This window comes from Vanessa tameamea, chromosome Z (genome assembly GCF_037043105.1).
Source record: "Vanessa tameamea isolate UH-Manoa-2023 chromosome Z, ilVanTame1 primary haplotype, whole genome shotgun sequence".
Taxonomy (NCBI): Eukaryota; Metazoa; Arthropoda; class Insecta; order Lepidoptera; family Nymphalidae; genus Vanessa; species Vanessa tameamea.
Window position 1 is genome coordinate 16047951 of NC_087341.1, and position 288358 is coordinate 16336308.

At 33.9% G+C, this 288358-nt stretch overlaps 5 protein-coding genes across 18 annotated transcripts in view; 3 read left to right on the forward strand and 2 right to left on the reverse strand.

The window, feature by feature from the left end:
- The window catches only part of LOC113404141 (phytanoyl-CoA dioxygenase domain-containing protein 1), a 22722-nt gene extending 7292 nt beyond the window's left edge, over window positions 1-15430 (reverse strand). The window contains exon 1 of the mRNA XM_026644921.2: window positions 15293-15430. Coding sequence (XP_026500706.2) covers window positions 15293-15316 — 24 coding nt within the window. The 5' untranslated portion in view covers window positions 15317-15430. The remainder of the gene's footprint in view (window positions 1-15292) is intronic.
- A 17213-nt stretch (window positions 15431-32643) lies between these two features.
- Window positions 32644-117656, forward strand: LOC113404117 (otoferlin-like). The gene is made up of 26 exons (XM_026644891.2): window positions 32644-32894; window positions 46328-46386; window positions 58679-58867; window positions 81392-81837; window positions 82168-82428; window positions 86213-86405; window positions 87507-87569; window positions 95914-95998; window positions 105273-105429; window positions 109640-109826; window positions 109958-110144; window positions 110600-110723; window positions 110835-111109; window positions 111701-111894; window positions 111997-112194; window positions 112349-112465; window positions 112898-113050; window positions 113123-113323; window positions 113412-114776; window positions 114852-114986; window positions 115200-115642; window positions 116033-116322; window positions 116436-116634; window positions 116717-116955; window positions 117035-117314; window positions 117389-117656. Exons 1-26 carry the CDS (start codon window positions 32816-32818, stop codon window positions 117567-117569), a joined length of 6300 nt encoding a protein of 2099 aa, XP_026500676.2. The 5' UTR covers window positions 32644-32815; the 3' UTR covers window positions 117570-117656.
- A 2300-nt stretch (window positions 117657-119956) lies between these two features.
- Window positions 119957-159104, reverse strand: LOC113404116 (protein AF-10-like). Of its 7 annotated transcripts, none has more exons than XM_064220342.1 (26): window positions 158905-159104; window positions 154252-154399; window positions 154009-154088; window positions 153747-153911; window positions 153580-153655; window positions 152957-153078; window positions 149880-150026; window positions 149348-149441; window positions 148696-148752; window positions 146312-146440; window positions 145873-146020; window positions 145220-145397; window positions 144760-144861; window positions 144196-144290; window positions 143669-143744; window positions 141500-141619; window positions 138118-138180; window positions 135783-135892; window positions 132009-132151; window positions 131485-131589; window positions 131191-131227; window positions 128645-128825; window positions 127805-127922; window positions 126319-126450; window positions 125683-125795; window positions 119957-125336 (listed from the first exon to the last, which is right to left on the reverse strand). In XM_064220342.1, exons 2-26 carry the CDS (start codon window positions 154370-154372, stop codon window positions 125301-125303), a joined length of 2748 nt encoding a protein of 915 aa, XP_064076412.1. In that variant the 5' UTR covers window positions 154373-154399; window positions 158905-159104; the 3' UTR covers window positions 119957-125300. The 7 variants fall into 7 exon arrangements, with proteins under 7 accessions (XP_064076412.1, XP_064076411.1, XP_026500675.2 ...); XM_064220341.1 differs by having other exon boundaries at window positions 126319-126453; XM_026644890.2 differs by having other exon boundaries at window positions 126319-126453; window positions 158802-159104.
- A 42229-nt stretch (window positions 159105-201333) lies between these two features.
- LOC113404085 (proton-coupled amino acid transporter-like protein pathetic) lies at window positions 201334-242097 on the forward strand. 2 transcript variants are annotated; one of them, XM_026644840.2, is made up of 6 exons: window positions 201334-201747; window positions 233902-233987; window positions 235371-235511; window positions 236426-236698; window positions 239096-239653; window positions 240042-242097. In XM_026644840.2, exons 1-6 carry the CDS (start codon window positions 201688-201690, stop codon window positions 240454-240456), a joined length of 1533 nt encoding a protein of 510 aa, XP_026500625.1. In that variant the 5' UTR covers window positions 201334-201687; the 3' UTR covers window positions 240457-242097. The 2 variants fall into 2 exon arrangements, with proteins under 2 accessions (XP_026500625.1, XP_026500626.1); XM_026644841.2 differs by lacking the exons at window positions 201334-201747; window positions 233902-233987 and adding an exon at window positions 234020-234555.
- Window positions 242098-250898: 8801 nt separating this feature from the next.
- The window catches only part of LOC113404103 (GRB10-interacting GYF protein 2), a 45194-nt gene continuing 7734 nt past the window's right edge, over window positions 250899-288358 (forward strand). For 4 of the 7 annotated variants that reach the window (XM_064220469.1, XM_064220472.1, XM_064220474.1 and 1 more), the window contains exons 1-16: window positions 250899-251010; window positions 254069-254470; window positions 255021-255153; window positions 256314-256462; window positions 263778-263936; window positions 264269-264403; window positions 264484-264590; window positions 264975-265083; window positions 265308-265417; window positions 265496-265635; window positions 265923-266329; window positions 266412-266901; window positions 267331-267522; window positions 268616-268762; window positions 270022-270111; window positions 274086-274202. In XM_064220469.1, coding sequence (XP_064076539.1) covers window positions 254124-254470; window positions 255021-255153; window positions 256314-256462; window positions 263778-263936; window positions 264269-264403; window positions 264484-264590; window positions 264975-265083; window positions 265308-265417; window positions 265496-265635; window positions 265923-266329; window positions 266412-266901; window positions 267331-267522; window positions 268616-268762; window positions 270022-270111; window positions 274086-274202 — 2832 coding nt within the window. In that variant the 5' untranslated portion in view covers window positions 250899-251010; window positions 254069-254123. Of the gene's footprint in view, window positions 251011-251099; window positions 251570-254068; window positions 254471-255020; window positions 255154-256313; window positions 256463-263777; window positions 263937-264268; window positions 264404-264483; window positions 264591-264974; window positions 265084-265307; window positions 265418-265495; window positions 265636-265922; window positions 266330-266411; window positions 266902-267330; window positions 267523-268615; window positions 268763-270021; window positions 270112-274085; window positions 274203-288358 lie in introns of those variants that run through there. The other 3 variants (XM_064220471.1, XM_064220470.1, XM_064220475.1) reach the window with 3 other exon arrangements.

Here is a 288358-nt window from a genome sequence, read left to right on the forward strand (position 1 = left end):
ACATCTCAGTGGTTCGTGTGGAACTTGGAATTTCACGAGATATGAAGCAGCCGGGATTAATCCAAACAATTTCTCGGAAAATTCCCCGTGAAAAATACGGTAGAAAATGCAGAGTGATCCAATATCTCTACGTAAAGCCAAAGGATCAAGCAGTTCGGAATGGGCTTGATCGTCGATAATTCGAGCCGCTCTGCGTTGGGTACGGTCAAACGTTATGGTAGTGCGAGTCCCGTTTTATTTTTTATTCGATCACGCGGAATAATAAAAAGGGATCAACACGTAAAAAGAGAGCACCCCAGAGCAAGCTTTTAAAAACCTCTATCAATTGAGGAAAATCGTAGGCTTCCTGATATAAGGTCGACGGGAAACCTAATTGGGCACACGGCAGCTATAAACAATTTATTCCGAGAAACAATATTATAAAATCTATATAGTTTATTAAAATTTGATGTTTACAACCGTAAATAAACCTGTGTCACAAAAAAGGTTTATCTTAAAGTTAATTCGTTTCCAAAGTGAAGCAAATCTCTTAATGGAGAGTCAAATTACTTCTCTTTTAAAATATATAAAAGTAAAATTGAAATACTGGTGTTTATGGAAGCGCGCGTCGGTGGTGTTCTATTTAAACATTTGGCAGATTTTCTGGCACAGTTTCTTTGTATCAGATCCTCAAGATGATTTTCCTTAACCGATCAAATTTTGACAGGTTAAGAACGTGATAATGAAGTGCTTGTCCGGATCCAACTATGAGTTCTAATTACTGGGCCAGCTGGATCATAAAAACAATTAATTTATTTTAAAGTAATAACTACTTTCTTGGTAATATGTATATAATCATAAATTCATTTCATAAGTGCAATATGAACATCTCTTCTAAACATTTTAACTACAAATTCCTTACGTGTATTTTATATAATATTTCGTACAAGCAGACAACTTAAAAATAAAGACTCAAAGTCCATAAAGGTCGCTCGATATTCTTGCTATTTCTAAATTCATATCGCGAACATACTTGTAAAGTGTATATTGCTATGAAGGTGAATAGCACCGGTGGCTAAAACTATTCTAACATTAAACAATAGCTAATGCAGCTTGTGTTAAAATACCTACAAAAATATTGATTTAAATTCAAACGCGATGGTATTGCTATAGACTTCTTCAAAAAACTATGCAAAGATCGAATAAATCCGATGATTGACACATATTAAGAAATACACGTTCATCACAATATTCGTTTGCGGCGGCCCCCGCGTGCGTAAGGGATTTGGGGGTATATTTTAAATGATATCGTATGGTAAGTGATGTAATATTTATTCTTTTAAGAATATATCTTTAATTTAATATTTTAAAAAGATCGACTGAGTAGTTAATACGCAAAAGCGTAAAAAGCAGACAAATTCACAAACTCATTTATATTTACGATGATGCAGTTAGTATATATATATATCATTGAATTTATATTAAAAATGTATTCATTTATGTAGTTTTAATCTGCAGGACAAGTTTCATAACGATTTTTTTTGTTTTTAAGGCATTTTTGTGGAATTTTTTTTAAAAAGAAATGAAATAATATCTTTTTCCGTCACGCATTTTTAAATTTGGACCGATAATTATTGTTTTAATATTGACAAATAACCAATGTTTATTCGTTTTTATAAATCAGAAGAAAAAAATAAACGTTTTTAAATAAATTTTTGAAGTTTTACTTATTTTGAAAAAATCTAAAAAACGTTATAACTCAAAAATGGTTCACTTTTGCATCATGCATATAGGGGTTAAAATTATCGCAAATAATCACCCCTATCACCTCCTAACGGCAATACGTCGAATTACCAATAACCCTGTATATATAAAAAAAAATATAAAATATACTAAAATGTCGTTTCAAAACTCATCAAAACTTTATGAAAATCAAATTGTGCAAGATCTTGTCAAAAAAAAAAAATTGTTATCCGTCATCTTGTAGCGACGATAATTTTTAATGAGTTACAATATTTATTATATTGGAGCTTGTTATCTTCTGTCAAAATACCCGAAAAAATGTTTGAGCTCATTGCGTTCAAACATCCTATCTGTCGTTTTTTGTAAGGAGGCAGCATTTGCAAGTCGTAAGTATTGGAATCACACTACATAAATAGACCGTTTACATTGTGTTCATATTTCAAATTTTCATTATTTCGCTATTCGTACAAAAGGCAAAGAAACCGATTGTCAGATATGCTTCAAACATTTGAAACTCCTACCACATGAAACTGAAAATTAAAACGTATACAAATCAAATCCGACCTTAAATCTTTCCTCTGCTGGTGACCGACGAAGGAATAGAATAATTAACGAACTGAATCCGCTACTTTGCACCTTTACTTTGGACCTTAGTGCTGGAAAATAATACGGAGAACTACTTTTAATATGAGATGCAGAACATCCATTATATTAACGAATCATATGTGAAGTTTCAACATTTCCATCGAGTAAGAGAATATTATATAATTTGAAACTCTTGCTGGAAGCATTGTTAATTGTCACTTTTAAAAACATATTGTTTCTAAATTCGAAATTGGAAAGCATTCATAATTTCAATATTTTTCATAAACTTTAGAAAAAAGAAGTTTTTACAGCCATCTCATTTTGTGTCCGCCCCCACGTGTTTGTTATTTAAGCTTAAACATTCGATATTTTTAGAAGCTTACTCCAATATTGAGCGATGCGGTGGTCACTCCGAGTAGGGGCGTTTAAAAAAAATGATGACTATAATATTCTGAAATTAAATCTTCATCAATTGATTTACATCTTATATTCTGTCGTCAAACAGTGACTAAGTATTTTTGTGTTTCGGTTTCAAGGGTGAGTGAACTACAGGCACAAGGGAGATATTAATTTAGTTTCCAAGGGTGGTGGCATATATGGCAACGTGAAGTCTTCCTGACCTATTTCAGAATGTGCACAAGCGTGTGCGCAAACTCAGGTGCACTCTCTATTCAATCACTCTCATAATCCGATTGGACGGCAAATCGGACACGATCTCAAAGAGTTCAGGCGGAGGACCATCGACTTTAAGTGCTTTCCGAGGGACTACACTTTCGATTCATACTTCCAACTTTCAGACTCCGGGAGGTAACTGAGAATCTTTCGAAAGAAAACCCAAAAACTCTACGGCCTTTCGGCAACGCACCTGCAACCCCCTGGTGTTGCAGATGTCCATGGGCGGTGGTAATCACTTTCCATCAGGTGAGCCTCCTGCGCGTTTGCCCCCTATAACATAAAAAAAAAAAATCCACTAGACCAACGAGGCAGTTGGCACTTTGACAATGTAATGAATGGTTATAATGTGGTGACCACATAGAATCACGTCTAGGTCAACATCCGCCTACAAATATTATAAAAATATTTTAATAGTTAGTAATAGTTATTACTAATAATAATATGACAAAGCAATTTCGTCAATAGTAACATAATGCATTAAGCTATGTTAGAGTCCAGTGTCCACATCGAAATTTCTCGAAATATGTATATATCCGCTTAAGAATGGACTGGACTGAAAAGCATCCAGGACGGCCCATGAATCTAGAATTCCACGAAGATAAACCCCTTCAAGGACACATTCCGATTCAATGAACATTTCGTCTGGAATCTACGACTTCTAATGGTGAGTCATATTTAAATTGAATAAGTGCACTAGATTTAAAATATGATATATATTAGACTTAACTGAAATTGTGTTGCTGTCTGGTATAAAAAAATAAATATGAAAGATGCCCAAAAGACACGGATAACATGTCTGTGGAGACGTAAATATAACAAATACATATGTATATAATTAATTGGAATTCGATCATGATCATTATTAGTAAAATTCAAAACTTTTTTGATATTTGTAAACTATAAAAATAAAACGATTTCGAAAATGAAACATCCGGATCGAACGATCGATTCCAGACCGGTTTAGATAAGAAATATGTTACTTTTTTTTAATATAAAATCTGTATGATTTTTACACATAATATGAACTAACTAACAACTGATAGTTCGGATATCGAATTATTTTATTTGATAAACATTTTCCTTTTTTTATACACACGACTTAGGAACAGTCTTTTATGCTCCCGAACTTATCTTCGATAAGCGTATTAAGCCCAGATATACGAGTAATTTAATAATTAATAAAGAACATATAAGTACCTACTTACATAAAATTAACATATTACGAGCTCGATGAACTACGTTGAGAGTGATAACAAAGTTACTAGAACCATTAGCCTTATGAATGTACGACGTCAAAGACTGCAACATCCGAGTAAAGAATTAACTATAAATAAATTAGCCATATCCATTAGTGCCGAAGCTAAAGAGCCGAAACAATATCAAAGAATGATTCGAAAATAGTAACATGAAATTGTATTAATTTAATCTAACCTTCCACTAAAAGCGTGGCTTGCGGAAGCTCTATTAATATAATGTTTAAATAGTAGAGACATTTACTATTTAATGAAATAAACTAAGTCAAGTGTCGTCTTGTTATAGAGGCGAACGTCTATATTATGTTTGCCAAGTCAGTTTTGACGTTCATTTACGTACATACCTTAAGTTTTATAAATAAATCCTCATTAATAAAGGCTTTAAACAATTGTATATAAAGTAAGAAATGAAATATAAAATTAATTTCTCCTGGAGACATTTACAAGCACCTGTAATAGTTATAAAATAAAAAGATTTAAACGTAAACTATCGTAGACTGATTATATATGTTTATTTTAAATTGATATAACTTTATTAACACGTGCAATTTTGCTCTTTATATATTATATAATGTTAATCGTACATAGAACACAATGCTTATTTACGAATATATATAGAACTCTAATTAGCTAACCAACCTGTTTCTCTAGGCGTAAAAGGATTTACATAATACTATACATACATATATTACGAATGAACATACGTGGTTTAATATATGTTCAATATAAATTACATCAATTCAAATAAACATGAATTGACTGTGATGTGGGAAAAACTAACGTATCAAAGTATTAATTAAAGTATTCTATTATCAATAAGCGGCTTTACAAATGCACGAATAAATTTTCATGAAATGATATCTGTCCGTTCATTATAATAATGAATTTTATGAGAAATATTACGAAATATTACATTAACGTTTTGGTGGATAATGATTGCAAAGTTAACCAATTGCGTAGTTCATCATTCATCTACGATTAAATCATGATGTATATTTACGTTTATGTCATTCTGTTATAGAAATATATATATCAAGCATAATCTGTGTTTCTAAGTTGCGTGAGAAAAAGATAAACAAACTATAATAAGCACAAATAAGCATAGACTAACAATAATTGAAATTCCCATAAATAAATTTATAGTATGTACCGACCAAGCACTAAATAGTTGCTCAATAAAATAATTTACAAACTTACGAGTATATTTCATAAAAAAAAAACTTTCATGCAATCAAAAGTACCTAGTTTAAAATTAGTCGTATGTTATTTATTTGGCCAAAACGTCATGAGTGTGTCAAAATTTGATTTAGAATTTGTTATTTATAGTTATCCGAAGTTAAGTAATAGTTTTCGTTTTTAAAGTCACCTAAAAAAATGATTTATTTTGTAACGCCTAACTGAACTAAACTATTAAGCCAATATACATAAAACTTGTACCAGAAGTAGCAGCTCATTTCGGAAAAGGTTTTAATATATCATATTACGATATAAGTCGTTATGCTTTGCAATCTACCGACGTTTCAATTAATGACAAGGGTAAATTTCGTGTTCTTTTATGGCCAAGACAGAGAGAGACAGTGAGAGATGCAAGTTCATAATAGTATATGTTTTATTTCAATTGGCCAATTAAATTTATTTAGTCCAAGGCACCCATAAATTTGTTTCATTCAAAAAATAATTGTGTCCATCTCCAAATTTAATTTATATATTAGTAATGCAAAGCTTCGATTTTCAAATAAATGTATCATCGATCTAAGTTTGTAGGTTTGTGTGTATACTTTAAAGAGCATTAAATTAATTCCCCGATTAAGCAAACGAATTATTGAAATGCATAATTTTAATAGAATGTTTCGCAACTATAAACGCACACCTGACGAAGCGAGCGCACTGCATAGTTCTCATATTTAGCCCTCAACAATTGTATGTTACGTATTGATTTGTCCTCACCGCTATCGAGCAAAATAGCCTGCGTAGGGTGGCCAGGGGGTATATCTACTAACATATAACGGTATCGATACGTTCCCGATTCTAGTCCGATTCCACTTCGACCGAACCGCAGCAGGGTCATTGTATCAGTACAGTAGGAAAACAGCTGAATGATAACTTTTCGATTCGATTGCGATATAGTGACAATTTGTTAGTAGAGTTGACGCCCTGGTGACCTTTAGCAGAACGTGTATGGTATGGTACGGCTTTATACAGAAGTGGCCGGCCAAATATTTACGAGTATAACCTGTTGAGATTTGGTTATGCTTCTTGTCAATATATTATTTACAGTGTAACGCAGTCGCACGCAGCTCTTGCAGAGCGACGTAATCATTAATATCTGAAATAATATATCCAGCTAAAATATTGTATGTTCGGCTTATTGGCATTCGCACTATGAAGTTTATTATTTCAGGAATTGTCGCTTACGTCATATAATCATTGAATGGGTGCAATATTTTTTATTAATCATTGAGCTAGTACAGTACGAATTCGGGTCGGGCGCTGCGGAATGCAAAATCATCAAACAATGCTACTACCTCAACATTTTAAGCATTGACCAATATTGGTGCCAAATAACGATCGTTTCCAAATAATTGGCTAATTTAAATTAAATTAAATTCAGGGCATGCTACCCTGACGAGTAATAATTTTTATCGCTTTGTCTCCAGTGGAAAATTGTCAATTTAGGTTATCCATTAGTGTTTTCCATTATCGTTAATAAAGCTTTTAAAAGCATTCATATTGCTGTCAAGGATTAAATTTTATACATGGAAAAATTGCTCTTGGATCCGATGAAGTCTCATGAACAGTTTTTTCACTAAGTAACTACTTTCATTATCTATATGGCGAAATGCCACTGATGCATACGAGATCAAAGAAACTGTAGGTCCGGTTTACTTGAATAGTTTTTTTATTGTTATATTTATATCTCATATGACACGTTGGCCGTCTCTGATGTATCTTTAATTTGGATATTTATTTTAGCGTGGCCGCATGCACTTTAACATGCAAGTTTTATAACCATAATTAAAATTTTATGACTTGTATTTTAGACGCTACTACGCTACTCACTATAAACTACCGTGTAATTTAAATTTTTGGATTAATAACGAACAAATATTTAATACAATTATAACACCTGTAATTTCAGTAGTTTAAAGTGATAAAATAAAATCACGTTTCATAATAATTCTCCAACAAATCTAGACGCGCGGTAGCGTGTCAGCCAAGTTCAAGTAACAGAACTGGCGATCAGCACCGTGTATAATATTACACGAACCATTTGAAGCCACTTTTGACCTCCTCATAATTCAAAAACTATTTGACATAAACGTGTCAAATTTGGCTCATATATTGAGATTATACAATATATTATCCTAAGTTATAAGAAGAAATTATATTTTATGTAGTTATAAATAAATTTCAGGAAGGACCATTGAACTTGGCACCCATTTAGATCTCACTTCTTTCGTCGTCGAAGTCAACAACCAAGGTATATATCATAATATTGGACTTGGCTCTCATTTTTACATTTATGTTTTTGATGGGATACATTTTTCAATAGCTTGCAATCATCCAATTCTTCCTCGTGACAGATAAAGAAGTATGTATATGTATTTCTTCCAGTCTTAAATAGTGTGCCAAATAAAATAGTATTAATTAAAGTTTAAAAAATTATTAAACAACTAATTATAAAAATAATTTTATAAGTACATAATAATGTAAAATAAATAGCTTCGATTGTAATCATTATATATAATAATGTGATATAATTAATTATGACATCCTATGACGTAACACCGCATTGGAGGCTAGGGCTAATCGCTAACACACCTAAACTGGTCACAAACGTTGGTTCAACGTGGAAATGCTGCAAGCATTCTTTCCGCTATTCCGCACGGTCATGATTTGTACAGTAACCATTTTTACGTTAATAATTCTTATCTAAATGAATAAATAAATTCAATCACTACAAATTAAGTCAGATACAAATTTATATAATATGAAGTGGTTTCCTTGAATATCACTGATTGCTAGTTAGGAAGCCAATTCAGTCTGAGATTGCATTTAATTTGTCGTTTGAAGAATACATACATTTATAAAGTACGGAATGAATACATTTCAACTCTGAATAGTATTTTCATTATGAGAAACATAATCCCCCTGACTTGCAGTGATTTGATCTTGAATAGTACAGAAATTCTATATAATGCAGCCGAGTACCTATTATGGAACATCTACGAATAAATCATAATTATTTCCTTTGAATGCTATTCCAATATTTCATCTCATTAATTTTCCTTGGCTTCCACGTGTCTTTCACTTTAAATTCTATACGGCTTTTTACATTCATATAAATTTATAATTTAATTATTGAATTTCTCTTGAAGTATTTTACTAACTTTTATTAAAAAATAAAAATCTCGATGAAAATAAGTGAAAAATAGTTTTTTTTTAAAACATTTGCCAGACTCTTGCCGGTTCTTATGTTTAAATTCTACATTAGAAACCAGCCGGTCTTATATTAAACCCAATCCCGTGAAATGTTTAAAAATGTGTGTAAGCACTTGATATGATATATTTTTTCACTGTTTTCGTTAACTATGTTCAAGTACTTTTCGTTCTCCTATTTTCGAGTACTTTCTGGTCGAAACATAAAAAAATCATACAGTATCTAGAATTATATGGGACTTACTAACACTACAGTTTTATAATAATATAAGTAGGTCACACGAAGAAGATTTTATATAACGATATAAAATTATTAAAAAAAAAAAATTTGTAGTTGCAAATACCTCTTTAAGAATACTGGCTGTACAGGGACATGTTGAACACTATAATATGTGATAAGCGAGTATCTAAACATGTAGGTAATTGTCAACCAATTTAATACGGTTAAAAATATTGCTGTGGATATTTTAAAATGTTTTGAGAAAAATAAAAATATCGCAACGCAAACAAAAACCTAACGAACGCGGAACGGTGAACACAGCGATCGGTCCGCCTGCATGTGTCAATACTGCAAGTCTCTCGTTTTGTTTCGCCAACGTTAATTGAAACATATTGTCTAAACTACTGAATCGAATAGCAGTGCACACGTTTATTTTTTATTCACATTTATTTTTAAATGTTACAGAAATGATTACCTACTTATGTCCATACTGAAACCATGAACTCGAATATTGTGAAAGTTACGTATCAACCAGATTAGTAATTTTTTTTTGTATTATTTTGGGGAGGCCGACCTTTAATGGGCTTTAAATGGTCAGGTTTGTTGAGTTATTAAGTTTGACGACCCAATATGGCCGACCATTTAAATCAATCGTATAATTACTCGGGAAGCTTGTCCTTGACACTGATCAATTTTGGTAGTTACTATATAAAGCTATATATAATGAACAGAGCTAGAAGCGGTTTATATTTGTATGGAAGGATAATGAATAACATGCATTCCATAATTTCATCAGAGCAGTCGTTTCATCAAAGCGCGACGCAGGGAATTGCATTGAAGTAACTCTCAACTAAGATTAATTTTCAAGCGAAGAGGAGATCAGAAGCCGCATGATTGTATCGTCATTTCAATATAACATCTTATGCAATTCGAGCGAATAAGGTATCGGATCCTTGAAATGTCTTTACAAATGAGTGGAAATGGTTCCACTTTAATAGAAATTTTCAAGGAAATGTCGCGTCTCATATTGAGTTTACAATTACGAAGTTTTCCTTTGAAGGTATTATATATATATGTAATATGTATTGCATCTAGCAATCTCCTAGCAATCTCTAACATCCATTGTATTTGCTGAAGCGCCTTCGTAGTCATGTATGTGATTACGAAGGCGTTGTAGCAAGATGTAATTTGCATCTCAGGTAGTTAATTTGTTTCGTTCTATTGATAACACGATCCTTAGAATAAGGTCAGGTTCCTTAACAGACAAATTGTACTGTGGAAATATATTTTTATTGTGTCATGATTTTCGTGGTCCGTACCTTACTGACCGTATTACTCTATATAAATCGTATTAAAATAGTATTTATATGGAGTTATATATCATAAATACTATTTTTAAAAATGAATTTCGTATTTTTTCAGTCGCGTCTTGTGTCATATGTTTAAAAAATTCAGTCACATGATTATTTCACGCTTTAAATAGTAGATATTGTTCGAGCCGAGATCGCGCAGTGGTTAGAACGCGTGCATCTTAACCGATGATTTCGGGTTCAAAACCAGGCAAACACCACTGCATTTTCATGTGCTTAATTTGTGTTTATAATTCATCTCGTGCTCAGCGGTGAAGGAAAGCATCGTGAGGAAACCTGTGTATTGCACCAACCCGCTTTGGAGCAGCGTCGTGGAATCTGCTCGTAAACCTTCTCCTCAAAGGGAGAGGAGGCCTTAGCCCAGCAGTGGGAAATTTACAGGCTGTTAATGTAAAAATCTAATTATAGTAATTGTTCAAAAATTTCGAGAAAATGTCCATTAAGTCAATGCTTTGATGCAATTAACTCCAGGTAAGAGCACCGGCAATAAAATATAAAATAATATTTATTTAAAAAACTTCATGAACCAAAATAATCGTTTAGTTCGAACAAAGGCGGACTTAATGCCTGGAGGCACTCTCTGCCGGTTAACCTTTATTCAAAACACAAATAAACGAATGCGCTACTACAATTAAAAAACAATACACAAATAAATCATACAAACGATATAAAAAACATCTAGTGGGAGCTAGTCAGAGGGGAAAAAATTAATTATTAAATAAGAAACCCTATAAATGAACTTTAAATTTCTATAAAGAATCTACAAAAGCGGAAAATAAAAGAACTAAAATATAATTAATTTTCTTGCAGATGACGTCAAAAAGTGAGCTTAAAAGAAAACCTTCCTGATAACCACAAGGAGCTTGTAAAGTCTAACAGAGTTAACAGATAATGAACTACTACACAAATAAAGTTATTTATATATAATTATATAAGCAAATTGTTATATATATTGCACGTTTAGAATTCGCAAATTACGGATCAAATAATACGATTAGAATAGAGCTCAAAAAGGCACGGACACGGGTCATATAAATGTGTAGATTGGCGTATCGTGTTGATATAATCACAATCAGTTTAAAAGAAAAGAAATAAATGTTAAAAAAGATACGTAAACTTGCCTCTGAAAATAATTTTTCGCAGGTCAATTATAAAAATACAACCGAATATTAGGTATAAATCGAAAAACATGATTTTATTCCGAAATCTTTTAACTTATAAGTGTATATTCTCGTACTATGGTTATAGTCCACCATTAATTTAAAAAACAATTTCTAATCTATAGTAAACTAGTGTTAACTCAAAAAAAGATACTTTCATCAGATCTTTAAGCATTTTGCTACAAAATGACATTTGACACTATATATTGCTCAAATCATTTTGCTCAGACAATTTTAATGATGGTTCAAAATGTTAGATGACGTGTCCAGAACTTTAGCGTCGTACATTGACTAATAATGTTAGTTACTTCATGACAGACACGTGCTTTAGACACTAGACTAAAAAATTTGCTATAGATCAATTTGATTCATTAAAAGCAAGTAACATAATATTCTCTAGATATTCGCGTTCACGTTGTTTGCTTAAAACCGCGCGTTAATTGAAAACAATTTGAATAGTCTTAACTGACTTTCAACTAACATTAAGCAATAAAATTTTCAACAAAACCTTACCGTATTTGTAATAATTTTGACTTAGTTATGAATTAGTTGTTGAAATGTTAATCAACTACATTTGAATCGTAAGTTCTCGCCTATATATTACCGCTCGCTAAACAACCGGCGGGTTTTTAATTAAAAGTCGATTGGGCGGCAGTTTTCGCCGAACATAGTTTAAATCGTTGCAATGTGCAGACATATGTATATTTCTTCATTCAATTTAACAACGCAGAAAACTATCGAGTGATCAATTCAGTCATCAAGTTAGAGTGATCACGTTAGACAGGGCTCATAACATAAGCAGCCTGTAATTTTCCCCCTGCTGGGCTAAGGCCTCCTCTCTATCGTATGATAACTTGGTTCAAAATTGTGTAACATCTTTGGACTACGTCGTGTCATATCAACATAAAAACTTTTTTATGGCCTAATTAGTCATTACGAGATTTAAATTAGATATGAAATCTTCTACTGAATTGTCAAAGTCTGTCATTGTCATATATTTTCTTGCAATATCTTGCAATCTTAGAATAGAAACGCTTGTAATATTATTCGGCCGTTATTTTAAGTGACGGTTAATGTTATGACGTGACGTGTGATGAGTGGTTCCATCGGCACCGGGAAGTGGTGGTGATTCCTTGGCCTGCAAAAGCGGCGGATATACCCTATCGAAAATCTATGGGGTTTGATGGTGCAACGGTGGATAAATAATAACGATAGAACCAAAGCAGCTGTCGTAGAACATTGCCCAAGTGTCTGGAAGGGCTTCAGAGGAATCGAAATATACTCTCGCCTTGTTGGATCAATGCGACAGCGACTACAAGCTGTGGTCGATACGAATGGCGGATACACTCGTTTTTAATAAAATATATAAGATTTGTTTAAATGAATAAATTTTACCATAATTACTATTTATTTTTGCTATTTTATTTACTACTTCCGTCCTGTGGTATCACCCGCATTCCCGAGAGATTTTATGTTTTTCTGGGATAAAAAGTATCCTATATGTTATTCCAGTACATATTCTATCTGTGTGCCAAATTTTATCCAAATCCGTTCAGTAATTTTTACGTGAAAGAGTAACAAACATCCATCCTAGAAAAATCAGCCAGATCCATACACACAAACTTTCGCTTTCGCGTTTATAATATTAGTAAGAAGTAGGATTACAACTATGCACTCTCTTTTATGAGAGACAAGACAATGTTCTAATCTCCGATGTTACACGAGCATTCACGAAGGGAAACCTCATAGGGTTTCGTGAAAAGTTATTTGTAATTATCATCCCGATTGACGGCGACCGACGCTCAACTGAAATAATTAGAGGCTTACTAATGCGAGTATATATTATTTTACTCTATCTTATTATTATTATAGCTTTTAAACGCTATTTTACTCTTTGCTAGATGCGACTTATTATGACATTGCGACGCAATAAGTCATACTCAATCGGTAAAGCAGGTTATCGCTCATACTGAGCACACGAAAATAGATCTTAAGGTGACGAACCTTTTCTTACCCCGACTGTACACAGTTAAGACAAGGCGAAATAACTACTAATAATTGAGTTGTGACGCACTGCGAAATAAACTAATTAAATATGTCATTTGTATTAAAATAATATATATAGTTTATATTTGCATGAACACGAATCGACTCGAACTTGTATGAATATAAAAAAGGCCGATCTATTAATGTCGCAGTCACCATTGTCCTCGACTACATAATTGAGGCAATACTACAGTTATTTATTTATAACAAAGACAAACTTAGAGCTTTTTTATAAGAAGTAACTCGAAAAGTCGACGTAGAAATATATCGTCGGAAACTAGAATTCGAGATTAATACATTAATTATAATATTTAAACTACCTAATCTATCATGTCGCCATAAGTCGTTTTACAAAATTTTACAATCGGATCGAACGTACTGTGTCAAATTTATTTCAAATATAACAGTTTATTGGTCCGTTATCGGAAATCTGGGCGAGTTTAAATATCGCAGAATTCTGTTTAGACACTTTAAACAATAACATTATTTTTTACACGTTGGAAATGAATGCGTTAAACGTCATCAGACATTTGAACATGAAAACATTAATTTGTTTTGATAATAATATCGAAAAGAACATAGGAGAGGACTATGTTTTATTCGATAGATGGAATAAAATTAGAAACTCATTAAATTCTAATTAATAGGTAAGGTAATAGCCGAGATGGCCCAGTGGTTAGAACGCGTACATCTTAACCGATGATTTCGGGTTCAAACCAAGGCAGACGCTACTGAATTTTCATGTGCTTAATTTTTGTTTATAATTCATCTCGTGCTTGGCGGTGAAGGAAAACATCGCGAGGAAACCTGCATGTGTCTAATTTCAACGAAATTCTGCCTCATGTGTATTCCACCAACCCGCATTGGAGCAGCGTGGTGGAATACGCTCCAAACCTTCTCCTCAAACGGAGAGGAGGCCTTAGCCCAGCAGTGGGAAATTTACAGGCTGTTAATGTAATGTATGTAATAGGCAAGTTGTGACTTATTTTGATGAAAATGAATTTTTATTATAAGCAATCATTGTTCGATCGTGAACTTTAAACACATCTGTTTTATTGTTCAAAAAAGACTCGGCGTATTTCGGGTCACTCACCTCCATACTTAAAATATATTTTGTTAGTCGCGTAACAACTTAAAAAGAAGACTATAGTTTTTTCCTCTCTGGACAGGATTAAATTGTATGTTGTTTCTGAGGTCCACATTATATAAATTTTGCGATAAAAACATGTGGTATACTTATATACTATGTAACTGCGCATTTGTCTCTTGTGGCAATGGGTACTTGAAACCAAAAAGAGTTCGTAAAAAGTAAAAGGAATTTATTTCGTTTATATTTTTTGATAATAAATTAAAACGCAGATTGAATAGCGGACTCGAGCTTGAATTAAAATATAAACGATATAAGATATAAACAATTAAAAAATCATAGTTAGATCATTTGTTTAGGTACTTAATAATTTACCTATCGAGTTCACTTCAGCGATAAAGTTGATAACATTTTGTGACATGTACTATCTCAATAGTTATTTTTATTAACAAAAATAATTCCATTTGGTACTAGATGATTAAATCAAACACAAAAATAAAGGGTATATTTATACACGCACTTATTCATAAATATTAAATATTTAAGTGTTAGTAGATCAAAGATTAAATGGTACAGATGTTAAAACATATGAATACAAAAAAGTATAAATTATTTTCAATACACGGCTATGCGCAGACGCATCCCAAATAGATAAACCAGCAAGGCTAAGTTCAAGGAACGCTTGCCAAAACATTCGCTAAGCGCTAATAAAGACTATGAACTAAAATATTCACCTGGTTCCGTAGAGTGTGACGCATTTCTATATATGTTTCTGAAAAATCCAAGCAACCGTCGCAAACAGAAAGCGGCACACAACTGATCGGAGTCAAAATATTCTGGACCGTATAGCCGCTTCACATTTTTAAAATACGATGTATAAATAAAGTGTTACTCATACATCGCTGGCTAAATACCGGGATGATGAGTGAACGAACGTCGTCAGTTTTCCGTGGACGTGACGTAGCGTGATTATTCTCGTAGGAGATCGAAGCGTTGGTTGCGTCTGCGCTTATTACTCAATGACGCAGCAAGGGGCGGGGGCGCGTTTGACACCATCTGTACGCGAATGAATCAAGCACAAACAAAGCAAATGAGACTTTATGTCAATAGTCACAAAGCTTAAAATATTGAAATTAGTGTATTAACAAATATGGAACTGAGTAATCGTTGAAATGTTTATACTGTATTAATTTTACGGAGATATTGGTGAGTAGCACGCCTTTATATTATCTTTGTTTGGAGTGTTCGATAATATGTTAGAAGTTGTTAAACTTCCACTGTTAAAAATATAATTAAATTAAATTTAAGTTACCTACTCCACTAGCTATGTTTGTCCTGCCTTTGTTTATATACCTACTAGTTGTTGCCCGCAGCTTTGGGCATTGGTCGTCAGCATAAAATGTCCTTTTTTCAAGCTTGCTTCTTATCAAATTCGATGCAGTAGTTTAACCGTAAAAGAGCAACTGACAGACAGAGTTTCTTTCACTTTATAATATTAGTATAGAAGTATAGATTGTTATGGGGTTTGATTGAATAGAATAGACGTCGAATTGTCATAATCTCATAGCAATTTATAACACTGTGGGTACTATAATAAACTCCATTAAATTTGACAACTTTCCTGGAGACCAAACGGCCTTAAGTCTATTAACCTCAAACAGATACCAACATTGATTTCTATATAACATGTATATTTGCAATGCTAATGTGTAATTATCCACATAGAATTATATTCAACTGTATATCCTGATTATTACTGCTGAGTCTACCGGCATAGACCCTACTCTAATAGCCTTCTGGCATACTGTCAAATATCTAATCAAAGGCAATAAAATTTAGACACAGACGATTTTACTCTCAATTACTAATTATTATTATTCCTAGCAATGTGATACTTTGTTTAGATCAAATCTTGAAAGATAAATAAGAACCCTTCTTAATGTATCTAGAAGATTTACATGTTAACTCAGTTTCAATGAAATTACAACTTTATGATAGTATACATATATTGATTCATGATGAAAAAACAGTTTTTTTTATTTGTTAACAATTCTCAATCATGTATACATGCAAGCTGTGGGGCTGGTCTGTGAAGACAAATTATAAACTCATCGCAAAAAAAAATTGGCAATTTTCAGAAACTGATATGCAATATTGACTATTATAATAATAATATTTGAAGAATACACGAAACAAAATAGAGTATCTCGGTTGATTTTAAATACATATTTCAAAAGTAGGTTCGTATAGAATGTTCGTAACAAAAGATCTATATATATATATAGGGAACAAGGTGGTATTTAAATCGAAACCTTTGACATAAATCCCTCTAAGGCTTTCACAGAATTCTAACTTTAGTTCAACGTACATGGAATACCTTACTCGCTACCTTGAGTATACAATCATATAAATATTTATCAACGAACATCACTTAGGTTGTTCTTATAAACCGGCAATGGTAGCTTGATGACTTCTTTATAACGGCAGAACTTCCACAGATTATATATAAATAAATGTATGTCTGTTAACGTGATGAACTTCGGAACGAATTGACTAATTTAAAAATCATGACAAATAATATAAAATTACCTCGGTTTCAGTATATCCTTATAATTACAGAGAGATAAGTTAATTACACGATCTTATTACTTGCAAACAAATGCTCGAAAAAAATATTAGTCATTCTAAAAACATAATAATCACCTTAAACAAGATTTAGAATCACCAGCTCACACAAATATTCTACGAAATATATCGAATGTGTCAGAGCGTATTTATTTCAATTTACTTTATTTATATTTCCTTGGGACTCGAGAACTGGCAGCTAGGACGTGTTCATGAAGAGATGGACATAGGATAAGCCATGCATTAGTAATTATATTATCAACTTGTATATTTGTAAAAATGGACATCTTCGGTCGTGATCTGATATTCTATGATCGAAGTACTGTATGTATGCATATATCGTAAGTATAAAACAAACATTTATGGACATATTCAGAATTACAATTTTTACTTATTACCAATATTAAATCACCTGACATACACCTGACATTAAATCAACATCATACAGTGCTGGACGTCGGTCTCTACCAAAGTGCGCCAAAACTCCCAGTTCTCTGCCTTCCGCATCCAGTCGGGTGCCACTACCTTGAGGTCAGTCCACCACCCTAGCTTGAGGGCGTTTGTCGATCTACAGTCTCCTCTCTTTCAAATAATTACTTAATTTTTTTTCTAGGATGTAATCTACTAAGTATATACGTGTTTTGTTTTCGATATTATTCCAAGACGTGCTGATTTGTTCAATAACAATTTTTAATCTTGATTTATAATTACTATAAGTGAATGGTCAAATTATTTTTGGCAATCTTGTGACAAAAATAATTTCTAGATTACTTGTTATCTCGCAAGACGTATACAAACATTCAATAAATCATACATGTTTAAACATAAGTTAATGATTTTGGCAGCCTACCTTAATTGCAAACTAGTTGACGATTAATTAAATGTATACTGAGCAATTTAATATTGGGCAAGTACAAAATGAGATATGCATTAAATATGAAGTATTGGTCATTGGGTGAGTTCTAAAAATAAATGTGATTTGATTTTATTTTATCGCCTGATAGATTCTTAAGAGCAATGCTACAAGTTACGTGTTTCATTGTTATTACAATTATAAAGTAACAGGCACAGCTTTTATAACACATTTATCAACTCTGGTTTATTTTATTAATGTATGACATTAAGTCTTAGCAATCAGATTAGCGCCACTATATTGTGTGTAGTTCAATAACTTTTAATGTTATTACAATGAATGCCTGTGAATGTCTCATAAGTGGGTTAAAGTGACCTCTCTCTTTGTAGAGAAGGTTCTTTTTTTTTAAGTTACACTACAGCCACGGGCTCTCAGTTGCCCGTGCTTTTTTCACTTTTTAGTTTTAGTTCTTCGCTGGAGTTGGAACTCGTCGTCCTTCATGAAAAACGTGGCCTGCTCTGACTGATTTTTTTAGTATTATATTTTTTATTCTAAATATTATATTCTAAATATATATTTCTAGATGAAGGTTTCCTCACGTTTTTTCCCACACCGCCAAGCACGAGATGAATAATAAACGCAAATTAAGCACATGGTAATTCCGAGGTGCTTGCCTGGGTATGAATTTGCAATCATCAGTTAAAAATATCTGGTAACCTCGGTAAGTTAGCGAAAACAAGAAACAATACTCCAAAAATCTATATAATCTAAAAACAAAAAAAATAAAATCGAATGAAGGTAGTTAAGATATGAATATTTCAAAAAAAAGGAAATCTTGAACGGTTACACTTTGAATTGGATTGTTTCAAATACGAGTTATTTATAACTTTAAGTCTGTAAAACCGGAATTTTTAACTAGTATAACATAAAAATAAATTTCAATTTACTGCACTTTGAATGTACTTTTCGAATCGAATATAATAATTGAGAAAAATGATAAAGTGAGTCGATTAGCAAAACCGAGTTTCCGTTCGCTCTTTGCAATTGTTTCAACTTTCCGAACCGTTGGTTTGAAAAACATTTTTACAATCGCGGTACTTTTTAAAGTCTACTTGATACAATATTACTGGCACAGTAACGACTTCAACAGGAATCACTGCAATTTAATATTATGGTATTCTCTACTTTCTAAAGATAGCAATGATTGCTTCCTTTGTTATCTAATTGCCTCCTTCATTATCATAATTACAACATTGTTCTATTTTATGAACTTTAATTAATGGTATAAATTAAGAAATAATATATAATTGTTATAAATGTCAAAATCAAAACATTCTACAGATTAAAAATACAATTTTAATAAAAAGGTATATAATACATAAAAAATAGGGCGACTAATACGACAGACACTTTTATGTAGTAGTTATCGCCCTATATACTTTCAAAAGACATATTTTGTCATTTGTTATAGAGTATCTTTATTAAGTTTTTAAAATTTTCATTTTTGATCAGTTTATATATAGATAACCCTTGGTTTCGTCTATGTTATTCGTCTATATATGTTATGTTAAACTCCCTCACGCTCAGAGGGAGTTAAACACGTAACGTATATGCAAAATTTCAGTTAAGCAAGACAAACAAATAAACAAACTCACCGCAATAACCATAAAGTTCATATATATAAGGAAACGAAACAGTACAGTGGATAGACACGTGAATCTCGCCCGTGGTCGCAGCTCCAAAACCGCGCTCATACATCTAAGGGTTCCATATGCTTAGTTTCTGTTTATAATTAACCTCGTGCTTCACGATTTGAGTGACGTTGTTAACTCGACATCGTGTTACGACACTTAGTTTGACACGTGTGTTTGTATAATGTATACTAAGTAGTAGCATGCTCAAGTCATAAGAGAACTTATGACTTGAGCATGCTAACGTTACAAGTAGAAATGAATTGCGAAATAATTGCTTACAATTATAAACCCACTGGCTATCCGTTCCGGCTTCACACGGGAAGTATAAGCGTTTAAAAAAAAACGTTTTTTATCGTAACACATAAGAATTTAACTATTTTGGTTTACGCGGCGCACGAGATTAATTCGCCCAGACGGCACGGTTTTGTCTGATATGTTCCACAATCATCGGTATGTTTCACCTAATTTGCAGAAAACTATGACGAATTATACACTGAAATCTTCCTCAGAAATCACTCTATCTATTGGCATAGTCAATATGAAAATCCATTCAGTAGTTCTTGAGTTTATCGCATGCAAACAGATTCGGTGGGAGGAGTTTACTTTATAAAAAGTGTAGGAAGTTTTAATATACACGGCATCTCGTTATCGTGTAGGTACGTTTAATTTATAGAAACTGTATCTAATTTCGGACTATAACTATGTTTATTGTACCGTGTTTCATGAAATTGCACGAAATGATAACCTTAAATGTATTCTATTTACCTTAACTACCTTAACTTTTATTGCATTTTAGGGTTTGGAGTAAAAAATGAATGGATACATTTGTAATTGGTCATTCTTGTAAAAATGTGTATTCAGATTATACCGCATTGAGAAAATTCCAACCACTCTAACAACTGACTCACTCAACCATAGTATTTCTATTTTTTTATGACATAGTTAGGCGGACGAGCAAATGGGCCACCTGAAGTGGTCACCACCGCCCATAGACAATGACGCTGTAAGATATATAAACCATTCCTTACATCGCCAACGCACCACCAAACTTGGGAACTGAGATGTTATGTCCCTTGTGCCTGAAGTAACAGTGGCTAATTCACCCTTCAAACTGGAACACAACAATACGGGGTCAAACAGCCCTCTGTTTGGCGGTAGAATAGCACAGAACTCTACCATCAAGTAAGTACATATTTTCCGGAACAAACCAGACGCTGAATAAGCAGTTATTAGTTAAACACTGGTATTTTATAATGGTGCACTTCGCAATGCACTTCAAATTCCAGTGATCAAGATAGTGAAACCTTATCAAGGTTAATATTGATTTTGAGCAATTTGAGCCATTTGATCAATAATGTCGAACAAACGGTCTTCCATAACTAAAACTCTTATCTGAGATTATGTCGTTAATTTGTATTTGTCGATGATAATTAGTTTGTTTCTAAAATTTATTTTAAATTAAATACATTAATCATACAATCACTATCTTACAACGTTTTGTATTAATTCATAGACAGAGAGCAACAGGCACATCAGCCTACATGCGCCATAATATATTTCCTTCCACTTTTTTATTGTTTAATCTCTCCTCGCAACGCGATCCTCATTCCGCCGCATAATACGGCCATACTTTTAGAAATAATAATTAGGGGCCTCTACTCCTCTGTTGTCCAGAGCCACTCTTTCGTGGCCTCAGGGTATCCAGACCTCAAAATCCGGTTCTGAAACTAATGACTAAAACTTCGCCGTAGTCGGTCAGTGAGTCTTACAAACTACCTATCAAAACTTGCCTGCAGCCAATGGACATCAATAATATAATCAATGATTATAATTTTTGCTAAATAAATATTTCTCAACGTAAAATGTACTCAAATTTTCAAACGATGTTTGATGTCTAACAGGTTTTAAATTGATTACAAAATTAATATTTAATTAAACAGCATAATTCGAGATATCATTAGAATAATTTAACTAACATTAAATGCGAAGATATTTTCGCGTAGCTTCAATATCAAAACGACATATGAATTATTTTGTTTTTTAAAAATCGTTTATTCGATCCTGACATCTTACTCGTAGACTATCGACGATTAGTTGAGGGGAAGCAAAAACATTTTTGTAGTCTATCCTAGTATATATATAATTATTGAAAGAAGATATTATAAATTACAGTACAGGCTTGAGAAACCAGCTTAAACTTAGACCGTGTAATTAAATGATTTGTAATTCCATTTGACAAGCAAAAACAAATTAAAGCTACTTAACATCTTAAATTATGGGCGGAGGTGATCACTTATCACCTTGTCCATAATTCTCGTCTTCCATCCTAGTACTATTATATAAAACAAAATGATTCACATTTATATTCATTATTATTATTTTTTAATAAGCAGTCGGACGCTAATCTGGCCATAAACGAAATCCTATAATTACTATTTAGGCAAAATCATGTTTACGTGTCTTTAATATAAAAATATATCAGGCGTTTTAACTTAAATATAAAAATATTTCAATAGTGATTAATTTACAATGGGAATCTGTTAGGCATTCATAATTTAAAAACAGTGCAAGTTAAATAAAAGCTTGTAAATAAGATTATTTATAATAATTGTGTGTTTGTAATCAAGCAACCATTCTTCATTAATGCTATGATAGAAATGAAACTGTAACGAACCTTCATTACTTAATTAGAATGAACTTTCAACGAACGGTTTTAATTAAACCGGTCGTTGGAGTGTATAATGGAATGCGTATTTGGAAATGTAAATTATGTTTTCGAAAAATACACGAGTGCTATTTCTTCAGTTCACGTGAGAGGATATCGAAAACGAAAAGGATGGATGTATAGATAGATGTTCCTAACATAACACAAACATCGACGGTGTTAACACGGGTTGTAGAAAAATAAACACAACCAGGTAGAGAAGGATTTGCTTTATTAACCAATAATATATTAAACACTCTACGAGTATACGTTAAATACGGTGAGTTTGTTTGATATACTTCTAGGTCTTAACTACTCAACCATAATCATCATAACTCAGATAAGCGTTGTCAGGGGTACAAGAGATGATCACTGGTATGCTGGATGAACATTTCTATTGGGCATGGAAAGTCAAACTGTGAGCCAACAAGGCCAAGGTTTGAATGAAAAACATAATATTACAATGAATATTTTCTGAAAATTTTCCATATTTATTCTCCGAATTTGATCCTCGTAAGCGAAAATATAGAATGGTGTAGTAAAACAGACTGTATTATTTTTCAAAATCAAAGGTTTCGATTCCTTGTAGGTATATTATTTTATCAAAATCACGCTAGAGACTTCTTGGAATATATTTTGCTATTTCCAACCTCAATCACGTCACCCAGTAGAAAAATTCAGCCTATATATGTATAGCCTCTACTAGAGATAAGGTATACTATAATTATACGCAACCCTCTACAAATGATAATTAGAAGTTATTATAAGTTAGAAGTTTTAATGCAGTTCAATGTACATATGTATCTAAAATTTAATATTTTCACTTAATTTTATATGCATATAATAAATACATACAATTCAATTCATTATTATTAATTAATATTGAATCATTAGATTTACTTATCATCAATTTGATACACGCTTGTTAAGCCGATCCAAAACCAAATCTATGCGGTTTTGGCCAATTACAACTGACGTTATTATAATTCGTAATTCACTCAGCCGCAGATTTAAGCATCATTAATTCTGTCATTTATTCTTCAGTACAAGGCCCTTAAATTGTTTTGACACATACCAATGTAAAACTTTGTAAGTGCCTTTTTTGCGATGAGTCCAACAAACTTTTCTAATGCGAAAAGTTTCGGCGTAGCTGCGTTTTCGAATTCTCGGTTCCTGGAATTGTCGATATGACGTCACTATGGCTCTCCGTATATACAACTTTGATTTCATGGTAGAGTACTGGGGCGTAATTATTTGTCAATTTTTTTTACTAAAAAATAATGTAACTATTTTTATAGTTCATTTCATTTGTGGAAAAAAGCAAGTGGTTTATTGTTAGCATTAATATTGTGGTATCTGATGTAGTCGCTGCATAAGGTCCAGTTACATAAATCGTACAACCATTGTTGCATACGAAAAGAGAGGCTTTGAAAGAAAGTATTTGTGTAAACTACAACTGATATGTCTATTTATAATCTTGGAGCTCAAGAAATCCCTTGGATGTTTTTAATAGAATGGATACACGTGCAGTTATTTCAAGATATGTTTACAACAATAGTATATATATTCACAATAATATAGATCTTTTCGGAAAAAACGGTTATAATTGTTGTATAGTTCCGACTTCGTTAATACATCCTTCCTGGGACACGGTATTCGTTTCTATAATAAGATATCACTGTTACTTTTAACTTGGGCTATAAAAAAACTTAAAGCTCATGTCTTAAAAACTTTGGCAAATAAAGCATATTACTCAATAAAATATTATATTAAAAATATAAAAATGTCGACTTAGTATTTAATGATTTCTAGGCAGGTTATATAAAAAAAAATTGTTCTCTACTGATATATTCTGTAATTAAAATGGTGGTGAATTCTACTTTCCGAACGGGTGGCGGCGGTAGCGTTCCATTTGATTCGAGACTGTAAAGTGACGTTTCGAAGGTTGTTTTGCGAGCCTACTTGAATAAAGAATATTTTGATTTAGATTTTTGATTTATTGAACGCGCCGCTAGAATACAAATTTTCTGTATATACATGTACACGTCCGTCACATGTCAGTTTCGAGTTTGCAGCGTTCTAAAAAATGCGATTTGTAAAAGTAGTAACGTAAACTTTAACAGCAATATCTTGCCATCACTAATTGACGTTGAAAAGTTCGACGAAATATTTTTAAAAGAGACACTCTACATTCGTTAGGTTTGCCAGTTCGGAGTTTAACAAGATTATAGCCACACCCACGTTCGGATAATTGTGAGTCCAGTCCAGTGTCGAAACTCATTGCCATCGATGGAATCTAATTCTAAATTGAGTAACGGTGATGGTTTTAACAATGCTGTTCGAAAATATTACATTATATCAATATGTATCTGGTTTCCAACTTGAGCCGTCATGTGTTCATTACAAATACGAGCCCTGGGCGGTATATAAAAGTTATTATTCAATAAATAGCCGAATTTTATGCTCTTAGGAGCTGTGGTGGGTAAGGTAAAATTCAAGCAAATCGCCTGCATTGATACTTCTCCCACTCTGTTGTCTGCTTCCTCGACTACTGCATTTTCAGAAGTTCTATGTGGTCTTTCTTTTTCTTTGCCAAAAACATGATATCTGAATGTAACATAGTCAAAGGTTGGCTGGTAAATAGAAGAGTAGTTTATTTATGATATTATTTAAATGCGTAATTTACCACTTAAATCAGCAAGAGTGTTTTTAGTGGTGACCGATTTCGATAAGTGATTAATTGTAGTTAACTAAAGGGACCTTATTTAATGTTGCACATTCCGAACAACCGATTTTTATTTTGCTATGTAGGTATAAAATTATATAGTTAAAACATGTAAAAATAGAACCAAACTCTAAAAACTATTAGGGTAGCGCAATTTTATATGTAGTATTTATTATGCTAACCATTGAAAAATATGCCAATATTATGTTAAAGTAATGGTCTAAGTGAAAAACTCATCTCCTAAAAAGAATGTATCGTCATATGTTCTTTAACGAATGGTCTGGATTATCTAACATTTTGTGTTATTAAATGTCATCTTTGTAGCAAAATAGAACGACTGCAAACCACAGATATCTCATGTTTTCTTCCATATTAATCGTGTTAATCCAAGTCCAATAAACGCGCGCAGTTTAAAATAATAGCGCAAATCTGAAGTTCAAAGTGAGTGCCAGAGGTAATAGGAAAAAATACAATAAAAACAATATATTATCTATTCAAGTAGACTCATAAAAACATGTGAATCGTTATTTTACAGTGTTGGATAAAATGCAAAGCTACCACCGGATCCAAAAGTAGATTCTACTGAGAAGAACTGGCAAGAAAGTACTTACTCTTTTCCATCATTGAATGACAGAGTATGCCAGTATAATACATTGAAATTTGTATTATATATATAACGAGGAGTTTGGCGTCAACTCATTATAAAACATGGTTACCTTCGAAATTAATGACTAGTCGTTCACGTTAGTAATGTATTTTCAATATTACATCACAATTACTTTAAAATATAACAAGATTAACAAGATGAAGTACGATTCAGTTGGTAACGCAGCGAGTTCGCCCGATCAACTGTGCCAGCTCATCTCGGTCGGCGCATCCACCTCAAGTATAACACTTTCCGGATGTCACGTGTTCTTTACGTCATACTGACACGGTGACTCGCTCAAACTTCCAGCTTGATGTTGTCACCCGAGTCCAAATTAAATTCCAATTAATTAAAAATTCCAATTAAACTTCTTGATGCTTCGATAAATAATATATCCTAAATAGAAATAATATAATATATATAGAAATCAACAAATATTAAGTCCACCCTTTTTTCTTGAATATAATCTTGTATTAAAAGATATGCTTTATTTATCAATATTTTTGAAATGAGCTTTAACTTTTTTATAGGCCAAATAAAAAATAACAGTGTAATCTCATTCTAGAAACGAAGGAAGAATAAGCACAGCTTAAAGCACAGTTTACATTGACAAGTGAAGACGAACTGTAGGACTTCTAAGGGTACTGTTGCAGAAATTACACAGCCCATGCGGCGGTGTCATCTATCACCCTCACACTGGCACCTTCAGGCCACCTGGGACTCCGTAAACAATAAATACCGTAAGGTAAAATACATTATCATTATGTCGAAAATGTCTTGAACCACAAGACATACAGCTTTCCTTCTCATAATAAAATTAAGTACTAAAATAACCTTTTTTGACTTGTTTCAGTAGTGTTGTGTTGGTAGACCAATTTGATCCTTCTCCTTAATTACAAAAACGGTAAATGGAAAAATAAAACACTTTTTTATTGAAAATTTACACTTACACTTTGTGGTAAATGTGGAGGTGTTTTGTAGCATTCGAAATGTGTAGTATTTGAAAATTAAAATGAATTATTAGTGTTGTCATAGGAGTTAATGTATCAATGATATCCTGGACCAGTAATAAATAGTAATGTGTACCCTGTTTTGAACAAACATACCAACATGTGTTTTTGTATTTAAGCTACGGTTTACTTGGACTACTTCGTTCGTCTTGTCTAGATGCTCGGCCCGAAAAAAAAAGCAGCGGAAAGCACTATAGCCGTTGCTCCTGGGCCTGGTCTCATTCCGGCCGTGTCGGATTTGCGTTCCATCGGATTAGCAGATTGAGGGAGAGGAGATAGCAGTACTCGTGCACTATACTTTGTGCTGCGTAGTTGGCTGGTCTCCCTTAAGATTGGACGCCATTGCCGAAATCGGTCAAGACGACATAATATTTAAAACTAATAAATAACTACTGAGTTTCCTGCCGGTTATTTTCGGTAGAATCTGCATTCCGAACCGGTGGTTCACTTAATATAGTTTGTTAAATGACGATTCAAAAGTGCTTGTAAAAGCCTACTCTTGAATAAAGTATATTTTGATTTTCATGATTTTAATTTGAATCCAGTGGCAACTCATTGATATCAATTAAAGAATCCCGGGTTTATGATTCATCTTGATTCATCGGTAGTGAAGGAACACATCATGGAAAAACGTGCACGTGTCTGCCACAAGTACACTACGAATCCGCATCGGACCAGCGTGGTGAGGCCAACCTTCAAACTTTTTCCTTAAAAGGCGTTAGCCTACTAGTGGTATTTTATTTTTGTGATTTATTTACTACAAAATATTGTCATTTTAAAAAAAAACTGCTTTTTAGTGATGTTATCTAATTAAAACGAATATAATATAAAAATATATGCGAAATAAAGTCGGACTGTCTATGTGTTTCCTCATCACCATTAAAGATGAACCTAATGTAATATAATAAAAACACTCAAATTTGTTATATATATATATATATTACGATCGTCATCGACAAGTTTTCAGTGTGTCATGAAATAGTGAAACTAATGAAAAAAATTTAAGAAAATATCTCGTATTTATAACAAAAACAAGTAATGAGTAGTCTTAAATAAACTTTACTTACTGAAATAAATCTATACAGACTTTTGTTATTGAAATTGTATAATTAATCCAACGTAACTCATAATGCACTGACTTTGCTCTGGATTAAATATAACTTTTTTAGTAACTCGTTATTGAACGAGGTGGGGAGAGGGGAAGAAGACGCTGGTTAATTTAATAATATTTGCCAATTCTAAAAACAAATACATTTTAACGCAATCAAATTAATTTATTTATAATTAATTGTAAATCAATTGGTAGGACTCGGCCCCAGGCATCGACATATATATATAACTCTAACCTAAGCATATACAATAATGTCCTAGAAAACATTCGAAAATGTTCAGTAGCGAAATTACAAAAATCCTTTTTTGACGTTTGACTGTCATAGTTGGTAGCACACCTTGGGTATGAAACAATCGTTTCCAGGTGGTTTCAAATATAAATAAAAGCACGCCCTACATTCAAGTGAAGCAACAGAAGCGAATACAAAATCAAAAGCGAATGCAAAGTCCGATATCTGCCTTTTGTTTTATAATCTAAGGGAAATTGTTGCAATCAATAAACCAGTATTATGTAACTATTTTAGAAAATACTTACGTTTTATCACTTAGTCTTCCATTAATGAAACAGCCCAATGTAAAGACCTTGTATTTGATTGAGATAATACTAACCTGTCTACCGAGTTTGGTCCTTCTCGGTGGAATCTACATTATGAACTGACATTCAACACAAGCTTTGCATTAAATACAATTCTGTAAAATGACAATTCTTAGTCTTACTCGAATAAAGTATACTTTGATGTTGTTTCTCCGAAAGTAATTGGCTGCTGTAAGTCGGTGATGAATTCCATCAAATTAATTTCTATTCAGTCCATTCACCAGTATGTGATGTGATTACTTGGTTGTAGGTCTCTGTGCAAGCCCATCCGGGTAGGTACTATCCAGTCATCATATAGTCTACCGCCAAACAGCAAAATGGTATCTCTGTTTAGGTTTGAAGGCGAATGAGAAAGGGACATAACATCTTATTTCTCAAGATTGGTGCCGCGTTGGTAGTATGAGGAATGGTTAATATTTGTTGCAGCACCAATTTTTATGGGCATTGGTGACTAATAACCTAAGTGACCTTTTTGTCAGACGTCTATATATAAATAAAAAAAAAAATACTTGCAAACATGATATGAAAGCGCTGTTACCGTATTATATTATGAATAAAATCTCCGTTTAAATATGTAGCATGTAATAGAATATATATATAAGGTGTTACACATATCTTACAAGCGCGTTTATATCCTGTTAAGCTGAACTGAGTTTTCATTTGGTTAATGTATGTTAATGGCTCAAAATGTGCTCGAAGGCGAAGCCGCACATCGCGTGAAAACTTATATGCCGGATGAAATTATTATGAAAACTCCAAGATATTCTAACGAATAACACAAACGTAAGGCAAGAATGTTCTAATATATACACTTTTCTTGTTATAAAATTGACATAGAATTCATTGGAAAACTAATGTTTATGAGGCTGCTACACGTACGATGAAGTTAACTTCTAATAATAATTTAAAAACTCGACAGTCTATTTGGGTTACAAGCAACACTACTTTTTTATTTTTGGCAAAAATACAGGAGAACAATAAAACGGAGGAGCTTGCCAGTTATAACAACACATTAACAGCCTGTAAATGTCCCTCTGCTAGGCTAAGGCCTCCTCTCCCTTTGAGGAGAAGGTTTGGAGCATATTCCACCACGCTGCTCCAATGCGGATTGGTGGAAGCTCCAATGCGGGTTGGTGGAGTTATAACAAAAACAAAATAAATCGACCATTTAGATCCGAGTGTGAAACAGTCTCCTAGAATATATTTTCTACACCAGAACCTAATTTTATTCATAACAGACAGAATATGAATATTTTAAAGCATAGCATGTCAAATCTTACATGCATTTTATGAATGGGATTTAAATATTCTTATAAGTTAAATCTAACCGAGTTAAATCACTCAACCTTCAAAGAGGAACACAGACGACACACGCTTATAATTTATCCATGGAAATACCGTAGGCTAATACATTTAAATAGGCCTAATTTTAGCACAGAATTTTTCTGGATGAATAGCGTGTGCTAGATACTAAAAAACACATTGTATGAATTAATAATATAGTCATCATTTGTCTGCAACGTATGTCTATAAAAAAGACCAAAAACATGACTTAATATAATAAAAAAACATGCAGTTATAAAAATAAAGAGATTATATCTAAAAAAAAAAATCCTTTTCCGCAAAATTTGTGTTCTGGAGCGATGACGACATCAAATTAATTTGATGTAACCCAGTGATATATAATAATATAATGTCATATATAATATATCAAGTCAATAAAGTATAAGAGTCTTTCCGTCGGAACTCTTCCTCGATAGGCCTACGGGACGGAAACCGGCGCCGCGCAACAAGTGTTACCCCGATAACATTATAGCCTCGAACTGCTCGTAAGAAGATATGGGCGACACAAAAACTAAATACTTTGAAAAATGATCTTTAAAACTGTCAATCTTGTCATAAAATAAATATGTCATAAAATAAATGGCTTATCATTACGCATTATAATCGTTTCCGATTTTGATAAAACTCGTAGCGTTTTAGAGTCTTTAATTGTATTTAAAAATTTAGTATATAATTTATATTGGTATTTCAATAGGAGCCATAATATAACAATAAAGAATACAAAAGAGGACTTAATAGTTCCTAAATACAAAATAATATCATTAGCGACGTGAATATATTATAATATACTAGTAGTATATTAAAATATTATGAATAATGACAGTTTCAATACAAATTTTCATTTATAACAGATTTAATCGGCTAATGTGCCTGAAATTGTTTAATATTTTTTATGCACACATTATTATTTTCGTTTTGTTATTTATCCAACGACACAATTAAATGTCTCACAAATAATCCGTGTAACATAAAAAATTAACATACTTTTAATATTTGTATAAAATAATTTTATTAATAAATACTTACTTAAATTACACGCAACACTGATTTATATCAAGACATTACGTCTTAAACCTATGGGGTTTATATATAATAAAGTTTTAATGAATGCTAGATACGCAGACGAGCAAATTATTTATCTTAGGCCATTGTCTTAAAAGTTATCGTTGTGACCGTCGAGATAGTCTATATCGAACAAGAGGATTATAACTAAAGTCCGGACATTAAATCCGGACAAGCATCACAAAGTTTTCGTGAGGAAGCTTAAATTGTTCCTATGAAATTATGATAATATTCATTGTTCTGTTCTGTCTAATAATTCGAATACAATTTTTGTACGTGTTCGTGTTTGAAATGTTGTAAAGAATAACTATTGGGATTCACTTAATTTTTTTCATTAAACTATACATTTCGAACTGGCGGTAATTTTACATTTAATCTTGTTAAATTGCGATTACTTCAATAAAGAAAATTTTAATTTTGACAATCGACAACGCACTCGGCGTTCAAATAAATTATACTAAAATCATCGTAAATTTCGAGATGATCGCTTCAGAACAGTTACGTGATTATACGATTGAATGACCTGCATATCCTCTCAATCTATTACCTACCGCATAATTTTCAAATTACTGAAACCCTTTCCGGCGTTAATTAATTAATTAAGTATCAATTATTCTGTAAATCGCTACGATATATCCCTACGATATAGTCGTATGTATCAAAACCAAATCACTATTATTAGTCATTCTTTACTAGAATTAACAATTTTATTGCATTTTACTTACTGTATCTGATGTCAGGATTTGATTCGATTCAATATAAAATATTTATGTATCTTATTCGTCTTATACATTGATAAATTCGTTTTAAATAACGTTAATCACATTTTCCAGGTATTCATTAAATTTTAAGATAGGTAGATAACTGGATTTTGTCAATATTTGATCGCTACGAAATTTCGTAGAAGCGTAGAACTTATTGAAATTATTCAGAAATTCCTTCTTAATTTATTAAATCCACAATGAAAACAAGAATAATATTTGAAGTAAAAATGACGGCTTATGAACTTTTCAAACAAACCTGAATGTATCAACTGATTTTAAATTACTTTAATAATAAAAAGCATTAATGGCGGCGAATGTTCGATTATTGCGATAAATGAAACACTTAAAATTTACTACCCCACTTTTACTATAGTTGTAAACTAGTTACACATAAAAAGTAATTAAAAGCTAATCATTGTTCTTAATTACGTGATATTTCTGACAAAGGATGTCTGCTATTATTTATTTATAAGTCATCCGTGACACTTAGCTCGTATCATCTCGATGCCGTCGGCCGGCGAAATTAATTTCGGTCACGGTAAACTGTAACGGGTCTCGGGACAAACCAAAATTTACTTATACCTAACCAAAATAAACTGTCAAAGCTTATATTTATTATGATTAACGTATAAAAAATATATAACATTCTTTAATTCAAAACTTCCAAAAAATTTATAATGTATAATATAATTCATCAATCTAGCTACCAAATCAATATAATATACCTAAAAGATAACACGATAAAATTATATAACGATAATTGAGAATATATTATAGAATATATAACTGGTTATAATATGCACTAAATATATATTAATGGAATGTATATGAACTAAGCGCAACAAGCGCAGCGCAACTCCGGATAAAACGCCCTATATACGTATATTTGCTATAGGCGAAGGGTATATAAGGCCCGGCGGGGTCGAGTCCTAGCCAAAGAGGGAGTAGCAGCCAGCTCGTCCGGATCCACCCTCATTCCAATGCCGGAGCTCCTAGTGAGCGCACGGCCTCCAGTATCTAGGGAAACTTCGGGAGCGATGTCGCATTCCGCTATAGGAACGGTTAAATTCAAAGTTTTCGCGATGAAGTGTTAATTATTTTGTCTCTTTCCCGTAAACCGCTAAAATGTCGCTATCCGTAAATTTAAATCGCTTTAAAATATTAAAATGTAAACACGAGAAATACGCCAGGCTGGAGTTTAGAGGTAAGATACCCGTTGAATGTTTTCATTATAAAAAAAAAAAAACAATTTCTTATTATATTCTTTACTTTTTTTTTATTTCAAACTCTTTTTTAAGTTTCCCGAAACCTCTTTACCGTTCGTTTTTGAAGTATGTCTTGTTTAATTTTTTTGGCGTTATGCTTATTTATTTTCTTGATAATATCGGCGGTACTTTGAATTGAATAATGTTTTACCGGAACGAAAATCGTTCCATAAGATTTCCTTACATATTATGTAAAACGGAGCCCGTATCAAATAAATAAGGCAAAATACATTTGAAATTATGGTCAATTTTTTCGGCATCGTGTCGACAACGAAAAAAACAGCGGCAATTTGAACATCGGCACGCCCCGGTTTTGTTACAAAGACGTTTATTGCAAAACTAGATGCTGGCGAATACGCGAAAGTCATACTTAATACGTATTCTTGTTGCGAATTGAGATTTAAAACAGCTATGCTTTAAAAATAAATTTAAAGACGTTTGTAAAATATTTTTACTCGAGCATAATAACTGTAGTCGATAATAACTGAAGTAAAAATGTAAGGTTTACAGCAGCAGACTTTACAGCAACCTGTATCGTATATCATAACTTTTTTTTTATTAAAGTCATTATTAATTTTGAATTTTGCCATTGCGATATGGTAAATATGAAATAAATTCAAAAATATGACAAAGCTGCGAAAATAAGCGCCCAGCTGCGCCCAGATTCATAATGATATATTTGCTTTTCGTAGCGCTACGAAATCGTAGGCTCACATCAAAATTGCCCTTGCCGAAACAAAGAAATAGAACAAACGAAAGAAACAGAAATATGAAAAGCGTATTTTTAAAACACATACATGTAAAATTCATTGATTTTGCCAAATTCGAACCCGCATTCGTTAGAAATTCGTCTGTATATAATGAGCCACTTGAACTCCCGAGAATCACGTTCAAGAACCTCAAGCAGACACTATTAAAAAACAACTTACAAATAAATGATTAATTCATAAACAAAATCGACGCACTTTTCCCTATAAAATTTTGTCGTTCATTATCTTCAATTAGCTACAAAACCCAGTTAGATTAGATGTAATGTTATCTAATTTAATAATATCATTAGTTTCAAAATAATTACCGAAACGCTTGCTTAATTAATACCATAAGACAGCGGAACCCTAAAAAAATACAAATTATATCATTTACCAAAGTAAAATATGAAAAGATTAGTTTCCAATAACAATAATTTATTTCGAGCTTATATAAAAACAAACGACCAAAGTACCGCTCATATTATTAAATAGGAAATAGGGTCAACAGTCTACAGCTGCTCAACGATGTCTCAATGTGGAAACTTTTTTGAATCTGCATCTGGTAGGTAATTACATCAAGGTCATCAAGTACATCATGTATTTTACTTAAGATAAAAATAGCCTGTTAACGTCCACTGAGCCAAGTCCTGTTTTTGAGGAGCTTACTCCATCACGCTGCGAAATTATAGGTTGGTGGATACACGCAGATTCTCGGATGTCCTCAAGATGTCTTCCTTCACTGCTGAGCATGAAATGAAATATAAATACAAATTAAGCACATCAATTTGAAGCTTGTCCCAGGTTCAAACTCTGAATCATCGTTTAAGATTCACGTCTCGTAACTATTGGGCCATCACGGCTTTACTATTTAGGCTATATTTAATTAGAGTTGGTTTAGACTGCGGTCTAGAATATAGAGGGTTACGTAAAATCAAATTACTAGCAATATAAGCGAGATTTAATAATTCATATTTTTTTCAATTTATATGAAATTTACAAAATTTTAAATATTTTTTCTAAACATTGACCATTCTGCGCTGTAGCACAGAAAGCACTGATGTAAAAAGCTATGAATTGCGAAACAAAAGGACCGAGGTGGTGTGTATTTTTTGGTCGTCGCTGGAACTTCGCACTAAGATGCGCTTGCGCATTTTTTTTTTTAATGGTGTATAATTTTTAAGATGTCATTTTGGATTTACCTTTCAATTGACCGTGAATCTAGAAAGAAATATCAACGCCAAGGAATCTGGTATTATTACAATTGATGACTTTTCATCGGTTAGCGCGATTTAATTGATACTTAAATTTTGTCTTTTTGAACTTGAATTGGACTAAGTTTAGCCAGACCCAGTCGGAGACTTTGTTAAAGAAAGACTCGATTTTAGACAGAACTTGTTCGGTTTCCGTCTATGTGTTCCCGAGATGTATCAGCATGGTCGGTCTATAAGGTTTCTACGGTGCTGATCTCTGCATAAAAATCATTAATATGCAAAAGAAGCAGAGTGATAGTAGCTGGCCTTGTGGAACACTGTTGACAACGACCTTAATGCTCCGATTTGCCAAAAATCTTGTGATCCAGTTTGAGCTTTGTTCCACGCGTTATCGAAGACCTTTGCTTAGTCCAAGCGGGCTACTAATGCATCTCCCTCGGACTCAACTGCTTCCGTCCATCTGTCATGTGTCAGGTAAACTAGAAGATCACCGGCTAAGCGACAGAAACTGGACTGGTGGCCGCTAATCAGCTAGTGCTCCTCTAGTTACCGCAGGAGCTGGTAGATAATAATGAACTCCACTATCTAAGCTTGGAGAACAAGAAGGTGATGGCTATAGCCCTAATTGGACGAGTCTGAGCGGTTGGTTGCTTAAGGGATCTGGTGCACCAAAACAGTCTTCCAATTGCCGGAAAAGACGCGTTAAACCGGTGCCAACTTTGGAGCACATATCTGTAGCACGATGGGAGGAATGCCATCGGAACCACTTGACTTATTAATAAAGAAGGAAAGAAGTGCTTTACGAACTGCACTTTGCTGGATTTAACGCTAAGAAAGAATAAAATCGGCTTCGCCGTCTCAAGGTGAACGTTAACGGAGTTCAAGTTGGAGTTCAGATCCCTAATTGTAGTTGCAGAAGTCCATAGCGAGGATTAAACGGATTGGCTTATAATGCCTGCTCCGGTTGCTCCGAATAGTAACGAGCGAATACCACCTTCCATCCAGAATTCGGAGAGCAACCTGGGCATTCGTTTTTATTTCACTGCTAGTATTTTGTAGTATTTTGTAATATTAACTGCGAGGTATTTTACAAACAACTTTGGATAGAGGAATAGAAGAAAGTCTCAAGCTTGGTAAATGTTTCATAATTCGAAGAACAGTTCGGAATTAAATCCGCTAGGTAGCTGCATAACATCATGACAAATTTGCATGATTTTGATGAATATTTGAGAAATAAGGCTCCTATTATAAGTACGCCTGAAGATTTCGAAATTATCCGGTTAATTAGTGACTTTTCATATTTTGTCCATTGGTAACCGTGATTGTTCAAAACGCCTGATTCTTTCGATTCATCGTCTTCCAAGGCCACTTTAAGGAAATCCCGTTCACGGAAGGATGGGTTCAGTTAATTAGACAATATTCAATTTTAAGTAATTGCTGATCTGAGGCCTAGTGTCTATTTGAGCAGAAAAATTCGGAGTTTATTCCATCACACTCTTACAATCCGCATTGATACAAATGTCGTAGATTTTCATCCGTCTCATGCTGATTTTCTTAATATGTATTTTTTTCATCGTTGAGTTTGATATGAAGTATAAATACAAATTAGACTAATGAATATTCAGGCGTGCTTTGTATCTAAACCCGCGATCTTCGGATAGGTACACATGCTAAACATACTGGATTATCTCGTCTCTTATAATAAACTCGAATTTTATAATAACAAAATTTAACGGACATTTGATACAAGATGAGCTTACGGCTCGTTTTTCCGCGGGTCAAAGGTAAAATTATCAAAGAGAGAACATACAATTCAATCGAAACCAAAACTTTTCTCTGTTCAAAAAAATAGTTATAAGTAAAAACTTTAACATGGAATTTATTTTATTAATAAAATAAAGGAATCATAACAATCCGTCTCCAACGAGATCCAAGTTAAAATTGATCATCAAATGATCCCCAAATAATTTAAGTTTCGTTACCAAAATTTCAGCACGGTAAATTATTATTGGCTATAGAATAAGGATTACATTGCATATCTTCATTATTTGGTAGAATTAGTAACATCAGCGGAAACCTGTTATTAACTTGTAATATTATCTAAGAACTATTTTAGCTGTATTGCTACAATTTTCAAATCACATATTTAAATTAAAGTATAATCCATAAACTCCTGCCTCAAGTGGATTCTTCTAAGAAAATCTACTTAAAGAGATAACTATAATATATACTCAAATGACGGAAGTCCGTTATAATTTTTAATTCAATGAAAACACAGGTTTTACACGACTTTTTAAAAGATAATAACGCACGTGTTTTTGAAATAACACAAATGCACAAACACTCACACAGCTCCACATTCTTATGGTACCCATAAGAATTTTCCAAAACATTTGGCGTTAGATTGAGTGCATCTTAGAATATTATCTCAGAAAAAAATGAAGAACTTTTTTTAGCTCTAACCTATTTAAATATATGAAAAATGAAAAATAAATGAAGAAATATTATTCCGTTAGAGTTCATTTCCCGGGTCCCGAGGTCGCAGTTAAAAAGAATTGGGGACGCAATCCTACTTTGGATTAGTGCTATTAGTATAAATCTTTAAATTTAAGTAAAATCTTTTTAAGTTTTTTAAGTTCGGTCATATTAAAACAGAGCTGAGAAAAGCCTTCTGCCATTAAAATTAATGACTGAAGCGCTAAGGTGTGATTACTAGTTTTATAATTCAATATTATATAAAATTTATTTTGTTTCATTTATGCTGATTGGTGGTGAGATCTTTATTATGGCACTGAGGGAATAACTTGCGATAAATCTTTGCGTAACTCATCTTTAGTTAGTTGGGTTAGACTTTACATATATATAGATCGAATTCATTATATTTTCCACTTAGGTTTTCTGTATGTAATGTTATATTTTTTAAATTCACTTATATATTATATATAAAAAATATATACTTTGATTTTGAATGTTCAGCAAAAATTGATGAAATATAAAAATATTTAGGTATATAAAAAAAATAATACATGTTACTAGTATCTCATTTTCTTGGAGTCTCTTTACATATAGCCGCACACATAACATATCTTTGCTATATTTGTAATTAGTACAGATTCTTCTTTGATATTACGACGTTTCAAATAATTTAAGTTTAACGGGCTTACTAATTAGTATCTCTAGCTATGAATGCGCGCAAAAGTACTGATGAGTTTTAAGCTAGTGACGAGTTCTGTTTTTAGTATGTATATGCATGTTGCATACCATACGTTTGCAGTATAAAAAAAAATTGTACTATTATTAGAAACGGAAGGAGTAAGGAATATAGTAATTAACTATATCAATATAGTCACACTTGAATTCTATTCTATAATTTTGATAAATTTCAAATCGATAGTTTATTAAAAACTTTATACAAAACATCTTAAAAGAGAACTCAGGAGGAAGGCTTGTGAAGAATCCCTTGAAGATATTTCTTATATTTTTCCATTTCCGCCCAAAGAGCAAAGAATAATAATATAATCTAATAACAATAAATTAACTAGCAGTCACTGACGGTCAAATACATATTATCATTATACGTAAAATAACCGCTTTTTACTAAATGCATATGTACGTATACACGGTACATATACCAAATTTGTTTTTAATTTTTTTTCTGTAACTTTGTTCCGGCTAATCTCTGGAACGGCTCGACCGATTTTGACGGGACTTTCACTGGCAGATAGCTGATGTAATAAGGAGTGACTTAGGCTACAACACTAACTTTTGTGTTAAATTCAAATGCGCACGAAGTCGCGGGCACAGCTAGTGACAATAATATAATATCGATACAAGAAACTAACACAGACTAACTCCTGATAGTCGACTACAGATATTAAGTCTTTTGTGAGTGTAAGAGTAACTTTGTCAACTGGATCTCAAGAAGCGTGTAAATTGAAAAAAAAGCTAAATAAAAAAACAAAAAATGTCAAGGATCTTTTCTTTGCATGAAGTTTTGTGAGTTAATGGTTTAAAGCACATCTTGGGAATAAAACGATATTTTCTTTCTTTTGTCAGTGGGACATTTAAGGATAACTATTATTTGAAATCGTTAACTTGTTCTACTTGGGAGGGGCCAATAAAGGAAAAAGTAATCCTTGTAAATTCACTTCGTTTTCCATTTGTCCATCCGTCTGTCTGTCCATCAATACTTTTACTCTGAAACGTGTAGAAGTATAAAGTTGAAATGAATCCCAAATACTGAGGTCTCCGTTACCTTGGAACAGCAAAAAAATCCAACCTAAGTGTATGCCTTAGGCAACAATATATTATCCTAAGTTATAAGAAGAAATTATATTTTATGTAGTTATAAATAAATTTCATGAAGGACCATTGAACTTGGCACCCATTTAGATCTCACTTCTTTTGTCGTTGAAGTCAACAATCAAGGTATATATCATAATATTGGACTTGGCTCTCATTTTTACATTTATTCTTTTGATGGGATATATCTGTCACCTGTCTGTCTATCTGTCAGAACAGACCTGATATTTCTGTCACTACATTTAAGGGCAATTATTATTACTTGAATTGAGCCGAGATGGCCCAGTGGTTAGAACGCGTGCATCTTAACCGATGATTTCGGGTTCAAACCCAGGCATGCACAACTGAATTGTGCTTAATTTGTGTTTATTCATCTCGTGCTCGGCGGTGAAGGAAAGCATCGTGAAGAAACCTGCATGTGTCTAAATTCAACGAAATTCACATGTGTGTTCCACCAACCCGTATTGGAGCAGCGTGGTGAATATGCTCCAAACCTTCTCCTCAAAGGGAGAGGCGGCCTTAGCCCAGCAGTGGGAAATTTACAGGCTGCTAATTTATTATTACTTGGATTTATTTTATTCACTTTCTTATAGCATAGCATTAACTATAAGTTCATTAATTTAAATATAAGTTCATTCATTTTACATAATGCTTAAGTAATCTAAGAAGTAAATAGTTGGGTTATAGCAAGATATTCAAGATCTTATTGTTCAACAGTACCAACTCACAACAACTTCAAGGTTAATTTCTATAGCCAACACAAACATATATGCTTATATCTATATACTTATATATATACTGCGATACTCTGTATCGCAGTATATATATAAGTATTGTTACTGCGATACTCTGTATCGCAGTAACAATAATCTTAGCTAATATAATATTATACATACATAAGTGAGTTTTATTGTTACGCCTTCACGCCTTAACTACTCAACTAATGATCATAAAATTTTGATTAAGAAACATTTTTAAAACTTTTAGCAGTAGTCCAAATCCGCGCAAACATCACTGAAATTTAAAGTGCTTAATTTATAATAAATCTCGTGCTGGGCGAGCAAGGAATTTATTTCTAATAATGAAGAAAAACTCTAAAGTATTTTAATACGATATTCATCATTTGAAGCGTAAACGTTTTTTTTATATATATAAAATTTCAAATATTTAAATAAATATTGTGTTATTCCACATGAAAAAGGGGCCGGATTTTTCCATTAATCTAGCCAATTATAACATACTCCCAACTCAATTAGCGCTTCTTGTGTACGTCGAAGGACCTGTGGCAATACAAAAAAAAAAACATATTTCTTTAATCACCATAAACCAACATAGCGGCTAGTAAAAACTTATTACAAAAATAGGTCAAGCGACAATACGATAAGTGGGCCTTGGAATATAAAATACGTAATATTAGCCTTTTTGTTTTGTAACTTTTGAAGATTTATAATAGCTTCCGGGAGCAATGAGACAAGATGAATTATTTATTAACCTTTCTTAATACCAAAGGTTTACTAAGAGCTATTGAATTACACTTTACTCTTAGGCGGAATATTTTATATAACATAGTATAAAACAAAGTCACTTCCCGCTGTCTGTCTTCCCTGTGTATGTTTAGATGTTTAAAACAACGCAACCGATTTCGATGCTGTTTTTTTTAGTAAATAGATTGATTCAAGAGGAAGGTTTATATGTATAATACAAGAATAATATAGTGGAGAAATACTAATAATTTTACAAGTTTCTAATGTGATGTCGTAAATAATCACATTTTTTTGCGCTTACATTACAAACGCTGTTTGAAACTACCGTTACTGTTACTTAGTGTTCTGCTTGGTTACGTAATACGAGATAGATCAAAATAATGTACTACAGTATTGTAAACCTGAAAAAGGTCTTCAAAAAATTCCAAGATGATATTTTTCTATCTCTTCGGGATAATCCATAATAAGCAATTTTTATCCTTTACTTTTTACAAGAAATAATGGCGTATTTACGAAGCGATTTTAAAGAATACTGTATTTATCCTTATCAAATTAAGTATATAAAAAAAAAATTGTGCATTTTATATATATATATATATATATATATATATATAAGCCCTTTACAGCATGCGATTTAAATGAATATATTCGAAGATATTACAGATTTAAAATGCATTATCTAATAACAATACATACCGCTAAGTCCCTGCTGTAAACCTTGTATATAAAGACAATCTGTGGTATGTATAGTATCAGCATTGCACCCGTGCGAAGCCGGGGCGGGTCGCTAGTTACATTATATATTCAAGACAACAATCGTATATTTTTACTTGATACGTGGATGAAAGATCAAAGTTGAAATTATATTTGCATTTATAATTCATGGTCCTTGGCATCGTAAAAACATTTCACAAAATAATTTATATATCAAAATGTTGCTTTTGTAAGTTATCCGAAGTAAGCATTTAAACTTTATGATTATTTAATTAATTTTCCCTTTAATGGCGTTATAAAACAGTTCTGTGATTTGGAAAGCATTTGTTTCATTAAAAATACCCTTACTTAAGTTACGAACTTATCTAATTATTTCCGGTGGTTTTTTCGTTGGGCAGCTCTGAAAGTAACTCTTCCTGTCTGATATTATATATCTTGATGTGAATAATAGAATTAGCTTAGGTGGACGATGTTATAACAGGGCTCATTAAGCTAAAGGTGACAATTTACTCAAATGAATTACACAAAATTGAATTTGATTTTCAGACATTCCTCTTTTTCCTATCGTAGACCATTCGATTATAAACTTTATTACGGTCAAATATAACTCATTTTTGCAAACCAATTATGTGGCTATTAAATCAATATATATTTTTTAACTTGATTAATCAAACTTCTTAATTATGACATTAGGAACAATTCGTATTTGTTTGGCAGTACTAACATTTTCGGCAAGTAACATAGTTACAAGAATAACATTCCAAGTATAACCAATTCCATTCGAAGATGTGTAAAGATAAATAAATATTAGATTAACATAATAAGAACTTTCTGTATTACATAGTATAGCTCGGCTATTATTATATAATTCCAAATTGTTACCATTTATATCAAAAAACAAAATTATACATAATGCTATTCACAAACATATACACTTATAGACACGAGGAGGAAAGATAAACTAATAACACCTAGTTTCCATAACATAACATAAACATAATCAGCCTGTAAATTTCCCACTGCTGGGCTAAGGCCTCCTCTCCCGTTGAGGAGAAGGTATGGAGCATATTCCACCACGCTGCTCCAATGCGGGTTGGTGGAATACACATGTGGCAGAATTTTGTTGAAATTAGACACATGCAGGTTTCCTCACGATGTTTTCCTTCACCGCCGAGCACGAGATGAATTATAAACAAATTAAGCACATGTAAATTCAGTGGTGCCTGCCTGGGTTTGAACCCGAAATCATCGGTTAAGATGCACGCGTTCTAACCACTGGGCCATCTCGGCTCCACGTTTCCTGCTTTGCAAAATTTATGCATCCTTCATCAGGCTCAGTATTCGTTTCTATAATAAGATTCCATAGTTATTTTTAAATTATTAAAAAATTTAAATTTCATGTCAAAAAAACATTGTTAATAAGGCATAATACTCAATACGAGATTAAATTAATTACAAAAAGCATTGACTTAATATTTATTGAATTCTAGGCTGAATTCTAGTGAAGTAAATTGTGGGAAAAAGTAACTACTGAATATCCTGCCAGTTCTTATCGATAGACTCTACTTTCCGAAGCAGTGTATTTAAACATTTAATTCAATACTGTAACATGACTCTTCGAAAGGGCTTTTATGAGCCTACTTGAATAAATAATATTTTAATTTTGATTTTTTTATTTTTTGACGAGTAGGTAGGGCTTATATATATTTGATCATTCTTTACAACAATATAAGGTTCATGATATATGACTGGTATCTTTAAACTCTTAAAACACACAAAAAAAGAAATAAGCAATTACATTCCACTTTGTTTATTTGACGGCAGCTAATTAAACAGTAAATAAATATTTAAACGAGATCTCAAAGTGCGGTTTCAGCAAAAATAAGTAATTATATACAAAGTTTACTTTTAATTAAAAATGTTTAATCATTGTTTTAAGAAAATGACTAATGAAAAGAGAAGGGAAAAATGCATGAATTCACATTTCGTTTCATTAAAAATCCTTAAAGAAGCCTTTCTTTCTCTCCACGAAAGAAACGCTTGTTTATTATATTTTGAATTATCCATAAGTACGATTCTAACATAAAATTCATATATAATATTCAGTATAGTTACTTCGCTCGCGACGCAGACGCTCACTAAGAAGGATTTTTGGGGATTTCAATTTGAGGGGGAAAATGGAATGAGTAGCATTGTATGAATTTTATGGATTAAATTCACGTAATTTATATCAAACATCGCAAAAAATCTTCAGGAATCGGATAAAACTATATTCAGCAAGACGAATAAAGCATCTCGATGGAAAATATACCCGATGTCTTTATTGCGAGAGCGAATTAGGCCTTCAGCTATTTTTGAGAAATAGATTTTACAAGTTGTTACCACTAGTGGTACTCATGTTAAGTAGGTCTTTGTGCAAGTCCGCCTGGGTAGGTACCACACACTCATCAGATATTCTACCACCAATTCACATAACATCGTAGATCCCAAGTTTTGTGGCGCTTTGGCTATGTAAGATATGGTTAATATTTCTTACAGCGTCAGTGTCTATGCGCGGTGGTGACCACTTAAACTCAGGTGGCCGTCGCTCTGCCACTTACCTATATTATATAAAAAGATTTTATATTTGTACATCTTTACTCCTGTATATCTTATTCCCTAGAACCTTGTTTAAATATAACATATTATTTTCACGTAGCTTCTGAAATACGTTCGTAAAATACTTCCTGTATTTGAAGACGGTTAAGAAAGGTTCAGCAACACCTAATATAAATGAGTATCATATAATATTTATAGAATACTTTACGATGAAGGATATATAAAGTATAATATAAATAATATAAAGTCAATCACGCTGAAGCGTTCGTGATCCCCTTACAAAGAAACACTATCTTCCGACAAGCATGCGATCCTTTACGAGCATGTTAACATATTACGGTCGTTAGTCAGTCTTGATACATGATACATGTTACTTCAAAGCCTGTCTGCTAAATTATTTAAAGCGACGTAGTAATGAATAAAAAGCAAACTAAAACTGACTAATTTATAGATATTAAAATTTCCTTATTGTATTGTGAAAATATAAAGTCATCATTAAATTTTAAGTGCGATTTGAATCACACGTGGATTATTTTCACAATAATAGCTTCAACCGTGTAGTGGATCACCAGCATTGGAATAAAATAATGGAAGGACCCTTTTTATCTTTTCTAAAAGTAAAAAGTTACGAAAGTTTATATTGTTTAAAAAGTTAGGAAAATTTGTTATTTAAGATGTTTTATTTTAATTAATGTCTTATTAAACGATTTTTCTGTTAAATAGATTATTCATACTCTAGAAGCTTTTAAAGATTGAAGAAAATTATCTATACTCATTTCATCTATCATTATAAGTGCGATCTGTTTGTCTGACTTTAACGTTAAACCAAGAAGTCGATTTTGATAATCATTTGTTATGAAGCCAGCATGAACCACAAGGATATAGGCTATTTTGAAAACAATATTGAAATAAAATAAGTTAACCAAAACCAAATAAAGATGCTAATATAAATTAAAAATCAATCACTATCTACAAATTAATATGTATTTAAACATAAACAACCGTATTAGTAGTATAAAAACAGCTTAGTAACTGGGAAAGGATTGAACTCTCATTCTTTTATGACAACATCAATTTTATGGTTAAACTTTTGCTAATAATTAAACGAGTTGGGGCGCGCCAAGCTAAACATAATCTACATAATACATACATATATACTGAACGCATCGGTATGACCAACTAAAGCGGAATCGTCCGTGGATTGTTATGGGATAAATGATTTGAATTCCATTGATCTTCCTCCTGCTGGATATATGATAACTTGGCGCTGCAGTTTAATTTCGTAACGCCATGTTTTGTTATTGAATTTCTTCTGAGACTCAAACAAAGAAGTGAAACAATAAGAACGCTAACGACGATATGATACAGGTCGCTGTCTCGGAGAGCTCGGATTAATATTTAATTTACTTTTCTCGTGTTGCGACGAACCCTGCGATGTACTCGTACATATTACCTTCAATTTATCAAGGGTTGTTAAAGTAAACCAGACCGTGACTGGATTTCTTGTAAATAACGTATTTCTTGGCTATAGTATAATCTGAAACCGAACCCAAAATGTTAAAAGTTTATGGAGTCTTATTATTATCATAACATTCTAAGTTATGATAATAATGACTATGTAACACCTGAAAACTACCTTACATTTTTTATTACATTAGCAGCCTGTAAATTTCCCACTGTTGGGCTAAGGCCTCCTCTACCTTTGAGGAGAAGGTTTATAGCATATTGGAATACACATGTGGCAGAATTTCATTGAAATTAGACACATGCAGGTTTCTTCATGATGTTTTCCTTCACTGTCGAACACGATATGAATTATAAACACAAATTAAGTATATGAAAATTCAGTGGTGCCTGCCTGGGTTTGAACCCGAAATCATCGGTTAAGATGCACGCGTTCTAACCACTGGGCCATTTCGGCTCCCACTGGGCCATCTCGGCTAAAACTACCTTGCTTCAAATAAATTCCCATCAGATGCAATTATAGACCTCAAATTGTTAGCTTTTTAATAAACATAATCATAGGATAACTCAGAACACCTTTTGATATGAAGTCTTTAAAAAATGAAAGTGAGTTTACAGAACTGTGTCGAAAAGTTATATACCCTATAATGTGTTGTAATAGAAATTGAACTGTACCATGGGGCAGTAGAGAGAGCTAGCAGAGGAATCGTTCGCGGGAGTGCAAGCGATAGGAATCAAGTGCAGTCTATACGGATACTGACAATTAAATCCGTCAAAGCTTATTATTATTAGTGCCATCCTATTATACATTTTTAGCGTAATTAGTAAAACATGTATATTTCTTTTCAAGGTCACATCAAATACTCCGTGGTGCTTCTCGATGACCAGGAACTTGTCAACGTCAACCAAGTAAGTGAATAGAAAATATTATAATAGTATTAATATTTATGTCCGGTATTTATAAATTTCATAAAATCTACTACAACCATTGAATACGACAGCTTAGTGTGGAAGTTGGTAATATTACGTGTTCTACCCAAAAAACGATTAGGTTGCATTGGTTTAAGTACTAGGTTTAGGCAAATGCTAAAATTTTATTATTTTCCTCTGTATGTATGCCTTAATCTTCTTTATCTCAGATTCATTACAGAGAGTTCTTTTGGTTATCCTGTGATCTCATGTTCACTTTATGATCTCCATTCGAGGACTTTTCTTCCTCAACCGTCATAAAACCTTTTGTCATTTAAACCTCAGCTAGTATTTAATATTTGGTAATTTACCATCACTTTCAAGGTTCTGGTAACAAAATTAATGTCACCTTGTCATAATCTTATTTTCTTAATGGATAAATGGATACTAGCTAGCTGTTGACACAGGCATTATTTAGTCGCACATTTTCATAATTGATTTCGACAAGCCCGAATAAAATTCCAAATACCGGCCTGGGTTCTATCTGGGCTACTGACGATCCCAAGTTACTGTTCTGGAATATATTATATGTCTTCATATATATAAGGTCAGCCCTATTAGAATAAGCTACACGAGTGAGCCCTTAACGTCGCACGATACTTTCGAAGTAGCTAGTTGCCGGTTACGAAGAAGAGCCATTTCAAAGTTTCATTTTATCTCAGAATTGTTACAATAGAACGTGGTTCTTATTTTAAAACTTTTTGCTAAAGTTAAATGCAATATTACTCCGGAATTCTCTTTTGATCTCGATGAGTTCCTGTTTTGAGTTTGTTCTTACCGTTCAAAAAAAAATACACTCGAAACTCGACGTATAACTTTATCGTGCAATTAATTTTTTATGTTATAGTGGTTGGCGGCCTAGGGAAAGGGTCCACTTTATAGTAAGTGTTCACCGCTGCCCCTAGACATGAATACTGTAAGAAATATCAATCATTCTTCATATCCCTAATTTGCCACCAACCTTGGAAACTACGATGTTAAATGTTGCAACTTTTACTATGAAAAATATGCTGAATAATCTCATCGCTTGAATCGGGTCCAACAGCCATTGTTTCATAGTGAAGGCTTTCACCCAGCACTCTGCCGTATAATTTGATTAATTCTCCTGCTACTATCTACTAGGTTACTGTAAATTTATTTTTCTTTTACGGCTATTGAACCGATAATTTGGTTGGTCTACTTTACGTTCAAAGTGCCCTGTGTTCGCTAGAAAGGATTTTATCCAAATATATTCTATTCATTTATATGAAAATTTCCTGTTTTTCCGGTTTTAATTCAAGCTAACTATTTTGATTAGCATTTATTTGACATCTAATGAAATTATCCTTAATTTGATAATGACTATCGTTTAGAATTAATTATCTACTATACATCCCGAATTCATATGGGTAACATTTAATTCATACAAAGTTATCAGCAAAACTAGCCTCGAGAGGAAGGCACTCGTTTAGATACTTTCTCTACTGTATTTGGTACTTATTCGGCTTAGCTTACCTCAGGGGTGAAGAGACTGATCTGCCTAATCTGAGATTGATCGGTCTAATCGGGATAAAATGAATACACAGATGGTTTTCCACTACTCTACGGCCAATTAAACTCAAAGTTAATAAAACAGCTTACAGATACACAACATTTGCAGAGAAAATTCTCCACAGTTGAAGCTTTGTTGTCAAAGTGTAATAATTGTTTTCAAACTTCTACTGACTAGCTATCTTAATATCCGCTGTGTCTATCGAAAAATTCATTTCTTTAATAAATCTTGTTATACGTATTGTTTTCTGTGTTTTACACGAAAACAAGGTAATATTATACTGTTCAATTAGAAAACGGAGAAGTTTTCAGCTATCCCTTGGGGTAGGAGCTCGTTTTAATCACGAGAAGGTTACGCTCATTTTTAACCGTGTTATGATTATTGTTGCGTATTATTCGATACGTAGGCATTTTGTGACTAAACTATGTAAAAATATTGACTATGAAATGGTTATATCCTTATTTAAACATCATCATATCATCTAAATTGTATTAAAATTACGTGACATTGTAAAACCGATTCAATATTTTAGGAAAGTAGCTCTAGTTGATAAAATACATTTTGTTTTCAACAGGCGTCAGGAATGAGCATTTAAATAGGAAGTTTGTTAGCAACTCTTAGCTTTTCGGCCTTATATTTAGAAGTACTTTGAAATATAAATATAAAGTTGCCAACTTCTTCTTGCTTTCTTGCCAACATTCTTGCTTTTATAACTCATTATTCGTTCATTTGTAAGATATGCTGTTGAAATGGCTAAATATCATTAAGTTATGCTCAAAATATTCGACTCAAAATAGTCAAGTTCTATAAGATCTTTATTAGACTGATGACTGATTTGAGGATTTGTACGTAATACGTTAGGTACAATGAACTTATGATTTTGAGTTATTTGAGTTCTCAAAAGTCTGAACCTAAAGCACTTTTCTCAAATTAGGCAAAAGGAAAAGCATCATACGTGCTGTGTAATCATTTGACATTTTTGTTGTTTCTTAAATTATCTGTCAGATCAGTTTCAAAGCAAATTTATGCTTACGCAAAATGTTCTTTACTGCTATTGTATTAGAGATTTTTATCGATTAAATGCAATTGTGAGTATTCTGCTTATAGATGCCACCGTAAAATTGTAAATACCGTTAGATTATAATCTATCTAGCGATATTGTGAACAATTTAACACATTAATTTTCGGTAGATTATAATCTACCGAAGCTAATTAAAGTTAAATTATAAAAACTCTAACCTAACCTAACCGATATATTATAAACTATCGAAATTTTTGACGTTTTATTTTGAGTTCAATCACCGTTCACAATATTTTGGCAGTTTACAGACTCGCGAGATAGATTACATTCTATAAGTAGTATAAACCAAACCCTTGTAGCAAAAACAATTATTCGTAACGAACATCAACGAAATAAATGGTTGTCTGGATGTCTCTATGCAACCTCATATGGTACGTGACAAAATTTTACAATTCCCGGAATTTAGTTCATATCGAGTATCGAATAAATGATTGATAAATAGAACTCTATCTGGGCCACGTACGTAATGTTCCAGCGTCTAACGCCATACATTTTTTATAAATATAGTTACTATATATTTTAAAAAATTCTTTATTAAATTTTTTATTCTTAAATAAATATTATGTTATATGATAAAATTAAGTATTAATTGTTATTTGTTACTACTAGTAGTGTTGCCATATAAAGTAAATTTTCGATCCACGGAATTTATTTGTAGTTATTGGTTATTGGATCTACGGTCCACTCATCGGATATTCCACCGCCAGACGACGATACTTGGCATTGTTAGGCACCTTGTGTAGTTACACTGGCACACTTCAAACCTACTGGAATAAAGGGGAATGTGTCACCAACAATGTCGGTATTGGGTGCTAAGATTGATGTTACTTCTTTAAGTTTCTTGTTGTTGGTGACGCATTGGTGATGTAAGAGTAATTCATATTTAATACAGAACCAATGTCTATGAGTGATGCTGATCATGTACCATCAGGTGGCTTATATCACATCTCGACTAATAAAATTGGAGTGTCTGTTTGTAAAATTAAAATAACCGCTTTTTACTAAATGCATATGTATGTATGTATAGACGGTACATGTACCAAAATAACATTTTTTCTCAATGTTTGTCTTTCTGTCTGTTTGTTTGTTCCGGCTAATCTCTAGAACGGCTGGACCGATTTTCACTGGCAGATAGCTGATGTAATACGGAGTAAATTAGGCTTCAACTATAACTTTTTTCAATTTATTCGAACGCGCACGAAATCGCGTGCGCAACTTGTATAACATAGAGAAACCCAAATATAGCACGACTTAGTACGACACGATTTCGATTTGCTGGAATCGAAGATTGGATTTAAATTAGGATTGGATTCCATCGTAGAATTCAAACAGTGAAAATATCAATCAATCAGTGATGAATCAATCTATTTTAAAATTATTCTGTGCATTCAATTTATTCCTAAAAAAATGCATATTAGCTACGAAAAAAATTTGTTGGAAATATTTTTTTTTCGATATTCGAAAGTAAATAGTAATATTATTACATTGTTATGTTTGGGTATATCAAATATTTTATTTCAGTAAGTTATCAATTTCGTTTTGGAATTTGATATTATATAACAATAATAATTTGCCGTTGTTCGTGAGTAATCAGTGTTAAAATGAACATAGCCTCATGCAAGAGTGGATTAATTTAATTACGAAACGAACAACCTATTTTTAATTAGAATAATCCTACTATAAAGTTTTAATTGTAATCATTGTGTGTTTATATATATCTGTAATTCTTAATTGATTGATAGTATCTCTATTTGGATTTTCGTACACATGGATATAATATATATATTCCGTAGCCATTAAAACCTAAGGCTTTGCACTCGTTTTCATTCATTCATCTAACATAAAAAAATACCAGTAGCAATGCGGCACGATCATAGTGAGCGCGATTCTTGTGACTTGTGACATTATAAGTCTCCTGGCACAAGATACAGCTTATTTCTTTGTATGGAAGGTCTCATAATATAGATATATTTCTTATTCAACATACATTAATTGAAAAAATTAAATATTCTCCATATTAAAGATTCTCTGAATCTTTAATATGGCTGTAATCTCTGTCGACTTGAGCTCGAGATCAGGTTCGTTTATAATAATAAGATCCAATGTCAGCAAGCTGAATGACTTCAGAACGTGATACATATTTACTTCATAAAAATTTCAAAACCTATAGAAAGATAATTCTTGTGAAATTAATATTACTTAAATTAATTCGGATAACTGAAACGTTACTCAACTGTGTGGACAATTCCTGCGATGGGCTGAACGACAATGATGAAAAATTATGTGCCATTCAAGGCAGAATTCGCCTTTGGATTATATGGTTAACAGGAATATTAGTAATTTCTTAAAAAACCAGGAATTGAATTTTTTCTATTCACAACTTTGTCAATCTCTTTGGGCGTTTTTAAGCCAAAAGTTGCTGCTACTGACTGTTCTCATTACTTGCGTAATGTAAATATAAATGTATGAGGGTAAGTAAACGTCTGTTTAAAACCTTAAGAGCGTAGTTTGTAAGCGTGGGAATTAATTTTAGAACACACACATAGGTACTTTTCAATAATACAGTTGCATTGTGCAGTGTATCGTACGCATCCCCGGAGATAATCAGTTGCTTGTTTTCGGTGCAACGAATAAATTAAATTTTCATTGCGCGTTCATAACGTAGGATTTATAAAAATACATTTAATTACGAGTAATGTATTAGCTATAAGGTTGTCACTCGCAAACGCAATTATAAATTATTTGTTAGCATAGGGTGCGGTCAGAGTGCATTAAGATGCCAAATATTCATTATGATTTTTATTGTTTCAACTGCTTTCGTCTAACTAAATAATAATAATTATTTTCTTGATATTTTAAGGTTGGTAGATATACCGAATTAAATTAAAGTAAAGACACATTAAATAATCACTTCTTAAATTTTATAAATATAAATAACGAAGTTAAATATAATTTTTTTCAATACTCTATTTTTAAGTAAAATATTCGAAAAAAATATTTTAAATCAACTTCTCGTCCATTTCGGTACAAATACTATTTTTCATAGTGAGCAATTCGGTTTTACAAGAGGTCGCTCGACAACTGATGCGAGAATAGCACTTCTTAAACATATTTACGATGCTTGACAAAAATCACAAAATGCTATTGGAGTATTCTGTGATTTGTCTAAAGCATTTGATTGTGTAGAACACGAGACGCTTCTTTATAAGCTCAAATACTACGGTATTAAAGGTAAAGCTCTTGATCTCATTGCTTCATATTTAAGTCAAAGAGTCCAGCAAGTTTTCATTAATGGCATAAAGTTTTCTGGATCTACGTTATAAATGAGTGTTCCACAAGGATCAATTTTGGGTCCCTTTCTATTTCTACTATATATAAATGATCTTCCTTTCTATGTTAAAGGTATTTGTGTTATAATGTTGTTTGCTGACGATACTTCACTGATTTTTAAGGTAGACAGGAAAAAACTGACTATGACGATGTGAACGGTGCATTATCACAGATACACGATTGGTTTACAGTAAATAATTTAGTTTTGAATACTCAAAAAACGAAATGTGTAGTTTTTACCCTACCAAAGTTTAGAAAGCAAAATTATAATATATCTTTAAATGGTGGCCGTCTTGATGTAGCCAATATTACGGTTTTTTTTTTGGGAATAGCATTGGATTCCAAACTTCAGTGGAGTCCTCATTTATCGTCCCTGACAGGAAGACTCAGCTCCGCAGCATAAAAATTAACAATTGTGTCCCACGACACTCGCGCCCCACCCTTATGCTAACTTGTCTATGTGTGCGTAGACGTTTTGCGAAATTATAAGAGTCGGCTCGAAATAAAAATTGACGTGCTCTCACCTTGGGCTCTGGGGAGGGACTGAAAATTTATTGACAGCGATGTCGAATAATAAGTCAAAACCGTCAAATGATTTTCTCCATACTAAAATGTATGGACGACGAATGCCAAAAAGTAAGCAATATTTAAATAAAAATTACTATAATATTGTGAGATATAATAGAAATTGAACACGGTGAACTTATTATTTACACTTTCGTGTTCCCATTTAACCAAAAATACATGTATAAACTAGCCGCTAAATAGCTTAAAAAATTCTAATAGAAAAGGTCGATTTCAGTGTTTGGAGTGATGTTGACGATTAATTTACCAGGTTATTGATACAAATTTTATAAATATCATGCGGTGAAACTTAAGATATATCTATTGAGATACTGAATGTATTTTTTTATCCATAACCAATGCTCCAGTTTTAAGATATTTTAAAAATAGTAAACGCTATTTTGGCGTTCCGCAAGGACTGTCCTCTTAATGTAAATTTTACCCACTCCTGAGTATTTATTTTATGGAAATCAACATTTTTGGTATTTTCAATTAATTTTAAGCGTCGTGACTTGATTGCGATTGTGAAATAAACCGAACAATGCATTCTAAAACCGAGAAGAATTTGGCAAACAATCAAGCTTGTCGCTCCAACAGAAACAATGAATAACCAAAATTGTTTTCTGGCTACATTTTTGAAAATATATTTAAGTTGAAATATATATTTAAAAACAAATTAATTTGAATGTTTTTTTCTGGGAGTGGCTTGTTTTTGTTGATTTTGAGCATAATAATGATTTAATGGTTATTATAGAATAGAGTAAAATATGTAAAAACAAAACTCACTCACTCACTCAAAATAAAACACTGTAACTCGTATTTCAAAATATCTAAAGAAAGTTTAGGGCGATATCTAAAGACAAGAAAATTTAGGTCAATTTAAGTGCTAATGAAAAAGCAACAGCAACAGCTGGTGTGATCCGACTGTATGCGAAAGATGGTGAACCGGGAGCATCGGAGAAGCTAATTAGACATTGTATAACGAATGACTGGCTATGACGATTATTTATTGGTGTTGTTGGTAGATGTTAATTTTATTCAAAATCACGGTTAAAAAAAAACCAACAAAAAAGAGAAAAATCATTCAGTTCGTTAAAATTTCATAACTTCAATTAAAAAAAATCCCGTAGTGAGTTTAATTTGGCTGTCAAAAACGGAGCTGTAAAGTTTTTCAGGAAAAATAAACCTGTTAGGGCGGTCGCTCACCGAGAGAATTTGCCTTTAATGTATCCTTTAATAACAGATCATATTCGATCTTTATACAAGTAATGTGCAATGATTGAATTAGTCTGACATTTTAAAAATAATTGAATCAACTGCAGTAGTCTGTAATCTGTCTGAATCTCACTCGTGAAAAGTTGACAATCGACTTACGGTGATACGCCATTTTGATACATGTATCCTAAAAATTTTATAATTATTAAACATGTATAATATAATATATTATTGCGATAGTCAAAGTCGCATATCGTAGTGGGACATGTAACCCGTACAGACGATTTCTGAAAACCGAATATTATATTATAACATTCAGAATGTAACGGACTGTATTATACTATTTACATATATACTTGAGAATGAATTATTGTTATTTTAATACATTTTTTTTTATATATGAAACATAACATCGGTCGCAGCGCCACCTACCGGGTTCAATATAAGCCGTCCGTAGACCCAATTAAGCACATATTAAAATTTAATCAAATTTGGTCGAGTCATTTTGGAGAGTTTACATACATACATACATATATATATAGAAACATAAAACCAAACATACAAATAAATTCATAAGATTGCATAATAAATGTATACATATACATGGAATAATAAAGGATATTAAAAGGAATGAAATTATATTAAACATACTTTTTTTTCATACGTTTTTGGTAAAATCGTTCGTGTGTTCAAGGATATGTTCATGTATTGGCGAAGAAAATGACGTGCCACTTTTTGAGGAAAAATCTCGGCGCCAGCTTTTTTCCATACAAAATTCTATAGATTTTAGGTTGACCCGCGCCGAATGTCATACTCGTTGCGGCGCATATATAGGGGCATGATGCTTGACAGCTCGGTTCAAATTGGATGCGAGGAGCGATGCGCTCGCCGCACCGACCACGTGCAATAATGCATATCAAATTACATAATTAGAAGTGATACTAGGCGGTGCAGCTGTGCGGGTTATACTGCGAGGCTGCTAGCTATGGTTGATTATTCTGAAATATGGGAGTGGCGCAAATTCGTGTGTCAGTGTAGTGCCTACTCATATATCAGTGGTGGATGCATGGCAAAATATAATTATAATGAGAATGTGCTTCGTGCACTTTACCTATAAATAATACAAATGATTATTACAAATGACGGTATGGCAGGCCGTCATATGAATGAGTGTTCTCGATGAGACATCATATTTATGATATAAAAGCGATATAAAAAAGGTCGAGTTTACCTCGTATAAAGTATAATAATTAAATTAATATGATATAGAAACGGTTTGATGGTAGCCGTCTTGCGATAATATCTAATTACAAATAAGTATGTACTGGGCGATACATATTGATAGTAGAGGGTTACCTGGATGACTATTAATTATGAAATTTAAATCAAGTATATTAACAAATAGCAATAAGGCTATAAATAATGATTGAACTTCCTTCAATAATAATTAATTTGTTTAAAATAACTAAATATATTGCTTGTCAACTTTGTCTTCCATGTTGCAGATTCTTGTGAACCGTAAGCGAAGCAAGTTGTAGCGATATTATATTGTAAAACTGTGACGATCGACGGATGTAAGTTCGTAAAGCGGTCGTTATAAAACTCTTCAAATATTATCAGTAAACAGATTCAAGTTTGGTATAACTGTTTGGTACGATCACGACGACAACGGTCTAATGATGTTGATGTTTTAAGATTTTTATTGTTAAACAACAAAACCTTTATAATATATTTGTACTATGCACATGCAAAATGATCGCGCACGAGTACTGTACTGAATTTACTCTGGTGGATTCTTGATGATTCGACGCGTGGTCCGAGGCTGTGTGGCTCGACCGAGAGTCGCTGCATTAGTGTCCCTCGTGGCGATGTCGTCTTGAATTTGCTTAGGTGATGCAGTTGCGAGGTTTGAGGTTACTGTATAACGTCTTTGGCGATACGGTAGTGTACCTCCTTCTGTTACCAATGAGACTGCCTACGTGAGATAGTTTCGGGGTTTGAGGTTACTGTATAACGTCTTCGGCGATATGGTAATGACCCTCACTCTGTCTTACCGGGTTACTAGAGTAGTGTATGTGCTATGTAGTACTGAGCTATGGCTGATTGACGTTACGATGTCGTTATTGATGTCTCTCATCAATCAGTAGTACCACAATCACGACCGGAGGCTGCAATAATGCTGAAGTGATACGTTCATGCAGTGAAGGACCCAAATAATGGATTTCATCCAGGCTGGCATCACTATATATGGCGCACTAATCGCTTTATACGTGAAGTGTCGTTTGTAGCAAAATTTTCGTCCTTTTAGGGACGCCTCCTTAGCTCAGTGTTAAGGATATTATACGAGACACTGTAGTAGGGCCTAGTTTAGTAATAACGCTGTATATCTCTTTAAAGTTGATTATCACGTGCAAATAACGATCTGAGTTCTAAGCTGGTTTAGGTAAACGACTATCTGATTTATGCCTGTTGTAGGCTAGAGTTAAGTATATCCACTGTATAGTTATAGATTTAAGTAAAACGTGATACGCGAAGCGTATGTAAGGTTTATAAGCTAGTTAAGAAAACGTTCGATTTACTTATAAGTCTTAGTTATAAGAAGAATATGATTATACGTTTATAATATATATTCATACTTTATAACCTACTACGGTAGAAAATATAACAAATTATGTTAAATCCACTCAAATGATTCCTACGCGGTAATCTATGACTTTCATTGAATATTATTCCACTATGTTTGGAATTATTACGTTTTATTTTACGAAAAAACTACACTCTGCGACAGTGGATATAGCAACGAAAAACGTTTTGCTTGCATTAGGCCGCCTGATTGTCGTGCACTTGAACTGGTATGAGAAACAGTGATTTAATGCAATGATAATCCAGGGTTTAACCCATTAACTACAGATTTCCTCAGCTATGACTGATTGACTATTTATGGGACTTTGATCCTTATTTTTATTATTATTGTTGTAGCATTGGCTACTATTTTACTTGGCTACTATTATACACCGCAGTTATGACTGTGAAAACCACCGGACCACGGTCTAGTTTATTGACTTATTTATAAGTCTAATCGTCGATTTGAATAACGTAGTTATTACTGTGCTTTCCGCTGGACTACGGTCTAGTTTATTTATAAGACTATTACTCTTTTATACACCTCAGCTACGGCTGTGATACCTGCTGGACTTTAGTTCTAGTTCATATATTATTTAACAAAGTGTTGGCACACTATAAAATTGCACTTCCCATGTTCGAGGAAGGTTCGCCGATCTATGGTTGGAATCTACAGTTGGTGGCGGGCGTGGGGCCAATTCAACCTCCTCCCCCTTTTATATTTTTCAAAACAGTTAAATATATAAAGATGGGTAGGAGCGACATCCTTTAGCTACTCGTAAGAGGTGTTAAAGGAAATGGGACCGGTACCTCATATATTCGATTATTATTATTCAAATTAATTAAACAAAATATTTATATTGAAAACGCATTTAGAAGATAAACCTGGTTTTATTTGACTCCTCTATAGTCGATTGAACTTATAATCTCTGACGCTCTAAAAGAACACGGTTATTATACAAAGTCAACGTTATATGGATCCTAATAACTAACTAGACGAAATCACGAGCCAAACCGATATTTAAATATAAGAAATATAAACGTAAAATTATATTTTAATTAAGATAGGCAGGGAATAGTCACGATAAGAGAATGCTTGTCAGTCAATGATCAGTAACGAACGAACGCTCTCAATGACGGACCTCCCTTCCAGGCAAACTTGTCAAACTCTGCGATAAACCAATAACGGTTCGTTCTGTGATTTTAGAATATAATTTATTTTGGGTTTATTTATTTACTTTGAAAATAAATATTTGGAAACTAAAAACTAATGAACTTTTGATATAAATTTTATAGTTCCTAAAAATTAAGTTTAGTTTAGTCATCTAATAATTGTAAATTGTTATATATTTTGCACTCGAGCAACTGCAAGCTATATTTTCCTATTTAAGTCTCAGATGACTCTAATAGCCACTAAAATTAAGAACAAAAAGTGTCCAGTAGTCCACCCAAAAATATTAAGAAACGAATGCCTAGTAATTGAATCATTGTAAATAAACATATTTAATCATTGCGGTTAACTCTATCTTGTTATTGGATAAAGTTTTCGACAGATGACTTTAATTCTAACGTATCAGCTATGGACTTCTGTATAAGATTTGTCGTTTATGCCAACAGAAAACATTATTATTACCGTATCCTTTGTAACTTATACCCTGGGCCAATACCCAAGTTGCAGTCAACTTGAGAAGACTCTCGCCTCTGATGTAGCTCTTTGCAGATTAGCTTGGTCGTATGACATTGAATTCTTCCATTTCTCCCATTGCTGGTAGTAAACGCGTCTTAAAACAGACCATGATAGTACAGACTATAAAGCAGTTTAAAAATATGATTTTCAGTTTTCTGATATTTAACATTTTCCATTCCATTAACACTTTATTTCTTTTCAGAAATTCGAATGGCCTATTTCCACTCCCGTTACGGCGGGGGAAGTCCTTACCGTTACCCTGTTGATGCGGATACGGTTTGGTAGTTCTCGGAAGGTCGGTGTATATCGCCTCGGCTTGGATATCGTAGCTGCAGATGGCCAGATCTCCGTGATTGATACACTGCTCGATGACCGGAACCAAGCTGTACCAGTAAGTATTTTTAATAATATCAATAATAATATATTATTTTAGACAGATGTGATTACAGGCATATACTATTTTTAACCGACTTCAAAAAAGGGGGAGATTCCCAATTCAGTTACATATTTTTCATGTTTGTTACCTCAGAACTCTGTCATTTATGAACCGATACATTTTTTTTGTAAGGGTATTATTCGCGTTCACATTACATAACATTAACAGCCAGTAAATTTCCCACTGCTGGGCTAATGCCTCCTCTCCCTTCGAGGAGCAAGTTTGGAGCATATGCACCATGCTACTCCAATGCGATGGATACACATGTGGCAGAATTTTGTTGAAATTAGACACATGCAGGTTCCTCACGATGTTTTCATTCACCGCCGAGCACGAGATGAATTATAAACACAAATTTATTTCCAGAGCTATTTAAAATCTGTATTTTTAAATATATGTATATATTACAATATTACATGATATATTACGTGGGTACAAATCTCGTTTACACACATGTGGACTTACTCATTTGCTTGTTTCATTTGCATAATCAATACCAGCCTCCATATCTCCATTAAAAAACATCACAAACATACATAGCAATGATATTAAAAAAATGTCCACTCAGTGTTTAATTAGAGAATGAAAGTTTGTAATTAATTGGGTATAGCAGTTCGCAGCTGCAATTAAAAACTTTAAATATTTAGAATGTCGTATTGCATCTGTCTGTGTCTCAGTCACTCAAATCGATGTTGACCCCAAACATCAATGTCTTTATTTTAGTGTTTCGGTATAAACGGTTAACGAGCTTGAATATCTTTGAATATCTGGCACACGTAATACAATGATATATTATATTTCAATATTGTCATGTTGAACTTAGACAATATTCCATACTGGTTATCGGTTGAATTGACAATTTGTCAGAAGCCTCAGAAGCCCTAAAAACTTATCTCTTATACTATGTGTGTGAAATGAGAATTTAATACATACGTTACAGCAATAACGAGAGCAATTTTCTTTTGCCAAAAAAATTACTTAGAATACGGGATTTAATATGTGATATTAAATCTCATATATGATTTTATCGCTTTAACTTTTATGGTACCGTAATCCAATGCAATAATAAAACATAACATAACATTGTACGGTAAATGTGGAGTCGGTTTCTTCGTCCGACTTTTAGAGACTTTTTAACCGAATCTAAAGGCTGAAACAAGTTGAACTTAGTCCTCAGTTAAGTATTCACGGCTGTATAGCGTAATTATTCTGACGATATAATTAAATAACGCCCTTGAAATTGTTTTCAAGAGCATCATGTGAATCATCAAATAAAAGGGCTCATTATGATAAAAACAAATATATTGAAAGGTCGTCATCGTTTACACTGGAGGTCAATTGACAATGAAACGCAATCGTGTAATTGGTAAGGTTCGATAGATTAATAACAGTCGTGTCGATAAAGAGCAGATCGCGTGCATTATGTTATGAGACATAGTGACTAAAAGTCATGAAAGATCGTCAGAAAAGGTCCAAATATGTCGTTGGAACATATATAACGTAATAATTATAAGCATTAAAATTTAACTTGGTGGTAGCGCTTTGTGATTGCTCGTCTGGGTAGGTTCCGTCCACTCATCATATTTTCTACCATAAAACAACAACGTTTTAAGGACCAGTGAAACAATGAAACAAAAATCACAAGGCAAATATCTTAGGGATATATATTTGTTTCCAAGGTTGGTGGCGCATTGGCGATGTATGGAATGGTTAATATTTCTTATAGCGCTATTGTCTATGGGGTGTTGACCACTTACCATCTGGCGGCCCATATGCTTGTCCGCCAACCTAAACCACAAAAAACTATAAATCCCAGAACCAACATTTCTTCAATACAGATACAACATAAAGATATTTTACAGGTATTAGGAATTCGAGGATTAGGAGTTGTAGGCCCGTCTGGTCTCATATAACAATAATTTTACCAAACAGTAATACTCTGTACAGCTGTGTATCAATTGAAGGGGAAGTAAGTCATTGTTATTACAGACATTGGAGAATCATTTATTAGAAACCTCGACCGAATGTATTGGTGCAAAATCACATCAACAGCAAAGGTATTCCCAAGGTGAGGTCAGGTCAGTGAACTGTGGGTCTGCCTGACCTAAACCCACATAAGGGATTGCCGTAAATATTTGTCAAATCCTTTTTCTTGTAGTATCAGACCCCGAACGAATGAGATAAGCAAATTATGACTAAAATTACGCACTATTTGTAAGATTGTTTACCGAAGACGATTAAATAGAAATAGTAATTTCCCAAGAGTACATTATCTTGGCTCAATGTTAAATGCTCGTCACTAAAAATCCTAGTAAGACAATCTTATTATTTAATGTAAATCTAATCGATTTTATAAGAATTCTTGGAGAGAGGTCACAATCACTTTATCATTTTTTATTTATTAATAGGTTTTGAAAGCATATATTCACTTGAAATTAGTTTCAGATAATATTTGATGATGATGTTTATGATGTCGTTCTGCTCAATTTCAGTAACAGCAGAAACTCTCAAGCGAGAATTTCTGCAGCAACCACAGCGCACACAGTTTGAAAACTGTATTGTGTAGTGATGGGTAGTATCTTAAATAACGTACGTAGGAAAACATAAGACATCACATACGGAACATTGGTTTGAGAATCTAAAATAGATACGTGAAATTATATAATACGAATATTATAATAATTCATATTTATGTCTATCTGGCTGTACTAATAAAAGAGTGTTTTTTTTAATTGTTTTATTGGAAAAAATATTAAACGAAATACATAAAACTTATAGCGGACACATTTCGGATTAAATTTTATTATATGATTTTATTATAAAGGCAGCTGTACATCGCAGTACATCGCAGTTTCATCGGTTTTAAAATAAATTAGGTTATTGACGTGACTTTAATAAAATTAATTTTATTCTATAAAACTGGAACATATTGAAATATTCATAATATCCATTAAACACATTCACGGAAATATAGCGAGAATCGTGATGGCTTGTTTTATAAAGTCTTTATAGTAACCGTTATTAGTTATATGTTTATAACTGTTCTGATTATTATTTTGCCAATAATAACAATGCAATCGTAAGAACTGATTCAATATAGAATCAAAAATATATATTCGAAGTGTCCCTAGCGCAATGGTTTACGGGCCGCCTAGCGATGTAAAAGATCGCAGGATCGATCCTGACCCGTGGGACTATTGTCGTTCCCACTCCTGCATAAACGATAAGCTTAAAAGGAGTGGTAATTAGGCATATTAGTAATAGCTTAATTAATTTGGGGAATTGCTACTATTTTTTATCATTAACATATGTTTATGTTGTATGGTATATGTTGTTGGATGAGCTAGTGGATCACCTGATGTTGACGCTATAAGAAATGTTAACCATTGTGGCAACAACCTTAAAAATGAAGGTGCAATGACCATTGAGCCTGTAGTTACACTGGCTCATTTACAGTTCCAAAACACAACAAGAGTGCTCATCTATCCAGACGGGTTAGCTGTACCACCAAGCCAACTTATTATATATAATTATTTATTTACGTGGGCTTAGTTCCGATGAACATATTATTATAATAAATGATGCACGCACACAGAACAAAATTTTAGAAATTAACACATACTCGCTAATTGAATCTTCAATATACACTCATACATACACGTCCGTAGAGAGGCACACATGTAAAGCTCCTGTTATAGCTTTCGCAACATGGCGGCTGATTTCAACTACTTTACAGGTGCAGCGTTGCCTTGTTTTTTTATTTGCGTATGCCTTCGTTTTACGAATTACTAATTAAACTAATCGAAATCAGCTGAAGTATGAAATACCAAGGATGTACATATTCAACTAGGTCCTAGATAAATAAAAGTGTACGCGGCCCCTTAATACAGTGTGATAAACTTAAACAAGAAGAAGTTTAAAGTAAGTTTAGTTTGAGTAGAAACCTCAAAAAGAGTTACATTTATTTTATATAAATAAAAGTAACAGTAAGGCTGACGGTTAGCGGACGAGCAAATGGGCCACCTGATGGTAAGTGGTCACCACCGCCCATAGACAATGGCGTTGTAAGAAATATTGACCATTCCTTACGTCACCAATGCGCCACCAACCTTGGGAACCAAGATGTTACGTCCCTTGTGCCTGTAGTTACCCTTTAAACCGGAACACAACAATACTGAGTACTGCTGTTTGGCGGTAGAATATATGTTGAGTGGGTGGTACCTACCCAGTCAAGTCAAAACAAACCAGAAAAATAATGTATCTTTTACTTTTAAAAAATTTTGATTCACTCCAACAACATCATCGATACAAATAAGTTGACTTTCGTAACGTTTCTCGAACAAAAATGCCGTTGCCGTTTCGAAAAAATAAAAATATGCCTCGTGTTCAGATTTTCTAGTTCTCTCCAAAAATATAAACCATTTCAGTGTGGATGAAATGCTGTCAAGTTACAGTTTAAACTTCGTCAGTAAAATACAACCGTTATATTGAATAAAAAACCCAATGCCTTCATAGGGGAAAAATATAAAAAATAAAACCAAGAATTAAATAAAATAAAGTAAATTAAAATAGGATACGATTGTGTTTTATTTTTAAATATTTTCTATAAAACAATTTGATGTAATTTCTTTCATATCTTCTTGTCTATTGCTGATATAAGCTGAGTTTATTTTTATGCACATCTACGGCGCACTGCCTTTTTTAAGACAGCGGCGGCCATCATTAAGAGAGTATAGGGAGTTGCGGAGGACATGTTATTGTGCACTGACTCAAGTACACTGTCTTAATTTGAGGGGACTGAACGACCGGAGAGTCTTCAGGCGCAGGACTAACGATTTCACGTGCTCTCCGGGGTTTGACAGTGAAAACACTGGTAACTTTTGCAATAACTTATTAATGGCCCAATCGGCCCTAACTTATTAACATATCTCAGGTTTACTTGGTGGTAGGGCTTTGTGCAAGCCCGTCTGGGTAGGTACCACCCACTCATCAGATATTCTACCGCTAAATAACAGTACACTGTATTGTTGTGTTCCGGTTAGAAGGGTGAGTGAGCCAGTGTAATCACAGGCACAAGGGACATAACATCTTAGTTCCCAAGATTGGTGGCGCATAGGTGATGTAAGGAATGGTTAATATTTCTTACAGCGCCTTTGTCTATGGGCGGTGGTGACCACTTACCATCAGGTGGCCCACAAGTTCGTCCGCCAACCAATGCCAAAAAAAAAAAAAAAAGGTAAAGGAGAGATACATTTATACTAACTAAAATATACTACTACTATACTACAGTATTATAAACAGCGATGTTTACTTTCATGTTGTGTACTCGTCTTCTTGAAAACCAACTTATCGTGAAATTAGGTCGATTTAAGCACTAACTAGAATAATTTATGAATATGACCTAGTTAACTAGACTGTACGTATGTAAAAGAGTATACAAAATTCAAATATATTTATTCAGCATAGGTTTATTACACTTTTTTATTGATTGTCAAAATTCTACCACATTGTATGGTTAGAAAAGAAGCACCTCAGACCTGAGAAGAACCGGCGAAATTCTCAGCGGGATATTTGCTTTTTTTTGTCAGATATCTGGATTATAATGTTAAATTACTTTATGGAATGGTTTGAATGCGATCGTTTCATCCCAAGGTATGCTGTCGTCTATTAAGTCGTTAATGTTATATAATATATAATATGATATATAACAACCTTCAGCACCAAACGTTCATTAATGGTTTTCGAACCATATAATAGAATAGTTTTGAACGTTTTCTGGGAACCAGAAGTAAAAGCGAATTGCCCCACAAAAGAATTACAATCCTGTGTAGACGGGTAACAGCAGTCACGTGTTTATGTTATTTCCTTGTATCAATTTCTATAAAGTTTATTTATATTTTGACGAACATACATAACAATATCTAATATACATTGAGAGGCTACACACAATATTTCTATTTCCCTGCATTTACTCCTTAGTAATAATTGACGTTTGACGTCTAACACTAAAATTATTTAATTATATACTCTTACTCTTGACGTAATAATATATCGTAGTCGAAATATTTAATGGGTTGCGACCCAACAGGCCTCGTTTGACGTTTAGCGTATTTTATATTTAGGTATTCGTATGCCAAATGTTATACGAGGATTTATAGCTCCATTTTATACATTTCACTAGGAAATATACTGAGCTTCGCAGAGTTACTATGGTATTATGTATGACACGTGTATATTATAGGCGTTATGGCTCAGTGGCTACATGTGCTCGTTAAGCAAAGTATATGGATACAAAACTGGTTTTAGGTTTTTTCTCAGCAGAAGGATACTTTATCACTTTTATTCACAGGTGGCAATTAGTCCGTATAATGAACAATTTAATATATATTGTTCTTATAGATTGTAGGGCTTTGTAGGTACCATCCTGGTAGGTACCATCTATAACACATATTCCACAGCCAAACAGCAATACTTATATATAAGGCAGCGTAACTACAGGCACAAGACATAACACCTTAATTTCAAAGGTTGGCAGGCGCATTCACCATGTAAGGAATGGTTAATATTTCTTACAGCACCAAGGTCACTGGACGGCGTTGACCACTTACCATCAGTTGGCCTATTTGTACGTCCAACTTCAACTACATAAAAAAAAATTAGGACCAATTGTAATTGTAGTAAAATACATTACAATTATATATATTATGTCATTTTATTATATCGTATATACATTACAATTGGAGAAGTATTGAATATGAAAAAACAAATTACAAATAATAATATTCATTTTTATGTTTCCCAACGGAAAATCTCCGCTAATTAATCTAATCTTGTACGTAGCAATTCCAATTATCTGTAACCATTATAATTAGCCCCATGACCGTTAACTAAGAGTAATTGCCGACGAAGATTTTTAAATCACTACGAGAAGAGATGTTTTGTTATAAGAACCGTTCGTCTAATCGTAAGCCAGGATCTGTAAATTGAAACTGTATATTTATCGAATTTCCGATGTTTGTAAAGCCTCTTAAATTTGTAAAAAATCCGATATCATTCTCGTTGCAATGATTGAATACTAATGGAATTATTCCAGATATGTATTTCAACTTAATGGATTGAACGATACATTATTAATTTTATTTTGTATATAATAGAAATTCAGGCTACTGTAATGCCTTTTTCATTAAAATAAGATGTTTTTAGAATCTTAAATAACTAGCCGTTTCCAAACACGTAATACTCGGTCGACTTTGAAGGAAACCATCCTAAGGAAACCGACATGCGTCGGACGAATTTCATCCTCGCGTGTATCAACAATTTATGAGCTGTTATGTTTGGCAACGTTAAGGCTGAGAATTATTTCAATTTTATTCAGAAAAGCAATCCATCACATACTTAAGTGTCATTCCATATCCCGAATTTAATCCATCAACCAGGCAGACAATTCTGACTGAGCGGGTTGACTGTAAGACATTCTATCTGCTTTGCCGGTTTTTTTTAAACGAAAATTTCGAACGAGTTTCATTTTCAACACACATTTAATGAATAAGGACTTCAGTGCTTCTCTGAATTCTATACTTCTTTAATGTTATTACGAATAACCGGATACGACCGGTTTTATTTACTAAGATTTTAAACTGAAGATGCACAAACACTTATTGTATTTTTCAGTGTTATCACAAAGACACAAAAGAGTCCCCTAACAATTGTCAATTTCTCGTATATTAGCCTCTCGGGCTCTTGTACTCTTGGTACGAGCATGAATTATAATAAAGTGAAATGGAACGACTATAATAATACAGCTGGAATAAAAATATTTTAAATATTAACACCATTGAATTATTTTAGTACAAAATCATCATCTCTAACGTGCGTTCAGCCTTATCTTGGATATAAGAAGTCCCAAAAAAGATTTGTTATAGCCCTTCTGGAGCGTAACATCAATGGTCCAAGATTTAACCATTATCGGAGAGGCGATGAATTTTTTGCACCTGAATTAAGAATGGCCCTTCTTAATTCAGGTGCATACCGTCACTAGTTTCCCCTAAGACCTTGGCTTTGTCAGGATGCAAGCACTATTTCTCCCCCTATCTCTCGTAACGTCTGTTTTTTGTTTCTTTGTCTTGGCGTGCAATAAAGTGATTTTTTATTAACATCAGAATGCCTGTGTGAGTACGAATAATAGCGTGACACAATATGAAACTATTCCGTAATTCTCATTCAAATACCCTAGGGGACGCTGAACTAGACTTGGTTCTAAATGTATTTAAGTTGTAAACGCCATTTAGTATAGCAACAATCTGAGTAGCTTTACTTTGTAAGTTAACCGTAAATCATGTAAACATATTGTAACATTTATTGTTTGTTAGTGTGTGTTTGTGTGAGTGGCTTCGTCAGTGTCATGTATATGCTGTTGTATTTAAACAGTTGATAAGAAATTCATTGATATTAACAGCACGTATTATATTTGAAAAATACTTTACTTTCCTATTTTCTTTATGGATCTGAAAGTAGTGGTACCCACAATTTATAGGTCATGAAGTTAAGTTGTTAAGTTCTAATTCAAACTGTACTAGGAAGTACGTTTGAATACAAAATTATGAGTGACTAGCTGTTCCCGTCGACTGCAGCCGCGTCTAATATATGTTTCCAAAACCCGAAAGGGAAATAAATCCCGTTATTTATGCCTTTGTTATCTATCCATATATTCAGGTCTTAGGCTATTTTATGTCGAACATTAGTCCCGGTTCATTGGTTTCTTCGGTATGAGGTAACATAGAGTTGCTTTCACACCTTTAATATCATTCTTTTGATTATTAGTCTGTAAAATAACTAGGGCGATGATATCCACGATCTTTCCCATTACTCGACAACTAATATTAAATAAATGGTTTAACTAATGTTTTATTATGGAAACTAAGTTGAAACGTTGTGTTAAGTCTAGATTAAGTGATATCCGTTCTCTTATACCGCCTCACAAAAGCAAACAAAACATTGCGTGGAGTAAAGTCGTTTATCTAATATGTTTATGAGTACTCTAGTATGTATTAATTACTGTATCCATGATGTGTATTTATGTGTGTATCACACACACTAGTACGTGATAATTTATACAGCTGGTTAGGTTGGGAAGCCAGGAAACAAGTTCAATATAATTTTATTTTTAAATGAGGATATTTAATTTTATATAAACAGTCTTGAGCATCGAAACAAATTGTTATGGATTGAAAATCGTCTATCTCAAGACATACATTTAAAATGTTATTGTTTCTATGTGATTTTATAGGATTAACTTTCGGTTGTGGAATAATCAGCACACTTGGAAGAATTCCTAGTGGACATTGGTCCTATACCTTTTTTGGAAGATATATTACAGCTCCGATAAAAATTATATCGTTATGCATTTAGGTTGATTAAAATTCGGTTTTGACGTACAAGATTGTGGGATACAGTGTATTTATTTTAAATTGGAATTTCGACTACATAATTGGCCATTTGACTACAGCAATTATATTAGCTACGTTAATATCTGATAGGATATATCTTATTGCATTTCAATCAAGAGATCTCCGGCATGCCACCTCTCCGCTCTCCTCTACTCTGCGTGGGCGTGGCACGTATAGTTTGTACGCCATTACCATATAATAAACTAAACTACGAAACTCCATATTTTTATTTATATATTTTACTCCGTATTTAATTATTTTATTTTATTATAAATTATTTCAATAAGCATCAAAGTCGAGGATTCAAATCAGCTGGGTTTACCGTGGCTATTTTTTATGAGTATTTTTAATATTCAGCATCAAGTTTATTCAGCAAAGAAAATCCCGAAGCGAACATCATCCCATTGCGTATAGGGCTTAACAAATACTTTACTAAGTAAACAAAAACTGTAATTCGTTACAATTGAACATATATTTGAAAACACGTAACGATAAATTTTTCATACAATAAAAATACCATTAAACGTTATTTTTAAATTAACTAATGCAGGGTTTTCCTCCTACGTGCGTGCGTGCTTTCGTTAACGCTAAAGTTAATTTCGTTGCTAGAATTAGTTTCATAGTCGTATAAATATATTAATGGAAGGATATGATATAATATATATATTTATTCTTAGTATCAAAAACAAAAATGACAAATGTAAATAATAACAAAGATCCATAAAATATTGACACGATGGTCATTATATTTATATTTATAGGCAAAGAACATCGTATATTAAATATTACGAAATTAAAATGATATATGATTTTTTTTATATCATACGAAAAAAAATATGTTGCGATAAAATATATATATATATTTTTTTTAAATAAATATAATTAATTAACATTATGGTCACACAGTAACATTTACATATTGTAGAAAATATCAAAAATAATTTTATTTTACCGAAAGAATTACACGGGAAGCGGTTAAGACGTAATTAAACAGTTGAAGTTTGTGCGTTAATGTTTTAATAGCGCAAATAACATGTACGGTATCAGTAAATATATATTAAATAGAATGAAAATAATTTGAATAACAGCCCCCAAATATTCCCAATATCTAAAATGGCTTCGGAGAGTAATATTTCAACTCACAGGACTCTAATAATTCATTAATAAAATACCTGCATCCGTCGTTTTTCGATTGAAGTACTTGACTTACTTTTAAAAGTAATGCACATATTTTTTTACTTGAATATTAAATCAGGTAAAATTCTTAGCGAGGAAAGTATATTTTTGTTCAGATACTAATATCAGCCAGTATAATTAATATAAGTCATTGCATATGTATGTCTGTCTGAACGCAATAAACATAAAAACGATAGAACAGATTTTCATATGGTTTTCATTTAGGGAAGGAGTGATTCGTGAGGAAAGTTTAAGTGATTAATTTATTGGTATAACAAAACGATAGATTTATGAATCAACGGGCAGGTTTAACGCTTCTGTATTGTATTGAATAAATATTTCAACTTTGACTTTGATTCATTAGAGTTTGTGTAAATTGACTAAAATATATCGACGATTGTTGAAGGAATTGGAAAAAAATATCCCGAATGGGAGTAAGAGTATTACGATATGAAAGTTTTATTTGGACCCTTATTCTGCCCGAACGAAGATCGGGCGGGTAATTTAATATATTTATAAGCTTAGTTTGTCTCTCGTTTTGAATAGTAATCGTTTCGTTTAAAAATAGCCTTTTTATGTTCCCTTTGAAAATAAGCTGTGATATTTTTAAACACAAGCGCAATTAATTCCACATTTAAAAAAAGAAGACAACATCAAGCAAGCTATACTGCTTTACTGTATATCACTACATATTAACAGGAATATAATAATTAAATAATTTGATAAGTATTCGGGACTTCTTTGGATATTTGAAGACATTAAGTAAATAAAGGAGACGACTAATAGACTTGCACTTGTTGCGTCAAGCGTCTCACCATCTGGACTTGGCGAAGTGCCAAGTCTTGGAAGTTAATCAAATTAACGCTCTGTTTTATTAAGCTATCTTGGCTTCATAATACATTTATGTGGTGGAATGGCAAAGTGTCACAAGTAATATTATTAATTTGAGTTGTTGTTTGAAAATACAGCAGTAGTTGCTTTATTTTAGATTGCAATTACGACATTTTGCTTTGGGGTATCGCTACAGATATTAAAACAGTTGTCATACTACAAAAAAGAGCTGTCCGGTCAATTTATAATTGGAGTTCGAGACTACGAAGAAACCGTGACAATAATAATTATAGACACGGGGTAAAATAAACTACTAACACCTATTTCCGACTTCGCAAAGTTAAAACATCCATCTTGGGGCACGGGATTCGTTTCTATGATAAAATTCCACAGTTATATTTTAACTATATTATAATATCACTATGGAATCATCAGACAGCATGTTTATCGAAACAACATAAAAAATGAACTGTTGTTAATGAGAGTTCGTGTGGGTAACTTTAAAGTGATGAAATCATCTCAGCGTAAAGGTCTAGATCATTGAACAGAAAATATTTAGCAATAAACTTTAATATATGAATATAAAAATATACGATATTTTTCTTCCGACTGATTTCCATGATAGAGGCTAACGTAACTTGCCAACTGAGCTAGAGATGTTATACGAGTATAGCTCGTGAGTCATCTTCATCTTCAGTTTCAGGAACAGAACTGATGGCTTAGCGTGCTTTGTGGAATTGTAAGCACTTTCAACTTCCAAACTACGGATAATATCCTGAATTTGAAATCAGAATCTTATGATCGTTACATAGTAAAGCGGTAACGACCACGTGCCCTTTTGTAAAAGTTTTGGAGTTTATGCGACTTCTTTGTTCCATTGCGGAAATTCTTAAAAATGATTTAAGCGTTGCTTCGCAACGAGAGCTCCTTAAAGAGATTATTATACTTTCCTATATCATATTTTGCAAAACAGTTAAAAATATTAATCCAGTTTCGTTTCATATTTATTCCCCTTATTACATTAATAGTAATATTATCCTTAAAAAAAAACCTTCGAACATATTGTTTTAAACATATCTCAATATTTGCGTGTCCGGCCACATCAAAAAAACACCTTCGTTCCTTCGTGACTGCACGAAGTTTGTTACTATATTAAGCTATATATAATTATAATTTAATCTATTCTAGAAGCTGTACCGATCCATTAAAGTTCATATTTGCGTGAATATGACTCATTCTATGTGTAGTTTTGTTCGTAGGAGTTCAACTAGCAATAATACCCTTAGTGGGCATACTATTTTGACATCAATTATTCCAGTTTTCATGATGAATTATGAATTTCAAATTAGCACCTTATTGTTGAAAAGTATCGCTACTGCGACCTGAACGGATGATGGCTATTCATTCATTTTCATTCGATCGCACAATACATGATGTACGTTTGAATTTGTTATTGATACGTTCCATTGAATTAGTTCATTTGTGTTAATTGTGTGGCCTAGATATGTGCAGTAAGTATAATTATTTTTGATAATATTTATTTTAAGAGCATATTACTTCTTTAAATTGATTTAATAATGTCGTAAATACCTGTAGCAGTGTATCACACTGCATCTGTCTGTGTATTTTGGATTACTTTGTTTTTATGAATATGCTGATGGTGTTTTAAATAAATAATATCTTGAAACATTGTCATTGGATTGATATCGTGAAAACTACAACATTAATTCAAAGGACGGTGTGATGTATATCCTCTCGGTGAGGGCAGCCATTCTCAACAGACAAACTAAATAGGATGGATTATACCGAACTGTGTGTGCGAACATTGGTCCACATTTATTTTCAGAGTCCGATGGGACGACCATACTCTGGTGACTACTGAGAAATTTTATATTAGAATACGAATAGATAAAATAGAATAAAATTCAATTTAAATATCGAACACTATGAAACTTTTTGAATATATTATGGCTTATTTCTTTTTTTATAAAAATAATATATTTTATTTATAAAATTTATCTTAAAACTCTATAAGAATCTGATAAAAACACATCATTAGACCAAACGTAAGAAGTCCATGGGATTACGTAGTTTCTTGTTGATACTGAAAGGGAAATCGTGAGTTGTTATTATGCTATTACACTAACATTACACCCAGCCACCAAGGCTTAGTAAGTTTGACGTTTATTTCATTAATACTAATTTTAAATTAACGTAATTTTTTTACGTCATTTCTTTTTCTTCTTGTATTAGGTATTTTACTAAAAAAATATAACATTGCCAATATTACCCATGGAAACGTATAAGTAATTTATGGTATACGTCATTGATTACAATTTTAATAATTATTAAAATAACATTTAAAGCAGTCTCCCAAAATTAAAATAACATTGCAACTGTTTCACAGCCTCAATAGGTTAGTAGTTAACAAGATCAAACCCTGATTTTTGCCAATCACCTGGTTGGAATTAGTTGACCATTGTAACTGAAACCAATAGGAAGAACATCTTTAGTTTAAACAAAAAATAGATCATAAATGCCATCTGAGAGATGACAATCTTTGGAGCTCATTCCAACAGGACGCACGTGCAACCGTTTCTTTCACTAACCCAAATGAGATGCATTATGAACTTGATAAAGTACGTGAAAACACAGAGCCTACCTTCATTATAATTGTGATTTTGGTTATCTATTCACTAAACATTATATAATTCTGATTTTGAAATAAATTTGGTAAGATAAAAATATATTTTGCATCTGTATTACAATAACCATTAAGATTAAACCTTGCAGGGTTATTCTTAAAAGTAGATCAAAAGTTTCAATTCCCACAAACCTATTTAAAGTCTGTGTTAATAACATTTTATATCAGATACAAATAGAATCCCGATGGAGCCTTGAGCCCGGACGTCTTCATAATAATATTTATCAGATACTAAAGTCACTCATAATGAAGTTACCGTGAGTCCCTGGAGAAAACCTGGCGTATCAGTTCTAATATTTGAAGCGTAAAATTGAATTTTAAAGTTTAAATATTCCATTTCTTTGGTCGTCCTTCGAGTGGTTAAAAAGTTTTAAATGAGACATCGATAGGAGAAGCATTATCGGGATCATGTTAAATATTTAAGGTATTATCCGACAAAGCGAAGTGCGAATGCCATAATATAAGAAGGAATTTATGTACAACGACCACATTTCTGACAAAGGGATTGTAGCTCAAAGAATCTTCATAAAGGATAACGTTATAAATTATACATATTTATGGCAACTCATAGCATATGGATGATACGACCTTTCGCGTTACCACTAATATATTATAAATATAATTCAAACGGAGATTTGATGTTTTCGCAAAGCTGTTATGATAGCAACGTTTCTTTGTGTAACGTTTAAGTGAAACATTTTGACACGGAATAGTTTCACGTCTTCCACAAAGTTGTGCTCATTTGATGTATTTTCTCACATGGCAATATTCTTTCTTTTAATTAGTCGGTTCAAATCTCCTCATGAGGAAACAATGTTTGTGTCAGCAAGAAGAAATTACTAAGCTAAAATATTTTGTTAGGGATAGTTGGATCTCTTTTAAAATTGTGAAACTCTTAGAATCGTTGATAAAATCTTACCTGGATTGATCATATTATGGATCTTATGGATCTGGTCTTTGGGATAATAAAGAATCTAGCAGACTTTTTTGCTGCATAAATCGCTTCCGCGACCCCGACGTTGTCAACAGATATTCTGATTACACACGTTAGCGAGAAATTGTAAAAGTAAATCTAGAGATACTCTGTTGAATATTTATTGGCCATAAGCCAAGACACTTGTTGCAGTAAAAGGGTTTACTTATAACTTATCAGGCTTATGCTAAAATGTACTTAAATATGATTATATCGTACATATCTATCCAAAAAGTACTTTGTAATCTGGATGTAATATTTTTAAAAAGATTGTTCATTGTAACCAACTGCCTTTGAGCACATCTATTGATTTCTCCAACGTAATTTATTCAAAGATAAATATAAAAGAGTGCTCCAATTTAAATTAACTGTATATACTATATAGACAAAGTTGATGACTGCAATGGTGCGTCTCATATGCAAACAGTAGTGCGCTCCTCTGTATGAACTATGGGTTACTGCTGTGATTTCCGCTACAGTTCACACAGCACAATCAGGTTCAGGCATTTACCCAGTCACCAAAAAAACGCCAATGAGTTTGTCTTGGTTGTAAACCGCTCCAGTTTTATCCTCGACCGGTTGAGAAATTAATTTGATTACATATCCAATTAATTAATAATTTACGTTTCTTAAGAATTAATTAATCCCAGCACAGTTTACAATTAACAGACTGAAATTAATGTTATTAATTATTTATGTCATAAAGCTGTTCTATGTTTGATAGTTTGTGGGTAAATTATTATTTAATTGATTCAATCAAACAAGTTCCTTGTCGTTATCTGACATAGATCCTGACTAATGTCAGAGAAACAAAGGGCCTGAGCTGCAGCGGAAAATGCTGAAGCGAACAAACGATCCGAAAATTCGGTTTTGATTCAAATTTATATATTCATGCCGTTCCATTTGAAAGCTGGGAGTGAAAGTGCAAACACTTCCAAAATAAAGCAGAACTGAGTTCATTTTGGACAAAACAATCGAAATTAAGATTCAAAGATAAAATTCTACAAAAATTGTTGCCAACATTAATTGCGGTTATGATACGCACTGTCAGTATTTTAAATTTCGTTTTGTTTATTTGCTTAAATTAATGTGTATATTAATTATGTTAAAAAAGATCACATAATTCGATGATTTGCCAAGTCTCGATGACTTGTCGTGAGATTTATTTACTTAATATTAGGTCCTTACATATGAAATTGGCGTTTTATATGGGAGGATCATAGTCTTTTTTTTTTTTTTTGTAAACTGTATTTAATTAATCAAAGTCTGCACTAGACACTGGACTTCCGCATCGGAGCTGATTTTTTTTCCTTGTTAAAAGTTGTCCATATTCCGGAAAAAATGATAATCTGTTAGAGCAAGAACGGGAACTACGGTGGTCGTAGACATTCCATTGTGCAGTGTGTGGTCTTGCGTTATCGTGAAGCAGCAGTGGCCTAGAGTGATTGACCAATCTCGGTTGCTTAGCAGTTAGTTCTTCCTTCATGGTTGGCAGTTGCTGACAATAGATATCTGCCATAATCGTTTGGCAAAATTTTAGTAAGCTGTAGTGAACGAAACCGGTGCTAGTCCACCAAACACTCACAAGTAACTTTTTCTAAGTCAATTTTCGGTTAGGACAGGATTTGGGTGGGTAAAAAATAAGTAGGTAAAAACAAATTAATGACTGTTTTCGAAACTGAAATGTACCAGCTAAACGAATTTATGAATTTAAATTTGGAATTCTTAACCAAAGAGCCAAAAACCAATTCTTACTTCAGATCAAAGTGGTCAGTACGACAAAACGCTAATTTCATACGTACGGATAAAATTATTCACATCAAATTATTTAATTTACTTGTTTATACAAGTAATTCTCGCGATATCATATAAATTGTGAAATTACGTTATATGTATGTTATCAGTAAACGTTTTAGTGTAAATGTGTTTATTAGTGAAATCAAATAAAAGCTTCTTTTTAAAAACTTTTTTATTTAATTTTTTTTTTTTTGTATTTGTAATCGCGTTCATGTTCTCAGTAAGTCCTTTTATTTGATACCCATATTATAGACAAGGACTTAAAACTTACCCCGCTATATCGGTTTACAGTAACTTCACTATATTTATTGACTTATTCTCAGGAAGCCCTTTCATTTGATACCCATATTGTAGGAATGAATTTAAAAAATATCCGCCATCTTGGGTGTTCCGTCGTGCAGGGTTTGGAATCACGTCTCACGTCTGCTTGCTGTTAACAACCAATGCATTGTCATCATCACATACTTACATTGCAAGTTAAATAAAAGCTTGTAAAATGTATATAACTATTATATTGAAAGTCACAAATGACAGTCGGAAAAGTATATATGATATACGATACGATTTTCATACGATGTATGAAAATTTAAAAAAAAACGTGTCTTTAAATTGGAGACCGCGCATGTACCAAAAAACCGACGACGTTTTGACCAAAGTTTAATTAACAACTAGAAATAAGTTTATGAGAACACGAAAACTTTGCGAAATCTCCGAGGAGAAATATAAGGAGAATAATATGTTTTCTGCCTTTAATTATATTTAAAAAACATTTTCTTGATATAAAAGTTAATAATGTGATAAAAAAAGTAATTTATGTCCTTAATATTATTAAAATTAAAAATATCGTTGCTTTGCAAAGAATTTGCTAGACACGAAGAAAATGTTTTAGCTTATAATTACTACTACTACGGTACGACTACGATTCTCTATGACGGGTTTTATCTTAAAATTGAACATATAATTTATTCAACAGAAATAATATCAATCCCCAGGCAATCTATACTAATATGTTTTATTAAAACTTTAAAATGAAATTTGAAATGTCCAATATTATTTCACAATTATTGTGTTTCAATTTCGTACACATGCGAGAAACAAAAGATGAATATCAATTGGAATCTAAATTGGTAAAACATGAAACACGAATCTACATAATAATTTTTGCCATTCGACGGGGAGCTCTCGCCGTCCCCCGCGATTATTATTTATAACGAAGATATTTTTAATTTACATATTTATACTTATTTAAGCCCTCATTGTAATAATTTGTGTTCTAGTTCAACAGCATAGTTCGATATTCGATCGCATATATAGTTAGGTCCATAAATAGTCACTGTGATAAATCAAAAGCAATATTTTATAATATTTTTTATCCAAAAATTGACAAGTGTTGGTAAAATACACCGTCCCTTGTACTCACTGCGCCGCCGCGCAACGATAGTATCGAATCAAATATTTATTGATATATTGTTACTGTTAGAGCAGAAAGTCGTATATAAGTTCCAAAATAAAACATAGCTCAATAATTGAGTTGAGTAGTTAAGTGGATAGAATATATTGTGAAGCTGAACTGAAAATGACGGGTTCAAACCCCGACAAGGACAACATTACTGAGCATTAGTGTGAGGGAAAATTCTATGATAGCCCTTCTTTGGGTAGATGCCATTCACTTATAGCGCCAAACAGCAATAATTAGTATTGTTGTGTTCCGGGTGGAAGGGTTAATGAGCCAATGTAATGCAACAATACAGGCGGCGCAAGGGACAAAACCTCTTATTTCCTATGGTTGGAAGCGCGTTGGCGATGCACGGAATGGTTAATATTTCTTACGGCGCCAATATATTTGGACGGTGGTGATTTACTATCGGGTGGTAAAATTGAACGTCTAACTTTATTATAAAAAAAAGCATAATGGACGAGTAGATTAGGATCTACAGAAAATTTGTCTTTTTTTGTGTATTTGCGTTCAAACTCCAAACAAAAATAATCTCTGTTTTGTAATATTATTATTAAGATATGTACTAAATCTTATATGAGACACATTTTTTTTATAAATCCAGTCTTGGCTTATCCATTAGGCAATTCTTGATTATAGTAGAAAAACATCGTAGTTATAAATATAATTACTGTAAAAAATATTTTTTAGGAAGTCGGAAAAATAAAAGGGGCACCGAGACGTATCCCCGGCTTTCTTAATTTAGCTCTATATTATTAATTTTAATGTAGCGGTTACACAAATAAAATGTATAATGTTCAAGTTACAACCAGTTTTCAAGGCAAACAGCATTTTAAACGAGATGTTCTCCCAGGAGTCCCGAATTATTCAGATGCTCTAGATTCACTCGCCAATTAAATAATTAATTACCATTAGCATTACGTAGGAGCAAATATTGTTCTCGAAAGCTAACGTCCCAGGTTATATAAATCTTAAACAATATCGCTGGTTCAATTCCGGACAAGGGCTGAATTTAATACTTGCTAATTTTATGTTTAAAATTGACCTTCAGCTCAGCGATAAGATAAATCGTTAGGACGTTAATGTTGTTAAAAAGATGTTACTTACATGTGTATACCCGACAATGACAGTTTATGTATCTTCAACATTGACTGATTTTATTATTTTCGCTGCTTATTATTAGGCCTAGGAATATCGCAAATCCTAGTATCAGTCGTATGATAGACAAACATATTTAGTTACTTTATTGATAAAAATTTTGGCGTTGGTCCTGCTCCAGAACTCTGGTCGTTTATGATTTATTCATCGGATTATGAGAGTGCTGGAACGAAGAGTGCACTGGAAATGCACTTATGCTGTGCAAACTATTATATGTACCTCTCTTGAGTATGGCAATCGTGAATTAAAATCAAACTAGAGGACATTTTTTAACAAAAAATGGATGCCTTTATATATTAGTTGGACATTTATTTATCCATTATAATTTCCAACTGTCACAGTCCAGGACATTAAATGGATTTTGTAACCAACCGTAGTTATAAATAAGCTTTGACGTATTTAGCAATATAACTCCATTTGCAGTAGTTAAAAAACAGATAATACGATCAGTGCTGAATGTGGACGACAGCGAACATTCTGCGAAATGAAACGTACAGTACTGACAGGTGAAGTGACTTACAGTAATTCTGACGTGTTCACGTAATTAAGATTGGCGTAGAGCATAGGTGAGCACTAAGAACGTGTTCACCAAGTGAGTTTAAATAAAGAATATACGAGTTCGTTATTTGAATAAGGAACAGTAAAAATAACAGTTTCGCTTCTGTTTAAAATTATTAAAATAGTTGTGGGTTTTTGTAGATAAGATATCTCTTAGAAGAAGAGAACAGTAAATAGATTTTTTTATGGAAGTCATGTTCAACATAATTATCAAGAAATATAAATTTGATCCAAAAATCGAGTCTTTGTTTACAGATTAGGTTTGGTTTAATGGTGATTTCATTCAGTTACTTTTTAAAACCTGGTTAGTCCACAATCTTTTTCCATTTCCATTTGAAAGTACATATTTCGGCTCTCGTGAATTTTCCATACTGTATTTTAACGTTACAAGCTTTGACTAGTCAGTTACCCAATTCCTGATAAGCCGAATTTACAAAACAGACAAAAAAAAATGTTATTCAAAACTAGTATATGAGTGTTATCCTGTTAGTTAAAAACTATCGAAATTTATGAGTATTCTTTACATATAGATGAAGACAAGACAGTTCAGTAGTTTCAACTCTATTTCCGAGTTTTTTTTTGTTTAGCTTTAGTGCCTTCTGGACAGTAACATTAGAAAAAATGTTCTAGGCATACAAATTCATGCATATTATTCTCAAATGTTAACGGTTAAATTTCGAAAACTAGTATTATATAACCACTGGTATTACATAACATGAATTGCGGTAACTGAAATAGACTATAGAGTAGAAATTTCATAAATCTATTGTCCGCCGGGAGCGGCACGTAAAACAAATGTTCACTCATTATTCCCGCTTCGGATTCAACCGTAAATATTTTGCCTAAACTATAGACCGTCTATAGACAGCTCATACTACCTGACTCATTTAATAAGAAAAAAACCTACGAAATTGTCTTCGAAATATGACTAAGGTACCAACTCGTGTATCAATTTGATTAAAATCCAATTTAAACAAACTTGCCGTAAGTCTGTCTAAATTCGAACCACAAAAACATATTATACATTTCAAGAAAGGTACTACGCCGTCTATGACCTCAACATTTTATTACTAAACTATGAACTATTTAAACATACAAATTAAACTAAAATAATTTAGTCGTCAAGTGGATAACTATTAAGGTTAGTGAATTCGACCCTTCAATCTTAAGTCAGGCCAATTTTATGGAATTTTCAGTAGCAGTCTGGATATAGAAAGATATCATTGAAGCTCGTATGCTTCAGAATATAAAGCCACTGATCTTAGGTCTGATATATCTCCGATTAAGAGAGTGAAGTAGAGACAGTAGAGCATCTGTGTTTACACACACATTATGTATATTAAAGTATGAGAATATATATTTGTACCTACATTGTTTTATAATTTATTCATTATTCTTTGTTTAATACTAGACAAGTTCGTGAGCTTAGCTTAGTATGCGTACATTTAAAAAACGTTATGGACAAACACCGAGGTTATGTAGTCCATTGACCTTTCGTTTCAGGAGTTAATGTGTGGAAAGACTTATACGAAAGTAACGGCTGCCATTAAGCTAACACTTAGAACTTACATCTTAACGTCTTCTCATACCCTATAATATTAAGCACTAACAAAGAGTACTAAGAATTGAGTACTTAGAAACTGCGAGGGGAAAATTATTTGACACAAGCTCTTCACTCTTTTAAAGGACCTTATTGATCTACTTTTACTGATGATACGCATCCAGGGTTCGAATACCAGGTCAGGCTACTTTAAATCGTTGAGTGTTCTATCAAGAAATTTCAGTGTTTGGAAGTAAGTGTACATCTTAGGTTTTGAGGGATTTTATAACTTGTTGTAATAACAATGCCTCAAATACAGAACAACTAAATGTCAGTGCGTGGTGAAGTAATGCCTGATGAGTGGTAATTGACAAACAGGTAGTAGATATCGATTGTGAATCTTAATGGCTCTTTTTTATTCAATAAACTCGAAAAAGGAAGTAAACTTAGCGATTTGTCAATTGTTCCGTGTACTCGATATTACTCGGTTATTTAGAAGCGATGACAACTGTTATCAATTAGATTATGTTTGAGAGTTTTTTTTTAAAAACACAAGTAATCCTTTACTTGTCTTTTTAAAGAAAAACTCTCAAACAGAAAAACTCACACACACACAACACAGAAAAACTCTCAAACTCGCAGTCCACATGGACTGCGAGTTGATATCCATACCTGTATTCGATTAAAATTGATTTTACATTGGCTGTGTATGAATTTTAGATATTTATTAGAGATTATTCAGACAACAATTGTCTGTTCGAGCAATAACATTTAATTACATTATATTATTATAAAAAGAAACTGTTATTACATTTTTTTAACTATATTCATTGTTTATAGGCATTTGTCGAAATGGACGTGTACTACACACCACCGGTACCGGCGGAAATTACCCATGAAGATGAAACCAGCCCACGGATCCTCGACTTGCCACCTCGGCAGAATGCCCGAGCTCAGCTGCCTCAGACACCACCACAAAGGACACGGCCTTCACAGCCGCCACACCTTATACCGTCTGTGCATATCAGTCGACGCTCGTCCGGACAGGGTTCTTCGAAGGGCTCCTCACAGAGTTATATACCACCTGCTGTCCCGGGAACCTCCTCACAGAGCTCTGCGCCACAATCCGACGGCGATGATGATAATGCTCTCGAAAACTTGCAGAGGAACATAGAATCTTTGGAGACCTCCATCAAAATGAAAAACACAATTATTGACATAGATGCTGGAGATGAGAGAGAGTCGCGCACGCGTAGACTGAAAAGTGCTGGGAAACGTATTTTACGGTAAATATTTAATATGGTCCCCTTTTATTTTACTAAATACAACCGTAAGTATAAAGAATAATAAATATTTAGTAAAAAAAGAGAGGATATTGGGAGCAGGTACCGATAATTGTGACTACAGTAGAACCATTCATCGTGTTATCGTAATATATTTAATTATCAGATATTAAGCAATAAGTGTTAAGTCTAGTTTTCTGTGCTAAACTAAATGATATGCACTATTTATTGCAATATTCAAAATTGCATTCTGGTCATTATAACACGATTATGAAACTGTACATTATATTATAAGTTTTGAAACAAATTTGATCAAAAACGATTTTTTGACAGACGCGGCCTGTCCATGGGTGTCAATAAGAATGAAACAGTTCCACCGGAATCGCCAAAGCGATCTACTTTAAAGACGATGAGGAATCTCATGCGACTGGGTCGCCGCCACCGCAGCGCTGGTGATGAGGAGCAGGGCCTTTTGGAAATGCCTGGAACATCCACTGATATGGATCGACCGACGAGCCAGAACTCAATGTCTTCTGATGATAATATATTCGTAGACACTCGCCTACCTGCCTCTATACCAAGAGCAAAGAGCAGGTAATTTATCACATACCCAAAATAACAGCAATCAGTATCCCATAATTATATCATTAAAATAGTTAGAGAAATAAGTAGAGAAATACTCACTTACTTCTACACCATAGACAAGGAAGTAGTAAGTAACATCCAATAAATAACTCAGTTCTACTGGCCTTTGGCCTTTCCCACAAAGAAATGTCGCAATAGGCTTTGATTAAACGAGTTAAAAATAAAAAAGATTTAAATAATCTTAATAAGAACGTTGCAGTTTTTTTTTTTATTTATTGCAATTTTATTGTATGAGAAGTGTAACTATTGAGCCTCTAGTAGGACCTTCTTGATAACATCCCGACCTAGAGAAGCTATATATTTAATCTTATGTCTGTTCAGGCCTTTTGGGTAACATATAATATCACGAAAACCTATGCTCAAAGTCCGGTTTGAGCAGTAGTATTTAGCAGACTGTACATTGGAAGTATTTACCCTCGCGTGATTCGGAAAGAACTAGAGACTCTAGTCCAGCGCCTGGACTCTTTTCGATCATGTTGGATTTATCGTCCCGCTGAGTTATGAGAATAAGTTAATAGTGCTCTTGTATTTAAGCATATACTTTTCCACTATAATATGGCCACCATCGAAACTGTTGGGGACGACATCATAATCTTACAGAAGTATATATTGTTATGAGAACAAGGGAGTAGTCAGTCTTATAACAGCTGAATGAGACAATATTATACTAGGAATAGATAGGGTTGAGGTATTAGTATTAATTTGCCAAATTCAGCGAAGTTCGCCTTGTTAACTCGAAGATAACAATAGCGTTAGTTGTCATTATTCAGCTGAAAGAATTGTATCTTGTCTATAATCCGTCGGACACTATTTCTAGTCAAATGTTTCAAAGTTAAAAAACAATTAGAAATATTTTAAGTAATAAATAGTTAGATCTTGTTATAAATATATTACTGGCATCAATTTTGGCCTCTCACAAGAAACTCAGTAGTTACTCCTAAATATTATTACATAAACATAATCAGCCTGTAAATTTCCAACTGCTGGGCTAAGGTCTCCTCTCCCGTTGAGGAGAAGGTATGGAGCATATTCCACCACGCTGCTCCAATGCGGGTTGGTGGAATACACATGTGGCAGAATTTCATTGAAATTAGACACATGTAGGTTTCCTCACGATGTTTTCCTTCACCGCCGAGCACGAGATGAATTATAAACACAAATTAAGCACATGAAAATTCAGTGGTGCCTGCCTGGGTTTGAACCCGAAATCATCGGTTAAGATGCACGCGTTCTAACCACTGGGCCATCTCGGCAATATTGTATATTGATAATAATATATTAATTGGGAATAATAATTAGATGAACTTCATAGGACATGTAAATCTATTCTGTAGTAATTACAGTGAGAAATACCTACAGTCTTGTGTATATATTACATACATAGATAATTAATTAAATATAGAACATAATATTGCAGACAAGAGCATCTGTGAAACATAATTATGAATAAGCTATGACCACACTGGTTGGATAAAACGGGCATGTGTGACGTCAGTTTTACAGATTATCTACATATATCTCTAAATCAACAACATTGCGAGTCTGAGGCTACGTTTTTTGAATTCTTATCAGATTTTACTTTAAATAACCCTTTTGATAAATATATTGTTATAGGAGATTTCAACATTGGAGATATTGTTTGGTCATATAAGTCTGATAATACATTTGCTATCCAAAACCCGCCCGAAAATAATTTAATTATGCAACTATTTGCTTTTATATGCTTCTCTGGCTGGGGTCAGTATAATGGAATTTTTAATGGCAACAATAGACTGTTGGATCTCGTTCTGTCTAATTGTAGTTGTACGGTCGAAAGAACTACACCCTTTTCTTTGCCTGAAGACACTCATCATCCATCTTTTTCTGTGTTGACGGATATTATGTTGATCGAGTCAAATTTATGTTATGCGCCCCATATTGTTCGTCGATTTCAGGTTGCTGACTATAATACACTTAACAATGAATTGAATAACATTGATTGGTTGAAAGAATTTGAAACATGCGACATAATTAACGCAGTAGATAATTTTTATTTAATAGTCAATAGTGTAGTGGATCGATTTGTACCAGCTAAAACAGTATACGATACCAAAAAATATCCTGTATGGTTTAATAAGAGTTTGATTAAATTGATTAAAAAGAAATGATTAGTACATAAACGATGGAAAATTTATGGTCGTAGTAGCGAATATGACAAATTTTCTGACCTTCGACACAGAACTAAATGGATGTAAATAGAGTCTTATAATGTATTTATTGCTAGGGCGGAAGATAATATTCATCATAGTTCCCGGAATTTTTGGTCATTTGCAAAATCAAAGAGAGGTAGCAACAACATACCTGACACTATATTCCTTGGTAACACTATTGGTTCCGATGGCTCGTCTATCTTAAATCTATTGAGTCACTTCTTTCAATCTGTTTTCGAAGTAGATGATGGGAAAATAGCCGAGGATGATACTTTAAACAAGCACGATAGTCAGCCCCTAATTGGTACTTTTAACATATCACGCCGTACTGTTGAAAGATATCTCTCAAAACTCGATTCATCTAAGGGCAGTGGCCCAGATGGTTTACATCCTACATTTTTAAAACAATGCATTAAGTCTTTATCACTTCCTTTATATTTACTTTTTAACAAATCCATTCAATCAGGCATATTACCACCTGTTTGGAAAAGATCCCTTATTGTTCCTATTTATAAAAATGGTGATAAACATAACGTTAAAAATTATTGGAATATCAAAATTGTCAATCATACCAAAATTATTTGAGAAGATTAGTTACGATGTTTTGTTTCCTTTAATAAAACCTCTGCTTATTACCCAACAACATGGATTCGTATCTAAAAGATTAGTCGAGTCCAATCTTGTCGAGTTTCTTGATGTTGTTCTTTTAGCTATGGAGAGAGGACATCAAGTTGACGCTGTGTATACTGACTATTCAAAAGCATTTGATAAAATTCCACATTCGTTACTAATTAAAAAACTTGAATATATCGGTATACACGGCGATTTGCTTAGATGGTTAACATCATATCTTCGTGACAGAACTCAAGCAGTTGCTGTGAAAGGACATATCTCTAGTTTCGTCCCCATAACATCTGGGGTACCCCAGGGCTCTCACCTCGGTCCCCTTTTATTTAACATTTTTATTAATGACATAATGAAAAAAATTCAATATCCTAATACACTTTTATATGCAGATGATACAAAATTATTTAAAATCATAAAAAACTGTGATGACTGCTCTAATTTACAAAATGATTATTTACATTTTAGAGCAATATTGTTTGTCTAACGGTCTAAATCTTAACTTTCATAAGTGCTGTATAATAACATTTTGTAGAAAATAAAATCCGTTTAAATCTGTTTAAGTTCTTACGAGTCTTAAAAAATACTATTTATCATGAATATTATTTGGAGCTTATTGTTTTGTTTCTTTTGTTTTTTTTTGTTAATCTTGGAATAATTCATGTTTGATAACCTTATTTCATATACTTTGATAATATTTTACTTTTATTACTTGTCTTTTAGTTCACTCCATGTTTTAATCTTTTTTGGCATATGTTATAATTATTTTGGTATTAATTGTATGATTTATACTATGCTGTATGTTTTCCTAAAATAAATAAAATAAATATCTCACACATGCGTATAATTTTGTGTAAATAAAACAGATATAAAGTTCTTACGTTAAACACAGATCCAGTTTAAAGCCAAGTTTTTTACAGGCGTCATGCTATGATAGAAGACACGTCTGAACCAGTAGCCCTGAAGGCTGCTGATTTTCAAGTCTGCGTCACGATCATTGAAGCAAGGCAGTTGGCTGGCCTGAACATGGATCCAGTAGTTAGTATCCAGATTGGCGAAGTCCGCAAATACACAAGCGTCAAAGAGAGCACAAACTGCCCTTATTACAACGAAGTAAGTATATACGAGTATAAATGCCCTTTAATTGCCAACTTGACCCCACTAAGCATTTGTTTTTAATATAAGAGGGAAGGTTAAGACAAACACAACTTAATATAGGATAGGTAGTCACGTTACAATGATTAAGGAGGGATTAATGCACATTGTGTTGCTACTGTTACGAAGACAAAGAGGGATTTCGAGCCACTAGTCTAATGGTTGATGTATTAAACCATATAATCTATTGGATCATCAAGTCAGAATATATTATTATTAATTTATAAATACATTATAAAACTTAATTTTATCATTTATTAAGAAATGTTCTTTGCCTTCTAGGCCGATCTAGATCAGGTCCCGGCTAGAAATAATTCAAAGTGAGCTCAGATACTTATCGTGGTAGCTTTTGCCGTGGCTTTAATTAAGGCTTTTAATACAGATTTTTTATAAAACTCGGTTTATTTTATAAAACTCCAAGAATCAATTCATTGAGAAATTTACGACTGCTCGCCTGACGAATCTACCTTGGGATTGGGTTCGCTTGTGGGCACAATATTTCCTAAAAAGCCAAGTGCTGATGGTATTAATGGTCACACTTAATACAAAATTTCACTTACTCAGCTCAAGTTATTTACCTCTAAATTTTGACATTATTCTAACTAAAATTAATCGTTTAATAAATTTTTATCTTTCTTTACTAATTGTGTCATCGAAATTCGCCTTTTCTTCCGAAGGTACCTTTTGAATTAATTAAATCTGATATCCGTTCTTCGTGATAAAGTAATATGACCTAAAAAATTTCGTGACATACATTATCTTGTACATCTTTGATTATTTATATACATCATAGACTGGCAAAGCTGAGAACGCGTTGAAAACAATAGTGGCCAACGATTAGCCACTAAATACACGCACACTAGTAAAGTAGTATGATGTTTGGCGAGTGTCAAGCATAGTTATCACACATACCAAAGTATTAAAGTTGCTCCGTTTGTTTTAGTGCTTTTATGGTGTGACACTTGATCTAGATACCTATATAAATAATGTAAAATGTATATGTGCACTCGAATATTTTATTTTGAAATATAATTATTAACAATGTTTTTTTGTTAACAGTACTTCGTATTCGACTTTCACATGGCACCGGTAATGCTGTTCGACAAGATCATAATTCTATCGGTAAGTTTTAGACAATAAATTATATAACAACACAAAATTTCGTATACATATTGTGCAATGCGAAAATGCTCAGCTTTGCTAAGCGTGTAATGTCAGCAACACTTTCATGATTTACGTCTAAATTATAAAACGCAAGCGATATTTATTTATTGTGTCTGACTAGCTTCAGTTATTCGTGATAAAAATGCTTTGCAATATTTCTTTAATAATAGTTGTATGATAAAAGTAAAATAATGAAAAAACAATGAATTTTGTTATAACGATAAATTCAAATTCAAAATGAAATAAATAAAACAACATGAAATATATTGCAGTAAAAACTGTTGTAGCATTTTGTTCAATCGCCTTTAGCTCGTTCATCGTGTTTATTTAGATCAATTAGAATAACTTGGAATATGATATTATTTATTTATCTATAATAAATTTATCAGTAAAGTTTAATTGTATAAAAATTATACAAAAGTCATAAATACTTAATTAAGTGGTACTTTACGTTGGTAAGAAAACGCGTAAGAAAACAGTAACGTTGTAACTAGAGCCGGCCAGGTAGGCAGTTGCCAGGGGCGCAAACAGGAGGGGGGGGGGCAATTTGCAGACCCAAAGCCTGTAAGCCGTTGGGAAAGAGGCATTCATAATAAGAACATTATGCTAACACCAATATACAAGCACTTAATAAGGTTAATGTTACGGAACAAACTCGTGACGAATTGTTTCTATTCCTGTATCCAAAATTAAAATCTTTTTTTATACTTAAAATAAAACTTTCTAAAGTAATGTGTCATTTCTCTTTATATGAATATTAATGCAGGGGGGAGGACAAATTTCAAATCTTGCCAAAAGTGAAGCATTATCTAGCTAAGGTAAGATGGGCCATCTTGGACTGCATCAGATAATGACCGTGGTCAAACGTAGCCCTAAAAAAATATACTTCTTGAAAGCTTTGTTCAAATTAGAGCAGAATAATATCTTATTAGTAGTTTTGAAGGAGTGTTTAAATCTCTCAGATATTGATGCAATCGAACTTTTGCAAAGTAACATTACAGGCAATTGATTTTATAATGGCTTCCTCTATCAACATAACTGGAGTGAGTTTCTGTTATACTACTGCTAAAGATTACTAATGACTCTCAAATGCGAATCGCTTCTGTATTCGTTAATATCACTGAACAGTAGATTCGTTTCATTTTTTATTTTTACAATTATAATACGAAAGTGACTTAAAGATAGTCACGCAGTCTTTTCGGTCTGAAGATTAAGATTTTTCTCTTATACTAGTTACTCCGATCATTCTTCAGAGGTCCCTTATCGTTTACTTGTAAATTTAATTCATTTATATTATATAGTGCGAATCTTCACAATTAAGAGAACAGAAAATTTTATGTTATTTCCCAGTTCTAAATTTACGACATTATGCACTAACCAGTATGACTATGTTGTGGTATGGCACGATGAAGTTGTCCATTGGAGGTAACGTTTAATTTGTTTCTCGTTTTGAAATATTATTCTACTAATACAGTTACAAATCAAGAATAATGTTGCAATGGACAAAGCCACCGCAAATGGAACGAACATAACATTCCTTCCAAAGTTTTGAATGTTAAAATTTACAGTATATGACTATGTAAGGCTACGAACGAACAGCGCATTTAGCATTGCATTCCATTATATTAATTTTTAAAAATAACGATTCTGTAGTTGATCATAATCGTGGTATTCTAAGCTTAACGGCGGAATCTGAATATTTCACAAAGGCTGACAGAGTCACAATGACTTATTCACCTAACAATCTAAACTCGTAACAAGGCCCTCGCTGCCCTCGTGTTGTATGCATAAATTATTACCCAAAATCCAGCAGTCCCACGGCCACTGAACTGATTTATAGAGATTGCTTTTTATTCCGCATATTACATTTTGATACAAATTTATTTGTTATTTAATAAAAATACAATCTATAACTTTTTAAGTAACAACTTAGATATGCCACCGCTGGGCTAAAAGGTCTTGGAACGTATTATTTATGTGTTATGACTTACCTGGTTTGTATATCTTTGTAATAAAATAATATATATTTATTTTTATGTAGTACGTAGGCCGAACGGCAAATGGGCCATGATGATGTTAAGTGGTCACCACCGCTCTTAGACATTGGTGTTGTTACAAATATTAACCATCCCTTACTTCGCCAATGCGCCACCAACCTTGGGAACTAAGATGTTATGTCCCTTGTGCCTGTAGTTACACTGGCTCACTCAGCCTTCTAACCGGAACATAACAATACTACGTATTGCTGCTGGGCGGCAGAATATCTGATGAGTGGGTGGTACCTACCCAGACGGACTTACACAAAGCCCTACCACCCAATGAGGTAAGCCAGAGGTCGGCCATTGTGTGAGCACGTACTAAATAAAAAATGTTCTAGAGTTCTCATGAGCCATCTCGATTTATCCAAACGAATATAGTAAATATTGTTAGAATATGTAATTTAGATGAAAAAAATAATATGCCAGCTAGAGACTGCGTAAGTCACTTGAGGTCGTGTAAAAATTATTAACTTATTGGTAGTTATGTCAATTAATTTTATCGAATTAAAAAAACAAAAGACGAATTTCATTTATTTAACTAAGACTCATGAACTGATGACTCCATGAACGTTCCACTGGAATGGCGAACGGTAATTCAATTAAATTAATATAAAAAATAAGACTATACATATGGATTGAGATTTATATGGAAATAATTCTGTAATATAACTGTTTAGTAAATTTAATAGTTTTGTTTTATGTTTGTTAAGCCTACGCGGTCTGACTGTATTTCATTATAATATTCATCCGACATGTGAAGGTTATGTTGTTTACCTCGCTACCTGAATAGGGTAAAACTGCGGTGTCGTAGATCCTCAACGTTCTCAGTATAAATCCTCGGTTTTGTAATTTAGTATTTCAGGTACGCGCAGAGTTTCTAAGCCTTATATTCTTATTAATATTCTTACATTGAATTAAGCAGATCGACATGAATACGCAAAAAAAAAGTACGATGAAATATAAAATAAATGATTGTATTTATTATGAATAACTATAGTCTGGGCATTTTGGTGCTTTGCCCAAAAAGTGGATGAATGTGGTAGAATCCTATACATGCAGGTTTACTTAAGGTGTTTTAAATAACAAATTTAGATGATGATAATTCACCGGTGCTTATTTCTGCCTCCGGTTTTGAGCCCACTCAGTTCACCCCCACTCAGTATTATATACAGTGTAAAAATACAATCACCGACTAAATTTGTTCGATCGGAAGGAATCCGGGTATAATAGGGTCTCAACTTGTTGCTGAAGGGTTAATTACCCTTGATCATATCGCGATCAAAGTCTGTCAGCGTCGTAATAAATTCCACGACAGGAAAATTTTCTTAGAATTAATTAATGATACAACTTTATTGTTCCTCGTTTGTTGATGCCCATATATTTGGGTGGCCTAACTCATTCTTATATTAAACCCTCCTCTCCTCTCAAGGATAAAATTACGAACTTAACTCTCTACTGTTTTCATATATCAAGATAATAACTCGTAAAACGAATAAAAAACGTGAAACCTATGAAATAACTAACCTCGTAGAAAATATTCTGTAATGAACATTATCTATAACAATGAAGCGTGGTGTCGGATCTCAATAACTATTTCCTAAATTATATTTAGATGATCAAAACTAGTTGAAGACTAGTTCGGTGACCATCTACGTCTTCTATGATCAAGAGTATAGCATCAATCATCATTATAAATTATTAAAGATTTTGTCAAACGTTATATTTAAACGTATTCTCATTTTTCTGGCATCATATTACCAGTTTCTTAAAATTCCACTAAGGATATAAAAATAAACGCTGCTGTGTAGCAGTCGTTAGCGTGAGATTAATCAGTAGACAAGCAGAAGACGTGAGGTGTTTGCCGTCGTCCAATTAGACAAAGCAATCAGCGAACTGTTTCCTGTGTATAAAATGTTACATTCTCGCAAAGGTTCTTTTTTGATAAAATTTAGTTTCAATATATTATGTTTTCATCTTTTGTACTAAAGTAAGATATGTAATAAAATATAATAATTTACGCGTCAGCAATTTCCGTCCCTCCCATATAATTTTTGGAGCATTTATTTAATTTACTTAGTTACATTACCGTCATATACCCAAGGCCCCCATCCTGAGAGGGCCCCGAAGAACCAACAATTTCTTTCACACTTTTGTTCTCACGTTGACTGCTATTAATATTTTCGAAAGTGATATATTTGTAAGAAATATCTAACATATTTATCCAAAAAGGCTATAAAATAGCTATAATATTGTACAACCAATCAGATTCCTACGAATATACTTAAGGCCTGGCCAAAAGCAAATTATTTGTACATGGAAGTAAATATCTACCAGAAGGGCCCCAAATTCATGGGTGCCCAAGGGCCCCAGCACAGCTTGAGACGGCTCTGCTTAGTTATGATTCTTGACTAATTATAATAATGGTTAGAGTATTTTCTATGGGCAATATTATTTTGTATATCAATATTAATGCTCGTCTCTGTTCGTATTCTATGCTTCCGGGGATATTCTGTCTAATTAAGTTTTAACATTACACAAGAAAAGGCTTCTGACATATCAATAGATGAAACACCACATCGGATGGTTCTTTGTCTTCATTGTATTCGTGCATTGTTCGATGTATAATAGTTGGCATAACGTAGAAGCGTATAATTAATCAATTTTTTGGATGGCTTTGCACTTCTGTTCTGTTTCGCCGCATCATCCGAATCGACAAGTCATCCTTTTAATTTTACGAACATTAAAAGGGTAATCGCAGTAAAACATGACGAATAATAAAGACTAAAAGTATTCACTGCTATGCAGTAGCATCATCTCCAGTTGAAGAGCAGGTTTGGAGCTACTACGCTTAAGCTTCTTCTCTTTGGTAGATTTAGAAAAAGCTGAATTCATCACACTTATGCATGTCTGTGCCGAAGAAGAAGAAGAATAGTTGACTAGCTTCCTTGAGAATATCATTGGCATCACACAATGTAAATTATGATCGTTTACCAACATTCAAATAAAAAATGTTCAGCTTATTTGGGACTCGGTTTGGAATTTTTATACATCATAAAAAGAGCGTGGAATATCAATAAAAAAAACATTTAAATAAATAAGGTAACGGATATATAGAATAGAATTATAATGTAAACAGTCAGTCTCATTGACTCCGTTAATATATACTTCACATCGAACTAACATTCGTAACGTTCAGCTCGTAGCCTTATTGCGCTTGAACGCTGGTCCACAATCTACTGAAGCGTCTCCAACTACCGTCGCGCTTTTAATTAAATTATACCGTTTGTAAACATACTAGCTCGTATAGATCCTATGAAAACATATGACACAACGAACTTGAGATGTATTACTCGTAGTAATTAATCAAAGTAACGGCCTCTACACATACCGCTAAGACCTTCATAATCCGGATTGCAGGGAAAGCACAAAAATCTGGACGCCGCTCGTTCAATAAATAAAAATATATTTTATTCTAATAGGTTTAAAAAGTGCTTGTACAGCACTTTTGAATCGTAATTTTACAAAACTATATTAAGTGAAGCTACCGCCGGTTCAGAATGTGGATTCTACATAGAAGAACCGGCAAGAAACTCAGTAGTTACGGTCTTCCAACATTTAAAATCAATCAACATTATCCTGCATGAAAGTCATCAAGTGCATAGTAATAGTAGTACTAGGCAAGGTATGGGGTAGAAAATCTTCCGACATAACTTTCCTTCACCTTTGAACATAAAATTATAAAACAGTGGTCCTTACCTCACCGGGCTTCCAATGAGGTTCATATAGGCGTCAATTAAAAAAGGAATTTTGTTGTAGCTCTTTTTCTTTTACACAAAATATAACGTACTTCACTACCTTTTACGAAATTCATATGTTTATAAGAGTATTTGAAAAGGAGTAGAGACTATTGATCCTAAGTAACCGATACATGTAGGTTTTATACTCATTTTGGGTCTTGTTGGCTACAAGTATAATTTTTTGAAAGTTCCTCTAGTTTATAATTTGTCTTTTTAATCTATAATATTTATTATGAAATGATTAATAGTTTCAATTAAACGGAAATCATGATTTTTAAGATAATTTTTCTTCATGATTTCAAGTTTTATTAAATTAAAAATGGAAGCACTAAAATACTTTTACTTACTATGGTCCAAAAGATTATGTCAGTTGAGGATTGAAGGCTCCCTTTAGTTTTCAAGGGTAGTAAGGTACTATGCGGTATACTGTATAGTAATTTTCTTATAAAAAGAAAACGCCGAGGCACGAAGGTAATATATAAATATAGTTTTTCTATCAAAGCAGTGTAAATACTGGCCTGGATTTAGTTAGTTGCTAAAGTAATACACCCGAGTTTATCCTACATTTAATATCACTCCGATCTCGTCGGGTTTCCTTCTAGCTACTGTTACTGTAGGTTAATATGGTTAGGGTTACTTCGAATTTCAATTTGAATGTACATAAAAATACATGGAAGAATTAAATGTAAAATAATAATATGCAAAGTATCTTAAATTAACCGACTAATATGTATTTTATATTAGTATGGTATAGAAGAAATGAAGGACCAATATAAACTGAGCTGTTCGACTAAAATGCCAATACATGGTCTCATGGTATACAGGTGGGAAATTATCAAAAGAAAATTCTCTTGTCTAGAAATATTTCGGATATGTGTAAAAGAAATTCCCCAGCTCGTACATTTTACAAAATACTTTTACAAAGTATTCCTTAGCCTGTAGTAACCTCACCAGTTAAGCTTATTTTAAAATATGAAATACGATTTAAGTATCAGTGTTGATAGAATACGATAATGTGGTCACTGGTTGTTAATTCTTGTAATGTCTTAAATAAATATGTAGTTTAATTTATTTGTATGTTCTTAAAATTTTAAACATGAAACGAACTTCACTTTGTAAAGCTTGAACAACGACGTAACAAATCAATATATCATCAAAACATTCCTATATTATCAAAACTTCGGTTTGTGAGCGTAATATTTCATGGAAGTTTGGACAAAACCACCAGCCAACCATATTGAATTCCATGGTCTTTGTACAGCAACGCTTTTACGTGTAGAGATACGAACAATTGTCTTTGAAGGAATAACTGGAGCCTTTGTGCTTGCGCCGTTTTTATTATGAACCATTTGTGATATGCAGGCTATACAACATCTCTGAATGAATTCGTTTAGAAAATTTATCTAACTGTCTTTCTTTTCTCAGATCTTTTATCGATGTAGTTATATTAACACAGTGTTTGAAACACATATTAACACACTTACATTTATTTTAATATAAAACAATGTAATAACTCTGTCTCAACATTGTAATAAATAATCTTTGATAACTAAATTTGTTAACGTAAACAACAAGGGATTAACAGAACGAGGGGCGATCGGATGTTTTAAAGTCATAAAGTTCAAATTCAATATATGCGTTGACAGCCTGATGGACTAATTCAGCGTATAATTCAAATTTCAATGCTTGTTTATACTGAATATTCACGAGCTATGACGAGACGTGACGGTAATACCAGTTAATTTACTAAAGGGATGTCGTGGGGCAGCTAATATCGAGGGTTTTACATTAGTTTAGTTAGATTTTTTAAGCAAAATTTTTTTTTTTATATATATATTAACTAATTGCAATTTGTAAAATCGTTATAAATTTTTAAGACAAAGAGAAAATTTACTATATAAAAATATATGGGGTATATAATAACGTCTGCTATATATATTTTATCAATAATTACTCTCTATGTTTAAACTATTGAACGAGCTAAAGTTGCGACCGTATAACTATACTGAAGCATATAAAATGATCTAATGGTACTGCAATTACAAAATTTCGAAATAATATTTTCCGGTAAGACGAAATTTTAAACACAAAATTTAAATCAGCTCAAAATAAAATAAAATAAAAAACATTGAAATACAAATATAAATACTTTTAAACAAACGCTCATATTCATAGGTACCTATTCATATATAAGAAATATAAGAAAATTGGTGAGATACAAATAACATTAACATAATCTATATGTACGTATTATTGTTCGTTAAAACCTGACTCTACGAGTCCTCTACGGATGTTCTGACGTCAGCTTGCTGGTAAAAATATTAAATGTCATATTGGTAATAAAAATTAAAAATAAAACACTATAAATACAACAATAAATAAAGTTAACGTAAGATAAGCTTACATCTAAAAACGACAGGATTATAGTGACACGCAGCATGTCACGTGCGCATGTGTTTGTTGCAGGTGCTGCACTCACGTCGCATCCTGCGTTCCGACAAGCTGCTCGGAATTTTCAAATTGGATGTCGCGACAGTATGGAATCAGCCAGGTTTGTAATTTATCATATTATTAATCTTAAATATTGAATTAAAAAAAAAATTTAATAAACTTTTATTTACGTGTACACTGCATTCGTATAAGTTAATCTTATCACCAGCACCAAAATTGTAAAATATCCACAGAATAAACAGTTCTGAGGATCTGATTTTAAATTATTTGCAAGATTTCACTTTCAAATTAATGATTTTGTGAGAAAATGTGATGATACTCACAGCATTGGTACATGAAAACAAACAACTTCTCACTCCTGTTACTCGACTGCATAGCCCATGCCCCACAAAGGAGTTACTGACTTGTAACTCTTTCTTTCTCTCAATGTATACGGTCCGTCAGAGCCATAGCCAAGATGGCCCAGTGGTTAGAGCGCGTGCATCTTAACCGATGATTTCGGGTTAAAACCAGGCAGGCACCACTGAATTTTCATGTGCTTAATTTGTGTTTATAATTCATCTCGTGGCTCGGCTGTGAAGGAAAACATCGTGAGGAAACCTGCATGTGTCTAATTTCAACGAAATTCTGCCACATGTGTATTCCACCAACCCGCATTGGAGCAGCGTGGTGGAATAAGCTGCAAACCTTCTGCTCAAAAGAGAGAGAGGTTTTGGACCAGAAGTAGGATATTTACAGGCTGTTACGTTTACAATATGTTACGTTTTTATAGTTCCTGTATTTAAAAAAAAAAGAATTTGAATTTTATATTTTTGCGACAATTTGTATTTACTTTGCTGAAATGTTTCGTGTTTTATATTAATTCTGATAAAACACGACTGAGTTCAGATACGTGTTCTGTTCGTTTTTGTATTGGCCTTAATTGAACTGTCCCCAGGTCGAGGTAAATTTCGGGTCCAAATAATAAAAAGTTAATTGGGTTTTTCTTTCTAGAAACTCTAAGTTAAAGCCGGCAGTAAGCATTATATTCGCATGTCTTGGGCAGTATGTATCTCCAGGTTATTGACTATACGATGAGAAAGGCACTCATTTAAAAAAATCGTTTTATATTAAATCACAATAGTACCTGCCTTTGAAAGTCAAAATTTACAGATTCTGTTTCCTTAAGAAGGTTATAATTTTTCATCAAAACTTCATTCCAAAAACACCGAACCGATCCTAAATTTATACCATCGGTTCGGAGTCCTTGAAAAGGAAAATATCATGCGGAATATCTTTCTACTGAGCTGGGTAATCTTCTCATAAAGAGTTAATTTTATAAGGCAGGAGTAGGTTACGAGAAAAAATTGTGTGAGGGTTGTTATGTACAAGAACGAACTAACTGATGTTATGAGAGAGAGCTGTCTTTCAACTCGAATCGTATAAATGGAACAGGATAGGCTGTATCAACTCCAAGACAGGGCGAGAAAATGTTGGAAAGTTGTGGATCTCAAAATCAACATAGGCATCTCAAATCTAATGGAAACTCAAAAATTCAAACACGATTTTTAAATAATTAGCATTAGCAGCCTGTAATTTTCCCACTGCTGGGCTAAAGGTCTTCTCTCCCTTTGAGGAGAAGGTTTTTTTGGAGCATATTCCACCACGCTGCTCCAATGCAGGTTGGCGGAATACACATGTGGCAGAATTTCGTTGAAATTAGACACATGCAGGTTTCCTCACGATGTTTTCCTTCACCGCCGAGTACGAGATGAATTATAAACACAAATTAAGCACATGAAAGTTCAGTTGTGCCTGCCTGGGTTTGAACCCGAAATCATCGGTTAAGATGCACGCGTTCTAACCACTGGGCCATCTTGGCTCTTAGAGCCGAGATTTTATTTAATTACGACAGCTTTTATTTAAGAGCCGATTTTTAAATAAAAGCTGTCGTAATTAAATAAAAAAAAAAACATTGACCACGACAACTGAAAATAATATTCATACATTTATATTATCTTATTTCTTGCAACCCGGAGAATGTTGCAAGAAATATAAATTTATTTTGGCGGAAAGAATGCCGTTTCAAATTTCCCGCTTAATATACAAAATTCACTTTATTTTTCTTCCCATAATATAGACATTATTTCCGTTGAACATTGTACTATTGCTACGAATATTTGGAGCCCCTCAAGACCAATTACCGTGTAACCAGCCACCACCCAGCGGCAGGCCCCGTTGGCGAATTTCTTTATAATTCGTAACAAAACTTAGTATATCAGAATATAATGTAACAAAAAACGAAAGTGCGCGCAAATGTTGTGCTCAATCGATTGGATAAAAGTGGTTTCGATTCAGTTGCAAGATTAAATCCACACAAAGTAACTAAACCGTTGAATTAAAGAAATGTACAATCACCTGAATACTTAATAAACTTTTCGAGCTAGAAATAGACCATCGGAAATGAATGCAACATCCTGCAGTCGGTGTCGGAGATGCTGGTAATATCCTCTTACGTGCAAAGTAAGATAGTTCTCCCTTGATCACACACACTTTAGTTGGAACGTTTGTCGAGCAATCGTATTTATCTGGATCAACAGTATTCATTGCTACTGAGTCATATTCTGTATGCTCATGATATTTGAAATTAAAAAAATAACCCGACATAGTCCTTTGTAAAATATTTTTTATAGAGGAAAGTAAAAATTGCCCGAAAAGTCCGTAGTGGTACTGAATTAATTTATCAAAAGGAGTCGCTTCTCTTTTTACCGGTCACGTTTTTTAATTAGCCAAGTCCGTAGTTTATTCTTACAAATAATAAAAACTATTGATAATTGAGAACCTTAAAGTAGAGCTCTTCGAAGATCTGTTTAATTTGTAACAAGTTTGCTTCAACTAAATCAGACTTCACAGAGTTCAATTTAGCTTTTTTTACTTAGCTTACTTTTGCTAAGTTTCAACTTGACGTCGATCTATTTTTTCTACTGGATTTTAGATACTGGCTCGATATGAAGGATGACCTGATTATTCTAATTTAATATTTACGTTCCTCGTATGTTTTGGAATTATGCTGTCTCGCTCACTCACCAAACGGCGATGTAAAGAACCTATGGTGGAATAAATGATGGGCCAATTGTAAATTCTCTTTAAACAAGTCATTTATTTTAAAGTCTATGAGTAGTCGTCACCACTAAGAAGATAGTCATCTGATCGTTTTATCATTTAGGATAAAAAAATATTAAGCTTGACATGAAACAAGACATGATGATATGAACTTGGTGACAAGGCTTTGTGCCGTACCCACCGTCTGTGTAAGTACCAACCCATTCATCCGATATCCTTTCGCCAAATGACAATTTTTAGTTTTATTGAGTTCCGTTTGAATTGTGAATTAGTCAGTGTCACTAAAGGCACTATGGTCACAACTCATAGTTCCCAAGGTTGATGGTGCATTGGCGATGTAAGGAATGGTTAATATATCTTATGGCGTTAATGTCTATGGGCGGTGATGAACCTATCCGCCGACCTCTTTTACAAAATAAAATATTGCTATTATTAATATGTATTTTTTAAAAGTATGTGGTATCGTAAACTTTTATACATTACACTTAGAATATTCTACGAAAAAAGACTCATAAAAAATCGCTCTTTCTTTTTATATTTCTCCCTCCTATAATTTAATTTCCCGCCATGTTTACGCTCAGATGGCAGACAATTACCCGCTGAAGTCGGTTACCAGATCCCGTATTACATTCAAACGTGTTGCAAACATTCCAAACCAAATAATATTATCATTATTACCTTGTATCGTCGTTACTTAATTTGACAATAATAAAAATTAACGATGGCATCCCTGTGTGACATTAATTCGTTACGATGAACGTTGATATTCAAAACGCTAATTTTTGGTCTCATAACGAACACATTATTCCAAATATCGTCCAATGATATCGATTCGATTCAATGTCAAGTTTATTTTGCTTCTCTATTCTCTCACAGCAGAGATGACAAGTGGAAGTTTAAAACTACCTCTGACTACGGGTTGAAACGCGTGGCACAGAGTTAAGATTGTGTTGTCACGTGTCTAATTTGTGTATAACTAGTTTCGTCCTCGGCGGTAAAGGAAAAGCGGAAGGGTATCCTGAGGCAAACCGCTTTGTGATTTCCACTGGGTAATTTTTTTAAACAATCCTACGTTATTCTCTTAACAATCTAATAACTTAGTTTGTTAATTGTCGATATTCTAAATTCGAAGTTTGATACATTAAAGTATGCGGTCAAATTATACGGCGGTATTTAAAATAATTTGGAAGATACGCGTTCAATTATAAAAAATAACAATACTTTTTTTTATAAATTATCATGAACATATTTTTAATATATTATATAATAATTTTATAATATTTCCATCCTTGAAATGAAAACGATACCGGCTGCATGTCTCTGCGCCATCATCATTTCTTTCGACTACCATATTTTAATAATATTTGGATCTGATATATTTATTTAGACATTGTACCTTTATTCACTCCGGTGTGCCCACTGATAGAATCAAACTGCATTGACGGTTTAAAATTTTACTTAAAATACGATGTAAGCCATGATTAACAAACAAGTTTTCTTTCCGATATATTAAATTCATTACATTTTTTCCTATATATATTTCAATGAATACAGATAAAAGTTGTGGCTAACGTTGCTTTTTAAATTAAATTCAGACCTTCAGACGGACGTTTACATTTTTATATACCTTCTGAATCAATTTCAATATTTCGAGTGCGTTGTAATCCGATACATACATATTCATACAATCGGTTAAAAGCCATGGAGAATTAGTTTTGCATTCGAAATGGAACTAGAATATGCAAATATGAGCTGACCGCGCGAGTTATTTCGACCGGACATTGAATACAAATGAAATTATGAATGAACCAATAAAATATTTACAATTAAAAACACAAAAAATTAAAAACAAGTATTCATAGAAATACTACCTACTATATTAAAATAAACTCGATTACTTTAAATCCGTACAATCTTCGGCAACAGGGCCCAAATGTCTTTAATTTCAGATTTAGTAATTTTCACTAGTCTTACTCACTAAGTTAGTCGAGTCAAAAGTCACACAGCCAAAATACTCCTTGAAAAAAGATTGCATGTTCAAGCCCAGACAAGAACTATATAATTTGTGTTAAGGATTGATCTCGTACTCGGCGGTGGAGAAATATATCGTGAGATAACTCGCAAGTGTTGGATTTAATTATGTCACATTTATCCATCAAGACGCATTGGAATTGCGTGGTGGTTTAGGCCTAGCTCTTCTCCTCAAAATGATCGAGTCTTTGCCAGTACAGAACCATTTACAGACTAATCATTACCTTGATTTCTTGCTAGCTATTAGTGATAGCTCGTTAATCCCGGTTTTGATCAATTATTACCAATATGTCTATTTACCTATTTGCCTTTTTATAAGTAAAAACACAGTGTAATATCATCATTTATTATTTTTAGAAATAATGTGTGACCAAACAATACAAACAAACGTTGATTTGATTGACATATTTATTTGTTACTACATTTCTGAACACATTCGTCCGTAAAAGTCTTTGTTATACGCCCGACACACTATGCCACTTCTGATGCACACTTTGCTCTTGAACATAACTTACCTTTGTAGACTTCAAAGACTCGATCTTAAAGCACAAAGAACAAGGAAAGGCCTTGAACCACAATCACAAAAACTCGCATTTTGAAAATAAAGCGAAGAAAAAATGTTACACCGATTTATTATATTACTTTTACAGCGCTGTAATTATAAGCCATTACAATAAAAACAATTGTCGAGGAATATTATGCGCATAAAAGCATCGTAAATTGCCAACCTCACACAACTCGTGTGACCCAATACTTAAAATATTTTAATACTTTTGTAAGTCTGGTCCTGTTGAAAATGCGTATAACTATAAAAAAATAATGTTAAGATGATATAATGATAAGCACCACTTTGTCGATCTGAAGCTGCCATTTGTTCGTAGTTTTGGTATTCATGTTAAAGTTTTGAGAGCATTCGACAAAAAAGGTTCCGGAGTAATCACAAAGTTACGTTGTTATAAAAAGTTTTATCTGCAGTAATATACAAAACTTATGTTCAAAGTCGCCGATACCGCGATGTTTGAATCATTTGGTTTGTCATTTATGAGTTTCATGAATTACATCCAGCAATAATCTGTATTACAGTGACCTTGTTTGACTGCTTAGTGAGCCAGTAGAAAAGTCGTTTATACAGTATATCTTACAAGCCCAGTGTCTACAGGTGAGAGTGACCTCTTATAATGGGAAAATAATTTTATATTATAAAATAATAAAAAATAGAAATACAGGAAAAAATAAGCGCCGCCTGAAGGCTATTTGCATATTAAAAGAGACTCGCACGTTAACGGCGTCAGTTTAATTCTTTCTTTAGTTAATCATAATGTCCTCCTGGCCAATGCAGGTTTTTGTTTGTCTCATTTGAGACTAGTAAACTGACGCACAAATCTAGTGGCTAACACATGTGTATTGGGCACCCTCTGTGTTCTGGTTTGAAAAGTAAGTAAGTAACTGCAGGCTCAAGGGCCGTAATATCTTAGTTCATAAGGATGGTATAACATAACGCCAATGTAATGTCGGGCGTTGGTGACCACTTATAAGGTATCAGGCTGAGAACAAAACAAATAAATAAATAATCAAATGCAATGGCAAATGAGGATAGATTTTTTTGACAGGTAACCAAGCGTGTTTTTTGAGTTCACCGTTTAAATATAAACATTATAAAAAGTGATATTAAGCTATTTTTAAACTTATTACAAACAACTGGGTAACATATTTCTACGCAGATAAATAAGCCGACAAATATTACGGGACATTTCGGTGTTTGTTACGGCTGGGACGCTAGTGTTTATTTTCTGACCCAGTGTTGCCACAAAGAGCTCACCGGTCGGTAGAAGCTTACGGAGCTAGTATTAATGTCACAGTTTACTTATTCACTGCTTTGTTATAATATGATATATCTCTGCTTCTTTTACTTTGAATATAATATATTCCGGTTTGAAGGTTGAGTGAGCCAGTGTAACAAGCACAAAGGACATAACATCTCAGCGCCCCAGGTTGGTGGCGCATTTGCGACATACCTATGGGTAGTGATGACCACTTACCATGAGGGGGTTCAATTGCCCATCCGCCTGAATATTGTTGTTTAATTTTTTCATTAAAATAATATTATTAATAATTTATATATATTCATTTATGTATTATATATTTTATTTTGTGTATAGGTAAATTAAAATGATGCCTTGATGACAGGTGACCAGCATTCGCATTGATATTCATTAAATTATATTAGCAACAGATATCTATTAATCAAGATTCTCAGTATTATTATTTTATCAATATAAATTGTAATTTTTTTTTCGTATAAATAAACATTTTTTTATGATTATATCCTACGCAGATTCACCTGTTATATTAAAACCATCACAACATTGATATTTAAAAAACCCGTTTCTTGTATACCAATGAATCACAATTGTAATTCCATGTCCGTATAAAATTCCCGTCTATCATATAAAATTCTAAGCTTTACTTAGCTTTACTTTTGAGGAAAGTATAAATGAATTATTTCTTATGATCACTTTTAAAATGTTCATGTTACAAGAATAAATGTTAGGGTATCGCTGATACGGAATGTCAATTTTATCGTGAAAGAAAAAGTCAGAAACTCTGCAACAGTAACAAGACCAGTTGAAATATCTATACACTCTGTGTGAAGATCAATATAAATTTGACATAAATATATTAATCTAGTTAGCAAATTGATAGAATCCTAAAAATATCACTATAATTTATTTTCGAGACCTATTACTCAAAACATTATTCGTTTATGGAAAACATTACTTCTTCATTTATTTTTATTTTTTGCAAGTAAAAATACTGCATAATCGACATTATATGCTGAACTAAATTCAAATATTTGCTAGTACAGGTAGCCAAGTACAGCTCTCGTGCTAATTTATGTAATCAACTGGATCGTGTGTACTTAATCTTTGCAAATGCATTGCTGTCAATATAACGCTCAGCGAACTTGTTGAATATTCTGCTATTTCGTTTTGTAAATAAGCGAATATTGTAGCCATGTTTTTGCAATGCGAATGTTTCTTCAAAATGTAAACGGATTGAGTAAATCTTGGCGTGTATGTGTTCGGCTATATAATATATATCTACAAGCTTTGAGAGTCACATTCAGACATTTACTTAAGGCGCTCCGATAGGTATAGGTAACGTTCAGCAGTGCGATTCTGTAAGAATTTATTTCATACATGACTTTGATACATATATCCTATCAATATATTATTATAGTCCATAGTCGGTAGTATTTCATCATATTCTGACATTTCTCACTCGCGTTCTGCGGAGAGTTTCGGGTTTCCTTCTACGCAAAATATACTATGTTTTGTGTCTAAATCTCGTAATGGCTATCAAAGCTAAGTATAAGTAATCCATCGGTATATTTTAACGATTAATTCGATTTTTACTTTTGATGGCGCATACGTATATGAGAATACGAGAGAAGAAATGGAAAGATATTCTTTAAAGTCTTTGAGTAAAAATAACAGTAAAAGATCTTTGTTTCAAAAAATCATCATAAGTTTCGACGTTTTTTAATTAAACTTTTTTATATCATAATTTTTTATTCAGTATTTATATCATAATTTTCGCCTTTGTATGACATAAGATAATGAATAATTTAATTATTTCACTGAGACGTCAAGTTCACTCAAGTATTTATGCTTATAAGTTAATTACTCAATCTAGGAATAATTTAATGAAACTCTTGTAGCAGTATCTCTTTTCAATAATTATATATAAAAATACATTATATAATTGAGATTAGACCTTTTTAGCCTTTAGTAATCCTGGCTTATGTAATATAACCCGCTTTTACTTAAACACACAATAAACATTATACTAAATCAGTTTGCTCAAAGAGATTATTCAGCACACACGAAAATCAAAACAATATAAAACATTATGAACAACGTAAATTATATCATAATCCTTGTGAATATGTCGGGAAATGAAAGTATGAATATTTCAGAGTACTTACGAGTATAGTACATTATCTTATCTATGAAACGTTAAATATGGATACCAATAATTAATAAAAAATCATCCAGAGTTAATCTCAATACGTAATTAGTCACACTTCTTTTACAAATGGAAAAATATCCTACTATCTCGTAGATTAGTTAGTACTTCTAACCTCCAAGATAGAAAGGGACAATTGTAATTCTAGCGCTTTAGTCTAAGTTTAAAGCGTGATGTTTATCTGTATAACTGATATCGGGACTTGTCCGCAGACCGTCAATTCTACCACAAGTGGGCATTGCTTACTGACCCCGATGACATGGCTGCCGGTGCGAAGGGCTATCTCAAGTGTGACATCACCGTTATCGGAAAAGGAGATCCTATCAAGATTCCTCCCAAGAGTGACAAAGACGATGACGACATAGAAGCGTGAGTACTTCTTTTCTTACATAAAAATATTTTAGAAAATCGAAAACCCTGACAGATTTGGTTTATTGACGCAGAAATTATTTAAGTAGGTATTTGATAAAAGTCATAATCAGGTTCAGAATCGATGACAATCCACTAATAAGAACTAGACTAAAAAACGAACAAGATACGAAATATTCAATAATTAATTGTTAGTTTTTTTATGTATAACTTTGTTGTGAAGTGGAAGGCTACAAACTATACAACTCTGACCAAACTGTAATAGATTTACTGGCATGACAGACATAGGAATTTATGACTGTTTAAATTACTCGAAATGCCGTTAAAGGTTTTGGGTTTGATTAAATACAAGAACACTATAAACATTAAGGGCTAACTTTATTTAAATTACTGCATAGCCTATTCAAATCACAGGAGAAGAAAAGAAAAATAAACCTTTGGTCTAGAATAGGTTATAATTATGGATCCATGATAAAATAGTTATGAAGGTCAGCGAGGTTGTGGTCAGAACTTTTGAAATAAAATCAAAGTGGACGCAAGAGTTGAAGTTGAATAGTATTTGTAGCGCATAGTAATATCGCAGATCTATTAGCTAATTTCATTAAATAATCACAAATATAAGCAACATTTAAGAGCCGAGATGGCCCAGTGGTTAGAACGCGTGCATCTTAATCGATGATTATGGGTTCAAACCCAGGCAAGCACCACTGAATTTTCATGTGCTTTATTTGTGTTTATAATTATTTCATCTTTTGGTCGGCGGCGGCGAAATTCTGCCACATGTGTATCCACCAACCCGCATTGGAGCAGCGTGGTGGAATATGCTCCAAACCTCGAAGGGAGAGGAGGTCTTAGCCTAGCAGTAGGAAATTTACAGAATTTTAATGTTATCAATCTTGGAATATATTATTGCAATGTGCTATTTATGAAGGTGGATCTGGTTGTGTTGAGTTTTGTAACATTTAAAAATGAAACGTTTAACACTGAAACCGTGCCTCACGTTTCACTTCTGTCATAGTATTTGTGTTTGTGTTATTTTTCTTCTCACTTAATCTAAATTTACTGGAAAGACAGTGTTCTGGGCTTCGTTTTAAAAAAATGTAAACATCATTAAATTAAATGTTGAGTTTTAGAGCGCAACTGTACTTACTTATATATTCCACAACGAATGTCAAGGGTCTCATAGAAACCTCGTATGTTTAAAGAATAACATGCTATATTTATTTATGAAATAAGTGTATATTTTAGTTTTTAGTTCATGATTAAAGCTCAGTTTCAACAAGATTTGCTATAGAGTGAATATTCTGTTTTTTATTTTTTCGGTTTATTTCCAGCTTTGGAGAGTTAGAATTTTTATACGAATCAACAGTTTCCAATTTGTATCTCGTTTTTTTTCAGTTTAATATTAGCTTTGGTAATTTTTAGTCTCTAGAAATAATAGTAAGATACCAGCGATGAATACGTTTAATTTGTTTTCGAATTTCGAAGTTTTTATTGTTGTTATTCACAAACGTGAACTGCTACCTGCTTCTACGCTATACTAGCAGTATTTTTTTATTGTATTGAAATTTGAAATATTTTTTACACACAATATATTACTGTTTGAAGCGTTTGTTTTTTATCTCGCTGGAATAGCTCCCCCAAATGAAGGGGTGGTGCTATGGGGACCTCGTGAGTTCCTAAAAATATAAATATATATATATATATATATATTTGAAATACAACCGCTGCCAAAATATTTTTTATATAAAACCACGATTTATAAGCATCAGTCTCTTTTCGATTAGTTTTTATGTCACGCTATTATCTCCTGCTAACGCTTTCGACGTGACGCGGCTTTGTTGAGGGTTCCCGCTTTATCACTTTTGGATTCTTTACTACCGAAAACTTAATTGAACAAGATTAGGGCCTATCTCACATAATAGAAATATTTTTGGCCTATTTTTAAGTTATTATAATGGTTTCGAGCGGCTCCGTATTTTCTAGTTGAGTTTTTCAAATCAAATCAAAATATACTTTATTCAAGTAGGCTTTTACAAGCACTTTTGAATCGTCATTTAACAAACTATTTAAAGTAAAGCTACCACCGGTTCGGAATGTAGATTCTACCGAGAAGAACCGGCAAGAAACTCAGTAGTTACTCTTTTTTTATTGACGTTGATGTAAATATTTAAAATAGATAAACTTTCTCCCTAATATTCGAATAGACCGTTGATCAGCAGTGGAACAAAAATGCTAGAGAAATTCCCGATCGAAAACTTCTCAAAAACCAAGCCATTTTTTAAATAGTACAGTTTTTCGGTCACCCCTTATTCTCGGTCTCGGGAAGAAAGAGCATAGTTCCTCAACAACGACTATCAATTAAACAATATATTCATTTAAAATCTTCAGGTCATACTTCTGTTGTACACGCAGAGATATAGGTAGTAAAATCACTTTGATATGGTTTTGTTTCAGGCTCTTCAGTTCAGACTTTTAAATGCCGAATTCCACGTTTTTAATTTCATTTCAATACTAACTATCATAAAATATTAACGTTCTCCACACTTCTAACGTCAACTGACGAGTATACTTTTGCCCCTTATTCACAAGATTGATGAATTTTTAAAAATGCATAATCATTTTCATAATTTTAATCCACGACTATCGACATATTAGGAAATACATATTATCATAATTTCATCTCCTGCTTATATGGCGAATTGCACGTACGTAACAGCTGATACGAGAGCATTCGTTGATATGCCTAAACATTAATTTAAAAATGTCATCATCAGAAATAAATGGTCTTTGATACAACTATCACCACCTTAGGTAATGAATACTTTATATATAGACAATTGTTAATTTATAAAGATGAACGAACGACGATTACCATATTTTTTATTAGAAAAATTAATAACTTCCAGAAAACTTTCATTCGTTCTCCTAAATACATTCCTTTCCAAAAATCATTCCATGGCACTTATCTTCTTCAAAGTCTAGAAAACAGGCAAAGTAAAGCTTTTCGAGCCTACCAAGCCACCGCAGTGTAACGTAGCCTGTCCCAGCATTGGCCTCCCCTCCGTTTAAGGAGAAGGTTATTCCACAATACTGACCCAATGCGGGTTTGCCGAATATTCAGTAAGTTTATTTAAAACATCTATTTGTAAATAAAGTAAGGTAATAAAAATTATCGATGTCCTTAGTTTATATCGCAACGGGGCTTACATCTTAAATGTCACGACATCCATACATATTTTAGCAACGGGGCTTATATCTTAAATGTCACGACATACATATTTTATTTCTTGTTTATGAATCTCGTAATGCCTACTAAACGAACGATAGACTAATTACAACCGTGTTCAAATTGAAAGTGACCTTATTTTCAATAATTTAAGTCGGACCGTTTTTAATCTTGAAATAATATACAGCGACGCTTAATGTTGAATCGATTATGGCATAACGAATTGGGTTTCTGAAACGCAGGTCTCGATGGACCGCGTCACTAACGAATTACTTATTTGAATGACGTTAATAAATGTAAACAATCATTTTACATTTCATTACAATTGTACCGTGAAGAAAGTTCATTTTGGAATATTCTCTTTGCGAATTATAAAAGAAATCTCTCACAAATGCCATAAATAAAGTTCACTTGGTATGTTTTCATTCTCGAACATAGCACAGCTGCTCGCTCCGGGGCTCAGAAACCTTGGGGGTCCAGTTGAAAACAATTTATTTTATTTTAAGCACGAATCGAATGTACTCTTTGATGTTTTATTTACTTTGTAGAAATAATATTGCAATACAAATTCAACTTAAGCATTGTGCTACGTATTTATGTATTAAGTACTGTACATTTGTTTAAAGACAAATTTGTTAAAGCGCTGCTGTTGATTATCTTAATGATTTCAACTGTGCGGTTCAAACGAACTAGAACGGTGCCAAGGTTAACGGTGGAAATTCGGGTTATGTGGAGTTTTTGAATGGCTGTCTTCTGCGCGGATAGTATTATCATAACGCGTCCACAACTCCACCAGTGCGATGGTCCGTTTTCTCACGGGCTGCACTAAAATTGGATACAAATATTAATTCAATATTATGCTTGAATTAATTGTGAAAACGAATGCCTTTTAATAAAATATTCTATGTATATTCTAATTAGAGATATAGTAATTTTAGACGAATTTCATTATTGATTAAATATATAACGAAATTATTCTAGAAACCTGTTGCTCCCGGATGGTGTGCCCCTCGAGCGTCAGCGTGCTCGCTTCATAATAAAGGTTTACAAGGCCGATGGCCTCCCAGAGATGAACTATTCCCTCATGGCAAATGTTAAAAAAGCATTTACTGGAGAAAGGCAAGATCTCGTAGATCCTTATGTACACGTCTCCTTCGCCGGTATGATTGTAAGTATGATGTATAGATTATACATTAAATTATTTCTTTTCATTTTCGTATGACCAGTTTTTAAAGATAACAAAATTACAACTGCAAAATATTCCGATATTTCGATTTTTAAATTTGGACCTCGAATTAGGGTTACACATCGGTGAAGAAAAATTCATACAACCCACTATGGAATGAGCAAATAGTATTTACGGAGATGTTTCCGCCGCTGTGCCAGCGCATCAGGATACAACTTAGAGACAACCACCCAGTACATCCGAGTGTCATCGGCACCCATTTTATCGACCTGAGAACTATTTCCTACGATGGAGATGGAGGTAAGTATATAGCTAATATATTTTTAGGTGATCATCGAAAAATGCCCAATTATTTTAGTATTCTTTCTTAAAGGATAATCGTACCCAAAAATTTGCTTAACAAATCGTTAAACTAATTACGATTTATAACACAATTCAGTTTAATTATATTTAAGATACGATTATCATTCGGCTGCCCTTCATCTAAGCTGATTTTTTTTCGTAATATTAATGCCTTTCAAGGCAATGCATCGTGATGGTGATCAGTTTCTTCCAAAAGCTTATTATGTAAATTGTTGTTATGTGTGTCCTTTTCTTCCTTACTACACGTCAATAGGTGTTTGTTGAGTTTACTCATATATCCTGGAGACAATTAATTATAGTAATGTCTAAGACAGGTGAATCCCATCTTGGATAATACGACATGTTATCAATGACATTGTTATATTTATTTTATAATACATTGTTCTTGCTAGGTTTTTTACCAACATTCGGACCATCTTACATTTATATGTATGGATCCACTCGTGATTACACCCTATTAGATCAGCATTCCGATCTAAATTTGGGAATGGGAGAAGGCGTCGCATATCGAGCTCGGTAAGCATCGGCACATATTCCTGTTTATTCCAATATCATATTATATGAATCAAACCAGAATGTAAAGTGAACGACGACGACAGCCAATCGTTATAAATTTACATTTTACAGGGTTCTCGTCTCAATTCGTACTGAGATCATCGACAGTTTCGAATTTCCATCGTCGAATGTCGTAATTGAACCCATTATACCTATACATGAGGCTTCGTACGAAAAAAACGAGCAATTTTTCCTATTTGGATGTATATACGATGTTCACATGATCGACAAGAGTCTTGTTGACAAGCCGATTCAGTTTGAGCTGAGCATCGGTAACGCTGGAAACACTATTGATGGCCGTAATCAATCCTTAAGGAGAGCTCAAGATTTAGATAACGTCGATCTTGGTATGACTATCATATTTAAATTATTTCACCATAATGTTAACATTTTAGACACAAATCTAACATTAAAGCTCAGACACCATAGGATCAAGTCCTAACTCTACTACTTTTTTATGATATAATTATGTAGGCGGACAAGCGAATGGGTTACCTGATTGTTATTGGTCACCACCGTCCATAGACAATGCCACCGTAAGAATGATTAACCACTCCTTACATCGCCAATGCGCCATCAACCTTGGGAACTAAGAAGTTATATCCCTTGTACCTGTAGTTTCACTGATTCACTCACCCTTCAAACCGGGACATAACGACACTGGGTATTGCTGATTGGTGGTAGAATATCTGATGAGTGGGTGGTACCTACCCGGAGGATCTACCACAAAAGCCTACCACCAAGTAGACTAATACTGCTAAGGTCTTAATAGACACAAAGTATTAAAAAAATAAACACTTTTTTTCTGGAAAAGGTAGCTCATACCTATACGTCTTGGTCGCATCTTTTAAGCAATTCAAATAAACTTCAAATTGGCGGATAGTCAAATCTATGCGATTAGTACAGTATGTAATAGTACAGCATTGGAAAACTTCCAGATGAACTAAGTTCAGACACGGGTTACTGGCAGAGTACGACAGTACCCGTCAAAGCTGTTGCTTGTGGTGACAAGCACTACTATTATCTGCCATATTGGGACACCAAACAGTGCATGCAAGTCCGCAGTATTTGGCCGGATCATCGCCGGCGCATGTACAACTCTAACCTAATTGCGAACATCATTGACCTCTTTGTAAGTATTAATTTAACAATAATTATACCAACATAAAAATGCAGCTACTATGTTTTTTTAATGTTAAGATGATATTTCCGTTTTTTTAATGAAAATGTACAGGATGAGGGGCTCGAGAACGCTTATACAGCATTACATAGCGATGAAGGGCCCGACAATACTTGCTTGGCCGGTCTGAAGTCAGCCTTAGAGGCTGTGAGCGTGGCTTGTGCCAACTACGTAAAGCATATGAATGACTCACCACCGATTGGAAACACCAAGCTTGACCGTGAAAGACATAAATTATGCATATCAGAAATTGTAAGTACCAATACCTCAACATGACTGTATAAAGTATAAAATATATTATGAACCCCGAGATCTGAGCTTTTATAAGCTAACCATTGTACAAACGTCACATCACAGTCAGATATGTATGATGATATAAGTATACTAACAGAGCATCATATTGCAGGATCAAATTGGCGTTTCGACGAGAAGTCTAAAGGCGCTAATAACGAAAAATTCCTTAAAAGAACGCCTGCGTACTGCGTACTCATATCTGAACAGGCTGAAGCAGATATGTGAAGATGTGAGTAAAAATAAAATATTATTAACATTAAGTCCTTAACTAGATATAAATAAGAATTAAACATAAGAAACAAGTTACTGTATAAATCGTGACCGCGTGGAATGATGGCAAGAATGCTGGCAGCATTTCCATGTTGAATCGCAATTCCGATAAGGATCGTTAAAAAGAAATGAACCAGTCCTCCTGTCATCAGTGGACGCGATAAGGCGAGGTCTTATATTTTTAATGAAGCCTTTTGCACTGCTCGACCAAGGTCCTAGTGTTTCAACAGCAAATAGGACAAACGCATAATTTGTAATAAGATATGAATATTTGGGTCGTTTGTTTTTTAATTTATTGATTATAAGAGTGGATATTGTATGTAAAGTATTATTTTGTAGTAAGTAAGTTATATTTTTTCTTTTAGTTAAGTTTTATATATCATATTTTTAGGCGCAACAAGCCATGCCAGATATTTTTCTTTGGATGATAAGCCAAGGAAAGCGTCTCGCTTACCAAAGGTTCAGTGCCAGAGATCTTATATTTTCGGAAAGTCGAGATGAGACTGGACGAATGTGCGGGAAGATACAGTCAATGTTCATGAAGGTAATTTTTTTTATCACTGTGTGACTATTTTCGGAGATAAATTATATATTATATACATATATTTTTAAATAGTGGCCTGGAAAACGGGCATCTCTACCAAGTGGGTGGGCGGTACCGGCCAAGGTCAATGTATACTTGTGGCTTGGTGTCGTTCAAGACAAGAAACATTACATCGATGGCCTTCCCCAAGGCTTTGAATATAATAATGAATTAAAAAATGCTGACAAATTAAGATCTAATGCTCCTACTTCGATATATTATCTTGAAAAACATGTAAGTATACAATAATTCTGTAGTCATTAATTAAAGGATGTCGTTATTTATTCTAGAAAGAAAACCCACACACTGTATTTTATTGCAGGTTTTTCAAATGCGGGCCTATATTTACCAAGCTAGATCGCTAATAGGTTCAGATTCTTCAGGATTATCAGACCCTTTCGCAAGAGTAGTCATCGAAGAATGCAGCGCTACTACGAAAGTTATTGATGAAACATTGAGCCCGACTTGGGATGAACTTCTCGTTTTTCAAGACATTACATTATACAGTACCATAGACCAGATCAAAACAGAACCCCCTACCATCGTTGTCGAGATATTTGATCAAGATCAAGTTGGTAAATCCGAATATATTGGACGTACGATTGCTAGACCACATGTAAAAGCTTTTAATGAGATATATGAGAAACCACAATTTCCACCTTCCTTGGAGTGGTATGAGATCACGCGAGGTGATGATGGAGCCGGGGAACTACTCGCTACGTTTGAACTTCTTGAAATACCACCAAAAGATTCAACGTCAAGTTTGCCAGAGCTTCCTCCTCCTAAGGAGTGTCCGGAAAATCAACCCCTTGAAATACGATATCCTGTTCCAAAAGGAATACGTCCAACTTTATCAAAATATCGTATTGAAGTTTTGTTTTGGGGCTTGCGTGACGTAAAGCGCATTCATCTTCTAACAGTAGATAGACCCAGAGTGGACATTGAATGTGCTGGACACATTATCTATTCTACCGTAATACAAAATGCAAAACGGAACCCAAATTTTTCATCACCCGTGAAGTACATTGACGTCGAGCTTCCGGATCAAGACCTATATCGACCACCCCTGACTATTCGAGTTGTAGATTGCCGCAGTTTTGGAAGAGTAACACTCGTCGGAACGCATACTATCAACTCAATACACAAATACATCTACACCCCGATGAGCAAACGCGAGAGAGATATTGAGGAACGCAAAAAGTCTATGATTCAATTACATAATATTGATTTACAGGCTAATTGTATTATTCAAGATGATGTGTATACAGTTGATAATGACAGGGAAAGCTGTCCTTTACTCTTCCACGATGGTCGTGTGACGATGCCCTATGGCTCTAGAAGGCCAGGGGTGGCTAAAAAAGTAATGAAGTTTGATGGTGGTAAAAACCGAAAACCTAGTACGGTTTCAGTACTAGACGATGACGACGACAACAAAGATTGGTGGACAAAGTATTTTGCATCTGTTGAGTTCTTGATTGAGGAAGAAAAAGAGAACAAGAGGGAACGTCAGGGAAACATTCAAACACCTCAACTTACATATGTTGACGAAACACGTTCCCCCCGAGATGAAGTTCAGTCTCCTCGTTCCGAACGAGGAACCAATCATCGGTCATCAGCTCCTACGAGAGCCAAAATAATACCTGTTTTGACCAAGAAGAATGAAATTCCACGTTCAGCATTGACAAGAGTAAGCTGTGATTTTAATTATTTACTTAAATAATAATCAATAAAAGCAAATAGATAGCAGTTTATTTTTTTATAGATAATACCACACGAACTTGAGGCTGTGCCTGAATACGAAGGATTCAAAGAATGGCTACAGTCCTTTGAACTATATCGAGGCAAGAAAACTGGTGATGATTCAGAAGATGATACTCGCATAGTCGGAGTCTTTAAGGTAAAATTCAAAGTTAAAAAAAACAATCTTTATTATCTAGAAACTTTATCTCGCACATCACACCTTCAACTTTTTTTCATTTCTATTAATTTTGATAATTATTCAATGAGTCTCTTGATGTTATCCCCACTTTGTGTGCTTTTCTGTCTCTTTTTATTCACTTCTGTTATGGCAAGTTTTCTAATATACTTATAAGAATATTTCTTGTTCTAGGGCGCAGTTAAAGTTTATAAATGGCCTCTTCCGAGAGCAATAGACGATTGCACGATAATGGGATTTGACCCCAACCATGGATTTTTCCAAGGCGTGCCGAATAACGAGCCCATACATGTTTTAGTACGAGTATACATTGTTAAGGCTACTGACCTTCACCCGATGGACTTGAACGGGAAGGCTGATCCATACATTGTGCTACAACTGGGCTCAAAGAAAATTAGTGATAAGGAAAATTATGTGTCGAAGCAACTAAATCCAGTCTTTGGCAAATGTTTTGAAATCGAGGCCACGATTCCTCAAGATTCTATGCTGACTGTACAAGTATATGATTGGGATTTACTCGGTTCCGATGATTTAATCGGTGAAACCAAAATCGATCTTGAAAATCGCTTTTACAGCCGCCACAGGGCAACTTGTGGCTTGCCCAAAAAATATGAGGAGTACGTAATTTTTATAGAATATTAATTTAATAGATATAATTTACATTATAAACAAAATATTTTACAATCATCATTTTTTATGTTTAAGCCACAATATTAACATCATCATAACATCCACAATTTATCCCATATGCACTATGCCTGAACAAAAACAAAAAACATTTTAAAACTTAGATACTTCAAAATTCCATTCTTATAATATAATATGTTATAACATTTCGAGCCGATTGAAAACTATACAGACGAGACGCTAGAACAAAACAATATATACATACATTGGAGTTAACTTGTTCCGCGTTTTTGCAGTAACGCTAGTTGTCGATTTGAGCACAATTATGACAATTCATTTTCTTTTTTCAATTAGTTCTAATATATTGTTATTGTATTAAGGCAAGGATATAATCGATGGCGCGACGCAATGAAACCTACTCAGATATTGGCCAAACTTTGCAAAGACGGCAAAATCGACCCACCGATATACGAATACGGTCGTATTAAAGTTGGCCGTACAATATTTAACATGCCATTAAATGATACTGAGCTGTTTTCTGACCCGGATACAATGGAAGAGCAGATGGCACTGGTAGTGCTACATCGTTGGGACGAAGTACCTCGTATAGGAACTAAACTAGTAACTGAACACGTGGAAACTCGGCCTCTTTACAATCCAAGTAAACCAGGTAATCGACAAACATAGTAATAACCAAGAATTAAAAATTGTTGCTTATTAATATTTATTTAACGATACTTCAGCTGTTTTATCGATGTTAAATAACAGTAATTATAATTTAAGGGATCGAACAAGGTCGTCTTCAGATGTGGGTAGACATGTTCCCGATGGACATGCCACTGCCAGGACCACCACTGGACATTTCGCCTCGCAAGCCCAAGTCCTATGAGATGAGAGTAATCATTTGGAATACTGATGACGTTGTGCTTGAAGACGACGCTTTCTTCACAGGAGAGAAAATGTCTGACATTTACGTAAAGGGGTAAGGAATACAAAGCAGAATCTATTATTTCAGTAATACTTTAATGTAAATAACGACTTTTCACTATCAAATGTTTTTTCAGGTGGCTCAAAGGACCTGACGATTGCCAGAGTACAGACATACACTATCGCTCTTTGACTGGTGAAGGCAATTTCAATTGGCGTTTTATATATCCATTCGACTATCTCGAAGCCGAAGAACGTATAGTCATATCACGAAAGGAAACTGTCTTTTCATGGGATGAAACAGAATGCAAGATACCAGCACGACTTGAATTGCAAGTTTGGGATGCTGATCATTTCACAACTGATGACTTTTTGGGTACATAAAGCATATGATTTATTTTTCAGTAGTTTTCATTTACTAGAATAATAAATTAATGTGAATATTTTGTTCATAGGTGCTATAACCCTGGATCTAAATCGATTCCCACGCGGAGCTAAATCTTCTAAGCTGTGCACACTGCATATGCTGAGCAACGACGGATCAGTCCCAATGGTGAACATTTTTAAGCAAAAACGTGTTAAGGGGTGGTGGCCATTCTATATTAAAGGTGACACTGAAGAAATGGAACTCACCGGAAAAGTTGAAGCAGAGATACATCTGTTGACGCGAGAGGAAGCTGATAAAATACCAGCTGGGTTAGGACGTAGCGAACCCGATCCTTTGGATAGACCAAAGTAAGTAATTTAATATTAACTAATAACAATCAATTTAAACAGAGATCCGATTAATCTTCTCGTTTATGTTTCAGTCGCCCGGATTCCTCGTTCATGTGGCTCTTCAACCCGCTGAAGTCTCTTCGTTACATCATGTGGCACAACTACAAATGGGACATTGTTGCCTATGGCTGCTTTATTCTCGTGGCCATCTTGATACTTTCCTTTATATATGCATTCCCTGGATATATTGTCAAGAAATTCGTCGGAGCTTAGGACATGAGAATGAAAGTAAAGGAAACCGTTTACAAGATTACTTTAAAATGTATAAGAAATTATTGATATTTTAAAATTTTAATAGTTCTTATCTATAATAATTTAACTACTCATTTAAAGACATTTGATCAAAAATATTTAATTCTATTCAATGTATTATTTAATCAATGTTTAGCTAAGTTCTTGTTGTAGGTAAAGTTAAATGTTCTATTTTAACCAAATATCTAATGGAATATTTATTTAAACAAACATTTTATCACATGTTAACCAAAACTATAGTTTACGTTATAAATGTAATAATTATATGATATATTATAAAATATTAAAAGTATATGTATATTTTATTTATCACAAACTTACAAAGTTGACATGCTATAGGAAAAACAAATTCATTACAAATTAGACAACAAAAATACATGAACAAGAAGCAGTTTGTTCAAAAACAAAGCCTCTATATTAAATACGATATCTGACTGTTCGCTTGGCTTGGGTTGGGTCTGGGAGTCATCCACATCGACACCTGCGACGCCTGCGACGACTGCACCGCCTGCGTATGCGACGCCTGCAACGCCGCCGACAGCAGCTCTTCCGTCGCCGCCTTCCGCACATCTCTCGTGCCATCCAATTAAGAAATCGTGATCCCTTTCTCTCGAGAAAACCCATCGCCGTGCCGCTTTCTAAAATAGACGTAACAGTTTGATTCACTTCGTTGAGAGACTCATTTCCTTGCTCTGCGCTAAGATGCTGTACGACGTCCGAGATCGTTGCTCCGTCTTTACTCTGTTGAAGATATTTTAATATAAGCCTCCCATAATTTATTTTTGACTCTGGAACTTGAGTCATGTTTTTAATGTATATTTTTAAATTTCACCATTAATTTTAAATATTATCGATAGATACAAGACAGCAGAAATTTAATGTCAAATCGTCTCGGACAGCATATTTGAATTTAAAATGGAATGTATTATTTTTCTGTGACATTTTGATCCGCTAAAGTTTGCTAAGGGTAGTAACAGATGTTCTAGTTTATCTTAAGCAGTTGTGAGAGATTGAACAATTTTTTCAATGGATATTTCCCTAATAAAAGCAAAAATAAAAGTTTTAGAGGCCTAATAAATTTATTTCAATAAATATTGTAAATTCAAGTAGGTACATATACGATGAAAAAAATAACATATTTTTATTTACATGTTCAATTTCCTTTTGAATGTCTTGAAACCCGACAATGATTATCAAATACTTGAAAAACCTAATTTGGTGACATCTGGGTAGACATCGAGACTAGCAGGGCAGCTTTTAATAAAATAAACTTAACAAAAATAATATCATTTAATTGTATTTCTCATGCACACTAAGAAATTATATAAGCGCGAGTCACACTAATGCACTTCAATAATAACATAACGAGCAGAGAGCGCTTACGCTTGTGAATAGATATACATGTTTTACGTTAGCTAATTTTTGGGCATGGAGACCGAATTTGACAGAACTTATTCATAAAGTATTAAAAAGCTATCCTGTAGAATTAAATAATATGGTATTAATTACCTATGCAGTATTTAATCAAAATGAAATTCTCCAAGATGGTTCGAGTAGTTCTTCAAGATGGCACGCAAACATAGTCGCCTCTCATTGCTCAAATTACATCCTAAAGTAATCATGGAGAGAGACAAATATATGTTTTGATATAAGGAAGAAAGAGTATCTGTGTATTCTTTGTAGTGTTGCAAGTATTATAAATGAAACAACCAGAACCGATAGTAGGTCTCGCACTATTCACGACCGAAGAACAAGTCTTAGAAATAGCAAGATATATAAATTTAATAACTCAGGACGCCCCTGCACGTTACATTAACGGTGCTTTAATGAAATAGAGTTTATTTTATATTAGGCAGCAAAAAAGGGATTTTGCTATATTTGCTTTTATTCATCTCACGCACACTAAGACATCTTGTATTAATTTATTTTCAGACACACATAGAGATTCATACTTAATAAAATTAACACTATCTTCTCCTTCTAGTGATCTATATGTCTGTAGTCATTTAATTTGATTTATATGACATAACATTAGTATGCATTTGGTTCTAAGGTATTTGCAGAGTACTCGGTATTTCGAATTTTTAAGTTAAAAGTTTTATATTAAAGTGAATGAAGAACTTCCGTTCTCTACTTTTTAATTTTTTTTTCTAATTAAAACATAAAATAGACCTTACGTCAAAAATTTCAGGCGATTTGTTAATACATTTGTACAGAAATACTACTTTTACGCATTTTAATATTATTTGCTGGTTTCGATGTAAACTTGGGCGTTATTCAAAAAGCAATTTTTCACGATACTAAATAAATTAGTAGTTTTAGTAGTAGTTTAGTAAAAAAAAAAACACTTTAAGACACTTATTAACTTTATTGAAAGTAAAATGGAACTACATAGTTTGGTAATTGACTGCTCGAAGATACATAAATGCATTCAATTCAATAGTATATAATTACAATTTAATCGTTGTTGAAATATTAGACAATTATTATTAAAAAACATCGAATCGAGTGAAAATTAATCCCTCGTATACATAAAATACACTTTAGTTTATTGAAACACATAAGAGATATACATTTACTGGACATCGGCTGATTATATTGTAGTTTGAATTGTGCAGCGGCGTGTGTGACAGGGTCGGATTTTACACTTACTCTATACAAATTAAAATATTAAACGTATAAAGTATTAGGATAGTACATTTAACAAATCAAAGATTACATTTTATGAAAAATTTACGATAGGAACAATTGTTGAAATCCGACCCCGAGAAGTTACAAGTTTAAACAGCTCGAATTTTATCAGTAGAACTTAGTCTGTCGCAAATCGAATATGACGATACCTTGCACTTATTATTATTAAACGACTCACATTGACAATCGTGTTCACATCACTTGTAAAGGCCATGAAAGATTAAAAGTAAAACAAATTACATAATAATAAACATAATCAGCCTGTAAATTTCCCACTGCTGGGCTAAGGCCTCCTCTCCCGTTGAGAAGGTATGGAGCATATTCCACCACGCTGCTCCAATGCGGGTTGGTGGAATACACGTGGCAGAATTTCGTTGAAATTAGACACATGCAGGTTTCCTCACGATGTTTTCCTTCACCGCCGAGCACGAGATGAATTAAAAACAAATTAAGCACATGTAAATTCAGTGGTGCCTGCCTGGGTTTGAACCCGAAATCATCGGTTAAGATGCACGCGTTCTAACCACTGGGCCATCTCGGCTCTTGAAACAAATTAAATTGTGTATAATAGTCGCTCATAGAGCTCATGTCGAAGACGAAGGAATATTTGAAATTTTTTATAGTTGATTCGCTTTGTAAATGATGCGTTATATATACGCGTCAGTCATTATGAGTGCATTCAATAATCAGTGAGACATTCACTTACAAAACGAAATAATAAACAAGTCGTGAAATGTCATAATCATATGTTCGTGAACTTCACTTAACGCATAAAAAGAATACGAAGTACTGAATATGTATCAAATGTGTTCGTCCAGCTCTATTATTTTGGGGACAGGAGTTATCCTGATACAAGTCGAAGATAACACGATAACGAAGCAGATACGATTAACAAAAATTAATAGTTTAACAAATATGCGTTCATAATAATTATTATTATAAGAATATTTGAATGTCACTATCAAAAGATTATTATATTCGTCTTGTAAGTGAACGCAGGTATCGAATATCTGAATTTATTCCAGTTGTCGTTCGTTAGATGAGTCTAACTTTCCTGCAGACTACATTGATTATCATAACAGTGATAAAAATAAGTTAACATCGATAATTAAAAGTCACGGAACATCTTAAACTACGAGTCACAGAGAGGGTTACAAATGATGTCACAGAACACGTAAAATGGAAGCCGCTTGCAAATGACACGAAACCAGATCAATGATATAACGATTTCTTCATCAAATTTTATATCGTTAAGTACGATGTCGATTCATTGAAGAGGCGGTGTTTCCATTTGAACAAGTACCACTTCCATTATGATTTGTTCTGTGATAAATGAGTAATTGTAATTAATGAAATACACTGAGCGCGCCGTACATAACTGATATTTAATTATATTTTTCGATGACACGTTGTTTCATATAAAACCAAGTCGTAGTGCTTTTAAGGTGCATACGTTGCACTCGAGTAAAATACAACTCAAAGAATACTTCAGTGATGTTGCTTTAAGAATAGTTAACAGTTATGTAATGCGCGTCAGTTTTTAATAATCGACTGAGATCATGAATACTGTAATCTTATAACTAACAATTAATTTATTTACGTACCGATCTAAACACAGACCATTCAGGACTACGACCTAGTGAATAGTTGAAGCGGCAACCGTTAAACATACTATCATATCTGTTAAGTTTATTTCTTTAAATAACTATATCTTTGAGCAGACGGCCCTGTCGTAGGAGAGGATCCTACTATTACGAATCTAAATATTTATTTAGAAAAGATTTCAAAGACTATTTCCGGATTTATCTTATTATAATAGTAATTAGAAGCGTATTTCGTGTTTTTAATTGGTCCGGCCTAGAATGTCCAAGTATAGCGACATTTTATTTCTCATAGTGATTATTTATATAATCTGTTTCACGATCCGCCTCGAAACATTAACGGTTACCGCTTTGCTTATAGATAACCCATAAATTATCTAGAAATATAACACGTCCATAAGCCGCGATGCGTCGGAATACAATAAAAGAGATGAGTTGAAAGTATACATACCGATTTGGTAAGTTCAACAACGTCGAAACACGTAACATTTAAAAACAATATATAACACAACTATAAAAAAAAAAAAAACACTTAGCCGTTACGTTGAAAAAGTTCACATCTACCATCATATCGATGAAATAAAATCGATTCCTTTAAAAACAAACATTGAGGGGGATAATAAAACGATTTCAAATAACAAGATCTAATTATAGATTAGATTATTTTAAAAGGAGACATCAATTAATTTCGGAAGGAAACGACGAAGGGGACATGTTATAGATTCGCTAATCGTATTACAAGACTAAAACATCGATCAATGAGATGAAAAAACATTTAAAAATGAACACGTAACATCGATACTGCTTGGAACATAGACAACACTTAGACATCAATGACAACGTTCATATAACACGGGTGGGTTTGTATTTATGCGTATTTGTATACGTATGTGGTGATCGGACGCCATTTTGTCACCGTTGTATTTAAAATGTAATCCCGTATTGAGATCACAGATAAACCGTCAATGATCAAATACATCAATAATATATGTTCGCACCGTGATTGTCTAGGCGTGGAATCCTGGAGAAAGTTACAAAGAACTCCAAGATGCGCTTGGAGATTACGAAACTAAGATAAAAGACATTAGTGTCACAATTTTCGAACGATATTTACCGAGTTGTTTCCCCTTAAGGGTGCGGTAAGAAGGATCAAAGACCTCTGGGGTTTTATGAGTTTAAGCTATCGTCGAACGAAGACCATGCACGTAAAGATATTCATTTAAATTATCTCAAGGACGAGTATAAAATACGCACAAATGTAAACAAGCTCCGATAATGGTTTACAATAACATCGAGAAGGTACCAAGGTTACAACTGCGACCGCCTTGACTAACGCCTTTGCGATTTCAATTGTAATCTGTGCCTACATAAGGAATCCTGGTGACATCGAAACATTCAGATTTAAAAGGACACATATTAACAAATGAACATCACTAACAGTTGGTTTTCAACCTTAAGTTAAACCAATTCCGATTCACACCGGATGTTGCCGTTTCGTACCGATCCAGTCGATCTCGCCTATTACCGTATCGTTTCACATTATTTGCCCGTCGAAACTAACGATCCAGTGACACTATGTAACTGATCACAACGAATCCCAAAAAAAGACAAGTAACCTTCGAGGTTAAATGATATTTTGAGAAAAATACGATCCGAACCGATGTTGTAATCGATTCGACAATGCCCCTCTGTCTACGCGGATAACGGATATCTGCTCTCTAGTTCCACGACGTAAGTTGGCTCGTTCCAGTGCCGTTTCCAGCAGCATTTCTGCTTGTAGTCAGGGTTCCAGCGGAACGCCACGACTAGTAAAATCCGAGATATAATTGTTCAGTCAGGTGTCGAGTGTTTGCTTCGTGATACATACAAATGTCTCTAGTCATAATTTGTGTTTCTGTAAAGTCCGTGCTGATCAAATCGTTTCGTATTTCGTGTCTTATATTCTAATAATATATTTATGTAAACGCTATCATTACAATAACTTTTAGATATAAGATTTCTTTGGATATTACTATTTGAAAATGTTTACCGGGTAAATTAAAAGAATTACAATTAACTACTACCGAAAAAATAACCTTCGCTGATCTAAAAAATAAATGAACGTTTTTAATCAAATCAACTTTCTAAATTGTAATTCACCCCTAAACTGTAGTCTACAACTTCGACCCGAGGGTCTATTTACTAACACCTAAGTGCTTATTTACTATATAACTACAATATATAAACTAGACTTTGTGAACATATCACGTCGATGGATGGAGGCCGATATATAATTCGATCGAGTTTCTTTTTGTTTAATATTCATTAATTTCAATTCAAAAATATTTTTCAATTACTTTAAAGTTAATTACACAATTACATGTATAAAAAATTTTATTTAAATAAATCGATTCATGATTTCCGAACAGTTAGGCTGTCACCTAAAATATCATACAGTTTAACAGCTGCAAGCAGCTTAGTTAGTAACACAGTACACATTTCGTTGTGCCGAAACTTGCTTAAACGATTTAACGTCCAATCACGTGCCGTTACAGAGCAATCTCACGCTCATATCTAATTTGAAAATCTAAATCATTTACACATAGCACGCTAGGTATTATTTAATCAAATATACTGGACATATGAGCCTCCATCTTAATCTAGTCTCGTTATGAATTACCTAGACAAACAGGAAGACCTGGTACCTGCGCACGTTGACGGTTGACCTTGAATTGATCACCGTCGTTTATAATTTATACCTGCCCCATAGACTCAGCGGTAATTCTAAATCCTACGTGAGACAATATTTACAATCAGTTAAAACTATATATTTACAGGATGGGTATGATATTAAGATAATCTATGACATTCCAATGGTCGTTATCAAACAACGACTTTCATCGATTCGTTGAGAAACCACTCGTGATCGACGCTGTGCGTATCGATATATTCTCGATGTCGACGCGTTCGCTTCTCACTTCATCTGATCGAGATAACGGATGACGGTGATTACCTAAGTCTAAGCTGAAGTCGACGGGGCAGTTGTGAGCTGTATATGTGCGGACGAGTCATTACAGATATAAAATAGATATAAAAACAATATACGCAAGTAGTACAACTTAATATAAACTGATTATGGGTTTCGTCTTATAAATAACAAGTAATTGATCATCAGGATCCGACACAATCCACTGTCCAGTCGGTTCCACGACGGAAATATTGTAAATAAAGGAGTACTGATGTCGGCCGGAGGTCGCGAGTGGCAGGTCCCACGTCTTCAGTGATGATCGAGCGTGTTTACTGTTTAATGATCGTAGTTGAGTATGGCGTCGATGGAGAAATCACGTCGACGGCGTTGTTCGAGCATGATGAACGTTTGTACGGTTTCCTCCGCCTCGGCGCGCCCGCCGTCCCTCTCATTTCAGCTGGGCTTCTGCTGCACCTCGCGCATCATCAGCTGGAAACACGAGAACACGATGATTATGTCGTCCTGGCTAACAACAATAACGACGAGAACACGACTAAATTTGCTAATTTACGGTAAAACTGAAACGGGTCTGCAATGTTTTGCCTTTTTTTTCAAAGTGAATGCTAATCTTATATGATATTTAAGCTACCGATAACCGGTACGGTTTAAAAAAACAATAAATAGTTCGAAGCAATCAGCCAGGAACCGTAAATGTGAACAATCCAATCTATCTGACTGAAAACTTAACTGAAATACTATTTTTTTGGTGACATGCATTTGATTATATACGCACTCGTGTGTGTATTAATCATGATCACGGCTATAAATAAATTACCTGATGGGGTCGGTCAGACGTGATGGTCTCGTTGGGACGCACGGTGCCAGGTGGGGCGCGTGGGGCGCCGTTTTCACGCTGACAACGCGAACTCTCACCGGGACCTGCCACCACTGAAACGTAGCGGCCACTTAGCACGACATCGTAACGTTGGTAAGTGGCAGCCATTGAAAAGTACGTATAAACGTTCCTAATATCTGTATGTCGATTATAAATCAAACTTTACTGAGGAAAATTTGAAATCCAAAGAATTACATCAATTAAGAACCTTTTATACTTTTCAATGTGCTCAGTTTTTTAAAGTACATCTATTTTCTATATCTAATATTTCTGGTTAACCCTTTACCAAATTCGAAACATTTACATAAAAACCAGCTGATTCTTCGTAAGCTTCTAATTATAATAAAATCATTTAGTATACTACCCTGAAGACTATTCTACTATATACAAATATATATGTTTAATTGAACATATAAAAGCGTGGAGATAGTGTACGGTGTCAGTAGGGTATAGTACTACGCACATTAAAATAAAAAAAATATACAAGCTTACAGTTAAAAACAAACATTCGAAACGCATGTTTACATTACCCTTAGTCGCTGCTCAAATACGTGCTCCACGGAGCGAATGACTCACCGGCGGTTAGCGGTATCGCAAGTCGGGCATTTACCGCAAGCAAGTGGTCCCGTCGCTGGAGCAAGTTGCCGACGTGCTCCTCGAGACGCACGTTTTCCGTGCGCAATTGGTGCAGGCACGAGAGTAGGGACGCTACTGTTCCAAAATGAAATACATAAAAAGTTTGACACCCACTTTTATATCATATACTCTTATATACATGTCAATTTATTTATCTACTGAGATACCGAGATACCGAAAAGTAACGATAACCACTTTATAACACGGTTTATCCTGTCCTGTTTAATACCGAGTAAAACAGAGAAAGTTAGGTGTTGTTGGGAACCATATCCAAAGAATACGGTGGATTCAAATCCGCTTCACGTATCGGATGTATTTGTGCGCCTCATTTAGCTGAGATCACAGAAATCTCTTATGAAAGTATCATACGAGATCCTTGTGACCTTAGCTAACTGATACACTCCGGTCAGCTAACGCCAGATCTTCGTCTTTTACGATACTCGTCTTCTGTCGATGTTCCGCTCGGTTTGCACTCCTGGCGTTCGATGAGGACTCTGATCTCGTTTTACATTACATTCTTCAGACTCGGATTCGAATATTTTTTTTTTCCAAAACGATGCATTTCATTTTTTTACCAACGATTAGTAAAGGATAAGAAAAAGATACATAGTCATTTGTAAAAAGTAAAGTAAAAGTTGCTAAGACAATTCCTCCTCTCATTTTGAGGAGAAGGTTTGGACCTTATTCCATCAGACTACTCCAATCCGGTTTGGTGTTAACGCATATGACAGATTTCCGGCACATGCAAGTTTTCTCGCGATATTTTCCTTGACCGCCGAACACGAAATAAATTACAAATACAAATTAAGCACGCCAATATTCAGAGATACTCGACGGGGTTTGAAATTGCAATCCTCGGTTAAGATTTATGCATTCTAACCAACAGGTGATCTCAGTTTGTTCATTTGTACCACATCTTATGACTAGAAATATCTAATTATCGTGACTTTTAAATCAACCCTCGTAAATTTAAAGGCAAATTTTATTCAAACTTATAACAGGAAATTTATAGAAAGCACGTGACGTCATATTCTTTATACTCAAAATTCTCTATTAATTTCATACTTGTACTGTGTCATGTAATGTATTAAGTCAAGTATCTCGGGGTTAATGTTAACATTATCTAGAAATAAATACGATTTACTAAGAGAGAGCGTGTTAATAATACTTATTAATGGCGTATCTAACACATATGATTAATTCATTCAATTGAATCGATTGCCACTTGACTATTGGCTAACAATTCCAAAATAGACGACAAAACCGATGAGCTCACTTCGCCAGTTCTTCTCAGGTTATAGTATTTTTTATCGGAACCGTTCGAAGATTTTTTAATTTGACTGTAATTTAGTTATGATATATTTATCTTCCCCCGTGATATGCTATATTTAAGTGTTATTATATACGTTAAGTTCGTAGCACTTACTATCAAAGTGCTGCGCCTGTTCCATAAGGAATTGCGAGCCTTGCTCCCATTGCCGCTCCAGCAACTGGTCGAGGCTCTGTGCACTGGACGTCCCGCGTATTCCACTTGTACTTGTGCTCTGTATACAAAATTTTGTGCGACATACGAACAACAAAGTATAACAAAGCACATGAAATGTGTTCCCTGTTGTTAAAGGCGAATCACTTCGAATGTTACATAAATCAGTTGTTAATTTTAAGTGATAAATTGATCGAGTAACTATTTCCATAAATAAATAGTGCTTGTTCGGAATGGGAACCCGAATTTTGCTATAAAGCTACATCTCTATTCCCTCCATTAACTTCGAATTTTACATCTTCTAATTTCATTTATAAAATTTTCCGAAAGCGAAAAGACGAAATGTAATTAATATCTTATGTGCCTTATATATCTTGACGAATATGTTTGATCAGCGTGATAAAAAACCGTCTACACTTGTAATAACGATTTAAAATTTACTTTAAAAAAAAAAACAAACAAATAAGTAGAAATGATACAAGACACGTGAATATCTATATAGATATCTTCTTAGTGGTAGGGCTTAACATGTACTACCGCCAAACAGCAATACTTGGTTTGAAGATGGGACATAACATCATAGTTATTATATAAAACACTAAATATTATGTATTAAATATTAGACATAATGGAATCAATTGTTATTAAAAATCCAAAAACTAAGAAAGAAAGAAATGATTGAGATATGGTAGAGTAGAGGCTTACCTTCGTAAAAAATATATTTAAAGGCATTTTTAATAATAAATATTAACATCTACTGCGTGGGGCACATGCGTAACTCACTGGTGTAGCCTTGTTGATGAGCGGCGGCGGTACGAGCACGTCAGGTCCGCCGGACGCGTTGGAACCCACTGCATGTGCGGCTAGCTCTGCGCTTAGTTGTTCCTGCAGGCGCTGTGCAGCGCCACTCTCCGGGTTCAGCTCGTTGCCCAGCATGTGGGGAGCTGTGCAGCTGGCGCCGACTCTGCGAAACGAGTAACAATAATCACATTGATGATGACTGAATCGTTGCTCTAGTATCTTGATATGTGGCTGCAGATTCCGAGGTCCAGGATTCAAAACCCAGGTTAGGCCATTATTTTTGGGTCTTTCTATCGGAAAAGTCTCAGTAACAGCCCGGAATCTGGAAGTTGGAAGCGTGTACACTGCCGGGCTTCGGAAAGCTCGTTAAGCCGTTGGTCCTGCGACTGAACTCTTTCCGGCCGTTTCGGATTTGCTGTCACGCCTGTGTTTGCGCACACACTTGTGCACTACAATTCCAAAGTCCTGCGCAGCTGGCCGGGCTCCTTTGAGATCGGGCGCCGCGATCGAAATCGGTCAGGACATTCGTTATTATTGTTTTATTGTCTAATTAAATTAAAAATTTCATTAATATAAAATGTATGTTCATTAATATAAGTTTGTCTGCCAAATATGTTTGAGAGTTTTGCCCAAACGAGCTTGATCTGTACGTAAATTAAAGTCCTCGTGTGAACGGTATTTCGATTTTAGCTGTTCCATATTTCTTATTGTTTTTATAATTAAAATGGTGAAAAAGAGTAACTACACAGATCCTTGCCGGTTCTTCTCGATGGAATCTATATTCCTAACCAGTGATTTACATTTAATTCAATAATGTTGCATGTTGATTAAATAAACAATATTATGATACATTGTTAAAAATTAAATTCTCATTAAACTCGGCTCTCACAATCCACCGAGATTTCAAACTCGCTTGACTTACTATACTGAATGATAACTTTAAACAATACGATACAATTTGGTGATAGGGTTTCTTGGTGGTAGGGCTTTGTGCAAGCCCGTCTAGGTAGGTACCACCCGCTCATCAGATATTCTACCGCCAAACAGCAGTACTCAGTATTGTTGTGTTCCGGTTTGAAGGGTAACTACATGCACAAGGGACATAACATCTTAGTTCCCAAGGTTGGTGGCGCATTGGTGACGTAAGGAATGGTTAATATTTCTTATAGCGCCATTGCCCTTGTCTATCGGCGGTGGTGACCACTTACCATCGGGTGGTACATTGGCTCGTCCGCCTACCGATATAACAAGCAATCGCCTTGACTTTTATAACACCAAAAAAAAAAATATAACATGAATCTGTACAACACGTTGGCTCAGCAATGGGTCAGTGCTCATGTCCTAGCCTCTAATGCACAGAAGTTATTTTTAATTGATTAATTTTTATTTATTGAATATTTTTCGCCATATGATCCTTCATGTTTCTTATGACGCCATTTTAACAAAGTGGTGCAGAAATGTTCCAGTCCAATGAAATTTAAAAAACAAAAGTCATTAAGATTAAATATTGAAAGCTACGAAGGTCTTTAAAATATGTAAAATAAGCATAATATTACGCAATAACGTGATTGTGAAAAAAATTATTCAATAAATATTATACCGCTAAACATCAATTGTCAATTGTCAGTGAGTGAGTGACTGTGTGAGATACTGACTCACGGTCTGTGTAAATGCTACACTGTCACTCACCGTTCGATCAGAAAACACAGTAAAATAAAGTCGTTGATCCCCTGGCGGTGAATTCCCAGTGTAAGGCTAGCTTCTCCTACGTGATGCATTCGCTCGCCTGTATTTTCATTTACATTGTATTTGATTAAGATAAGGCCATACCTTAGGTAGGTTAGTAGGCATTCTACGTTACCTCACGTTACCTACTCGAATCCCGTTTTAATGCATTTCTGAAAGGATCAAATCTCTAATAAGATCAAAAGATTATTTCGTGTACTTTTATTGGTTAGTTGTAAGTTCTATTCCGTCTTGTTCTGTTGTTTCAGGTCAACATATAGTTGTGGAAACGATCATCAAAGCCAGATTCGTAAATTTGAATAATATCACTGATATATCATTGGCATTAACCGACTATCGAGTGTTGAGTATTTAGTAAGTTAGTAGACTTTGCATTTTATCCTTACTCACTGACTTAGTATTTTTATCTCAGTACAAAGGCGATACAGGACCGTCGGGCGCAGCCTTCTAAAAAGAAACTAAGCTGGTTGCACGTTGGCAGGGTCGTGTGGGTAGGTATCAGCGCTCATTCTACCGTCAAATATCAATGTTCTGTATTTTTGTGTTCACGTTTGTAGGGGGGATGAGCCAGTGTAATTACAGACAAGGAAAATAACACAGAACAAAACAGTGATTATTTTTAAAAAAATCGCAAATGCCATAATAAATATTTTTCAATTCACAGTTATGAAGGCAAGGAATTGGATACATGTTGGAGATCAACAAACAAAACGCTGCGCTTGCTGTATTCATTCGTCGATTTACGAAAAAACGCTTTATATAAATATTAAAAGATCACTCACTTGTTTTCAAGCTTGGGTTTCAGCGGACGCTCCGAACCTAGAAAATAAACATAATATCACAATATGCAAGACAGCACGCTATATATATATACTGTCGAACGGTTCCTGTTATTGGCGGTTATTTCATAATATATATAGTCGATGGGCTTCCAAAGACGACATGTCCGAAACATTCGCAGTGTTATCACATTGTAATCAATTTGGAAGTGAGTCTATTCAGCTGCTTGACCAACTGAAGTAGCCAAGTATGAACATAGGAACCGGTCGAGGAGTACGAATAGGAATTTTACGTACTGGGCGAGCTGGGCGGCGAGTCTTTGATTAATTCTTGATATATCGGAGGCGGCGTCGGTTGCGGAGGACGTCGTACACTTGCGAGATTTTGAGCTGTGGCTGTTTCTATAAAAACAAGTGACAGGAGCAAATAAACTTACAACTACGAACAACATCTATAACCCTTTACGAGGACCTCGTAAAACTAAAAACATTGACCACATTTAACGGGACATCACAAAAAGAAAAGAAAAACGTAAAGACGTGTCTTTGACTTCGAATTCGTTAAGGTGGTAATATTAAAACTCCGTATGCTGCACATACAGCATACGGGTTCAACCACCACGGTACACTATATCCACGCTATTGCGTCATATCCATATACAACAATACACAAATACTAACATACAACACATATAATTCCGCGCAGTGAGATCTAGATCGGCATAAAAACAGTAATTCGGGTAATACATCAAAACATCGAATTCCAAAACATCTATACCCAAACAAAGGTGTCCCAGCACCGACTGTTTATGTATACTCACGCATAGTTGGCACCGAGTTGGCCATGGAGACCACGGAGGTGGCCATAGCCGCGCGCTTCTTGTTCCTGATGCCCGCTGGCGGCATTTGTCCCAAGTTAACGCCAACGCTGGCATCTTTACTCGACCCGGCCATGCCGCTTACGCTGTAGACAATTAGGGTAAACATTTATGTATAATTCAAACCTGACTCGTAATAGATCTCGCTTAGCCAAATCTAAGAAGATTAATAAAATGCACAGACAGCTTCGTCCTTTTCATGACATTCTCTTCAACTGGCCGAAATCGTCTCGTCAACGAGACGAACTTAACCAAAAGACCCAATGACGAAACAAAAGACAATTTACTTACGGGGAATTACAGCCACGTGAGCAACGTGCCGGGTAAGTAAAAAAAAGCAACTTCATCCGAAGAAATTCGGTAGCACCCCCGCCACTTAGAATTATGTGATGTCCGAGATTTAAAAAATAGAAGTTACAAAACGAGTTATATTTGATCGGTCGGCCATTTTGAATGTATAGCAAAGTTGATTATACTTAAAATTAAATATTGTTACCAACAACCTGGGGGTAAACCTAATTTATTCCACTGTGTAAGATATTAAAAATATCGTTGACATATCAAAAAGCTTAGAGCATCATAGTTAATTAATAACAATTTGTAAGACTATAAGCGTTCCGCCCGACTGTTTGTGCATAGTTAAACACCCGTGTATAATTTATTTTAGGTAGTCGTAGTATTCGGTGTGGTCATGTGTCATCTTACAAATAATTCGCAAATAATATATATATATATTTTAATCACTTTATTTACGTATATGAAACACAATCTCATTGTCAGCACATCGCGCTGAAAATTACTGGTAAAATTATCTTTTTACTTAAACGGCAATTCTCGGCATCGCATTTGGTGCAACATTAAAAAGAAGTTAGCTGTATTATTATTTTTTAACAATCACATCGAATGTTTTATTTCGCAAATTTTTTGTTTATTTTTTTTTTCTTAATTAGTATTAGGATGGGATGGTATGAGGCATGATTACTATTTCTTGCTGCGCCAATGACCTTGTGGTGGTGGACACTTACCATCAGGTGGTACATTTGCCCGTCCTCTATTATAAAAAAGATACGATCACTATCCTTCTATATTCATATACTCCTGTATCAATATAATAAGTAAATGCTCGCTTACTTTATAAATTTGAAAGTAACTCTGTCTGTTACCTCTTCACGCTCAAGACGCTGAACCGATTTAGATGAAATTTGATATGGATATAGTTCTGTCCCGGTGAAGGACTTAGGCTATTATATAACTGTCCCCTCAAGCCGGCAAAGTGGGGGTTGACGCTTGTGTGCTGCAGATAAAGTTAAAATAAATTTAGCGTGCGTAAAGCCGCAGGTTCCGCTAGTCTGGTATAAAGTAAATCATTGATACTCTATCACATGCACTTACGCTTGTAATCGAATACGACCCAATCAAATTAACTTACTGCTTAATAAGCAACGATTGTAATCTGACACAGGTGACCAACAATCGTCGTTTTTTTATTTGAAACGTCAACTAATCATAAGCGAAATATAAATTATACGTGGAACATTTAAAATGTATATGGTCGCAATTTTTATGATTTAAAACAATGTGTTATTACTTAAAATGCAACAACATTTCTACAGTAAGACAATGTTCTTTCCTTAATTCCTCATAGCTGGCAACACTAATTAGGTAAGTGTACCACAAAACTTTATTGTTCGAAATTACCGACATATTATTAAATGTAATATATTCATGATACCGTCAAAAGTGAGTTTAATTTAAAGGTACAAGGAAATAAAAATAATTAAATTTTAAAACGAACGAAGGGTCTTCCTGCTTGGCCTTATGGCCGAGCCGGGTACGGGCATCGAGGCTTGCCTCCTAACCCGGGCATGTTCTCTGCGGTAGCACGCAGCTACCGCGTCATGCAATTCTGACCCGATGGGTCAGGGTCCTATGGACCCAGTGGTATGTCCAAATTTTAAATCAGTTCGTTCGTAAAGTTACCGTAATCGCCCACACGCTGGCGCTGTTCGAAGTGTTCCGACGGATCTGAGATTTCAATACATCCTATGCCTGTAATTACACCATACACAACCTAACCTTACTAACTAAGTATCGATTGATGTACGTACCGTATTCAATACTACATATTCGAATGTATTTTAAAATTACGAACATTAGTAGTCATTTTTATTTGCTGGACATACAACATTACCTGTCAATCCATTAATCTATTGTTAGTCGTACAAGATTGAGACTGTTGCGTTTTCATTGACTTATTTTCTACGTAAAGTACAATTTAAATAAGTGGTATTATATTTTACATAAAATTTCCTTTGAATTGTTGTTACATGACACAACTATCTCTAGCAAACAACGAAGTGTAATTACGGGTAAAAGAAACAGGTCCCACGGTGCGTAGCGCGGGGCTAATGTATTGGTTACGTAATTATTGTGACCCTGTCTCAGAACAATAACTACGGGTGTCGAAGGAGGAATATTTAACTTTGCAATCATTTTTAACTATGATACTCTTCGACATGACACGGACACATCTGTGTCTTTAACACAAACCAATAAAGATACGAAATGTACCTGAAAATATAATAATAAATATACTTTTCGCTTTAGTGACGTATTAAATTTGATAAAAATAAAAGCATACAATCGCATTGTAACATTTTCAGCAATTTAAAATATAGTTGACAATAGAAGAACGCCGTTCGACGTTTTTAGTCGAACAAATAAGCTACTACTGATATTGATAAAATTATATTAAAATCCCTAATAATCTGAATGACACGGTGTCCGCTTATGTAAATGAAATAAATGCTAATATCATGTTGCCGCTATTTATTAACGTCGCTGTTGCATTTCGCAAAAAAAAAAACACGCAATAATATGACTCATATTCTATCAAGAATATATAATTACATTATTACGAACATATTCAAAAGCCCAATTCGCTTATGTCTATCTTAAGATTTCACAGGCAAAGTTTCATAATTATTGTTGTGATAAAACATGATAAACAAATTATACGGACCCAAAGAGAATCAACAAATTAACTTGAATTGTTGTTCAAAGAAAAATGTAATTTAATGCACTCATTATAACGGCAATTGAGTTTTCTTAGAAGACGATTATGTTATCAATTAGTAATCATAACTTACTGTATATTATAGTCTGCATAAGTAACATAGTCGCATCGCAATCAGCGATCAGAGAACGTCGATTTTAAGGACGTCATCTCAATATTTCGTCACCAAATAATTTACATACAGAGGCAATATTCACTTCAAAATTTTGCGCAAAGCATCGCAGCCAAAGACTTTCACATTAAAAGTACTGTCGCCAACAGCAGCGTTAACATTATTTCACACATGAATCGCCAGCGCGTTGAGTAAATTATAGGTATACCGACATCGAGCAAATTAGTTTCATCGTTAACAACCCTTCATTACCGTCGCTCTATGTGTCAAGGTCATAGAAAATTGTTTTCTTTTTCTGAGTGATGCGTCATTAGGAATAATTAGCTTTCTAGTAGAATTAATAATAAGTAATATACAATAGTCAGAGGATTTGTATCAAGCATTGAGTTAGGGTAAAGTTGGGGGGGGGTAGTCGTATGGCATGGAATGGACACATCCGACGAAACTGCACATATGTACATAGTTTCTTTTATCAATTGTAATAAAAAAAAATTAAGTAACATATTAAGTTTTAAATAAGTATACTAACCCAGGTTTGCTCGGGTCCTGCATCTCGTACGATACGTTCAAGCCTCCCCAGGCTCCGCGACCGGAGACTCCGTGCGGGGAATGTCCAGACACGGTGGGTTCCATGGCAGCCTGGTAAGTTTACAAACACCGTGAGTTACTTAATTGTAACCATTACTTAAGATGACTATAGTTTATGCTAGGCAGGTAAGGTCTCAAGGAAACTTAATCATTAACGGTATTTTAGTGTGCAGATGTTAGTGTGTTGGATAAAGTGTCGATTAGATCAAACGGCATACACTTGTATAAGGATAATATTTTCATTTGTAATGTATTTACACCAACAATATTCGAATAAGCCTCTAATTATAGCAATATTTAATGTAGTAGGCACCTTACATAAGTAAATTAAACGAGAACACGTGTGATTTAATTATTAATTTATAATTAATTTAATTACAGCAATATATATTAGACGGATGAGAATATATTTTAAACCTATTTGAAACGATATCGGCAATTCGAATTAGCGCTAATCGTTAATCGTTGCGAGTCTATTGTCTATGAATCGTTTACACTTTTGTTAGTAAGATCATAATAATATATATAATACGAATCCTAATGAACATATTCAAGGAAAATTAATTAAATAATTTACCCGTTATAATATCAATCGCTTTATTTAAAATGACTAGTGTGGTCATAACGATATCAACAGAATAATAAGTATAATAATTCGATATACAATTAACATTATTTTTTCAATTCGATTCAACGGAATTTCGTTAAGTTAGTCCGACGATATCTTCGCACAGCATTGGCGGAATAATAATACAAAACAGAGTGATTATAATAATGGAAATTGCGTGATATTAATGTGTCATCATTACAAAGGAGGAAATAGGAAAACATTTAATACACAATCAAGCAATTCGCAATAACATACGACCGCTTATTTCCAAGTGTCAGAACGTAGTAAAAAAAAAAAATTGTTTATATACGTCCAGTCGACACGTGTGCGTTTCTAGGATAAAGCGATTGCAAGCTACCGAAAATATTCAACTTCAGTCGTCATTATCTATCACAAATCGTACGCGCTGTTACAATTGATAATGAACTAATCGCCACTCACCATTTCACAGTATCCAGGTGATAACGAAGCTACTGATAATAAGGGCGTTCTACGTGGACCGTATTTAATTGTCATTTGATTATCACGCACATGATGTCAAGTGTAATTTTTAAACCACTGGGTGGCAGATGTTGCCGAAACCGACGTTGTGGCGAGACTGAGTGAATTGACTATGAATGGCGGATAGGCACATGGGATCCTGCGCGTGCGCAGGTAGCGAAGGGGATGGGGATGGGGCAGGTAAATCGCAATGTTTGCCTTAGCCTGGGGTGACTGATAACGTCAGTTTCTCAGAACGGTTAACGTTACATTTTATAGTTGTTGTGGAGATTATATGGTCGTTTTGTTTTAAAACTAAGCTTACGTATTTATTGCAAATGTTTTTTTTTTTTTAATATTTTTAATAATAATGATAAAACATTTACAATATGAACGACTATCCATTCATTTAATGTTTTAACAACACTAAGCTGCGTTAACTCATTCTTTTATGATGCAATAAATAAATATACAATTAAAATTTTAAAAGTTTCACTTTTAGTTCAAAAACGCATTGCATTTTTTATCAGAATTTACAAAGTTGTGCCAAAATATCGTCACGAAGTAAATCGAACGACTTTTAAGTACATATCAACAGTGAGGCCGTTATTTTTAGAAACATTCGCGACCTGCACATGTTCCTTATAAATTTGATGTGATGGATTTTTAAACTTCAAAACCAAAATGTCAAATGTAACATTAATTGTTAACACTAACTATATACAGGTATACATTTTTGAAAACAAATCGTCGTAGCAGTAATGTGCGTTTAGTGATATGTTATAACTTGTGTGTGTGCGTGTTTGTGTGTGTGATCTTAATTGTCTATAATCAGATTCACTTTCAGACGTCTGCATTTTTTTTTTTTGTTAAATATATAACTCTGGTATTGTTAATGAAAATATTGTAGTCAGCATATCTTATTCTATTCAGTGTAAATTCAATATTTAATACTCATAACAGTCACTAAAACGTGCATGTTACTTACTAAAAACAAAAAATTACAAAACTCAGTTTTTATAGTCGGATTCGAATTTGCGACTGTTAAGAACATGACGTACAATCACGTCTCGATATTTCCATGTGACATTGATTTAATTAATATTTTATAACAATCGAAATTAAAAGTGTCTGATTCACCCTCATGACCTAGTACGTTACACAAAATAATATATTAAATATGTACCTGTTTGTGAAGCTGATGAAATATATGCGACGAAGCAACGGCCATATCCTGGGGCTGGTGCATCTATAAAACACAAGACGTTAAAATAAGTAATTATACAGTTACTCATAAACGACACCAGTCACATAAGCATACTTTCTCTTTCTAGCTTACATCCGACCGCTCATGTTAGACAGGGACGCTATAGTAAAACATCCGTAAACAGGCACAAGGAGACATCGCATCTTAGCACCCAAGGTTGGTGCCGTATGCCGATGTCAATGTGTCTTAGAGCGCCAATGTCCATGGACGGTGGTGAGCACTTACCATCGGGTGGCCCATACGCCCGTCCATATTATAAATAAAAATATATGATTATATCGTACGTAAATCTCATTTATTTACCGCGTAATGTCCGTCATAGACCAGAGGTGGGTAGATTCGACATGTGTGATACGAACCCCTACCGCAAATGAAGTATGCATGTCCTATTAAGTAAACCACATCCGTGGTTATTATTAAAATTGTAAAAGCTCATTGTTGAATAAGATTTCTTGGGATTGAAAAATTACTTAAATTATACATAACAATGCCTTTTACGACTCATTACTTTATTAATATACATACGTTGTTAAGCTTTTTTATATACGATTTATATAACTATTGAAAGTATTGTCTGTCTGTATAGACAGCTGCCCTGTCTCAACTGATATATGAATATTCAATTCAAACTTATTTATTACAAAAACATATGTTAATACGCCATAATCGCTCTTAAGTTTTCTGATAATTCTTAACCTTGTGCTAAATTTTCATTACGTAAGAACCTTCGACAAAGTTTTAGCAAAACTTAGAAATAAAGTTGAATGAAAACGTCAAATGTCGTTTTCAAATTATTACGTGACATCGGGTTAATATTTATATATATGGATGAATTTAACTTCATTCGTAACTCGCAGAAGTGAAGTACATACTTTGTTGTAGTTTTTTTTATAATAATTCAAGTTGCTTAATTACGTCACCAAATTAAATTTTCTCTTATTACAGTCAGCTTATTCGTGTGGCAGTTGTTAATTTATTTCATCTTTCTCTCTCGCCATCTGACATTTTAGGATATTATCATTATGACGTCACTGAAATAGTGGTCACGTGGCACCTATAGTTGCCAAACGAATGAATTATACGTTTTTTATGACATATAAATTTATTATTCATTATAAAAATACCCAATGTCACGAAGATATCCCGTACAATCCGTTTTAGAATAATTTAAAAAATGTATCGATATTCAGCGCCAACATGCGGAGTCGCGGACGACAACCAATTGTGAATTAACGAAGAGTTACTTTAGCCGAGCGATAATTTTGTTTTAATGATAGTATAGAATAAACGAATCTATGTTTAACTAGTTGTCGCGCGCGGCTTTGCGTCCGGCGTTTTAGGTGTTGGTCGTCTGGTGTTAGGTATAAAGTCTATATCCCTCCTCGGAGTTCGTTCGTTCGTTGGCATGTTCGTGGAAGAGCAACAAACAGACAGACTTACTTTCCCATCTATGTTATTAGTATATATAATTGAGTACATTATTGCTCATAAGTTGTAATACAATGAACATTAGCGTAAACGTAGTAAACATTACGCTGTGTCTAATGTGTCTGTGGTAGCTTTACAATTTGATCGCATAAAATGACGCTTCCAGTTTTCTCAAAGGTTTATTTCTTATGAAATCATTTCAAACTATATGCATTCTTTATAACGTATGATTCAGACATGCGTTTACACTACGGATGTACGCCTGTTGAGCTCTTGTTTCAGCAGATTTTATCATCAGGCATAACTTTACATGCTTCGGGACCAGTATCACACATCTGACGCACCCACTTGCTTCTTAAGTTTAGTTTAGACCAGCTTATGGAAATTCACGTCTTATTACATATGCAACAAGTCCCAGTTTTGTTAGCAGCAACGAGGGTCCTTATGGAAAAAAACCACGATTGCACTTTATAAAACTTAATTTATTCTAAGTAATCAAGTTATAATTTAACCGACTACATTCAGGGACACCGAACAGCTCGACGTGTCCGCGAGTAGCTGGTTTAAGCTAACGGGACAAAGAGGAATGTCGTACAAAAGGATACAAATATCGAAGGGGGAATATGGGATGCATAACTGGATTTCGGTAAATGAGAATTAACTACTTCACAAATCTATATACACAAAATATATATTTATTTTTTATTTGTATCGTGTTCGTACACGAGGGATTCTTTATTTGTCAATTTACTTTAGCAAATTAGGGTTCGTATCAAGGCCTTATATGGGTTAAATCACGGGAGCCGAGTCTATCTTGTGCCTGTAATTATACTGACTCAACAACCTTTCAAAGCGGAACACCGCAATACAAAAACAAGTGTTTGGCGGAAGAACGTACTAATAGGTGGGTGGTACCCATCCAGGCATATACCGGCAATTTGTAATGACTGGCAGACCGTTTAGACGAAACTCAAAGTGACTTATTTAAAGGTATGTATGAGAGCCGAGATGGCCCAGTGGTTAGAACGCGTGCATCTTAACCGATGATTTCGGGTTCAAACCCAGGCAGGCACCACTGAATTTACATGTGCTTAATTTGTTTATAATTCATCTCGTGCTCGGCGGTGAAGGAAAACATCGCGAGGAAACCTGCATGTGTCTAATTTCAACGAAATTCTGCAACATGTGTATTCCACCAACCCGCATTGGAGCAGCGTGGTGGAATATGCTCCATACCTTCTCCTCAACGGGAGAGGAGGCCTTAGCCCAGCAGTGGGAAATTTACAGGCTGATTATGTTTATGTTTATATGTAGAGATCGTGGCACGTGGGGAGGGGACAGTTGTCGTGGGTCCTATCCTTATAAAGGAGCATCGTGTGCTCCACGTCATGCAACTTAAGTATATATTACGTTGTAAACTGTTAGTGAAGCTTTATGAATTTTAAATGAAGCTCTGCTTAGCGTTTTCTAATTTCATTGTTATTTTATTGTTAGTAATGAAAGCATATTCGGATGTACGCGTAACTTTCGTTCACTTTGTGTTACGTTACGAGTAGGTAAACACAGGATTGATTATTTAATTATATTACTGATTAGGTTTTTAATTGGTCTGCATCAAGGTACGGTACAACTCACATTAACCTTCGCAATTATTATATTTGTTAAAAAAGTGCTAGTTCAGAACTATAAGTGTTTTCACTGAACACAAAATGTGGACACTGATTTTTTTTTTATTTTTTTTTCTATTAATAAACAATATTCTTGCAATCGTAAAAAATCCGGAGATTATATTTTTAATTCGGTTTTTCGTTTGCATCATCTCATCTACCGCGTGCAGTAGTTCCGCGTACAACCGTCTATAGCGTATATGAACCTGCGCGTGCGCGTGCGAGAGCGCGTGCGCGTGCGCGGTGAGGTTGAGCCCGTGGCTGGCGGACGGCAGCGGCACGGACACCAGCAGCGAAGCGGGCCCCTCGCGCTCCTTACCGCACCCCTATGACACCCGCGCATTAGTCAGCCTACCCACTTACACCCTATTTGACTTTTAAATCTTACCATATAAACAACATGTTTCATTATTTAACTGATCACTATATCGGAATATAAAAATACATATGAACAGTAAAAAAAAAGTAATTCGTTTGCAAAATAGGACATCCGGTGAGGATATCAGGTACGTGTGCAAGAAAATTATCCAGATAAAACACGATGTGGCCGAATGGTACTCCTTGAACCTAAGTAAATCCCACAACGGATATTGTATTTTACTACAAGACAAACACACTCTGTTCTTCGTTTAAACATTTCCCACACAAAGAAACTATATATCATAAACATAAAATAATATATATATGGGATTTCTGAAATGAATTTTGATCTTAAGAATCGAACTAAAAGTTCAAAGTTACTTTTTCTTAACCATTCATATTTAAACACATTTTATGAGAAATTAACGTATTAAAGTTTATTTACTCGAATAAAATTAAAATGAATTAGACGAAAACACAATCACAAACACAGATTTGAAGTAGGCTAGATTAAGACCTTATGATTAGGTATCTAATCTAGCCACCTATCCAAGCGTGTCTGGAGTAGGTATCTCTCGACTGGGCGCACAGTAAGCGGCAGGTTGTGTTCGTTCACACCACTTTTGCGCCTCCGGAAGTGAATACAGCTGTACTTTTGTTACGCTAAGATTATATCGACGCACCAAAAGTATATTAACAAGAAATATATTTCATTCGTCCTAATATCAAATGACATGATTTTAAAAATAACACTGTATAATATAAATTTTATTTATTAATAAACTCGCGATCCGCCCCGGCTTCGCGCGGGTGCAATGCTGATACTAAATATACCTACTACAAAATGTCTTTGTATACAACGTTCATAGTTTTTCAGTCATTAGACAATACAAACCGCTAAGTCCCTGAATTTTAAATCTGTAATATCTTCGAAAATATTCATTTAAATTTCATGCTGTAAAGGGCTATATTGATTTATATTAAATGCACAATGTATTTAATTGGATAAGGATTAACGCTGTATTGCTTAAAATCCCTTCGCAAATAAGCCATTATTTCTCGTAAAAAGTAAAGGATAAAAAATGGATATTGTGGGCTATTTCTAGGAGATAGATATATACCATCGCGGACATTTTTGAAGACCTTTTTAAGGTGTACAATACTGAAGTAAATATTTCGATCTATCTCGTAGGGTTCGGCCAGCGTTCGCAATGTAAGCGCAAAAAAATGTGTTTATTTACGACGTCACATTAGAAACATCTAAAATTATCAGTGCATCTCTATTAAACTGTGCATGTATTATATATATAAACCTTCCTCCTGAATCACTCTATCTATTAAAATAAACCGCATCAAAATCCGTTGCGTAATTTTAAGATCTAAGCCTACACAGGGACAGACAGACAGCGGTAAACGACTCTGTTTTATACTGTGTAACGAACTAAAACCTAATGTAACGGTATTCTACATCCGTAAAGACACGCTCGATTTTCATACTATTTCATAAATTGCGGTACTTAGCCCACTCCAAATCTGTGATCACAGACGATACATACTTTGATTTTATGATATGATCCATAACTCAAAAAAAAAACTGTTTTTTTTTTTTTTACAAAAGCCTCAAGCGCCTCCGATATCGTCAAGCGTATAAATAACACATGCTCTTTATTGCTATGAAGCATTATTAAAAGCACAACTCTCGAACTCAGCTCGAAGCCACACAAAGATAAGGGATGAAAAAAATCATAACTGAAAAATTAATAACGATCATGTTCGTAAATATTATTTATCATTAAGTTTCTCTGTATATATCTCAACATGATCAAATGAAACTTCATTTGATCATTTATTTATATGGTAACACTAGAAAATTATGTCACAACATTAGTTAGCACAGATTCGAATAATTCCTGTAACAGGGTTTTGGTGTTGGTATTAAAAAATCGGGATATAAATTTCAAGCATTCTTCTATATTGTAAAAATCTATCATGCCGTAAACAATGTGAATATTCACCTGCGGCTGGGACGGCGACCTGATGTTGGTGATCTGGTTCAAGCCGCTCGGGCCGGGCATGGGGCTCGGGAGGTGCCTGAGGAGGGCGCTTCGTATAAGAACTACTGTAGCAAATATTATAAAGCTTGCCGGACACGAACATAACTAAACATATAGAAAAAAAATCAAGTATTTGCATGACAATGGTACCTTAATATGTTCTTAGTTGATTTCCTGTAGGTATAAATATTACATAGTCAATTAAAATAAATCTGCGATTTACTTGCTGAGAAACGCACACAGAGATATATATTTAGGGATGTGATACAACCTTCCTTTTTATAAATCGTAATATAATATCTAGTACAGTGTATTGCTATTGAAATAAACTGATTGTAAATAGGCCTGACTATTACTTTTCGATTGGATTGTTTGACGGAAGAACGAAGATTCCGTTAAATTAAAAATTTCACAATCCCTTCTTGATGTGCTTCTGATGTACGAAACGTAGTTCTCGGCAACGGATTTGTTAGATTTCAATTATCTACCTGGGACTATGCGCGGGAGGGGGAGGCGGCGGCGGCGGAGCAGGGCTCACGCTGGAGAAGTGAGCCATAGCAGGCTCATTTCCATCCGTCTTAGCCTACGACACGAAAATACATTACAACATACATCAAGTTATCCTTTATTACCAATATAATTAGTTCAGTCGCACAACTAAAATATAAATAAATAATATTAATAGATAGTTACTCCAGTTAAATTTTGTTTATAACAAAATTAAAACTTCAATCAAATTCCAATCAAATGACCTTGGATCTTCCTCTTCTTGGAAAATGTTTGCGTAAAAAATATTTAGATTTAAAAGGAAAATACCGATTATGCAACTTAAATTAGTATACTTAAAATATAGAGTGACTTTAATAATATTATGTTAGTTTCTAATAAATGAGTTTTCGACCGCGACGTCACCTGCGTATTAGAGTGGGGGGGGGGGGGGATATAAACAATAGAATACATGCTTCCTTGGAGTTCAAGCTTGAGACATATTTCATCCAATTCGGTTGAGTTGTTTAATTTATAATATTAATGTAAGTAAGTAGAGATTTAACCTTTTTAATAATTTTCTCAACGCCATCCATATTAGCATCATTCGATCCGTGGTTTGACATTTCCCAGGAGTTGTTCGCGTTTTGAGGGGCGTTGTCGGTCAGCTGATCAAATGTAAAACGGTTTATCAATATAGTACCAAGTAAATGTATGTGTAAAGATTTTAAATAAAAACCGAGCTCATTCAAAAATTCCATCGTGAGGGTATTTTTCAACATTAGGGTAGCTACTTTTTTTTTTTAATTTCAATGAACTCAAGCTGTAGTTATACCCTTATAAGCAGAAAAATAATTCCCTAACTCAGTTCCTAAATGACGGAGTCAGTTAAAAAGCTAGTATTTCTATGAAGATAATAAAAATCTTTGGCGTGATAATTTAAACCATAAAACTCTCCTATCATCGTGAAATTCATAGAATTAACCATTTTAGATATATCCTTTTAAATATTTCGTCAATATTTACCACAGTCGGTGGTGTGGTAGACGCATAATCGACGGCTGCCATCGACATATTGGTGGCGGTCACTGCCTTCCTCTTCTTTGTCTGCTTGGTATCCATAGCGTCTGTGTTGGTGATCACAGACTCCTGGTACATCGACGGTTTCGATATAGGCGCATGGACAACAGTGGCTGTGACTGGGCTGTTTGAAAAAAAATGTATGTAAATATTTTGCATAACGGACATAGCATCTTAGTTCCCAAGGTAGGCGTATGATGTAAGGGATGGTTAATATTTTTTTACAGAACCATAGGTTGTTCGCAATGGTGACCACTAACAATGAAGAGGCCGATTGGATGGGAAATAATATTTTATACAAGAAAAAAAACTCTCTTGTCTTTCTTGGCCACAATCCCACACGACCGGGATATTTAAACTAACAATAATAAAACTAAATTGACCCGACCCGTGGCCCTTGGACTTGAGATCTGCAGCTTCATGGACTAACGAAGCGAAGGTCCACAAATAAAATGTCAACAATCCCGTCCTAAGAACTTCTTCAACATGGTATTAAAAAAAAAAAACAAATTAAAGACGTATGCGTAATCGTCACACAACTCTAAAATACAATGATGACGATCGTATGAAAATATTTTAGTAATGTTACTAATACTTACGTCGGTGGCATCGGTATGGACGCGACGGAGGCGTTTATTGACGCGATTGAACTAATGACGCCTCCCGTCTCCGGCTGTTTCGCGCCGGGAGACAACGACGGAAGCGGAATCTTAGCGGTGTTGCTGCTCGGTGTCGATCCGCCGGAGCCTGAGACATAACTTTATAATATAAGAAAATATACCAAGAATTCTTATTCAATACTTACCGGTGCAGCGAGTCTGGGTTCAAACAATCGCTCACACACTTGAAGGGTGAGTGGGCCGGTGTATTGACAGGCATAAGGAACAGCGTAATGACAACAATAATTATCATCTAAGTACAAGTATCTACAGGCAAAAGTTACCGCATACACGAGACGGCAAATTTACGTGTTTGCTATTCTGCGCTCAAACGTGTAACCTATCGAATTATCCACATATAATATTTCTGTTCGTCGACCTTTGATCTGTGTGTGCGACTGCGAGTCGGTCGAGTGCTGCGGAGAGGGAGCGGGCGTGCTGTTCTTGCTACCGCCCCCGCCGTCTCCTGTAGATGATCCACGTCGAGATGGTGACTGCTTCTTCTTATCTAGATTATATATATAACATTACTGATATTATTTCAATAAAAAAAAAAACTATCAATCGACCAAATATACATTGAAAATAGATTTTCCGGGACCGGTCCACATCAGTCCAAAATGGTTACAATCTGAATCGATTGGAGTAAATGAATCTAAAAAAGACATCGTTTAAATTTGGACAAATTTAATCGATTCAAGAAAACACTACGAAGTCCCATTGAGCAATCCAATCCAAACGTCCGTCGTATCGGCTGCATCATCACGGTTAATATTACAACCGATATTGATACCACCGAGACGTGAAACTCTGCCATGGTTAGTATTGAAATCAACAGCTTATAATGTACCACTTACCGTTACGTTGACGACTAGATGCAACCACCATAAAGTTGTAATAATATCAATAAAATATGTAACAATCATCTAAATGATAAAAATGAGCGAAATATAATCAACGGCATCGATGAACTTTTTGATTGTATGTCAAAGCAATATTAATGTAAACAAAACCATGAAACAGAAAACTCTGCATGTCCGATATGCTTACGAACAGTAATGAACGAAGGGTATGAAATTACACACTACCATTTATATGAAGAGGGGATACGGAAAAACTAATGATTGCGGATTTTAAACGAATTTTTAAACGTGAATTAACCTTATAAATAATTTTTAATATCGATAAGTTGATGAGTGTATAATGACATGAGTGACCAGTGGAAGAAAGAGATTCCGAACCAAAAACATGATCCAGGGGCGACCAAAAAAAAAATTCCTGATGCGTCAAACTTTGAAAACAACAATTGGTGATTTAATCTTTAAAATCTTTCGATTGGTTAATAAAATCTCAACGCTCAAATGAGAGCAGTAATCAATTATGAAAATCAAGATACGAGACATTTAATCTTTTCATACAACTACCATACAATTTAACAGTTTTCATTGTCTATCTTTCATATTATTTATCCAAATGATACATTTGAGAGTGACCAACGATAACCTCTCTCAAAATGAAATCGTTTCAGGAATTGACAAGTTTTTAACGGTCGCCGCTTGGAATATATGACATGAGCAACACTGATATGCTTCTACATTGGGCATATACAGGACTATTGAAAAAATACCCGCATCATTTCAAATTTAGTTTTTTTTTTAACTAATAAAATAAATGTGCCAGGACATTTTAAATTTTTTATTATTATTTTTAAATTAAAATCGGAATTTCTAGAAGATATTTATCGAAGTGAAAGAGACTAAAGTTAACATTAAAGTGGAATTCCTAAGCTGTCAAAAATCAGACGCGGCGTATGACAGCAAAATAGTGGACGTATTATATAATATATAATAACTATTGACCCTGGTGTATAAACTATTAATGAATAAAAACAATATATTAATTAAGTTCCATGGAATGTTTATGAATTTATATTATTCGTTTACCAACCTTTCATTCAGTGGGAATTGGTTAGAGAGGACTAATTGATTAGTATATATGTATATTCGTTATATATAAAACGTTATCAAACCTTACTGACACTTAATCAAAAATAGTCTACATGTACATCCAAACATGTGAAATAAATCGATGAAAACTTTACCTATTATGTAAATTTATATTGATTTGTATGAACAAAACTAAATAAAAATAACCAAACTACGACATAAGACTCAGCGGCTGTTTGTAATTGAGTCCACGATCTTCGAAAAATATATCTGTTCTATCCTACCTATTACGGACTCAAAAACAAAACCATTATGTCATTGAACCTTCGTTTATACAACATACAAAATCGGGATAACATGCTATCAGACAGTAACAGCCTCCTTTTTCGACGAGAGGAGAAAGATTTGGATAAGCCAGTAGTATATTTATGGGCATATAACAGCACAGGTCTCATAGTTGGCAACGCAGTTTGGAATAATTCTAACAACGCAAATGTCATGTCATGTGACGTAATAATCTGCCTTTATTATATAAATAAAATACCAACCTTAAAAAAATGTCCGTTCCGTTTCTGACTAAAAATAATGTTATCACTTTCTTAAATGCCATTGATGTGATCAAAATTCGGCCAAATATCTCTAATTACAGTGAATATTAAAAAAAAAAATCAGTTGAAAACCGTCGAAGAACAAACATATCACAATCGGGGGGCGGGGCTGTAATTATTTACGGGTACGTTTGCAAGAGCCCTATATTCACAACAGAGCAGCCATCTATCTACGACTACATAAAGAGTATCAAAGTTTTGGAACCAACGTTTGTCGTGTCTGTGCTTCCGATAGGTAGCCAGCTCTATGATGTCTTGATAAATATCTGCATTGAATCAGTTCAATACATCCAATTAGTTGGTTTATTTACGTTCTCGTTAGGTCGTAAGTAGATTTCATTTGAATAGAGCCTAATGATATCAATAGAATTTATCGTAAACAGACTTATTTAGCTCAATTTCTTGTAATGTCTCAATAGAATAAAAATAGACAAAATCTAGATACGACCTTCCAAAGGCATTATACGAATTAATAATGTCTCGATCTTCTTCAACTTAAAGACATTTCATACATTTTTAATGAGTGAATAAAATTTTCTCGAAGCATTCATGACATCTTTTTCGACTTCGCGAATTGCAAATACTGGTTTAATACTAATTTTAATATTTTAAATATTAAACTATTCAACTAAAAGCGAAATATAAAATTAACTAGTTTGGTCCAATTATTTTTTTACATGAATTTTAATTAATAAAATATTTAATAAATTCTTGTTTAATTTTAAGCATTAATAATCAACTAATATACCTAAAATATTTGAATACTGAGTCTACTAAATTATAGAATTAATTAATCAACAAAGTTTAATTTCATCTAAACTCACCAGATATATAAATAATATTTAAGAGGGGGAAACTTACCCATCGGTAGTGGCGTGTTTGTGGGCGTCTTCACCGTATTCGGCGTATTCTTCCCAGAAGCGCCCCCGCTTGAATGCGATGATTTGCGACCGGGCTACAATACACAAAAACAGCCATTTTAATCGAAATAGCAAATATAAAGATATGTATTTACTTATGTTTTAAAAAAAAAAACGAAACAAAAATACCATTGCAATTTGTAAACTTATCAAAATTTCAAAAGGAAGCAATACCTTCAACGGAAAGAAGATTATATTCGAAGAAACTACGTGATTATCATCGACATATTTAAATAGAATGTCTAATGTCACAACTCAGCCATGAGATAATCATCTAATCTATATTGTAATGTATCTCAGAAATATTCGATAGATCGATAGATTAGGCAGACGAAGTTCAAGGCCCTACTCTCCTGCGTCGTCGTGAATTCATATGGATAGTATATTCGTATGGAATATATCGTTCGTGTGAGTTAACAGAATGTGCGCTTAATTGAATGAAAGAATTGAGTTTTCCCGTATGTCGCACGTACCCCTTTAGCTTTGGCGGTGTGCGTGGGTGTCGCGCTGCCGGTGGCCATCGGCGAAGCCTCGCCCTCCTTCTCGCTCGAGTCGCTCGACTGGCTGTCGTGCGACACCGGCTTGTAGGGCGGGATCGTCTTCACGTTACCGCCCTTTTTCTGTACAATCAACACGCCTTGCTATATCCGTAGCTAAAGGGGGATCCCCAGAATTTTGATAACAGTTACGACAGAATTTGATACAGTTACGGAGTTGAGATGTTTCAGCCAAAATCAGTATTCTATTGTCGATTACGATTTCGATTTCGAACGCTTGATAATATTTCTTCCACGAACTTGCAGTGACTTTTGATTTATGTTATTTTGCGATCGCCCCTTTTTAGTAACCCGCTTTTATATCACTTCAAGATGATTATAATAAATATAAGTTGGAATACTTCAAAAGATAGATTGGTGAAATAATATTTAAAGCCTATTTTAGTACGTCTAGTTAAGACATTGTATATTCCAAAAACATCAGAAAGGCATGAATATTACTTGACTGGACAGTAGAAAATTGATTTCGGTTGCTTTCGTCGGTTTTTCCCACGAATGATTTTTTTCTTTAACGTCTATTTCGTCTCGTGTGAACCCATGGTATGGAGAACTCGGTCAGTGTATCAGCGTTCCCGATAACACATGCATGATTTGGTAATATGATCCTATAGCCTATTAGTTTTTCGTTTATAATCTACTTCCTGTTTGAATATTTAATCCTGTTTGGATTTGTGCATGAAACATTTTGTAATTAGACGATGATGATGACGTGATATGATTCTATAAATTGCAAATGTATGTATAATGAATATATTCATATTTATAATTAAATAAAAAACAACAAACCGACTCCATTTGTATTGTTCAAATTCAATGAAATCGGTTTAGACGATATTTCAATGAAATACTAATAACATTTACAGTAGCTTTCCAAAAAAAAAAAAACAGTGTAAAATGTGTGTCAAAATATAGCTACACCAAGATATAGTGATGAGAATGAAGGGGAAGGAAATAATAATAAGTAGGTATAACCAAACAGATGAGAATGACTGCGGTATACCTACTTATAAAAAAAAACTATATTAAATCACCGGACTGACATTCAGACATATCGGATGAACTATATACTATCATGCTTTTTAAAATGGTCGTGTTATATATTAATGTTCCGAAAAAGAATGATACGATATGAAAATGTCAATAAAATAGAAAATTATAAACTGCAAAATATGAACCAAACACAAACACAAAACGAACAAACAATAAGAGAGTACTTTAATGTCTGATGTCTGAGACGAAAACTGGAAAATTAGTACATTAATACACCTTTCAACTTTATGTTACTGCTCAACAAGGTACACGAGACAGAAGTGAAACATGTTTTCGTCTAAAACGTAAAGACTGAAACGTTATATTTAGGAATATTGCATTCAAATTCGACCTATAAATATTAACATCGTGCCCAAAGAAGTTTCACTTCGGAAAATATTTCATATGAACAGAAAACATAATAACAGTGACCACGACAACCGGTTTAGTGCGATTATTTTGAAATTAGAACCACATATCAGGGTAACATCGCTGTAAGTATTGTAGTACAAGCGTACACAACGGACACAAAATGATGCTGGTTGTTGAAATATCGACAGTCTACAGTGAATGACCTAAAGACTCAGTTTCTGAAACGATGTTCAAAGTCGAAACCACTGATTTGGCCTTAGATGAGGACGCGACCAACGAGCGTCCAGATTTAAGCCGAATTAATTCATTTCACTTTCAGCAATGTTTCGAAAACTGTAGGTAAGACTAATAAATGTGATGATTCGTGTAAACCTGCTGAGAGATGATTCTGAATTCAAATCAACTTACTCAGTGTTAAATACACCAGTGAGAACTAAACACAAACGTACTTACCAGCGATCTTTAAGTTTCTGTATAAATAGAATATGGAGATTCATGGCTGTGGATGCATATCGTACACTTACTTCATTAGTGGCTGAGCCATTTGCGTGGATACTCGTCAGTCATCAGTTTATTAACGTGTCTGTGCGCTCGATCTCATGATCGTTGCTCGTGGTTTCAACCTACTGTGTCCTCTTTAGATGATATATCTAAGTCCTAATGTCTACGGGAAGTGGTGATCACGTAACATCAGATGGTCCATGACGTGTATGCGCCACTTCTGGGCTCTTAACCTATATTTGAATAAAAGGTTCATAGCAGGCGAACGCTGATGATGATGACGTGTGATTTCATTTGCTTGAAATTATTTCAATTTACAAAAAAAAAAGTAAACCTCTCTTCGCATGACTACGTACCTCTTAAATATATGACTATTGTTGTATCGGTACGCGTGAATCTAATTACACACGAGGACGTTTTGCCCTCGCCTTTATTGGATGCAAATTTGAAAGACAAGCAAATATCTGTGAAACTATAGCCTATTCCAACTGCAGGAGGACAAGAGCCAAATAAAAGGCATTTGACATCGAATTCATGCGATATCATTGGTCAAGAGATTGAATAAATGTGTGACATTGAATGATTTACGCAAAAATGGCAATAACTTTGTAACTTTGGAAGTAAAATTAAAGTGTATATAAGCAGTGAAGTGGAATAGTGTTGTATATTAAAAACATATCAATGAAGAACTGTTAGTGGTGTGCAATATAGAGTACGTTGGAATAGGCTATGTGTGGAAATACTCACCTCTCTGAAACGCTGCTTGTAAACTTGGAAGTTAATATTACAATGTCGACTCCTGCTTGTGCCATTGCTACTTAATATAAAAAATTCAATATACCCAAAACAAAACCATACCATAGAACAACAATTACTCACCGATTTTTTAACAAATTCTGCGTGGTAAGCCATTTTCAGGCAACTACCCTCCTAACTAAAATAAATATCGTTCTATCCCTTTCTAAAAAGCCTAAATTTCCTTCTACCGCTTTATATACCTGACATATAAATATAAATCCGTTTCTTTCACATCTTCATTCAGCCGCAGTTAAAGGTGTCACCTTATCATGAGCATATCTGCCGGTACTTACCAATTTGCTGTAATGATGCTGGCAGTAGCCGCAGTATTTGACATTGTCGAGATAATTGCCGGCTTCCTCGCAGAGCAGACCGAGGCTTTGGGCGCAGGTCACGTGGAACTGTTGTTTACATCCTGGAGACGACAGCACATTTTTTATCCTGGTCTGATGATAATCATCTATTCAGAAACTTTGGCTCAAAATACATTCGCCATACAAGATGAGCTTAAATGAAGAGTTCGACAATGTACAGTTACCGAGTGTCGTTTTCAACACAAAATCACCTAATTGGTACAATACAATTATTCTAATTCTCCGCCATTTTATATGTGGTCTGAAATTAATCTTCAATGTAGAAAACCAGGCGTTGTATCACACCCACAGTTTCTAAATCGATGCATTTCTTCTGACTGCCATTAAGGCACTAGACTGAATTTGAAAAAAAAAAAAGGCAATCTGTGTTTATTATTCGGGAGACCCTGAATAATGGATATGGAACAAAAGTATGTGTGAACAGGACTAAAATAATTAAAAGACAAAAACCAACTTTTTCAACTAATATTTTAGAAACGCTTAAGGATGAAAATCATATTTCATACAATTAGTACAGTGACATGTATGTCTCGCTTACATACCAGATTTGTTGCATTGCATGCAGGCACCGGCGTTGGAGCGGTGAGTTTTACCCATATCTTGACAGATGTAGCATGTCTGAAAAGAATATTTATGTACAAATCATATCAGGTAATCAATAATAGGTCATAATTAATAGGAGCTACCCTAACATATATATTTTCTTTACCTTGTTGTAACGTTCAGGTGGAATCAGCCGTAGTACAATGGGCTCCATGGAGGTAACGTTTCCAAACCTCACTTCCGGTATATATAGGGCGCAGACTACGTGAGCCCAACCCCCTGTGTCTGTTCGCTTCAGTGCCCCAGATTTAGATGGACACAATTCACATCTCTGAAAAAATTAAAAAACAAAACATTTGGTAAACCGATGAAATCTAATTTTGAAAGAATATTCTGTAAAATCAAATTTTATAAAATATTCAACTTACAACTTTGCCCTTCGTCTCTGGGCTTTCACATTTTCTGCAGTACCAAGGTCCAGTCGGTACAGCAATTATTCCATAGCAAGCTGCAACAAAAACCATACATATAAAATATTAAGAAATATTATATAAATTACAATTATGTTGGGTTTCTGTATATTTGATATCGTTAAAACCTTTAACATATACATGTCAAGTTGAGGAGTGTTAGTATTGTTAGTATGTACATGTATTAAATCAAACAAGTACCTTGATGCACTGCCACAGTACAGCCATTGCCATCACAATAGACCAGCGGGTTGTCTGGCCAACCGCGCTCGTCTGAGCACACACAGCAACCGCCAACCATCTCCTTCATAATCTCCTTCATATTGAAGGAAGCATTATTGCACTAAACCTGTTCACAATTATTGAAAACAATTACATTATGGTATCATTGAAATAAATGCATTTTTTTAAAATGGAATGGAATGGAAATGAATAAATAAATATTATATAATTGAGATAATAATAATTAAATATATTTATAATAATTGTTATATACAACTCAATCTCCAAAAATGTATTATTTATTTTAAAAAAAAAAAACATTTTTCCATAACAGTTAGCAACAGCCAATTCTAATAGAGCATGAATCTGAATAATATCTCAGATAAATATTGTATTTAGTAATTAATTAAAAATCAGCTGATGTGAAAATTTCTGATTCTATGGTCATTATTTCCAAAGAATTAGTTAGAAAGATCCTTTGGGACACACTTATTGCCATGTGACAATATTTTACAATCATCTAAAACAATATACGTATATTATAATGTTAAAATAATCTTTTAAAAAACAAACTTCCATCTAACTCATATAGAAGAAGTAATGAGGATTAGTCTACTAGATTATTTTGTTTAAAAGTCAGTCACAAGATTCAACACGCACATACAAACACCTCAAGTCAAATGAAAGCTTGTTTTATAAACTAGACATGTGATATGGTTATGAAGATGGAGATATATAGAAAATGATTAAAATGCTAGAGTGCTTGATCAACAAAGAATGTTTGTGTATTTTATTTAAGGTGGTCCTATTGATATTTACATTCGGAAAACAAAAATATCTTTTCTTAGTACATTCTAGAAACCACAGTCACAATATCACAGCTATGGTTAAATGGAGACATTTTATTTTATATGGTTTTTGAACACAACTGCTTCTATTTATGAAATATCACTACTTCAATATATAAATATCATTTTTAACAATAAATATAGTATAATCTATATCCACTTATGTATAAGAAGTCTTAATAAAGCCATTTATTTCACTATTTTTATAATATTATACAGATTATATTATTGACATTGGAATTTGTCTTTGGATCTAAAGAAAACTAAAATATATCTTCGAATTCATTGTGTTTTTTGGCATATGGCTTCCAAATCTCTGGCATTGTATTTAATACTCGGCAAGAACAGTCCAGTTTGGACCCAAAGTGGACAAGACATCTCCACTTTTGAATAAATCACTCATTGCATTCAATTAGTCCTAGTGACTATTTGCTTCAATTATTTGTTATAGGCCAATTTTAAATGGCCTATATAATTTATATTATATAATTAGTCCATATCTGATTCTGTCCCTGTTTGGTTCCTAAATACTTCTATCCATGCCTTATGCAAAGCACAATGCAAGTTTTGACAATCTACCTCCTTCCTCATTCCTAATATGCATGCTTAAATCATTGCTCTTCTTTATTTCTTAGACACTTAGTATTTTATCCATTCACAAGCTATTATTACGTTGAATTGGTGATTGAGTCACTGGGAAGATTTTTCACGAAGATTTTTGAAGAAGATCACCGGGAATTTATCTTTTGTAAACATTTCTCACATAATGGAAACTGTTTCCATATACTTCATGTCAACCCTACTTTTCTATCTTTGTCCATGAGTTCAAATTTCCTGTCCTAACAGGATATTATCAGCTTGGGAATCTCAAATGGTTTAGGAGACTATTGTTGATATAAAAACCATTTTGTACTGGAACCGAGATCACATTAAACAGCTTGGGAGGTTACATGTCTCCTTGTCTGATCAGATTAGTACATTTAATCTGTAGTTTTATGTAGCCTTACTTATTTGTTTTTAATATTGAAAATCAATTATCAAAATTTGGGATTTGTATCAATTTTATCCCCAATTTCTTTGAATGTGCACAGTGCATATATATTTAATAACCAAACTCAATGTTTTTATTTATTTAACTCAATACTCATGTAATGTTAATTTTCGGTAAAATTTGAAGGTTCATATTTCCCGATATTCAATGATCAGCACAATTTTTACTATTTCAATATAGGTATTTTTCATTGCTTGTTGTCTTAGAATATGGTAATGTATTATTGAATACTTTAGAATAGGGGATCAAGGCAACATGAACAGGTTTCAGATATCATAGAATCTCTCCAAAATTTGTTTGATTTCTTGGGGTGATCAATGGTACTATTCTGATAACTTAATACTGTTAACTTGCTATTAACAAGATTTAAATTATGTTTATAATTTCTGGCAACAGACTATTGTAGTATTTGTATTTGCTTTTGACTAATAACAAAGGACTGTCAACCACCATTCACTATAAATTTCTAAATTAATAAATCCCACTCAAAAGGCAACCAGTAAATATTATTAAAATTAGAACTTTATTGAGTGCAATCTTGATGAGGTAATTGCTGCTTGATTTTAAAAAGATAAATTTAAAGTACATGTAGATGTGTAAAAAAATATGTTGTTTCTGTTTTAACATTAATTTAGCATCCTTTTTGGAAGACAAGCTAACAAAAAATATTGGTTTGTATACTCTATTCCAACCATAAGAGGAGAAAAGCTAAATAAAAAACATTTGACAGCAAATTGACGCAAAATCATTGACCAAGAGCTTGATTAATCTATGATATTCACTATGGATTTGCAGATAAAACGCGTTTTAAACATTGACAAAACTGTTATAGAAATTTCGGAAGTAAAATTAAAGTGGAAATAAGTTGTTAAATGGATAGTATGTAGTTAAATTATAAATAAAGATATATAAATCATAAACTCTTAGTAGATATTTGATTAGTTATATATATATATGACTGAAAGACAATTGCATGTGGCAGAGATGAGAAAGCTGAGAGGAATGTGTGGTGTTACACAAATGGATAGAGTAAGGAATGAGTACATAAGAGGAAGTTTGAAAGTGGCACCGGTAACCGAGAAGCTATCTGGAAACCGGCTGTCTTGGTATGGGTATGTTACACAAAGGAATGAGGACCATGTTGTGAGAAAGGTTTTGAGAATGGATGTGGATGGATATAGAGGTAGGGGACGACCCAAAAAACGATGGATGGATTGTGTGAAAGACTATATGGTTAGAAAGAATGTTATTTGTGAGAGGACATCTGACAGAGAAGTATGGAAGAAGAAGACATGCTGCGCCGACCCCAAGTAAAATTGGGGTAAGGGCAAGAGGATGATGATGATGAAACTCTTAGTAGAACACAATAAAGCTGAGTTATTAGCAAATTGCATGAAACAGGTAAATCTAAGATTTGTTTATCTTTGTTCCTACTTCCATTAGAATAGGCTATATCATTTTGTGATCTGCATTAGAATCAAAGCCTACAGCTCTTGCCCCATAAGACAAGGGCAAAACTGCAACAATATTAACTTTGAAATACCTGATAATGGTACAGATATTATAATGTCATAAATGTAACCTATCTAAAACATATACTTCACCACAATTAATAAAAACTGTCTTATATTTTATACTTTCAATAAAAATAATACAATCTTCTGAAATATAGCAGCCATTCCCTTTAAAACTGTTTTTAAGTGAAACTTCTTTGAGCACAATAAGAGTAAAATTTCAAGGTTAAACTTGAGTGCAATATATATACAAATAATATTTAATTTGAATTTTTCTGACAAAGAGAGAATTCAGTTTTCTGACATGTAACTGCATTTGCTTAGTTTTTTACCAATTTCATTATTTTTGTATATTGGTTAAGAATTATGTTTAGGATCCATGTGGACGAGCTTTGTTTAGAGATTCAGCCTTATACCACACTAACTTTACAATTTCATTTCACATTACTGGATTATTAAAGTGATTTTTAGCTTAAATTTTTAAATTACATTAATTTTATATTTGGTTGTTTGTTTAAACAGCAATATTACACAATTTTACTAAGATTTGATAAAAGAAAACAGATGGAGCCATTTACACCAACTATAGATAAATCATGCTTGATATTCGATATAAATAATCTAAAACTGATTTGTAAAATACAAAAACGATGTACCAATAAGAAACAACGAAAATTCACTTAGAATGCACTTTCGGTTTTACAAGTCACTTAGAATATGAAAACTTATTTTATTCAAATATTATAGTTTTTCACTCTATCTTTAAGTTCTATTTTAATGATTTAGATATTATTCTGACAGAAGACAGAGCGGCACTACAGTTTCGCTGTAGCTCGTAAGCACAACTGTTGCTTGACATCTGCACTGTGCATTGGTCCTGCACCTAATCAATAACTTAGATTTAAAGCAGCGTGGACACGCGTATTATGAACCAGTTACATAATCATAATTTTTCTATTAACGACGTAGAAATATGGTGTAACAGTAATAAATAAATGTATATTCTATGGAAAAAAGAATAAATTATAGTTGAGATTCGACCTGCCTATTAATGGATGAAATATGTAACATGGAGATGATGAAGATACAACTTCCATCGAATTATTATATATTTACCGAAAAAAAAACCACATCCGTTCATTGTTGAGGAATATCAATATCCCGGCACTACTTATTCATTCATCATTTCTTTTGATTATTGACAAGCATGTCACCTCACCTGCTCCTAGCGTTATTGAATAAAAATGAAGTCAACACACGCGATATGAATTAATATGAAATTTAACTAAAATAAATTTTCAAAACGATTCTGTAATCAGACCAAATTATTGTTAACACGCCTTAATTACAATATTACGATCTTTACTCTGGCTTCCATTAGACACAAGCCATGTTGATTACTGATTGGATGCATTTTGTTTTGTTGATGCAAATGCTCGGAGGCATGTACGAAGTTCGCTATAAATATATACTCAACATTTAATTCAAAATCAAATAAATAAATTATTCACACGATATTTTTTGCTAACACAAAATCACATTAAAATATATTATTTTTCAAAATATTTTCTGTATTGTGAGTTGATGTTAGAAAGAGAGGCAGCTATTAGTTACATGAGAGGCAATACCTTTAATCCATACGGTTATTATATTTCATAAGTGATCCTTGCAATACGTATTGAAGTACATTAATAATAAGTTATATTATTAATAAAGACAGAGGATGGTTTTTATAATCATGGAATAATTTTGGAATCATGGTTGAATTCCCTCAAAACTGATCATGCTGGAAGGACTGCTCATGCTTTCGGTCTTATGCATGACTTGACCCAACTGGTCGATCAGCTCACCAGGATCCCAGATATAGATGTGCAAATGCCTTCTCTGTTGGACCTTCTGCTGACTTCTCATCCGGTAGATTATCGGGTTGTGATTCAGGTTCCTCTTGGTTGCTCGGATCATAGCTTGAAAATTACTAAAATGCCACAGCCCACTGCTGCCAACAAAGGCAGGTAAACGTCGCATTTGACACTATAAGTCAACAGAACGGGACGATATGCGTGAGTTCTCCCTTAGTTTTTGGCGTCTAACCAAGTCTGTGCAAAATAATTTCTGCCAACCTTCGCTGCAACCGCTCAGGAACCCGAATGGGTCGGTAGCCTACAGTCCGCAGAAGAAAGCCGATCTTCTGGTGAAACTCTTTGCCCACAATTCTGTGATCGATGATTGTATTGCGCTGCCACCAAAAATACCTCTATATGGCCATACAATGCCTGACATTAAAATCAAGCAGCGTGATGTGCTTGCAGAGCTACAATCACTCGACGTACGGAAGCTAGCGGTCCTGACGGAATAGCAGCTATAGTGCTGAAGAAGTGTGCAGCGGAGCTATCTCCAGTGAGAGCGCGCCTATTCCACATGTCGTGGAACAGGCTCTCTACAGTATGTGTGCCGGAGGCCCGGAGGGAAGCTAATGTGTAACAGTTCCCAAAAAAGAGGGCCGGTCTGACCCGGCCAATAGATATCACCTCAGTACTTTGGAAGGTAATGGAACGGATCACAAACAACCAACTGATCTATTACATAGAAGATCACAGTCTAATTAATGATCATCAGTACGGGTTTCGACCAACACGGTCCACTGGCGTACGTAACACACCTCTGGGCTGAGGCTATCGACAAGCGTGGGTAGTCGTTGGCTGTGAGCCTCGATATCTCTAAGGCTTTCGACAGAGTCTGGCACAGATGTCTCCTATCTAAGCTGCCGGTATACGGTCTGCCAGCTCAGCTCTGTACCTGGATTGCCAGCTTTCTACACAATCGTAGCCTTTTATTTGATGGTTGCGCTTCAAAATTCCATGCAGTGAATGCTGGGGTTTCCCAGGGTTCTGTGCTTTCCCCTACACTCTTTCTTTTGCACATCAATGATATGCTCAGCCTTGAGAACATACACTGCTATGCAGATGATAGTACAGTGCATGGGGGTTATCACGGACGCAGACACGGACTTGTCGAGTTTAATGCCAAGAAAACGCAGGTATGCGTCTTCACTACGAAAAAGTCACCATTTCCCCTGTTCCATCCCTCTGTGGTACTACACTAGTGATACAAAGCCAAATTGCCGTACTGGGTATTCGCTGTAACCTTATATATTGCTTGCATCTCTGAAGCCTTGGATCGGTTGCAGCGACATGCGGTCTGCATTATTGGTGACGTGAAGGTCACAAACACCCTCGAACCTTTACGCTTGCGACGAGAAATAGTGGCGCTGAGCGTTTTCTATCGACTGTATCACGGCAAGTGCTCTGAGGAATTATTCTCTCTAATTCCTACTTCCCCTTTCCTACACAGACCTACGCGTGCTGGCTCGCGATGTCACCGCCTAACTGTGACATCGATCCCAACGCGTACAAAGAAATTTGACAACTCTTTTCTCTGTCCCAAAAAATTGAATTCTTTACCAGCACATGTGTTCCCCACCTCTTATAACCGTGGAGTGGAGTCATATTATTTCTACCCGGAAAATATAAAAAAAAACTTAACTACTTTATATACTTTAATTAAACCTTACTTCCTAAGTTCCGATGACAACTGCGCCGACGCCATTTTTTTGCGATTAATATCATAGATCTCGAAAATGTTAAAGTTATTTATTTGTTTTCGTCCTCCTGTGGTTGCAGTACTATATATAATATAATATAGATTATAATTAAACCTAATTGTAAGTATATCTCCAAGAAATGAGAGAGGAAGATGTGAATACACACTTTCACACCCACTTTTGTACTAGAAATTTAATCAAGAGGATTACGTGCATTTGTAGTAGGAGTTTCTCTTATTGATAGGTATAAAATAGAACTCAAAGTAGACTTTACTCATAAGGATTCCTTTCAATAAGTTTAGAGACTACTAAATTCACGCTTTTTCGTAATAACTATATATGACAATATATTGATATGGATCATCTTCAATTAATCAGGTGTCGTCAAGCTGCTGTCATAATTATGTTCTCACTTATTTTTGTTTTTACAAATTAAATTACCAAATTTCAACAAATTCGCTTTAATGGTTTGGTCATGAAAGTGCAACAAAAAGACAGAGTTACTTGGCACTTAAAAATGAGTATAGATAGTATAGGATATTATTTTAGAAGCGGTTTCGCTGTATAAATAGTTACTACAAGTCCAACATTTAAACTAGCAGCATAAAGTGAAATCCATAGACGTATATAATAAAGTAATGAATTGTAATAAAAGTAAACTTCAATATCAGAAAATAAAAAAGAAACGAGCGCCCAGCCATTTAAATATTTGTTTTCATAAAGAACTATGTGTAGATATATAGCTATCTATATATCACATAGGAATCTTAGGATGATAATATAAGGATTCTATCAATACCCCATACTTAAAAATCTGTTCAGACATTGAAAAGTGACGGTGGCATGAAGAAACTCACATGAAGCCTAAATACATTATACTATAATTTTTGACAATCGTGTATAAGTCTGTCCCAGTACCGCCTTCACAATCACTGCTATAAGTACCTAAATTATATGGGCGCAAATCGCCATCCACGGCAATGGTTGTGATATATTGATCTTTATATGTATATTGTTGATCATCATTTTAATGGTTATATTTTATTATATAAATGTCTAAAACACTTGAAATTTATATTTAAATCGTCATTTGTAAATAGACTGATTTATCAAGCTTTAATATTTATTAGACATTGGTTTGGACTTGGTTTTTTTATTAGACATATTTTAAAGACAGGTTATGGTTCTTTTAGTGTTTAAAAATAAATAGATGTAATTAACTGTGTAAATTGTGTAATGTTTAAAATAATATCACTTACAATTCATATTATTATACTGAATCAAATTTAATTAATTATGCAGTAAGTAAAACTTAGTTTCATTTGAATTCTACTTGCAGCGTCACTTGAAATTAATTATATAGAGTTACCTATATATAATAACAGAGATTAAACAAATATTCATTTTGAATATTGTAAAATAATTTGCAGTAGTTTATTATAAAAAGTTGAAGTTGCGAATATCCAATTGAATTCATTCAAAGGCATGCATAACTGACCAGCATTGTTATAACGAGGACGAAACCTATCAATATGTTCGCCATAATTATGTCATGTCTACCGACACATTACTACTCATGTGAATAGATGGCGCTGTGTGTAGCGATTTCAGCGTACATTATTAGTTTAGGCATTTAACTTTATGAAACAATATAGTAGATAATATTTTTTAAATCGTATTAAAAGTTGAGTCGTAATTGTAAAGTTGTTACAATATGGTCACATCAATCTGTGTTATTGATAATGAAATATACCTCGCAGATATTTATAATTTCATTATGCAAAGAGGCGCTGGAGTATTGAGCATTTTTGTTGCCACTTTTCAAATGCGACTTCAGTGTTTCATATCCTGCGTCGAATCAAAATCAGAAGAGGAACAAAATGTACCGTCGATCACCTGTTGTTTGTCCAAAATAAGTATGGCGTAACAATGGATTAAAAAAAAAGTTTAAAAGAGTTTAATGTTTCGTTTCATTTATTAACAATATATTACACCCGGACAAACGAGGACTTCCATCAACGTATCATAAATCCGAAAAAGGTCCGGAAAACGGTAAATTCGGGTGTAAATATTAACGATTAAATTTAAAAAATCTGTATTTTTATATTAAAAGAATGATATTACCTAAATTAGTAATAAATTAGTTCGTTTCTAATCATTCTGTTTTAGATAAGATGTAAATAACTTTATAACTATATGTTGCTCATTATAGTATATTAAATTCACTAAATTGTTCAATTATTCATGAATTAAAAGTTACGAGTTGTTTCCCTATTTTATACTATTGTTGCCACTTACAGTCTTCTTAGACCGATTCAGTATACTATTCAGTTCAATTGTCGTTTTTTTTATGTATATTAATTAATACGCAATATTTTTTACCAAGCGAAATAATTTCGAGGGGGATTTGATCCCCCCTCCTCAACAACCAAACCACCCTCTGCCTACGGCTATGAATTCAATATCGTACAACATTTACGTGCAATAAATAAGCTGGGCTATTTTTAAATATATATCGGAGGGAATGAAAGGTAATATGAAACTGAAATGAATTTCATCTGCATGACTTGCTAGGGTTTCAGGTATCTACTGCTTCAAAACAGTTTAATTTTGATATGAGATGGTTCCCTAATGAATAAAGTAGAGCGTAGATGAAGGAATTCTGTTTTTGGTTCACAACTTCACGGTACAAAAAATATATATATATCTGAAAATATCCTGTCGCAAAACAAATAAAGGGATCGTTATGAGAAATACTAACATAAGATTTTACCCTTTAATATACGAAAATGGCTTCACTGAAAATTTAAAAGAAAACCCTAACGAAAATCCTCCATATTAAAATTCCTCCGAAAAACAAAATTATTAGTTAATAGAAAAATAATATATAGTTTTAACTAAAAACCTAAAAATAATTATAAGTAATTTATTTGTGCCTTCTAAGTGTGTGTGGGTCAAATCTCAAAACTGAATTGTAAAGTTCTGCTCAACGGATTGAACTTTAAATTGCACTCCCTTTTAGTGCTGGTAATAACAATCTAGACTCAGTACATTAAAACAATATTATCCTTATTTTAACGCGTTATTGTCAAGTGTGAAGTTCGATGATTCCTTCATTTTTTATTTAACTATTAAATGGATGTTACTCGTATTTTTATTTTCCATCATAATAAATCCAACCGAGAACTGTACCTTTTTTTCTTATATTCAATTGTGATAGTACAAAATCCTCTACTCGTAACATTGTATTCTTTGTTGCATTTAATCAAAATAAAATAAAATCAACAAATAGAACTAAACTAAGTTATTATTATTATTCATTTTGAATATGAAGACATTTTTACAAATAGAATTAAATAATTTAAAGTCTTACTTATTAAGTTTATTCATGTATCTAATAAAAGTCTAAAATACTCAATTATATTTGTACAATTAGATATACAATAATTGTATATTGTTTATTATCTATAAAGACTTGTTATTATTGTAAACAATATACAAATGCATTACAAATAATTTAATGCAAAACTTTTGAGTACTCACAAATAAATATGTACCTACATATTTATAATTTAAAATGACAACAATACAATCATTATTATATTTTAACGTCATAACTGCGAAACCGAATCGGAGAGACTTAAAAGACGATATAATACTTTTCTCTCACACTTTCCCCAGTGACGTCAAACGAGGAGTAGACATCAAGACGCCAGTGCCATCGATTCGATTCCCGCTCAATGTCATCTGGAGCGAGCCACGGGGCGCCATAAACAAATGAAAAATAGTCTTGACGAAACTGGGACAAATGTAAAACGAGGTCATTATACAGTAACAATTGTAAATGCACATTTGGATGAACTTTTTTAGCTTAAAATCGACAAATTTATGATTTTTTTTATTTGACATACAAACAACAAAAACGGGTAAGTAAGTGTTATCAAATCTAATTAAAATATAGGTTACTCAACTCGGCTCTTACAAGCATGTTTGAAGCGATTAAATGTAACTAGAGCTACTTAATGTTAATCTGTCACCGGTGTAGATGCTACCGAAAAAAAATACAAGAAATTCAGCAGTAACTAACTTCCCTTCAGCAATCATATGCATTAAATAATAATATATAATTAAAGTTGATTCATATTAGTTTATGTATCCTATGAAATGGTTTTTAAGCTCTTTATTTTTGGTGGAAATAAAATAAATTTACACTACATGCTTAACCATAAAGATGATTGAGACAAGCTAATTAACCGTGTGTCCGTCAATAAATTAGCAATTTATATTTACATATTACGGTATGGCAAATTGAAGGTTTCAGTCCGCAGTATTCATTAAATAAATATAGTGTCATCGCAAGAAGGTAATACTTTAATGGTTTAAATTACTCGTTGTTTTTTGAAAAGATGGAATATTACAAATATTTGCAATGTATTATTGCACGCTCAGTTAACCTGAAAAAAAACGATGTAAAATTGTAGGTTTTTTACTACATTCAACTGATAGTAACGTGAGGCTGATATATGTGTTATTATTAACTATGTCATATAATTCTTTGTAATTTGCACTTACTAGTATAAAAATCCGAATTTGCCTTATGGCAAAATTATTTCTGAGCAAAAATCATAAAATATATTCGACGTAAATACGTATAACTAATACAGGGTTATATTTCGAGTGCAGTAAACGACGTATATGTGGAAACAACTAGATTGCTAAGTTAGAACGAAAGATTTACAGATAACCCGAATCAATGTATTGTACCTGAGCGGGACCAGAAGGTATCGTATTAGATGATCACCGATATAGGTCACATTCGCTTCCACGGCCCTAGCTCACTATTACAGAACTTCGATTGCCGGTGTACTTGAATTAAATATTTTATTAATTTTAACTTTGTTATAACATTCTCAAATTAGCTTTAAACAATGGCGCTGAATTATTTTCAGAGAGATAAGACACTCCCATTAGCTAATAAAATTATATAATACTAGCTGTGAATAAATATAATAACCAAAAGTTAATGTTCAGTTCGTAGATTCTATGCAGCAGCTTATGTGATATTAAGTCGTCGGTGGGAGGCACCCGACGTGACGGTGGTGTGGAGGCATGCGAGAGGACTGCGCGCGTTACTGGACAGTATTTGGATATTGCAGCATGACTTTATTATTATTTTACATATAATTCGAAAAGAAAAGTAGCCTAAGTTACTCCTTATTACATCAGCTATCTGCCAGTGAAAGTCCTGTCAAAATTGGTCGAGCCCTTTTAGATTTATTTTTTATTTTTTTAGCCGGAACAAACAACGGAACGGAACGAACATACAGACAGAAAGACATACAAAAATTGAATAAAATGTTTTTTTGGAATTTGTACCGAGTATACATACATATGCATTTAGTAAAAAGCGGTTAATTTAAAATTACAAACACACACTCCAATTTTATTATACGTAAAGATAAAACAGTGCATCCTTATAATTTTAGATAGGTATATAATTAATAAGATTTAATTGCACATTTATAAGTATGGTAGGGGAACCCCCTCAAATGATTTCAGAAAAAAACATATTGTTGAAAGGAATTTGCTTATGAGTCAACCACCATGCTTCGGTAACTATACTTCAGTATTAACAATCCCTCAATATTGCTAACTATACATAGAATAGTTTGTAAGAGTTCAACAAATTGATATAAAAAGTAAATATATACTCGTATATATATTACCAACAAAATAATAGTATTGACGTGAATCTCTGTAGGCGGCCTGCCTGTCAGCACGAGCATCAATAAACAAACAAAGCGAGCCTCTAAAATAAAATAAAATGTTTTTTCAATATATTCAATAAAATTCATTAAATTTTTTAGCCGCTAGCCAGATAATTGTACTGTACAAACATTTTTATATTTTCATCTTAATTATCTTATAAATATTTTAATATTAGCAAATATTTAAACAAATAATTATAGAAGTTTAATACAAAGTAACACATTTCAAATCTAAACAAGTGCTAGTTATTCTAAAATACAGCAGCATTGACAAAAACACGTAAGCGAAACAGTTTACACGGAGCTTGAGATTTTTTGGCCGCGAGGTAAATGCCATACATGTCAAGCGAAAGAACTGAGCGGCAATTCATTCTTTGTTTAACAAATGAATTTGCCACGAACTCCCTAATAATCTTGGTAACGGGCACACAAAGATTTTTGAGAATGCCTCATCGCAAATCATCCCAAAGAACTACAAAAACCCTCCTGTTTACAACAACGAAATAGAAATACAAAATACTATTGATAAATGTATAAAATGAATTATGCAATCTGATCTCAAATTAAAAATTACTCAATTAAAGGAAAATTTGAGGACCGTGGAATATCTTAAAAATAGTCTTGAATTTCTGAGCAGCAGGACCGTACGAAACTTGAACTTGCGAAACTTCGGAGGAGAAACTTTAGGGGCTGAAAACTAAAATTAAACAACTAAGGTTAGCGGCGAAACGAATGATAGCGAAATAAGATATAATTATACGTACTATATTGGGTTAACTATACACATACATACAACAAAATTGGACTATTGGTTTGTTTAATATTAAAATAACCGCTTTTAACTAAATGCATATATATTTATATACAATAATGTATGTATACACGGCACATATACCAAAATATCATTTTTTACACTTTTTGTCTGTCGGTCTGTCTGTTTTTTCCGGCTAATCTCTGGAATGGCTGCGCCGATTATGACGCTTTCACTGGCAGATATCTGTTGTAATAAGGAGTAACTTAGGCTACTTTTATTTATTGGAATTGGTAATTTCAAACGCGCTCGAAGTCACGGTCACAGTGAGTAGGTGAATATATTTGTGACAATTATTAGTTGACAAATTCAATGTTCATTGAAGTCAGCCACATACGATTACATACTATATTACATTAGCTTATAAAAACGGGGGCGATGTCAGACGAACAAAAGTTTATGGGTTTAAGTAAAAAAAAAAAAAATAGTGATTCGGTTGAAGCTCGACTTGGTGCTGTCTACAGGTAACTTTAGTTTAATTAGAGGCGGTTTTAGAAAACTGTAATAAATAAATAAATATTGGACAACATCACATACATTAATCTGGCCCCAATGTGAGTAGCTATAGCACTTGTGTTATGGAAAATCAGAAGTAACGACGGTACCACAAACACCCAGACCCAAGACAACATAGAAAACTAATGTGCTCTTCTTTCTAACAAGGCCACTCACATGGTCCACTCTGCTCACTAGAAACTTACCAGGAGTGGCATCCCACCGCGTCATTCTTAGCCGTGGGCGACGAGCAAGCTCAAGCCGGCCCCGTTGCCCAGGGTGCACCACGAGGAGGTGAATAACATGCACCTCTTACCTACATGGCCTAGGTAGCTTATTTACGTTTGAATTTCACATCTACTTTATCATTTTTAGTTTTATTCAGTTTTTACATAATTTACTTAGCGATCGCTACGACGCGTCGGGGACGCGACGGCTACTAAATATGTTAAATAATCACGTTACTGGCTCAATCTCATTTTGTCACGCGGATGACATAAACAACTCTGAATTTTCTTTAACAAAATACTTTGTGGATGGACATCATATTTACAGGTGAGAGGTGAAATTTTGACTACTAGGACTCATCCTCAGCACTATTATTTAAAAGAAATAATAATCTTTAACTTATTGTGCTTTAAAAAATCATAAATATAAATTATAAATTGTACAGTGTACATGCCAGCTTTAACTTTGAATCAATCTGTACATTCATATTAAGATAAGTATATTGTAACTTTAAACAAGTGTTTAGTGATTAGTCCATAATTTATGTTCTATTTTATAAATGGTATAAAATATAAATAAAAATGATGTGTGTATGTTCGATGAACTTATTGTTAACCATTCCAAATGGTCAAAACCAAATGGTTAACATTTCTTACGTCTATGGGCTTACCATCAAATGGTCCATTTGATTGTCCACCTATATATTAAAAAATATATTTATATAAACTAATTAATAAATAAACTTCATATAATAAAGTAATGTACCTACTTAATATTTTCCTGCTTTTATTTTTTATAAGAATAGCACCCGTGCGACGCCGGACGAGACGCTAGTACCTAATAAATAAATAATTGATGTTTTGCCGTTCGAATATTAATTGAGTTCCCCTTAACATTGAATGACAATTCTAGTACGAAATATATTTAGATCTAATTGTACGTCCAAAAATAAATTGATATTGTATCTGGGACAAGAGTCAATTGAAGTCTGCTTGTATTGTCCAATCTACGTTTAAACCGTAAGGCAAGTTGCGCAAATAAACTTGTTGAATGTTGCCGTACGTCATATTACTAATTTATATGATTTTCATTGAATACGACGTAAGTATAATAGAATTATGTTCGCTCTTTGTAAATAAAATTGTGAGTTTCTTATCCGTGTCAATTTTCATAGACAATAAATAAATCAATTAACTTTTTAAATTATTTTCATAACATCACCGCCGTCCCGGAATGGCATTATGCGATTTCTTGAATACGAATATTTATGACTTGAATCTACAGTTCTTATAACATTCAAAAAAAAATAAAAACATAATCGGTCAAGCTGTTTAGTTCCATGACTTACTCACGTAAAAAAGAATCAGGTATATTTATCTAATGCTTTGATGAGTTTGGTGGAATTTGATCAAGACAATATTGAGATTAAGATAAAGATTTTCAAGAATCCGATAACATTTTATTACGAAAATTCGACAATAATTATAGTCCTCTTCATTTGCAATGCAAGCACGTGATATTATCATTCCACAAATTCCTCCGATCAATATTAGACTATGACGTAGACATCATAAAATATACATCATATAACAACTAATTCATTTGAAAGTATTATTATACATACATAAAAATGTGCCACTTGAATGGGAGTGGTCACCACTACACATAGACGTTGGCGCCGTAAGATATTTCAACCATTCCTTACAGCGCCACCAACCTTGGGAACTAAGACATTATCTCGTGTCTGTTGTTACAATGGCTCAATTAGCTTCAAAAAGGCACAAAACAATACTCAATGTTTCCGCTTACAATATCTTATGATGAGTGGGTGGTACCACTCCAAAAGATCTTGCACAAAGGCCTACCACCAAGTATAACCTGCAACTATTTTATCCTACCTATGAAATTATTACATTATATCAACATGTCAGTCATATTTATACTTTAGTAAAGGCTTAAATTATTTTATAAGATAAGAGGAAACAACCTTAATAAAGAAACAAATAAATTAAGTTTGCCGAATAACTGAATTCGTTCAAATAAGTGTGTCGTTGTTTAATAATTCAATTCGGATTTTAATTTGTGAAATGTTAAAAACGGATTTTTTTACGCTAATCTGATGTATTATCCTCTGAATGCTATGACGTCTGACATTACGGTTGTCTAATTTTTATGACAGATATTTATTGACACACACTTTCATTTCCATCTAAACCTCTAACCATCTAAACATTTCACGAAGTTTTTCCACCGGTGAGTACGAGATGAGTTATAAACTCCGATTAGGCACATTCGGCCATCACCCATATCGGTTTAAGTTCTTAACTCCGGTTTGTCGTAACAGTTCTACTGAGAATCACATCGGTGAGAGTCGGTGTTAATTCCATTCAGACACGGCTCTAGCGATACTCAGAATGGAATTAACACCGACTCTCCACTCACACACGTACAGTGGGATATAAAAGCTTTTAATCTGATGGAATAGATTAATAATAGGAAGCGCTGTGCTTTTAGGCTTTGGCCGTTGAATTTAATGGGTAAGTGAAATAAGGGATTACCGTACCGTTTCATGAACGGCAGGTACACTTCTCGCGAGTTCAGTCTAGGTATTTCAGCGGAGGTACTTGGGTTTGGGTACTGGCCGTGGCTGTAAGTAAACGTGAGAGAACTGAAAAAAAAATTTACTTAAATAATATTTTAAGCATACTATCTTATATCTCATCTAAAGAGTTGTATTTAAAAAAAAACAAAGATCAAAAAAGATCCAAAAACAGTTTAATTGCAATAGAAGAATAATAAATTTTCTACTAAACACGGTCTTAAATTAGCATTTTAAATGCAATGTTTTTGTTTGATGTTTCGTAACCATAGCAACGATTTGGATTTTATTAACTAGGGCTGAACCCTTCTGTAATTTAAAATAGGTAGGTACCTGAAGTGACAAAAATTTTAAAGATTAAATAAAAAAATACTTAAAAATTTAAACTGAAACACGTGACCGACTAACACGTTTTATGTAATAAATTAGTGGCCTGTCTCACGTGACGCCGTATAATATGTAATCTTGTTATTTGACGCAACCCAGCTATAATATTTAGCAGCGGTAGAGATTTGTTCGGGGTTGTTTGGGTATATATTGAACACTTATCCATTATTCTAATTCCCGAGCTGCACAATACTCGCTTTGTCGCGATGTCTAGAGCCAAACTTTAACGAAGAGTGCGGTACTTCGGACGAAACCGAAAATTTCGCCGTTGGTGAGCTCTTGTACATCAAAGGGTTTTATCGCAGCGTGTTTCGCTTGCATGGCCACACTTTAATCGGACACCGAACGCAATTAATACGAGGATCGATTTTCGATATGGATAATGAAACGTAACGATTGAAGTGCAATGTTTTACGGGCCGTCTAGCGATGTAAAAAGTCGCAGGATTGATCCTGGCCCAAGGGGCTATTGCCTTCCCCCTTCTAACACAAGTGATAAGCTTAAAAGGAGGGCTAAATAGAAATATTAGTAATACCTTAATTCATTTGAGGCACAACTACTATTCTTTTTAAATATATATATATTTAAGCGCTATATTTAACAATTATTATCTTCGTGACTTCGCGGTTTAGTTAAAACGGCGATGCAACGTCGCCATGCGCCTTGGGCAAAGGCAAAGTTTTATCTTTTTTGAGATGAGTACCAGTAGATGACCTACATAAGCGTAATAATTTATTAACGGGCAATGGATATTATAACATCTTAGATTCTGATTTTAGGGTCGTATTGAAGGTGTAAGGAGTGGTTTATACTTCTTGCAGTGCCGGCATCATGCGTCCAATGTTTTCGCGAGACTTCTTAAAATATATAAAATAATTATAACAGTATCTATCCGTTCGAGATTCATACAAAATGGCAATAATTTTACAGTGTGAAGTATATCCACATTAACGGGAGTCAGTCAGGTCAGTTAAACGAAGCTATAAAATAATGTTTTAAAGATTTTTAAGGATATATACGAATAGGCACGCCCAAGGCCGCGGTGATTTAAAAACCGTCGGCAGTGGAACACTTACATTCTGCCGAACATCGAATAATATGATACTCCTAAACGTTAATAGAAAAATCGATATACTAAAATTCTAAATGTTTTCGCACAACATAGCTGTAACACGCAGATAAATTTACTCAGATCTCTTATCTAAACACTAGGTTTAAGATAAGTTTACTAGGAAGGACATTCAGAGATTGTTGATCATCTAGATGAGTCACCTCTTAATAGTACCTGCCACGCCCACTTGAGGACGTGACGCAATGGAGCCTATTGGAACAATGATAACTTCTGATAAGCATGTAAAGGAAAAACACGCGGCTGAAAAACTAGCGCGCAGTAAAATTGGCTGCCGTTTAATTAATCTCTATTTAAATAGTTCGGGCTATTTATAATGGATACTTTAGATAGCTTCGGGCGGGACTTGTTGTTGAATGTATGTTGTGGGGTCAGAATATCAGATAATCAGAGTACGCTTACACGGTTATGAAATTTTTGCGATTTTTTTTTACTATAATAATACCTACATTGAGGAATATATACATGTTCTATATATAAAATCGGCTATTTTTATTCGTTTTTTTTTTCTATTAATAATCTTTGTTTGGCTCAAGTTCGTAGATATGAAACTGGATATGGCGATTAGAATATAATCATAACCAGTGCAGAGATTTTTATGAAAACTCCGAAACAACTATAACAAATACAAAATTTTAAATATTATCGATATAAAAAATGGAAGTTTTCTCATTTCCAACCGTATCGGTGTATCCACGGTAAGTGAGAACCAGGAAACAGATTAATAGACAATGCACTTGTGTGAGCTCCGACTAGCCTCGAGCCTGCACTACAAAAACACGCGGTGCCTAATCTTTTAACTTGGCTGCCTTAGCGAAAGATTTTCTTATTTGTTTCATATACGGTAAACATACACTTTAAAATGTTGATGCAAAAGGCACAAGGGACATAACATCTTGTGATGTAAGGAATGGTTAATATTTCTTACAGCGCCTTTGTCTATGGGCCGTGGTGACCACTTACCATCAGGTGGCCCATATGCTCGTCCGCCAATCAATGCCATAAAAAAAAAAAATTAAGTAGGTCTCTTTGTCATTTCAATTAGCAAAAGCGGTACAGTAAACAGCGAGTAGGTTAAGCATATTGCAACTGCTATCGTATCAATTACATTAAAAGATTTAACGTGATATAGAAATGTGCAGCCGACTGTACTCGACTGGTCCGATAATTGAATTCGCACCGGAGTTCACGCATCAGATGTAAATCAATATTGTATAGTACAGTCAGCGTAACTTATGTCCCTACACATAATATATTGCATGAAGGTTTTACATGAAATTGTATATATATATAATAAACAAAATCCAATTATTTAGGATTGCCCTAGAGTGGAGACCAGGGTTGCAGACCAGGGTCGGCAAACGCAGCATATGGCCGAAGAATATTCCAGCCAGGCGGACCGATAAACTGAGGAAGGCGGAGAACCGAGATATTTTGAGCACCTTTTGAGAGACCTAAGACCTGCAGTGGATGATGATGAGCTGACGACGACGACGTTATTAATTAATTAATTTGTCCTTAGTGCTTGAATTTATCATAATTTTAAATCTGCACATCTATTGAAATTTGCTATCTTGCTCCAAGACTTTTTGTTAGTGTTTCCACGTTTTTTTTTTTTATTATAATGTATTCATATGTGTATAATATATAAAGCAAGCGCTGTAAAATTATTACTAGTCGTTTCGTTGGCAACTCTACGATATTATTCAATATTCACTCACGTCAAAGCCAGATAAAATTTCCTTTCATTGTACAGCCTGAATTTCAGTTACGATAGCGTCAGTCAATTAAATTCTCATATGAAGCCGAAAATGAACAGAAACATTTTGTTTCAGGTATTCGCAACATTTCGAATTTTCATTACAATTATTTTAATAACGCCGAGGCTTCGTTCAATTTAACCCTTTTTCTGAGTTGTCGTCACGTGGCTGAAGTTAATACTCGATGCTGCTAGTAAATATATGCACTTAATGTTATTGAATTTTCATGCAGAGCGTAATGTAACAGTAAAAATGTTTAACAAATTTAATAATCTTCTACCGATGAGGAGGATAGGTCTTTGTCTAGTAGAGGGACGTTCACTGTCGGTCACTTTGCTATAAGTGGTAGTGGTAGCGCTAGTGGTAGTGCCATACTGCATACCTTCGGGTTGCAGCCGAATGGGCCGGCATGCCCGGGGAAGTACCACTCTCTCATTTAAAATCGGCGTGTAAGTGGTAAAAGTGGTAGCTGTGCTACCGCGTTTCGACCGGTATATGAGAGTCCCGGAGGCCCGATACCCCTGCCCCCCAAAACATAATGGTTGTGCAGAATTTGGTTACCATCAGCGACTGCGGTGGAGAATCCCTCTCTGGGCATCCATGCTTAGGACGTACATCACTGTACTGCCCTCCGAATTCTGGAGGGGGGCCAATTTTGCGCTCGCCACTGTTCGGGGCAAGCGGAGCAGGCATCATAAGGCAACCCCTACCATCCACACTGTGGACTTCTGCAACATAAGGGGGCTCAACTCCAACTTGAACGCCGTTCACTTTCACCTTGAGACGGTGAAGCCGGTCTTGCTCTTTCTTACCGAGACCCAGATATCCTCTCCTGCCGATACGACTTTTCTTTCTTACCCCGGGTACAAATTGGAACATTCCTTTGTACTACGAGCTGGGATGTGCGTTTACGTCAGAGATGATATCTGCTCTCGACGCCTCGGCAGCCTTGAAGGGCAGGACCTATCGATTATCTGGCTGCGTGTAGACTGCGACGACCATCCGCGAATCTACGCGTGTCTTTATAGGTCCCATAGTGGTAATGCCGAAACCGACCGACTGGTTGAGCACGTCCAAATGGTTACAGATTCCGTGCTGCAGCAGATCCCATCCGCAGAGATCGTAATTCTTGGCGATTTTAATACCCACCATGCCGAATGGCTTGGATCACGCACTACCGATCATGCGGGTAGTTCTGTTCTCGACTTCGCTTTAGCATATGATTTGACACAACTGGTCACCTCGCCAACGCGAACACCGGACGTGGAGGATCATATACCTTTCCTGTTGGACCTTCTGCTGACTTCCCATCCGGATGGCTACCAGGTTATCGTCGATCCCCCTCTGGGCTCGTCGGACCACTGTCTCGTCCGGAGTACAGTGCTGGTTGCGCGGTACTCACAACCTCGTTTCGTGGGCTGCCGCCGGGTGTGGCACTACAAGTCAGCAGATTGGGATGGGATGCGGTCCTTCTTTGTATGGGTAGTATGGGGGCCGGTTTGTTTCTCGTCGGATGATTCGAGCGTTGTTGCCGACTCTGTCGCCGATGTGGTACTTCAGGGTATGGAACTGTTCATTCCGTATTCTGCGGTCCCCATCGGTGGCAAGTCCCAGCCCTGGGTTGGTCGTTTCTGCAAAACGGCTTCACGCCGAAAATGGGAACGCTACCAAGACTGGGCTAACGCATCGGCGTCTCGTGATGTAAATACCAGCGCATTCAGAAAGGAATATAACTCTGCCTCTAGATCCTTCAAAAACGTGATTGCTAAGGCGAAGACGGAGTGCATTGGCAGAATTGGCGAGAGACTGGTGCGCCTCCCTTCAGGAACACGTGCGTTCTGGTCTCTCGCTAAGGCTGTCTTAGGGAATTTCTGTCAGCCCTCTTTTCCATCTTTGCACAGAGACGGTGAGTCGTTGGCCCATACCGCGAAGGAGAAAGCTGATCTTGTAGGCTCTCTCTTCGCGGCGAACTCGACTCTGGATGACCGAGGAAAATCACCACCAACAATCCCGCGGTGTGATACCACGATGCCGGAGGTTTAATTTCGTGCAAAGTGCAGTTCGTAAAGTACTTCTTTCCTTGGATATTTATAAGTCGAGTGGACCCGATGGCATCCCTCCAATCGTGCTATGGATTTGTGCTCCCGAGTTGGAGTTAAGCGGTCTTAACGCGTCTTTTCCACACAACCACTCTGTGGAACCAGCTTTCGCCGGCGGTTTTTCCGAACCGATACGACTTGGGAACCTTCAAGAAAAGAGCGTACTCCTTCCTGAAAGGCCGGCAACGCACCTGCAAGCCTCTTACATAAAAAAGTACATTGTGATTAACTTTTATACTTAAAATATTATAGTATATAAAATTTTAACAAACCCAATTTATATTAAATATAAAATACTCCATTCAAACAAATGAAGAATTTTCCAAATCGGTTTGTAAATGTATATTATAAAGGACATTTCAGGTAAAAACGGTAAAAAAAAAATACAACCGAGTACACAGTTCTTGTTTATTTAAGCCGGTTAGAAAATAAATGTAGTTGATATAACGTCATCTATCACCGAACGGCTGCAGTACAGGTAGCTTAGGATTCACTAAACACATCCTATTTGAAAAGTCGGGCACTATATTTTCCCATCGATCAATTTGAACGGAGATGACTTACAGGTGTATACGTAGAATATGTACGACGTTACACTGGTTTCACAGGTACCTATGAAGGCTCTCAAAGTTACATAAGCGTTATCTCGAATTTAGATTTTTATAAGGATCGTTGAAAATTTCTCAACAATATAACGTATAGAGAGAATTTATTAGAAATACTTTGCTCGGAATTTGAACGCAATATATCCGATCCTTGCATAAATTTGATATTTAATAATATTGAAACTACTGAGACTGAAACCTTTAAACATTATAACATTAAATTATAATATTTAATATATAATTGTATCGGTAACGAAACACCTCGAAACATTATAGTGATAAATGATAGGTCTAGATAGTACTGTATACTTTTAAATACACTACAAAGGGAGACCATTGTTCCAGCTGATATAACGCGGAAATCTTAACCAAAGGTCACCGGTTCAAATGCAAACAAACATCAAAAATTTGTCATTCGTCTCATATTCACGTTAATCTCAGCGGTAAGGTAAGATAGTCTATCACTTAGCTCTAAACCATTGCCTTCAGAATAGAGACCTACGAGTACTACACTACCCACAACAGGAGTCGGCGATTAATTGCTTGACAATATTTATCATATTTCTACATAATATGATATCCAAGCTAATCCTTTTGTAACTTTAACTATATTCATTCATAAAATATATAAAATGTCTATGAAACAAAAAACAATTTTAGAGACAAGCGTCGACTTTTTTCCACTAAAACAAATATAATTATACATAATACTAGTTCGTTTTGTCACCAATACCAACATATTAGTTTGCAAAACTTCTGGAACTGAATCGATTCCGGGAATCGTTCGGATCGGATAATTCACACACGTGACACACGCATAAATGTAAAATTAATTAAAAGCTTGTATATTTGACGACCTCCGTGGTCGAGTAGTGTGTACACCGGTTTTCATGGGTACGCCACTCCGAGGTCCCGGGTTCGTTTCCCGGCCGAGTCGATGTAGAAAAAGTTCATTAGTTTTCTATGTTGTCTTGGGTCTGGGTGTTTGTGGTACCGTCGTTATTTCTGATCTTCCATAACACAAGTGCTTTAGTTACTTAAATTGGGATCAGAGTAATGTATGTGATGTTGTATAATATACATATATCATTCAATTAATAATAATAATCAATTAAAATATACTTCAAAAAGTAAATGAATTCAAAGCTTTCACCTGTTCAGAAAGTAGATTCTATCGAAAAGAGCCGTAAACTAACTTAGTAGTTACTCTTTTTTTCGGAATATATATTATGTATATTCCACTTATTATTCCATTATGTATTGTCCACGATATATAGTTACCTTTTTAGGTGTTGTGTAAAAAAAAATTAATACTCATTCGAAATTTATTAACATATTTTAAAAACATAATTTTACTCATAATTAAAGTTCAAAATGTTTACATAACCTTATTATGGAAAACGATATCTTGCCACGGGTAGAATATGTTGGTAAAGTATACATAATATAAAATCCATGTCAAAGCATAGACTGAAGACTTATTTACGATAAATTGTTAGTTTTATCGTATAGTATTAAATGGGTATTATTTATTAATAAATACGTCCGCTCTACATAACGTGATCCTATATATTTCACGTGCAAACATGGGTAACCAAACAATCAAATTACACAATATCATTGAAATCTATTTTCGTAGGTGATTGTTTGGCTATTATCATAATTAGTCCCTAGAAAGGCACGCCCACACAAACCAGTGTATGTGTTATTGTGTTTTATCCCTGTACGTGGATACGTTTCACAATGTGAAACGGGAACGCAGAATCGTTCGTGAAAAATTTAAGAAGACTATACATTGCCGGGATTAATTTATTAGTATTGCAATCAGCCATGCTTCAATTAAGTATTCCATTGTTTGGAAGTATTTTATTTTATTTGGTGAAAACCAATGATTGATATTATGTAGGTAACTGCTTGGACGCGTCGCAGGAATAGCGATGGAAGATGATGGAGCGGACGAACGATCATTATTTATTCGAAATTCAATTAACTAAGAAATATTTACATTGATAATTTGAAGTTCAAATCTTCACAGCGCTTCTACCGAATGGTGGTCAAACTGCTAACAATTTGTCTTCGATTTTCTGGACGAAAAAAAGCTCGAACCCTGTGTCACCAGTTGAGGCAACAATTTATTTTGTAATAATAGTCTTTACTGTTAACGTAAATACTGGAAAGGGATGAGTCAGTTTCCTACTTACGCCCTTAGATGCAAGTACTAAATTATAAATTACTTCTCAAACAGTCAAACTCTGGTGAATGGGTGCCTTCCCAGATTAGCTTGTGCAAAGCCATTTCATCGATCAATGGTATACTTTTATTAACCCATTAATTTAAGCAGTTGGAATTTGGAGTTGTTTTAAATATTCGCCTTAATAATTGTAAATATGCCTTAACCGAGCAATGAATAGTAATTTTTTTTATTAATATTCATTCAAAGGCAACATTTATGGGTTTCAACGATTGGAGTGCCAACTGCAAAGGTCAAACTATTATATTATATTAAAGAGCTCCGATGAAAAGCAAAATGTAATAACTATACAATTTAATCTACAGCGTGGAGGCGGTAAGACAGGCTTTTCGCAATCATTTTAGCTCTGTGAGTATAAAGGGAGAAAAGAATTTACAAGCAATTTCTTTCCTATCCATATTCTTAGAATTTATAATTTCATGATGGAAATACTTTGAGTATTCTTGGATGGCAAATTACTTATACATTTTTTTTTTATAAAGAATACTAGCAATGCCTCTAATTAATTAAGGAATTACTAATATTCCTATTTACCCCTCTTTTTAAGCTTATCACTTGTGTTAGGAGTGGGGACGACGATAGCCCAGGGGGTTTTTTGTCGTACAGTACTTGATGACTCTTATGAAAAAAAATATTTAAACATTTTGTCCACATTAAAAATGACATTTGAATTTGATTTAGAAGTATTATAAGTAAATATATAACTTACATAGTCAGATAGTTAGATAAACATATAAGAGATGCCAATTCATTTGAATAAGCTCAATAAAAACAAAATCATACAAGCTTATTGGATACAAAACCAACAAATGTTACGAGATTAATTAATTAATTAAATGTGAAGCTAATACCGGTTCGGAATATAGATATCAACCGACTAGAAACGGCAAGAAACACAGCTTTGAGTACTTGTAAATATTTTAATAAAAATATCATTATACTATTTATAAATGCATTTATTTGGAAAAGTGATAAATTAACAATAATTAATTAGATGTCTACATTTCAGTTCACCTATTTAGGTCACTCTGGGTCTCATGGCAAATACAAAGTGATGTTATCATGACTTCCCCGAATGGACAAATTGACGCTTGTATTAATAGTAAATTATGACTGCTTTAACAGTGCAAGTAACCTATTGCCTATTTCAAACAAAATAAATAAACTATATAAATAAAACAAATAAACAATTTTAAAAAGATAGCTTGAGCTATATTTAAAACAAACAAAAACCTTTTAGAGTACAGATTGGTCATCTAGCTGATCAGAATAATATTTGTTAAAGATGGCCAGCATTCATCACTTTTGTGGATAATAATCAATAGAATAACGTGTTTTTTTTTATGTAATACGTAGGCAGACCGGTAAATGGGCCAACCGACGTTAAGCGGTCACCACCGCCTCTTGACATTAGAAACATTAACCATCCCTTACTTTGACCAATGCACCACCAACCTTGGAAACTACCATGTTATGTCCCTTGAGCCTGTAGTTACAATAGCTCATTCTCCCTTCAAACCGAAACAGAACAATACCAAGTATTACTGCTTGTATATCGGATCAGTAGATGGTACCTACCCAGACGGGCTTGCGAAAAGTCCTACCACCGAGTAAACCAAGTATGCGTATATTAACTTTAAAAAAATATATGGATATGTGTAATATTGTATGTGTGAGAGAGAGAGAGAGATTTGATGTATTTGATGTACTTGACATATGGATTTTTGTTTAGAGTAGTTGTATTTATTATACGTAAGCAATGCTTGTTTATTTCTCTTTTACAATTCTGAGATTTGTAGAAATTATCATTATTAGGTCCTGAAATTAACGTATTGCCGTACTGAGCACTATGATCTGAAATATATCTATCTTTTTGGTTAAGAAGTCCAAATTCAAATTTATAAATTCATTTAGCTGGCACATTTGAGTTTTGAAAACAGTTATTCATTTGTTTGTTGTTTTCGTTATGAAAATTTCGACCTTTAGAACCAACCCCGTGGACGGCCTTAGACCAATGTGAAGCGGATCAATCACAAAGCTGTTCAGAGATAGTTGCAGGCTTCGGGGTAAATGATAAACCACTTGAAGCAAATCGGGAAAGTAAAAAAAACTTGATCGATGTACCTCATGATCTAAGTAAATCGAACTTGCACGCGTCGACTGCTGTGTTACTTCGCTCAACCGACACGATAATGAAGGGATACTACGACACGTGACTCGGAAACTCTATATCTTCGGTTGTGTAAAGCTGTCCCTCTGGACTGTGAGCAGTGGGAATATTATTCACTCGCCAAATTGACCACCATAAGTGCGCAGTTGGGATTTGAAAGTACTTTATTTGATCCAGGTACACCAAAAATACTTATATTAATATTTAAAAATATAAACAGAGGAACTTGTATGCCATCTCTCGATTTAATACAATTACCTTTTATCTGATATTAAAAATTAATGATGCAAACTGTTTATAATTGATGAATAAATGAAGAATATCTTATGAATAGATATTTATAATGGTTCGGTGATAGCAGAGATGTTTTGAATTCAGTCACAAAGCAATATAATACTTAATACTAATAAACTGATACAAAGAAACAAGACTTCTATTTCGATACAAAGGAAACTAGACGCCGAGGAGCTTATTTATTTTTTTTAATATTTTTTTTAATTGATTCGAAACTGGGGTTGTTGTTGTTCGTAAGAAATATTATATTGCATAACGTTTACTTACAAATACAGCGGACATTTTGTAAATATATTGAAAATGGCGGATGAAATAAATGTCGACGTAATTAGGATAATTGGAACATAGAACAATGAAAACAATTCTCATAGTCATTTATTTGTTTTGGTTAGTTAGCGATTTTTACATAAGTAGTTATTACTAAAAACATATATATAAAATCAATTTTAAAAATATACAGAGTAATGCAAGAACATTCTTAATCAAGCACAACTTGCTGGAATTAAATTAAATGGGTTTAAAAACATAATTACAATTTATTTAGAAAAAGAAGACAGCTTTAGATAAACGAAACACTCGTAAGACTTATAAATTGAACAGTAAAAGTTGAACTTAAGTAAATAATATTTCGCATTGTTTTAAATCCACGTCGTGACTGATAACTTGGCGTCTGGGAGTTTTGCTATTACACGTTATTCCGGCGGCGAATAAGGTGTTCGGTGTACAAAAACAGAATATTAAAATATAATAATAAAAAAAACGTGAGTATCATAACAATTTCATCAATAAAAAGTATTATTAGGCTGTGAAAAGACAAGCAATAGTGGAAAGAGATTGGGTTTACTGGAGAGAATAATAGTTCAGAAGATATTCAAACACAAAATTTGTCAAAGAATTAGCGCGATTAATCTTAAAGAGTTTGGAATATTTTCGTGTAATATTTGCCGCTTACGAAATTATATATGTCCTGTTATGAATCTCATATTCCACAATACACAGATAATTACTATGATATGAAGAAAATGAATATTTACATAGCCCTTTCAGGATCATGATATTTTTATTATTATTTTTAGAAATAATTGTATGAAGCTTTGTTACAAATAAGGTTGACTCGAATTGTTACTGTAACTAATCTATTGCTATATATATATTATTGCTAGTACTTGTCTATCTACCTAATATTAATTTAGTATTTTTTTATTATATTTTTACAGGCTGAATGAGTTCTACTAATAGTCTTAATTTGTAACAGCGTATATTGGCACTTTTTCTTGTATAATTATTGTTTTACTATTGATAAATAACCAGTGTTTAATCATTTTTATAAATTAGAAGCAAAAATAGATTTAAATTGATAATATTTAAATACATTTTGGAATTATTTTGAAAAAAGCTATAAAATGCGATAACTCAGAAATTCACTTTTGCATCATGCATATGGGGGTTAAAATTATGGTTTGACGGGGACGAATCAAGGTATCCGTTACTTTGTTGATGACTATTTATTTGTTGTTTACTATTATCATATATTATATATAAGGATTAAGAAATATAATTACACTACGACCTCATATATATTCCTAACGAACTCGATGCCCGGTCCCAGAACGACGTCTAAATTAAAATAGTTTTCTATGAAATTAATTATGTCTGACATATATCCTAGTGGAAATAATTTCAAATTGTTCGCTCACGGTAGTACTGGTTTTAAGAACTATTTTCATTACGTCTGGAAATGTATTACTTCGAACACAATATTAAATATTAGATTAAACCATATGAGACATCCAAATGTTGCAACATATGTTTTAATCACATCACACACGAGAAGCCTGTCATGGTATGAGCATGTTATGCGAAGGACCATGTTCTGAGAATAGTTTTGAGAATAGATGTGGATGGATGTGGAGGTAGGGGACGACCAAAGAAATGATGGATGATTGTGTGAAAGACGATATGGTTAGAAATAATGTTACTTGTGAGATGATGTCCGACAGAGAAGTATGGAAGAAGAAGACTTACTGCGCCGACACCAATTAAAATTGGGATAAGGGCATTAAGTTATTGAATTAAGTACCTTTATACAAATACCTAAAGAATTTTCTTATTAAATAATTAGTGTTTACAAGGTTGAAATTTTAAGCATGAAGGTATAGTTAATTTTTTTGCTGGAAAAACGCATTTAATTATAATAATAATAATACTAAATACGGTAAGAAATAGTCGCAATAGGAAACCTACATGGCAAAGGAGGATTGAGAATAAAATAGAAAAATATAGACTAGAAATAGGTAGGCTTACAGAATAAATAGCAGGAAATAGAAGTCACAAAATACTAAAAACTGTTGATGAAATAAAAATAAAATACAAAACTCATTCACGGCATGAACGGCCAATACAGAGCCCCAACACTTTTTTGACACACTGAAACAGAAGTTGAATGCAGCTTCGAATAGATTAAAAAGATATTTAAATTGCACAAAACGTAAACAACAGAATCTAACCTTTATAAATAACGAAAAACCGTTTTACAGAACCATGAATACTAATCATGAAGACAATACCACTCAGACCTCCAACACTCCACTCCACCTCAAGACCTACAGCAATTTTGGGAAAGTATATGAGAAAACCCAGTACAACATAACACTAATGCGGACTGGCTCCTAAAATCAGCGGACACAGGACACATTATCGCAATGGATTTTGAAAATATTTCCATAGATATCTTCATTCAAGTTATAAAATTGCACACAGAATTGGAAAGCACCTGGGACTGATAACATTCACAATTACATAACATAAACATAACATAATCAGCCTGTAAATTTCCCACTGCTGGGCTAAGGCCTCCTCTTCCGTTGAGGAGAAGGTATGGAGCATATTCCACCACGCTGCTCCAATGCGGGTTGGTGGAATACACATGTGGCAGAATTTCGTTGAAATTAGACACATGCAGGTTTCCTCACGATGTTTTCCTTCACCGCCGAGCACGAGATGAATTATAAACACAAATTAAGCACATGAAAATTCAGTGGTGCCTGCCTGGGTTTGAACCCGAAATCATCGGTTAAGATGCACGCGTTCTAACCACTGGGCCATCTCGGCTTATTACTATTAATACACAATTATTGGTATAAAAAACTCACATGCGTACATCCATTCATTCACAGCCACATAAATCAATTTATTCATGCACCACACACTTTGCCAAAATTCATATCTCACGGAATCACTTACATGCTCTCGAAAGGTGCGGATACCAAAAATCCAGCTAATTACCTATTACATGTCTTCAAACTATATACAAAATTATAACAGGATGTATCAGTCACTTAATGTATACACACATTGATCACCATAACATACTAGCAGAGCAGGAACAGTTAACAATAAACGCAATAGTAATGAAACAAACACTCACAAAAAAAGGAAACATTCACACTCTGTACATTGATTACAAAAAAGCTTTCGATTCAGTCCCTCACAGTTGGTTACTTTACATATTGCAACACTACAAAATTCACACTCATTTAATAACATTTTTACGTGCTACCATGCTTCAGTGACTGACAAAGCTAAAATTAATACAAAATAACACATCACTTACTACTGAAACAATTAAAATCCAACGAGGTCTCTTCCAGGGAGACTCGCTCAGTCCGTTGCACTGAATCCTTTGTCAGCGTTACTTAATAAAACTGAAATGTGAATTCAACTGAAACATAACGACTCGTATCATACCCTTTCACATCTACTTTATATGGACGACATTAAAATATATCCAAAAAACAACGCCGAACTTACAAAACTAACTGACATCACACAGTCATTCTCTACTATTCTTACCTAACTTACCAACTGATTTATGTAGACGATGCCATAGTAGTTCTGAAACCATTCAACACATCACCGGGGCTTGCAAATCCATAGTCCAAACTGACTACAAACATAGACACGATCAAGTTGCAGCAATCATCCACTAGAACCTAGCTCATGCTTATTCATTAATAACCAAAAAGGTGACCTATTACAAATATACACCTGACACGGTATTAGAAAACAGCACATTTTAATTATATTGGGACCGAACTATAATAACAGATAAGACAATGCATTATAATAGACCGGATATTACAGTAATAGATAAAAATAAAAATATAGTATTTATTATATATATTAGCAGTATGCAACACACATAATCTTCTTAATGCACACACTGAATAGATTTCAAAATACGTAGAACTGGCTACCGAAATCAAAAGGCAATGGCGAGTAGTTAATGTAAAAATCTTGCCCATTGTAATATCCACAACGGGCGTTGTCCCAAAAACCCTTTCGACTAACCTAAACGCACTGCAAATGCCCGCATCCACCATTATACTTATTCAGAAAGCAGTTATTCTCAACACTTGCCGTCTCACACGTAAATTCCTGTCACCATCATATGCTTAACTCTACAAAGACTGATACACTTGGCTTAGGCTCGTGTATCTGTTTTATTAGCCCTTTAAAAGGGAGAAAAAAAGAGAAAGAAAAGACAAATAATACTAGTAATTTATTTATTGACACACAAAGTTAGCTTGAAATGTACTCGGTGTATAATTAGAAGAACGTGAATATACATAATCAACACAAAACATAATAGGAAAATGATCCGTTATCGGCCATACTCCATCACTTCGCACGTGGGACTCACCGGCGGAGATCGCTTGAACGGAATACCGACTCAAAAACTAGCGGTTCCCTTTCCGACTCTTCGGCGAGCGCTACGGGGTCGCTTGCATAAAGTAACGTGACGCCTGTACACCGCACATAATATTTAGAGAGATTCCCGAAGGGCAGGGAAACCCATTAGTACCTACAAGGCTTACGTTGGCTGGGAAGCACCTTCTCCCTGGTCTATTTCGGCGAAGCGGCTCCTTGGGAATTAAGTTACGTTCTTTGTACCTGTAGTTACACTAGCTCACTCGCCTTTTAAACTGAAACACAACAATACTAATTATTGCTGTTTGGCGGTAGAATATATAAAGACCCCGGGCTTGAAAAAAGCTGCACCACCAAATATAGTATCTATATTCTGAATTTCATCTAATGCCGTCTAGTTACCAGTCGTTGCGTAGGTAAAAATATCCAAACAAACTTTAATATTTATAATATTATTAGAATATACGTCAAATATGATCAAATCATAATAGCGGACCGGCCAACGTGAAATATTTAACGAATCTTTCTATTTTCGACGCCAATATTTGTTGTGAAATTGGACATAAATCGATGCGTGGACTAATATCGTACCTACTATATTAAAATGTATATTCATATAAACGTACTAATCATTGTTATCGCGTCTGATTACGAAACTACTTATATTACAATGGTCATCAAATAATATGCCGTATTCGTTATACCTAGGTAGGTATACGGTAGGTATATTATAGGTTTGTGTTATTTATAAGTTTGAAATGACGCTTAAATAATATTAATAAATCGATAAAACTATTCATGTCCTTTTATATTAATAATTATAATGAATTATATTGAAACAAGTTAATATTACATTTAAACGGCAGCAGTCTTTATAGTTACATAGATTGTGAAATACCTACTCGTATACAAAATTCCATTAGTCATTTTATATTAAAGTTGGCTGATGTAGGGAGGATTCCATTCCATGTTTACTGAATGTTGAAGTTTTGAGGGAATATGTTAATATAAATGGTTGTGCTTTTATTTATATATCGTTTAAAACAGAAAAATATTAACTGCCACTTCTCAACATTGCAAACGAATAAATGATAGCTCAGTTAAGAGTCACCTGAGTCAGAATTCAGCTTAAGACGAAGCTGATCCTACGATCCTGTGTACAAGTCCGTATTTGTCAAGGGTTCTAAAGTACGTAATATTTCTGCTTAGAAAATATCAACAACTTGGCAGTGCTCACATTTCCCGAGCCTCAAATAACACGTTAGACGGTCGTTGCGTTTATATACTTTCCGGTCCGAATATATGTACAGCTCGTGTTGCATCATTACATATTATAAAACAAAGTTGCTTACCGCTGTCTGTCCCTGTTTAAAATTAATTAACGGATTTTGATGCGGTTTTTTTCAATAGTGGAATACATACACAATATAGTAGAGAAACATGGATAATTTTAGATGTTTCTAAAGCGATGTCGTAAATAAACAACTTTTACCGCATTAATCCTTAACCAATTAAGTACCTTAAATACATTGTGCATTTAATATAGATCAATATGGCCCTTTACAACATTAATATTTTCGAAGCTATTACAGATTTAAAACGTAGGGACATAGCGGTTTGTATTGTCTAATGACTGAAAAACTGTGAACGTTATAAGACATTCTGTAGTATATTTAGTACCAGCAGCGGGTCGTTAGTATTATATAAAATATTATAAACATCTCCTGTGCAGTATTCTTTGACAAAGTTCAGAAGATGACGTCCATAATTTTGGAAATCACTGTTAACTATTACTTTATATTTCGAACCAAGCGATATTTATGTCTAGATATGTATATTGTTCATAGATTTGTAGAGGAACTAGTTAACCTCCCGGATTCACACGCTTACAGTAGGTAAGAGTAAATATACAATTTTTAGACTAAAGAACAAACAAAAAAGATAAATTCTTGTTTTTTTCGTCTCAGAAAATTTCAATTGTCGGCTTTGATCTACAGTATGCCTTAATTATATTAAGGCATACTGTAGATCAAAGCGAAAACAAAATTGATTTAAAATAATAACCAATGTAAAAAAACTTACTTATTTACTTAACTTACTTAATACAAATTTAAAATAAAATTTAGATACATGAACAGTTCAGTAGCTAAGTTACAATTAAGATATTTTGTAATTTAGCCTAGTTCTTGCTCGAAGTTATGTATTATATACATATATTTTAATCGAAACTTTTTTTTAAATACATTTTTGAAGTTGCAATTTTGACTTATTTTGAAAAAATCTAAAAAACGTGATAACTCAACAATGGTTCACTTTTGCATTATGCATGTGGGGGTTTAAATTATCGCAAATAGTCACCCCTATCACCTCCTAACGGGAATACGTCGAATTACCAATAACCGTGTATATACAAATATGCATAAGTACTCTGAGTTATCTATAAAATATAAAATTATAAATACTCTAGCAAATGGAATATTTTGTTTATTTTATAGACTTTATTACACTTTATTAACCTGACAATTCCGAGGTCAGAATAAAGTCAAATTCACAGAAATCTCTCATTAATCTACATTAATTCTGTGTCAGTGATTCAGTAATTATCTTAAACGCAGAAAATATTTTATATTAAATTTAGAGCAACACGAATGACGTTCTGAAATCGATTACACTTGTATACCAGACACAATATCAAAATTTATATTTGTTGATATTAAATAACTAATATCAATGTAAGTACATAAATAAGTATTTCTAACACATGTATTCAGTCGCTAACTTTTATGATAGAAATTTCTAGTCTTTATAATGGTTTGTGCGAAGGCAATATTAGCTCGAAAACCCCCGCGGCGATGATTTTGTTCAGTTCGTTTGCATAACATATATAGCAGCTTTTAAAGGTATTTTCTTGTAATTCGTTTTTGATTCACAAAATATTACAATATAATAAAAACGAGAGGTGTCGGTGGTTGTAGTGGTGGCAGGTGCGGCACCCGGTTGGAACGAAGTTGGATCACGTTTTTCCTTACGTGTCGATTTCTGCCAGTTCGCTCTACTGCAAGCAGCGGAAAATAACTTCATTCCAAACGATACACTTTAAGATAATTTAAAATGATAAAATATATAAATTAAAAACTTTTAACTTAAAATATTGTAAAGTAAAGCGGCAATATAATAATATTCACATTTTGTTTACCTTATTTTGTACCTATTTATTTGACGCACAAAAAAAAATTAATAAAATGATCTTAAAGTTTATGCATCAATAACAGTATTAATATTACTATAAGCTTGAGTAAAGTTATATCTAAGAGACAATACAACATATTATCATACTACAGCCGATGAGCGCCTTGAAACTATCAACTAAATGAATACCTAAAGTTCCATTAAATTGGATTAATATTTTTCGCGTGGCAAAAAATAACAAGAACAAAAAATAACAAACTTAACATGCCTCTTTATGATATGAGAATGATTTTTGTCGTGCTAAATATAGAACAAGACGTGATAAACAGTTCGAGAAATTATAATGAAGCCACAACAGAGGATCAAATAAACCGTAAAGGAACAGGGCAACAAATAGTAACTTTATTGAATTCTAATTGAAAATCAATCCGTTCACCCTTTTCCCATTCTACGAATAGAAAAACCCGGTTGCGGGTCGGTCAAAGTTGGATCGGAACAGAATCGGGAACGTATCGTTACCGTAATTAGTAGAATTAGTAGAATTATCCGCGTGCCCAAGACCAAGCGTGGTCGAAACGATGACATAATTATACATGTGACTTTATGATCGCAGTGGCTGTGACTTAACTGTGATGACTGTAACATCAGCTTAAATTACCCTTCATTTATTATTAACAAGTCTTAGAAACAATATATAATGAGAATAGTCACTGAAATGCGATAAAGTGACCACCAGGATGACTACGGACGATCGAGATGTATGTCTAATAATGATAGGAAATTTTGACTTTGCGGTTCGAGAGACCACAAAAAAATTAAAAGTCATGTTAATATAAATAACGCTGCGGATTGTACATGGTTATATAATAAATGATAGCTTGGAGATAGTACATATATCTTATATATCATAGGATTCTTACAAGCATATTTTTAAGCTTGGTGCATACCAAATAAAAATTTCATTACAGTGAAACAGCAACAGACAGAGTAATTTTCGCATTTATAATTATAGTCCTGATATTGATAAATCGCAAGGGGTTGCACAGCTTTTCTTAAACACCTCCCCAAATTAATTATTGATGAAAATCGAGCATAGTCGAGAGAATATTACAGAGAATATTTTTCAAAAAATTATATTACCCATTTTCCCTTTAATATAACTGTGATACAGTCGGATGCATACCGGCAAACAGGCCTCAATAGTGATGCTAATAGAAATGAGAGGTCACTCAACACCCTATCCAATAGAATTAGGTTACTTTGTCAAAAGCCTGTCACATCTATAGTTGCTCAGATTTCAAATGATAAGATTTAAACTATTTTTTAATCTAAATTGCGAATGGTATTCAGAAGTATAAAACAAATACATGAGTAATTATGCAAGCCCGTCTGGGAAGGTACCACTCTCATCAGATATTCTACCGCCAAACAACAGGACTCAGTATAGTTGTATTCCGGTTTTAAGGGAACTATAGACATAAGGACATAACATCTTAGTTCCCAAAGTTGGTGGCGCATTGGCGATGTAAGGAATGGTTAATATTCTTACAGCGCCATTGTCTATGGGTGGTGGTGACCGCTTATCATCAGCTGGCCCATATGCTCGTCCAACCTATGACATTATAACAAAAACAAAAAACAAGCGTTCATGTTTTGACGAGACCAAAATTGTCACCGAAAACGAGTCAACGCAGTCACTTAGAGAGTTATTGCTGTGAGGTGATTAATTACCCCCCAAATTAACCACTTATATTGTATGAGTATAAACATAAACATAACATAATCAGTCTGTAAATTTCCCACTGCTGGGCTAAGGCCTCCTCTCCCGTTGAGGAGAAGGTTATGGAGCATATTCCACCACGCTGCTCCAATGCGGCTTGGTGGTATGGTATGAGTATAAAAATATATTCCGTTAATTATATTTTATATGAACACTTCCTACTTATTGATTTCTCATTCATTAAAAAACTAGAGAGGGTGGCGTTCGGGTGTTAGATATATATAATTAAATTTCATGTTTAATTACCTTTGTAAATTAAATGTCTAATATTATAAAATGACTTTGACGTACAAAAGAAATATATATATACTTAATATAAATATATTATCATGTAAATGGAACGAGAAAGGACACAATAAAAACATAATCTGATGTATATCGGTTTTTATTGAATAACTAATTTATTTTAAACATGAACGTAAGACGCCGTTTTCCCCTGGGGGAGAGACGTATGGTCGGTTAGACCGTTGAGAGTGCTCAGGCTCAGAAAAAGTATTCGTAATGGAAATGTCTATAAAATATAAAAATTATGGCTAGGGAGATTGAACGTTATTTAAATTTGGAATAAAGACGAATTGAGCGCAATTTCAAATATTGTTATATTATATAAAAAGAAGTTTTAGAAGATTTTTTTTCAGGTCCATTTCAAGGTCACCTACTGAAATAGTAGATCGAGCACTTAATGTGTAAGAAATAAAACACTGGTTTTTCTTTTAATACAATATCAATTCGGATTCATAATGCCATAAGCTTGCCATCTGTGAGCATCATAGTTTGAGACAGGTGTTTAGAGTCTCTAACTTAATGAACGACCCTAAGAAAATTATCACTGCTTGCTGGAATGGTCTTTTAATCTAAAGCAGATTTATCATTAAAATTTTAAGCATATTTTCTAGATAGTTTAGCTTTAATTCACATGTTGGGAATACGTCATAAATAATAAAAATTACAGCAAACGATATAACGAGAGAGCAATATTAATTATAATGGTATTATTAATATTATATTCGTAATGTAATGATGAGTCAAATAATAATATAATATGATATAAATGCGTGTGTGAGTGTCGTTAAAATATGGATAAATGTAGATTGGGGATCAGGAATATAATTATGAAATATATATATATTCAGCAGCGATTTTGCGAACTAAATGTTGTAATTTGATAGAGTTTTGTGTGAAAACGAAAATGACAACAGCTAACATATTTTCAACAGAAATACAAAATATATCAGTTAATCTGAATTCGTAGAGAAATGTAACAAGAGGGTCCATGATGGGAAAAATCACTTTAAAAAAAGTGAAATTCACATTGAGTCCACAATGAAAAGAAATCTTAACAATAGTGAACGCTAATGAACTTTACCATTTCTAAAAGGACATAACTCTGAACGAATCACGCCCGTCACTCATTATGATTTTTCTAAGAAACTCAAGACAATTCAACGCGACGTCCTTGATCATTATATAATGGCTCTTGAGTGTGTTTCAAACTACTGTTTGTGATATTTGCGTCTTAATGCGAGCGGATCTGTTTTCCATTCATTGTCATATGAGACTAAAGATGCGGTTTTCATTATACAATTATATAAGGGCGCATACATACGATGTGATAAACACAAGGAAATATACTATATTCAATGTTTTATAAAACCAGCATTTCGTCCCGATAAGTGAGATATATATTTACGACTAAAAGTAAAGCCGACTTAATTATATATATTAAAATAATAAATTCATGCTTATATGTACTTAGGTATATATATATGTAGGTCGCACAGAATACGTTAAAGTTTAACAATTTATAATATATTTTCAGACCATAAATACGTTTTAATACGATGTACTGGTTCAAGGTCAAGTGAGCCAGTGGTAATGTAGACACAAGGAGCATAACAACTGAACATCGTAGTTGGCAAACTGTCAATACCTCCTAATGCCAACATCCATGGCACTTTTTACTACTGACCATTCATGTAGGTACCTACATTTAGTCGCTTTTACGTTTGCATTTTTACCTCCTGCTCGTTTGCCACCTATAACATAAAAAAAAATAATATATGCGTATATATCAATACCTATATATACATAGAAAAGAATACAAGACTTAGTCAGACTTCTAAGACGTATTAATAGTTATATAAACTCAGTTTAATGGTAACTGCTTTTACCATCAATGTTTAGGCTCATTAATCAAGAGAAGTATTGACTGTTAGGTTAGGTTTAGTGAGTCATGGAATAGCTTAATTATAATTTGGATTTGCGTTAGTTACGCGCTAATTATACTTTATTAGATAATAGATTAAACAAATGATAGAAGAGGAAGAGTTTGGAGTTTATATTTGTTGTAGTTCATATACGATACATGTTTTTTTTTTTTTTGAAAAGTATTAACTTATATTCTTCTCGATTCTTCTCGGTAATGTAGATAATTTGCATTCCGAAGTTACGGTAGTATTAGAATTAAACCTTGTAAAATGATGGATCAAAATTTCAAAACGGCTTACCAAATATTGGACTATCAAAGGGGATTCGATTCGATTCGATTCGATTCGGTTTGGTTTGAATATACAACTGCGCTTTTGGTATTGAGATCACAAATATTGCAGAATTCATAGTAAAGGCTTCCAATATCAAACGACCTATTTCGATACCAATGTTTATCTTACCGAGTCAAAGAGTAATCAAAATATCTGTTCGATACATGTATATTTTACATATAAAAGCAAAACATCAGTTTTGATTGACAAAACTGCAGCGCTATGTCGAATAAAATTAATACTTCATACCAAATAGGTTACAGACGAAAAAAAAGTTGGAATTGACTTTTTTTTCAATATTTTGTTACTATCAAAAACTAAATTCACCTATAGAATTTAGTTTTTAATTAGATTATCAAGCAAGCGATAGTGAGAGACCGCGTCTCGGCAAACGTAGTGTAGAACGTCCTCAGGCACGGTGGAATGACGATTTGCGCAAGACGGCTGGCAGGAGCTGGATGCGAGTTGTCGAAGAAAGGCCTATGGCCAGCAGTGGACGAATGTGGGCTGATGATGATGATCAAGCAAGCAAGGATTATCAGGCGGTTTCATAGGAAAAACTCGATTTATCACTTCCTTAAGTTTATTTAATAGCAGGTTTAATTTTTGAATAGTATTTGTAGGCTTACTAAATGATCGCCACTATCCGAAGACATTGGAGCTGTGTGAAATATTAACCATACTTTACATCACCAATAAATCTTTAGAGTTAAGATGTCCTGTTATTCGTACAGGCATGCATGTGTGATTGCACAATACTGACTATTGCGCTTTGGCTGAAGAATATCTGATGAGTGGTGCCTACCAGACGGGCTTAAAGCCCTACCAACAAGTGAGTCTTTGGTATATACAAGTTTTAACATTATTTCGCAGTAATTTGAAAATGTTAGAACGAAAAGTACATAATAGTACACTACAGGGCCGCATCTACCGTATGACTTTTTGGGCTTCAGCCCAGGGCCCCGAAGATTCAAGGGGCATCCTAAAGCTAAGTCCCCAAGCTAAGTCAAGTCAAGTTAAAGTAAAAAATAGACTATAATGCGAAAGAATCCATCATTCTATTAAATTAAACAGATCGAATCAGCCCTGCGAATCCTGCAATTAATCAAACCCTTTCAATTAATTTAATTCAAGTCTACGTTCAGGTGTGTCTTAAGTGGGGCCCCTAAGTAGTATTAACCCAGGGCCCCCTAAACTCACGGTGCGGCTCGGGTATACTATAGTAAGATTGCGCCACAAAAAAATTCCAACTCGGCATTAGGTAACAGAAGTAAAAAGTTATTGTTTGGACAGCTTGGAAACTTTTATATTTTATATAACGTAACATTTAGGTTACGTTACAGTTACAATTCGTTCGTTATAAGTCATCTTCGGCAGGACAGACACCGCATCGGTGCCGGCCTCAATATCTTAAATTAGAATACCGTAGGATTCTACCATATTGTGAAAGAAACTTAAATAAACCTGGCTACGTGTCCGCACCAATTAACAGTCACAAAATTAACTGTTTTCTCGTCCTATTATAGATATGTGTAGCTAATTAGATGTGTCCGCTTTAAAGTATCAAACATCGAATATTAAAAAGTAACTTTCTATCTAGCAATAATAACTAAAGAATAAAATGCTGATGAGTCGATCGATGGTACACGCAGGGTCTTTTTATGTTCAAGTTTAACACAGCGCCATCTATCGCCTAATTGTGGTAAACACAAAAGTTAATGTATTTTTGGTAAAATTTTGATAGAAATTGTCTATATGAATTAAATTGTCTTCTTTGTAAGCGCGTTTGTGACAATTGTGTCGTCATATTTTTGGTGGGGAAGTCGTTCACCCCTCGAGCGGTTATCACTTCTCACTCGTTCCAGGGAGGTGCTTTCGCAAAAGACCGTTTACAGCAGACTCAATTTGATATTATAAACTATATTCGTATATAATTACTTATATGTATCATAATTACATAATATATAATCAATCATTAATTTGATTAAGCAATTGCGTGATTTTATTGATCAAGATTGAGACGACGCCATCTACCGACTAAAATTGCGGTAACTATTTATAGATACGACCGATTTTGTTGAAATAAAGAGTAAGCGGTTAAGTGCGCCAATAATATTCCAAAAACAAGTATAATTTTACACAATTTGACAAAAACCCCGGAGGTACAGACTAGTCAATGGTTTGTTTTGATTTTGGTAACTTGCGAATGACTATTTTAACAATAAAATAACTTAATTTTGTTAATTTTTATAGATAGGGCGCTATTGAACTTTGGAAAACATGCAAACAGCCGATAAAAATAATTCGTCTCTTCAAAGTCACTTCCAAGTTTCCGGGGAAATTTTATTATTTAATAAATATGTCTAGTGATTGTATCTTGTAAATCAAGATTACGAATATATGAATCAATTTCTTAGGAATTGATTTATATCGATTTTTCGGTATCACTTGATCGAGTCTCATGGATTCACTTCCGTTACAGATCAATTATTTATACTAATATACTTACGTACAACTTATACCAGAAGAAACAACGCGTTTCGGAGAATAAGCGTGACTTTCGTGTTCCTGTACATTATATGTCAAAAGTATAGGATAAAAATTGTGATATTCTTAGAGGCAGCGATTCTCAAACTTAGCCTACTGCGCAGGGCATATTAGTGCAGAAATGTATGCCCAACACACAGATACTCTCTCTATTGGGGCACCAGATCAAATCGGGAAGAGTTTATCACAACAAACTTCCAAATTCCTACTGTGAATTTATCGACTTAAAATACCATACGCGGAGTTTTTACCCAAGAGATAGCTGTATTATAGTAAGCTGTGATATAGTAAGCTGGTTATACATATACCTACTCGCTAGCTATGCCGAATGATTTTCGAAATGAGACTGATAGTTCTTGATATTAGCGGAAGTTAAGTTATAAACAAAGATTACTAATGAAATATATATTTCTTATGAATGACACGATTCGATGATTACAGGCCTGAGCGCTTAAATCACTATGTTTGAATTAACATTTAAATTACTAGTATTTCCAGAACTAAAATAGAACTTGTACCTTTGCACAGAAATGTTTGTAGTATAATAATTATTTGAATCGTCAATATAAATCACACATAGATTGAGCGTGAGTGGCTTATTTTCTATATATCTTTGAGCATTCGAAAACCACACTTCATAAATCTCTTGACAAGACACAAGCGAAGATAAGATCTCTGCTGCAAACAATATGATATTTATTTGAATTAAAAAAGCTCGCAAGTGGCTTCTTCTTTGGTTTAGAGATGCATTTTTTACGTGATTATCTTTTTTACTTAGAGAGATAAAAGAATTATAATACATACAAACCTGGAGTAGGTACAGGATTCATTCTTATACGGCTGAAATTCATTAAGCCCTTACAAATGGACCCGCATGATTCACGCACAAAGAAAATAAATACGCAAGGGGTATATTTAAAAAAAAAATGGCTTTAAAACATGTGCCATAACATATTATTTTAAAGAATCCACAGACGCTGATCTACGCATTATAAATATATATAAATAATATATGTAGATTGGTGTTAAATTTTCATTACTAAAGGATATTTTAATAATCATCTCGTTTGCTTTCTGCCTTACTAGTTAAGTACAAATGCAGTCACATACAAACAATGGCATTGTTATTTCCGTAGAGATTATATGGAGTGTGTGCGGTTAGATATAGTCGCCTTCATTTAAAAGTAGCTAGCCATTGGTTTATAACAGCAGGTCTGATGTAGAGCACTATATTTCGATTTAATCGATCCCGGAAATTCGCCCATACAGCCGAGATGAACCTGCCACCAGGGGCGCCGCACCATTCTCTATATCTTTAGTTAAATTTACAGTTTGTATCGACACTCTACAAATATACTGGGGCTTTAAATAAAAACAAAATTGTGAGTAATGATCCAATCGAGCCGTACAATCATATAGAATCAATCATCTACTTAAATGAAAATCAGGAATCAACTTCTTTTATGGGAAAATAATTATAATTAACATATTTTATTTGATTCGAGTTCACCGGCCACAGTTGGAAACATAAAGTCGAATGCCTATCAGATATGTAATAATATAAATAATTATTCCTAATATCCTTAGATTTAATACATAATTTCCATATTCTGAGTCACGTTTCACATTATTATTAACACATCTCGCACACAAACCAAATTTCAAGAAATCCACATACAAAATTATAGTGTATAGTTATTTTACTTTCCTCTCATTTATTGTTATTTAAGTATATGTTTGTGAACAAACATGTACGGTATTACCATATTATTGTATTCTAACCAGGGCCGGACCGTAAGTTTAGGTGGTCCTGGGCTAACACTACTTAGGGGCCCACCTAATTTACCTAATTTAATTGAATGGGTTTGATTAATTGCATCTATTCAAAAATAGATCATAATGCGAAAGAATCCATAACTTTATTAAATTAAACAGATCGTATGGTTTGCAGCCCTGCGAGTCCTGCAATTAATCAAACCCATTCAATTAAATTATGGGGCCCTGGGCTGAAGCCAAAAATCCATATGGTAGATCCGGCCCTGATTCTAACATTTGACGATCGTGTTCTGCGGTGAATTTCGAATTTCTCTTAGAATAGGTCCATCGGTCGTCTTTTAAACGATAAATCTGTTTTTTTTACGAATAATGTTAGATGATTTTTTTGTTTTATTATTTTATTGTTTGTCGTACAATATACATTGTGTCATATTTTATTTTGTCTGACATCCGGAAGTAACAGTTTGAAGATAAAATAGGAAGATAATTTTTAGCCTCGGCATTATTGATAAGAAATTAAGGTGTAGGTATTCGTATAATGATTAATGTTAAAAGTATACTGTTTCATATTGCAACAAAAATATAATATTATTTATTGCCCTTTCATTCCGGATCGTTCTAAATTTAAACACGATTGTGATTGCGACTATGTTTGACAATAAGCCACGTGATATTAATAAGTGTGAGGTATTCATCGTACCTCATTCAAGAAATGTGATACTGTTATTCAATAACTCGGCTTTCTTACTGACTATTGTCAGCAAAAGCAACATTCCAAGCCGTCGGTCTGATCGTTAAAAACAAATTGACACCTTAAACAAAACTTCCAACGACGTGTGAAACAATATTTGTCTTAAATATTAATAGCCGTGGAAATGATGAATATTTCTATAAATGTACCGAATGTAGCTCAACTTTAATTCCATATCTAGGGTATGTCATTAATTGAACGAATGAAGTACTGAATGAAAAGAAACATAGTAGAGTAATGTTCACATATTCTATTCATTCAACATTAGCTAAGGTGATACAGTAGGTTGTCCTGTCGGTATTTATGCTTGTTTGTTTTTTACGATTCTAAGCAAGAGCTCAGTAATATTAAAACTTTTTCACCAAAAAGTGTCAAATGTAATATTCAAAGAACCGCCGATTTTTTTTTTCGGTCGAATAGACTATTTAAATTTAGGGTGATAGTTTTACTCCGCTAAATATTATATCGTGGTGATGTCCCAGACGTGGTGTAGACTTAAGGTCCCGCACACGCATTTTACTTTATACATCACAATCATTATGTCCCAAGTAAATTGTGATAAGGGCAGGTGGATGATGATGGAATCATTATTATAATGTCCGAATATTCTGTACGATGTAAATGGGTCTCACCACTTACACGGGCACCGAGACAAAGTTTAATATAAGTATCTATTTAAATCTCGTGTTAATTTTTTTTATACATCGATTAGTTACTGAGGAAATAAAAATTAAATAACAAACACTCATATAAAAGATACTGTAATTTTATTCAACAAGAGCGATACATTGATAGCCATCTATCAAAGCTTTGTTTTAGCATCATCACGTTTGGCTGTTAGAAATCTACGTGACCTGGGTTTTTTCCATAAATGTAATCAAGATGCAAGGAACGAATGTCATAAATAATTTAATTGCTATTTTATATATTGAATATACATTATCGGACATTTTTGGTAATGCGAATAAAGAAACAGACGGATCATTTCAATTGTTATTATTTGGATGTAATGAACATTGGAACGTTCCTGAACGTCGTAGAAGGTTAGGAATGTTCTAGAGATATCTGAATAAAGTATACTTATTACGACACGGGAATCCTTAAAACATTTACCTTTGTAACCGTTGAACATAAAATGTTGGATTGTGGGTTTTATTTTATATATAAAAAATTATAAATATATATTTATTTAAGCAATTCATTCAATTATATAACAATAATAATTTTAAAATTATAACAAGTGACAAAAACGAAATTTGTTGCAGTCTGGAACTATTAAATTTGTTGCAGTCAATATTTTAATTTTTATGTACCATTTGAATATGAGGAACTCCAATCAGTTGATTGCCCCTACTTAAACTGGAAGTGTTCGTCTCAGAAGTAAAGTTACACGTAACGCGATACAAACGTGTCCTCACACAAATGACATGCATTTTATCTCGCGTCGATCGATTACAAAATCTTCTATAACGTCAACATGTTTTCATTGCGTTGGTAATGGTAACGATGGTAATTATTTTAGTTCAGGAATATTTCATGAATGATTGATTTTATAATTAAATTAGAATTAAATTATATAGTTATGATAACGTATTTATGTAAAATTGTGCGGATATCCTTCAACTTTAACGCAGAGTCCGAATCTCTTTGTTCTTTGTTCACGGACACTTAACTTGAACTTAAAAAATTTCGGTAAGAAGCAAGCGGCAATTGTTTGTTTTTTTTTTTATTACGGTGTCGATGTCGAATTGTTTGGAGTCAGGTATAAATCCATTTCATTCAACAAAGCGCAATCTTCCTCCAAGAAGCGCTAAACATGTTCTTAGAATATGCCCGTCTCCATTCTTATGTGGATTTTGATTTTTTGGAAAGTTTTAATGAAATATATTTTAACGTTATAAGGAAGATGATGTTGAGTCTAGCAAAAGAAAGTCTTCCATGTGCGAATGCTCTACTTAAAATGTTGTCCGTCGATCGATTTGTAACTGTTATTGCGCGTTCCAAGTTATCTTCGGCAAGAAGACAGAGTGGCGGTCCGAATGGTATACAAGTTTCAGAAGTAGCGTCTGGTGTGTGACGGTGCGCGTCTTTGGCGTCAGCGCCTCGGTGTCGTCACGGCGCCGGCTCTTCGCCACCGATAGCTCCAAACTCGAATCACTCGCTCGGCGCGCTCGTACGCGCCCCACCGCTCATTGCCGACTTGACCGCAAAAGTGACAACACGTATCTACTCTTGCCGACGCGTCTTCCAACTTTTTCTCTTACGAAAATACTGTGAAAAAAATTACGCACAAGAAGTAAAAAAAATTGCCAAGACGGCAAACGAAAAACAAAACAACCGTTTCGCATTGCGAATATTATATCGCGACATTTGACGGCGGCGATTTTTTAGATCACGAGTCGCTTTCGGTCATTACTCGTAAATTTCTTTTAGCAAAAAGAGAAATAGTTTCTACTTTTTGTGCCGATTGCGACTCTTGCATCTTTGGACGTGGCCCGGGAACGAACTGAAAATGTCGAAAAAACATCTACACAATCAAGCTGCTATACCGTTAGCTCCTGCGGTATTTAAGGTAAGTTTAACGTTTAGTTTATTATATAAAAAACAAGCGAATTTTATTTTATGTCTTTAATACAAAACCTTAGGACGCTATGCGATAATTTAACAATAAAAAAGCTATTTCCAAATCGTCAGTATTTTTTATGACGATAATAAAACGCTATGAACTTCATTCTGCTGAAACGAATGATGAATTTTTGAAAATTTAATAATATTTAACACCAAAACAGCTGTTTGTCTTATGTTGTCACTTATTAAAGTATCATAATCTCAAGAGAGCTGTGCGATTTCAAAACCCTGTATAGTACACAATGCTGAGCTAATATCCGTATGTCTTAAAAACGAATCAGTACCGAGTACAGTTAAGTATTTTCCGCTTGAACTTGTAAATCGCAATAAAGTTACGCGTACAGTTCGTTGCAGGTGTGCAGGCACTCGAGAAGTGAACAGTAACTCGTGGATCTTGACTAATATGCGCAAGCCTTAACTTTGACGGTCGCTCATTCGTTTTCACCGCTTGATTAAAACCTAGATCTTTATTTCCACGTCTAGGCGTTTACCACATGATTCGCTCTCTTTGATTGATGGCGTCGAGTCAAAGCAAATATCAGGGAACGGGACTATCGCCTTAATGTTAGAAGTATATAAATGCCATTGTTCAGTACATTGCCACCGCAGGTATTTTATGACGGTAATGGCGCATATATGTAAATGCAAGGTTTTTCAACGAGCATGTAAACGCGGGAACATCGACCAAAGTTATTAGAAATGCGTTTGCGGTGAAATCATTTCAGGTATTGAATTTGTTGTGAGTACTAGAACAGTCTAGAAAATGAATGACTTAATAGAATGAATGAATCTTGTAATGAATTTGCACATGGCTAGGCAAACGTCGGAGTACCAATACGCGATTTCATAGCAAAATTACTTTAAGTATATTGTAACTCATTCACTATGGTTTTAATTAAAATCACTGCCATGAAATTACATTAAGGTATAACTTAGGTACTGGAACGATATCGAATATTAAAATTTTATTTATATTCGAGAAAACTTTTGAAAATAAAAGGAAATCGAAATAATAATAACTTTATCATGCGTCTGTTAAAACATTTAATCGTATTAAAATAAGTTTAATCTAAAAAGTTATACAATGCCACTTCCGTCTGAATATTTTAATATTTGAGCATATCTTCCTACCTACACAAAATATCATGTTGGACGACCTGACCGCTGTTAAAACGTCGAATGTTTTTTGGTAATTTTTTGGCATCGTCTGACTATATCGAGTAAGTTAAAACAAGTATTTTGCAGTGCACATAGCTATGCTAATTGAACGATAAAACAATGTGTTTTACGCGTCCGATCTAAGTGCAAAAACCTCGCGAGTTAACGAAATATCGAAAAAAAATTCAAAGGACATTAGTTTCATTCCAATATCACTCGATAACAATAGAATTCATTATCCCGTATACTATTTTCAGACTTGGTAACGTTTTTAATCGCACAAGAGTAGTCGATCGTGTGAGTTTGTTAGTCATGACGTGATGACGCAATACCACGTAGATCGATACATTTAAGAAAATATGTATTTCAGTTTGAAAATTATATATTTACCTCAAATAAAGTAGTTTGAGCGTCTCTACAATTGATAGATTGATTTGATGTAAAGCTTTAAGGAACATACAGGTCAATATTAAAACTATAAACAAAATTATTTTGTTTCGTCGTTTCCTTCAAACAAATTATTGTTCAAAATAGGCCATGTGAAATACTTTATAATTTATTTTTCGATAAAGGCACGTAATTATGAATATAAAACGTTCGCCTTTGGCGTCACGACTTTGCGCGAGCGATGTACAGTTGACCACACTTCTCATTGTTTAACTTATTTTAAATATAAAAAGCGTGTTGACATGGGTACTTGTAATCTTTATTGATATTTATTGAAATATGGTTTAATACTCATATGAGTCGTAGATTAGCATCAAGATTGTTTTATCGTTTTAAAATATTGTGACTTTACTCATTAAATCTAAATGATTAAATTTTAATTAATCTTTTAAAGATTTCTAATACATTTTTCCGACGTTTAAAAACGTATTTTTTTCCTTTTCGCTATCTCATGGAATGCTACGATGAGAAGAAAATGTTATAAAACGAGAAAATAAACAGTCCGTCTGTTGTAAGACAATGAATTACTGAACGGATGCGTGTCCGTTGCTTCACGTTATTATTTATAATTGTAACGAAACCGTTACTTTGGAATTCAATGAATACTTTAAAAATTAAGTAATTACAAAAGTTTTGACTTTCGACTTCAGAAGTCATAAAAAACTGGGTCCTCTGCCATTTGGCAATGACACAGTATTTTTTAAATGAGTTCAGTCTCATTTTTAAGCTTGTAAACATTTCTTTCATTATTTTGTTATTGATTTGAACTTTAGGTATTTCATCCCTGTGTTTAGAAAAGACTCAAACGCGTTCTTTGACATTGATATACGAGCGATGCTCGTCTCGTCGTATTTGGATGTTTGACAAGAATAATGAGTTTTGTTTTATTGAATACAATAATAGTATCTTAGAAATGTATTCTTAAAATATTGCAAAAAAGTCACACCCATTCAAGCCTCTAATAACGACTGTTGGCTAAGATTTTTAGGATTAGAGCCATAAATAATCTTGTTTTCTCAATAATCTAGAAACTATTAAGATTTAGTAAATTCCTCGTATTTTAAATATATAGTGTAATAATCAAAAAATATTAAGATAGATATTTCCCAAAGCAAACAATGCATGTAAACTAGTTCCAATGTGACAAAAACCTTCATTTGGTAATGTATGAGTTCGGGGATTTCACCGCGTGTAGAGTAGTTGTTCATGAGAATTATTAATTTAACAAGTATTTTCTGTAGCAGGTAATTTCTGTTCCTTCTGAGAAACAAAGCAAATAATGACAAAGTTAATAATGTTAAAGGTTTCTTAGATTTTCCGTATCGTTTTCAATGCATTGTGTAATTCAGTTCAATAAATTCTTAATCGAAATATTTTTAAAATATTGTATCACACGGATAGTGAGCGACTGAAGTAAATTAATTATAATTAAAAAAAAAACAGCAACATAAGCGACAGCTATATTGATTCTTTCGTAATCCCACTGAAGTATGAAACGAAATCGGTCTCTATCGGTGTGAGCAGTATAGAAAAGACGGGCGCGTCGGCGGCGGCGACTCGCTGCGCCCGCGCCGTTTCAACCGAATTACGAGCCACGCTTAGGCAATGGAAATTTCCACTGACTCCGCTCGCCGACCGCTCCCCTCCCCGCGCACACACACACAGCAACGCCGCTCCCCACAGATAATACACACAAGCACACACACACACGCAGAAGGGTCGCAAGCGCTGTTCGATTGCGCCCGCGACGCTAACATATTCAACCAGCTGTCTAGACTCGGGAATAGTTCAGAACTCTGATTTATAGCACGGAATATTGTACCTTTTATTTGGACAAATTAGTACTTAGTGTTATTTATATTTTAGTAATAATAATTCAATTGAAATGTAATAATATACACAATAACATACTGTAATAAAATATTCTGACAAATTACTTTGTCGAAATATTAGATCGAAAAACAATAATTGATTCTGCAAAAAGCTGATGGCTTGTGAATTGAAACGAAAACAAATGTTGAGCGGTTTATGTATTATTCATAAAACGTATCCAGCGATATTATCAAAAACCGTCACCGTATAAATACAAGAGATGACTGTTACTCGTTACAGATAAAGGTCGCTTTAAAACCCTTTGGAGACGCGTGAAAACATATTCTTTTAGAAATTTATTTTAAAAAGATATTACAACAGGTAAATAATATTATAGTAGTAAATCTTTACCGTTTTATAACACCATTGAATAAACATTATTGTCGGTCGCAACAATGGACTTGGAGTTTTTCAAACATTGCACGTTATCCTTCTCAGAAACTGCATTATCGTTTCGTTTGTACTCGGACAAGAAAAGACATCAACGAAAAGATTCTTAAGAACGCAACAATCTCGTCACCGCGGACTTATTGTTCGCACCATACAATTTACCGATCTGCCTTCTATCACTATCAAATCATTGGTTACTGTGATTTTATAGGATATTCATGGATATCTGAAAATAAATAAATATTACTTTATTTAATTTTTTTTTCCTATTTTGTGTGACTCCCTCCGCGCTTATTTAGTTTTACCATGAATCAAGTCCCGTATGTGCCTATCACAGACGGCCCATGTCCTAAGTCATCTAGGTCACAGACAATCTTTTTCTCAAATTGCATTACCCGCGGGTCTGTTATTTAATCGTGCTAAGGTGACATACGGACAGACATATTTATAATAGTCTGAATAAAAACCACGTACATACACTCATAAGAAAATTAATTTGGATATAATATAATAATTTAATTCGACATTCAAACTATCATACAAGTAACGTAGTGATTGTTTTGTTTAATATTTAGATGTTCTACATAATAGAGGTCACGATTGTAGACAAGTGGGCTGTGGGTGGTTGCAGATTACCTGCTTTCACGAGTCAATTGTAGATACCGACGAGGGCGTCGAGACATGGCGGCTGCTACTGACGTAACTGCTAATGAATCAGCCCCTCAATGCACGATTTTAAAAATATAATTAGCTCTTTGATTACTAAAATAACATATTATATAAAACTGGAATAAGTATTTGATCCTGAGTTTCAAGTGCAAGGAAAACAATTATGTACAATCGTTTTTTGTTTTAAAAAAATTTAAGCCGATGGTGCCGAATCTGCTGATTGTATCAAGGAGCTATTTTTATCACAAACAATTTTAATTCAGTGAGAGGTTAATAAATTCGAAATAGCAAAGTGCAACAATTCTCTATTATAATAACTTTAAGTATTGTGACCGTGTCTTTATATATAATAAAAATATGTTCTTTGTAAAGTTCATTTGTATTCTCCCTGCTAGAAGACAGACGGTAAATGAGCCGCCAGTGACACTCCTGCCTACTTATGTATAAAGAGACAGTAACAGTGGGATTTAAGTTATGTTTCTTGTATTTGTAATTATCCGGGCTCATTTATACCGGAAACCTGCATTACAAACAATTGCACACGGAAACATATCGCGGCCTCTTTAGCTTGGTTTCGCGAACGTGCTCGAACATTATCCAGACAACTTTTGAAATAATAAAATATATAATAATAACTACAGAGTTCGATTGCAACATATTATAATAGTAGGTACTAATTATTTTGTAATTAATCGTTATAAAAGTTCAATTAAATTTTAGTAATATTGCACACACCGATCGCGCAGCGGCTCAGTAGCGCTCTATTATCGCTAATATACAAAATCGCGATGTCTCTCAACAAAGTCTTCGTCTATTTCGATTCGCGTAATTGAGTCTAGTGATTATCAAACATACGAATATTCCCATTTATAATATTAGTAAGGTATCGGTATCTATGGGATACCGCTCATATAAGGAACAGTAACTATATAAATATGTAAGTTCGCCTGAGCTGATTTCGACAAATGCGAGGAGGTTTTTTGTTAGCTCCGTGGATATAACTAGAAGTCATAGGCTAAACTTTCATTCATAAAGGAGATTCTAAACTAGACTTTGATTCGAAATCTCTATTAATTCTGTAATCAGCGAAATTATTCGTCTCATAAGCCAGAGTATATGGTTTCATGCCATCGATTACCGCTGCTCGCTTGATAAGATAACGCGTCCTTCACTAGACTCTGCTAATAAAATTGAGTTTGAGTTTTATATAACTCACTCGGGGGAGACGTGATTGAGAAAGGAATACATCATAACAAATAGTGCTCATTCAGTCTTGTGTATCTTAATTGATTTATTTTACTTTGATGGCATACTCGATCCGAGTCGATACATATACGTAATATCTAATTGAATTTTCAAATGTTTGTGTTTATAATAGAAAGTGAGCAAATGATTCTAACAACAATACATACTTTAATTACTTTTCGGACCGGTAGGTATTGAGATTTGTGCACAAACAAGGAATTTCTTCAGCTTTATAACACCTATATAATAGCAAGCAGTTATTTGTTATAAGTTAACTATAATTACTTAAAATTCCTTGAAAAGTATTTATTTTCCACAAATGCATGGATTATAAAATAGTCTAGGTTAAAAGTTCGTATAATACAATGTATGAAATGGTGGATTTTCATGACAATAAGCCATTAGAGCGACGGCGCCGAACCAGCCGCTCCCTGCAGGCCTAGACAGTGAGTAGTATGCTAAACTCACGATCCGAATCGAAAATGTTGCGATCCTCGGTACTGGCGGACTAGATTACAACATGTATAAAAATTATATCATGAAATCGAACCTATTCAATGATTTGCAAAATTGACAACCACCAACATTATGAGCTTAACAACAGCGAGCGGTTATTAAAGCCTATTCCACTGACGTTACATTTGTTTTTATGTCTAAAACGATACCTTTTTGTCGTTTCTAATGTTATATAATATAAAACTTTGAAGGAGGATGCAGGTACTTTTTAAAAATAACCTACGTAACGGATACTTATGAAAACGAAAGAATATTCTCAATGTCAAATAGGCTGGTTAACAGCAATGATTTGTCAAAGGTAGCCTAACGAAGCCTAGGTAATAGTCGCCAAGACTACGTAATCATATCACGGACGTGTGTTGTATTTTTTTGTTGTTTCATTATTTTCAATGGTCTCATTACAGTAACAAGTGACATTAGTGTAACCAGCTCATTACTTTAAAAAGAAATATACGTTTAAGTTTGAGCAATTGATGCTAGCTGTGAACTGATTGCTGTTATTGTGTCGCTCTACTGGTATTACAGGGTTATTGCTGCGGAATCAGCGTTTGATACGTGATTTTCTGTACAAATGTTTATCATACGGTGAATACCAACGATTACTATAATTTTAAATGTCATAAATATCGGGAAGTATGAGACGTGCATACTAATTTATAAAGCGACAGCAACAAACGTGGTAGGTGTCCGATTTTCGGATTGTTCGGGCTTTATTTCTCTCCTGTCACGTAAATAATGTTGTGCTCCAGTCAGTGGCTTGCCCGCAGTCGCATTATTTATGATTACTAATCGAGCGATTCGTATTTCACGTGTCATGTGATACGGAGCGCTTGGTAACGGACTCTGCTGACGTCACGACAGCTTTTGCTAACTTTGATAATTAGAGCCTTCGTTTTTTGCTTTACATAAATATTTTATTGTATTTGTTATTGTTTCTGTTCGATTTACGTTACACCGACGCAAACATAATTGTACGGAATAATATACTCATGTTGATTATATTCACGATTTACTTATCCCTTTATTATAAATTTTATTGACTTTTTCAGCTTGAACAGTACAAACTACTTAGTATTTATAGAAGTTCAGGGAGAATATTATGCAACACAACGGTTATATGTAGAAAATAATGTTAGTCAGCAGACTAATATATATATAAATACACAAAACGATGATGTTATAAATCTATACTAAAACCGCTTCAAAAAATATATTAATTGCATTCTATGGCCAATGGTGGTCAGCTAAAGTTCTGAAACGCCATATATGTATCTTCCATCAGGGACAAGTGTATACAGAAAACGGAAAATGTGCACGAGAATAACTATTGTCACGATGTCACAAGAATAACTATTCTATTAAAATACATACAGGAAAAATATAGGGCGCCGTTAATTGTATAATGACTTGGAATTTTATCATAGCAGTAACGGTTGTTAATGTTACCATATTCTCCTCAAACAATCCTACAATTTATGATTGGTCTTTCATCTATTTTGGAACAGTTTGCTACTTGGGGGGCAACGACCGACACGGATCCACCGAATTCATGAAAACCAAATATACGAATAATTTTATTTTCAATGAAATATTTCAGTCGTAGTTTTTAACATATGTCGTTTTTGTGATCCCCGGCGTCGATGTTGGACGATCAATAAACCGTTATAGTAGATAAATATATTGACATTGCCGTTTGCGAGCAAATCGTGAAATATCGTTCTGTTCATTTGTTTTACTTTGCCATATTTATTTCCACTGGTTATTATTTGTTTTTTTATTAGCGTACAGGCTGATGTGATGTTCAATACATATTTCCATCAATAAAATTTCAGTGCTCTACAGTCGAGTATATAGTACTTGATTATTCCCATAAACTTTATAACGGTATTAATATGAGTCGATTTGCATTTAGTGTAATATTCATAAAATATTAAACGGCCGTTAGCGAGACCTTTTATGGGATCTCTAAGCATCAGTTTATTTGTTTATGTTAAGCCGTTCTATAAATTTGCACACTTAGCGCAATAAACATGAGACTCTTGGAATTTCATTCATTTTCAATTTCTCAGATTTTACCGTTACTGGCCAACCTATATTTTTATCTGTCTGATGTGCCCATAGGTAGATCGACAGGTTAACAATTAATGCCATCAAAAAGGCCTGCGTTCCTATGTAGTCTAGCTTATAAGGGTGCAGAGTCCGATGGTTCCAGCACCGGAACAGATCCGTTTAAAAGTTATTTTCATTTTCTGTTTAGAACTTCTGCTTTTTAGAAGCTTCTAAGTTGCTAGTACTGACACACTCATTCATCAGACAACATCTAAAGCCGAGTGGACTTGAGTGACATTTATTTGTTCCTTTATATTATCTCTGGCACGAGATGTCCAAAAAAGCTGTTAAACACTCAGGAACAAATTCCAATTGAAGAATTCTTTAATTAGTTCCTAGTTTTGTGTGACACTGATTAAAATTTTGCAACACAATTTAGACAAACATATTCTATCTATTATATTAGTGACTCATTTATGACATGAAAGTCGTGTCGAGTTCCATAGAAAACGTCTTCTAATTTAAAATCAAGTGCACTTGTGATGCGATAATGTGTCTCGTGATTGTTCGATTATTACATACCTAGGTAATATTAACTACATCACGTTGAGTATACCTATAATGACACTGGATGCGCAAGACTTTAGGAGGGGCCAATATAGTGGTCAAGCGTTAAGATGTCGATGGCCATTAAAACGGCTAAAATATTCGTTAAATATATAAATCGAATCGGTTATTTTTTTGACAACTGATCAAGAGAAAGAAGACCACTACGCACGAAATTAATACCATATTGTTTTGAAAATGGCTTTTTCACTCACTTACGACATCATCAGTAATGATACACCGCGCGGTGTACCCGTAATATTGTGAACTATGTAACTACTCGTATTAGCGATTTTATTAAGAGATTGGATGTAAAACAACTTGCTACTTCTAGTATAAATACGTCCCATTACCTTCACGACTGTACTCCTGCCGCCGGCTATCGTCACGCAGTACTCGATGTTATCAGCTACGGAAACGTTGAATATGATTCAAGATTGATATCATTACACTCGATAGCGACTCCATAATAACTAGTGATGTACCTTTTACCGGATACGATTTTTGCCTTTACGTACGAGTGTGAATTTATCTTTAGGTTGTTCTGTCTAAAGTTTGAAAGCGTTTACTGAAAAATTATATAAAAATAAATATCTAACGTTTCTAAAGCCTAAGACCACGTGGTGGACACAAACTAGTATCTAATAATAATGCGTTTCATGGGCCGCATTATAAGCTGTAGCCCGCGAACCGGTTAAAAGCGGTTTGCGAATAGGACACACACACGTACATAATCGCTCACATATAAATATACAGACAAACGGAGGCCAGGTTTATTTTATAAATACAGTGTGTTGTGGCGAGAAAGTTAATCCAGACGAGTGTCATGTGGCAGTAACGGTATCGCTGTTTAATGAAATCGCATTAAAACTATTATGATACAGATCTTACACTTCATTCGACACACGACCACATACCTGGAATATATCCAAGGTCACCGATGCGCACCGATACTGTTATATGAGATAGTGCGCTCGGGCTCTGCTCCAGCCCGCCTGGTACCACTATCCATCAAGATTCTGTGGGTGAGCCATTATAATAACAGGCATAAGATATTAAGCATCGTACTCCCGCTTGTCGGAGGAGTATGTAGTGGTGGAATGTAACCATTTACGACCAGGTGGCCAGTTGTTTTGCCTCCCTAAATAAATTAAAAATGATTTATCGATGTTAAGCTTTATTCGTGTCAATGTTTGATGTATTTTTGACTCATCGTTTTGCGAGAATAATTTAACTTAGATCTACCGGAAATTAAGTAGCAACAGCAAGTAACTCAGTAATCACTTACTCTCATATTCGTGTTACAAGAATTCAATACAGCCCCGACATTTAATATGAGACTGTTGGTATTGCCAACTCATTAAACAAAGTTCTAAAAAGTCGAAAAGAATGAATTTGAACAAAGAAAACAGATATTTTTTATCACATTTATTTAACACATTTATTTTTTTAACCTAAAACGAATACATGACGGAATAAAAACATGTCTCTATTAGTAACAACTCACAACACATATTAATATCAGAACAATTTCGGCTTTACCTATAAATGCTGTCTAGGCGATGGTAAGTGTTCAACTTAACACCTGAACAACCCTTGTAGGCAAGCCGTCAATTAAATAAAAATTATTACTTATTTTTGTTGTTTTTTTAATTTTTTTACGACATTTATACTATATATTTACGAAGAAATACATTTATTTAAATAAAATTAGAAATAACTTATAATTTAAGCAAGCCGTCAATTAAATAAAAAATAAATAATTGAATAATATCTTATTTTTGTTGTTTTTTTTAGTATTTTTACGACATTTATATTATATATTTACGAAGAAATACATTTATTTAAATAAAATTAGAAATAACAAAAATATATAACAGTTAACATAACGTTATAAACACCATTTTATTGCACATACATATTAATTTCATATTATATTCGAACGCTTTAAATATTTAGTATATAATTGTAAGAGCAAATAAATTAATAATATATATTGCCTATTTTCTAACATTCATAATGGTCACAACATTTAATCGGTAGTCATAAAAGACATCAATTTATTCATGTGTATCTAAATCTTTACTATAGATATACATACAATATAGGCCCATGCGAATAAAAAGGACCACTCCCAATTGTAGGAAAGGGGCAAAATCGAACGATATGGACATGTTGTACTTCCTGTCATTGACGATGACAGTTGCAACCGGGCTGTTCCTGGTGGCAATAATTTGAGTAGACTCAAACTTAACGATGATATTTACGACACAGATAACTCTGTAAACGAGTACCCTGTAGATGGCGTCTATTATGAACATCTTGGTTATGTTGGTAGTTGTCTTCAGAGCAGAAGTTTTGAAGGACTGGCACTGCAACAAACACTAGTGCTCGAAACAGCAGCTGTTGGTCAAAGAAATAACGCATGTTAGTTTATGGAAGATGTTATCGAAGTTTGTTTCGAATTTGGATAATCACATTTATTTCGCGCTTAATTTTTTCATTCAAACGATCCAACTCTCAGCAACGACTCACTCAACAACTATTGTCTACGGATCTGATTAACTCTCTACGCTCAACCCGATCTCACAATAGACATTCGTGTCCACTGTCCAATATATTCAACATTATTCAAAGAATAACTCATTTTTTTCGTATGCGGAAAATGTATGTTAGAATTGGGTGCAAAGGGTTACGCACGAACCTTCGACATTCTCATCGCTAAAAGGCCGTATGTCGTTGAGGGTTTGAGGCGTAAAACCTAAGTAAATAAATAAATAGTCACCCAGAGCCATGTATTCGATATTAGGACATTATACTGTGTGTATATACCATTACACGTATGTGCGTGTATACGTGTCAATATTATGGTTTATGAATAGAATTTTACATTCTAAGCAATAAAAGTGTAACCGTGTACGTGCGCTGATGAAGCTGGCGTAGATAACACGTACAAAGATAGGTTGAGAAGGTGATGCGTTGATAAAAAGTTGTACGTACACAATAATGAAACTGTAACAAGTGGCTTGGATTTTTGTCTGTCGCAGATATTAACATCCAATTTCTGTAAATATTATTTTGAGACATTTTCGCTCGATATTGCTGTGTAATATTAGATAGTATTAGTTATCAATTGATTCACCCCGAATGAGTTGTATTGTTCAATGTGAGATAAAAAAAAAATCAATGTATCTTCAAAGGTAATTTAAGATACGGTAGTTTAATTTGGTGTTAGCATCTGCAACAGTCGACGGCACAGTGTCGCATTAATCAGTCTGCATATCCGGTCGCTGTGGACGGACAGAGCGATTCTTTCAAGTCGAGTCACGATGTCTGTTTGTTATAAATCGAATTTTTTACAAAATTTTAGAAATTATATTGAAATTACTTAAAGTATATATACACATCTAATATTCGTATTGAGTAGAAATTTCTAGATCGATTCAGATAATTGTATGTTAGCCAATTCTGAAATAACTTGTCCCAAATACAATAACTTGGCGTTTATAACTCCTTGATACAATAGATGTGTAATATAAAGCATAGTGTATTTATGGTTTTAGTTAAACATAAATAAGTTGTAACAAGTAATTGTATTTAATATAGAATATAACATCTAAATGGACTACTTCATTTCATGAAAATGTTATATTCATTTAACTGCCATAACTCTTTCAAATAATCAAGCAACGATTTTAACATTAACGTAGGCAACTATTCTTGTTATCGAGGAAATACCAATATTTTAACTTCCCCTTCATAATATGCACTAAGCCAAGCTTTGGCTAGGAAGGGCACGATAATAAACGAACGCGTCGTATCGAACCTGGTTCCATTGCAACGCAAGGCGGCCCGTAAACCGTTGAACTTTTGAGGCTATTTGGTTAAGGTGAAGTGAGGCGTCTTATTTTTCCAAAAAGTTATGAATTAGATCTCTGTGTTGCTCGTTACATATAAACACTGTGTAAAATATATTGTAAGTTAGTACTCTTGTGTGTAGCAAGCGTATCAAATGTTGCGTCATAAAATATATGTAAATCATTTTCTAACTATGAATAGTATAAAAATTCCAAGTGATATTTTTCCTGTATTTGATCCTCATTAAAATTCCGTTTGTCTATGAAACGCTGAGTTGCCGTTCAGATTAAAAGATTATACATGAAACACAAATATTTATTTAACCATTATATCAGCTGTAGTAATCGTAATATTGTATTAATTAATATTTTCATTTTACCTTAATACTAACTTTTGTATCTTGATAATAATTGCATAAAAACACAATTCATATATTCATCAATATAATAATTTAACAAGCAATAACAATTATACTTTATCATTATTAGGTTTCATAAAAAAAAAATATATATATTATTATTACAGAATCGATTAAAACATACAATACAATACACAGTGTAAGCCTTGTTTGTAATCGTTTTATTATTTATTTATTTCTTACTTAATCTGATACATGCGGTCTACTTGTTACATGGGCAACACAATTTGTTAATACATTTATGGAATTCTATAGTTTCCCTAATCGAACTGAAATAATTTCAGTTACAATACAACACAATTAATATTATTTTATTTTCCTTAAATATATATTTATGTGTAATATCGTTTCAAATATCCTGTTCAATATGCATTGTGAAAGTACCTACTTGTAAAAGCATTTTATATATATTTACGTAAAACGTGGCTTACAGTGACCGCTGTAATACTTTTCACGCGAGTGTGCGACGAAACGCACACACACGAGCAACGTAACGCACACACGTGAGCATCGCAAATAAAACATATTACGATTTATTGTCAGAGTGTGTGCTTGCTTTTACATCCGTGTGTTTTCTTTCAACCGCACAAACACATTGACCGCTTAAATGGCTCTCTTTTATAATATTGTCGGTTCAATATTTTCATTTAAACCGTAAAGTCAAAATATACTTTTTCATTTCGATTTCAGTCGAGATTGTAATTGAGTTTAATTGTTCCTTAAACAAAAACAATTTGTATTGTATTGTGATGGGAATTGGTGTTACCTATGGACGTATTAACTTTGAACGAAACCCATAACAATGAATACATTTTGAAGAGGGCCATTAAAATACATTGTAATCAAATAAAGGGAACACGTTACCTACATACCGAGTGCACTAATAAACAAAGAAGCGTGCGACCCGTCCTGACCTGCCCTTTCTATGAAGTCAACGTACTCGTACATGTATGATATGATAAGTCAGTAATTTACTTATAACGAATTTACTAGGCTCTGCATTCTTTCAAATGTGTTACACAACAATAAAGATATTTAACGCATATGTAAAATAAAAATGAAATTAACAATTGTTCTTCAGTCTGTTTAGGTAGAGACCGTTTTAATTTGACCCCCGATTCGATTGCGATCTTGCCAGTTTAAAGGTCAACTTATTAGAATTGATTCACAAATCGTTCAAAATCAATACGAATATTTTTAGTAACAGATTTTTAAGACTTACTTTCATGGATCGAATTTTGTATTCGAATCATAGTTGTATGGAAAATCTTATTTCAAGTTCTAACTTGTAATTTATTATAATAATTAATTAATTTTATTAGAGTGCAATTTCCGAAACACTGACTAAAGCCTAATTAACTAATTTGGCTTTAATGTAAAATTAATCAGTGGCAGTTACTAACCAATTCGGATTGTGGCCGAATTCATTGATCTGAGTTTAATCAGCGTTTCAGAAACTGGTAGTTAATATTTTTTAAAATGATATTTAATACATCTGAGTTACAAAAAAATATCTCAGAAAATTGTTGGTTCGAGATAAAAGGAATTTTGAAATATAAATATAATACCCGACAATTATTAGCCTACTTCGGAAAATTCAAATTAATTCTAGTCGTTTCAATATATTTTATATTCGAGATATTCTCGTTAAATATTCGAATATTCAACAGCACATACATATACAACGAAAACATAATGCTATAATATATATACTGTTATTTGATAATAAAAAATATTAAACGTTCAACAGTATTGTACAGTGGCATCAGTACCATAAAATGAATAAATTACAGAGATAATGGCAATTTCTAAAACTTCTTGCCAATGTCTTAATCGAAAGTTTAAAATTATACTCAACGAAACTTCAATAAGACTTCAAATAAAAAATCCTTAAGTTAATATTAAAAGTACCAGCAAGGGAAAAACAATTATATAAATTTTTACCTAAACCAATTATATATAGAATGTATGTACGAAGACGGTGACGCGCGTGACGAAATTGTAATTTTCCATGTTTAACTGAAGAACCCTAAAATGATAAGATAGGGGACACTTTCATGTGTTATCTTTCGATAATCACATTCATGAGCACTTTTTATTGACAAATCCGATTGCAAGCTATGCATGTATTTGTTCATTGGGTTATGTTTTTATTCGGTCGACACGACGCAATGGGGCCAAGGACATTGTCTCTGAAACTATCCGAATACCGCCTTTCACATTTACTTTATCATCAAACTAATGATACTACACTTTAAACTTTTTTAATCTGTGACAAATGACAGACTTTTTTTTAATATAGTTTCTAATTTGTTAGTTCGGAGTTACCTGTATTTTTATTGCTCTATACGCTAATAGCTCTGCTCGGTAGCTAATCTGTGGCCGTGGGTGACCCTATTAGGCTACCGTGGTCGGCGCCAATGCGGGGAGGCATCCAGACGGTTACGTCACAAACGAACTCCGATTCATACCCCATCATGAATGACATTCGTACACCTCGATTGTATAACGACTTGTGAAGACCTTGTCGCTCCCCGACACGAAATCGAAAACGAGTTTGGACTGAAAAACTATATAGATAGCTTAAAGCGACAAGGTTCCAGAGTTTACCAAATTGAGCTTATCTTTTGGCCAGTGTCGTAGTCACACACGCAACGTAATTACAGACGGGATATTTTCGGTACGCGCAAACATTCTTGAGTACGTCCGAAACGAGTTTATTTTTAATTCTAAATTTGCAAGCATCATGTTTTTGTATTATATTTATTTATGTAGAAACTTGAATGAAGTAAACTTATTATTAATTATTTAATTTTATCAAATCTAAGGATTTATTGGAGGACGACTAGATTCGTGTACGTTATAAAAATAATAAAACGCATAAATATAATTATTTTTGCGTTTGTAATTATTATTACATATTTACTTAGCGGTGGCAAACCCGTCTGGGTAAAAACTCATCATATATTTTACCGCCAAATAGCAATACTCAGTAATATTGTCTTCTGGTTTAGAGAGTGAGTGAGCCAGTGTAATTACAGGCGTCATAGTATCTTAGTTCCCAAGGTTGGTGGCGCATATTTGGTTGGTAGCAATGGTTAATATTTCGTCGTGCTCACTTACCATCACGTGGCCTATTTGTAAAAACATTAAACTGTTCAAAGCCCTACCGGTAATAAATGAGTAACGTCTATAAAATATATATATTTTTTTATATCTAACTAATGAATTGAATGTATTAAAGAAAACATCATTAATTAAATTTCGTTTCGAGTGAGCTAATCATATAATGATTCCCTTTGTTATCGAAAAATACACGTCAGTGTCACAATGTCAGTGCAGGAAGTACGTACAGATTAATTGGTTTCTTGGTACCGGGACACTGAAGGTCACGTCAGTAGGTATTTTAAGAGATTTCGCCTAATGGACGTATAACTTTCATCGTCGCATCGCTGACGGCCCTGGGAACTAGGTTGCTAATGTCCTTGGGCGCGTAATTACAACGGCTCACTAACCTTTGCAGTCGAAACGCAGAAATATAAAAGATAATTGTTCGATTGATCCTAGTGCGTGTTAACCCGAGCCCCACAACAATACATATAAATAAAGCATACAAGATAATGTATATCATTTATATATTTAAGAATATATAAGGTGAGTTTCTTGATATTTTATATTTTATCTAGCTGCCTATACCCGGCATTCAAAAATGTGTAACTGACGATAAAGAATATTATGATATAAATGTGACAAAACTACAACTACAATGGTGTCAATTATGAAATTGACCTTCTGACGTCACGAGGAAGCGAACGTAGGGCTATCATCTTAAGGGTCACGTCTTCCGCGCGGCAGCGCCAAGACCTTCCTAGTTTAAGACTTTATATATTCCGCAATCTTATCTAGATCATGTTTAATTGATTCGTTTCACTTAATGAGTATTATGTCGAGGTAATAAAGATAGAAGAAATGAGTAATCTGTCCGTAGAAAATTAGATTATTGAAGAATATGTTGTTTGCAAGAAAAAAAAAACTTGCGAATGTAACTTTATAAAACGTGACCCTGGAACTAAATACGAATTAATTCCCAATATAATAAATATAATCGCATATTATTAATAAAAACTGGAGTAGGTTGCATACCATTTAAATTAAAAAGTTCCTATAGTCGATCAATACAAGTACATATACAAAAATGTTTACGCGGAATGAGCCCATCAAGTAAACTACCAAAACCTAAAAACTAGAACAAACAACTCAAGAATCGTTTAAATGATGATCGTATTCTTTATTTCATCATTATAAAAATAAAATACTACATATCTGAACAATTGAACAATAATGTGGGTCAAGCACATTCAAAAGATAGTTTTGATCTACATTTGAGTATTTATATGAATCAGCGAGCCGTTGTTATATTAGGCTTAATTCAATGTCAAGATTCAACAGTTTAGGTACCTCACCAACGTAACGTGTCATTTTAGTTAAATATTACGAAACCTTAGTCAAATTTAGGATTATAAACAAAGAAAAACAAAATAAACTTTCATAAAGTAGGCTTATACGATACATTTTACGGGATAATATTCATATAATTCAAAACTGTTTTGTATTTTAAATTCTACTCAGATAAAGAAACTCAGTAACTACCAAAGTGAAATACTAATTATACTGTCACCAGCACTAAAAGTGATGCCAATATGGCATACATAATAATATGTTCAGTGAAAAAAAACCTTATAAAAATAATTATATCCATTAAGTACATCGTTCAATCGATGTGTCAATATGGGGTGAGAATCGGTATTTATACAAGCATAAGGGACAACTGGTAGGCACACGGCAGCGTTCTGACAGCATAAAGGATGTACCCTTTCATGAAATGCCAATTCCAGCTCGTGTATAGTGACAGAAGTTACACGTTAGCGTTATTTATAGAAACTTGTATGGAATTTCAAAATTTAAATTCATCGTATCATCATTTCACGTCGAAAGTAGTTTCACTACGGAGATCTACATTTACTCGAGCTGTTAATAATTACACAACAATGAAGAACACTGATTTAACACATCGTGTAAATTACTTAGATGATGTACCTACTCGAAATTTGGTTTGGATTTTGTTCCGTAAAAACATATACATAAATAATAAATATATATTTTAGATTGGTGTCTTCAAATATATAAACGATCAATCTGCACACGATATTCGAATAGAGATAATAGAATTAGTTACAATTACAAAGGAGTTTAAATAAAACCAAATTAATTTAAAGAAAATCATTATACTGTATCATGATGTTGGTCTGTGATCGGCCTAACGCGTGCAATCAGGATGTTCACGGTCACATACCTCGTGAAGTATGACAGATTTAATTTAAAAATCTGTCCCTATGACAGTTACAGCTTCCGGTAGAGCAAGGTCGTTAGCTAGTTAAAGTTAGTTCTCGTTTTTGACTCCCATGGCCTCGACCCATTACTTATATTTCTTTAATTTATCTAATTGAACAATTTGCAACAACTAATCTATTAATCGAACGAAGTCTTTTGCTTTGTTGGTTTATGTTGTATTGTATTAAATAATAAGCAGTTATCCGTTAAGTGATCACTAATTACAACTATCTATTAACTCATCGACTATTCATCTTATTACTTATCAGTGTATCACAGATTTTATTAATTTTTTTTTTTAATATCTTAATCATCATCAATTGTTGTTATTTGGCATATTGCCCCGTACGCAAAAATTGAATCAGAGTAGCGCGTGGAATAGCTGGCGCTCCTAGTCCCGCAGTGGGACATTAACGAGCCGTTACTATTGTTATACTGTGCTATAACATATTTATCAATTTGAGAAATATATTTGAATAACTTTAATAGTTTAATATAACACAGAGGAGACGACATGGCGGATAAGCTAGAGAACTACATTAGTTATACCGGAAATTAAAGGGTTCTCAGAGAATGTTTGACGTCGCCGTACAAAGTCCACGCAAACAAAGTTACTGGCTGTAGTTAAAGTATTAAAAGCTGTCAACTGAGTTCGGATTTGTGCGGTCTAGTTCCGACGGAATTGAAAGTTCAATTGATTTCAAAATTTTAATGAATATACGGGGATGTTTTTGAACTATTTTGTTTCGTAACTAATTTCAAAATGTTCGCAATGACGTACATTCCTTTTGCAAATGGAGGTATAATAAGGTCAGGTACAGGTCAGGTAATGTAGGTATAAGCGATTTGTAAATTTAAATATCTGAAGAGATATAGATAATTTTTGAGCTCTACTAACTGTATACATACATACATGCTCCCTAACAAGGTCAATGTCAGAAATTTGAATGTCACCACTTGGGCTGTGTTGCACTCAACACAAGCTCGATGTTAATCTAGAGGAGAATAAAAGTAAAAATAATTCCTTAAATAAGTAAATGACCATCAGTCATCGCGCTCTCGTTGTTTACCCAAACGATTTGTTACGCTTCGTTATCGTCTATCATTACTGTCACGTGTTTATATTTTTGGCGACGCGACGTACTGTGAATGATATGTCCCTCCATGGCGGAAAGTACGCCCGGTACATGTTCGTATGTACAAATACTAGGCGTACTTAAATAACTACCGAGGAATCTTGACACCCGTCCAAAGAAAACGTTGTTTGCCTTTTCAATTTCTCTTCATGCTTTCGAATGGACTTTGACTGATTTTTAATTGGTGACAAATAACAATAACAAATAAAGGTTTTAGCAAATTATTTCTGATTGATAATTACCGATTTCTTTTTGTTCAAGAATTATTTAATATTAGATAGTTTCTCTAAAATACTAATCTCATTAAAATAACACTAAGTTCACTAAAGACATTATATGTTTATGTTAATTTTTGCCTTTTAGGATTGCAATGACTTATTTAGTCTGATAGCGCGAACGCTTGAAGTTTAGTAGTATTACAGTACTTATCTAAAGCTTTCGGTATAAAAACAGTCTAGCAAATTTAGAATAATAATTATTGTACAGAACAAGACCAGACAGCCAGGAATGGATATCAATAGTCGGCTTCGGTTTGAATCTCTCCTGTGGTGAAAGAAGAAATTATAAACAATGACAGCGATGTATACAACTTAATCTCTTATCAAAGATGAAAGAGCTATTTCGTTATTTTTAATAAATTTAAGATAACGTTATTTTGCCTCTTAAATATTAAACAACGTTATTTTTATTTCGCGTTATTTCGTAAGTTGATAAACGAAGATCGATCGGTTTATTACAGGCACTAACTTATCTAACAAATACGAAATAAACTATTTTTAAAACAACATGTGAGAACTGGAATACATGGAATTTGCTGTGATTAAATTAAAGGATCTCGACGTTTTTTATGCACAAAAGTCAAGGCAATTTTTCGTATTTTTTGATTAATTAAATACCTTAAAGGGATTATAGTGTTGCATTTTTTGTACCGGAAGCCGCTTCGTGCTTGGTCGCTCGTTCAAGGATCCCTCTCGACCTTTGATCCTCTTCCCTCTTATAAAGTATTAAATCACTCTAATCCGGCTCACATACACTTATCTATTTCGCAATTGGAAATACAAATAGTTCCTGTAGTTATCTTTAGGTAAATAGACTGCCCAGCTGCTCGTTCGCCTGACAGTGCGGAAGTGGATCTAACAGTATTAGACTAACGAACTTAGGCAACAGCGCAGCCTCGGTTATTTCCAGGAACCAATATTAAAGTGCTGTAAATAAGGAAAAGTTGCTCGCATAGCTTCATGCGATAAAAACACCAAGTAAATATATAAAGTATTTGCTTATAAATATGTATATGCATATAATAAAACTACGTTATATTCTTTGAATAAAATTCAATTACCTTAATTACTTAGTACATTGTATTAAGAGTACCTACTACTTCAAAGAAACTTAGAACATCATCGTTTCTTCAGAGCGAGAATAATCTTAACAAATATTTGAAATATTCTGTGCTACTTATTCAGCAGTTCTATGAAAATTTTATTACAATTTTAATTAATATTACTCGGAAGATTTGACAGTTGGCCGTGCGATACGGTCGTGTCTGGTTGCTTCGAATGATTTGTCGTACGGCGATAACAAAACCGGTTTGGCGGCTAGGTGCAAAGTGCGGTTCGCACGGGGGTTCTAGTGGCCGTATTGAGTGATTATAATATGAATTATATTGAAAATGGCTGACGCAGACAGACAGAGGGCGAAGTTGAAATTAATGAGGAGTCAGAATATTTTAATGAAAATGTATCAGAGATGGACGGTTGGGAAGATTACACGAGTTACGAGCAGAACAACGCACGTAGAAAGAGACAACGGGAGGATGAAGAAGATTCGTGGACGGTTTATTCAAGAAATAAAAAGCAAAATCGTAGAAAAGTATAAAAAATTATCAGGAAGAAGAAGAAGATAAAATTGAAGTGTGTATCGAGTAGAGATATAATTCCTAAAAAAAATGAATTAGCAAGATGTCTTAAGGATGAAAATATTGTCAGTATATATAAAGTGAAATATGCTACACCATACAAAATTTTCGTGTTATTTGACGATGAAATGAATGCGGAAAAGTTAGTTACATCTAAAGTATTTCAAGACAAGGGTTGGAAATGTTATAAATCGCAGAAAGTTTCCTTGTCATATGGCACCATAAAAGATATTGAATTAGATGTTGATGTTAAGGATATACATGGTAGCATTTCGTCTGATGTAGATATAATCTCAATTAAAAGGTTGTAACAAAGAGAAAGTCAAACATCTAACTGAACTGAGAGTGAAACTATACGTCTTGGTTTTAAAGGTTCCTCCTTAACGCCATATATCTACATACATGGCATGAAGGTGAAGGTGGAACGATACGTATTCCAAGTTACTCAATGTAGCAAGTGTTGGAGGTATGGACATACTCCAAAATTCTGCTCTTGAAAGAAAATTATCTGTCCCAAATGTTCCGGTAATCATAGTAATTGTGAGACTGCATACTATAAATGTATTAACTGTTCGGGGCGACATACGGCATTTTTACGTACTTGCCCTGTATATCGTAAAGATAAACGTATAAGGGAACTGATGGCAGAGTTCAATTGTACTTATAAACGTGCTTCTACCATATATGTGCCACCTTCCGCAGCTCCTTCCAAAGTCACGTTAGATGAGGACAATTTTCCGGTGTTTACGGCTCAAAAGGAGCCAATCGAACAGCGAGACGCAGACCGAACCTAAGCTCTAAAACATATGCGGATGTTACGAAAATTACTTCAGAACATTGCGGGTACTCGAAACACATAATGCAAAATAGTGACAATACAAAAAACAGCACCGAAAAGTTCTCAAAACATGAGACCTCGACCGCGCAACGCCATGGACTGGGATATGTCTTCAGATTCAGAGAAAAATACCCAGGAGATGCCCAATTTTAAAAGTGCTCAAAAATAAAATAGTTACTCTAGCAACAAAAGAAATGACGAATCGCTATCTTTTAAGCTGCTACTAGAGAAAATAAGACGCATCATTTTTAGACGTAGAACGCCATTGAAAGACAAAATTACGCAAACGCAAGTGGAATTGAGCAGTTACATGGTGTATAAAAAAGGTTTTGGAATTCCTAATACTCAAGAATATCATCGTTAATGGCTAGTTCTCCAGATCCAAGACTTCGTAAACTTAACATCATGCAGTGGAATTGTCGTAGTTTGAAACCAAAAATAATTGAACTTGAACTTGATAGCAGGCTACAAAATTTATAGAAGAGACAGGAGTGACGGTTATGGAGGAGTCGCAATATTTGCACATAATTCTATTAGTTCACAACAGGTATACCAGTCTAGCTTACATAATACAGGAATAGAGTTTCTTCACGTAAAGATTAATAATTGTGAAAGAATTGAAAATATTTGTGTCATATATTGCGCCCCATCAATACGAACATCACTAGCGGATTGGGATGAACTATTCTCATTAAATAATCACAAAACTTTAATATTAGGTGATTTCAACGGACACCATTCGAACTGGTCCAACACGACAGATAGCAGGGGGGTTCAAATCTTTGAATCCCACATGGAAAGTAGTTTTATAACACTTAACAATAGCAGTAAGCCAACTAGAATGAGTCTAGTAAATGGAAACATGCTACAATCCTCCCCGGATCTATCTTTGATATCATCACATATTGCTTTAAACTTCGATTGGAAAACCACTAATGACTCACTAGGAAGTGATTACGTAGTTGGTTTCAAAATCTATTGCTGAACGTAGACGAGCTCTTGTTGAGTTTAGAGAAAATCCTACACCAAATAATTTAGATATATTACAAAGCAAAATTTCAATAGCTCAAAGGATAATACGTAAATCTAAGTCCAAATCATGGCAAAATTTTTGTAGTTCCATCAGTGAAGTCTCTTCAATAAATGAGATGTGGCTTCGCATGAAATGGTTAAAAGGGCGATACTCAAAGAAACATGTTAATGATCACCCAAAATTTCACTCTAGCAACTTACAATTAGAAATGCCAATCTCTAGACAGAAATTGAAATTAGCCATAAAGTCTAAAGATACTGCTCCGGTATCAGATATGATTTCATACTCGATGATTAAAAACTTGCCCCAATTTAGTAAGGAATGGTTGCTATTCTTTTATAATATGTGCCTGGATCTGAATCTGGATTTGTTCCCCAACAATGGCAACAAATTAATGTACAGCCAATTCCCAAACCTAGTCAAAATCAACATGCAGAGGCACCATTGCGACCTATTTCTTTGATATCTTGTTTGTGCAAAGTATTTCTTTCCATTTTACACAAAAGGCTCGAATGGTATTTTGAAAAAAATAACATTTTCTCTTCATATACAAGGGGATTTAGAAAATCACGCTCATGTTTAGATAATTTAAGTTAGCTCGTTATAGATATTGAAACTAATTTAAACGTACGTACTCCTACGCTTTGTTGTTTTATTGATATCGTAAGTGCGTACAATAATGTTGATGTTGTTAATCTCCTGCGATCACTTGATGCTTATAAGATTGGATCAAAATTATGTAACTATTTGTGGAATTTTTTGAATTATAGAGTTATGAATATAGCAGGCTTTAACAAAATTCATATAAGTAGATATTGTAGTCAAGGTTTAGCTCAAGGAGACCCACTGTCTCCTTTATTATTTAATGTAGTCACAGCACATATCTTAAAGGCAATTCCTAATGTCTCTATTTCTCAATATGCTGATGATTTTTTTTGTGTTTATGTGGCAGATAAAGAAATGGCTACGGCAAAGACTAAATTACAAATTGCACTAAATTCTATTGAGATATTTCTACAAAACTTAGGGTTGGATGTTTCGCCTCATAAAACTAAAATATGTATTTTTAATAGAAGTCATATTGGAAAATCGATTAATATTAGCATTAGAGGCTGTGGCATGATCGAAAGTTAAAATGGGGTAAACACATAAACAAAATAAAACAAAAGGCTTCAAAATTTTTAACATTAATCAAAATGTTGGCAGGGCCTGGTTGGGGTATTCATCCTAAATTTCTGCGACAGTTATACATTTCTTTGATAAGAAGTAGACTTGCAATAAAATTAAGCTGGGCAAGCTGCTCACCGAGCACGACACGCTCCGCTAAGTTTCTGTTTTTCGAATATCTAATCACTTTGAATGTAGCGTTACGAATCAGAATAGATCGATGCGTCATCACGAGCACAGAATCAAATAGCCTTGAACTTCTACATATAACTATATTGTAATTGACACCTCATTATAAATTAATTGGAGCACGGCCGAGCACTGCGTTCGCAACGAACGCGTTACGTTACGTTACGCAGTTTTTTTTATATACGGACATCATAACGTATCACGCTAGGTGCAAATGTTACTTTACAATAATATTTTTAATCTGTCTGATATTTAAATATCGCGCAGGCAAATCTTATATTATACAGTATTAAAATCGCGCAGGCAAATATTATATACAGTAGGTAATTATTATATTTCGCTCAACATATTGCAGGTTAAAAGTATCACAAAGAACAATAAAGCTTAAACGGTAATCAGGTGCATTCTTTTATAAAAGGCCAGCCTGTCTCGGTACCGCCTCGTTCATCCTCCATTATTCTACAGCAAAACCTCAATATTCTGTACTGATGTGTTCTTATATCCGATGACAGGTAGTGCATTGTCTGTCAGGAGTCGTATTACGTTGTAAGATGTCCCAGAGAGCAGGTGTATTTACAACCATGTCCCATAGATACCATTATAAAATTAATTTAAAAAATCATGTAGTCTAAGCTTTTTTATAACTTGTGTTCGATGCAAGTAGTATTAAGTGTGACTTTTTGAGCATTTTATGTCCTAGAAACATAAAACATTTTTCTACAAAGCGCCATATAGCTATGTGTATTATGTAAGTGACGCAGTTGACATGTGATTTCACATTATGTGTGACTAAAATCACATAACATATGTATAAACCGTGAAGAGAAAATACTTATAATATATTGAAAGTTTTAATGTTCGGCAAGAAATCTCCAACGTGAGCTGGATGCACATAGCACAAAACGTGTTCGAAAAGTTTCTTACAAGTTACCTTTCAGTGCTACAACTTATATTTGTCAACATTAAGTCCGTCTTGGAAGTCAACAAAATTACAATAATAAAGTTATCCGAAAATAAATTATATATTTTTTATCAATTTTAAAATTCCCTAGTAAATTATTAAATAATGTTTGTCCTCTAGAAAGCAATTCGCTCGGGTATAAATTTTAATTGGACGACGCCGACTGCCGGTGAAAAAAAAAGTTACAACTAGACTATGTTTACAGTACGAAATGGCTGCAAATATTTAAAGGAATGTTTTGTAGGAATATTTATATTCCTTTTCCTTTTTAATAATACATCCTGTAAATGACAAGCGAGCTAGCAAGATAACAGACAGAAACCAGAAGTCGCAGGTGCATATCGGAGCAAAAGTTTATTGATAAATTTGAATCTTATTTTAAATAAAATCAATAATAGATAAGGCCTTTTAGTCAATTACATATTATCTACTTCACTCTTGAAATTGACTAGCTTGACATGTTACGCATGCGCACAGCCTCCACCGCATACTTTTAAAGGAAATAAAAAAAAATGTTGTGTTTAGGCTTCTGTTTATGAAAAATAGGCGGATATTATAGCGTTATTTGAAAATCCACTCCCTAAACGGTTAATAAGAAGACGCTTTTTAATGTGGCAGTTCGTTTTTTCATAGAACTGTGATTGTTTTACTATAAGTAAAGGAATCACAGGACACTTACACAACATACTGTCTTGTGATCGCAATAAAAAGGTAAAAATACGTCATATTTCAGCAGTTTTCCGAAAACTCTTTTCGTAGGAGAATATTCTGACGATTCTTAGAATGTTTCCGATATGAAATATCATCATGGTGTTCGTATTCGTCGATTTCCCTACAGGACATATACATTTAATTGTAAATGTAACTATGTATTTCATTTGATATACTGAGCCCGGATGTTATTGATATGTAATTTGAGATCTGGATTTGGATATAGATAGGAAATTATTTCTGATTATGCGATTGCTTCGGATAGTTTCATTTGAGAATCATGGATTATTTAGAAACTGTAAAAGAGAAAATTACGAGCTAACAGCTTGATTTTTTTGTAGTCAATTATTTGATATTGGGTATACTGACAGACAGACAGAATGAAACAAATAGCCTCAAAAAACAATTTGCTACTCTTTCCAAGTATGACTATGCAAAAAATAAATATAACCACTTTGTTATTCGATTTTGAAGAAGTTTTTATTTCGGATATCCGATAGTTTCGGTAACGTTACGAAGCCCGATAACAAAATTCAATACAGAATGTTAATACAGAATATTTTTATATTATTAATGGAAACAAAAACTTTAAGAATTGCTTTTATCCGTCGGATCCCGATCGAGTTGAAAATGTATCCTAGTGTGACGGTCGGAGCGAGTGCGCGCTAAGCTGATGACATCTAGACGCGAGGATGATTCGAGGTTCTAATTCACTTCTTCCTCGTTTGAAAGCATCACCACATAAACACAAGAATACAAAAGAGCCGTTACAGACTATTTTATTTTTTTATTATTAGTAAGTAAATAGAAGTTATCTGGGATTTACTGAGAACAAAGGCGAGTTAGTTTTGTCAGTTAAATTTGAAATTTTGACGGGATATGGGAACTTTTATGAGTTCGTTTAATTTAAAATGATGTCTTGGGTGTTTTACACGAACAAATGTAGATTTTTTCGAACCATAGTTATGAAGAAAACAGTTTGTCAACGTAAAATTATATATTACAAGTCCTTAATATTTTTGAATTGCTTACGTGTAGTAATAGAAAAAGAAATTGTGATTCATAGCAAAGTGGGATCTAGCCTAAGAGTCTTTTTTACAAATAAAGCTGTTACATTCAGATTAATAAAAGATCGGAATCTTTTAGTCGGTTATGTTAGAAGTTATGTGTGAGTTTACGAGTTAGCGGTGTGTGTGTCGTTTCTTAAAAGTTTGTTATTTCAGTTTTCGCACTTATTTTAACCATAATCCATGTATGGCTAATTTTTGAGACAAATATCCGTATTTAATTTTTAAATTTCACGCGCAGATTTTAGCAGTAAATATATTTTTTATGAAGCTTTCTCAAAAGTTTCCTTATTATTAAATGGCCAAGCGTCTTTAAAACTTGAGCGAGATAGTTGGGTTTATTTTGTTGACATTCTTTGTTACGCTTTATAAACACCGTTACTATTTTTGAAAATTCAAAATTTTAGAATAATTCGCAATGCAAACATTTTAAATAATAGTTTCTTACCTGTTGATGATGTTGACTTAAAACTTTCTTAGGCGGCGATAACAATTTCCCCGACGGTTTAATTAAGATTTAAGAACCAATGTATGCAAATTAGGAATTTTTATGGAGAAGATATTGTAAGCGCATACAATACAATATTCCCATCGAGATGCAAGCAACAAACTAATTGACAAGCCGCCGGTTCGCGCGCATACTCTGCCCGCTGGTGATCTCCTGCGCTCTTTCCGCTCCTGGTAGCGTCGTGTCTGATACAGCTCAATACCTAGATTTCAGGGATGCACTAGCCTTCAAAGCGCATGTTAGTCCTGCGCACTACAGATTTACCTACAACGACCTCCTTCGAATCTCACGGATCCTGTTTGGAGACCCGGCAAAGAGCTCGATGCAGGTCGGCCGGGCTACGCATGCTCATTGCATCCCCGATGCACATACGTGTGTACCTGTTGCTAGGTACACTGTCCTATAAATATACTCACAAGTGGAAAATTTATAACGAGACGAAAGGCGGCTGCGTAAAACGCATGCGCGCCACAGCCTGCATCTGTTGCACTTCTTATGTAATTCAATGTGTCGAAGTTGTGACGAACTTAAAAGATGAATGATTACAGAATTAAATTAATTTCAATATTTGTCTAAAGGTATGATTTATGTCGATTTGAACAGGTGTTCTAATTAATAGTGCTGTTGTTTGGAAAAAACGAATTACTGACATCTCTTAACGATATCAGTTTATTTTTTAATTTATAATTTGTCTTTTTACGTTTTTACCTTTTCGATCAAGGTCATGCATTGGGTAAAAATTCTACAACAACCTTTGCCAGTAAATCTCTTACTGCCCAGCAAAGTTCATTTTTGCTCTTAAGAAGATTTGGAGCTTACTCCACCACGCTGCTCTAATGTGTGTTGGTGATAAAACCTTATGACAGTTTTACATACAACAAATGCAGATTTCCTCGAGATGTTTCACTTCATCGCCGATAACGACATTTATTACAAAGATGAATACAAATAAAAATTTATTTACATAAGAATTATTAACATTAAGTCCTTAGATATACAAATATAAATTAAAAATAGTTACTGTATAAATCTTGACTGAAAAAAAATATCTAATGATAAATTAAGCACATGATAATTCATTGTTGCTCGACCCCTGAATCCGCAACCTTTTCCTAAAATTCATGTGTCTTAAGTACTTGGTCATCTCGGCCATAAAGCGGAGTATATTATACAATATGTATGTATATAGGATATTTGTTGTTTTTGAAGGAATACTCTTATAAATTATGTTTCCCTGGTATCTAGCTGGATGTTAGCCGCTTTTATTTAAGCCAAGCTAAGCTTGCTTTGAGCTATTTTCTCTATCCTTGCAGTCCAATTTTGGGCGGTGCTTCTTTCTTCTTTCTATAGAGAAACATTCTCCAAAAATTTTAGTAGAAGTTAAGCAGTAAGTAGCAGAATTTTGCAAAAACAGCATGCCAAGCACTGGGATATCATACGTTGCAAGGAGTTAAAATGCATACGATTTGATACATTTCTCACGACCATATTTCATCTCTGTTTTGTATTGCGGGTACCCTTATGAGGTAGAAAAAGATCGAGGGAATTTCCGCATCCAATCTAAAAGGGTTGCAATGCGCATGTATCTTTCAATTTGATTTGCGTTGCATGTACTCTTCGCACTTGCATCCAAAATACAAGAGGTGCTTTGCGTTGCATCGATTAGCTCCTCGGAACTCCACACCCTTATTTTTATGTTAGCCTAGTACCAAAATCTATCTTGCACTATTATACATACATTTGTATAACAAAACTAGTCACAAAATAAATCATAATAGTTCACATCCTCCTTAATGATTTTTTTTAGCTTAATTTTTACGTGAGTGCTTAAAAAGGGGTGCAACGCTTTTAAGATTCATGTATGTATGTGAGTTTCTTTATTCCACCCTAACTCAATGCCTGAACAACACTGATTCTGGCAAGGTATTATATTATATTATAATTAACTCTTAAGCCAAATTTATAGAAAGATCGTGTATTTTTGTTATTTCATAGAAAAAAATTACACAAATAGTAAAAGATTAAAAGTGTTAAGAAACAACAAGCCATTTTGATTATAAGAAAATGTTATATTTTCGAAATGACAAGTCGGGCTAGGTACATTTCGGCGCAACTGTTCTATTATAAAGTATGAATGTAAATATTAAATAATGACACATCGTGACAGCACGTTTCAAAATTAGAACTGTTAATAAGACGTCAGGAGGCGTGTCTTGGGGAGTTGATACAAATAATATTGACAAGCGACCTTGAAAAGCAATTTAGTCAAATGCGCATCAGCTTACCAAACAAAGAGTATTTGTGTCGTCACGGCTTCTAAGTGTATTACTTATTAGAGCCTCGTGACGATGATGACAATGGTGGTATTATTTGTCCCGACGGTGGTGGCAATGTCGCGGTCGTGTCTTTGATTGTTGACATATAATATTAATATATGGAACAAATATTTAAACGATCGCAATCACTACGAAGCTTCTTGTCAACAAGCAACAAATTGCACAGCTGGGAAAAAAATAAGTCTACTAAATTACATATTGATATCAAACAGAAAACAAACTAATTCGGAAAACTATAACTATAGACTACAGTTGTTTTTTTTTTGCTATCCAAATCGAAAGCTTGGAATTTTCAGCAATCTAATTTTATGTGTCCATAAAATGTATCTTTAGAAAATTTTTTGGTGAACCTCTAAGGAACTGGTCTAGTAGTCTATGAAACAACGGTAGAATGAAAGGAACTAAGCTCAAACACATGATCTGGAATCTTGTTAACCACATAGCTTAGCATTTATTGCATACATTAGAATCAAGACACGGTCCTTTATTTATCGCAAGAAAACGTGAACTAGGAAATAGTGGGAAAGAATTTGTATAAAATTAATCTAAAGCACCGTGTTCATAACAGTAATGCAGGAAACGACATACAATGTATAAAAATATTTTACAAATAAAATAAACGTTACACGATGTTAAGTGGTGACGGTTATCTCGAACCGTATCTAATAAATGCATTTGATAATGTTTTATGTTATAATACACGTATTTATAGTTAGTTATGTTAGTTAGGATGTGAACAAAAAGAAACAAGGAGTATTTGAGGATACATTTTTTATATTATCGTCGTCAACGTGACAAACTTGAATGTTTCTAGCGCTCGCCGTGACAAAAATGAACCGTCTGTTGCATTATGTAATGTTTACTTTAATGTCCAACGGAAAGACATCGGCGAAGGATACGTCGCCAGGCAGCTGATTCCCAATTTATTGTTGTGAACCAGTTAGATCCAGTTTAACGCAATCGCTGTGGTTGACAACTATTGATCACTTGGCAATAAAGCTCCTAACCTTTTTAATTTAGAGTTCAAAATTGTTAAAAAACATTAAACGTAATAAAGTTCTCGGTTGGCTGTTCACAATAAGGGGAATTAAATTGCATGCGCTCAAAGAATTAAACATTTTGTGACTCACGTGAGCCCTAAGGTACACCCCACTTGTCAGACAACTTAGGGCGATTATAAAGTCGAAAATGCAAGAATATCTTATATTATTTCAGAAACTTAACTGTTTTTATAGACTGTTCCTAAAATAAATTAAAAACATAGCAAGACGATATTTCGTGGCGCGGTAGGAGTTTCGCGAGTTACGCCTCGTACGCTGGAGCGAAGGTTATTAATAGCTTACCGAAATAACATTGGCGATCTCGTGGCGAAAACAGGAACGAACCCAGCCCCTGTGCCCCGTTGTTGCCAGACCGAGACGTCATCGCGGCGTCACATGCGTTTCGAAACAAGCCCACAATACACGACAGGTATTTAAAATAAATACGTGACGTAAATATATCGGCGCATTTTCTTTGTAAACAATCATATTTGTTTCAAATCTTAACTATAAGCTGGACATTGTAAAAACTAAGATACAAGCACTAAATTAACTCATTAATTTCTTTATCTTTTCAGAAACCACAATTGCGTCCGATGATAGCTGAATATGACCCCAAGAAAAAAGGAGTTAAAAATGATCTTTCCGATGTCGTCATGGTCAAGTAAGTGATAAAGTTTCTTGTCTTGGAGGAGACATCTTAAGACCGATCACCTACCGATCAGCTTTGACTGGCAATGTGTTGTTAATAATGTTATTTCATTAATTCGATAACACATCCGAACATTTTGTATGTTATACTCTGCTTATGAAACTAAATTCAACCCAAGCATGCTTCACAGCTTCACATCATTTTTGTTGGCAATTGAATTTCAATAAAGTGTATTTTTTAATAGACTAATTCGGAACAAATGTATTGTAATAATACTGACATTTTTGTTCAACAGGACATTGAAAAGAATAGTATATATATCGGTATTATTTGAACCGCAAAACAAACGCTCTTGGAGCGTTGCGGGTCCCTTCGACACATCTGTTTTTTTTATTGACCAATGTTTTGTCGTTAAAATGGTATTTTATATTGTATGTTGACTGTTAAGTACTCGCTCCTTATAACGAGCTAATAATAACGCTCGTCGCCGTTCGGAGACGATCCGGGAAGACGTGTGCAGCTTCCACGAGATTAAAGTCGTTCGTCGACCTTGATCATCTTGCAATGGACTCATACACCGGTACATCATTCCATTATATGGTTTCAATTTTGTTTATTTATTTTATTTGGTACTGGTAATTATTTAAAGAAAAATATGGTTACCTGAGGGCCGTGGCTTTTGCTGCTTCAGCCGCCACGTGCCCCGTGCGCCATCTCTGTTCAGGCTCGGGATTGGCTCTCAATCTATTTATTTGTACAAATTTGATCTAGCTTTATGTCCATTATTACACACTATTTTTGGCCATAAATATTACTTTTATACAAAAATATTTTAAAAATTCCTGTTTAGTCTTGATTTTAATGAGATATAAGACTTTTTTTTCTAAATTTTTCAAACATTCTACGTATATACAATACGTAAAGCTGTATTAAATTTTACGGTTGGGCCACAAATTTGTAAATGCCGAGGCTTAACAGAGTGAAACGCACTTAAAAAAACTGTACATTTTGGAGACCATGATGAATGTATCACACTTCACCCAAAACACTTACACAGATGAAACTACATACAGTTGTACGATATCCGAGATTCGCCATAAACTCCCAGTAGCCACACCGTAGGGTCCGTAAACAGATCTGAACACGCAAGTCCGCGGCCGCGATACACCTCGTTTCACACTCCGATCAAATCACCATTGAGCTTCAAATGTGGCGCTTTCTATGTTTTCACTATAGGCTACCATTACATTCCTGTGCTTGAAATCAATAAAGTGATTAATTAAAACTACACTCTTATACCCACTCACTGTTAACCAATCAACATCATATTATTCAAATAAGTAGAACTACTAAAGATGTCACTAGTTATAACAGGGCTCGGTGATCGATTTGCAGGTACAAAGTTGATCCGAATGAGATCCCAGTGGAACAACAGGCGGGTTCCACCCTCCCCCTCATGGAGATCCCGGGCCGGGATATTGAGGCTGATGAGGGATATAACCCGTTCGAGCACAGAAAACTGGCGCACCCTACGTCGTAAGTTCAAGTTTTATAAGTAAACCAATGCATCAATAGATCGAATTCTAAAGCTGGTTTCGAAGTCTATTGCTATTAACAAAGTAGGAATACTCACTGTTGTGTCACAATATATTTACAACAATATTATGTATAGTCACAGTAGCATTGATCACTTTGATAAAATCAGTGATAATCATTGTATGTGCACAAGAAGAAATAAGCTTAGAACGCCAAGTTTCCGACTCCGCAAAGTCAATAAATCATTCTTGGGACAAGGTATCCGCTTCTATAATAAAATTCCGCAGACATATTTAACTTTGCCGATTCACAGATTCAAGTCAATTGTAAAAAGTGCATTGGTAAAGAAGGCATATTATTCGATACAAGATTATATTGATGATAAAAAAGCGTGGAGTTAATGCTTGTTGACTTCGAGGCAGGAGACATGACTTACTTATATAATTGTATTTAACTAACATGACTGTATTTTTAGATGTTGAAAGAGAGTAACTACTGAGTTTCTTGCCGGTTCTTCTCGGTAGAATCTACATTCCGAACCGGTGGTAGCTTTACTTTAAATAGTTTGTTAAATTACTATTCAAAAGTGCTTGTAAAAGCCTACTTGAATAAAGTATATTTTGATTATTATTTGTTGGAGAAATATGATGAATAGTTAATCATTTTTTAGTAATCATAAAACCTTATATTAATTTTACAAAATAAAGCAATTAATAAAATAGAATTATTTCCACAAATTCGACCAAATTACTTTTTGATACATCTATAATATAAAAATACCCACTATTCGAATAATATATCTAAGTAATAATATAATTAATGATGTACATCAATTTGAGATGGTTACGGTATAAAATAAATATACTTTGAATAATTACAATATTAATGTACATGGATACTTTTGTAACTTTCAGGGATATGGACACTCTCATCCATCTGCTGAAGGGATCTTTAGGCAGTGGTATCTTAGCTATGCCAATGGCTTTCATGAATGCTGGCTTGTACTTCGGTCTCGTGGCTACGTTCCTTATTGGAGGAATATGCACCTACTGTGTGCACATCCTCGTGAAAACAGCTCACGAGCTATGCAGAAGAATACAAAAACCATCGCTGGGATTCGCCGAGACCGCTGAAGCTGCATTTTTATCAGGACCACCAGCTGTGCACAAATTTTCAAGACTTGCCAAGTAATTATTTCAATTTTACATACAAATCTATAATTAGGCATTGGTTATTTATATTTCGCTTTTATTTTACAAGTCTCTTTATAAAACGTTTGTACACAACCCTTCCAAGATTATTTGTAACTCAAATTCCAACGAATGTTTTTTAGAGAATAAGAAATTATTGTTTTTAAATATTTTAATATATCGTCGTTTCGTATTATACATAACTGTTCTTTAGCAATGATTGCATACAAAAACAATCACGCTTTAGATTAACCTTAATTTTCAATACTCGCCTCTGAGAGAAATTCGTCTATTTTGCATGTGTTGCGTGTTGCGTGGAAATATCATCAGAAGTTATAATACCATTCTTTGTTTTATAAATTAATTTTGGCTACGGGTGTGTACCTACTATGTCATTTCGTATTTATTACTTAATATTCAGTTTTAAGTTCTTTTTTTTTATTTAAAATGGTGGGCTGATTGATAACTGGGCCAGCGCGTGACGTAAAAATGTTATGAACCCCTTTAAATTAAAAAAAGTGTTGCTGTTTGGCGAAAAATCTTAAATCGTCTGTGCGCTTTGACAGTCCTTAAGTGTATCTCATGTCAATGTCATTAAACACGGTAAAATTTGTCCTTAAAAACATCAGTAAGGAATGGTAGGTAATAACAGAACTGTACACTTTGAAAATAACATTACGTTCTCAATGGTAAAACTAATATTAAATGTTAAATTCTAGAAACTCTTCTATTAAAATATATTTTCTTTGATTGTATTTTCCAAACACCTGTTCAGTTCTTATAACCTTTGTAATATTTTAGAGTTATTATTTTATTGATACAAATAAATAAACACAATGAAACCGTTCCAATATTAGTCTGAGAGAAATGTGCTAACTTTTATACTGGCTTTTAAGCACTGAGAAATAGAAAAATATTTTTAATTTCCACATCCAACAACCACACAATATTCATTTTGTTTAAGTACGTATAACTAGTACAATATGATTACTGCAAATTATTGAAATGTTAAGTGTTCATTCGGTTGTATTTGATTAAATAATCAAATATAATACGAATATTAACAAATAATCTCCGGATTTATATATTTTATCTTAATGAAGTGCCCTCATCAATGCTCATCAATATTCTTGTTGATGATTTCAAGGGTAGCAATGCTTATAGTATATTATTATCGTTTACCAAATATAACATAAAAAAATAATACTATAATTGATATTGCATAATTTTATAAAAGACTCGTTTAACATTAGGACGTGTCCGTATGGATTGTGTATGTCCATTATATTTTATTGTCTATTATATTTAATATATTTTAGTTTTGTTTATTCAGCATATGTATTTAGGTAGAGTGGCACAAGTGGTAAGAGGTCACCATCGCTCATAGATATTGGAATTATAAGAAATATTAACTATTCCCTTGGCCCTTGTACCTGTCCTAACGCTGGCCCATTAAATTTTTAAGCCGGAATACAATAAAAGCATTGTTTTTTTATTAAGTAATGAGTGGGTGGTATTTACTCAGAGGGGCTTAAATAAAGCGCTACAGCCGAGTGAGCACAACATAATTAAACCATGTGTAAACATAATTACTAATCTTGTACAAGTGTAAAAGGAGTCGATGTTCTTACGTTGCGTTTCAGATCATACTGTTACTCAACGCAAAAATCATTATCTTTTAACGATCTATTAATGTGGATACTAATGAAAATTAATCTGGAACGATCTATCGATGTTTCGATCGGGTCTATCGTAGACCTGCACGAAATTATGAATATAGATACCATCGCAAATAATTTAAATGAAATAATTATTCATCGGAATCATTTTTAAAGCAAAGTAAACATGAAAAAATATTGATAAACAAATCTATGAAATTAAATTTCGGTAACTTTAGGCAGGTTTTAGAGTTTGCAGTATATTTTTAATTTTGTTTCACGGCACGGTTTATCTTTGATATTCGTCGGAAGTAGTAATCTTCTAATAAGATAAAGAAATTGAAAGAAAAAACTGCTGAAAAGAAATAACTTTTACACTAAAACTTTTACTGTTAACTAATAACGTCATATAAAAAATTGTTTCGAGATTTAAGTACTCTTATTTGCTTAGTTTGAAAATTTTAATAGATAAAATTATTATCCATAAATTATTTAATTTACTTGTTTATCTACTATATATTTAAATATTTAATTGTTATCCTCGTAGTCGCGCTGCATTGGGGACTAATCTATAGGTATACCGACAAAATCTGAAAGACAATTTAAAGGAACTAAAATTGATTTAATTTTAAATACAAAGTCGGGCGGAAAATATTGATAAAACTTTGTGCACAGTGCAATAGATTTTGTAGCCACATGTAATAAATTCAATAAACGTGTTTGTATTTATTTTCAGGGCTATGATAAACTGGTTCCTGGTGATCGACTTACTAGGTTGTTGCTGTGTGTACATCGTGTTCGTCGCTAAAAATGTCAAACAAGTCGTGGACTACTACGCTAAGACCAGCGAATGGCTTCCCTATGACTTGGATGAACGGATTTACATGGTGGCGATGCTACCCCTGCTTATTATGATGAACCTTATTAGAAATCTGAAATATCTCGCTCCCTTCTCAATGATTGCGAACCTTTTAGTCGGAACTGGAATGGGAATAACGTTCTATTATTTATTCCAAGACATACCGCCATTAAGCTCACGCCAATCATTCGCTGGCTTCGAACGCTTACCAACATTCTTCGGAACTGCTATTTTCGCACTTGAAGGCATCGGTGTTGTAATGCCTCTTGAAAATAACATGAAGACTCCGACCCACTTCATCGGATGCCCTGGAGTACTTAACACGGGCATGTTCTTCGTTGTATCCCTTTATGCTCTTGTTGGATTCTTTGGATATTTAAAGTTCGGTGATGACACTGCTGGCAGTATAACATTGAACTTACCTGAATACGAACTGTGAGTATTGCATAAGTCTATTATAGACGTTTATTACTTACATCTTTAAGTTTGAATAATTAAAAGTAACAGTCGACAAATGTATAACTGCGGGCCTAAGGCACCGCCTCTCCTTTTTGGTTTAACGAAAGTGATATTCTTCCAATATGCCGCTTCAAAGCATATTGATGGATACAAATGTGGAAGATTATCATACGACCCATGCAAGTTTCCGCACGATGTTCGCTGCCGCGCACGAACTGAATGGCGAATACAGATTAAGCATATTAATATTCAGACTCAGAGGTGCTTGCCCGGGTGTGAACTAACAATCCTCGGTTAAGATTTATGTGTTCTAATTCCTAGACTATTTAAATAATTACTAAAAGACAATATTATTTTATTTCAGGTTGGGTCAAAGCGTGAAATTGATGATCGCCGTTGCTATATTCTTCACATACAGTCTGCAGTTCTATGTGCCAATGGAGATTATCTGGAAAAACGTCCGCCACTTTTTCGGAGCCAAGAAGAATATCGCGGAGTACAGTATTCGGATCTTCGTCGTACTTTTGACTCTCTGCACGGCCATAGCCATTCCGAACCTCGGCCCATTCATATCTCTCGTCGGCGCCTTGTGCCTGTCATTCCTTGGCCTTATTTTCCCCGCTGTCATCGAAACTGTAACTTTCTGGGATCGCCCTAACGGCCTCGGACGTTACAATTGGGTTCTGTGGAAGAATATGTTCCTGGTTTCTTTCGGAATCCTCGGCTTCCTAACAGGTTCCTATGTCAGTATTCTAGATATATTCTCGGGTAAGGAATAATAGACTAACGCGAAAGACTAAGGTAGAATAAGGCTCAAATTAAATGTTTTAAGGGCTAAGATTTTTTGGTATTTGCTTTTAGTATTATTATTTCATTTATATTGTTTTATTTTGATAAGAGATTCGTAATTACCGCGAGTTTACAAAGCTCAAAGGTTATTTGTCGAGATTAGTATTACACTATTGTGGTAGTTCGCGTAAAGCGGGTTGTGTTTTAATATAATATTAATTTGATTTAGCCCCGAATCTCTGTAGCCATTTCACATAGATTTAAGAAAATGTAGATACCTAACTTTATAAATGTGTGAGAATTTTTCTAGTGCATTATCGAATTGTGATAAAATATTAGGTTACGTGGAAAGGCATTATTTGCTTTTTATAGAAAAATTGTTCCGAAAAGTATTAATTGCGAAAATCCGGCAATTAAAATACAACATTACTGGAGCTATAAATGAGTTGCAATTTTTGGGGTTCATATGAAAAACTTTTTGAAAAAGATAAAGGCATTTTCACACCAGAGAATATAGTGACTTTATATAGTATATCAAATCATATCGAATGAATGAAACGCATTTACTTTACATTTTGGCCCGCCACGTTGTAGGTATATTCATCATTACCGTCGCACTGCGAGGACGTAATCTATACATATTTATAGTAATTAGATACATCAAGGATGTGTATTTTTGTATTTTTAAAGCTTCATGTGGCATGAAACTAGAAAATTTAATATTTCGAACTAACCAATAAACAAAGTGATTAAGAATCATGTTTGTATATTGAATTAAATATGTCAGTTATATTGCGTTCTCAACTGTAAAACATAGAGCTATATCTTTAAAAATGTGATAATTTTCTGTTTTAGTTTGGACACCATATTAGGATTACAATGGCTTTTGAATAATTATAATTAACAGATACAATAACTCCCGAATAGTATAAATTTGTCACGACAGCGTTTACCCCCTGACAACATTGTCAAATGTTATTCCAAAAGATAATATAATATATTTTCATAATTATTTTATTGGCTATGTTTTTAGCAGTCGAGTATTGACTTTATCGACTAAAAATTCGACTAATTGTGATTTGTACTTTAATTTTTTTTTATCTTTGACATAAATCAGACAATACATGTGGTTGTTTTACGAAGGCCCTTTTGCCTCTGAAATTCAGAATTCGATGGTATAGGGTAAAATTACTATAACTGACGTTTTTGGAATATTAAGACGCGTTCACGCAAATATCTGCTTATGTTCGGAGCGATCACAACATAATCTATTTGTCAATAATAGTATTTTTACCCTATTTCTAAGAATTTTAATGATATATTATGAATTCGTAACGATAATAATATAAGTTTGGTAATCAGAAAAGACTACTAAAATATGAAATTGTAACAAAATACTTTACTGCCTACAAAACAGTGTAAGTCAATTCAACGATGGCTTTTTGAAATATTTACTAAAGTTAATAATGTTACTATTAATATATAACTTCGCGTAATAGATTTAACGTAAAAAAAGGTTTTCTTACTTAAAGGAAATCATTCCTATTAATTATTTCTTGGTATGGATTACAACATACCAAGGAAGTAGTGATTGTTTTGTTACAGTATTAAAATAAATCAGTTTTAAGGGATATTTGTCTTTTATTTCTCCCGAGACCAGTACCTGTTTTTAGAACGAATAAAATATTAAAATGAATCAATGATTATTATGAATGTAGATCTTAAATAGGTGGTCAAGTTATAAGCGCTATTCTTTAGATGAAACAAATTGTCGCTCGAATCAAAATATTATTTATTCAAGTAGGCTCATCAAAGCACTTCTGAATGGTCAAGTTACAGAGTTAAATTAAATATAAAGCCACCACCAGCCCGGAACGTAGATGCTACCGAGAAGAACCGGCAAGAACTCAGTAGTTACAGTAGTCACTGACAATCAACAAGTCTTTATAAGTATATTGTATAAATATATTGTTATACAAAATTAGGAAGCCCTTTTTTAAATTATTTTTCTAATTGTAAAAAAAATTGTAATTTATTTTCAAAAACCGCTTTTTACAACCTTATTTGAATTATTATATAATATATAGTAATTCAATTATGTGTGTTTCTTAATCACGCGGTCAAGATCGTTGGTACCTTTCTTTTGATCTTTGATCTCTAAAGCCGGATTTTGAGCTATAGAATATTCTATACCTATACTTAACCGAAAATTTTGAAGTTTGGATAATGGATTCGAACTATATTCTCTTCAGTTTCATCAATTGATACACTAATTAATTATGTAGGCCGTAAATTGTTCTGTTATGTGAGTTTCCCTTTAGTTAAGCTGATGGCATTTTTGATGGGGATGGAGTAAATCTGTACTCAAAATGAGGTGTTTCGTGAAATGTTCATTCATTGAATACATTTTTTATTGTTACCAAAAATACATAGACGGCGTGCCTTGATCGTTGAAATGAAGTTGAGTTTGAAATCAAAATGAGGTTATAATATAAAAAAAAAACTAATAATAACTAAGCAAGTCCGGTGGATTTTTAAATATTGTTTTTGATGGGAAATCCCATCCGGCACATGGCTAATATTCTAAATATTTATTAAATATAATCATAATATATATTCTCAATGTAATTATTCGTGTTATAAAGCGTTGTTCTACAATTGCAACAAAAGGGACAGGCCGAATTTTAATTGATGTGTGTGAGATCTTATTTAAATATAATTATGATAGGGATGATAGGGAAAATGGTATATACATTTTGATTTATTAAATATCAATAAATGTAAGTTTATGAGACAGGCTTGATAATCATTATATTTATTAAAAGAAGGTAATTTAACAAGTTTGGTTATTTTCAATGTCTAATCCATACGAATATTTTAAATGTAAAAGATAAATATGTCTGTTAAGCTCTCAGGCCTTAATCACTTTTGAACATGTCGATTAGACTGGTTGCTGAAGTTACATTATCCACTCATCACACATCGCTCGTATGTAATAAGAGATTATTATCAATTTTGATTAAAATGTACTGGTATAAAGGCTTTTAAATGTCAAATTTCGGAAATTCCAAATCAAATCAAAATACTCTTTATTGTACAACGACAAACACATACTTTAGTCATGTTCAAGAAAGATACACAAAAGGCGCCCTTATCGCTAAAACAGCTACCTCTTCCAGGCAACCTTAAGACAGAGGAAAGACACAGAGATAGAAACAGGTACAAAGCAGAGATAAACATAACATATAAATACATTACAGTGAAATAAATAATATATTTAAATCGTAATTGAAATAACAAAAGGGGATAAAAAATAGGAGGAGAGTATAGAAATGTAAAAGTAGAAGTAGTTGTGTTAGACTAATTGCAAATGAATTTGTTAACGGAACTTCATATTCCTTCAAGGTGCAGGTCTCCTTACGGTGGTTTCTTCACCGTTCAAGCCAGTAAAAACTTCCCAAGTCAATACGGACAAAACTTCAAAAACAGAGAGAAGCGTGCCGTGAGATCGAACTTCGTTTTCTTGGTGGTACTTTGTGGACTTTGTGTCCGTGCCATCAGTTCGCTCATTTGTTCGTCGAAGTAATTTCGTCTCAAAAGAAATTACACGCTGTTTACTCATTTCAAGATTTTAAATACAGAAAAATTAAACACTACAAATTTGGCGGAAAATTGCAAGATAAATTTATACATTTTCAAATACATTTTTGCTTTCATTTACAAATTATAGTTTACTTACTTTAGACACTAAGAAACTCGGTCGAATTTTTCGGCTGATATTTTTTATATAGACAGGTCAACCGTCGGTGAGTCACGGTAGCATGCGAGAGCACCCGTACCTGCCCCACAGAGACGGATTGTGTACCGCTGATTTTTTGTATATTCTGGCGCACTCGCCACCTGTTAGTGCCCCACCTTTATTTGGGGCACACGCGTAAATCTACTTGTAACATTTTATAAGTAAAAAATCACTAACAACTGCCTAAATGCCTCTTCACCAGTACTATTCATTAAAAAGTCATATCACATTTGCGACATTTTTAAAACCGGCTAACTGTGATAATATCACCGATCGAATATAGCATATTATGCTATATTTATGCGTGAATCCTTTAAATTCTAGAAAATGATTATATTATTAGTGAAAGTCGCTTCATTAATTCATTCTGATATCAAGATCGTGTTCTGCGGTGAGTTTCGAATATGTTCTTACAGATAAGCACGCACTACTGTTGCTATGTTAATAAAAAATGAGAAGATGTATAGTATAAGAATATTATACGAATTGTGATTTTAAGCATTATGAACACCTTGGAGATTGTTCAAAGTGATAATTGATGATAAATTCGTTCGAAATAGCCTTATTCATCTCTATAACAAGTTACTGCCATTACAAATTAACGGGCTTACCTATTTTCCGATATTTCATGACGTAATTTATTCTACGACATTCTTTCGAAACCTCTTAAAATTAAATGTTTGACTGTTCGAATGTTTGATACATACTTGCTTAGTTCTTAATGGGAGAACGGTGTGCTACCGTGTTAGCTAATGAGATTTTCAAAGCCATGGTTCAGATTAACTACTAACGTTTGAGTATACTAAGTTATGAATGAAAAGACCTTTTTTTGGCATTGGTTGGTGGACGAGCGTATGGGCCACCTGATGGTAAGTGGTCACCACCACCCATAGACAAAGGCGCTGTAAGAAATATTAACCATTCCTTACATCACCTATGCGCCACCAACCTCGGGAACTAAGATGTCATGTCCCTTGTGCCTGTGATTACACTGCCTCACTCACCCTTCTAACCAGAACACAACAATACTGAGTACTGCTGTTTGGCGGTAGAATATCTGATGAGTGGGTGGTACCTACTCAGACGGGCTTGCACAAAGCCCTACCACCAAGTAAACTATATTACTATAAGTAGGTAGTTCTAAGATCTATGAAGCTGGAGAGTTTGTACGATTGAACCCTGAACTGACCGAAACTGAACCATTCATTTTTTTTTTTTGATAAATCTATAGAAATAATTATAAGTATATAAACACTTCACTTCTTTTATTTATTTATTTTAATTGAACATCACATACATTACTCTGATCCCAAAGTAAGTAGCTAAAGCACTTGTGTTATGGAAAATCAGAAGTAACGACGGTACCACAAACATAACAGAGACATATAACTTCATCTACTCTTTGTAGTTTTTCTACTTTCCAACAGGGACCTATATTCTTGTTAGACCTCGTAATGGGCTAAGACGGCTCAAGAGATGGGCAATTTTAATAAACCTGGGCTTGAAGATGTAGGTGCAAATTGTTTATGATATCTATATAAACTGAGTAAATATATAACTTCACTCTACAATTATAAATAAAGGATTAGTGGGCATTTTTATCATTCAATATTTGTAAAATCCAAAATTAGCGCGGACGGAATGTCGAAGTACACTAGTACATACCTTGTTATGTATTTATACTATAGATAAAATAAATAATTTGTGCTTTAGCTATTCAGAAAAATTTAAAGTAATATTCATTATTAAAGCTTCGATATACGTGAAATGACTTCATTTGAATTACTTTGATTTCTTATTTTTGTCGGTATTTGTTACTGGAGAAACTTTGAAACTTTGAAATTTCCTTTACACCAAAAAAATAAATTCAATTACAAATAATAAAAATAAATATAGAATTAATATTATACAAAATATCGAATTTTTTATTATTAGCTTTATATTTATACCAACGCTATCTATCTCGAGGTTTTTAGGGTTCCGTAGCCAAATGGCAAAAAACGAAATCCTTATAGATTCGTCATGTCTGTCTGTCTGTCCGTCCGTATGCCAAACACTTTTTTCCGAAACTATAAGAACTATACTGCTGAAACTTGGTAAGTAGATGTATTATGTTAACCGCATTAAGATTTTCACACAAAAATAGAAAAAAAAACAATAAGTTTTGGGGATTCCCCATACTTAGAACTGAATCTCAAAAAAATATTTCATCAAACCCATACGTCTGGTATCTATGGATAGGCCTTCAAAAATGATATTGAGGTTTCTAGGATATTTTTTTTCTAAGCTGAATAGTTTGCGCGAGAGACACTTCCAAAGTAGCCCCCACTGTAACTTCCCCTGTAACTTCTAAAATAAGAGAATGATAAAACTAAAAAAAGATATGATGTACATTACCATGTAAAAGTCAAACCAAAATTGGTTTGAACGAGATCTAGTAAGTAGTTTTTTTTAATTTCATAAATCGTAAACCACAATTTACCTTTCATTTAAACAACTCAAATATAATAAAAAAAAACATTTAATTTCATAAACATTAACCTTGTTACTGGCTGCTACGGAACCCTTCATGGGTGAGTCCGACTCGCACTTGGCCGCTTTTTATTTTATTTACATCGAAATTTTAAATAACACATTAGTAAAGGAACCTACGGCTTATTTTTTGCAGAATACCTCTTTATTTTTTTTTTACTTAACGATAGCGATCGATGCCGGCCAATCGCGGTTTAATCCTCCTGCTGCCTAAAAAATCAGTGTCGGACGAGATGCTATTCTAAACGGACCTGAGACACTTTGGTCCGCAATTATAGGCCGCAGGCGGTGCGAGGATTCCGCTGGGCATATTTATCTGTAACGTACAATCGAGCAAGGACACCGACGTATCCAGCTCTTAAGTTATGAACACATGTTTTAAAAATACAACGCAAATTAAGTATGTGTGTAAGAGTACCATAACGTAATGGGTCAAATCATACCTGGGGTAACCATAAATGGGCTTATTTTCGAAGCAATTTTAAGCAATACATCATCAATCCTTATCCAATTAAGTAACATAATAAAATACATTGTACAGTTAATATAGATCAATATGGCTCTTTATAGCGTGTAATTTAAATGAATATTTTCGAAGACATTACAGATTTAAAAGGCAGGGACATAGCGGTTTGTGTTGAAGGGACTGAAATACTGTGAACGTTGTAAGACATTCTGTAGTATATTTAGTATCAGCATTGCACCTGTGCGCAGCCGGGGCGGGTCGCTAGTTCATAATAAGTACCTATTTAATATTACAGGGTTATGTTCTAGCATTTTAAATTTAAATAAGTGATAGTCAGACCATGAAAGTAAACAACTTTCGCAAAGAAACACGTTCGAATAGTGAAAAAAAAAATTCAAACCTTCCATAGGAAATCGACCACGTGATCAAGCAGTTTTCTGTGGGAGGGTCAAATTTTTTTTTCAAAAGAGGACCCCCGTTCCTAACAAATTTTTTTTTAAATCGATATTTGTAACAGTTACTGCCTGTTATTCGTGTCCCATCCGTCCAACCGGTGTAACATTGTACAAATGTCTATTATTTTCAGTGTCCCTAGTTAAATTTTACTTTGAAGCAATAAAAAGTCTTAAAATTTTCACTCTTAAAAAGTCAGAAAATATGCATTTTGTATTCAGTCATGAACACAATCGCATTTACAATTTTGTATTGAATGAACCAAATCTTCTTAATGCTTCACATTAAACCTATGGTATTGAAAGTGCGTATTCCATAACACACGGTCCATTTTACGATACGACTCTAAGGAGCGTAATAGGAACTATGAACGTCAACTAATGGTAAACTAAAGACAAATCCCAAACAGGTGTATGTTATGTGGAAATAGATAAGTACAAACTTAACCTTAATTTAAATATATTTTCTCAGTGCGTTACCACTAATGAAACTTTAGTGAATTGTTCTATTGCTGAAAGACTGCGATTTTTTTCTTTTAGTGAACGGTCGTGCTTCACCTTAAACTTTATTTATTTTAAATATTAATGGTTCTACCGGGTAGCCAAGCCGGGTATAATAAAGATAACGTGTTACTGCGGCGGACGTTGTAATGTTAGATACAGTTATTTATACCGTTTATTGTGCACAATGACATGAGACTATATAGATAACCAGTGGACCAGTAACTATAGACGTCAACCAATCTTGCAAATTGTGCGCAATTACTTACGAGAAACAGGTATGAATAGATATTTGTAATTTAACGCAAGCCAAGGTGAAATCATGTTAATATCAAAGGGTTTATAAAATTGGATGCATTACTCTCCGGAGTACCAGTCGACTTCGAAATAGTTTTTGTATTACACATTATTAATTTTTTTACTGAGGAGGATCATAGTCCCTACAATACTATTTGCTCCTACCCATTGTACCAATATGAGCCATGAGTTTGGGACATTTATTAATGGTTATCATGACTATAAGAAGACTACCTACTCGTCGTCTTTTTAAATAGTTTATATTTATGTAAAAAATTAAGATTCGCAAATGATATTAATATATAGTAGGAGCCTTGATGGCTCACAAGACGCGAACCGATGATTCTGAGTTCAAACATCCGTGACGTAACCTGCAATCGTGGATGAGAGTCTGCCACGTGTATACATTGGAGATATCCAGGTGGCTCACTAGCTCGAAAACTTTTTAGTAGTGATGCCTGGTTACAGGCTGTTACCATACTTTACTTTATTTTATTTTTTGCAATATTCGACTAAAATTGAATTAGAAATTGAAATAGTTCCTTTTTAGGGTTCCGTAGCCAAATGGCAAAAAAACGGAACCCTTATAGATTCGTCACTGTCTGGCTGTCTGTCCGTCCGTATCAGCCACTTTTTTCCGGCAGATAGGTCTTCAAAAATGATATTGAGGTTTCTAATATAATTTTTTTCTTAACACTTCGAGAGACACTTCCAAAGTGGTAAAATGTGTGTGTCCCCCCTGTAACTTTGAAAATAAGAGAATGATAAAGCTAAAAAAAAAAAATTATGTACCATGCAAACTTCCACCGAAAATTGGTTTGAACGAAATCTAGTAAGTAGGTTTTTTTCTAATACCTCATTACCGTAAACGTAAACCTCAATTTACCTTTCATTGAATCATCAAAAAAATAAAAAATTGAATTTCATAAACATAAACCTTGTTACTTGCTGCTACGGAACCCTTCATGGACGAGTCCGACTCGCACTTGGCCGCTTTTATTATTCTTGTTTCTAGCGTTGTATCTAAAAATATCAGTATATTAAAATCACTCTTACCTTACTTCGAATGATTATTGCAAAAAAGTTTTTAAAATATATTATACTTTGTCTTATTGCCTCCACTACTGATAGTAGGACTGGAACATTTTCAGTAAATACATACTTACATAAATAAATATAAGTATAACATAGGATTTGTATTAGAATTAGTCTGGCCGTTGCCGTAATGCTGCTACATTCTCACATCCATTCATACTTGCAAATAAGAAATCTGCTTAGTAACTTTTTTAATTCTTATTTGCTGAGATGATTTTTAGTAACAGTTGTTTAGTCAAAAAGGTTATTGTATAATAAACAAACATGGAACAAACTGAGAAAGTTCTAATTCTACTTTAATATATAAATATTTAATGTGAAACAGTTCGTTCGTTCGTTCGTTTCGCGTCGTTCAAGATGGACTATGAACGAATCTAACATTGCGCTCTCGAACTCAGTTTTAGTTATACGAGGCTGTTATGAGTATACTATTACCAAGGTAGAAAAAAAAATTACTGTTCTTTAACAGGCTTTGTTACTTTTCTTCATTTTGTAACAAACTTATTATTTTTTTTACTTAAGCGGGAACCGGATTGTGTGTAATTTTCAAACAATGTAACCACAGGAATGGCCATCTTCGGCGCGGATCGGAGAAGCTGAGCGATCGTGTCGATATAACCCATCCGTTGCTCTACAGCTGTGTTTCACTCGTGGTTCCGTGGAGTTCTCCTTAGAGGGCGAAGGAGATCTCACTGCCATAGCCGCCGAACTCCTCTTTATTACAAAGCCCGGATGCCGTCTTACAACAATATATACCCAATTCGGTAGGTTCCATTATTTCAATAATGTGCTTACACTTTCTGTATTATAATATCTAATTAAATTAACGTAATTCTATGAAATAAGACATATATTCTTTAAGCTACAAATAAAAATAAAAATTAACATATTCAGATTTTGTATGAAAAATAAATATTAAAAAAAAACACAAAAATATTTAAATAAGTCCCATTTTAAATGTATTTTTTAAAATAAATAAATATTATGGTTTTTCTACAGGATAATTTTAACACGAGGTCTGGAGTTGTGTAATATATTTTTAAAGATTTTTAAGATATGATTTATTTGACATACGTGTGATACACATCCATATATCTCTTTGTTTTAAATATTGCTTAAATCAAACGAATATGAATAAAAAATATATATAAGTAAATTATACAAATAAAAATTAATTTTGTTATTGCATACACTTCATGCTTAAAAATGTATTAATATACTGTCACGATACAAATGTCCTGTGTTCTAGTTGTATCTGTCAACGGTTGGCAGTACTGATTGTTTATGGTATCACTTCGTGCATGCGTTGACGTTCTTCTTCAATACATTTTGGTCGGCCATATTTCCTTGCCGTCGTGCGTGGTGCGTGTGTCTATTATTGAATCACTTCTCAACATCTTGGGTAATTATGATCTCTTGTCATAATATGAATTATTTCCTCTCAAAGTATGAGTAGATGGAATTCAACCGCGTAACGCTTCGTCAAAGTCGTTTTGGTATAACGAATTAGTTCCTACCTGCCACCTTGACTCTTGGAGTCTTGGATTATGTGTTTCAATCTGTTGGAATCGTAGTAAGCACGAGGTGCCTGCGATGATCGTGTAATGCGTGCTATGTCATCACAGATATATACAATTTCAAGTTATACAAAAATTTATGTAATTTATGGCGTGTATTCCTTCCGATAATCCAGTTGATCAGAGGGTATGTGTAAATACTGAATATAAAAAATTCTTTGTGTAACTTTATAGTCTATTATTAAACTAATGCATTTGAATGTTGAACGAAATATAACGAAGAAGTACGAAAATCACAAGTGTAGTCAGTGTTCAAAACTAATTAACTTCTAAGTTTATTATTGGCGAATACCCGCGTAATTGTTACAAGTTACATCTGTTTATTAGTGAATAGGAGGTATCATTAGAAACTGAAGGGATATTTTGCATCAGCGAAAACCTTGGGTATGTAATTTTGTATTGCTAAGTGTTAATTGTTGCAAAATTACGATTACTTTGGTAAATATTGCTGTTATTTTTGTTAATATTATGTAAAACAACACAAAATCATAGGGCTTTGCTTTGTTTTATAATAATGATTGTTATAAACATATTATTAAATAAATCATACAAACAGATCACATACATAGATGTAAATACAGATGTAAATTTTTCTTATTTATGATAATTTAAAATATTATTATGATGATATTTTATCTGTATCAAGTCAATTGATGAATCGACCCAGATTGCAAAATTCATACATTTTATTTAGCCGAGTGAATTTATTTTGTAAATTATTTCCATAAGATTGTTTAGCACGTTAAAGTCTAACTTGCACAACTTTAATTGCCAACACCAATCAATTATAATCAAGATAATTAATTAATAGTAAGTCATTGTCGTAATGTTTATAAATTTTCTTACTGGTTCTTATTGAATTAACTTATTGTTATATCAGTATCAAGTATGTTAGTAACATAATATATACTGGAATCATATAAACATGTGATTGCTTCATTATTATTGTTATCAAATTAGTAATATAAGTGTTGCATTGCCTTGCGAAATACTCTATATAATTACATGGCATTATAAATTTGCGATTATTTTGCTTAGCTAAGTTAATTTATATAGCTTATATTTTATAGCACAATTGAATATGATATATTATTGAATAATTTTCATAAATAAAAGGTAAACTTAAAGTAAAACATAAAGTTTGAAACATAACATGATATGCCTTTTTATGTAAAAGGCTTACTTTTAACAATATGACACCCATATCATATTACTGGAGTCCATAAATATTCATAATTAATTATACTTGGATTTAATGTTTAATGTTTATATTAAGTAAAACAATTGCGCTTATGAGATGAATTTGGATAAAGTGATATATAAACTAGGCTTACCTTCAAAAACAAATATTGAATAACAAAGCACTGCTGTGCAGCTGATAACAGCTGTATCCATTAAACTAAAGTAATTAATCAAAGTGTTTTGATTTTACTAACACCTATTCAAACTGATGACAGAATTATCAGTTTTTTTTTTATAAAGATCAATTATTAGTAGGAATTAGCAATTAGACAAATTCAAAGTTTTTTTTTTGACAATATTCAGACATAAACTAGGAGTAGTTAGGCCTTAAAATCAATAATAAATGAATTTATACTTTTTGTATAATTATGTTAAAGGAAAACTTGCTACAATTTTCATTTCTTTGCCGGTGTTGCAAAAGGTCTGATTAATTTTATCAAAACTTTATATTTATATTTTTTTAATCAAATTAATGTTGTAATAACTAGAAAAAGATAAAGAACGTAAACAAAAATTTTGTTCAGTAAATAAAACTAAACTTTCATAACATAATTTTTCTATTTACATATTTACCCAAAGCATAAATATTTTGATTTTAAAAAGCATATAATATTTGATATGTTTTAACTGGATTCAATGTCTTAATCCTAATTATTTCTATCGAAAAACAATTTATCTAATATGATCATAATTTAATTTGTATATTTAGAATAAAATGTTGCATTGCCATGCGAATATATTTTAAGTTTTTTTTTTAGTTAAAACATGATATTTATTGTTTTTATTAGTATGTGATGTCTTATTAACAATTTGTTAATATTTACAATATAACCGATGGATTAAATTATTTGCTCGTTTGCCAAATATGACATAAAAAAAAAAAAAATTGTAACATACTAACAAACAATTATTGAAAACGCTAATGTGTATTAGAACATATTATATAGTGACCTATGTGATGATACATGTAAATATTATTTAGGCATATGTTTTTACATATTAAAGCGAATCTAGAAATGATAAACTTGATTGTAGCCATAATCAAATTAAAAAAAAAAATTGATATATTTCCCGCGTTTTCTAACCTTTTCCATGAATATAGTAGCATGAACGCAAATCTCATTTAGTTGCTAACTAAAAAATTCAAAATAAATCGAAATGTTTTCCGATACAAATACAATCGTATTTGGTTAGTTTATAGATTTATCACTTTTATTTGAAGTTGAATATTAAAAAGTATCTATATTTTTTAGGTCCAATTAGAAATATGTAAAAAGAATATATGAAAAAATGACGTAATTACCGCGGAACGAACGCTTTTTTATTTCCATTTAGTTTTTGTAAATACATGAAACTAATGAATTTTGAGATAAATTGTAAACATACCTCGACTCGCAATAATAAAGTTTGAACGCAACCAACGAGGTTTGATATACACATGAAAAGCTCGCCTCGGGGGCGGGCGGTGGGCGCAGACATGGGGTGCTTTCATGGACCGGTATTAGTTACTTACGTGAATCCCCCTCTTAGTTGCATCGGAACGTTCGGGCCGGCCGGACGTTTTAGCGCCATTTCATAATTACTAATTAAAATAACATTTATTAATTCAAATTCAAAGTAAAGTTTCATACTTGGTTGCAGTTGCTGCTGCGACAGTTATCCTTTACCCTATCATTTTCGAGAAGAATAAATAACAATGGGAGACCGCAACAATCCCATTAAGTTTGGTCCGGAGTGGCTACGCAACCTTGCACGTGAGCGGAGCGCCGGGAGGACGAACACACCTCAGAACAACCCCAGGCCCGGAAACCCGCAGAACACCAGACCCAGTGGGTCTCAGGGACCTGGTGGTTCAGGCCCTAATTCAGCTGGGGCTGCGGGAGGCACAGGTTCGTCGGGTCCACCGACGTCGGTCAGTCCACCGAACGCTGGTGCCACAGCATCAGGTGGAACCTCTACACCTACTCCCGGGACCTCGACCGGAGCAATCACACGAAACACAAATAACAATCCAGTGCCAAAAGTGCAGCTCGCTAAGATGAGGTAAGTGCTCTTGTCAGCATTCTTTGTTAATTCAATTTAAACAAAAGAGTTATTTAAATAATTTAGAAATCAGTTAATTACAAAATATGACGATTTATCATATTTGTCAATTATTTTTAAAATAAAAAAATATTTGCTTGAGAATTCAGAGTTCCTTATTAAAGTACTCAATAAAAAAAATAATTTACGGAAGTAAACATTTTTATACGAGAAAAAAAAATGTACTTGCGAAGTTTTTTTTTGACAAAAACTACTTTAAAAAAAATATTATTTTGATAATATTAACAGATTGAAAACGACTTTATGATTTACTAAAAAAATAATTTAACCCAGACTTTTCTATCACCAATAACTTGTTATTCAACAGAACAGCCCTAACGCCAAACTGACATACGGTCATAAAGAGCTATTTATTTCTTTGCTTTGATATCTTCATAATTAACAACTAAGTAAAGTAGTTTATATAATATAGCTTTAAAATATGAATAAGAATATATTTTTTCTGTTTCAAAATTCTCTTAATAACTGAATCACTGTTTCTTTGGTCTAGATACGGCAGGGAAGAAATGTTGGCATTATATGATAGAACATCCGAGGCCCCAGAGGAGCTGAAGTACTTCGATTTGATATACCAGCCGCGGGGAAAACCACCTGTCGCACTGAACACCTTCGAGGAGGAGACTGTATGTTGAGATTACCATAAGTAATTTATAAGCATGGAACATAAAATATTAGTTACCAAAATTGATGTGCCTTGGTGATATGAGGTGATAATATTTCTCAAGTCTAATGCAATGGTGACCACTTACCATCAGGTGGCCCATCTGGCCTAACTAAAAAAAAAAAACTAATATAATTATAATTAGCCAAGTAATCAATGAGGCTTCTCTTAAAATAAAATTTTACAGATGAAGCATATGATGAGGAGACGTTTATTTTGTAAAGTCTAACGGAAAAAAACTACTCAACCGATAGACATGGAACTTATACCAGGTGTTTTGGAGAAGGTTTTATTATATAACGTTGTTATACGAGGGGCTGCGCTTCGCACTTTCACCCGCTTTAAATTTAGATTAGTGACGTGACAAGCGGGAATCATACATATATATACGCGCAGCTTCGCTCCCGTCTGAGGGGAGCGCGGTGCATTTGCTAGATATATTTTTCCAGGATATCAAGTAACCTATGCTATTCGAATCTTATCTATGTTAAGACATACAGTTCGCTGCTGCCGCTCTGGCGTGATTGGATAAACATCCATCAATCGAAACTTTTGATAAATGCGAATAGTTTGTAAGATTTGCTTGCCTTTATTGTCGTAAAATAAAGCCGGAAAAATAATTTGGCTGAGTTTTTCAGGCAGCAAACTTGAATGGGAGCTTTCATGCTGCAATATGATTGGTTAGGTTGCGTTTTATGCCACTATACATTTTAAGTCGGTTCTCATGGTAACCATACAAGATAGGGTGGCTCAATTGTACTCTGCCCTAAAATACACGGTTCATCATGCCGTATATAGTCTACTCCAATTAAAAGAGAACGAAACCCAATTAAACAAAATTTGACATCGAATCTATAATTTTAATTATGGGTTTGCGAAAAAATTGCGCTTCTGATGTCGACGAAAGTGTTATCGGAACTTAGGAAGAAAAATTAAAGTGATAATAAGTAAAGAAGTGGAATAGTATCATAAGTAGAGGTATATTAGTCGAGAAGTATTTACTAATTGTTCACGATTTTAGAAAATCGCGTGGAATACGTAAATGTAATGTTTTTTTTTAATCTTTATTCACTATGTTAACGAAAAGTCGAAACAGGTATACTAATGATTGTAATTCCTCAGCAGCGGGGCGGGCCGCCCATCGGAGCGATGCCAACAGAACGCTTCGGCATAGGACGAGGCGCGGGCCGGGGTGCTATCGCGAGCGAGCCTCGGGGGAAGTCCCGCATGCCGTTCGTGCGTCATCCATCATCCGGCCCGACGTCTGGAAGGTAAGATATTCACAGGAAAAGATTCCCATTCATCAGACACAGTCGCATGTTACGAAGAGTGACAAAAACCTGTTGAAATCATGAAAACATTTGATTTCATGAAATTAGCTAGGTCGTTTATACTAAGACTGATATCAAAGATTATAGATCCGTATGATATGCAAGCCATAAATATAATTTTCCGTAAGTTGAACGGCGCATTCGCCGGCGCAGGACTAACTACAATCGCAAACGGTTTTCACTTCGTCTCTAAAGTCTTTTATACGTCGGAACAATCTTTAGTATTACGTTTCTGTTCGTTTCAATTGGAGCGATTTTTCTGTTATGATTCCTCGGGATGACATCACTGAATTGTGCAACGCAACGAAACATGTCGGTGGCAATGTTTATATATGTAATTCAGTTGAACGATAATAATCGAAAATCGAAATAAAGAGTCGAGTCGATTTCATAATTAAAAAATAAAAGTTTATTCGAATAAATCCTGAGATCGATCTCAGGATCAAATAATACGAGAGGTAAGGGAATTTATCTTGATGATAATGATGTCCGAGCCAACTAGGCAGGATATCATGTTGCACTAATGTGTGTGCAAACACAGGTGCACTGTATTCCATCACTCTCATAATCCGATTGAACGGCAAATACGCCACGACCGGAAAGAGATCAGACTGAGGACCAATGGGTTAATTTGCTTTCCGAAGAACCGGACTGAACAAACTCAATCTAATAACTTTTCATCGGCCTCATCAAGATTAAAGTCTATGCCATAAGACATTAACTGATATATTAAATTTTGCATATTCATATTTTATTTTATAGTTTGCACGGCAATGTTCCGCCATCAAATCAAGCTACAGAATCAGACTATGTTAACTTTACGCTATACACCGTGAATTACTTCACTTAACTCTATTTGACCACCAAATGAAAGCCGTCTCAGTCCAGTGGAACCGGAGAAAAGAGGCTTTGACGGGCAGAGATGCTAGTGATGATGTATTCGTTCCTTTAAAAAAAATCTTTTTATGGTATAAATTGGTGGACTAATATATGGGCCACTTGATGGTAAGTGGTCACCACCGCCCATAGACAATGGTGCTGTAAGAAATATTAATCATTCTTTGCATCGCCAATGCGTCATCAACCTTGGGAACTAAGATGTTATGTCCCTTGTGCTGTAATTACACTGGCTGACTCACCCTGCCAACCGGAACACAATAATAATGACTGCTGTTGTTTAGCGGTAGAATATCTGATGATTAGGTGGTACCTACCCGGACGGCCTTCCTATTGCCACCATCCCCTACCACCAAGTTAAGTAGTGTAGTAATTACCGTCCGCGACTTCGCTCGCTCAAGATGGGAAAGGGGTCCAGGTGTTAGGTTACGTTGTTTTGTTGAATCTCTGACAAATTATGTATCAAAATTTCGTGGAACTGACATTCAGCATTTGTAATATTAGTTATTATGTTGGATTGTATATACTTATATACAAAAACCATACACATATACTAATATTATAAGTGCGAAAGTAACTCTGTCCATCTGCTGCAAGGCGGAAACCGAATTTTATGAAAGTTGTTACGAAGCAAGGTTGAACGCCAAGGCAGGATATATAGAATACTATTTATGCCTAGTACCTGACGATCCCTAAAACGCGAGCCAAGCCGCGAATTACTGCTCGTATGTTATGAAACTGAGGATATTGTACGATTGAAAATAACTTTGCGTTGCTCAGTCCGTTTATTGAGAAAGTTTATAGAAGTATTTAATCAAACGCCACGGTAAGCGAGGGCGGATCGGCGACATTAACATGGGTGAAACAAAGAGGTGAAAACGCAGACGGATATAATATTCAGTTGTTTACGCTTTGTATAACATATCCGGGATTCTAAACTGCAGCTCTTTATTCGGCGTCCCGGGCGAGTGAATACAGCGCTGTGGCTACTTTATGAAATGTAACGTCGAATATGATTCAAATATTAAACTTTCATATATTCGTTTCCTGACGCAAAGGAGATACTTCACGCTTTCCATTTATGTGTGGTCTCTGTGTAAAGTATGTGTCCGTTCATTTGATGTGTAACAGGAATGAGAAGGTATCGTATGAGGTTAGCGATGTTTTGTAGGAGATACTGCATGGAAATATTGAAGTTAAACTACTGCGCGACGTGTCTTGTATTTAGAGCAACGCTTCTAATGACTTTCGTATAACGAAGCTCATAAATAAGATTCTTCAAAGAGAGAATCATCGGCTGCTTTTTTTGTTTAGGAAGTATAAACGCGAGTAATTTGCAAACGCCTGATATTTAGTGAGATTTTTTTGACGATAAAATTTGCTCGACTCTGGTTTAAAGTCAGTTCTCGGGAATCGCAGTTTACCTAGTCATTAGATAAACGAAACAGTTTATCTAATGACGAGGTCAACTGCAAACAGAACGCCAAAGTCATTAGGCGGGTTTTAATTAATCTCGGTGACATCGCATCATGGGCAAATGTATGGGATTTTAAACGTTACGAACGAGACTGCATTTATCAGTTAACTTGGCTCATTCGCTCATGGTGAAATGGTGTGGGGCACCATCGTCTATAGATATTAGCGCTATTATTAACCATCCCTTACATCGGCAATGCGAAACCAACTTTGAGAACTAAGACGTTATGTTCCTTGTGACTGTGAGGAAGCTATGTACTATATTCCCTTGTTCTCATAAGCCGATAGGCACTCTGCAGTCCGACACGGCACGAGTTCCGACGCAGGATCAACGGCTTTACGTGTGCCGAGGCCGAGGTACGGGTGTGTATACACTTCCAATATCCAATCTCAAGTCTGACACTGAGAAAATCAAATCAAATCTGTACAAATCCCGTAAACTGTACAATAAAGCAATATTGAATCGTTAACATATCACCTTTCCAACGTTTCGAAAAGCAGCCTCCAGCGAGAAGAAACGGCAGGAAGCTCGTGTAATTTCTCTTTTAAGTAACCAGATTTACGATTAAGTTAGATTTTACGATTATTGTTCTTAATCAGTCCTGTGTTGGAACCGAAGCCTAAATCCAGGCGTTTTTATTCAAAATGTTATAATATATAATATTGATTTCATGAACAATATTTATTAATTAATATTTTTTAAGACAGAAACTCAGTCGTTTTTTATCAGAAGTGTATTAGTAGTCTTACCGGCTTATAAGTGTATGTAATATTTACATATGTTAATTTAATCCTTTCACTTTAAAGCGAAGTCAACAATTCTAAGTTCATTATGCATTACCGCCCACCTATCTAGACCACTTAGAAAAAGCCCTAACATAAAGTAAATAAATTTAAAAAGCGATCAATTAAGGATAAGTGTACTCGAGCCTTGTAATTTTTCAGGGGTATAGATCGTCCGTTTTGTTTTTAAGAATATTTATAATTTTCCAAGTGTTTTTCAAACATTTCAATTCGTATTATAAATGCACTCATTGTTAATAAATGACATCCCATAGGATTAATATCCTAGTAGTAATTAAAATACAACTGTTTCGAAAAAAATCTTATACAATAACCACCGCTAAAATACAATAAAGAACTAAAATAATAAAATTGTTTTTGTGCAATGAGACGTCGCCTCATGGACCCTCGCACTTGCATATGTATATATCTCCAGTTATAAAGAGATATATTTTTTGTAATGGCTAACTGAAAAAACACTAAACCAATATTAACACAACTTAATAAGATGCAGCACGTTTCGGAGTTTTTAGTAAATAATATTGTTATCAAGCAGCTGCAGTTCGGCCGATTTAAATTAGACTGCTCACTCTCTTATCCTTGTATATATCTATGCCTCAATCTTCCTATATCGTATGTGTTTTTTTTGAAAGAGTACTAGCAATGCCATAATTTAACTAAGGTCAGGATCGATCCTGCGACTTTTTACTATTTTACAATCGCTAGGCGGCCATAAAATCATTGCACTATTGACGCTCCAAAAGTTACTGATTATCACGCTTACCTGTATTTTTGGCTGTTTACTGTGATCAATTTATCGGTATCGCGACATTGTCTTGCAAAAAACGAGCCATAGAAACTTTGTTTCGAGTAATTAATAGTCGTGATAGGAAACAAACGAAAATGTTATATTTTGTCATCTTAGTAAAAAATAAGTAATGATTCCGATATTTAGGTTCGTGCCTGTACAGAATATCAACGCGCTGACAATTGGCTAAGATGTCAACTCAAAACACTTGCAAATTCAATATTAAAACCGATATCTAAACGGTGGGATAACTGTCGTAAAGATTTTGTTCTGATTCAAAATTGTTCGTCTTTTTCAAATTCTAATTGGTCTTGGTTTTAATTTCGTCCAGGCACTTAGCATGGACGATCAGCTACGTGACAAAGCGATAGACAGTATAACGTGACACATGAATGATTGCGGCCTACACTAGCCAAGACAGTTATATTTTTTATCCAGAAATTTTCAATTTCTTATATAAATTGATACCTTCCCTTTGTCAAATACGCAAGTCGATTGAAGTTAAAAAAGTTTTTCTAAAGTGATATGAAAACATGCTTGTGTGGTAAAAATAAGGCATGAAAAAGCCTCAACGAAATAATTACTGTTGGTATGTGACGTGTAAAATACGTTCTTTTAATATTTTGTGCCCGCAAGCGGTGCTGCGTTGCGAGGGGTGCACCGATGTAATTACAGGTTCGCGACGTGTCATATAGCGTTGGTGGAAAATACTCACTTAATCTAATTTGTCAAGAGTCTGACCTCTCGGTCAAATCGAATCAAAATCCGTGTATCTATCCCTGTATAAGTACTGCACGTAAAATCACTGCAGAAAATAGACTAACTCAATTTACTTGGTCTAAAGCCGGGCCACTCTGTCCATTGATTTAATTTATATGACCATCTCTATATAAAAAATTAAAAAGTCGTAGGTATATATCGTAGTCTGGTGGCTGGATAATGTGCTTACAAATATCTCATTATAATCTCAGCTACCGTATTTTGGAGGATGTGTCTCGGGAATTAAGTCATTATTCCTGCGCCTGATCTCTTCGAATTTTCAAAATGTAAACAATAGCAACAACAAACTTGTGTAATGTTGTATGAGTCACAATCGGTATACGATCATCATCGTATAAATAATAAATAAGTTGTTTGAGACACCGTTAATGCGCTCCGAGCCACGGGATCTCAGATGATGTGTTCCTTGTAGCTGTAATTGCACTGGCTCAATCACCATTTAAACGGGGTATTACAAGATATTGCTGTTTGGACTTTGAATCTGACTGATTGAATAAATACAACCCACTCGGGCATATTTGTTCAAACGGGGTCACTACGATAGCTTCAGCTTATATGGAGCTTGCCAGCTAGAACATATTTTAAAAATATTATATAAGATATTTGTTAAAAATTAGGCTGGACATCTATGTAATTTAACAGTGTTATCTTTTTCTATTCTAAACTCTTGAGAGTTTTAGAGTCTGGTCTTGTATTGTTTTGTCAAAAAACTCTCAGTAGCATCGCGGAATCTGGAAGTTAGAAGTTTGTCCCGTGCCTCGGAAAGCGCGTAAATCCGCTGGTTGTGGGTCTAAAATATTTCTGGTCGTGGCGGATTTGCCGACGTATCGCATTGTCAGAACGAGGGACGGTGCACCTGTCCTATGTTCCACGTAGTTGGCTAATCTTCCTTAAGAATGGCTGCCGTGACAAAAAGTTGTGATCACACCATATTGCAACGACAACTTAAAGAGAGCGCATGGAACGTCAACATACGTGCCAGAAATTTTATATTGAAATGTTGCTGTCAAGTCGATCCTCGTACAAATTTTACCAAATAAGTGGTATTTAATCACGAATTGGGTTCTGAATACACTTCTATTAATAACTAGTCGGGCCCCCGCGAAACTTAAGGAACTTAGGTTAGGAAAGGAATTTCGAGACCTATAACAGGTTTTTGTTTTGATATCATTTCATTGTAAACTTCAAGTCACTCATCTACATTCGGCGCCAAAATTATGAAACTTTATTTGAATGAATTTTTAATGTCAAATTGAGTTTGTCGATAACAATTTACTTTAATTTTATTTACGTTTTTCAATTTTTTTTTCTAATTTTCTAACCAGCCAGCAAATTTAGTTGTTTTTTAAATTGCAATCAGAAAGTCACTATATTTTTCATGATAATGAGACCATAACCGATTTTGTATGTGCGGCTATCGTCCCATAATTACTGGGACAAAAATTGTCATACGCTATTAATATATAAGATTATTTAAAACGTTTAATTTTCTGACGCATGAATCCCGCCTAGACATGTGTTTAATCATGCCAATAGAAACGGAAACGGATGTTAGTTTACTTGTATAACGTCATGTGCGCTTTATATTAAGTTCTTATATTATATTAGAGATACATGAAACGTATTACTAAACTGAAATATATAATTAATATATTTTTTTAAATATGTAAGTTTTCTCTTATCTAAAACAGGCAAACTGTACAGGCGTTGATGGTAATCGAGTGTTACAACTGCATATTTTTCCCGACGATTACGTCGTAATCCGAGTTGCGAATTTTATAGGAAGCAACATTAGGACTAAGTATTCTGAGTACTAAAGAACAAGTGCCTTGTAGGTGCATACCTAAGATTGTAATAAAAAAAAAAACCAAAGGTAGATCGAGCGCGTGCTCCTGATCTCCGGTAGTGTCAGATCGCAGTCACATTGTATTTTTATTAGAGTGATAGAGAGAAGTATATCTCTTTGAGAAAACTTGCCATTGCCGAAATCTATCTTAACAACTTAAGCATAATACTTTAATCTTTAGAAGACTTGAGCTCGATACCCTTTATGTTTATTATTCGTCTAATTTAGCTTATACTTGACCCATTCCACCCCAGTGGCTCAACCTGTTACTCAAAGTAAACCGAAGAAGTTATCTGAGTGGGAGGCCTCGGTTCAGCTCTGAGATATTTTCAGGCTGCTTCTTTCCATTGGCAGTGAATAAATGCTGGGCGAAATAAATAACAAATATAACTTAAACATGTTATCAGTTTAGTAGTTGCTAAAATATGTATTTTTTTAAGAACACCAGCCATAGTTTTTATGCGAGTAATTACAAATATGGCTATTTACCGCTCCACTAAGGCGTCGAGTTTATTTAAGGAAGTGACGACGAATGTTTCCAGTTTGAACCCCGAATCCTTTCTACGCGGCAACCTGCTGTAGGCGTGCCGCGTAGGCGCGCAAGTTATCTCGAGATATTGAAAGACACAATCTTTGTAGTGGAATTAGAGAATGATACGTTTTAGGGGTTCTGCCTCACTGCACACCGGTAACGCCAGGTCTCCCGGGTTCAGCGGCCCTGAAGAAGAAGCGCCCCCGGGCCGGCCGTGGACAGGCAATAATGGTGGAGGTACTACGAACAGGACTGATCAGGGTGAATGGGGACAGAATAAAATGTATCGAAGGTAATACAGTTTTTGATTCTCCGTTATTAAACATCAAGTCATTTATTTCTGCGCCATCTGATTGAAACGACGACTCTGTACTATACGTTTTGTTTTTAAATTTCCTGTCAGTCAAACGGTTACAAAATAGCTTGTTAATACATAATCATTGACATTTGGACGGGCGCAGTTTCTCTTTCGGTCGATTCACAGAAAGTTCGTGCATGATGTATATTTTTCGTCCACATTCAGATTAAAAATTAATTAAATCGCACAGTCCATGGCAACAGGCTGATGTTATAATAATAAGGTCCTATAAGATATGGTGTATGATTTTCATCATCATCATTCAGCCAATCGCAGTCCTCTGCCGCACATAGACCACTTCAAAGTCGCGCCAAAGATCCTGGGTCACCGCCTACAGCATCCAGTCGGGCTTCCACGACTACATCAGGTCATCGGTCAACCTGGCTGGAAGGCGCCCTATGGTTTATATATTATTTTAATAAATTAAATTATTGCAATATTTTTTGTCTGTTACTGAGAATGTGACATTTATTATTCTTAGGCGACATCCCAGTAACACGAATTGGCGACAAACATCACGCGACGAAGGAGGGGATGAATGGAGACATCAAGAAAATCCCAGAAATCGGTCTAACGTAGACAAATGGGGTGAGTCTGACAAAATATTAAAAACCACAAAAATCGTTAGTATATAAACATGGGATGTAAAATGGGATCAAAAGAATTCATTCATTTAATTTGAGTTATTATTAACACATCGTTAATCGTACTGATGTACTTAAGAAATATTTTTTTTAAACGGCGTATTAAAATTCTAATCATTATTTGTAATAAAATAGACAATTAAAGCAATTTGTTTATATAATGACTTATATTGATACACGTCGGACAAACGTGATTTGCTCGGTTACGCGTTTGTACGGTAGTTGCACATTCAACTGCTTCAAATTTCTGACATCATTTGGATATATTCAAAAATCGATGGGATCGTCGCCATCAATTTTTGTTTAAATTATAAAAATCGCGTCTTAGATCGAGATTGGAGTGAGAGACCTGTTCAGGATAGACCGCAGTCTTGGAACTCGAGCCGTCGGACGTGGATGGGCGATAATCAGAACAGCGAGGACAATTTACCGGAGTGGTAAGTTTGAAAAGCAACTGCATCACTGTCGATTGATGAGCAGGCTCCATTCCTACTGAAGTTCTGAGATAACTCAGAAGGTGTCAAAGAATCAAAAGGTGTTTTAAATATTTAATATTCGCTGCTGCCTCAGCGTGGACTCTAGAGAGTTGCGCAGTTTTTAGTAAAATGGTTTCAAATTTTTCTTCTATTTTAATTTACTTCAAAGATCAGTATATTATCAGGGCCGTTGATAGTGCTGAAGCGGGAGCCGGCACATTCGACTCCACCGGCGCTTTTCACGGTTATAGTAATGACGACTCAAATATACCCAAGAGCCAAGAAACGACCTATCGTAAGTCAATATAATATAAACTCGAATGGTTTATCATACGATTAACTTTGTAAACAATAATACATTAAATCGTCGTAGCTTTGACTCGTTCGCACACACACGGTAGTTTCGCAAGATCAAAAACTGCCGAGGAAGGATCTGATGAGTGGTGGGCTTCAGAAAAGGCCAAGAAATTATCACCGAAAAGATTTGATGCAGGGGAAGCCAAGTACAAGAAGGTAAGAAGATTATACTCCTGTTATAACCACAATTGCATTTTATTATATCTTCTATATGGAAAGATTATCCTTTCCTTTGTGAGTCAATCACATAACAACTACTGAAAGCATCGGTATGAGACTGGGGGTTATTAGTTTTGTGACTACGTAGTAACGTAATGACGTAGTATAATTATAATAATACTATGATATTATTGTAAACGTGCTGCGCATACACTAGTCGACCGTAGAGTGGACATTGACTTTGATTACAAAGCATAATTTAATGAGGTCTGTTATGTTCGCAGTCTTTAAGCACGGGATCGAACGAAGCCGCAGCAAGCTCAGGTTCAAATCAAGGAAACACAAATATAGATGAAGTACAAGAAATACCAGAGAAATTGGAGAATTCTCGTAGCGAGGCCGATAATAACACCCACAATAACGCGGAGGAAAATAAAGAGAATGTAATGAGACAGAAGTTCTCGGAGAGCAAGACGTTTGATGCGCTGATGAGATCTGACATCGATTTCGCGGAGAACAATGATGATATGAGTAACTTCCAGTCGGTTATGATCACACCGAACAACAGTCTCCGCCAGAAACACCAGAACATCGTCACATCGGGCGCCGATCCGTCGATTATGCAGGCGTCCAGCTCGGGACTACTTCACATACTGCACGGCATTCCGATGAGCGCCAAGACCACAGAGAAGTAAAAACATTGTTATGAAGGATATGTCACCGAAATATTGTTTTATTTAAATAGTTTGTTACAATTAACTATTTCTTTCTAGTGAAGCCACCCAGACTTCCGAGGACAAAATAGTCGAAGAACTGATTGATATGACACTCGAGGACCCAACCCTGCCGCCGAATTTGCAAGCCAATACGGCTAATACGATGCTGATCCATCCCATCCCCAACGCGACACCTGGCCTGCAACTACGAATCCCAAACCCTGCAATGCAATCCCATGCTTTGTCAATGAACACGGCGTCGTTACCGACTTCAGCTATGCAAGCTCCAAACATCCAAAATGTTGGCATACAAAATTCAGCCTTGAACTCCTCCCTAGGACTTCCGATCGGTCCTCCCGGAAACAATGGAATGGTTTTGCCATTGCCACTCCCGCCGGTTATGCAAAACACGCAAATAAACGCCATCAATACAGGTATACAGCCGAGAACAGTGATGGGTAGCTTCCAACCCAACAACGGTATACCAGTGATACCCGCACCCAATGTCGTTAATAATACATTGTTCATGGCCCAGAACAACGCACCGGTAAGCACTTGAGATGTTTTGTTTCCAATAATTATCTCATATTTATATTCACGAAGGATGATTAACCATCATCGATTCATTGCACAGGAAAGGTATCCTCTACGGTGGTCAATAATTATGGACCTGCATGGACCTTTTATGAGATTGGCTCCACAATATTGGCGACAGACGCGTGCAACGTGACACAATGTATCATAAATGTCTTATGTTTGGGGTCGGTGTAGTAGTATGTTTCATAGGACACTGCCAGAAAATGGATTTGTTAGACTTACGGTCGGCCGCATAGACGACACCTCATTGGCATTCCCAGTGCCATGGTTTGGTTTCCCTAGCCTATTGGAAATGTTGCGCGAAAATCTATAATTGTCTGATAACCACAACTATTTTTTACTAAAATCCACTTATCAGAATTTTGTTTCTTCACAACAGCTGTCATCGTCGAACGATATGCCGATGTCCAATCACGGCGGGCAAAACAATCTGTTCCCCATTCACGGGATACAACACACGACCTCGCAAAGTTTCGGATCCATATACAGCAATATAATGCAGACCCCGACGCCCCAAGGCACGCCCAACGCTCAGAACCTCGCCGACCAGTGGTATTACGAAGATCCTAAAGTAAGTATCGCACTGCATCATTGTTCAAATATTTATTGTTATTTTTAATACTTTTATGTGTGTTATTCAAGTGCAAGCGAAATGATTAGTTCGAGTCGAGATTTAGTTTTATATGTTGCTTTTTGTTATTGTTTGTATTGTATTGTTATTTTTTGATGCTCAGCCTTTGGATGACAATCTGGTAAGTTTTACAAGATAAGGTTAGGACAATGTACTCACACGCAGGAGCACGTCATGAGACTATTGCGATTCGTGACTTTTTTTAAATAGTAACTGATTATCAATTTGCATCATACTTAAAAATCTATTCTATTTAATGTTAGGAAAAAAAATGTAGTTCTTTCGAGTGGCGGTTTTCTCGAGATTATTCTGGTTTTAATGTATTTTTAGGAATCGGAGAAGAGTTTAATGTCTTAGATTATTGAGTTTAAGAATGCTAAACGTATAAATTGGATGTAATATTTGTGCGCAGCGAATTTTATGTCAAGCGTGATTTCCTTTAAGCAGCGATGTCGAATTGCTAGCGTATTAAATATTACATATTGGTACAATCGTTTTTTGAGTCCCACTTTAGAAATATATATATAATATAGATATGCGGACTGGGAAATATACCACATGATGTTAAGTGGCTACCACTGCCCATAGAAATTGACGCACATAAAACTATTTACCTTACATAGCTAGTGCATCACCAACCTGGGAAACTAAGACGTCAGGCCCCTTTAAACCGGAACACAGCAATAATAAATATTTCTGTTTGGAAGTAGAATGTATGTACGATAAGTGAGTAGTGCTTACCCAGGAGGGGTAGCACAAAACCCTATCACCAGGAAATTATGTATTAAAGCATGAGATTCAATTCCTGTACCAAATGTTTACCATAAATCAGTATATGCTGGGTTAGAATCCCGCTATATTCAAATATTTCAGATTAGGGTGGCGAAGGAATAAATTATATTTTGTGTGTATGACTTAAAAAATGTTCGTTGAGTGAGTTCGATTCGTCATTGAATTATTTTTGCGCTTTCAGAAAGTATTTCTATGGGACGTAAAATTAAATTACCTTTTTAAAGAATATAATTTCTTGCAGAAAATCATCCAAGGGCCGTTCTCCTCCAAGGACATGTATAATTGGTACCGCGCCGGCTTCTTCAGCCCGAGCCTGATGGTGCGTCGTGCTTACGAACCCCACATGCGCCCGCTCGGCTCGTACGGTCCGGTACCGTTTGCACAAATGGTAAGTTTAATTTTAACCAATCTTCCGTTGTATATTGATGACCAAAATAATTTACTGCAGTCTTCGTTTCATAGTATTTTGTTCGTGTGTTTCTTGCACGGATATCACGTCTTAATAATATTCTAAATACGAGTGCTTTTTGGATGCTTGTCACACCAAAACTCTCAAAAGGAAACAGGAACAATCGGAAATGTTATGTTAAAAAATAGTCCGGATCAAAACAGTGTTAGTGAGTCTACATTTTAAGACAATAATGACTGTTGCGGACGGATAGTATCGATTCGTTCGCTAGATTACACGCTTTGAATCTATGCATCGCCTTATCTGAGTAAAAATAATCATGTCTAGTAAACACATATTAACATTCGTCGGACAGGAAACGAACCCATAACCAGAGACATGAATAGTTTTGATATATCAAATGTTACTCGTTAACTTCGTAGAGACTATTTTTTCCACCGGCCAGCACGAGACGTGTTGTAAGTACGTTATCAAACGTCACCTGCCCATAGACACGAGCGTTGTAAAAAATATGATTGATTCGTACAGCGGTAAAAGGACGCCGACCACGAGATCAAAGTGATAATGTCGCTTGTGCCTGTAATTACACTGTGTTGTTATGCAGCAGGATGAAAGATCAGTGGGTGGAATCCACCTATCCAGTTAGCGTTACCATTATATTCGTCCGTTCAGAAACACACCAATTTTAATATACCTTTCGGTACGATCGAGTTTATTATGAAATCTTAATAATGCCGATACTAAGTCTGGAAGCCGATAACTCGGCACGATAAAAAGTCGGGAGCGACGATTGATGTAATACGCAATGAACCAATTACGTCGCCTTTACATATTGTTCTGAGATTCAGGTTAAATCCAATCAAATCAAGTTAACCTGCAGTGTAGGGGTGATTAACTAATCACAACAATCTGACAACTGTCAGGCAGGTACAGGTACGTGATGTGACTTAGTTAAGCGTACCTACAAGTCGGGCAAACCTCAAAATAGAGAGGAGTTCTTTGCCCATCGGTGAGACATTAATATGCTATTACTTGAGTTTTATTATATTTAATTGACCGTAAGGCTTCGTGCGAGCCCGTCTAGGTTACCTATCCACCCACTCATCATGGATCAGCCAGTGTAACTAGGTACAAGGGATATAACCATGGTTCCCATGGTCGGTTGCGCATTGGAAATGTAAGGGATGGTTAATATTTATTTGTATATTCCCCGATACTAGCGAATACTTTAATTTCAGGATGTTCTCTCTCCATTCCCTATGTCTGGGTTCGAATCTAGACCCCAAGGGTACGATATGCTTAACCAACAGCCGGGCCTGGGAATCGAAGTAAGTACATTTCGCTTTAATAGTATATTCGTTCGTGTACGTTTCGACTATTTCGGTGATCCATTATATTATTAGCTGTTATGAGCACCTCAGGTATTTTTCCTTCAGGTATTACCTCTTAAAACTAAAAATTCTCGCGCTTAATTCCGAGCGTCAGACTTTAACAGAGGAAATATTTCTAATTAAGAGAAATATTCGAAATAGGAAGTGTTCATCGTGACAGTGAAAAACATCCTGCGGTTGCGGGTGTTATGTCGCCACGAGGTTCCCACCCTCTCACATGGGTCAAAAGCTGAAAGTATAACCGACCCAAAAATCATTGCATTGTTGTCAAATCACTCCGTTAACTTATAAGACGAAGTGCGAATAATTTAGTCTTGCACCTCCTTAAACGAAATTAATGATGAACCCTTGTTTAGTGATACAGTAGGTAAAATTGGGGTTCGTATCAAGAGCCATAGTATTTGTTTCTCGTCACGATAAACACTGAACGTTGTCAAGATTTTACTCTTTCTCAAATTCGAATTTTTACCACTGAACATATATTTAAATCAAATAAAATTACGTGATCCCTTGCCTATTTCTGCGTTCGCAACACGTCACCAACATTTGACACCGTCGCCTGTTGTATTCTTGCGGTGCCGACGTAGTTTACGCACTCAACTGATCTGCTCATAAAATATAAACAATCAAAAGTAACTTGTATATTTTTAGCAAAGTCAAATCATAATTTTCAATTACATATTACTCATTAGCACTCAATAAAAAGTTTGTTTATTTCTTACTTTAAAAGAAATAATTATGAATCCATCTTGATCTTTTATAAATTGGTCCTCAAGTCAGACGTGTATTGATTTGTATTAAGCTTCACGCTTAAATATAGGAATTAGCGATTGTTAAGTAGATACGAGGGGAGGTTCAAAAGTCTGCAGAATGAAAGCAAAGGGCTCACCCCTTTCCCGCAATAAGGACACTTTTCCGTACCACCGTCATGGGGGACTCACTGTTTAAAGTATATATTGTTTGCCACGCTGTAACTCTGTTATCATATAAGAAACAAGTTAAAGGTAAAATCGTTTTTTAATATTTTCATTCGATGTTTTTCGGACTTCCTCTCGTCACAACAGAAAGCTTGATAGAATCATGTAATCTCACTAATCAATATTTTTCTGCTAAGCTAATGATTAGTTTAACAATATTTTTTTGATATCTTAGACCAGATCGCTTTCATAAAGTTTCAAAAGCAATTTTTTGTGCACAACAAGACACATTCCAAACGTATTCGTTCCGTACTCGTATTACATACCTAAAAATGATACTGTGTATTAAATTTTAGAAGCCCAGGCTCGATGCGAGCTTAAATAATTTGAAACATCAAAGGGTACCTTTGATAGAGGGATAGTAGTGGATATTGCAATTTTGTATTCGATTGGACCATTCGATAGACTGACTAGGACAGATTGGATCTTTTGATGGGGATTTGGTATTTACAAATTTCTCTTGTGACTAAATCGAAAAGTATACGCCTGATAGGAACTCGTAATTTGCCGAATAATAATATTTTTTCATACATTGAGCACTGAGGGGATATTTGATATCTTTCACTATGATTGCAATTTTAAAACTTGTGAAAATCTCTTTGACAAACATATTTCCTTTGTTCTCATCTCCAGGTTTGTTTGAACTTATTTCTAGTTAATAACTTAATGTTTAAGGAGGCTTATGTTTACTTCTTTCTTCACGAAGATATCGTAATCTTTTTTTAATTTATTTTCTGATTCGATTTACTTTGTTTCTCCAATAGTTATTAAGCATGTTCTTTAACGAAACCTGCGTAATGCACGCAGGCTTCGTTAAGACATCGGAGCAAGTCGTTACAAAAATGGAGTTTGCTATGCATTTATTTTTGTAACTTCGGAAAATTTGCTCGATCGTCCTTTATACTATGTAGTTTAGTAAGTTTAAACAATAGACGACTATTACAAATTAATTTAGTTTTATCATAATACTGCTTAATGTTATATGAGGTACTGTATTTATTTATAGTCTTCTTCAGACAGTTAACATTGAAATTTTGTATTTAGTATTTAACAGTCTCCGTCATTGGCTGTTTAGCCGTATTAGCTTACCACAAGCCGGTATATTTAGTTCGGTGGCTGTCAATACATATGTGACGTTTGAAAGGGGAATGTTGTGATATGAACTTGGGTAAATACATGGCTAGTGCATCAATTGATTGCATGGATGCGTTGGTCCTTTGATCTGAGAACGTCTATGCAAAGCAAATATGATTCGAATTTGTGCTTTTGACTTAGTGGAGATTAAACTAACAGAACGAGATCTCGTTTGCAACATTCGATGCGACAATTTCGATTCAGCAGAAAACTGAAACTAATTTCAACTTCTGTGAATCGGTTGATATCGTTATTTCAACTTAATAAACTTGTTTGAATAACTTTTATTTTAATAAATGTCGAATAAATAATATATCATATAGATATGTCTAAAGATGGTTGACAAATTATAGGTATTTTACCGTTTATCGATCTTTGCATTCTATTCGAATTTTACCTGAGAAGAGAAATGAAATTTAGCGCACACTACGCGGAGGCTGGACAAACTACCATTACAATTTTAGTATAATTATGTTTATTATACAGGTAAAGTATGTGCTTATTTTAATTGTTTTCTTAGAATACAGTAATATGAGTATATTACTCGTATAACGAAAATTGTTTTGAGTTTATCAGCTGCTAAGTGATAATATACGTTCTGTTACTTGAGGTATACTGAGGTATATTCGACTTTAAATACTGAAGAAGAGACTAACAGAATCAGAACAATTGTGTTGTGTTTTCTATAAAATGCGTATTTCAACCTGTTGATATCAATAGCAGCAGATCTTAACGAAAATTTGTATTTCTATGTGCCCTAATACATTGAGTTTACACGTTTTAGGTAGCGTTTAGTAGCTATGTCATTATGGCATCAGACACTGTAACGCCAGTTCAAGCTCCTCCGCCATTCCCTGGCCTACTGATGGTAAACAATTTAGAAAAGAATTGCTATCTTGATAATTTCTTGCGATTGACTATTTTCTTTTGCAAGTCCCCTTTTCCCCGAGTCCTTCCCTTTCTGAGTATCACCTTAAGTTTTTTTTCTGTAAGGGAGACCAGTGATGTTTAAAATATTCTGGGATCGCCGATGAAACTTAAGGACATGCTATTAACAGTCCCCATTATCCGCACCGTCTGCCTCGGTTGCTTTCTTTCGAGCCATTGCCCCGTTACTTAATTCCTCACGTGGACCTGCATCGACTGACTTTAAAGTAACAAGTGACTGGTTATTTTTCCACGATTGACACTCCATTCCGGCATCGCGGGTCTCCGCTACGGGTCCACCCTTATTTCACCCAGTCTGCTTTATTTTAAAAAGTTACCGTTGTACAGTTTATGTATTTCGTTTGCAGTTTTATTGTAATATGTTTGACGTATTTTAGGAGCAACAAAATATTAGCACTAATACCCGAGTGGAACAGATCGAATTCGGAATCCACGCTCAACGCGTAGAGCACCGCCAGATGGTATTCCTACATGTAACGATACTTGCTGCTTCATTTAATTCTCTGCCGATTGTTTGCACTCATTAGTTGTCACGCATTTTTTTTTTTTTCATCATTTGCGGCTCAGTGAGCCAGTATCAGGAGAGCTTCGTTCTTTTATGTTCTTTGCTTGAGTTTGACTTATTTTTTAGAGTTTTCTTCGGAACGGTTTTTATAATCGATGCGTCTCTCTACAGAACCGTCGCTGACCTCATTTCCCAACCAAACATTCAGAGTACTAAGATAAAGCGTTATTCATTGAGTTTTGTAGTGCATTGAATGTCGTAACGCAGTTCATGTTTCGATCGCTTTAAATGTTCAGCATCAGACGCCGATGGATTACGTGGATGTTCTAATAGTTATACGTTTTCAGGATTCGCTATGGGGCCAGCCGGGGCCGGCGCAGGATATGATGTGGATGCAGCAGACTATCAATGCAAGGAACGAGAGCAGCGTCAACAATTTGCCAATGTTTTTCTGGGACCCACAGGTAGGTGTCCGTGTTACGTTCGTCTTATTACTTTTTATTTCTTTTTTGTTTAACAATATACGGCATTACTGTTTGAAATTCGTTATGTTGTTTCGGAATAAAAACGTTCGCACTCTTGTCTAATTTCAATAACTCGTATGGCCATGTGTAACTGTTTTGTCCGTCCGATGCCTAAGAGATTTAAATGAACTTAAAAACTCCTTTGATAACAAAATGACAGAAAACGATGGACTGCGAATTTGTAGTTCTGCACCTTGATGAGCACCACTACGTAACGATTGTATGTAGCGGCGATGACGTAAAGTATATAAGTTTTACGTTGAAAATTAGCCAAACCGACGTCATATATCTCTGATTTTTTTGACGATTCCACTCTAACCGAATTAAATGTTACAAAAAGTCGTCATAACACATTTAATATATGGACATTGAATCCTTCATTTTATTCTATTATATCGTTTAAAGTAAGTGTTTTTTTTTTGTATTAATTGTTTATTTCTTCCGTATATTTTAAATTTAGATATTTTTAAATTTAATGTTTATGATATAACGAATTTGAAACAGTACCTTGCTATTTTTCACTTGCATATCTATAAAGGGATTGCGCTGATAATAAAATCAGTAAAACTTGTTTATTTTTTAAAATATTTAATTTAAGTATACTGATTTTAATATCAGCATAACATCTTTATAGTAAATTAAGCATGAAAATCGATGTCTTTGAATATCTATAAGATCATCGGAACGTGTGAATATACGTGTCTGTAACAAAAACGTCGATTCTCATATAACAGAACGCTTCCCACAACTAAAAGGAATCATGAACAACATAAAACATTGCAAATTAACTTATCATAAATGTTTAGAGATTGGATACAATGTAGCTAATAGTGGTACAATTGCCTGATGCCTTAGTTAACCCTTACGATGTGTAGACCTAGTACCTCTTAATGTGCAGCCTCCTTCATACACACATGAATCATACAATTAACAGCGGCTAACTCGACGAAACCTAACCCAACCTAACCCGTCTATAACGAAGATTACACAGGGGTACCTTAGTCAAGCAGGCTCTATGCTATACGCGCTGCGTAATGTACATAACCGTATCCGCGCGCCGTACGGATCGTGTCGTCTTTATACGAATATATTTTTCCTGCATGAAAATCGACGTCGTAACGAAATCGTACCTTTAACGATAGTGCATGACTAATGTTGTGTGTTGACGATACAAAAGTACGATGTATAAGACAAAGATTTAGTTATTATTGAATTTGAAAACGTCAATTAAAAGATAATCTTACAAATGCTAAGGATATTTTAAATCATTTTTGTAGTAGCCTAGTAAGCTTGAAAATAATTGACACGATTAATAATACGAACAATAATATTTTCTGTTGGACTAGATTATATCCCGTGAAATGATTTTGCTACATCCGCTAGCTCGACCAATTGAAATTTTGCGTAAACTTTTGGCCCTTGTTCGCCCGCCCGCACCGGATCCCCGGGTGCAGTTTATTAAAAAGGAAAATGATATGACATACGGGTACATGTACTCAGGAATAATGTAGCTTTGTAAAAGTTAAAAACTTTTAGAATTGACTCTGACGATACGAATGAACAAATATTACCTCTATAATATTTTTGTACTGCATACAAAACTTCAAACGACAGTCATATTAAACTCAATATAGTAGTAGTTTAACTTCCGATAAACCGCGATGGTAATCACACGACACGCTTCAAATGGCACCAATGATAAATATTACAGCTGAATATTTTAAAGTTGAAAATGTGTTTTTTATACAAGAATGATGTAAAGACATTTTGTTTCCAAGTGCTTTACTGTGTTTGGTGTACTCGCGAGAACATACGTTGCTTTATACATCATATTAAATAATTATAGATGTATCTTTATTTAAGAATATAATATACACGAGATTGGTTAGTGACAATTTGCTCAGAGCACTTCCATTATAAATCAAATATTGTGATTGAGAAGGATTTCAATTAGTGTTGCACCGTGACAAATGTGAGGGTAGTATTTAATAAATTCGTTAGGTAGGAAACGCCGCGCTGCGTCGCGCCGCTCCCTTTGAGGCAGGTTTTATTAAACATTTTTCAGTGAAACAGAAATTCGGCTGAAACCCCAAAGCCACTGCCGACGTATTGATTTTTCGTTGTCGTCCCTCGGGTCTAAACGAAAAAAATGATATTTAAAAGTAACTAGGTTTGCGCTGCACGTGATATTTTCGACGTGTGTCGTTTGAAAATGAACACGAGTAACTTTTTTCGTTTTATATTTTCCAATAGCGGCTCTAGTTACAAATTTACAAAAACAAATGACCGCCTTCTCCGAGTTGGCGAAGGGAGGTAATAGAGCTGCTCGACAATCGCAAGTTAAACGTTTCACCTGCACATTATCTAGAAACCTGCTTTCTCGGGTTGAACTGTTTGGTTTATCTATTACAACTACCGTTTTGTATTCGTTATGACGAGCAGTTCCGCGAGTAAATAAAACAATTGAATGTAACGAGATGCAATCTCTGTTATTGTTTAACTTAGCGGGGAGTTAACTGTATAATTGACTAATCCCCACTGGGGCGTAGAGCACGCCCGTGGACTTAATATACAGCCTTATGGTTCACGTGTTACGGTTCAAAATACAATTAGGAATTCAGTTCTGTTTACATCAAACATCTTAAATTATGTAACGTAGTTTATTGGAAATAAAACAAATTCATTCGATCTCAATACAATTGCTCGCAAGGATTTTCAGTTCTGTTGAAACATCTGTCTCTTGTTTATATTATAGATTTCAAATGTAGTAAAGTTCAGGAACGTAAACATCGTGAGCATTCGACGTTCATGTTGGATATTGAGCGACCGCGTCTTAACAAAGTAAACACTCGACAATGTGCGGGATGTGCACAAAGAGCTGCAATTTTCTGTGTCAATCAACTATTGCTACCTATTGTTGTTGAGATATCAATTTTCATATCGTTCCAATTTTAAATTAACTTGATAGTTGACAATAGTTTGTAATTTACATTTTAACCTGAAAAAGAATAAAAATACTTATTTTTAAACTATAGTTTTTAAGGCTCGTTGCAAATATCTGTAATTTAATTAACCTCTGAATGGATAAATACGCTAAGAATATTTTTATTTCGTAAATAAATAGTAAGTTTAACGGAACATTATGGTCTCACGAACATGACGGACTAAATTAATGAAAATTTTTAATTAGCACTAACGATAAAAAATTATATAGTTCCTCGCAGTGATATTTGACAGGTCTCAACCAAGTCAAATCGAACAAAATTTGGGAGTCTTCGAATGAATACCCACGTTTGGCTTTTGCATGGTTTGATAATCTTCGGCTTTCTGTATATTGTACTTCCATATCAACTGTCAGTTTTTATGAAAGAAAATATGATTATAATATACGTGCTTGATTTTGACTAGCTTTGGATCCTTTCAATTGAGTTTTCACTTTATAAATTTTACTGGTCAATAATATTTAGTTTTCATTTAAATTTCAGTCAAGTTTGTTGAATATAAAACGATTTTCGGAAAATGTGATTTCGAAGAACTCGAAACAAAATGTTTTTAGATGAACACTGACAGTGAATACGTGTTTTCCTCGATTTTAACTGTTGACGAACTAATGTGTACCTTCCTGCATGATTTGTGAAATCGATTGAAATGTGTTTGGTCATATGCTATACAACCGTGTACGATATCGAAAGTAAATGAAAATAGCATATGACCAAATTATATTAAAATATTTCCATTAACAATACGCGGATAGCTCGATGATAGGCGATTTGTCTAAACTTTACTCCTGGAATGCCTCTAAACCAATCGAAATCTTAGCTTTATAAATATTCATGATTCCTTCTGCTGCTTTTATACGCTTCATAAATTGCAACCTTATTTATAATTTAATTTTTTTTATGTGATTTTACGAGTTCGCTTATTGCAAAGCAATGTTCGCTTGTCTGTCTATGTGCCTTGCGAGGGGAGCTTCGACGAGAGGGCATGCAAGAGTTTGCCTCCCTTCACCGACTGTATTCGTATTTGTCCGGATTTGTTTTGATGAGAACGTTTCGTGTTATTTGATTTCTAGAAAACTATTATAAATATCATAAATGCCATAGTTTTTATTTATGTTTTTGACGGACGGTTTTATTACTTACTTACGTACATTATTATATTAAAGCTTTCGTCCATTTTTTTTCAATTGTAATGACTATTATTAATATTCGTAATTACAAAATAAACATTTTAAGATAAGATACCGCTACGATATTGTAAACGTCAACGTGAGTGGATAGGATACTCGCCTAGCGACTGATTTGGAAAAGATTACTTATTAAATTATTTGAAAAATATAATCGGATAATTTTAATTTTGGAAATATTTCTCCAAATGGCTTTTCGTTTTAATAAATTGAAGGTTAAAGTTGTCTCGTGTGCCAAATAATGGTGGACTAATATTTTAGTTCTTTCTTTAGTCTTCTTTTAGTTCCCATTAAAAACTATTTTTCTGAAACGTAACTTTATTAGTTGGTCCTCCAAATATGAACGCGTCATTTCACACAAATTCTATCTGTCTTATAGTACATGTATTGAAAAACTAAAGGACAGAAAAAAAAATACCGATCAAAAGAAAAAGCAGAAAATCGATGTAAACTTCTATAAACTCTTAACATGCAAATGATAAAACTAAAATCTTTACTAGTTTTACCTGAAATTAATAAATCAACAATCTTCCGCCGCTCGGTCTATCTTATGAACGCAAAGTTCTTTACTTTTTAACTGATACTTTATTTTGACAAACACCATTTATCAGACATGCCAACACTTCCGACGAGCACATAAAAAAGCCACGAGTTTTTTAATTTCGTGTTGACATGATACGACGAAGCTCTTTTTTTGTTTTCTTGTCTTGTTTTTTTTTTTGATCGATTAATTTACCCCAAACCCAGCTAAGCGTTATCGTGTGTTCGCTTCGCTTACGGCGTAAAATAATTACTGACCACGATACGAGACGACACCGTTAATAACATCCAATATTCGAATTATGGCGACACTTCGAGCCGACACGTCGCCGCAATTAATACACGTCGGTTATCTCGATACTAAAATCAATATTGTCTATGAATCGGCTTGCTGTGCAAAAGCAAGTCGAGAGGTTGGGAGTCTATAAAATAAAATGATTCACTTAAATCCGGACTCATCGTAGCAAAAGTTTCTAAAATTTGCGCGTTTTTACTAATATCTGTCACTGTTTACTAAGATTATGATGCATCGACAATAACAGTGATATTACAATTTATGTAATAATTTTATGAATAGCTATTGAAACATTTCTAATATAATAAGCTATCATGACATTTGCAACTACCACAAGTTACAGATAACGTGCCTCGTGCAGTAGTTCTGTAGTATTATTATGCCGTCGAAAAGTTCGAACGTCGTCGGTGTCTTAACCTTTAAAATCGGTGGGTTTTGGGGCGGTACGCCTGTCAAACACAAAACCTTTCGAAAGACGTTACCACGTTATCGTAAGTCTTACATGTTGTAAATATATAAATATGGTACAACTAAAATGCCAGGGCAAGAATTCTTGATTTTGAGTCTTTTTTATGATTATTCTACGTCGCTCTATTCGTAAACGTAATTTCAGTTTCTTTGGTGGAATTAAATTATCGTAAAACGAAGGATTTTTTTTAAAGAATACGCGTACTCATCACGTATTTGCCTTTTTTAACTTTGATTTTCAATTTTCGAACCAGTGAGCTCTTTTAGAAGGTCATTCCCGGCAATTCGCAGAGGCCAAGTATTTTTTAACGATCCCTAGACCGTATAAATACGATTACGATAATTTCAGAAGCTATAGTACTGGATATAATGTGAGATGTAAATGAAATGTATACCTTAAACCATGTCATATAAAAATATATATAATTATAATGATTTAAGAGGGACGTTTCTGCATTTAACGAATTTGTTTAAAAAAATCCTATAGACCACATACGACAAAGTTTAATAATTAACTTTAAATAAATAATTTAATAAATTATTTAAGGCGCGGTCGGAATATATCAATGAAATGAAATCAGAATGAAACATAATTAAGGCAATGAAGTGGTTCACATTATTTGTGTCCTCGAATAAAAATATATTTTTACATTAGAAAGCTTCATAGTTCATGATTCCTTTTTGGAACTTTGTGTTGAATGTAATGAATTAGTAAATTAAAACATGAACTAATCATAGCCCTCGCTAATATCAAGATATGAAAGTGATTAGACGATATATTGAATTTTAATGAGAAAATAATTTGTTATAATATTCTGTATATTATCAATTATTAACTTTCAGGATGAATAAGCTTCTCACGGGCCTCTTCGTTAGTGGACAAACATAACATATATATATTTTTGTTTTCAATTGTTTAACATAAGTAGCTTTATATAATAATTTTGTTTATATATTCCTTCACAGTTGACCTGTGACAATGTTGTCTTTGAATTACTACTAAGTATTTTGTGTATCAGTTAATACCGCATTGATTGCCTTTGGTATTGATTAATTTTTGGCTTTCGGTAAATACCTCCGTTTATATATTAAATGATATTGTTGTAGTCGGTCGGATCTCGATGTTCCGATCGTTTTCATGTAAATTTACATTGATTATTGGTATCTTCAGTAGCTGAAAGTAGTAGTGGTTAACGTGTTAGCTTATTAGGACTTCAACTATCTTCTTACTGCTATATCTTGTTTTTGAATGTCCTACACATTCAAGTGTGCTCGGTCATCGTTAGCGATGAGCCGGCTGCAAAAATCTCACATTTCGTTAGTTTCCCTTATATAGTCGGTGAAATTTTCAATACAATATTTAACGTTAATATGTAAGGTTACATAGTAGTCGAGCCGCAGCTTTATAAAATCTCGGCCTTTACTCTTCTTCGTGTACTGATAATGATGTTTCTTCTGACTGTTTAGGCTTAGTGTGTTAGGTTTATCTGTAGCGATGAGTCGACTGTATGGGTTGTAAATTTATTTACTTTGCTCCTATTCTTAACGTTTAGACTTAATGTGTTAGAACCTATACTAGTGAGCCATTATAGAGTTTATAATAACTCGGCCTTCGCTATTTCCTTCATCACTTTTGAATGTATCGGCTTAATGTGTCAATGTGTCAAGTTATCCATAGCGAGGTATCGGTCGTAAAGGCCATTCATTTCGCTACTCTACACCATGGAATCGGTGGAGTTTTCATAGTAGCACTGAGTTGGCGTTCGCCATTTCATGATACTTCTTACTTTTAAAGGGTAGATTTAATGATTTAGGTTATCGATAGCGATGTCGGTTTTAAAAGCCGTACATTTCCTCTACTTTTCTTCATATAATCGATACAAATTTAAATATCTAAATGTGTAGAATTTAATGTTAGTATTACGTAATAGTATAGTGGATATATTAGTGATGTGCCGGTGATCCAAAGCAGGAATTTCACTATCTTGCACAGCATTAACGAAGTTGTTAATTAAATTAATCAAAAATGGTGCAAGATCATGTTGATGTTTAGTTAAGTTTCCTAATAATTGGGAGCGTGAAATTTATTTTTTTCATCAATATTTGATTATGTTATATCAAAATTCAATTATAACAAAGAGTTAGTATGCAATATGTTAATGTTACCGTTAGTTATGTATCACACAAGTATAGGTTATGTTCTAATAAGTATCGGATAAGGTATATTTATAAGTTAACATATTTCATTGTCGGTGAATTATTTTACTCCTTGCTATTTTATAAATCACTCCAACAGCTGATATATAAATACATTCTTAAAATCAACGAATAGGTAAACGGCTGACAGTTGAGGTTCTGGTGCTGTTCCTACTTTTCCATGTATTTATTAATATACGTTTGATGTAAAGGTAGTATTTTGAGATGGAATTGTATGACGAAAAGTCATTTGTGTAAGATATACAATACTATTCAATTATTTATTTTATTTTGGGAACTCACTTATGGAAACGAATTCATAACGATTTCAGTCCTGATTAAGTCCTAATAAGAATATTATGAGTGCTAAAATTTATTATTCCAATTACATGTTTGGAATGTACTCTTTGGAGATTTTGTGATCACACAAATATTCTACACTTTATTAAACGTCCTATCGTTTCGTAGATCATTTTGGTAGATTTAGTTCCAATTAGAATTCTATCTATCTGTCGTGTCCTTCAAGACATTCCTCAGGTGACGATATGGGTGAGCGCTGCACGACAATGACTCGTTAGAAACGAACGTGAAGTACACGTTAAGCAACTATAACTTATATTATTCAATTGTTCGTTCAAAAATGAACGGCTGGTTTCATAAATTGTAATCGTAGGAATTGATTTAGATAAAAAATAGTTTTTTTTTTTTGTTTAATACAGTAAAAATAACAAGTTTGTTTCCTACTAATAATTAGCACGATTCCATATTCCATTCGATCTAAAAAATGCAATTTGTTGATAAACTATGTATATTATTTTATTGTAAACCATCAATATCAGAATTGTTTATACAATTCCAGTTCAAAAACTCACCTGAATATTGTACAGTGCACTCAGCTCATTTTGATACACTAGCGAATTGACATCGAACGGCTAGTTTTGAGATCCGGCACGTCACTTGGTTTATTTGTTCCTTACCTTATTATTACTATATATGGTAGATGTACTTTAGAAAGTACGATAAGCATAAACATACCTACTTAATGTTAGATGACAAATAGTTTCTCTATTTCCATTATATTAAGTTTGATTGATCTTATCTTTTGGCTGTTAATAAAGACTGAATTAGTGCGATATGGAAATGTGAATGTATTGAGTTGGATAAGGCAGGGTACAAAAATTAACACGTCGATCTTACCAAGTTACCAAAGTGTGAAATTAAGATGATTGGATAGGTTTAATGGATTTTTTACATATCTTTTTTTTTTCGTTATGGGTGTTCTTTTATCAACCGGAACTGCGGCTTCCGTTGTGTTTGTAACATCTTTTTTGTATAAGTTTATCTGTTATCATCTTTAATAAGTTTTGTTTAAAATCTAATTAATAAAGTTTATGGAGAAACACGTCTTAATTTTATTATGTTATCGAACTGATTTATATAATTCCCGATATATGTATACGTTTAGATTTACGCAATAATGCAAAAAAAGTCATCCCCCTCCTCTCGATTAAAGATACAAGGCTAGGACATTTCCCAATCCTAAAGGTATCTGCGACTGCAGACCCGTCACGTCCTCAGCAATATCTGTCGAATAACAGAGATTCAATGTCCAATAAAAGTTCAGTATGCAGACAGCAACAATTGAAACACGATAAATCTATCTGTCAATATAAAATCCTGAAGTACTGGATGCAGTAAAGATAAATAGATAGACACAACCTAAACCTTGAACTGCCTCCGAACAGAGTAATCGCAGCTCTAACAATAATTGCAGCTGTCGGTTCTTTATTATTCGATCGCTACAAACGATATTTCCTCATTTTATTCTTATAAAATAAAATATATACTAAAGGTATAATAAGTCAACACCCTGTTCGACATTGTAACGCCTTGCTTCGCATTCTTGTCTTAAAACACTAATTCATATTAACAATTTTCACTTAATTCATATATTTACATATAACTTATAAATCAATCATAATAATTGAGAATATATTATGCTTGTAAGTTTGCGAGCTACAGATTATACATTGCTTATGTCACGTGCATATTAATGCATATTAATGCAATTATTTGCAAGATGTATTTGATAGATAGCTAGTTATTATTTAAAAAAAAAAAAAATTACATTGATTGAGAAATACTGTAGGCTGTATAAGTCACACATCAGCCCTAAGCAGCAAGTTTACGTTAGCCTATCTAGCAAACCAGAGGTCAATTAATATAACATATTTTCAGTTTATCGCAACCGAGTCGAAACGGAATCGCTGGTATTTAGTTCTCCTACTTTTTATTCTACTAATACAGTTCTGTTGCGGTTCGGTTTAAGCGGAATATAAATTAAAGTATATATTATATGGTTTGGTTACCAGTTACGATTCAACAAAGGTTTACTTTAGTGAGGTGTAGTACCGAGAAGAGCTGGTGATGAAATACATCATACGTGTGAAACAGGCACGTGTGATCCTAATTGAGCGTGGATTGAGTCGCAGGCTCGGTTATTCATTATTCACATCGATCAGACCGCGGTGTGCAGAAATGTACTAACTAAAACTTAACCTTTTTAAATTACAAATGCATATGTAATTAGTTATATATGTATGTAATTCTAAGATATATAATATATATTTTTAATATTGGTATCTTTTATATCGCGACATTTAACAGTGCTTCTGTTGGTCGGTACACTTCTTCACAAAACGGTCCAACCTTGGTTATACGTTTTAAAAAATATATTTTTTGTTAACACTGTGAAGCATTTTCAAATAAAAATAAATAATAAAAGTGCTGACAAGATTAAAGTTGACACACAAGGGTTTATATATACACAATAAAATATTATATTAAAGGAACAAAAGGTGTTATCTATTTCAAATACTGTTCTGAGTATAGGCGCACCTTAAGTTATTGGCGTTTTAATAAAATAAACAATAAATATAATCTCATTTGTATTTTTGTGTTGTCGCTACTGTTAGTCGTCTCACGCACACAATAAGACATCTTGTAAGCATGTGCGTCATTCACTCACACTAATGGCCGCCGATAATTTAACCTGGAGGGGCGCGCCTTCGTGAGTGAATATACATAGATCTATATGACCTTTTAATGTTGCGTGACGAATTGCAAGGAAAAAACTGCACATCCAATAAGTAACGATGGCGTCTTCTCATAGCTTAGCAACAATTTGATTAAAATAAATGGACTAGTGATAAAATTGAGTGCTGTACGTACACTGTACGGCGCCTGGGCAGCATAAGTAGGGTTCCCTAGTGCTCAAACATAACAGTATGTGAAATTGTATATAAATTGATATGTAGCAAAATTTGTGGATATAAATCTAAGCATCTTTGGTGACAGATGCGAGACAATTTGAATGTACAAATATATTTCAATGTATATTACATACCCGCAACAAGTGGGCAGTTGTTAGTCGTATTCGTAACTAGGATACACGACTGATACATAAGGGCTCATTCACAGATCGATGAATGAAAATTTTCTCTTCCTGCGCCCAAAGTATTATTTTTACTATTTTATATTTGACATACTGACGTAACGTATTTACACGCTCACGAAGCCTAAAATCTTATAAATACGATAAAATTCAACAGTCTGGTATTAAATAATAATCAAAAAATCTATTCGTCGTTATTTTGAACAAATATTAACAATATTTTTTTTAAAGACGTCATCGTAATTTATAAGCAATGACAGTAAATATAAAACACAATTCAATAAAATAAAAAAAACCGGAGCGCTACTGTGTCTTAATTAATGAAGAAATTTAATTAAAACTTTAATATGTACAACTACACTCTTTGATACAACTTCAAACATATGTTAGAATTAATAATTTCCGAGAAAAACACCGCCGATTCACACACATACACAGGGGGGTCATAGTATAGTCTAAGTACTTACAGCGACGCACATGCACGTTCGTCGTGACAAAATAGACGCATATATTTAATATCTAATCGGATATGATACATTCATCCTCACACGTCGGCGGTCTAAGGGATTGTTTATTCCAGGGACGTGTCCAGCGTGGTTACGGTTATTTGCATAAAGAAGAATTAAGTCTATGATTTTTATATAATAATGATATCGCATCGAGAGCAGGTAATCTTTTACCGTAATTTGAACGTTATAACGCCTTATTTATATAACATTTTATTACATAAATGCTTAATGTATGAATATGTTCGTTTGTGTTATTTTGATTGGTTTTCAACTGAACACTGACTTGCACTTGATTTAAATACATCAATATACTTAGGGCTTACGACTACACATTACATTAGAGGTTATACCATTGGAGTTGCTCTCAGTGCGGTTAATACATGTATTTTTTTATTGTGTTCATGTTTATAGAAGTTATATAATGTGATAAATATTATTATTTAAACAATGTGTTACACGATATCGATGTTGGTAATATGATACGAAATTTGCGCTCAAGTACATTAAAGAGAATATACATTTAATTTTCCTGTGATAAAGTTAGTTCGGTATCTAAAAAATACCATTACCTAATATAAACATTAAGTACATTAAAAAAAAACAAGCTGCAACGATCATTGTCAAGGCGAATATTTGAAGGAAAAATCATTACTATTTCCTCGGTAAAAGAAACACTGGGTTTTAATAATCACTCCCTACCCCGGGGTTCTAACCTATGTAGTTATTTTTCTACCTTACATCATCTATAATTCTTCTTAATAATTTAAAGTGCTTCTACTCTATTCTCTCGAGGCGGTTTCCCGGACAGGCTAATTATAAAGGCATTGTTGCTAATAGTTTGTTTTATTTTTTATATAATCTGAATTAACAGATGACCGCTTTTTCGAATTGCATTTCAGAAGTAAAATGCTTCGAATATTACGAAACAAGTTAAACTAATATATTTTATATGATTTATTAAGGCATTCTCATTTTATATATCGGTATTTGATTTTGCCAAAATTTTTTTTTCCTTAACGAAATGATCTTAGTAATAGTTTGCGGACAAAGGTTCTTGCACATATTATGTTAATATACACACCTTAGGTATTCCTTTATCACTTATTTGTATCATTTACTTAATTAATTAACCTCGTAAAATTGGAAATAACGCAACTGTAAAAATTATGAGCGTTTCAGTTCTAATAATAACTTAATCTTCTTATAAATTGTGTTCTCCAGCAGCTTCTATTGATTTGCGTGTATCGTCAGACGCCGCACCGAACTACCTGAAATTAGATGAGAAAATATATATAATAATATAAATTGCTTAGTGATTATTATATTAGTGAAGCAAAAATGCATCTCGAATGCTCGACGAGCATTGTAAGTTCTTTAATATTATTAATTAGCACTGGTCAACCGAGTATCGATAGTTGTTCAACTTTGTTATTTGAGTTAAATAATGTTTATCGAGTAAACTATTCCTTAACAGTATGATATTTTGCAATGCGCCGTATTAATTCAGTAAAAGAAAACCTTCTCATTATATTTAAACTCCAAAGTAATTAGAAAAGGGGAGAGTGTTATAAACAAAGACTCGTCACATATATAAAGTCATTAATAAAGTAATCGATAAATTGTTTCCTGTGTTTATTTAATTTTCGTAAACGTTAATACTTTCGGTATTTGTGATCGTTAATATATTGAGACACGAGAGTCACGTAGTTTGAATTCACTTCACTTTGAATATAAGATGAAAGTGGTCACCGAGATTATTAATATTTGATTCGATCGAATCTAATGAAATGACCTTACCTCGATGATGTTGACATATGTATACGGTCATGTACCCGGGCTCGGCGCACTCGGCCGGCGCGCGGCAGTCCGGAGGGGAGACGTGTGCCCGCGTCGATGAGCGGCCGGCGAGTAGGGATGCGCTCGTAACCAGCCTCCATCAAATAAATATGCGTATTGTTTTAAAAAACGTCGATGCAAACTTCAGTCTCCGCTTTTAGCATTGTTGCAATGTAACACTTCATTTAATATCATGTTGACGTAATTATATTTCATCGCGGACTTTCTGAGTATTAGCGCCTTGTTTATTGTTTTACGTTTAAACCGATTCAAATGATAAAATATATTAATGTTCAAAGATCAGCCACGTTGTTCCTCGCATTTAACTAAACGACTAAAAACAAAATAAGACAACTTTAAATGGCGCATTGCTGGACTATGGCGTCTCTTTACTATCCACTGCACTTAACCACCACGCTGCACTAAAGAGGGCTGATGGATACTATTAGCAGATCGTCAAACGACACGTCATGCATATAGCGCAACCTTGATTGGAATTAACGTGTTTTTTCATAATTATGTATAATTACTATTTTGGTTTTAAAAAACATCTTGACTTATTCTATATAATACGAAGGCTCGTTCTTTTAATTTAATGTTAAAATAATGTGA

Bases quoted from the DNA above. Each gene is read 5' to 3' on its own strand.
- LOC113404085 (XM_026644840.2), top strand. From the start codon at position 201,688: ATGTCGAAAAAACATCTACACAATCAAGCTGCTATACCGTTAGCTCCT. The intron at 235,512-236,425 runs GTAAGTTCAAGT...TGTAACTTTCAG, and splicing joins AAACTGGCGCACCCTACGTC to GGATATGGACACTCTCATCC. The intron at 236,699-239,095 runs GTAATTATTTCA...ATTTATTTTCAG, and splicing joins AAATTTTCAAGACTTGCCAA to GGCTATGATAAACTGGTTCC.
- LOC113404117 (XM_026644891.2), top strand. From the start codon at position 32,816: ATGTCGCTATCCGTAAATTTAAATCGCTTTAAAATATTAAAATGTAAA. The intron at 82,429-86,212 runs GTAATTTATCAC...AGTTTTTTACAG, and splicing joins ATACCAAGAGCAAAGAGCAG to GCGTCATGCTATGATAGAAG. The intron at 87,570-95,913 runs GTAAGTTTTAGA...TGTTTGTTGCAG, and splicing joins ACAAGATCATAATTCTATCG to GTGCTGCACTCACGTCGCAT.
- LOC113404116 (XM_064220341.1), bottom strand. From the start codon at position 154,372: ATGAAGGAGATTATGAAGGAGATGGTTGGCGGTTGCTGTGTGTGCTCA. The intron at 131,228-131,484 runs GTACGTAAAATT...TTTATTTTCTAG, and splicing joins CTCGCCGCCCAGCTCGCCCA to GTTCGGAGCGTCCGCTGAAA. The intron at 128,826-131,190 runs GTGAGTGATCTT...CTCGTTTCGCAG, and splicing joins AAACCCAAGCTTGAAAACAA to AGTCGGCGCCAGCTGCACAG.